The sequence below is a fragment of the Lygodium microphyllum genome, chromosome 7 (genome assembly GCF_053477565.2).
Source record: "Lygodium microphyllum isolate KBCC chromosome 7, Lygodium_microphyllum_v1.1.10, whole genome shotgun sequence".
NCBI classification, from domain to species: Eukaryota; Viridiplantae; Streptophyta; class Polypodiopsida; order Schizaeales; family Lygodiaceae; genus Lygodium; species Lygodium microphyllum.
The window spans coordinates 163293788-163582145 of NC_141141.1; the positions used below are offsets into that span (position 1 = coordinate 163293788).

Below are 288358 nucleotides of genomic sequence, written 5' to 3' on the forward strand. Positions count from 1 at the left end.
TCGGACATGTCTTTCTGCACAGTTTTCCTTTTTCCTCCACTTTGTTCCAATGCACGGATCTTCTGATATTAATTTTTAATTGCGTTTTTTTGTCCGTTTTTTTTTTTGCATGTGACTGCCCTTTACCCCTCTCGAAACCTCCGTCACATATTTTTCTTGTCTTCCCCCTGCCGTCCTGCCCACTTTTTGTTTTTACGCCCTTTCGTTTTGACGTCCAGATTGGGAGTTATTAATATTTCTTTATTTTTATGAGTTTTTATGCGCACGTCCTGTGCGTGAACGCGCCCGTTTTCGATTTTACGCATTTTAACGCGCCCCGGTCGCATCTGTGTGCCTCGTCCCCGTATTCGGGCGCCCTTTCTCTCCCGTCCCCGCAAATTTTTTTACCCCCGCCCTGCGCATGCACCCGGGACAGGGGTGTCTCACCTTTCCCTCTCTTTTCTTTCTTTTCATTAATTTATTTATTTTTTAATTTTATTGATTTACATCCCAACAAAACAACAACAAAAAAAAACAAAAAAAAAAACCACCCCCCCCCCCCAACGGACCCCTTCCCCCCCCCCCGAATTTCAACCACCATCTCTCTCTTTCTTTCTACTTCTTCTTCTTCTTTCTCTCTCCTACTCCTCTTTCTCTCTCCCCGACCCTCCCCTCCATCTCCCCCACCTGCTGCTCCTCTTTCCTCCTCCCTCTCTTCTTCTCCTCCCCATTGCCCTCTCCCGCCTCCATCGCCCTCCCTCCCCATTACCTCCGCCTCCCCCCGCCTCCTCTATATCTTCCTCCTCCCTCCCCATTGCCCTTTCCCGCCTCCATCGCCCTCCCTCCCCATTACCTCCGCCTCCCCCGCCTCCTCTATATCTTCCTCCTCCCTCCCCATTGCCCTTTCCCGCCTCCATCGCCCTCCCTCCCCATTACCTCTGCCTCCCCCCGCCTCCTCTGTATCTTCCTCCTCCCTCCCCATTACCCTTTCCCGCCTCCCCCGCCTCCTCCCTCCGCCCTCTTCCGCCTCCACGTCCTGAGCCGCCCACGCCTGCCCTCCAACGTCATCGCCGCTGCCTCCAACGTCGTCGCCGTTGTTACCAAGGTCGTCGTCGCTGCCGCCGGGACGCCATCATCGCCGCCTGTTCTTCCAGCACCGCCGTTGTAACTACAAGTTAGTTACTTAACCCAACCTAGGTTAACTAATCCCTATTAAGTTTACTAACCACCATTCAGTTAACTAACCCCCCCAAGCCGAACTAACCCCACTCTAGTTAGTTTACTAACCCCCTAGTTAGTTTCACCCAACTCTAGTTAGTTAACCCTACCCCCTAGTCAACTAACCCTACTTAGGTTAGACTAACCCTACCCCCTAGTCAACTAACCCTACTTAGGTTAGACAAACCCTACCCCCTAGTCAACTAACCCTACTTAGGTTAGTTAACCCTAACCTAGTCAACTAACCCTACCTTAGTCAAACTAACTTTAGCCTAGTTCCACTAACCCACCTTAATCTAATTAACCCTAGGTTAGTTAGTCTACCCTAAGTTAGTTAGACTCTGACTTAGTTTACTTACCTGACTTCGCATAACCTAACCTGACCTAGTTCCATTTGATTAACTTGACTTGACTTAATCTGACTTACATGATTTACACAGACTACCATGCCTTAGCTGACTTACTTTGACCTTACTTACCAAACTAAGCTGATTTTCCTGCTTTATTTGATTTAATTAATTTATAAATTAATTTCCACTCAGTAAAATTTCAAAAAAAATTCTAAAATTTCCCTTCGCTTTTTGCAAATTTTTGAAAATTTGTCAGCTGGAAATTTCCACCCCCAAACTTTCAGAAAATTAAATATTTCCCAATTTATCCCAAAATTACCAAAACCATTATTAGTGGTTCTGTGATGTTCTGATAGGTTCTGATTGGTTCTGTATACCTTCTGTATAGCTTCTGTTTTGTTCTGTTTTGTTCTGATTGTCTTCTGTAAGGAGGGATGGAGTATTGATTGATGAAGATTGAGATCTTGTGAAAGTTTATTGAATGGTTTGTGAGAGTTTGGAATGGTTTGAATATGAGTTATGTGGTTTTGATGACCTTCTGTAACCTTCTGTAGGTCTTCTGTAGAGTCTCTGTTTCTGTTCTGTTCTGTTCTGTTCTGTACTGTAGCTGTTCTGCTACTGTTCTGTGACTATTCTATATGCTTCTGTATGTGTCTGTTGGATGAGAGTGTAGCTTGGGAAAGTTTTCTAGCCTTGGAAAGAGGTGAATACAAGTGCAAAAGAGCTGAAAGAAGTGAAAGAAGTAGCTGTTGAAGACTCAAGTGAAGACTAGAGTGAAGTGACAGTAGTGAGCTATGAAAGGACACTGTAGTGGCTCTGGTGACTCTTCATATCAGACATACCTCTTGGGAGGGGCATCCACGACCTAAGAAGGATTATTGAGAGTGATTTTGAGAGATTGTAGTGAAGAGATGATGTATTATTGATGGAGAGAGAGATAGAGAGTCAGAGATAGCCAATTCTACTGAAATAGAGTGATTGTATATGAGAGATTGAGAGAGAAGACTATGAAGATATTGAAGATGAATACTATGTGATGTATTTCCATTCAAAGATAGTGTATTCCTTTGCTTTCTTTGTTCTATTGATGGATTTTGTGAAGATATTGAAGAATATGGTTGATTCTATCAAATCCGTGGGAGATATACATGATGCTGCATGAAGATTTGTTGTGCATGGTGTTCTTTTCTTCATTGTGATCATATGAAACATAATAAACAAGTTTGTTGATGTTACAAGATAGATTTTCTTGCAAGAGAATTCCCTTTTCCTTGGTGTTCCTCTTGGGGCTCCAAGAAGGTAGCAGGGGCATTGCAGAGCCCAAACGGCATCACTCGGTAAGCGTAGGTCCCCCATTCTGTGGTGAAGGTTGTTTTGGACTGATCTTCTTCTGCTATTTGCACTTGGTTGTATCCACTGAAGCCATCTAACAAGGAGTAAAGCTCATGGCATGCCACTGTGTCCCAGTTGGTCTATAAAAGGGATAGGGAAGTGATCCTTCTTCGTCTTGGAATTCAACTTGCGAAAATCCACACATATACGAAGCTTTCCATTCTTCTTGGGTACAACCGCGATGGGTGAGACCCATTCACTGTTGGCCACTGGATAGATGAACTCCGCTTACAAAATCTTCAGCAGCTCTGCTTTCACCAGTGTGGAATAATTCGGGTTCATTTGCCTCTGTCGTTGCCGTACTGGCTTGGCACCAGGCTCTAAGTCAATATGATGTTGACATATTGTGGGATCAATCCCCTTTAGGTCTTTGTAGGACCATGCAAACACGTCCAAATTCTCTTTCAACAAGTTGTACAAGGTTGACAACTCCTCTTCTGGTAGGCTGCTACCCACCTTCAAGTGGCGTTCAGTGCCATCTACATCCACAAAGGTTAACTGCCTTTCACCTTCTACTTCACGGATGAAGGTCCCACGGACTGCTTCTAGGTACAGATCTGACTCCTTCAAGGGGGTGGTTTCCTCTTCTGATGTCCCACTAGATCCAACGTCTTCTTTCAGCAAGGACTTAGGTTGCTCCTTGAAATGCTAAAATGGGATCAACACTGTCTTGGTTTTGGTTTGAATGCTAATTACCTTAGAGCTTGAGGAATCCTCTTCAGAGGATGCATCCAAGAATGTTACATAACAGGGGCTCTCAGAATTCTGTTGTGGCCTTAGGACTAGTACTTGTTGACAAGGAGCATCATCATCATCCTTTCTTGACAAGTGTGGATGGGTGTGACAAGAACCACTGATAAAAGACGGCTTATTTTGCTTGATCCACTTCTTATATAGGTTTTGCTTATGGAAGGATCCATTTACCAATCCAAAGGGTACCATTGCCATTCTGTCCCACAGCATGGAGTCTTCTGCTTGTGAAGCTTCTGGAACTCCCTCCTCATCTATGCCTTCTGTGGGTGGAGTGATTTCTTCTATCTTGCTTTCAAAGTCTCTAATGATTTCTTCTGTCTCGCTTTCCAAGTCTCCTTCTTCAGATTCATCATCGTTCTCTTCAAACTCCGGCTCTACCTCTGTAGGCGCTCTGTAAGAGAAGAACAAGTATTTTGCTTCACCTTCTGCCTCTGTCTTTGGCTCTGCTATGGCCATGTAACAGGGAGAGCAGTACATCCATGCTTCTATCTCACTGTCAGAAGTGATTTCGGAAATCGTTCCTGGTTCAGGCAGGAAATATTCACCCATTGATAATGGCTTTGCATCTTTTGGGAGTTGGCTTACAGTACCCACTGTTAGGGAATGTGCCTCTGTTTTCTTGGGAAGGATCTGTTTGACAGCATCTTCTTTTGTTGATGTTCCATTTGTAGCCTCATTGTGGGAGTCAGAAGATAATTCCAAGGAGGTGGATCCATGTCCTTTTTGAGCACCATATAGCTTCAGCACCACTTTATTGGGTCCTCTACCCAAGGTCAAGGTTCCTTTGAACCAATCCGTCCTTGCTCTGGCTTCAAAAAGCCATGGTCTGCCCAGTAACAGGGGGTAGGATGTACCATAAGAGTTTGGCTTCACCACCAGATAGGTTAGCCAATAATCTTTTCCAGCCACTATAGTCTTCACATATGGGAGAATGCCCAAAGGCTTAATTATGTTCTGATCCGCCAGTCTGATGAGTTGGTTGCATACCTTGTAGGCCTAGATCCTTCATTGTCACGTCCGTCATAATATTCACTGATGAGCCACCATCAATCAGTGTATTTGCAATAAAGCAGCCTTCTATCCACACGCCAGTCTCTGGGGTACCAGGATCTAGGAAGGTGTTAGCCACATCCACTTCTTTTACAGGCTCTGGAGCTTTGTTGGACTTTGTTGCTGTTGAGGGAGCAATCCTTAAGCCACGTCTTCTTGTCAGTATACTTTTGAACCTTTTTTAGCAACTCGGAGACAACATCAACAATTGTCGAAATGTGAGGTTTGGTTTAAAGGTATCTAGATCTCTGACCAGATCATATTCCTTAATAGGATCCACTGGCTTCTCTAACCGGTTAGGGAATGGGGCGACACCCATTGTCATTTTCCTTTTTTCTTCCAACAGGGGCATCATGGGGACTTCTTCTACCACTTGTGGCACTTCCTCCTCTTCTATCTCCTGGACTTTTGGTCCTGTCTCTGGAACTGTCTCTGCGACTCTTTGTGGCACTGTAGTGCTCTGTACGGCACTGTCAGGCTCTGTTATGTTCTGTGGCCTTCTCCTTTGCATCGACTGCATAAGGGTTTGTAATCCACTGGCCTTCTAGGATTTGGACAATTTGGTGAAATGTGTCCCTTTTCTCCACATCTATAACACTCCACTTCTGATCTCTGACCACCGCCAGACTGTCGTCCTCTGTAGCTTTGAGAGGGAAACCTCCTTGGACCGAAATTAGGACCAAACTCTCTAGGCTTGGGTCCAATATCTTGTGTTGTCATTTTGGATTCCAGCAAATTGAATCTTGTGTCTTCTTCCTTCCTTCTCCTATCATGCATCTCCTTCAGAGAGCAAATATCCTCTGTGTGGTTCTTCCTAAGGCAGTAGGAGTAGAAAGCTCCAGGGACTGTTGGCTTTCATGTACATTCAGTGGCTAAATGCCCTGCTTCATGACACTTACCACACCAAGTATTTGACTGCATCACATCTCTTCCTGCTCCTGCAACGTTGGATATGCTAGCGGTATTCACTTTCAGTGTCTGCAACTATTCTGTAATCACATCCATCAAGTCCTTTTTTATATTTGCAATTGAGTTGGATAAATAGTCCTTCAAGCTTTCTCCTCCTGAGACATTGGCAGTAGGGTTTTGAGGAGTCTCTGTAATCACTACATAAACAGGTTGGGCTGGTGAAGAGGGGTCTCTGTTCTGATTTTGATTTAGAGCTCATGTTTGAACTGTTGGCTGTTGGCTCCAGTTGGTAGGGTTCCACTGTTGCTGCTGATTTGACATTGGGGAAATTGTTTGGGACCATTGTTGTTGTTGTTGAACCATCATTTGAGGCATTGATTGTGGCCACTGTGGATTTGGTGCACTGTACTGTGATACTGGGGGCATCTATTGGTAGGGGTAGGGGACAGTCCCTGGGATTGTGTTTGGTGGGTACATCATTCCTGGCATCAGAGGAGGTGGGACTCCTCTTCCTAGATTCATCGCCAATCTAGCTTCCACTTCATCGTACAGTCTTGCACCTTCTGCTTGCAGTGTGGCTGGTCTTTGCAGCTCCACAAACGTATGGACTTCTGGTTGTAATCCTCTGAGAAACACTCCCTTCTGAATGCCATCATCTAGATTATGGTTGGTCCATCTCTTCAGGATGGATTCCATTCGCGAGACATAAGCTTCTACTCTTTCTCCAGTCGACTGACTTAAGTTCATGAATTCCTCTCGCATCTGCTCTTCAAAACCTTCATGCCTGAATTTAGTGAGGAAGGCCAACTTCAGGTCGTCCCATGTGCCAAAAGTTCCTGCTGCTTGTCTCTCATACCACTGAAATGCCGCGCCCTTGAAAGTGGCGGGGAATATTGCTAACTAATGCTCAGGGGTTCTGGCAATGTTAGCCACACACGCTACCATAAACTTTGCTACATGAAGATCGGGGTCTTCATTGTACTCTCCCTTAAAAATTGGCAACGGGACTACATTCACTGGCCTGTCATCAATATTTCCAGGACGGATCTGGCTTGGAAATGGACCTCCAGCAGGAGGAGGAAGGGCTTGATGTGCCATTGGGACTTCTGTAAAGAGTTCCACAAGGGCGTCAAAGGTGGCTTCTCCTGCTAGCTCGTTCTCGGCTTTGATTCTTGCTTTCTCTCTTCTCACGTACCTCTGAAGTTGTTCTAGTGCTTGTCTCCGGATGGCGTCATTCATGAGGGGGTTGGCTCCACTATGTTGTTAGTGCTCCACAGAGGGATAACAGAAGGCTTCAGTCTCTGGAGGACTCTCTTGCCAATATTTCTTCTACTTCTTCCTTTTCAACGTCTCTGAATTTTGCTTTCATGCCATTGCACAGAGGAAGGTATTTGGTTCTGAAGGTGTCAAAATGCATATGTCTAAGCATTGTAGTGGTGCCATCATCATAGTAATGCCAGCTCCTGATGGTTTCAACAGTGTATGTTGTAAAGAACACTCTGTCTACCAACTTCCAGTGGGTTTCCAATTGGACAAACAAAAGATTGTCTGAACACCAAGCATCCCACGTATCTTGATGTTGAGCGTCTACGAACAAGTCCCAGCTCTGTTCCTTCTTATTTTTGTGAACCTCCACAGACCACGACTCCTGAAGCTTATTGACTATTTCCCACTTGATGATGTCTGGAAATTCTTCAATAAAGGCCAAATCCTCCATTGATACTCATTCTCTCTGTCTACTCTTCAGTTTTGTGGGAGGAACTTTGCAACTGTGATGCAACTTTCTACAGCTTCACAGGGTAGTGAAAACAAACCGTTCACAGAGGGACTTCATCAGAATGGCATTGTGCTTTCTCCATTGGGGAATGAATCTTTTGTAGAATGTTTCCTTGGCAATGAAGTCTTGCAATTCTTCAACAATGGCAGGAACTCTACTATCCATTGATTTACCTTTTTTTCCACAGTGCCACTTCTTCCATTTTCAGCCTCTGTTTGTGCTTGTTGATGGTAGTTTTCCCCGGCTGCGCACCAAAAACATGGAGCCCCAAGAGAGACACCAAGGAAATAGGGTTTCTACTGCAAGAAAATATATATTTTCATCATCAACAAGCTTTTTTATTAGGTTTTATATGATCACAATGAAGAAAATAACACCAAGCACAACAAATCTTCATGCAGCATCATGTAGATCTCCCACGGATTTAATAGAATCAACCATATTCTTCATAATCTTCATAATATCCATCAAAAGAACAAAGAACACAAAGGAATACACCATCTTTGAATGGAAATCAATCACATATTATTCATCTTCAATGTCTTCATATTTCTCTCTCTCAATCTCTCACATACAATCACACTGTTTTCATAGAATTGACTATCTCTGACACACACACTCTCTCTCTCTCCATCAATAGTACATTATATCCTCACTACGATACTCAATAATCACTCTAAATAATCTTTCTTAGGTCGTGGATACACCTCCCAAAAGGTATGTCTGGTATGAAGAGTCACCAGAGACTTCATAGTGTCCTGTGAGATCTGTCTTCTGTCACTGTCTTTTGTAACCTTCTGTAAATCTTCAGCAGTTACTTCTTCACTTCAATTATCTTGGATAGAGCTTCCATTCATCCTTTCCTAAGACAAAAACACTTCCCAAAATATCCACACATCCATCATAACACTCAACAGAAACAACAGAACAGAACCACAGAGCAACAGAAGTACATTTTGCATTAAGAATATGGTTATACAATACTTACAAATACTCAATATGAATTTGCCATAGGATGTAATTTGATGTTCTAACAACACATATCATGATCTCTCATCAATCTATAGATTAGACCACATGGTCAAAAAATTTCTTGCAATATAGGAAGTACTTTTTGTTATTTTATTCAATACAATCTGAGATTTGGCCATGAGCTCAAATTTTTTCTTATAATATAAGATGTAATTTATGTTATTTTTTCCAATATACTGTGAGATTTTGCCATGCGGCCAAATCTTCTCCTTAAGCTATCTCTTGGCCAAAATAAGGACTCTTGTAGTATCACAATATCTTGCAACCAATCAATCACTTTGTTCATTTTACTATAAGAATGACATTTTGCCATTTGGTCAAATGTTTTCTTATATTATCAACCCTTGCTTACTTCCAAAAGGAAAGGCTAGTTTCTACTTAGAATTCCTTACTTTCTATAATTTGGCCATGTGGTCAAATCTTGTCTTGCAACAAATAAACCACTTTTTTGGAATTTGATCCTAAAAATTTAAGACTAAATCTATGGTGGGTTCAATCACACAAATTTTGGGTATGCTAGATTTGGTTGTATGGCAAAATGTTCTAAGAAAAACATCTTCTATATTATCTCCAAAAAGGAAGACCATGTTCTACTTGGAACTCCTTGATTACCTACTATAATTATAGGAAGTTTCGCCATGTGGTCAAAACTTATTGTGCAACAAACAAACCACTTTGTTTCCATAAACCATTTCTTTCATTTCAATTTTTCATAACTTCCTATCTATATGTTCATATATAAATATCATATCATTTTGCCACACATTATCCACTTTTGCCATTCCACTACAAAAAAAAAAGGCCATATGGTCAAATCTTTCATTTTGTTATCAATGCTAGCATCCAAGAATCCCCCATTCTTGTTTCGTTCGGCCATATGATCAAATATAATCTCATAAATTTTGCAAACCATGAGACCACTTTTTCATTCCACTATAAAACAATATTTGGCTATATAGTCAAATCCAATTTCACAACATGTTGTAACAAATGAATCACTTTCTTCATATGGTTATGAAACTAGATTTGGCCATATGGTTAAAACCAGTTTATAGAAATCGTATTATCTTGTAGGTTTCGCCATGAGGTCAAATCTCCACCTTTCAAGTGTTTTTCACTTTATCTTATATTGATATCTATGGGATTTGCTACATAGTCATATTCGTTTATATGTGAATCTCATATCACAATAAACCGCATCCTCTCTTTAACTAGCCTTTAAAAACCCTATGGTAAAAAACCATGCCAATACCCTTTCTACTCTAAAGAGTATCCAATAAAAATACATTTTTTAGCCTTTGGATCAAGCTTCTTCCGTAGCTCATCTGTCACATGAACATATGCAACGCAAACAAATACCTTAGTGTGATACATCGGGCTTCTTGCTAGTAAAGCATTCTTCGGGAGTCATCCCATGAACTACTGCTGTGGGGGTTTTGTTCATAATATAGACAGCAATATGGGCAGCTTTAGACCAAAAATATTTTGGCATATTCTTTTCAGCCATTAATGCCCGTGCAACGTCTGCAATATGCCTATTTTTTCTTTCTGCAACTCCATTTTGCTGTGGGGTATACCTGCAAGTAAATTGCCTCTTTATCCCATGAGTCCTCAAGAAGCCACTAAACTCATTAGAGAGGTACTCTCCCCCTCCATCTGATCTCAAGCACTTCACTTTCAAGCATGTTTCTGTTTCAACAGCTGCCTTGAAAGATTTGAAGTACTCAATTACATCACTCTTTTCCTTCATGAAATATACCCATAGCTTCCTTGAACAGTTATCAATAAATGTGACAAAGTATTTGCTGCCACCAAGAGATACATTTTGTGTAGGTCCCCAAACATCTATATGCACTACATCAAGTATATTTCTGCTCACTTCTCTATCATGCAAGAAGGGTTGTCTCGCCTCCTTACCAAATTGGCATGCTTCACAGACTTTATGAAATTCTGCAACTCTAAAAGAAGGCAACCCTGTAACCAATCCTCTGGACTACATTAATTTCAATCTTTGCACATTTTCATGTCCAATACATTTATGCCATATTTCAATGTCTGCAACCACTCCTTTTTCTTTAGCATACATAGCAGCATCCAGTGCAAGAATTCTAGCATCTAAAGTGAACATGTGGCCAACTCTACTTCCTTTTGCGACCAACCTACACTTATCATTAAACTCTTCTACAAAACAACCTTTTGCATTGAATTGAACTTGCAACCCTTGCTCTACTATTTGGCCAATAGACACTAAATTCTTTGTGATTGATGGCACATGTAATACATCTGTCAAACTCTTTGCCATCATACTAGGTCAAGGGAACCTTTCCAATGTGTGAAATTGGGTGGCATGAATCATCACCCGTCTGCACATAACCTGGATTTTTTAAGTCTTGCATCTCTCCAAACCATTCAACATAACTAGTCATATGATTAGATACACCTGAATCAACATACCATACGTCATCATGTGTCCCCTTTCTCGTAACTACATTCATCATATGCTGCATAACAAACAGACACTCATTTTTGTATTCATTTTGTCGTGAAGACGATGCATAGTTTCCTTACTGCAATTTACCACTGCGAATATCATCCTTCTTAGCATAACAATGGGCTGCAATATGACCTGTCTTGCCACAATAATGGCAAACAATAGCAGAATTTCCAGAACCTCTGTTCTACCATCCACCTCTTCCTCTAGAGCTCCCCTTGCATCTAAAGTTTCCTTGGCCTCTTGAAACTTGCATTTCACCAAATTGCTAATTGAACATGTTTTTTTGGTTATCACCAGTACGTTCCATACCACAGCCTCTCGAAGAGGATCTACCATGTCCCCTTCCTGAACTTGAGTAAAATGCTTGGACCTGTTCACCATTTCTTTCAAATGAGTCACCCTACATATTAATCTCTTCGGTAATCATAAGAGAGATCAGCTCATCAAAATCTAAAAATGGATTCCGTACGTATACTGAAGTAACAAATGATTTCCATGCCTTCTCATTATTAAGGCCACTCAAAGTGGATGAAACCAAATCATCATCATCAAGCATTTCATCAATTGTTTCTAATCCATCTGCAATGCTTCTCACCTTCAAAACATACTCATTGACATACATTTTCCCTTTCTTCAAGGTATTCAACTCTTGCTTGAGTTGAATCTTCCGTGCCTTTGTATTTATTGAAAACATATTCTCAAAAATTGTCCAGATTGCATGTGAAGTTTCTGCATTCCTAATATGTCCCAACATCGTATTATCAATGGCTGTAGATAGCCAGTACATTACCTTTTTGTCTTTTACATTCCATTCTTTCCATACTTTTAATTCATCTACAGTCGGAGGGATACCCAGCTCTGGCTCCTTTTCTTCACCTGAAACAAACTCATAAAGGCCCTTTCCAATGAGAAAGTTCATCACACGGAACTTCCATGAAGGGTAGTTGTTCTTATCAAGCTTCTCAATGATGGGATTTCCACTATTCTCTACCATTATCACAAAAAAGGATACAACACAGCAAGCTAGTCTTCTGCAACATTTCACAATAAGTGCACAACAATACACCAAACAACCTTTTTCACTAATTGCTCAATAGTACATGTAATCTGCAACCTGTTTATAGATAAACCTTATGTCTTATTCCTAGCAAACACCTCAAAAATTACATATTCAAAATCTATAACATGTGCACCCACTTTCGATCAATATTGCCGAAATCATAGTGTACCCTGAAACTGTTGTCCACAACCTTGCAGCTCTAAAATGGGGCCTGAAACGGCCTCAGATGCCCAAAAAACTGTGAGCAAGCCTTGAAAGGTTTATTTGCAAAATATACAGTGCTCTGATCGCACATAAAATCTCACAACAATTTGAGATTTTCACTCTACCCTGCTTCCAGTGCCTCCACAGGCACTATCCAAGGGAAAGAGTGAAAGAATGGGAGAGCTTCTTACCCATTGCTTGCTTGCTCGAACCTTGCTTCTTTTTCTTCACTTTAACCTTGAAAATCAGCCTCTCTCAGTGGTGCAGCTCTGATACCATGTCAAGAATCGTGTGGTGGGGAGACTTGTTTGAGTTGCTGCACCAAACATTCACTATATGTACAAGACGAAGCTCACTCAAGAACACAAGAAGAGAGATGGAGTCCAAAACATTTTCTTGCTGATTTCTTCTTCTTCTTCCACACACTATACAATGTACACAAAGTATAGATAAGATACAACATGAAGGAAAGTGGCCTACTAAGTCAAACAATGCATACCAGACTACATTGATCGATTGGCGCTATATCTTTGCCAACTGTAGGTAGGTGTAACAAACTAAATATAATACATGATAAGTTAGTGGCCATGTGAATATCATAATGACCACCAATGTGCTAAGTGTAGATGTGCGGACCCATCTAGCTAGGTGATCCATCATCAATGTCCGCACATGTTGAGCTTGCCATCTCAACATAGAGCATATGCTTTTTCTAAGGATACTTCAGTATGCTTGCCATCCCATTTTTGTTGGTATCTTGCTTTTATGCATTAGCAGTATTATCTAAATACTTGAAAGAGTATTTCAAACTTGATTATTAATCCTAATGAGAATGTGACTACTGCTCAAATGGATGTCATGTATTATTTTCCACAAACTTTTCCTACCAGGTTTATTATCCTATCGAAAAGGATGTGTTTACAATCTCTTCATAATACACCTCTACATTTTGTGGATGAGAATAAGAGTTTGGAACGTGTCAAGCTAACTATGAAGTTCAAGAAAAAACATATTCATTCTACATAGCCTGTGGATACTCTCTTGGATATACTGATCCTTTTAATGAAAATCTTTCTCTTCGCTCTTCATTTTTTGGGAGCATGTGCCCATTTATACTACATTGTCTTGTGTTTATATGAGTTTTGTATATGTTATATGGTGTATATGTGGTGTTTTGTCCTTCTTGCATGGAGTTGAAGATAAAGATGAAGCTGATTGAGAAGTTGATTAATGGTGATTCATGATTCTAACTTATGGATGGATGCTTGTTGCGGAAAAAACCTCTTATATCCTTAAAAAGTTTGATATGCTTTTCTGTTTCAAAGCTGTGTTAATGGATAATGGTGTTTCCCTTTCATTGCAATTCTTTATTCGATACAGGTTATGAGTTGGGATCATGTTTGGATGGTGTTCCGCAAACATGTGGTGGAAGATCAAGCCAAGCTATTGTTTTGAGCTTCTATTCTCTTTTTCCTAGGTCGTGAGGAAGCTCCATGATTAAGTGTGGGGATGTGTTGACTGCTGAAATGACTTGATTTTTTGGTTGATTTTTGATATTTTTAAGGACTGAATCATTGACTTTTGATCAATTTTGTATGTTGATTAGGTGTTTTGAAAGAGTTTGAGAGTTTTTTGGATAAGGATGATTAGGTTTAAAAAGCTCATGATGTTTTTGAATGGAGATATGATGATGACTTGATAGTGTTTGATTGGTTCTATGTTGAGCTTCTATTTTGTTTTGTTTTCTTTGTGAATGAGAGGTTGGAATAATTATTGGTGGATTTTGAAAGTTTTTGAAAACTTATTGAATGATTCTTGATGGTTTTGAATGGTTTTAGTTGAGCCAAATGCTTTCTAATGATCTTCTGTAGACCCTCTATTGATTGTCTGTAGAGCCTCTATGGATGTGTTATGATGGATGGATGTGTAGCTTTGGGGAAGTTTCCTAACATTAGGAAGAGATGAATACAAGTTCAAAATAACTCAAAGAAGTGGAAGAAGCAGATGCTAAAGACTCAAGTGAAGACTAAAGTGATAGTGACACTGTTGAGCTATAAAAGGACACTATAGTGGCTCTAGTGACCTTTCATAGTAGACATACCTCTTGGGAGGGGTATCATGACCAGATAGGGATTATGAATTACTATTCTTAATTATTCCATTGTACTATTGAGAGAGAGCATGTGTGAGAGGTAGAGAGTGAGAGATAGCCATTTTTTCATTCAAAATAATGTTTCTATGAGTGAGAGAGATTATGAGAGAAACTATGAAACTATTGAAGATGAATGCTATGTGATGCTTTCCATTTAAAGTGGATCATTCATTTGTGTTTTTTTGTTCTTTTGATGAAGAATATAAAGAATGTGTTGAAGTTTTATTGTGATAAATCTGTGAGAGAATTGTTATATGAAGTTGCATAAAGATTTAAGAAGATTGGTGTTGTTTTTCCTATTGTGGTTGATTAAGTTATAAAGGACATACTTGTTGATGATAAAAGATAGATTTTCTTGCAGTAGATTCCCCGTTTTCTTGGTATTCCTCTTGGGGCTCCATATCTTAATCCCTTGCATTCTCCACATTTGTTAACCTTGTTTAAGTGAATTATGGGCATAGCAGACCGCCAAAAAGGACCGGACCCTACATCATGCATGGAGGCATTTCAATAGTATCAAAATGCCTTCTTGCACACCTAGGGTTTGGGTCATGTATTGCTCATTGTTGTGCCCTTTTTTTTACTTAAGTGGGGTTGACACAATTGAATGGCCTTCTATGTCTACATATGCTCTAGTTTTGAATGATTCTATACATGTCTTTGGTCTCATCTCATTAAATGCTCATTTTGGTCTATAGGTGTTTGATGCTTATACTACCACCACCTAATAAGGTCAAAAGGGTATGTATAGTGGATCCTCTTGTCTTCGCAAATGAAGAAGCCTTATATGTCATCATTCCTTATCATAAGGGGTAAGTATTTGTTCATCCTCACTCTCACTCTCTTCCATAAAGAAAAAAAATGGGAAAGCACAAGAGAAATGAGATGTAAGATTTGTGCCTTATAAGGGAGAGAAGAAGATACATACAAAAGCTAGATAAAGGAGAGGAAGGGAAGCTATAACTCTCCCAACAACCTTGATCAAAGTATTGGGATAACCATGAAGGGAAGCTCTGAAAGGTGAGAAGGATCGAAGCTTGCACATGAGCTATGGCGGGAGAGCAAGAGCAAGAAAGAGAGAGACAAGAAATGGGAACTCCAACAGTCACAATGTGTGACCGGGCCTTCCTTTATTTACTAGTCACTAAAAAATGAATGTAAAGAATAAAGTGACGTGACGGGCGCCCGCCACCTGCAGTGTGCAGTGGCGGGTACTGTCAGTGTAGTAATACACGAGGTGGCACGGCAGAGGCACCTTTACCCCAACAACCTCCCACTTAAAGGCGAATCTGCCCCAGTGAGAGAGAAAGAAAAGAAAAAGACAGTACAACTGTACATAGGTACAAGGGATGAGGAAAGGCAACATCTCATCCAACGCCCATCAATCTCCTGAGGAAGGCAAAGCGCTCAGTAGTGAGGCTTTTCGTGAGCAGATCTGCAGGATTCTCGTTAGTGGAGATCTTGACAAGGTCAACAGACTTGTCCTCCATGACACCACGTATGAAGTGATACCTCACCTCAATGTATTTTGTCTTCGCATGGAAGACCGGATTCTTAGCCAACTGAATGGCACTCATAGAATCCGAATGCAGTGTAGGTATAGCATCAATCCCAAGGTCAGCAACTAGACGGCCTAGCCATATGGCCTCCTTGCAAGCCTCAGTGGGCTGCAACATACTCGGCCTCAGTGGTAGACAAAGCCGTACACTTCTGAACCCTGGACATCCAAGAGATAGCACCTCCAGCATAGGTGAATACATAGCCAGAAATGGACTTCCTACTATCTGCATGTCCTGCATAATCGGAGTCAGTGTACCCCATGACCCCTGTATCCTGGCTGCCATAGCAAATACACATATCTGTTGTGCCCTTCAAGTACCTCATGATACCCTTCACGGCATCCCAATGTTTCCTACCAGGTGTAGCCATATAGCGTGCCACAACACCAACTGCAAAGGCAATATCTGGACGAGTGGCTATCATGGCATACATCAAACTGCCCACGGCTGAAGCATAAGGGATCTGGGCCATCTCGGCCCTCTACTCATCTGTCTGCGGACAATCGGCCTGTGATACCTTCACATAAGAAGGCAATGGACAGCCAATAGGCTTTACCTCCTACATGCGGAAGCGCTCAAGGACTTTATGAATATACTCCCTCTGTGACAAGTAGAGGAGTCCCTGATGCCTGTCGCGTCTAATGCACATACCAAGTATGTGAGAGGCCTATCCCAAATCCTTCATCTCAAAGCTCTTCTTCAGCTGAGATTTAAGAGCATCTAGCTCATCATGAGCTTTCCCTGCTATCAGCATATCATCCACATAGAGTACCAAAATAAGCAATGAACCATCACGGGCTTTCTTCGTGTAAAGACATGGATCCATAGCACTCCTACTGTAGCCCTGTGACTGCATAAAGGCATCAAACTTATGATACCATTCCCTAGGTGCCTGCTTCAAGCCATAAAGACTTTTCTTCAACTTGTACACTAGGTGCTCCCTGCCAGGTTCTGCAAAGCCCTTAGGTTGCTCCATATAGATCTCATCATGCAAGTCTCCATGTAAGAAAGCCGTCTTGACATCCATCTGATATAGATCTAAGTCAAGCTGAGCAACCAAAGCCAAGACCAAGCGCAGGGTGGTCATCTTAACCACAGGAGAAAAGACCTCATCAAAGTCTACGCCATGCTCCTGCTTAAAACCCTTTGCTACCAATCTAGCCTTGTATGCCGGCTTGGGGTGTCCAGGGGTACTTTTCAGCTTATACACCCACTTGCATGGCAAAGCCTTCTTGCCCTTAGGCAAGGCAACCAAATCCCAAGTCTCATTCTTATGCAAGGAGTGGATCTCAGACTGCATAGCCCTCTCCCAGGAGTGATTGTCACCCCTGCGCATAGCCTCATCATAAGTGAAAGGCTCTCCTGCATCTGTAACCAAAATATAATGCATAGAGGGCTGAAATCTATCAGGTGGACGTCTGTCTCTAGCAGACCGTCTCACTGCAGGCTCTGCTGCCCTGCCCAGCTGCCTGTCCAACACCCTGACCATGAGCATCTGCTGCAGCTGTAGGCTGTCCAACTGGCTGTGCAGGAGCTCTAGGCTCCTCCTGAAAGATCACTCTACGGATCTCAACCACTTTCTTAGGCTGCCTGTGCATCTTGTCTTCATGGAAGACTACATCATGGCTGCGTACTATTTTCCGCGCCTGCGGATCCATTAGGCAATAGCCCATCTCTCCTGAATCACCATAACCAAGAAAGATGCATTTAATGCTCTTTGGATCCAACTTACTCCTCTTGTCCTTGGGCACATGGCAGAATGCCTCATATCCAAAGACACGGAGATGCGCATAAGAGGGTGGCTTACTAGCCCAAACTTCCTCTGCAACTTGGAAATCCAATCCACTAGAAGGTGATCGGTTTATGACATGCACTGCTATTCTAACTGCCTCAGCCCAAAAGCTCTGTGGTAGGCCTGCATGGCTAAGCATAGAGCGGACACGCTCCTGAATAGTCCTGTTCATGCACTCAGCCAAACCATTCTGGGCGGGGGTGTAAGGGGCGGTCAACTGACGCTGAATACCCCTGTCATCACAAAACTGCTCAAAAGCACGTGAGACATATTCTCCCCCATTGTCAGTCCTAAGGCATTTCATCCTATACCAAGTCTGGTTCTCAACAAGAGCAAGCCAACGCTGAAAGACTGCCAAGACATTGGACTTTTGCTTTATGGGATAAGCCCACACTTTCCTAGAAAAATCATCAATGAAGGTAACAAAGTACTTCGCGCCACCCATAGACATACACGGCATGGGCCCACAAACATCTGAATGCACCAAAGCCAAGGGCTCACTCATGCATGGCCTACCCGATTTCTTATGCGTAGACCTATTCTGCTTACCATAAAGACAATGATCACACGAGTCAAAACGTGCATAGTCCAAAGGCAAAAGATACTGCAAACCAGATAACATTTTCATTCCCTTCAAAGACATATGCCCCAAACGGGCATGCCAAAGTGATACATGTGGGATAGAGCCCACTGCCAAAACATGGTCTATAGAAGACCCAGATACAACAAGAGGATAGAGGTTGCCAGCCTTGGCGCCTCTAGCAAGCACAAGTCTGCCTTTGGTAATCTTCCAGGCAGAATCCCCAAAACAGACATGAAACCCTGCATCATCCAACTGTCCTGCAGACATAAGACTGCGCGTAAGCGCAGGTACATGACATACATCCCTGAGCAAAAAGGGACTGCCAGTGGAAAACTGCAACTGAATATCTCCACAGCCCACAATATCAAGAGACCTGTCATCTCCAAGTCTGACTGATCCAGATACAGTATGGTAAGAGTGAAACCACTCATGGTAAGGCGTCACATGGAAGGATACACCTGAATCCAATAACCAGCACTGTGCATACATACTAGGTGTCTCAGTCAAGTGTGAAGCATCAGAAGAACTAGCTGCAAGTATGAACTCATCACTACCATTGGAATCCTCGGTCTGCATGACATTAATTTCTTCAATCTTGACGCTGGACTTTGTAGGTACTATGCTGCGATCAGAGGACTTCTCCTGCACTTTCTCTTTGCCCTTATCCTTGCGCTTCTCATTGCGCAACTCATGACACTGTGGTCTGATATGGCCCTTTTTCCCACAATGATGACAAGTGACATTAGCATTGCGCCCACGCGACTTACTACGCGACTTTCCACGAGATTTAGACTGACCCTTCTACGAGTCACGGCCACGGTTATTACCACGATCATTCCTGTCATTCCTGCCTCTAACTGTCAAAGCATGTGAAACACGAGAGGCATCCAAGTTTTTGCGATTAACCTCTTCCTGCAGAAGAGCACTCTCAACATCATTCAGTTTCAGAGTAGCACTAGAGGCACATAGGGCTGTGCGGAATACATCCCATGACTCATTCAGAGTCCCAAGCAAGAAAAGAGGAGTTACTTCCTCTCCAAAGGTGATATCCTGCGAAGTCAGGTTCTTAAGTATAGCATGGAACTGGCTCAAGTGAGCAGACATAGTCGCATTATCCTTCATGCGCAGATCCATAAGTTGCTTCAACCAGTATGACTCGCCGGACTTTTCTTATCATAAAGATTCTTGATCTTATTCCATAGATCCCATGCACTCTGTGCTTCCTCAAATACATTATAATGTACATGTTCAGTGAGAGACAATACAATCGTGGACTTGCATAGCTCATCAAGTTCAAGCCAGTTGTCATTGTCCATAGTTTCAGGCTGCTCTCCACTCAACCGAAGTGGCTTAGTCTAAGATTTATGCACCAAGACCTGCCAAATTTGACTCTTCCAATAAGAGTAGTTGGTACCATCCAACTTTGTGATGTTAAATATGGCATTATCAGTTGAAGAGGATGCCATAATGCAAGCTGGAAATGCACAGACAATGTAAAACTGCTGGTTGTTTTACTGCAGAAAATGCCCAAAATCCACTGAAATGAGCTCCAAATGGCGAGAAAAGTGTGCCAAATGATGCTGCCCACTTAGTACTAGGTGCGGTACACCAAATCAGGATATTTCAGCATAAAAAATACTGCTCGGTCCACCAATAAATGCTTGCTGTAATAAATTTCAGAATTGCAATAATGAGAGCAAACTGTCCCAAAACTGGATCTAATGTCAACTAAACAATGCTAGGTCCAAATCTGGCATAAAGAGGACAAAGCAAAGCCAAATGATAGTGAAAATACATGAGCATAACACCGAGAGATGTCAAATAGCATCTGCCAGTAAGAGGCACACCCCAGACAATCTAGGCAAAATGTAGAACCAACTGCCAAAACCTAACACAAATAGGTGTCTGCTCAAAAGAAAGCGGATCCAAAATTGAGACTCAGCTCATAAGCATCCTGTGAACCAAGACATATACTCAATGCAACATCCAATTGTCGGAGTATAATCCCAAAGTCTCAATACATCTATAACTGCTCAATGACATAGACTGCTCCAACAGCATGTAATCCGTGCTCAAGGTCAAGTAAGCATGCAAGATGCTCCCATTGGCACAAAAGGTGTACAATCGAGTTAAGGGCTCAAGCAACCCAAGACAAAGTACCAATGACAAGTGACCAAGTCAATGCGTCATACGCTTCCCAAGAGCATGACATACATGAAGCAACTTATGTAGCAACCACTAAGCAAAACATAATCCCAATGGCAAGATCTCTGTCAAGTCAATACATCCAGTAGCAAGCCAATGTCAATATCCCTGTGAGTCAAAAGTGCTCAAAACATCCAAATCGGAGCTCCAAAATATCTGTCAAGCATGGATGAACTAAGAGGCATCAACTACGGACCAAAGCATGTAATGCATAGAGCTTATCCGTCAAGTACAGACAATAGGGGGCATAAGCGGCCCAAATGCCAGTCAAGTCGACCAAACTGCCAATGACAAACCAATAACAACGGAGCAAATGAGATGCTCAAAAGCATTCCGGAATCACGATCATGAGTTCAAAGTCGATCCCCAAAGTGTAATACATCATGACATAACCCATAGCATACATCCAGTATCGATAGAGAAGCAATACATGTGACAAATGAGCTTCAGCCCGCTCATGTACAGCAGCTCTAAACAGTCCAAAACTGTCAATTTCTAGCCCAAAAACAATGCCAAATCATGGGCAAATCGACTGCATACATTCCCAAGACATTAGGCATCATGTAGACCGCATACGGGCATCAAACAAGGTAACCGGAGTAGAGTATAAGCATCAAATGCCAATGCCAAGTGTGGCTGCCCTGTTTCCAGCAATGTATAACAGTAAATAACAGTCCCAAATCAGCCAATATTTCAGGCCAAAATCATGGCATAATCATGTGCATACATTCCCAAGGCACTAGGCATCATGTAGACCCCATACGGGCATCAAATAGCACAACCGGAATGGAGTATAAGCAACAAATGCTAATGCCAATGGTGCTGCCCTGTTTTCAGCCTGTTATGACAGTTTATGATAGTCCCAAATCTGAAGAAATCAGCCCCAAATGATCAAGACCAATGCCCAAAGCTTGAATGATATCAAACATGAAGTCTATAGCCCTCTTGATCAAGGTAGAGAGCAAGAAGCAATGGCCAAGTGTGGAGCTAAAGTAGACGAATGCTAACAGCCTGGAAAAAAATGCTACAATCTGCCCTGTTGGTGCTAAACTTGCTGCTGCTCCACATGGGCTGAAAAGGGGGTAATGGGGGGCTCAAGAAGGGCCTATCAAAGGCCCATGACAAGCCTCTTTGAGCCTTGATAGGTGTAAGGCACAATATGAGGAGAATAAGCTTCAAGGGTTTGAAGCCATGGCTGCCATTGCTGTTTGCAACCTGTAGACTGAAATAAAACCCTGAAAGAATGATCAAATACCTCAGTATCAATGCCTTGAAGGTGCCTCAATAGGCCGGAAAGGTGCTCGGGAAGCCGGGGAGTGACGGGAGCTTAGGGAGATCGGATATGGCTGTCGGGATGGAGATCCAATGCGTGAAGGGAGTCGATGCGAAGGTAGAGAAGCATCGAGTCGAGCTCGAGCAAGAGGAAGCCAAGCTCTGATACCAGTTGAAAGGTGAGAAGGATCGAAGCTTGCACACGAGCTATGGCGGGAGAGCAAGAGCAAGAAAGAGAGAGACAAGAAATGGGAACTCCAACAGTCACAATGTGTGACCGGGCCTTCCTTTATTTACTAGTCACTAAAAAATGAATGTAAAGAATAAAGTGACGTGACGAGCGCCCGCCACCTGCAGTGTGCAGTGGCGGGTACTGTCAGTGTAGTAATACACGAGGCGGCACGGCAGAGGTGCCTTTACCCCAACAAGCTCTCTTCTCAAGCTAAAGTAAAGATTAATGAAACTCCTCAAGTGCTTGCTCTAATACTAGTTGAAAGGTAGAGTAGGAGTGGAAGTACGAGCAAAAGCAAGAGGGAAGCAAGAGCTATGGAGGTTCAAGCAAAGAAGAAAGAGAGTGGGAACTCCAATAGTCACAATGTTTGACTTTTCTTCCCTTATTCTATTATCATAGTAAGAATAAAGAATAAAGTAACAATAATGGGTAGCCATCACTTATATTGTATAGGTGTGCAAGCAGTAAGTACAAATAAATGTAGGTGGCTAGGCACACGTAGCCTTTAACCCCCAACAAAAGCACTGAAGATGTTGGAAGACATTAAGGAGTTAGCACTAGAGTTTTCTTTGAAGGAGACGTGAGTTTGTGAAATATAAAGTGGATAGAGAAGATGGCACACTCAAAACAAGCAAAGGACCTATTAGGTGCAACCTCTCTTTCAAAGTGGTTGAGGACCATCATAGGTGTCCAATAACATGCCAAACATTATTCATGCACGTGTGGATGGGACAAAGGCTATGCATAGTGCTAGTGTCATCCATATATATTTGCATGCCAACAATACAATATTATATCATAGATGAGCACCAATGCCAAGGAGAGATGGGAAGGAGAAGAAAGCCATGGACTACATGCGAGATCTACAACCCGTGATGCTAGTCTACCTACAACAAGGAGTTCAATATCTATGCAATCAATCGGCTCATTATATGTCTCATTGACTTTTGGCAGTTAGACTAATGCTTACAATTGCATAAGGAGCCAATGAATACACCAAACAAAGAGATCATGCACACGATAGCATGGAAGGCAAGGGATCATATGTTGATAGAATATCAGGCCTCCGAAATGTCCTTTGCAAATTTCAAGGACTTCATGAGAGTAGAGTGCCAAACTGTTCTCGCAAAGGTGCATACATTGCCCATAGAACTTGGCCCTATCCTTGCTCACCCTCTCTCAATAGCCTAGCCTATGCAATCTCTCTTTGTACTTTATAAAATGATTTATCAATTCTTAGAGTCTCTATGACTCATGGAGCACCAGTTGTGGAGGGCACTTCTCATGAGGCCTTACTCCAAGACCACCTCATGAGCACCATACTCCATCCCCATGTTGTCATGCAAAATGAAGATGCCATTTGATAGGGAAACCAACTCATACTATTTGCCATATGTGAGAACTACATGCACCTTGCATACCTAATTTGGCAATGATTCTTAACAATAAGTGTCCTACTTGTGGCATCCACTTTTTTGTAGCTTTGTATAAGATCTTTAGAATGTCTTATACACAACCTCAAGAGGGAATCAAGGGTACATCCTAGTGCTATCTACAACTTATTTAATTAGAACCTACACATAATCTTGTTTGTACAAATATTGAATGACAAGGAATACAACTTTTTGATTGTCTATAAACAAATGGATTTCAAAATTTGTTAACTGTGGAAATAATAAATACTTCTTTCATTGCACAAGCATGATATTGCAAAATTACTACTATTAAAAACTTTAAATGCCCATAGGTCAATTATTTATAATATTTAAAGTTTTTTACATCAAGCTCAAATGAGAGTGACATCTTTCTCTAAGATGCCTTAAAAGGTTTTTGCCAGGACTTTTCAATGGAATCTTTAATAACATCTTTCCTTACCTTAAACAATTTTTGCCAGGGCTTTGCAATGGAGTCTTTAATCTTCTAAGAAAACTCTAAAATCTATTGCACTATCCACCACGTTGTCGGAGGGGTTTTTGTCAAAAGGTCGAATCCAACAGGGATCTGAAGTAGAAGGAAGTAGAGATAGGAGATGGAAGACAAGATAGAGAATACCCAAGTGGTAAACACTACAAAGAAAAATCACAATGAATTGAATCAATATGTATTGAAAGAACCTAGAATCTTCGCACTACTCAGAAGCAATCTCCAGGCATTAGATCTCCTGGAGCTTCTTCATAAAACAAAACGTGCATAAAAATTATAGCTCCTTCTCTGCTGCTCGAAACCCAAATCTAATGGCTCCGTTGGCTCCGAAAGGGGGGTAAAACCCCAAGACACCTAGTCACGGATCTCCCAAATCACTCCTTCTTCTTCTTTCAGTTCAATCTGCAGTTTTTAGCCTGTTTTCAGTGATCGCGACTCGCGCGATTTTGTCAATTTTTCCCTCTTGTGAAAATCCCCTAATCGGCTGAAAAAGTAACTAGCTTTTTACATTCCATCCTAATCTAGAAGATTTTTTCTAACTTTTTCAAATTTTTACAATAAATAATATCAAAAATAGGCTAAAATTATCCAAAAATCCAGTATTTTTGGATAATCCATGCAAATCTCATACTAGTACTAATGGCTCAGATCACAATGACTCTCTAGATCAATAAAGAAGTCGAATGATGATGCATTCCATACTTTTTCACACTGTGTACTCATAACATCATGACATCCACCCCCTCTGAACCTGCATATCCTCCGGTATGTGCCAAAATCCTAGTTGTCACCGGATTCTGAGTCCTCCTCATCCTCTGCAACCATATCCTTTACTTCTTCATCTTCCATATCTTCCTGGCTAGCCCCTATATCAGGACCACTATTTTCTTCCAATTCTGGCAACTCATAGGTAGTAGATTCCCACCTTTTGAATAACTCGATTCTTTTCCCTGCTACCGAAAGTTTAATGGCTGTCCCATTCAGCTCATTTAATGCATAAGTAGCATTATCAAACACCTGTCTTATCACATAGGGTCCAAACCATCTTTTGGGAACTTTACGCATGGCACTATGCTAGTTATCTAAATTGCTATCATAAACCAATACCCAATCCCCATCTTGTATGGTTCTTGGACTCAGTCTATGTCTTTTGTCAAACCATTTCTTGTTCTGTATCCTTGCTACCCTTAACTTTGTAGTTGCTACCTCTATGTCTTCTGACTTTCTTTCCAACTGTCTAATGCATAAGGCCAACAACTCCTCTCGATTCAACTCCTCCTCCTAAGGTAACACACTCCATGTGACTGTCATCTCTTCTATCGGAATGATAGATTTTTGACCATACATCAATTCTGCAGGCATATATCCTGTAACAGCACTATGATTTGTTCTGTCGGCCCACAAAGCATAAGGGAGTAATCATATCCACTCTTTTACCTTCTCTCCACATGCTTTTGCCAATGCCTTCACAATAGATGGGTGACCTCTTTCACTTTTTCCATTTCCTTCAAGGTTATAGACTGGAGTTAAAGCAAGCTTTATCCCCAACCGTGCAAAGAAATCATGAGCTTCATCTACATCCAACTCATCCCTATCTGTTCTAATTTTTCCCACACAGCCATACCGACAAAAGATCTCTTCTAAGAGAAAATTGCACACAGCATTTGTTGTCTTAGTACGTAAATCTTTCCCTTCCACTTGATTAGTCAAGTCTTCACAAGCAAGCACAAGATACCTCATTTGCCAAAGACCTGTAGGCATTGTGACCAAATCCACCACCCACTTAAAATGAAGAGACAATGGATATGTGGGTTGCAATCCATCCCGATGTCTCACAGATGAATACATTTGACATGTCGTACATGTTTCCACAAAGAGTGCAGCATCCTTGTACATACCCTGCCACCAATATCTTTCTTTGATCTTTGTAAAAGTACCCCAAACACCTCTATGACCACCCCACAAGCTTTCATGAAATTCTTGCTTTACTTTTACTTGTGAAATTCTGTCACCCAAAACTCGCAATGGCATACCCTGTTTCTTTTTAGCATGTTTCCATAAGTATCCATCTTTTTTAAAAAACCCATGCGTTTTCCTCTTGATTTTCTTAAACTCCTCATCTGACCATTCATCTCTCTTTGTTAATGTACTGAGGTATTGACCAATTCTCAGCCACTCTCCTGTATATTTGTCTTCCAAAAACACATCTACATGAGATACAAAACATCTAAATTATCTTCTCTTTGTTGTCTAAGATTCTGTTAATGCTGTAGCAACACCTTGCATTGCTAAATTCACTCTTGCAACATCATTTTCAGCCATAAGAAAGTTATCTTCTTCCTCCTCATCCATCATCCCATCTTCATTCTCATAATACGCTCGAGATAACATGTCTGCCACCCACTGGGTTATCTCTTCCTGCAATATGTTGAAATTCGGGGTTCAAAGATCTAATGTATACAATCCACCGAAGCATAGCAATGTCCGGAGTAGCACAACTAGTAATCATACCCAATACTAGCAAACAATCGGTCTCAATGACTACATGAGCACCCATAAAATACTCCTTATCGCATTTAAGGGCTGTCACAATTCCCCATAATTCTCTTTTAACATGTGGATATCTTCTCTATCGTTCAGTCAATATTTTAGCACCAAAGTGAATTGCATATCTTTGTCCTTCCTCATCATCTTGCCCAATCACCCATCCAATTCCGATTGGGCTTGTATCAATAGTAATAATGATAGGCTTTCCATGTAAATAGTCAGGCTTTCTCAATGTAGGAGCAGATTTTAAGAGTTGCTTCAATTTCTTCATTGCTTTCTGATGCTTCCTTTGCTAATGAAATTTCTGACCTTTCCTTAGAAACTGATAAAGAGCATCGGCTACATGTGCAAAGTGAGGAATCCATATCAAATAGAACACACATGCACCCAAGAATCTACGCACCTCAGATACATTCATGCATACATCTTGCATTCTATCAATCCCATCTATTTTTGTTGGTGATGGCCTTTGCCCATAAGGCCCACACATATGCCCAACAATCAAAACCTCTTCAACTCCAAAGACATACTTTTGTCCAAAAAGTGTTAAATGCACCTCTTCTAGATGTGTCAATGTCCTCTCACAATCCACAATATGGTCTGCAACAAATTGTCTGCATCCATGAGTATCCATCTCTTCATTCTTTTCATCCACTGCACACCCTTTGATTGGAATATCATCCAATAAAGGCATAGTCAATTGTGGTATAAAATCCATGAGTACCCTATTCATAGCATTTGTCATGTGTACCACTGAGTTTGTTGCACCCTATGGGAGAGTACACATCCGTACTAACCCCAAAGGAGTCTTCATGGTTGTGATATCCCTGCTTTCAATTGCAAGCTGAAACTAATCATAACCCGAGTAAAGATCACCCAAAGAATAGATCGCTTTGCCTACAAAAGCCTTTGCAAATTCATCAACCATCACAGGACATGCACCCACATTTCTTATGGTCACTTTATTGACCAGTTGCATCTTCATGCGAATCTTTTCATTTAGTAAATCCATCAACATTGGCAAGTAAGCTTTAGGCACTGGAATAGGCCTCAAGTTCCATAGTACATGTGGCACAGTAAATATGACCATAGAAGAGACAACATTTGGATCCACACAACCTATTTCACTTGGCTGAAATGCAAATGCCTTCCCATGTCTAGCCAATATCCGCATAAAACAGTCTCTCTCAGCAGGCAAAAGAAACCCTTTTGCACCAACTTTCAATTCTTGTAATGTTTCAGATGTAAAATGATGACCTATATCTTTAGGATCCCGTAAGCTTGGCTACCTTGACACTTTTTCATACATACCCTCACTCCTTGGTGGAAGTGGCAAAGAAATTGGTTTCACCTTTTTGTCAATTGTCTTATACTTTGTCTCCACAAGTGCTTCAACCCATTGTAATCCTTCCTACTGAGCAAACAATGCTATAACATCATACATATCCAAAGGACATACTGACAACACTCTGTTTTCAGCCTCATTTTCTACATGTATAGTTGCTGAAATTTCAGCCATAGTGTCAGTAATATTCAACCCATAAAAGATACCTGAGATGCCATCATTTTCAGCTAACAACCCCAATGCTCTCAGTTTCTTAGTAGCCCATTTCATAGATATGCGTTTAGCCCTACACATAGCTTCCATAGGCTTAAACCAACATGAATTGTTTGCTGTAAACTGAGAATTACCAATAGTAAATACATGCTTCATTTCATCAAGAGACGAGTACACCCACTGAACAGCACTACTGTAGCCCCGGATTACAGCAGTGCTTAATGAAAATCCAGGTCTTTAAATTTCCTTGCATTTGGAACCAAAGGAGACTCTCGAAGCGTATCCCGATTTCTAGGATGATTAGCACAAACAGTAAGAAATTGGATTGCTTTTCTCCCATCCTTGCTTTTGACTCTTGCATAAGCAGAACCATCATCAAGCACCTTTGTTTCCATACGCACACCTGTAATATAGGGCTATCCCAAAATCACTGCATATGAGGAATTATCTTGCACAAAGAAGTGTTGCTCTTCCTGTACATCATCAATCATCACTTTTACATTAGGACATGCAGCATAGAGCTCCCCTGAAGAATTATTTCCAGCCCTCATTCCCCAACCATGATCAGTGTCTACAGGCCATGTACCATTTTCATACAATCCCCGCTCAATGACATTTATCTCAGACCCATGGTCAAGTAAAGCAACACAAGGAGTTTCATGTTCCCCTATTTTCACTACCGTTTCAGTGGTAGCTCTAGCCCAATGATTTCTTGTGTAGTGACTTCGAGGAATAAATCCTAGACTCTCTTCTCCATATTGTTGCATTTGCCTTATTCCACCATGCATATTGCTACAAGACTACATTTTCAGCCACTTTTTTCTCTTTTCCACATGCTGTCCATTGATTAGTAGCATCCTACATAGACAATCCTGTACTTACTTCATGCTCATATTCAGCCTGAATACCCAACAAACCAATTTCCTCTTCAAATTGCAACAATGCACTAGTGGTATCACCAAGAAACTGACGCTTCCTTTTAATTATGTCAATGATCTCATCATGAAATTCTCGCTTGGCAATGCCAAGCACCTCTCCCAAGGTAAATTCCACCCGACTGTTTAAGATCCGTTCTTCAAGAACCTTCTTAAGATCTATGGCTGTCTCAATGTCAGATTACAACTTATATCCTGGCTACTTGCCCTTCTTTTTGCCCTCTTGTTTATTATCCTTTTTTTGCTCCTGACGACTGACCTCTTTCATAACATTCTCGAGAGGTGGCTGATTTGCAACTTTAGGCTGATCCACACTTCTTCTTGTCATTCTTTTAGATGTCCCTGCAATATCTTCATCTCTTTTTCTTTTTTCTTCCACAAGTACATCCGTGTTTTGTACCTTTGGTAAGTATGCATACACTGAATATGCATCTACTGATGATTCCCAACTAGTTATGCCACAAATGTCTTGCCCTGCATGAGACTTTTGACTATCAGTGACCTTTCTCTTTTCAGCTGCATGTAAAGCATGTGTCCATATTTCAGCCTTTGGACCAACCATCACTTGGCCATGCATTCTATCCAACTGTAGACCAAAAGTAGAAGCGTGTACCGCATCATAAGCATTTCAGACAGTCAAGTCTTCCAACAACTTCTGCATACCTCCCTTTCCAAAATTCAAAGCAAGAGCCAATCCCATTTCTTGTGCATGGATCTTGCCATCTTTCCAAAAGATAAGCTGTCGTGCCAAGGCCTCTTGATAGGCAGCACAATCCTTTCTCTTGTGCTACAAACTGTCACACCACATACATATTTTTCCAGGCTTAGGGGCTAATGTCCGTCTCCTTTCCTCTTGTCCTTTTTTGTCCAATTTTGCAACCTTCAATTGAAGATCCCGCATGCCTTCGACCAATTCATCTAAGACATCTTCCCTAACAGAGGGAACAATAGCACGTACAGCCATAGGGTTACCCACAAAAGTAGGTGGTACTGGCTACATCAAGTGTCTTGCCCGTAACAGTGGGCAAGCTAGAGACATGCAATCTTTCTCTTCTTCTATGCTTCTTCACAAGTGCAGTAACAGCTTCCTTGACATGTCTCCACTCTGTTTTCAAACTTGTCTCTGTAGTCTGATCCTTCAGCAAATCATCAAGCTTCTCTTGAAGCTCAGGATGCTGCCTATAGAAACAATTCAATTTTTTGACTTGCAAGAGCTTGATGTTCTGTAAGATCCAATTACTCAAATCGACTTTCAAATTCTCTTAACAATTCCGTAGTCACAAGACCCTTATTGGGTTGTAAAACCCACTCTTGAAAAGTCTTGCGTATAATCAAACCGGTGTCCTCAATGTAAAATTCTTCCCTAAGTGTCTTCTTGAAGGCTACCTAATCTGCATCCTGCAAGTATAATTCAGTAATCCGTGCTTTCAGTTCATGAACAGTAACACGTACAAAATACCGACTCCATGCAGATTGAGCCACCCCAAAGAATTCCATCTTCTGAGCATAGGTATATACATATGCAGATACATTCCTACCATTGAATAACTTCACATCACGCTCAACTGCTTGCAAAGCATTCATCACAACACTTTCTGTTTTAGCTGAAGCTTGCATCACCTGTTGTTGTTGTACTTGCATAAGCATATTCATATTTTTCACCAACTATTGCAAAACATCACTAGAGAATGTATTCGAAGGTTCTCCCATCTTGTCTTTCCTTCTTCTGACAACCTTTCACGTTGGGTTCACCAATGTCGAAGGGGTTTTTGTCGAAAGGTCGAATCCACCGAGGATTAGAAGTAGAAGGAAGTAGAGCTAGGAGATGGAAGAGAAGATAGAGAATACCCAAGTGGTAAACACTACAAAGACAAATCACAATGAATTGAATCAATATGTATTGAAAGAACCTGGAATCTTCGCACTACTCAGAAGCAATCTCCAGGCATTAGATCTCCTAAAGCTTCTTCGTAGAACAAAACGTGCATAAAAATTACAGCTCCTTCTCCGTTGCTCGGAATCCAAATCTGATGGCTTCGTTGGCTCCGAAAGGGGGGGTAAAACTTCAGGACACTTGGTCATGGATCTCCCAGATCACTCCTTCTTCTTTCACTTCAATCTGCAATATTGAGCATATTTTCAGCGATCGTGGCGCGCACGATTTCGTCAATCTGTCCCTCTTGTGAAAATCCCCTAATTGGCTGAAAAAGCAACTAGCTTTTTGCATGCCATCCTAATCTAGAAGCTTTTTCTAGTATTTTCGGATAATCCATGCAACTCACACTAGTACTAATGGCTCAGATCACATTGACTCTCTAGATCAATAAAGAAGTCGAATGATGATGCATTCCATACTTTTTCACACTATGTCCTCGTAACATCATGACAACATCATCCATACTTTTTCCATGTTTGCCACCCCTTCATCTATTCTATGTATGGCATACATGATGGGTATCATTACATGATATGCCTCAACCATAGAACACCACTACTTGTCCTTGTTTAGACAAATTTTATGCAACACAGTAGCCTTATCTCTCACTTTCTCAGTTTGCTCAGCCTCCCAATCATATATGTCATACATGAGAATGTCTCAATCACGGTACCCTTGTTTCAAAGTAACGACTCCAAAGTATAAAAGTGGATCCAAAACTGTGTCTTTGTATGAAACTTAAGAAAGCATGACATCCAAGTCCAAGTACTCAACTTCTCTTGAGAATGAACTTGACAATTCTCTTGCAATCATCAATAATGCTAGTGAACCAAACTATGAGTGTTTTAATACTAAATTAAGCAAGTGAGTGTTGCAACAACTATATGTAATGTTTGGATATTGCTCTTCTACAAGTCTAATTGTATTTTGGTACTTCTTTGCATCATTTGTAACAACTTTTACCACGTGATGATACCCTATGTCTTCAATGGTTTCATATAAAGTATCTACAATATACTCCCCTAATTTAATCTTTCTTGTGCTATCTATAGATTTTAAGAATATCTTCCCCCTCGGTGAAACCAAGATGTGTATTAATGGTTGCCATTAAACATTAGACCAACCATCCAATATAATAGTACATCCAATCATGCCCAAGTTTCATAGAATGACCCTTTCAACTTGCTCCTTCGCTTTTAAGGGGCACTTATTAAGTACATCATGCTATATTGAGTGATAAGATGGCAAGGAAAAGCTAGCTTTAAACTCTCCAATTTTCCTCCATGCATGTTTTCAAGAATCCTTATCCATAATTATCACATGGCTAGAAAAAAAGATAGCCCTAACCAAGGCCGTATGCGCTTCTTCTAATTATGTCACACAAAAACTCTCATAGAGAGAGGCTTACTAGACATTCATTTTATTCTTGGATTGATATGTTCCCCCATCATGTCATTCTTGAAAGTCTCCAAAGTTAGAAGCATGGAGTATCTAAGATCGAGAGGTATTTAGTTGATTGACAATGTCACTATGCAAGTCAAATATCTTAACTTTAGCACATGACACTCTTGCACATGACAGCCCTCTTGCTTTCATAATGCTCTTGAATAGCTTTGACTACTTGTTTAGTGGTTGGGTGTAGACATACATGCATGGAATTCTTCACATCACTAAGTAAATGGTCCCTAATGTGAGATGCACCACCAAACTTCATGATATGATAAAATTTACACTATCAATGCATATATCCACCTGATGTGTTTTTGGCAAATTGCTACCCTATCCTTGGTGACATCTTTTTGTACCTAAGGTGTCACTTTGCATTATTCTTGTTAGATGAAGAAGTATCAATGGTCTCTGAGAACTAGGGAATTTCCTGCCCTCATATTCTTGGATATACAATGCACATGGACATAACAAGTAAGTGATCAATGATCATTGATCTTTAATGTTGCTAGCTATAAATTACAATGAATGCTCATAATAGAACAATACGAACAAACAAATAATAGATGAAACAATCTATGGAACAAACAAACAAATCAATCAATCAATCAATACTTTAAAAACCCATGGAATAATCAATCATCTAAAAACTCAATCCTAAATATACAAAATTATGTACAATTAAAAACAAAAAGCATACACTCATAGTTGATTGTTGTTGCTATATCATTTTGACCATATGTACATATGCCACTTATTTTCATGGTAAAATACAAGTTCAAAATAAATCTTTGTCTACTTTTAATGAACACATAATGCATGTGACTTGGAATAATTATGAAAGAGCTAAGTAAACATGTAATAATGATATGACCATTGATATCTTTTATACTTGAAGAACATGCATGGAAACACACATATATATTGTGTACACATACTTATATTGTAAGTTAAATAAAGAAATTTGAGTATACAACTTAAACTAATTTTTGTCAACGGTTAGGGACAACATAGTCCATATAGGATTATACAAGAATCATAACATGAACTAACATTGCCCAAATTAGGACATTAGCTCGTTAAAAAAGTTTACACATGTTTAATTATTATTGTCTAATGCAATGCTTCATATCTAAGATACATGCATCCCATGAGAGAACCAAGTACCCAAGATATAAACTAGTCAACAATTAAGGATGACCTCTTGCTCTTGTTGGAGTAAGTAACTTGATTGTGTTTGCACATCCTTTGCTTCCTTGCTTTTACGTATTCCTATGTAAAAAATGGAACCTAGCCCATCAAAATATTTTCAAAGCCATCCACTCAATGCAAGAGATACTCTGAGGTTTTGTCCCATAAGAGACTCCTTTACCTAAGAAGGATTCACTCACCAAGAGACTCAACTAAAAGCTACAAAAGTGAGAAATGTAGCTAGGGTCCTCTATATATAGTGGTTTTTCTAGGATTAGATAGTCCCCTTGGTTTCTATCAATATCTCAATGGCCTCTTAGCCTAGTAGGCCCATAGGAATATATAAGCCCCTATGGGCAAACTGACATAGGCAGTTTCACCTAGTTAATATAAATTTTAATATTATTAATGTAAAATCTCAGAGTTAATGGCATCTTATTATTACAAAAACACAAAAACATGATCAAGTCAAAGCAATCCTTGGAAATTTCACTCTATATGTGAAGTAGATAAGTAATTGCATTAAGGAGTAAACTTGTTTCAATGATTCAAAAGAATCCAAACCATGGATAGTTTAATTATCTTCTACTAAAAAGTAGATTCTTGGTTGGACTTTCAAACATGCAAACCACTATTCCAATTGAGTGCTTCACTTAGTTAGAATACCTTAGAAAATGTAGAATTAAACTATGCACACACAAAATAATCAAAATGATCTTTTGAATGTTCTATATGTTTCCTAAGTCTTGGACCATGTGCATAGATCAATTGCACAAGAGGCTTGTTTCCAATTAATTGAAAAGATAAATGAATTCACCTTATTCAAAAGAGCATTGGATACTTAGTTATTTTAACAAGTTAAACTCTCTCTCCCATTCTAGAAATTATATATTTTCATTGAGTATCCCTTAATGCTAGGATTGACCAACTTCAAATAAGAAAGTAATCAAGGTTCTCTACGAAGTAGGGCTAATGCCCATGTTAAGTGCTTTCAATTAGATTCAAAATATGGTGAGAAAGATATTCCCAAAAATAGTGACCCAAGAATGGAACACAATGCAAGGGAAATAGCTAAAAATAGATTCAACCTTAATCTAAGAGAACCCTTATAGTCAAAGTATTAGACACCTAAGGGGAAAAATTACCCCAGGCTGTCACAGTAGTCCCAAGAAACAAGAAGAGAATATAAACAAGAGAATATAAACATTCATTGAACTAGATAAAATTTTTTAGCTTTCCATGATATTGTTAACCTTAGAATGCTTCCCCTTAAAATGGAATAGGGAATATTTTGAGAGTATCTATTTCCATTGAGCATCTTTGAATGCTAGGATTGACCAACTACAAATCATAAAGTGATCAAGGTTTTCAATCTAGAATAAAATCCTATTGATTAGATAGGATTGATTCCATGCCCAAGTTACTCTAGAAAGGAGGTCTCATGCCCACATTAAGTACATTCAACTAGATCAAATCATGGTGAGAAAGAGATTTCCAAAAAAAAGAACTAAAGAAGGGAACACAACCCAAGGGAATAGCTCAAAATAGGTTCAACCTTCATCTAAGAGACAACCCTTAGAGTCAAAGTATTAGTAGATGTAATGGCAACAAATTGTTAGACATCTAAGGGGGGAAATTATCCTAAGTTGTCAAAATAGTCCCAAGAAGGCATGGTCCCAAGCCCACACCTGTGTCCCATTCATGAACAACAACTAGCAAGCTATGAGTACGATTAGATATTTAAATCATCATACAAGCAACAACTAGAGAAAGATCACAAGTAGCCACACAACCCATCATGTGCAAACAACTATGTAGAGGCTACATAGAAAATGATTGTGAAAACATCCTCATGTGAATAGCCATTACGAACATGTATCATGGTGGATTCTGGCTATGAGGGAAAGGGGATTATAGAGGGGTATAGGGTTGCCCTATCGAGGTCCCTTCCTCACCCACCCATCCTATTTTACCCCGTTTTTGTAATCTTTCCTTGCCCTTTCGGTTGTTTTAACATTTTGCTTATCCTTCATATAAACACACCCTATGTTCACTAAAACTACAATCCGATCATTCAACACTATTCATCCCTTAAAACTAGCTACTTTTCCTTTTTATGGCTCTCAGTTTTGAGCAACCACTCATGAGTTAGTAAATTTTGACAAATTTTGCACAATTAGGACGTGTTTCCATGTGAATGCACCTTTTTCGAGCCAAAAATACAGTTTGATGTAATAGCCCTAATCTTTCCCTTTTCTTGGACATTTTTCTTTTTACAGTTCCTCTTTCTGATGCACAAATTGGCCGTTATTTATTTTTGTGTATTTGCGAATTTATTTTTACATGATTTCTATATTTTTTCCATACAAACACACTCTTTTCTCATCGGAATGGCATTCTATTTGGATAGCCTCAAGCTATTCGTCCCCCCAAACATCTTTCATTTTCCTCCCCCTCATTCCAACCATCTAATTTTTTGTTATTAATTTTTAATTGTGCTTTCTTAAGCATTTTTGCCTCTTTTTCCATGTGGATGCACCTTTCTTCCACCTAATACACATTTTGCCTTGATAGCCATGTCGCCCACCATTTCTTGGACATTTTTCCTTTTTGTTGCCCCTTGTTCCAACTTAAAAATTGATTGAAATTAATTTTTTATCATATTTTTGGGTATGTTTTTATCATTTTTTCCATGTGAACCACCCCATTTTCCATCATAACCATGTTTCAACTAGATAGCCCTATCCAATTTGTCAACCCAAACATTTTTATTCTTGCTACATTCCATTTTGACTTTCCAATTTTTTGTTATTAATTTTTTATTATATTTTCTAGTTTTATTTTCCCATTTTTTCCATACAATCAGGTTCTATTCTCGTCGAACTACATTTTGACATGATAAGCATGTCAAACTCCTCATTTTCCTTTCCACATTTTGTTCCAATTAATGGATTTTGTGAAATTAATTTTCGTGTGTTTTTTAGTGGTCAATGTTTTATCTTTTCCACGTGAAAGCTATTTGCTTTTTACGATATGTTCATTAGATGCCCGGATCTCTCTGAATTGATTTTTTCGTCCAAATTTTTATTCTTCACCCCTATTTTGGTCTATTTTCTTTCTGTTTGTGAGGTTGACATTGTGAATGAGTCTTTTGAGGAATGATTGATTTAGAAGGTTTTTGATAGTTTGAAGTAGTTTTGCTTTGAGCTATATGGTTTTTATGCCTTCTGTAGACCTTCTATAGTATTTTGTAGAGCTTTTGTATCTGGTCTGTAAGCCTTTGTTTGCTTCTGTATGTGTTCTAATGAATGGATGTTTAGCTTGGGAAATTTTTTTAACCTTAGAAGAGGGAGATTACAAGCTTGAAATAGCTCGAAGAAGTAGAAGAAGTAGCTGAAGGAGATTTGAAGTGAAGACTGTAGTGATAGTGACACTGATGAGCTTCCAAGAGACACTATAGTGGCTCTGGTGACTCTTCATATCAGGCATACCTCTTGGGAGGGGTATCCATGACCAATAGAGAATTATTGAGAGTAATTCTTGGTTATTCCAATGTATTATTGAGAGAGAGTATGAGTGATAGACAATTTTCTATGAGAAACATTGTATTTACATGAGAGAAAGACTATGAAGACTATGAAGTAATGAAAGATGAATACTATATGATGGATTCCATTCAAAGTTGATCATTCTTTTGTGTTATTGTGATTCTTTAGTGGTTTCTATGAAGAATATGAAGGATATCTTAAAAATTTGTTGTGATATATCCATGGGAGATTTGCTATATGATGTTATGTAAATATTTGTGGTTCTTAGTGTTCATTTTATTCTTGTGGTTGATTAAAGTATGAAGAACATGCTTGTTGATGTGACAATATAGATTTTCTTGTAGTAGTTTCCCCATTTTTCTTGGTGTTCCTCTTGGGGCTCTATGTTTTTGGTGCATAGAGCCAAGGAACATTGCCATCAACAAGCACTAGCAAAATCTAAAAATGGAAGAAGTTGCATTGTTGAAGAGGAAGGAAAGCAATGGAAGATTGTAGATTTCTTGCTACTGTTAAAGAATTGGAGATCTTTATTGCCAAAGCCTATAAGAAGTGCATTTCTCAATGGCAAAAGCATGTCACCATCTTGATGCAAGTTATATGTGACAGACTAATCCCACTGTCTTCTGAAGCTACAGAAAGTTGTATCACTATAGCCAATCGTTTCCTACAAAACTAAAGAACAAAGTAGAAACAAAGAGAATGCCCATCCATGGACTCTCTCCAAGTGCAAGCTATTGATGTCTTTAAGGATCCCTTCCTAATTAACGGTTAGTGTCTAAAAAAGTATAATCCTCCTTGGGGATCCTAACAATCACAGCTAACAATCTATCTCCCTCTTGGGCATCGCTCCTTACTACTTCTCATGCTACTATTGATAGTTGTCAATCTCATTCTGACATGGTGACATCATTGTTTTAGCCCCTCACCTCCACCTCTTGCCTCTGTTTGGTTACCCTCCTAGTCAATCCAACCAATGTGGCAAGATTGATTCTGATATATGGTATTCTACCAATTACCAAATAGAAAAAAAAATAGAAAAAAAAGATCATGAGAGAAAAAGACTTTGGTCCCTGTCATGCCGACCTACTCTTCGAGAAAACATGAAAATACCCTTGGGAGTAGGGAAATAAAAGATTAAAAAACAAACAAAGAAATAGAACAAACAAAACAAAAGGAAAAATAAAAGAATACTACAAAGCATTATGGGAAAAAAGAAAGAAAGTCATTGTCATAACAAGCCTCGCCCCAAGAAAAGGTGGCAATATCTTGCAGTCTAGAACAAGTGACTCCTCGGCAGAAATCCCCAATATGTAGTTCCGAAGCTTCCTCCCTTGGTGCACTATGTAATGTGCTTTGACAATTGCATCTAACCCCTACAGCAGACTACCTCTCCTACATGCCATCCAAGTTTCTAATGTATTGGCTACCTCCTTGGGTATGCCTCTTCATCAGCAGACATTATTGGACATCATCGATAAGGCAAATCCTCTCTTCATCAACAAACCCTTGAGTGATATGAGCTTTCATCCTAATCAGATGGGAATGTAAGTTTGAGCTGCCCTCCTATATTTATCAATAGAGCATGAGACAGAGGGGGGGCAAAATGAGACTGATTTTTCATTCAATCAACTCTGAGAGGTGAGGGTTGAGGAATGTTACGACACTAGCATTTAGGTATGTTTTCATTTCCCTATGCACACACGAGATGGGCCTCTTCCATCACTACCAAACAAGTCACTTTGTTTTGTGCACTGCATTGCAAGGCTCCCTGCCTTGCCTTTTCGCACCTATGTCAGATGGGTTGGAACACACTGATGCATCATCAACTATGCATGTTTGCATACTCCCTCTGCACCATTCCCCTTATCGGTTTCTCAACTAGAAGTGAGATATGGATTCTCTTTCCTTTCTCTCTAAATGACATGAGTCGTGGGGTGAGAGATTGATCTGTCATTCTCATATGAGCGCATGTTGAGCTGAGTGCTATATTCTTTATCATCGACAAATTAATGGTTCTTCATCAACAATGTTATCTCCATGGGTGCTATTGCATGTTCCCCTACCATAGTGGATATGTGCCATGGTGAGCCATGTTATTCCCTACAAATGACTTCAATCCCTAGTGCGTCGACGACGGTCCCACCTTGACCATCTGAACGTGCCAAGTGTTTCTAACCCTACCTCTTGCATGTGTGTGTGTGTGTGTGTCATATCTCAAGTGTGGGGATGCAAGGATTCGATTCATGGTCAAGTGCTAGATCCCTGCTAATAAGACAAATTAGTCCGTTAAGGTTTTAAGTATAGGGACGCATCCTTGCGTGTCTCGTCTTCATACCCTCATGAACACCCCATTATCTAATTTTTACATGATATAATACTTTCTTCATACCCTATTGAGGTCCCTTCCTCACCTAACCATCATGTTCTACCTTGTCCTCAGGGTCTTTCCTTTCCCTTTCGTCTTTTTCCTTATTTTCTCGTTCTTCCATGTGAACATATCCTACATTCACCGACATTGAAATATGGCCTTACAATCCTATTTGTCCTTTTGATCCCAACACTTTTCCTTTTTACTGCCCTTTGTTCTAAGCAAAGATTCCTCTGTTATTAATTTTTGAATAATTTTTGTGAATTAGATGTATTTTCATGTGAACACATCTTTCTCACACCAAAACTGCAGTTTAACTTGATAGCCCTGACCTTTCCTTTCTCTCAAATATTTTTACTTTTTACAACTTGTCTTTTCGATGTATAGATTGGTTATTATTCATTTTTACATGTTTGCAACTATTTTATTTTGTGATTTTTGCTCTTTTTTCATGTGAACATGCTTTTTTCTCATTGGAATGGTGTGCCTCTTAGATAGCCTTGAGCCACGCATTTAATGAATATTTTTTCTTTTTCCTCCCCTTCATTTTGGTCCACATATTTTGTGTTATTACTTTTCGATTGTGTTTTCATATGCATTTTTGACATGTTTCCAAGTGAACATGCCTTTCTCGCATCGGGAATCGCATTCTAACCAATAGTCCTATCGAATATCACTCCTCTAACACTTTTTCTTTTAGTTGCCCCTTGTTTTGACTGACAAATCTTCTCGAATTAAATTTTGTTTCTCTTTTTGTGTGTTTCTAAATTAGTTTTCCATGAGAACACCCATGTTTCTCACTAGATCCATGTCTTGATTTAATAGCCCTATCCATTTGATTAGATTAAACACTATCCCTTTTTCTTACACTCCATTTCGGTGAACACATTGTTCATTATTAACTTCTAATCCCGTTTTGGATTGTATTTTGTACCATTTTTCCATGTGAACACTTGATTTCATGCCAAACGTATCATTTGTATTGTCCATCGTGCCTACTTTTCATTTTTCCAGCATATCAATGCAAGGCTTGGATCTTTTCAAAATAATTTTTCAGTGAATTTTTCATCTCATGGCCTTGCAAGTCCACATGGCTGCTTGATTTTTGCCTCAAAATGCATGCCATCAGTTCTGACATCTTGTGGCTGACCCACTCGTGCTCCTCCCTTTACATTCATTCTTGGCATTGCAAATTTTTTTACCCCGCTCCATGCTTGTGCACGGGACAAGGGAAAGGGGGTTTCCCACTCCCTTTTTTTTATCTAAAATCAAATTATTACAAAAAAAAAACCTCCTTCCCTGTCGATTCTTCTCTCCCTCCCTCCCTCCCTCCTCCTCCTCCTCCTCCTCCTCCTCCGTACCTTGTTTACTCCTTGTCCCACCCCCATTTCTCCTCCCTCCCCACCTTCCCCTTCTACCCTCCCTATCCTCCCCTCCATCACCTCCCTACCCTCCCTCCCTCCTATTAGCCCTCTGCCCTACTCCCTCCCCTCTATCCACCCGCTTGGCCCCATGCAGCATCCCTACCCCCACGCCTTGCCGCCTTCACCTGCCTCTCACCGCCTCGGTGCCCACCACTGCCCTCAATCCTGTGTGCCGCCTCCCCTTGCCCACCCACCCCATCCTAGATGGCGGCCACTCCCCGCCGTGCCCCTCCCTACCCTGCCCTAGCTGCCACCTCCCTGTCTTCACCACCACCAATCCTCCTCTTCACCCCTCCTCCTCCTCCTCCATCCGCCTCCTCCCTTCTCCCACCTCCACCCTTTCTTCCACCTCCCTACCCCACCCTCCTCCTCATCCTCCAGCCCCCCTTCCCACCCAACCCCCTCACAGGCACATCCCCCCTCCCCCTCTTCCAAGCCCCCATTCCTCCTCAGTTTTACACAACCCCCACCCATCCCCCACCATCGACTTCGAATCCCTAGTGAGGCCCCTCATGACATGGGTCCACGGTCTCATGCCAAGCCATGTGCATGGTTTTCATGTTTTTTTATAAGCCTTTCACGCGCAAGGATTTTCTTGGCACTTAAGTGTTATTTAAGCTATCGCTCACGCACCAGTATATGCATGGAGTCTCAGCTTTATCGTGACATTGTTGCTGGTCACACATAGCATAGCCGATCACAGTACATGCTTTCCTACCTTTTTAAATTGCTAAAAAATAAAAAACACTAAAAATCTAAATAAACCATAAAAATTCAAATAGAATCTCAAAAAATTTCAAAAATTAGTCAAAAAACCCAAAAATTCACTAAATTTTATTTACAAATATAAGATAGAAATTTTAACTAAAAATAAAAAACGTAAAAATCAAATAAAAGCCTGAATATCCATTAAAAATCCTTTTTTTTAATAGCTAAAATCTTACCTTTTTTTTAATAAAAATTTTTCCATGTCCAATTATCAATCCTTTGATTGTTGTTTGCACAAAAATAAAATCCAAAAAGATAAAACAAAATAAAAACTAGAAAATATCTTTAAAAATTCAAACTATATTCAAAAAATTACATGTGGTATTTTTGGTAATTTTTTCTCATGCTGTAAATTTTTAGCTCAATGGGATTGTCCTTCGGTTGCTTTGTTACCATGGTTTTCTCTCACCCTGTCAATTTTAGTATGCTCATTCAAATTACAATGCATTCATACACCTTATAAGTATCAAAATTTTATTTTCTTTTTGGTGCACCATAAACTACATTTAATTGTTAAAAGAAACTAATTGATCATCCTTTTTTATGTGCATCTATGCTCAAAACACATCGTGTTAAATAAAATAAAATTAACCCAGCATTCTTGTTACATGTGCTTCATGCACTAAACACAAACATTTTTAATTTGTAATAAAATGGACCAGTCGTTATTCTTGCACACTCTGGTAGAAGAAGAAGTGATCCACACACAATAATTGGTAAAAATAAATATGCATTTAGAGACTTTTAGAGTTAGGATCAAAGTTTGGGTTCATTTAATGCACCATAAACACATAATATTTTTTCTTAATGGATAAAATAAACCATTGTTTTCTTTTTAAGATTGAACATCTAATTTAAAAAATTCACCCATTATTAATAATTAGTCAAATTCACCTAACATTAAATCTAAATCCATCTTCACTGCACATCTCTCATCTAATCAATGAAAGTGATATGTGAGAATGAAGGTGACTCAATCTTTTAATCCGTCCATGTTATCAAGTGTACTCTAGTCCTGGTTCAGTTGTGTCAGTCTGGTGTAGTTTGTGGTATTTCTTCTATTTTGATGGTTATGCTGATATAGTCTAGGCTGCTATAGTGTGTATATTTCTTTTTATTTTTGCTTGGTATGGGAATCAAGGTGCTTGTATGTTTGTATCTCATGAAGCTATCAGTCACATGTGTAGGTAGGTCATGCTGAATTTTTTATAGGATGTAGTTTACTTGGGGTTGTCTTTTGTATTGTGGATGAACTAATAATTTGTCAATATCTTTTTTTTTCTCCCTGCTATTTTGCATGCCTTCTTTGTGTCTGTTTGTGTGGTGTGTGTGTTTTGTTCTTATTTGAATGGCACTCAAACTCCTCCCCCAATCCAATATGTTCCTTTGGTCAGTGGGATTATTCTCAGTTGTTGTTAGAGTTAGACCTTATTACTAAGGCCGGTCTACCCCATTTTGTGGCTCTCTCATTGCCACTCATTCCTAATGATCCTATCCTATGTGATGAATTTTTAACTTCTTATGACAAGCAATCTGGCTCTATTCGTGGTACCACTATTCTGATGACACCTCAAGGTTTGGGGAAGGCTTTGTCTCTTTCCTATCATGGGGAAATCTTTTCAACCTCCCGCTAGCTCTTTTCTAATGCGTACATTATGAAGCTCCTACAGAGATAGATCAAGGACTTATTGAATGCTAAACAAGCCAGCATCACATTCGGAGTTTGTGTTTCCATGATCTCTGATCCCTTTTGAAAACAGTTGTGTTAGTTTCTTCAGAAGAATAGGTTTATGCCTACCAAGAATCCACCTAATTACCATGTCTAAGGAATTATTCACTGCTTCTAGAATGGTTCTCAAGGCCATAACCATTGATTGGAGTTCCTATCTCCTTGCCAAAATGGATCAACACTTTATCAAAGTGACTAGGGGTAACATGACTAATGTCACATATGGTTCTTACTTGTAGGTTTTTCTGATGTACTCTACCCTTGCAAAGGAAATTCCACCACCTCTCCTGAAAAGCCTCTAGTGGTTCCCTCTCCTTCTACTAAAGATTCTAAACCTATCCTAAATATCATGACTCCCCTCCTCCTTTGGTCATTCAGAGGAAGCACTTAAAGCATGTTGCCAAAATAGTTCCTACCTCAATTTCTCTAGTGTTGATCCTTGCTACATCAAGTAGTACCCCTTCTACATGCCTAACATATCTAAATTTATTCAAGGCACACAGAGATGGTAGTTTCGATATGCCAATTCCTTCTCTGCATCACGTCGTGGTGGTAGGAGACACCATTCCTTTTCTATGAGGAGATGCAACACTCCAAGGAGGAGTTACATAAGGCTACTACAAGGTTTGCCTCTGCTAAGGAAACTCTTTTTTTTTAAACAAATGGAGTCACAGACTAGATTAATAGAAGCCCAAAAGGTGGAAATATTCTCTTTGCAGGCTCAATTAACTGAAGCAAAGGCTCGGGTTGCTATTGTCAATGAGGATAAGGATAATCTTTTTAAGGAAACCTAGGAGCTTAAAGCTTTAATTTCTACCCAAACAATGGAGTTAAAATTAGTAAATTGTATATTTGAACATCAAAATACCAAGATTGAGGAGTTAAAAGAATAGTTGGCTCAGCTATGATCCATTCCTCCAAGTCCTAATGTACAATCACTACCATCTTTATCAACTACTATAGACTTTGCTGCTCTTCAACATAATGCAACCTTGTGTCCTTTATTCCAAGCTAAGATGGAAAGACTTCAATCTAGAATGGACCTTTTGTCATCCTATTTTGAGAAATTTATGGAAGGCATCCTACCATATCATTCTTTTTTAATGTACTATCAATAACAGAATTTCTCCTCTTGTTTTTCAATCGCAAGATGCTCCCCAAATTCCTATATTTACTCATTGCCCATTTATTGTAGATCATGGTTTCTCTCCTACTCCTTGTCCTCCACCATCTACCACATTCCTTTCCACTTTTTCAGCATATTTCCTAACTCATTTCTTATCTGATTTAGCTAAATTACATGAATCTCCATCTTTAAATCTTTCTTCTTTTTATAATTTCATCTATCTATCTCTTCATCCCTTGATGCTTGTTCATCTTCCTCTATCCACATCTTTTATTCCTAGCACCCTTTGTTGGTTAGTAGCCACTTTGATTTTGATTTGTAGATACCTAGATGAAGAGGGTGGAACCAAACTGATTCATTAATAGGACCTCAGATTAATCAACCTGTGATTCTAGAGGATTTGCATACTCCTATACAAGCTTATCAAAATTATTTGCAATTTGTCCAAACCCATCATCAATCTATTGATCCTTCAATTAGATTAACTACTCATTTTGCTTAGTATTTAGCATACATGCATCGTCAATGTGGATATTGACCCCTGTCAATTGGATATCTTTTATTTCCATGCTCTTCGTCTTCCAAGCCAATATCTTGTCCTTGAGAGGAAGTGTTGTTTACAATTCTTTCAAAATCCTCCCAAGATATTTGTGGATGAATCCCTTTCCATGGATAGGTTTTGAAATCATCGGTTCTTTAAAAGTGAACAACTTCATTGATGATTTCTTTCTGGTTGTAATTAGTGGTTAAGCTTTAATGGAATCTCTCTTCATTCTCCCTTATTGGGATGTCATTTAGATTTCTCTATGTTATGTGTTAGTATCTGGGTGTGTTTGATTTGTGTTCATCTGAAGATATGGTTTCAGAAAGCTGAAGAGATTTGAAGTTGCTAATTTTTGGATCTGGCTAAACTTTTAAAGAATTGTGAAGAAATGGAAGAACGTCTTATATCATTTACTAATTTATTTGGTTATATTTTATAAAGCTAAGAATTGTCTTATGCTTCAAGGTGTTTCCCTTTTGTCAATCTTTTTAATAGATCCCAATTATTCTAGAGCTTGATGGAGTCAAGGTTAGTTTGTGAATACTATTTGATTGATGTTCAATATAGAAGTTTTGAGCTGGTTTTTGAGAGCCTTAGTATTCTTTATTTTTCTAAGGTTGCAAGGATGCTCTCTAATTAAGTGTGGGGATATGTTGAGAACTAAATTGACTTGTTTTCTTGGGTTGATTTTTGTTGTTTTTGTGAACTGAATGGTTAATTTTATGATGGATTGATTGATTTTGGATGTATTGAAAGTGTTTTGAAGTGTGTTGGGATGGGTTGAGAAGGTTTGAGAGGCTCGTGATGGTTTTTGGTTGAGATATGATGTTATAATAGGTTCTCTGATATGTCTGTTTAGTTCTAATAGGATCTTTTTTGCCTCTATTTCAGTCTATTTTCTTTCTATTTGTGAGGTTAATATTGTGAATGATTCTTTTGATGAATGATTGAGTTAGAATTTTTTTGATGGTTTGAAGTAGTTTTGGTTTGAGCTGTATGGTTTTTATGCCTTTTGTAGACCTTTTGTAGTGTTTTGTAGAGCTTTTATATTTGGTTTGTAAGCCTTTGTTTGCTTTTGTACGTGTTTTGATGGATGGATGTTTAGCTTGGGAAATTTTTTTAATCCTAGAAGAGGAAGAATAAAATCTTGAAATAGCTCAAAGATGTAGAGGAATGACTTGAAGTGAAGACGACAATGATAGTGACACTGATGAGTTTCCAAGGGACACTATAATGGCTTTGGTGACACTTCATATTAGGCATACCTCTTACGAGGGGCATCCACAACCAAGAGAGGATTATTGAGAGTAATTCTTACTTATTTCAATGTACTATTGACAAAGAGCATATGTGAGAGAGATAGAATACAAGAGATAGTCAATTTTCTATGTGAAACATTATATCTACATGAGAGAAAGACTATGAAGACTATGAAGATGATGAAAGATGAATACTATGTGATAGATTTCATAAAAATTTGTTCATTCTTTTTTGTTATTGTGGTTCTTTGGTGGTTTCTATGAAAAATATGAAAGATTTGTTGTGATAAATCCATGGGAGATTTGCTACATGATGTTGCATGAAGATTTATGGTTCTTGGTGTTCATTTTCTTATTATGGTTTATTAAAGTATGAAGAACACGCTTATTGATGTGACAAGATAGATTTTATTGCAATAGTTTTCCTATTTTTCTTGGTGTTTCTCTTGGGGCTTCACTCTTGAGATTGAATCTTGGCTAATCTTATTCAATCTTTACAATTTCTTCAAAGAATCCTAACAAATATTAATCCAAGGGCTAAAATGAAGAAGAATCTTCAAGAAATTTGAGAGAAGTTGAAGCTTGAACTGAAGCTTTCATGGCTAGGGTTTCTCAAAAGTTGAAGAAAAAGAGAATGCCATTAATCTTAACAATTTCATAAAGCTTTCACTTCCAAAGATCGATTGAGAAGCCACAAGCAAGGTGATGATCATCAATGTGAAGAATCAGGCCAAGATGAGCCTGAAATTTGTGTTGTAATTTTTGAGGTTGTTTTCTACTCTTTCCTGCTCTGCTTGACTCAAGATTGTCAAAAACATGGATTTAGAGCATGGCAAGAGCTATGGAGGATGGAAGATAAATATACAACTCATGATGACACATGGGGGGTTCACTCATAGTAAAGAGGACATGTCATGTACTTGCAAGGACTTCTAAAAACCCCTGTTTATGAAGTTTGTAAGACTAATATATCCCCCTATTTAATCTTATAAGGTATATACATGTATGACTTTTTATGTATCCCCTTTCTTAAATGTAAGTCTTCATAGAACATATACTAACTTTCTTTTTAAAAGTTGGAATTATCCTCAACAATTAAAAGTATCAAAATGGTCATATCACAAAGTGATTTATGTAGTGGCACTTGGATACCATTGAAGTATGTGTCGCAATGTTTTTGAGTGCCCATGCCCCCTTACCACATGAGGAGAGAGAGTAGGGGAATCGAACCCCTTTATACTTAAAGTGACTACACCAAGCGGACACCAAGCTCTCTTTGGAAGAAGGGGAGTTGAATATCTCTACCAAAGCCATGGGAGAGTGCCAACTCCCCCCCTCCCACACTATGATTAATTCAATAACCTTACTATGTGAGGGTTTAGGGTTTAGATTTTTAACCTTACTTGTCAAGGTCTCTTGTATGCCATGGAGAAACCAATCTATGGAGAGAGGTGATCAAATGCATCCCCCCCTTCTTTTTTCCCTCTATCCCCTCCTTAAATTTAAGTTCAATATAGGAAATTAAGAGGGGTCTACCTCTAATGTATATGCCTAGTTTCCCCTTCCCAAAACCCCCCTCCCTTACACTCACGTGATACCATACAACATCTATAGTGAACCCCCCATGTGATGACATAGACTTAGATGCATTAGCTGTTACACAAGTGAATTAGATTCCAAGATAGATTCAGCTTAGACTCATAAACACATTCTTAAGTAAGATGGACATGACTCAAACTGATACTTCTATTACCTTCCAATGAGTGTCAACAAGTACATGCCTTTATAGCTTTTTGGGTAGTACCACTCTCCTCACTATGCATATGGGATTCTGAACATCTCTTCCTAGAGCATACATCATGTGTCTATCTTCTAGCCTCTTCAGAGCATACATCTAGCCTCTATGGGCAAGCATCATTTGCTATTCTCAACACCCCACCCCCCCTCAAATGATGAGTCTCTACCCTTTCTAGCTTTTTCCCCCCTACATGATGACCTGGCCCGAGAGACTAGCTCTTTGGTAGCCTAGTCAAGTTAAGGCATGAAACTTTACATCTTTGGTAAGGGCTTTTACATCCACTATGGGAAACAAGATCCACTATGGGAAATAAAGATCCACTATGGGAAAACAAGATCCACTATGGGAAATAAAGATCTATTATGGGAAAACAAGATCCACTATGAGAAAATTTATTTGTTGTCAGCAACGAAAATTTATTTATCTTCTTCATGCTTCTTTGGCATCCTTTGCTTTTCTCGATCTTCTGGGTGTCTTTGATCTTCTTGGACTCCTTCTTGGTCTTCATGCTCTTCATCTTTGACTTGTTCTTCATTATCTTGTTCTCTAGTCTTCTTTGTGAGGTCCTTTTGGTCTTCTTTCTCAGTGAGTTTGAGATGGTGTGACTTGACATGACTTGTTGAACTATTACATAAATCTTGGGATACATAGCTTTTAGGATTTCATATGGCTTTGACTCATGTCTTGACATTACATTAGATTTTATTTTGAGATCGTACAACATCTTGTCCTTCATTTTTCTTGCTTTGTCACTCTTTACTTTGCTTGCAGCTTCTTTGACTTTGACTTTGATCTTCTTGTCCCCCTCAAGCAAAGGTACCACCAACTTTGCATTTTGTATGATGACCAAGGTAGCTTGAATGTCTTCAAAAACTTCTAATGAAATCATTGATTGCTCTTTTATGTAGATAGCTCCATGTCTTCTTGCAAGTGGGTCAAACAAGTCTTCCATGTAGTTGAAGTGAGCAACAATGATTGTGTCACTTTTCATGAGAAGCATCTTCATAAAAGACTTGATTTTGGTCATTTCCATGATGGAAATCATCTTCAAATAACTGAGAATATCCAGCAAAAAGAGATATACTTCAATGTGTCAAGAGACAAAGGAAAAATAGTATCAAGAGATACTAGCTTGATATCAAGCTTGATGTTGCCTGATTTCAAGTGGTCTTCTTGATCTTCGGGTGGATTGCTTGAATTTAGGTGGGTTGCTCCAAATCTTCTTCCTTGGATTTGACTTGCTGGAAATTGATCAGATCTAAGTGTCAGAGGCTTCAGTGAGAAGACACAGTGAAAATGTCAAGCTTTTAAGTTTTGGCTATGGCTACCCACAGAGATGACAATTAGGGTTTTGCTCTATGAGCATCAGAGGAAGAATTTTGGGAAACGCTCTTGGTTAAGGTTAGCTCACTTGGGGGGCTACCAAAGCCCTATGGTGGCACCAAAGATTGTGTCCCGTGTAGGGAGTACAGGCATATGGATGACCAGCAGGCGCAGTTCAGGGCAGCACAACGAATTTCATCAATGTCGAACCCAAGGAGCAGCAATATTATCTATTGAGGTGCTAGAGAGGAGCGTAGGAAGTTGAGGAAGATAATCTTGTGGAGATATGGCTTGTAGAGGGAGATCTGAGAGCTCTAATGGAGGTAGGTACAGTCTGGCTATGGCTGCCATAAGGTGACTATGAGATTCAAGTGAAGAATGGGGGTCATACACTCAAACCAAGCTGGATCGAGATGAAGAGGAGCTGAGAGGAGTGAAAAGAGAGCTAGGCCATGCTCAGCTAAGCTCCGATACCATGTCAAAAACACGGATCTAGAGCATGGCAAGAGCTATGGAGGATGGAAGATGAATATACAGCTCATGATGACATAGACTTAGATAGACTAATTGTTACACAAGTGAATTAGGTTCCAAGATAGATTATCTTGGACTCATTAACACATTCTTGTGTAAGATGGACAATGACTCAAATTGATAGTTCCATTACCTTCCAATGAGTGTCATCAAGCACATGCCTTTATAGCTTTTTGGGTAGTACCACTCTCCTCATTATGCATATGGGATTATGAACATCTCTTCCTAGAGCATACATCATTTGTCTATCTTCTAGCCTCTTCAAGGCATACGTCTATCCTCTATGGGCAAGCATCATTTGTTATTCTCAACAAAGGTTGGTATTCAACATATAGAGAATGAAGATCAAAGTAAGATTCAAGTGGTGAATGCCATCAACAAGAAGCCAAGGTTTGTGAAGCAGAAGGGAATATTGGTTGAAAACTCCATGAAACCTACATGGAAGATTCAAGAAAGGGGAAAGAGAACCCTCTCTTTGAAGAGTAACAATAGTTTGCTCTTCTCCTAAGCATTAGCCCCTATTTTACCAAGTTACCTTCAAAGTAGATTGTAATGGATGCACGACCTACTATTTTAGCCATGGTTTGACTAAGTCTCTCCAAGATCTTTGTCAGAGCCCCAAGATTAGTCTCTACTCCAAGTAGAATGCCTGCAAGTACCTGCCTGTTGTCCAAGATTAAATGGTGGAAAATTGGAGAAAATATATTTGGATATGAGAAAATCAAATGGATCAAAAGTCTAAGCTCCGATACCACTTGTCAAGGTGAGAGGTGAGAGGTGAGAGGTGAGAGGTGAGAGAGAGAAGAGTATAGGAGAGAGAAAAGGGTAACAAGGAGAGAGAAATACTAGAAAGTTAGGAAGAAAGAATAGATGGAAGCTATGAACAAGGAGGTGAGGTGAGAGATAATAATTGTATTATTGTCAAAAGATGACAAATTTTACATATCTCACATCTTCTATACCTATGTTAGTGTGACAAAGTATTATTAACAATTCCATACTAAAATATATCTTCTTTCCAACTTCTTACATGATAACTCTTCTTGGATCTCTCAACTTCATTTCTTGGATTTCCTATCCTTCAAATTTATCTCTCTTTGTTCAATCTTCCTTGTGAGCATGCACTACATGCAAGTGTTGAAATTGGGGCTTTGTTGATGGCTTCTCCTCTCAAATGCTTCAATCTTGGTGCACTCTAAGACTTGAAATGATTCAACTTTGGAATAGAACTCTCGACTGCTTGGTCAATAGCCTCTTACTCATTGAGTGCATATAATGGTTGAAAGTGAGCACTTGATGGTAGCTTGGTTGGATGATCCCCCTTTCCCCCCACCTTGTCCTATGGCTAGATGTGGAAGGGATTGTTGTGGCTATACACTATGATCTTGAATGTCCCTAGGTGATGTTAGCCTAATGTGTGTTGCCCAAGTCCTCATGATGTGACAAGGATTTTTGGGTTTACTTAATATTAGTTTATTGGGTTGTTAAGGAATCATATTGTGCACTTCCAATATTCAATTTCAAAATATACAAGTTCTCAAGGCACTTGAGACAATTTGAGTATGTAGGCATGAGATGTGCAAAATCGGGAATCTTTTCTGCAGTTTATTACATGTAGCTTAGAATCCATCTTGCGATATGGAGATGCACTTTGCTTCTTTCGATGTCCTCTGAAATGTATTTTGCAAGAACTTGTGCAAGGAGCAATCCATATTATACATGAATTCATGCAAGATGTTTTTGGTAATTTACGATGCAATTACCTAACCAATTTCACCTATTATGATGTCATCTTACAACGAAAATTATCTTGTTTGTTACATACATCACAACTAAGTTCATACCTAGGCAATTATCAATGGCGCAATTAATGTGATGCATGTGAATATGATTTTCACCATGATAATTATAATCTATGATTTAATAATAGAGCAACCTGGGTTTGGAGTGATGCCTTGATTCCAGTGGTATTCCTACCTAATAAACTGTTCACGGTTGCGGTGCCGTCTTGATTCGAACCACCATCCACACTTGCAAGGTTTTCGACCATCCTTGTGGATCTACGCTTTGGGGCCATACTCGAAGATGCGTGTAGGAGAGATAGAATTCTCACACTCTCCTATGCAACTATAAGTAAACTCTTGCAGTCTCTCCTTGAGTGGAGAAAAGATAATGAAAGGGGGGTGTATTTTCGAAAATATTAGAGGGGGTGTGTGACCTCTCTTTAAGGGGGGAAAAGAAGAACCCTTCAAAAGCTTCCTCTCTCTCTCTCTCTCTCTCTCTCTCTCTCTCTCTCTCTCTCTCTCTCCGTCAGAGCAGCAGGGGTAGCATTTTCTAATCACGGGGACGAGGGGGGGTGCTGAAATTACGGCCAGGGAGGCGGCGCCTACTGATCACGAGGGGGGGCTGCTACGTTCCAGGTGGAGGGGGGCGCTGCCTGCGACCTACCTGAGGGGGAGGGGGGGCTCCCTTATGTAGTGGGGAGAGGTGGTTTATGAGGGGGGAGAGATGGCCGTCTGACGGGGCCGCCACCCCACACCTAGGGGGTGCATGCTCCCCTCTCCCTCTTTTACTCCTCTCTCTCTCTCTCCTCGACATGCTGTCGGCGGGGAGAGAGAGGGAGAGTAAAAAAATTTAAGTTAATTTAAAAAAAAAATAAAAGGGGGGGTTTCTCATGGGGGGGAGATATTACATCCTCTCCCCCTTATAGGAATCGAGATGTCCTCATCTCGAGAAGACCTGGGGGTATTGTTGGTTGAGAGTATCTTCATCCATCCAGGTGGCATCCTCTTCGGGATAATCTATCCTCTGGATAAGGTATTCTCTCAAGGTCCTTGATCTCAAACGCCTCTCCCTAACATCCAGGATTCTATTAGACCATAGCTCAAGGACTCCTTGGCTAGGCATTACAATTTGCTTATCATCAAGTACATGATTCAGATTAGGTAGATACTTTTTCAATAGGCTAACATAGAATACATTATGAATCTTTAGAGTTGCGGGCAGCTGTAGTCTGTAAGCATTAGGCCCCAGGCACTTGATGATCTTATAAGGTCCACAATACCTCGGACTTAGCTTCTTGTACTCTCCCAAGGACAGTGAACTCTTTTTAGGGCGTACACGGATGAAGACCATATCACCTTTGACGAAGGATCTGTCTTGCCGTTTTGAGTCAGCGTAGGCCTTCTGTCTATCCTTGGCAGCTTGAATGTCTTGTCTTATTGATTTGATTTGATCATCCATGTCTTCCAACATCTATCTTGAAGCTTCTACCCTCAAAGTTGGATCCGAAAAGTTCAAGGGGGTATGACAATCATGCCCATACAATGCTTGGAAAGGGGTCATCTGAATACTCTGTTGGTAAGAAGCATTGTAGGCAAACTCAACTAGGGGTAAGTATTGAATCCACTTTTTGGGTTCGCGACAACAGTATGCCCTAAGCATATCTTCAATGACTTGATTGACTCGTTCTGTTTGACCATCAGATTGGGGATGGTAAGCTATACTGAAATAGAGTTGAGTTCCAATAGCCTCAAAGATAGCCCTCCAGAAGTGTGATGTGAAAAGAGAGTCACGATCACTAATACCCATGAAGTTTGAATATTTTCTTGATGAATAATCTTGCGATGTCTGAAGCTTTATAGTTCGTCTTGACAGGGATGAGATGTGTGACCTTGGTGTGCATATCTACTACAACCATAATAGAGTTATATCCTCCATGAACTTGGGGTAGGCCAACAATAAAGTCCATACTAATGAACTCCCATTTCATTTGTGGAATGTCAAGTGGTTGCAATTTCCCAGGCATTTTAACATGTTTTGTCTTACTGCGTTGACAAGATAAACATTCTGTGAAATATTTGAGTGTGTCTCCCTTGAGCCTTTCCCAAAAATAGCTCTTCCTGACCGTATTAAAGGTCTTGGCATAACCAGGATATCCTGAGAAAGGGGAGTCATGGGCTTCCCAAAGTATCTTCTGCTTCAGAGTTTGGCTTGCAGGGATACATAATCTTGTCCTAAAGTAGACAAGTCCACTACTGATGGAGAATTCTTGATACTTCATCTTTAGCTTCGGGTCATGATCCTTGATGGGGATCTCCCTTAGCATTTTCTAATAGACTAGGTCATGATATGCCCCCTCTTTTGCTAGCTCAAGAATCGGGTTATTTGGCATTGATACCTTTGTGGCTAGAGACCTTGCTGTTGATGGATCTTGCAAAATGAGAGAATTTAGAAATGCCTTGCGATTCTCTTTTCCAGGCCTATATTTGATTCCAAAATCATATTCTTCCAACACTTCGATCCACCAACGTTGCCTCATATTGAGCTCATTCTGAGTGAAAATCCATTTAAGACTCTTATGGTCTGTTACTAAGGAAAAATTGTTACCTAGCAAGTAATGTCTCCAAAGTTTGAGAGCATGAATGACAGCCAACAGCTCCAAGTCATGGGTAGCATAATTCCTTTCATGGCTCTTCAATTTCCTTGAAGAATATGCTACGGGATGACCTTCTTACATAAGTACACATCCTAAAGCAAGTGCGCTAGCATCAATTACCACTTCAAACTCCTTACTAAGATCAAGAAGTTTCAGGATGGGTGTCGATACTAAGCCTTGCTTTAGTTTGTCAAAGCTGGTCTGTTCACCATACAGTTGCCACTTGCTTCTTTAGTAGATCAGTCAGGGGTGTTGCAACCAAGGCATAATCTTTGATGAAAATTCTGTACCACCTTGTCAACTCAAGAAAACTTCGTATTTCTTTGACAGAAGTTGGTGTTGGCCATTCCAGAACGTCTCTGACCTTAGTTGGATCTACTGAAATTCCTTCTACTGATACAATGAATCCCAAATATTCAATTTGTTGCTTAAAAAATGTGCACTTCTTCTTCTTGGCATAAAGCTTCTGTGCTCTCATCTTTTCAAGAACAATGCAAAGTTGGGGTTCATGGTCCTTTCCCTATTTTGAGTAGACTAGGATATCATCAAAAAAGACGAGTACGAAGTCATCAAGATAGGGTCTAAAGATATCCTACATTAACCTGTTGAAGGTAGCAGGAGCATTCGTCAACCCAAATGACATCTCTAGGAATTCGAAGTGTCCATACCTTGTACTGAATGCAGTCTTTGGAATATCTTCTTCTTTGATCCTTATCTGATACTATCCAGATTTGAGATCTATCTTTGAGAATATCTTCGCCTCTTGAAGACGGTCAAGTAGTTCATCTATTCTTGGAATGGGGTATTTATTTTTATGGTTGCTTGATTCAACCCTCTGTAGTCAATGCATAGGCGAAGCGTTCCATCTTTCTTAGACAACACTGGAGCTCCCCATGGAGAACTGCTAGGATAGATGTAGCCTTGCTCTAACAGTTGCTTGACTTGCTCTTTCAGTTCGATAGCTTCCGGAATGGACATCTTATATGGCCTCTTTGCGAATGGTGCAGCTCCTGGCACAAGTTTGATTTCGTGGTCGGCTTCCCTTTGGGGAGGAAGCTCCGTCAGATCTTCAGGAAATACGTCTGCGTATTCCTTTAACCATGAAGGTTCTTCTCCAGATTCATAATTCTGATCTAGCTTATTCAGTTTAATTAGATAGACAAGTAGATCCTTTTGAACACCTTTTATTATCCGTTTTGCTTTTGCCAACTGTATTTTTGGCTTACCAGCCTCACCTTGAGTCGTGACTAGTTCCCCTTCAGAATTTCGGAAGGAGACTTGGCCCTTCCCACAGTGGATGTGGGCATCATTGGGTATTAGCCAATCCATTTCGAGTAAACATTCGTGGACACCTAAGTTCATTACCCTGAATCTCACAGAAGTTGGCTTCCCACCCAGTAGGAATTTCACCTTAGTAGTTTGCCTGGTACAAGTGACCTCATGACCATTTGCTAATTCCACAAGTAAAGTAGGTGTATCTATTGTGGCTATCCCTAATCTCTTTGCACAGATTGGTGAGATGAAGGAATGTGTACTACCACAGTCAATCAGGGTTTTGAAGCTTTTACCTTGATATTTTGATGGAGTTTGAATCACCGAGAATTGGCGATTTGGACCCTTCTTGTGAAGAGTGGCGTGAACCGTTGCCCTCTCAATGTTAGCATCCATGGATGGATCTTCTTCGTTGTCCAGCTCCTTATTGGAAACACTAGAGGTTCTCCCTCTGGCCATAACGGTGGTTCCTTGGCCATGAGCGGCTCTGTTTTGACCTTGGAATTGCCCATGGCGATGCCCTCTGCCAAGCTTGGGACACTCCCTCTTGAAGTGTCTGGGCTCGTTGCAATGGACACAACGTGGGTTGCGATCATTGCTTTGTGTAGGAACAAAGTTGTTGACAACATTGATCCTAACTTTCTTTCTTTGGCCCTGATTCAGACCCTATGCTCTCTTAGTCTGAGCCTTAGTCATGTCCTTATTCTAATCTTTGTAAGGCCAAATCCTGTTGTTCCTTGGTTTGGTTTGCACCTCCTGTATTATTGGAGCAGCTCGAATGAGTGTATCTTGTAGGTCCGTTGGGCACATTGATTCCAATCAAGTGTTTATGGGTGGATTCAACCCAACACAGAATTTTAACACCTATTGTGTCATATCCATTGGAGGTGCATACTTTAGGAGTGAAACAAACTTTGAATAATATGCTTCAAGGGATAATCATATCTTCTTCAAGTCATAGAATTCATTCATCTTTTGTGTGCGATAGGCAGATGGCAGATACCTCCCTCGCACACCTTCCTTAAGCTTACCCCAAGTGACTGTCCCCTCCAATATCGCTTGGTCTCTACACCACTGTTTCCACCAAAGTCTCGCTTCTCATGTAAGCTTAAGTTTGGCGAGCATGGCTTGGTTAGTAGGTGTAGTTCCTGCTGCCTCAAAATAGTCCTCCGTGGACTCAATCCAGATCTCGGCGTCAGCTTGAACAGTTCTTCCCTTGCCATCAAACTCGGGTGACTTAATTTGTTTGAGAAGGAATTTCTTCTCTTGAGCCACAGCTGGACTTAGTGCAGGAGTCGGATTTGGAACCTGCGCTTGGGGTTGTGTCTGAACAATAAGATTCTTTATGTTAACATCCTATCATACATTCCCATATTATGTTAATATGACTAGCACAGCTTTTTAGCTAAGTGATTTAATCACTTAACACCTTAGTTAATATTTATGATCAAGATAGATAATTGTAAAAAGTCTTATTTATTCATGAGGGCATAACCCTTTGAGAACATTTATTTGGATAAGTAGGACAGGCTGATTGATACATCAGTTTGGGGAAAATAGGATTGTGTTACAATCGGCTACAGGGACGGAATAATAATATGGAGTGGGGTCATGGATTTTCAAGAAACGGTAAGTCATAGGAAGCTTGGGGTATCCCTTCCTTTGATACCCGTTCTTCTCATAGTGCCCTAACACTTTGATTCTGTCAACAGAGATCACCCGGGTCACTTCATCATAAACATACTTGTTCTGCTTGACTTGCTGGACCGCTAACATGCAAAGTTGTGTTTACGCGAGCTTCGACAAAGATGAACAGCTTCATGATCTTTAAATCCTCCATCCACTTGATTCTCTTCAAGTTGGTCTGAAGGTACGCGAGTCGGTGGGCTGTTATGTAGTATATTCCTGAGTCTCCTGTCCATCTCCGTTCCGCATACAGGGGTAAAGGATTAAAGATGCGGTCCAGAATATCCATCATGCCAAGCCTCTAACAATAATTAGAGGTATGCATTGCAATCATAAACATGACAGGAACGCCAAGAACTTGCTCCATGCTTCGTGACTCTACAAAACCCAACATCCATAAGTGAGTAAAGAAATATTTTCAATAGAAAACGCTGCTCTATTCTACTCACCTTCCCCTGTTTATCCCCTTATTCCCTTTATTTTCCTCCATTAAGTTCCCTTGTAATATTTAGATCTCATTGGTTCGCTTTGATACCAACTGTAAGGCGTCCGCTTGTCCACTTATGGAACACGTCTTAGCAGCCCAGTGGAAAGAGAGTCTAGAAAGCACCACCTAGCACTCACAAGGAATGTCACAGGGTTTCCGATCTAGGTCTTCTTGAGTCTGCCTTGAAGCGGAAGTATCCGACTGTTCCCACTTAGGACTGACCTGAAGTCAGGGTTCCTTTCCTATCAGCCAAGTCTCTAGGAAGTAGCTAGCATCGAGCTCCAGATGAACCACTTTGCGTAGGAACAACAGAGTCGGAGCGGATTTATGCTGCACTTGGTTCATAGAGAATGGGAAACGAGACGGATGAGAAGCTCAACCTTTCTGCCCATAAGGCATAGTCCCATTCCGCTCCCCTAAAACAGCATAAATTGGGATTCTAACTCTACTGACTCTAGGTCTTCACAGCATCGTTATCACGTCTTTTGAGAAAAGTTCCCAGCTAACCGAAACCACCCTTCTGTAGGACGAACCCAAGTCACGTCCACCGCACTTTCCTCGGTTTGCTTAGTTATCTAGTTACCTACCACATTATGTTTGACATGCAAAGGCAGCTTACTTAATTAATCAATTTAAACACGGGTTCCGTCACGTAACTTAGGCACTGACACAAAAACAATGTCAAGCAAGTTCCTTTTTCAAATATATGATCTTTATTTATCATACTCTTGGAATACATCAAGTATCATGCCCGAAGGCTATCCCAGTATGCATAAAAATTTTGGTATGACACACATGGATGAGAGTTTGGCTCTTGTTCATTCGGATATATGTGGTCCCATGCCCTACAAGTCATTAGGTGGCGTGAAGTATTTCATTACTTTCATTGATAACTATACGCATAAGATTTGGGTATATCCTATTAAGTAGAAATTGGAAGTCTTGGCTACATCTCAACATTAGCTTAATTTGGCTAAAAACTAATCTGAGTATAGGCTGAAATGTATAATGGGGGTGAATATGTCTCTAAAGCCTTTGAGCAATTCTATGATGAGTGGATATTAAGCATCAATTTTGACAGTCCCGTACACCCCAGCCTAGAATGGTATGACTAATCACATGAATAGAATAATTTAGGAGTGAGTTTGCATTATGCTTAGTCACGTAGGCTTAACACAACATTTTTGGGCCGAGACAATTGTCATATACTTGATAAATCAGTCCCCCATGTAATGCTCTTGACTATCAGGTTGCAAGGAGATATAGTCTAGAAAACCTCCTTCACATGGTCATTTGCATGGCTTTGTTTATGAAACTTTTCACCATGTATCCAAGGGCAAGTGCAATAAGTTGGATCCTAAGTCTAGAAAATACATCTTTCTTGGTCATGGGGATGCAGGTGAGATGGGCTCCATGATGTTGTTTTTCATGAGGAGAAAATATACAAGCAGCCTAAGTATGCCATTGAGATACACAGAGTGATGTTTCAAGAGGAGCCTCCTGCTATTATATAGCCAGCTAGACAACCTGCACACTAAGGCTTGCAAGGAGGCACTCTAGTTAGGCCATTTGGTGGGGCAAACCTTGGCATTACTAATGTGGTCCCTACATTGCATTCAAATTCTATGAGTGCTATTCAGTTGGCTAAGAATCCAAACTTCCATGCTATGACGAAGCACATTGAGGTATGTTACGAAGTCTTTATTTAAGAGGTCATTGAGGACAAGTCCATTGAGCTTGTCAAGATCTCAATTGACCAAAATCTTGCATATCTGCTCACTAAAAGTCTCTCAACAGAGCGTTTTGCATTCCTTAGGAAGTTGATGGGCGTTGGATGAGATAATGTCTTTCCTCATCCTATTGTACTTATGTACATTTGTACTTTGTCACCTTTTTCTTGTTCTCTCCTCATTAGAGGCACATTCACCTTTAAATGAAAGGTTATTGGGGATAAAGGCACTTGTGCCTAGCCTCCTGCGTATTAGTTATATTGATAATACTCATATACCCACACACTTGTACACTACGGGTGGTGAGTGCCCATCACTATTACTTCTTTCTTTATTCTTTCAATGACATTTGAATAAAGGGAAGACTAGTTATAAATTTTGACTATTGGAGCTCTCTCTCTCTCTCTCTCTCTCTCTCTCTCTCTCTCTCTCTCTCTCTCTCTCTCTCTCTCTCTCTCTCTCTCTCTCTCTCTCTCTCTCTCTCTCTCTCTCTCTCTTGCTCTTGCTCTTGCTCTTGCTTCCAGTTCAGGGCTCCCCCCTTCAATGTCAAATAACAAAGCTTGCCTACTCTATTTCTCTCTCCCTATATGAGAGAAAGGAAAAGGGACAATCTTAGTTAGCTACTTTAAAGTATAAGTATCATTAAGGTACCTATGGAAAAATTTAGCCAACTCTTTAGTGGAAAGTATTCAATTGGATTATTTAGCATTTCAAGCTCAAAATTAAAGAGTTAGACCGATCAAAAATGACTTTATAGGCCCCTGAAACAAACGTTTCACGCATATTCGAGCATGATAGAAGAGGTTCTTTCCTTTGTCTAAATTAAGCACTTGGAGAAGGAGGCTCCTGCATATTTGGAAAGCTACTCCCTTACCAACAAACAAACATTTTTTGTAGCACCTACAAAAGCCTATGCAGTAAGTATTTAAGCATGTGTTCTCTGAATGTTTAGCTTGGCCTTAGCATTTACCTTAGTGTTAGTATTAAAATAGGTCTTTAAGCAAGGATAAAGAGTCCTAAATACTATTTACATAGAATTTTATCCATATGCGTTTAAGTAAGAATTAAGAATTCTAAAGGATATTTACCTAGGAGCTTGTAGCATATTTATGTATGTGTGCAAGCAATAGTTTACAATGGTGTTTATATAGTTATTCATAGTCCAAAAACACGGTGAAATAGTCATTTACATAAGCATTTAAATAGGCATTCATGTAGTCATTTATGTAAAACCCTAAATAGCAAGCAACACTATGAATATAATAAGAAATCAAACAAGTTTTAAATAACCAAAATAAAATTATACAAACCATATATTCTTAAGACATTAGAAATATATCAAATCTTGGATCTTTCAAGAAGAGGGTTCTTGAATGTTCCAAAGGCTCCTGCACTTCTAATACAAGACACACACACACACACACACACACACTCTCTCTCTCTCTCTCTCTCTCTCTCTCTCTCTCTCTCTCTCTCTCTCTCTCTCTCTCTCTCTCTCTCTCTCTCTCTCCTTGCCTACTTTTTGTTTGCCCCAAATGTTACATTTTATAACTTTTTTGGAATACCTAAATTTGATGTTGTGGTATTTTAAATTGGCACACATATAATGGTGCATTAAAAAGTACACATATACTATTAGTTTTATTTGTATTTTTTTATTGTTTAAAAGTGATTTTTCCTTCCTTGACCTCCTAAGTTTAATCAAAACTTAACATGTAGTTAAACATGTCTACTTGTATGCATTTGGTGTTCGCATCTATACTACTTGGAGTCATTTATAAAGTATCATTCTTTGAATATTAAGTTAGTGCAAAAGACATTAAATAATATTGGTATCAATCAAGATGCTTATATACAACTTTTTTACTTTTTACAATCAAATATAAAGGACATGTACACAATTGCATACTTCCAAGGCCATTTGTGGTTAGAAGTTTCAAACAGAGAGTGAATAACAAAGTGATGGAGATTCTGGGTGAGCCTTTCCATATCAAGTCTAGATTCAAGGGCAGGAAAAAGAAAGTTGTATTCAATGAATTTAGTGATATTTTCCTTGACTTGCCCACCCCACAATGTTTAATGATCTGATTTTATGACTTGTTAGAAGAGGCACAAGGAGTGGCTAAATTTGTGGTTAAACTTGATGAAAGTGAGATTCTAAAATGCATAAAATTAGAGAGGTTCTCTATTATGTTGATGAATAGAGTACTTTTATCAAGTCATTGCAATCACTCAATGTCATTTAGTGTTCAATCTAAACACAACATCTGGTGGCATTTGAAGTAGATATACATGATTTTAATATATTGTATTGGGTTTTTCATCAAATACCAATACCTGATGTTATTGAGAGACAACAGGAAGAAGAAAAGCTATGTGTTGAAGGATTTGGGAACCATATGATTGAGTGGAACATAGTTGGTGACTTAAAGATACTCAAATGTATGTGGTGGAATGTATCAAAGGGAGCCAACTCCAGATCTCCTTGCCTATATTGCATGTCTCCAACCATAGAGTTGAACTCAAGCAATTGGAATAGAGCTCCTTCTAGGCACAATAAGGATCCACAATTTAAGCCAATCCTAGATATTCCTTCAACAAATGTCCATATATGTACACTTCATATGCTTTGTAGGATAATTGAAAAGCTTGTTCATCTTTATATAGGATTTTCATAGAAATTGAAGTCATTATCAGCTAGAACATATGCTATAACAAAGATTGAAAAAGTTTTATTTACAATTGGTTTACATAGTGGTAATGTTGTTATTGAACCAAATCTTCAAAAGTATAAGCATGGTAGTTGTGTCCCCAAAAAGCCATCTATTGGTGGAGTAAAGGCTAGAAGGCTCATAGGCTTTCATGGGAGACTTGGTAAGATAAACTCTAGGAATGGTTGTTCAACTATTAGATACAATCAGTGGAAGTTTCTATATAATGTAGTTAAGGATCATGTTGATAATGAACAAGCTCAGAATAGAAAAGCCAATGTTTGAAAAATACTAGACAAAATATTTTTTTATTATGATAAAACTAAATGGAATGATGATTATCTTAGAGTCTTCAAAAATCAATTGAACCTTTTTAAAAAGGCAATGATGAAAACTTGAGGTGATCAACACTTCACTCACTATATGGTAAGAAGTTTGCATATGTATGTCTCTTCATTGTCTAACTAACATTAGATTTTTTTATTACCTTTTTAATTTGTTAACTATGCAGCATATTTTTATACAACCATGCTCCATATTTTATCAAACAATATGGATCTCTATCTATCTCGTCAACCCAAGGTATGAAAAAATCACATCATCAAGCAAGAACAAAGTATTTTAGACACACAAGACATGGAGGTGGAAGATACAAATAAAATAGTGTATTAGAGGTCTTCCTATGGCTCTATAGGAAAAATTGGCACACATTCAAGCTCAAAGACACAATCACATAGTATAATATGTCATCTTTGGCAAGGACTATACAAATTGTCACCCAAATAAGAAAAGAGAGATATTTAAACTATTGTGCAAAGCAAAGATTTTCAAAGTGGTTACAAACAAGACAAAGAGATGGAGAAATATGGGTTTCAAGAAACCCTTGATATCTTTTAGTCTGACTCTATTTGCAAAAGAGTCTCTAGTTTCAAGTAACTCACTAGGGCCTCTAGAGGAATCTTTTGTTTCATCCCACTCAATAAGACCTCTACATTTTAAGAACTCTTGTTTCCTATAGCTTGGAAGGAGCTTCACATTCTTGGCATCTCCTATATGGGAGAGCAAATAAGAGCTAAGAACTCCAAAACATCATGTCCTAGATCCACTATATCCAAGTATGAAGCCAAAAACTCTTACAGCTTCTTCTTTCTCCACCGAAATTATCTTATCTGATCCTCTATTGAAAACTTGGAATCCAATTACCTTGGGGATAGTGTAAGATGTCAATAGATAAATATCCTATAATATTTTTATATAATACATAACAAACTCTAATATAAACCCCAATTTATATCTTAAAATTATCTTTCATACCTTAAGGCTTTCATAGACTTCTTCAAGAAGACTATTATCATAAAGATTTATTGAACTTTTTGGTTTCTCCTCTTATGGAGACTTCATTTCTCTTCATACCCCATATCATCAATACCAACCTGTGATAACTCTTCTTCTATAGGTAGCCCCTCCTTTTCATATTCTATGATCTGATTAATACATGAATGCAAGGCTACATAGCTATCTTGAAAATTCTCTCTCTCAACATCAAGACTTGCTAGCAATTCATGTTCGTAACTTATAAGATTATTTTCAATTTTTCCCCATCCTATAAGGATTGCAAAGCAGTAATCTTCTTTGAGATCAAAAGGGTGTTGAATATCATTTAGAAATACGTATCTCTTTTTTTTAATGAGGTAAGTGGAAAATATTGGGATACAATCAAGAGGTCCTACTTCAATCTATGCATGCAACTCTATCTCGTTTTCTTTCACTTTTGTAATATGCTCACTTTTAAACAAAAAGCAACATCAAATCCTTGCACTAGTTGGCTCTCAACATCCTTCTGACGAATTTTTTCCTTCTCTTTAACCTCTTTATCTTTGCTTGGAATATCCTCTATCTTCTTCTCTTATATTTTATCTAAAGAACTGTCCATATACTGAAGATATATAAGAAATCCAACATCCTTGTGAACAAGAAGACATTGACACTAATCCTGATGGAAAGGGCAATCCACTTCCCATGTCTTGAATTCCTCATCAATGATGCTAAACCTTTTTTTCAAAGTTGTTCTAGTTGCATTCGTAGCTTCCAGTACATCACTATAATGGACAAATCCCTCAATCTCTAGGTCATGCACGTGTCTATCATAAGACTCCCAATAATCCTTCAGTTTTTCTTCAACCCCTCAATCTCTAGGTCATGCATGTGTCTATCATAAGACTCCCAATAATCCTTCATTTCGCCTTCAAGATCCTCCGAGAGCTCTTGCAAATCATAAGGAACATTGAGCATATCTCTTATGTAGTTGAACCTGGATAAATTTCCATTTTCATGGAGAAAATCAAAGAGCTTTTCATCATACGTATCCTCCAGATTCTCTTCCTTCATTCCCCCTAGAGAAAGCTTCTTTTTAGTCATCCTGATTCCTCACAGAATGAAATTCTAAAACAACGAGACAAGTTTAAGAATATAAAGAACCTTGACTTATGAAATGCAAAATTATAAGCCAAGCAGTAAAGCGTAGGATTAATTTTCACATTTCATCCATCATCCATAGAAAAAACTTCATTAATTTTTCCATAATTTATGAAACACGATTATAGAAGTCTCAAAAGAGCTATCTAGAGTCTTATCGCATTTGATTGGACAAAATATATTGTACAATGATAGAAAAAACTAACACAAAGTAAAGATCGACTCATTGTACTTCTTTAAAATAAATTATTCAATCATTCTATTGCTTCCAATGAAATTAAGAATAAATCACAACACGTATGCATAAGAGAAATAACTAATAGAAGTTTGTTACCTTAGAAATGTATTGCTTTGTGAGCATGAACTAGTTTCGTCAAGAGCACGCATATTCTTGGCTTACAATGCACAAGGTGTATGGTTGCGGAAAATAGAAAAAATCTATAGAAGAAAAGTTTGTGTATACAACAACCTGAATTGGCTTCACAAAGTGTATTTATTTATAAATGATCGCCTTAGAACTCATTCAAAAGGTACCATATACTAAAAAAAGAAGGCTCAAAATCTTTTCTTTTACTTGAAAAATAATTCCATAAAAGAGCCATAATGTTCTAAAAGGTTAGTGACATGTGGCACAAGTTTTGAGGTGACAACGATATATGCACCATGCATGTGAAGTAAATTGTTCATTATACTTTGAAAAAATATCATTTTAAAAAGAATTTTCGAACTACTAAAAGCATTTTTTTAAAAATGGCTCCTTTCTTGCTCTGACTTCACCAACACACTAGGCATCTTCATTCACAATACAAAAATTTTCACCACATAAGGAGATCATGATTTTCAATACCCAGTACACAAGGTAAGATTTCATTACACACATAATGCACAAAATTCTTTTATTCATTTCTTATAGCTACATGTAATCTATTACTAATCAAAACATGATATATGTATTCCATAACTTCCCTTCTTCCATTAATGCTTGCTAGTCGAACTTATAAAATGTGAGAATGGCACTTGAAAAGTCTTTGATAGATCTTATTTCGTGTTTCATAGACTCGTCACTCTATAGTAATGGTAATGTATGAAATGCAAAACTGAAGGTTCTCTAGCATGGACAAGTCTTCATTGCATGTTTCATACGTGAGTTCTTTGACAATCTTCTAATTTTAAGTTTTGTTGTTATTTTTTGAGATTTTAGATGGCTAGAACTAAGTCTACTGCAAGAAAGTAGAAAGTTGATCTTAGAGGCCTTGCTTCAAAGATCCGTCAATCCTCCAAGACTTCTAAACTTCCAAGAAAATCAAAGCCAAGGAGAAAGTTTTCACATCATGTTAGATGCCTGAAGGAGATTAGAACTACAATAAAAGCTCTCAATAATGCAATTCCAAAACTGCCCTTTCAAAGGCTTGTTGGAGAAATTTGTGACCTCGATAATTTTGGATAGACAAAGATAGTTCTCAATTATATCTAGGAGGCTACATAAGATTTTTTGATCAATTTTTTTCAAAATTCCTATATCTCTACTGTTCATGTACATAGGCTTACACTTATGGATAAAGACATGATAATTCTTAGGATGTTGAGATACAGATTTTCAAATGACCTTAAGCTTATCTCCCATACTCATGAGAAGACTTTCAATATTTTAAATGTGCCTCCATATAGAAAAAAGAAAGGTGATCAAAGTCCTAAGGTTGAAAATGTCACCCATGAAAAAGACACAAGACTACATGAGAAAGAGGAAAGGCCACAAAAGAACACACCAATAAATGGAGGGAGTATAAAAGGAAGAGAATAGAAGAAAAGGAAGCAGAGTAGCTACCATATTTTGAAAAAGAGCTATCTACCCTTCTTGAAAGGGCTAATCCTGAGGGCTTCAATGTCTGTTGCTTTTTACTTGGTGATATTAACAGAAGATCTAATATGATATTTTTTTACTATGATTGTGTTCAGATCCTCAAGAATAAAATGAGAGAAGTGAATGACTCTATTCTTCTTGCTAGGATGAGGTATAATATACACATATTTATTTTTAATTACTATATTTTTCTAGCGCAAGGTTTTTTATGTTTATGCTCACTATCTCCATTTCTTTGCTAGGTGTGTAATACATGAGCTCTCCTTTGATATACAACAAAAATTTGAGGTTCTTAATCCATCTATCTCATACTCTATGAGGAGTGAGCTTGATGCAAGTGCATTTGATTATTGGTTTAATCCAATTGACTTTCACACTTTGGAGCTCCTTCTAATTATGTACAATGAAAAGTAAGTAATTTGATATTCTATTAGCTTTTGTGATTATTTTTTTCTAAATTATTGAAATATGATTGTTGACAGTTCTCATTGGAGCCTAATTGGAATAGATTGTATAGACAAGCAATGTTTTCTCATCAATTCTTTGAAAGGAAGCCATGGACATGCTAAGTTGTAAGTTATATAATCTAGGGTCTCCTTGATATTTTGATCTTTTTTTTTGCAAGTACTCTAAGTTTTATTATCTTTTTAGTACAAAGCTATAAAAAGATTGATTGAAGTACTAAAGAAAACACCTTCCATGCCTTCTGATTTACTTGCAACAATGCAATATAGACAAGTTGTACTAAGGTCTTGATTAATATGGTTGAAACATAATAAGAAAATGCATTCTATAAACTACCATAAACACGGGGGATTCACTAGTAGTAATAAGGAGACGTCACCTGCGTGCAAGAAATATATGAAAATACCCCTTATCTACCTCCTATTTATGGGACCTTACCTTATAAAATGTACATTCCTTCCCTTAAATAACCCACCTCCCTTACACTCACGTGGTACCATACAGTAAACCCTAGTGGACCCCCCGAGACCATAAGCAAGTTTCATAGTTTTACTTTATATTGTTGATTGCAGTGTCCTCATCAAGATTATATTCATTCTTATAGTGGCTAGAGAGCTATTACAAATGTCAGAAGTTTAGTTAAGTTTATTTATCTCAATAATGATAACTTGTAAAGATAATGTGAAAGGTACTAAACTTTATGATAGAGGTCCATTGCAAAATAGTCCATTGATGATAATAATATAGTCCATTGTAATAAATAACAATGAACTAAAAACCTTTTCTTATAAATGTATGACAATTTTCAAGGGATTGCTATAGAATTGAGCATGCTTGGTATGTAATAGCAAAGGTCATGAAGTACATTTAAATGGTCAATTGTATGAAACCAAGAATGGGTAAGAGTGGGTGCTTGGACAATGAAGGAGAAGAGGTGCGTGTAACTAGAGCAAGTGAAGCTATGCCTTCACCTAAGGCAACTAAAGCATCAAAGAAATGCAAAATGACTCCTAAAAAGGATGTCCCTTCTTCTAAGAAAAGTCCTCAAAAAAAGAAGTATCTTTTTTTAAGTAGGACTCCAATGCATATGTCTTTTTTCATTTTTGAGTTAATCCCTACAAGTTGAGTTAGAACAATTTTCATATAATTAAGGTGCGTCACAAGGGATATATTAGCCTTCATATCCAACCTAAAAAAATCAATCAATAATCCATATTTTGAAGATTTAGATTGGGCACCAAACAATGTGTCCAATTGTTCCCAGTAGCATGAGATGTATCACATGTGTCTACATGGTAGATATAACTATCATCAACCTCAAGCTTGATGATGGCTTCGGCTTTGTCATCACTCTTTTGTTATATTGTTGCAAGAGCAACATCTCTAGGATTTTTTCTCTTGGCTACTAGTTATTGGCCAAAGGCCCTTCTTCATCAAGATATCAACTTGATCTATATATGCCAAACGTGGAAGCATGTTCCTTTGAAGTGGCATGACAATGAATCTTTTCCCATATTGGATGGAAAAAATCTCAAATCAGACCAACAAACGAGTTGCTTGGGGATGTGTCAAGAAACACAAGTGCCAAGAAGCACTAATGAGTATCAAAAGATAATATGCTTGTTGAGCTTGATGTTGAACTTTGATGGTTGAATCTTCCCCTCCTTGTTGATTTGATGTGGCAATCTTCTTGGAACTTCACTGGTACAGTGGATCAAAGTGGCAATGGGTTGGCTGAACTAAGGGGAGTAAGAAAACAGAGTAAAATATGAGCTTGAAGTTGAGTGGCCATGGCTACCGGTTAGGATTTTAAGACATGGGCCTAGTTTTTTACTATGTGTGGCCACCACAGTGAACCATTTGGCTTAAGATTTCATCTAGCAGTAGCTTGAGTAATACCCTTCCATTTCCCTATAGTCATGAGGAGGATTGCGCTGCTTGGAGACTACGGGAGTAGTACAACAAGAGCATGCACAAAACTGAGCAATCTGGGAAAAACACAATGGTGATCTAGGGAGGCACCAATGTCAGGGTTTTATGTAACATGAATAAGCAGCCTGAGCAAAGGGAGATATCTCCAGAAGGAATCATGACGAGATGTTGCTTGGTTGAGAAGATTCCCCGGGCCATGATGTTGCTTTTGTTGTTGCTTGATGATCCACAAAGAAGGTAAAAGGTGTCATTAGAAGATAGTATCTAAACTTCTTTACGGTGAACACCATAGCTAACCCTTCCTTCTCCATTGTGTACTGATTTATTTCTATCTTAGTAAGCTCTCTACTAGCAAAGCTTACTAGATAGTCTAGGTTATGTTTGTGAGGTTGGCACAACAATGCCCACATGGAAATTTTTGATGCATCAATGTGCATGTGAAAGGTAATGGACCAATTTGGGGCTCTTAAGATAGGAGTTGAATTTAGAGCTTGTTTAAGTCTTTCATAGACCTATTGGCATTATTTGGTTCCACTTGCATACTATCAATAACTTGTACAAGGGTCTAGCAATCAATGCATAGATTACTCAAGTGAATTAGGTTCCAAGATTAATTGACTTGGACTCATAAACACAATCTTAAGTAAACATGCACAAGACTAAAAGTACAAAGTACAATACCATTGCATTCAAATGATTATCATGTACACTCTTTTATAGGTGCAGGATGGTTCAACTTTTCCTCACTGTACTTATGGGATAAAGGCAACTCTTCTAGGTTGGTGCATGTTCCTTGCCTTACTGTCCATACAAAGAGGCTATCATAGGAGTGTGATTGCATTTTTCTCAACAATAATTCACAAGTCTTATGATGATCACTTATTTTATACAAGTAGGCATTGGCTCATCAACTAATGAACTTTATTTTCCACTTTTAGTAAATCACTAAGCATGCATGAATACATGCATGTAAGGACTAGTAGACGTTTTTGGAGGGCACGCATGCGTGTGCGCACACACACACACACACACACACACATAGAGATATATATATATATATGTATATATATCAATGATTTTAGTTAAAGGCTAAGACTTTATAATTTATAGCCAAATGAGACCATGCTCTCTTATCACTTTCCATTTTTGTTGCTTGTAGATTCAGGCTTCATAAAGTTCCTTGAAAATAAAGATTGGTATGTGCAAGTATAATATGTGTATATATGGGAAGATTTGTGTTGTGCTTGTATAGGGTCCAAAGTATTCATGCATGAAAGTCGAATCAAATCCATATGGCCCACATATTTGCATGCATGTGTTATGCAACCACATTGTTTCACTATTTAAGATATATATATGTTTAGGAGTTTACATGTTGTCTGGACTCTCTACACAAACACACACACACACAAGGATAGGTCTTTTTAAAATCAATCATTGAAAATGAAAAACCAATGTGTATTTATACGTTGAAAGGATTCATGATTTCTGAGAAAGAAGTATACATATGATGACATATTTGAATTGTAGCCATGTATAATTGAATTGTGAAAATTAAAGCACTCAAATGGGAGACTAGGCTTGAGTAAAGCCTAATAAATGCAACACAATAAAAGTATACTTTTACGATGAGCATCTGGAAAAGTCTAACATGACAAGTGTGAGCCCGTTTATTAATTGCTTATCCCAAGGCATGAGAGAGAACTCACTAGTGGGAAGAGGACAATCAACCATATTAGAGAAGTTGTAGTCACTATGACTAAGAGCTGGGTCGCACCTAGGGTTAGCAAGAGGAGTGCAACCCCACGCCCCCTGCTAACCCTCGATCGCACCCAAGGTTAGCAGGGTGAGTGGGGTGAGCTTAGCCCCACACTCACCCTACTAGCACACATGAAAAGCAGGGTGCTTCTACTTACCTCACCAAAACCTCTAACTTGTGAGGGAGCTCCCTACGAATTTCGAAATGCCACCAAATTGCCAATGTCACTCAAGATGCTGAAGCAATATTGAGACAAATATATATGTGTTGTCTGAGAATCTTGAGCCTAAGCCATATGTGCCACATTATCAAGAGAGAATATTGAGCCTAAGCCATATGTGCCACATTATCAAGAGAGCTGTAGAGCGTCATCCTAAACCCAATACAGACCCAACAAACGTACTAGTCAAAACTCAAAAGTTTGTAACGTTCAACTTGCAGCCATATAATTCCCTTCACTCGTCTACTCGAGCCCAATGTAATAATAGCGTCGGCTCCAGAATATGTCATGTCGCCTCCTACTACATGCAATCCTCTTCTTCTTCGTGCTTGCTTTCTCACGCAAGTTTCTTCCGCCGCTGTCATGGTCTCTCCTCTAGGCTCTTCCAAGTCTCGCTCCCTATCCTGCTCTTCCCAGCGGAGCTAACCCTCCTCCATGTTGATGCTCCTCTCCTTTTCCAAGTATCATGTGGTACCACCGAACAGTTTTCCAGCGTTAGAGCAAATGGGAACCCATTAGAGCATAGTTACAGCAAGGCATACGTACATTCCAAGAGATGCATCCAGCTATGTGCAAATCTCCATGCACCCCTTTGATCTTCTTCTTCTTCCTCCTCTTTATGGCGATGGTTCGAGCAGCACTGTTGATAACTGCCGTCTACTTGCGTTTTGTGGCATCCTCTTTAAACCCAACCAGTATTGTAGTTGCCCCACAAGGATTCGCTTAAGCCGTGGTGGAATCCGCCTGACTGGGTATTCGCCCTAGCCTGGAGCCTGTTGCACCCAATCCTGGGTTTAGCATGATCACGTGGATGGAAGGGGGGAGGGATTGGAGGGGTAAGTGCATGGAAGGGGGTGAAAAAGACGCAAGATGGTTGGTTATCTACTGCGACAAAACGCTGCCCGTTATCTACTCCCGTCTGACAGGAAAGCAACTAAGCACCTTGTAAAGGGGAGATCAGCGTGGGACCGCCAAGCGTATCCTTCGTTGCCATGCTATTGATCAGTACCTCCCATCTAGGAGTTCTGCTTTGAATTTGCAGCAGAACCCACAAGCTTCAGCCCTTCAGGCCTCAACCACTCTCTCAGGCACATGATCGTGTTTGCAGTAATGGCCAACATGCAACATACTATCCATATATATATATATATATATATATATATATATATAGAGAGAGAGAGAGAGAGAGAGAGAGAGAGACCCTGAGCTAATGAGTCGGGTGTCCCTAGCTTTCCATCAACCTCCTGCTGACATGGAACCTGTACCTTTCAAGCCGGAAGCCAAATGGGATTCTGAATCCCTGCCTGACAATTGATACAATGAGAATAGGCGAGATTGTACATCTAGATTCTAGTTCGTGTTCTCCCTTCTTTGTGATAATTTATCATTCATACGATCCCATTATATATTGCCAGCTACTCCGAAAAAGACCGGTAAATTGCTTAAATCTAAAACTTGTTCACCTTCGGGAAATCCTTCTCAATTCTTCAATTTAAGAAGAAAATAAGTCCAATTCAAATTTCTCGAAATGTAGTTATATCATTTAAAGCTACGTAAAAAATACCATTCCAATATATGCTACTTCCTTCTCCAACACTAGTTGATGAGAAGGATTTACTTCCTCTTCCTTAAAAATTTTCTCCCGAACGTTGGCATAGCCAAAAAGTTGTCATGGAGGAGCACTAGCAATGTCACTAGATCATGCTTTGGCTATTGTAGCAATCGTAGCATATTATTAAAGGCATCGATTGTAGCCTTTATTATATGCATCACACATATTGCCAACTAAGAGAGTACACTCCATGGTCTTTAGAGCCCCACCACACCCAAGGTGAATGCAATTAATAGAGTTTTTCAAGAAAGAGAGTGGGGTTTCAATAACTTCGCAATTACACCAACTTTGCAGCATGGAGCCTTGAGTAGAACAGACAAGCAAAGGAGCATTAACGTTGTCAAACATCTGCACGTGATTGGTTGACAACCTTTTTTATGAAGACCAACATGATTCATTCATCTTGCAAGCAAGTACTCCATCAAAACTCATTTTTTCCAAGGATTTGCAAGGTTTATGTAGGGAAAGTGAAACCCCACTCACCCCATAGTCATTAGGTGTGACTAAGTGGATAGTGGGGGGAGAGGCGACAACACAATTCCCTCTCCCCCACTAACATTGGGCACGACTAGTCCCTTACTAAAATAATACATGTCGCATGTGACACCATGTTTAGTCATAACATAATTCACATCAACTTGATTGACAAGAGACTTGTGATTATCCTTAAGTGAAGCCTCATGTATACTCTCTCTTAAAGTCCCACGCACAAGCCCATTCTTTTCCCAGCTTTTAGAAATGCTTATTCCACATGCAAGCAAAATAAGATGTGATCATGACACTGATAACCCAATGAGGTAATTACAAGGGTCTGCCAGCAATGAGAGTAGTCACTACATTTAAAAACATTAAATTCAAAGTGGTTGTCTTATTCATGGATATTATGGAAGGTGGTAAATTATTTGTTTCACTTGTTTGCAAACACATCATAACATGCTCAACTCTGGTAATATAAGTACTTGCTAGGATACATTCTTAATAAGGCACTTCACTATTACTACTAATGTCTCTAGGGTATTCAAAATGTTTCAAGTTACTAGCAAGAAGTCAATTTTAAAGGAAGCCCATGGATTTTCTTTAAGACTTACCCAATCTCAAAGTAATACATCTATATTTTTGCTAAATAGAAAGGATTGTTAAGAAACGAGATAGCTAGAGTAATTTATTTGGTTACAAGCATGACACCATACTTAGAAAACACTTCTCGTGAAGGCATCCAAAATCACCTAAATGGATAATCAAAAATATGCATAGTAAAATATTGTTTTAGTGAGAGCATCACACAATATTTGAATTGGTAAAATTTTTAACACTATAAAGTTAAAATAAATGAGATGCCTATTAGTCTATTACAATATCCTAAACTAAAATCTTATGCATTTTTACAAGCTATAGAAAGAATATGATGGCAAATGCATATCAAAATGATCATTGATATACATCATTTTGTTGTCGTATTGTAAGTTTGTCACATAATAACAGTTCCCTATCGAAGGTTACATCTATTTTCCTTTTGTTTTGCTCTCACAAAGTTTGTGATGCAATAATACTTAGTATGATTTGCATCCACTTACTAAGAGTGAATGCTTGACACCCAACCAATATAAAGAGAATGAACCTCTATTTGTAGAGAGATAGGTTAATAAAGAGAAAAATAGAGACCTCAAAATGCTAGGGGGATATATTTCCAAGTTATACTACTACTTGACACTATCAATGCTTTAACATATATGTTATTCGACATCAATAATGGATGTTGATTGCATACAAATGAAAAGAGAAATAATTAGCACGTTCACAACCAACCATGAAGTACAAAATGCATGTGTGTATGTAAACACAAGGGTCGTACCCTCCCCTATTTTCAAGTTTAAGGTTAGCACAATCTTTCTATGAAATTTATAAACATAAGGATCATTCCCTTCCCAATCGCCCATCTAGATATCTAGTCCTAATACAAAGGTCTAAAGTTGTAGTGTCAATGCACAAACCAAAAGAAGTATTCTCTATCCGTGCATCTAAGTCTAGAATGAAAGGCTTATATACCTCTCACAACCTTGTTTAAGTGGGAACAATCCTCTTTCTCAAACCCACTCATCTTCAACTTAGCGACGATTTGTGGAGCTTTAAGTCACTCTTTTTATCCACCCTTCTAGAGCTCAACATAATCCCATGATAAAGTTATGTTTTTCCTCCTCTTCACAACCCTTCTTTTTAGCAAAACTTCTCTATTTTCACTTTTCTATTTTGGGAGATTGTTTACTTCAAATACTAATAGCTTATGAAATGGCAACTCTAAGGATCAAAGATTCCTAGAATACTTGATGCTTACCTAGCCAAGCAATAAAAAGGGCATACACATGCTAAAACACCATAGAGGTTCTTTAGTTGGTGTAGGGGATCTCTGCACTATGAAATTCGGCCTATAGATAGTCCTTGCAATCCTTGCTCAAGTTTCTAGCTTGCTCTCTCTTTGAACTCCTCTATGATAAATTTGCCTCCTTAATAAACTACCCTTTTAATCTCCTTTCGAGCTACCTCTAACTCTATAATTTTACCACGGTCATGCTTTAAATTGTGTATGTGTAAGTTCAAGTGTAAACTATAATTTTCTTTCCTTGAAGCAACTTGATTAACACTTCACCTTCGTCTTTCATGTTTTTAAACAATGTATAACAAATAACCATTTTTTCAGTAGTTAATGAAGCATAATGGTAAAAGAATGACACCCCATGTGTTGAAATATAGACAAATGATATATGCTCCAAGAAGAGATGTCATGAATCATATATGCACAACAAGGAGAGTGGAACCACCAAACTACTATTGTACGTCATGAATCCCATTGTACTTGCAAGATGAGTAACACAATATGATGCTACTTTTGTCCTGAGAGGCTTGAGTTATTGTCCAACCACACAAAATTGTGTTTATGAGTCCAAGTCTCAATCTTGGGACCTAATTCACTTGTGTAATATTCTACCCTCAACTCTATTTCATCATGAGTTCACTCTATCTCTTCAAGCCACCATAGCCATGCTCTAGATCCGTTCTTGTGACACCATGCACATCCAAGCAACCTCCCTAATGGTCCATAAGGAAGCATAAGAAAAAAATATGAAGATAGCCAAGCATGTTGGGAGTCATACAAGCTATATATCAAAATAAAACAATTGTTGAAAGAGCATGCATTCAATTGGATGGCATCATGAAGCATCATCACGCCAATAAATAATGACACAATACTAATATTTAGAGGCATGCAAGATTGTTTAAATCATTAACGTAAGAACGATATAGTATTAGCACATTATTGTCTTTTCCAAGAAAATTGTACTAAAAGATCAGATCGACTAAAGCACCAAGGTAAATTACAAGGTTGAATGACAACATACACAATTTTTAAAAAATTTAAAAAAAAATGTCAAATTCTCAAGTTGGCTATAAAATATTCGAATTTAGCCAAATGGACATCCTCTTTTTCTGATTTCCGTTTAACTACTTTATGATAACAATGAATTACACAACACTTAACAACAAAATAGCAATAGAGGATTAGACCTGTGTTTTGAAAGAACAACTTGTTTGTGAAGCCCTTATGGATAAAGCATTAAGATACTCATATGACATGATGATGAATATGAAATAGAAATTTGCAAGATTAAGGTCAAGCCTTGCTCCTACTCATGTATGTGGAGTCCTCATGGAAAAAACATTAAGATACTCATGTGACATGTTGATGAATATGAAATAGAAATTTGCAAGATTTAAGGTCAAGCCTTGCTCCTACTCATGTATATCTATATAGCATCAATTTGGCCTTTTTTGCATTTTAGAAAAAACCATCTATGCAATAGCAAGTAGATGTCATTCAAGTCATCCCATTGTCACAACCAATAACCAATGTTTTGGACAAAAGTCAACTTAATATTATTGAGCACAAACTTTTTTTAATCATATTATATATCTAAAAATGGATTACTTTTTTTAATGTAAGACAATTCTTCAAGTGGAAACAATCTACAGCTCTAGACATTACATTGGTAATGAACAATGTGAGAGATTTCACAATCAAAATACATCTACCACCCTAATATTGTGATTCAAATTCAAACATATACTAATAATTGTGTTTTGCCTTCGAGTAACATGTAAACATATTATGAGCTTAAATGTTATTTTCACAGAAAATTTTAAAAGGGATATATTTATTTTTCATTGTTGGCAACATGGTATTGTACCTACCAGTACGTGCACCCCCACGGGTAGAGCAATTCACTTACATCCAGTTGCCTAAGGTCCATTAGTACACACGACAATTCTCTCCATTTTTACCAAAGTTGATTTTGCACATTGAAGAGATGCTTGGTATGAATAGACCTTGATGTGCACCCCGTGCATTGCTTCAAACAAAGACCGTATGGTTGACTACAAAGAGTCTTTGAAAACAAAAAGTATATTACATTAGCATTACCAAACTAGCGTTTAAGTAACAAAGACCAAATGGTTGACTACAAAGAAGAGTCTTTCAAACAAAGTTTATATCACATTAGCATTACCAAACTAGCGTTTTAAGTAACAAAAGCTTTGCACATATACTTTCTTTTGTCGTTCTCTTGCAAAGCTTGCAGCGAAGGACAACCCTAACCTTTGGCCAATATTTATTGCTGATCCTCAACCAATGAGGATGAAATAAATACATGGAGACAATCTTAGTACATAAAATTATACGTTGTTCCGTGATAAAAGGACTGCGCCAAGGCTGCTCTCTCTCTCTCTCTCTCTCTCTCTCTCTCTCTCTCTCTCTCCACCAAAAAAAAAAAATAACATATCCATCCATCCAAACCCTCCATACTCGGAAATAAGGCAACAGACTTTGTGAGAAGCAAGCAATTGACTTTAAAGGTCGTCTGCTGTAAAGCTCACGCGACTTGCAATCTTGGCGGTTTTGTAATCCTCCCGGAGTTGTATAAATCTGCCATGTTGATTGCATTCAAGAATCACCTTCAAAAACTTCCTTTCAAAACACAGAACTACCATTTTATGACAAGAGAATATGAGCCATACCGTAATGCATCCTTACGAGCACTTCGCAAACTGCCATCAATGAGAGTGAACAAGCTCTCAGGAGCAACTATGAAGACATTGACCAGCCTGCATAGTAGATATCAATCAGAACCCATGTATGACAATGAGGAGAGGGTCACAAACTAAACAGCCAAAAAACAAGACTCGATTGGGGCTTCTTACGTTCCCAAAGACTCGAATTTCTCATCTACTGCAGGAGCCTTGAAACTTCGAACAAATTCCGTATACTCAGAGACATCACGCTTTAGTCGTAGGCCACCACTGCACACAAAACCTTGAGGGTGTCATGACACGCAAAGAAAAGCATCTGAAACATTGAAAATCTTGAGGGTGTCTCATGACCGTCATATCTTTTGTTATGCTGACTTTAACTTTCGTGATTGTTTATGCTGCAAAACAGCACCCTGTCGAGATGCGTAGCTATGCCTAGTTATGATTGGGCAAGATCCATCAAGCAGTGCAATAGCCACAGGGCCTTTCATGTGGTCAGCACGAACTTCATTGCATCATGATTTGGACTTCATCCCTTTCTAGTTTCCTGTGGTTACTGCAGGATTTTTCCTCATCAAGTTGGCCATGAAATAAAAGCTTGCAACTGGAACTGCCTGTAAATAGAGGAGAGAATCTGTTCACCGTTCATGATCTGAACTTCTTTAGGTGATCCATGGAATACTATGCAACGTGCCCTGACCAATTGAAACCTCAGTTTTACAATCTATACTAGATGCACAAGCACTACTCGTTAGAGATAGCATTGCTACATTTGCAAGCATCTGGCAGCTCTACGATGGAAGCATGAAGGCTTAGTTGCCAAACTTTTAAACCTCAGGTCTCCAAGGCTGGGGTGGTATGTTGATCTATCGCTTGTATACATCTAGTTGTCCAATGGAGTAACTGGAAATGCTAACTATCATCTCCCACATGTGGCAAATGTCCTCTTGTCCCGTTGGCACTCTGACTCAGGAAAAACAGGCATCTCAGTCAAGAGTCAACTCAAAGATGGAAGGACAAACTGCCCTCTACATCTTAATAGCTACGGCATCCGTCTATGAGCCAGGCTATGGTGCTCCAAGTCCATTATCATCTCTCCTATGGTGCCGCTGTGCAAAGGGGCAGCCCCATAAAGAATGCCTATGTGTCTCCTCTGCAGCTTCATATCTTGAACAAGGCAAGGGGATCCTGCCACAACCCGAACATATCCCCACTTCTAGGATCCTGTGGGGAACAAGCTGGAAAATTAAGCTCTTCTGAGGCCTAACACTCTCGTTCAGTCTCCTCCAAAAATATGTAAGGAATGTGCAAGAGTGTCCCTGTCTGTGTGAGTGGGGAGCAGCTGCTGTTGTGTCACCCATCGAAAAAGAAATAATAGCAACTTAAAACAGAGCTAGATTCAGAATGAAACATTGCTGTACACTTAGAGGAAGATGTAAAGCAAACAAAGTTCAATACCTGGGACTAAAGGTGAATCGCTGCCAGTGAGTGAGCAAACCTTTATGCAATCGATTTCCCTAGGAGTAAGAAAAGGTCACACTTTAGATGTAAAACATACATGGGGCATGCATATAAGCATTTTGGAAGTTATTAAGAAAAACCAAAAACCCCAACTCTTGATAACATGAAGCCCTTGTAATGCCTTTGGCTAGAGTGAGAAAGCAGAAGCAATAATCCTAGCTGCAGAGGTACTTCCAGAATCTGAATCAGAAGAAGGAAAGTATCTGGAGAAAATGCTTGTATTATTCCCTACCTAAAAGCACGTAAGCTCTGGATCAGCCATTTCCACCAGTGCTACATGATTGTTGCAAGATTAATATACTACCTACCAGTTCTGGATGGAGTTAAGGCTACGAGAATTGCTTGGACTGATCCACCAGCCAGTCTAGACACTCCGAGGGTAGGAAGAACTCAAAAAGTCGGGAGGATGCTTATTATTCCTAGATTCTACCGTGGAGGTAGGTTTATGTAGGTCTGCAAGATTTGAGTGGCAGAGATGCCTTGTTAATCTCACTTTAACTGATAATCAATGTAAGGGTGCAGCTACCTCATTAAGCTCACCTCGTAAGAGAGGCTCAGACTCTTAGGTCTACTGATTCATGAACAAATCGTCTAAAGATGCATGCCAATCAATACTCCAATTAAAAGAATATGGTAAATCACAGAAATAGAAACAGTCAATGCACGACAAAAATTGGTGAATATGCAGCCTTCCCAAAGCTTGTCAAATCTTATACTAACATTAAACCAAGACAGCCAGAGAGAACTGAATACGTAAAAAGCAATCACAGAAAATTTTTTGCCTCATTTGGCAGACTTAAATCATACTTAGTAAACAATTGCACCTGATTTAGGAAAAGGAGAGTCTAGGATACTGCATTGCTTATCGAGCATTTCTCTGAGTTGGTATTCGTGATTCTACATACTGAGTGTTAGAAAGAAAGAAAATGCTAGCTTCTCTGTTTTTCAGTTGTCTTGTTCAAATTGTCAGCACCTTAGTCTTGAGACTAGATGATTGTCGTACAGACAAAAGCACAACATCTCTAAACATAAATTTGCCCCAAGTCAACTAACAAGATCTTTATACAGTTGAGCAAAGGTAATGACTTCAATGTCTTAAAAACTCGGTCGCCTCCCCCCTCACCCCCTTCATCGACATCGCACCCCCCCCCGGTTGCTCCCTCCATTTGCAGCAACACTCTCCCCCCCCCCCCCCCCCCTTTCCGGCAGTTTCAGCAGTGTGATCTGCACGTTTCTCAATAGGGACGCGCAATGGAAGCCTCTGGTCAGATGCCAGCGCATTCTGCAAGTGCTCCCTAGTCAAACACCTTGTGTGTCATCCTCTCCAAGGAGCAGCTCTTAGCAGTCCATGCCACAGAGCTGGAGCTAAAAGAAATAACAATCTTCGGTCAGGTCATAGGACACTCCCCATCCAGAGCTCAGCTTTGGGATTGGCTTCACTCCACACGGTGCATTAGCACTACGCAGATCATGGAGGCGGTCCTCATAGGGCAAGGGATCTTCATGGTACGACTCACCTCAGCAGACGCAGCCCGTGAGTTAGTAGCCAGCTCACCCTATGCTTCCACGAAAAGGTCCATCTACATGGTTCCCTGGTAAAGTGGCTTCACAGTGGAGGCATTCGCGCTCCACAACAAGCTTCTCAAACATCCAATCACCCTACTCTTCCCTGGACTAGCGGTAGAGTATCGCTAGCTAGTGGAGGACTTCGTACAGCTCTTCAACACTGTCCTTCCCGCCTCCTTCACGGATGTAATGACAGCAACAAGAGTCCCGAAGGTACGGGTGGCACTGAAAGAGACAAAGAATATACCACAGTTTCTGGAGATTGAGGAAGATGGACACTCCTTTAGGCAGCGGGTTATTGTGACAAGGTACCCAGGGCAGTGCCTCCATTGCCATGAGTTTGGGCATCAAGCTGCAGAGTTTCGAGCCAAGATGGCTTCGCCGATATGCCCACAAGTGGATGCACATGGCTTCACATGGGTCTAGAGACAACACAAGGGGAGACGGCAAAGGGGGCAGCAGCCACCCCCCTCAGACACAGCCACGGCAGTAGGGAGCAGGAGGGCGAGCATCCCCCCCTCCCCCCCCCGACAGAATACCACGAGCCCCCCCCCCCTCCTCGCCGCACCAGGCAGGACCATAGGTCTACGCATCCACCCCCCACGGAGGCATCACATGCCACCTCTCCCGAGGGCACACCTCCTCCCCCCCCCCATAGTCCCCCCCTCCAGAGCTACCAATCCCCCCCCCCCCAAACACTCGCCGGGTGTCCTCAATCATCCTACCACCCCTCGATTCCCCTCCTCCGCACCATCACCCTCACCGACCATCCCCCCTGATCCCCACCCAGTACAGGTGACCCCCCCCCTCCCCCACAAGAGGGGAGGAGCCCCATATGCCAATATCCTCCACTCACCGACAGTCGAGTCCCCCCCCCCCCCCCCCCCAGCCACCAGCTCATCCATCCATGCCATCCGTCACACTCTCCAGAGACGTGCACAACTGCTACCACAAGAGTTTTTTCACAGTGGGCCGTGGTCTTACCTGAGAGTTGTGGAGCGCGGGGAGTTTCCACTACCCCTGGAGGTGGGAATCTTCGTGGTGCACAAGTCAAGGAGCGGCAAGGTCTATTTACTAGCACTGTCGGATAGACCAAACTACGCCTTCTTCCTTCAGACCTCTCACATAAGAGACTCAACGACGACACAAATAGAGGAGGAGATGAAGAGCCAGGTGGTGTTGAGCTAAAATATGCATTACTTGCTGATTAGCCTCTTAAACAGCCCCAAAACACACTAAAAATGCTCTTTTAGAGTAAAACCCTAAAACGGGGGGCGGTTCGAGAAAGTTTAGTGGAAACCCTAATTTTTGGGGCGCCCTTCCACATCTATAAATAGACAGGCTGCCCCCATTCAGCCATCATCCTTGTTTTGCAGGTTACACCAGCCCACACACCCTCTGCTGCTGTTGGCGCCCAGTTTCCAGCCTGCAGCCCGCCTACATCTGCTGTCCAGCCATCATCGACTGCAGCCACATCACCTTCAGCCTGTCCATTGCTGTAGGTGACAGCTCTCAGCTGCTGGCAACTGCTCCAAACTGTCCCAGACTGCTGTTCAGCCTGCTGTCCATCATCTCCAAGGTCAGCCAGCCTGCTTTTTCAGCATTGCAGGCCCTGACACTCTTAGACACTGTTTCAACCTGCTGTTTACAGCAGACTGTGCACAGTTTCCAGCCCCCGATCAGTGGTACACTGCTGCATTTACCAGTTTCCAACCTCCAGACTGCTGCGTTTTGGTGTCCAGCCTGCTGCCATTCACTATTCAGCACTCCTACACTCCGACTGGTGGTCATAAACTTGGGATCTGTCTTCGGTGGACGTCACACTCCGACATTGCTCTGCCCTTGAGCACACTGTACACTCTTACATTCATTTACAGCATTCATTCACTTCAGAGTTGTGTTCTCTCTCTCCCTTCTTATGTTTGTGTTTGAGTTTTAAGTTTTGTGTTTAGGGTTTGAGTTTTGCCCTCTGTGTCTATGTCTGTGTCTGTGTCTTTGCGTTTCTGTCGTGGTCGTACACTCTGTGTGTCCTCAGTGCAAACCCTAGCAGTCTTCTTAACATGGTATCAAAGCCGGTGCTCTTATAAAGAGTATCCTACGGATATTGTTGAGAGCTAGTCTTTGTGCAAGGCACACAATACGACTCATAACGAAATCACAATGTCCCAGACACCTTCTTCTCCAGTTCCTATGATGTCTTATCAGGCTTCTCCATCATTGGAGGCCCTGAGACGGCATTATGGACTCGGTGAGGAGGACGACACTCCACCTTCACTAGATTTCACTAACATGACAGAGGACTTTGAGGAGTACTATCGCAACAAGTACGGTGATGTTTACACCCCTCCTACTAGTTTTGCTACCACATTCGGACTGATTGGTGAGGCTAGCCACCTCTCCGATCATGAAGGACATACGGCATTCGGAACGTCTGGCGATCCATCTTCATCATCTCAGCCAGGTCCAATGTCAGGTTTGTACAATTCTTTTGTGTTGCATGAATCAAAACCCTCGCCTGTTTCTTCTTTTGAGGTACAAGATCCAGATGGCTTTGCATATGTGAACTTTAATAGAGGGGGCTCACGAAGCAGACGGAATTCAGGTACATCTACAGCTTCTATTTCATTTGAGCATATCACACACGCTTCTCACTTCCCTCCCATCCCACCCTCTTCTATATCACACCTTGATCATCTTTCATCATCTTTCCAAAATCTTGGATTACACTCCACATCTGCTTCACACACCTTAGGGGTTGGGTCTTCCATCTCCGCTCCTAGCACCTTTTCCTCCTCCACCCCATTCTCTACCTCTTTGCACCATGGTACTTCGTTAGGGGGAATGCCACCCTTTAACACAATGCCTCTCACCTTTCAGCAAATAAGCACACCCACCACTCCTGGGTCGACTGTGATGGGCATCCCCCTCACTATCCCCAGCTTCACATCTCCCATGACCACTCATACGCAGGGGCTTCCATCCTCAGCTTATGGTGCATCTTCACACTCTCCTTGGGTTACACCTACGCAGGGATTCCCATCATCTGCTCCCCGTGTTCCCATCCCACCTCCTTGGGTTCCTCATGTGGCTACCATGCCCATGCCTAGTCAACCCATCCCTACCTATGGATCCACTTTGCACACTACCCGCATGCCTGGTGGGCACTCTAGGGCTCATTCCCAAGTGTACTCCACTCCCCCATCCTACCCCCACTACACTTTTTCGCACTATCCATCTTCGAGCACTACCACTCCTATTGCAACGGCCAAGAATGCCTTCACGGATAAGACACGTTTTAATGGGTCAAATTTCACTACTTGGTCGAATTTCATGCAACAAGTGCTTGAGTCTCAAGATCTTTGGGACCTCGTCATTGGTCTAGAACCTATGCCGAACCCTTGACTAGCTCACCCTGACTACATCCATCAATGGAGAGTCTGCAATGCTACAGCCAATGTTGAGCTAATACAAGGATTGCTTCCTGAGTTTCACACTCAGTTGCAGCACTTTCCGCTCGCGTCAAAGTGTTGGAGTCACCTTCTCGACCGCTATCCGGCTCACGATCGTACTCGGCGCATCAATCTCGACTTTGAGCTTCAAGAGTTATCTCTTAAGGAAGGGGATGATCTGAAAGTCAAGCTAGCTGACTATAGGCGGTTACTTGCCGAGTTCGCCACTACTGGCCTTCCAAAGTCAGATGATGATCAGGTTACATACTTCGATTTCATTCAACACATCATCTCCCAACCTCGATTGCCAACCTTCTATGAGTTTGAGTGACAGTTCTTGTGTTACGCAAGGCTGCATGATCAAGTCCACAAGAAATCCTCATCACAGCCTTATTCAGAGCAGAGGGGGTTGGTTACCTCTTCTTCGGGAGGGAAAACCACCAGTGGCAAAAACTCGCTAGATGCAAAGGCAAGCCAATCAAAGGGTGACTCCTCTTCCTCAAGCAAGCCATGTGGACGAGGAGTGTTGCTCAAGGCCCAAGGTCTTTCACCTAAAAAGCCTCAGCAGACCGCTGCGACTCCACAGTCCAGTGGGGCTACACCTTCCGCTCCTGCTTCATCTACTCCTTCAGTACCCGTTGTTGCTGCTAGACATGTGGCTCGAGTATAGCCTCAGCAGCCCATCTCTTTCACTACCCCTGAGGGACTGGTTGATTGGTCTACAGGTTTCGATCCCGTTGCACTTCATGCACCTATCTCACCTTCCTTCCCGCCTCATCAGGCGTTCCCTTGGTAGAGCCGTGCTACTAGATGTACGCGATGGTAGCCACCTTCTTAGACTAGCATGTCTCTAGGTTCTTTCGGATACCCTAGGTCAGTCTAGCATTCATTTTTCGCACTCTTAGAGTCAAGCCCATAGGATTTCTGTCTCTACATTTTAAGTCTTCTGTTGCATTTACTTACACACACATACACATTTGCATCTTTGCACTTGTTCCTTTAGTTATCTTTTCATTCTTGTTTTGTTTTGTTATTGGAGCATCTCACTACTGACCTCTGTGATTGCAGACTTTGATCTCCTTTGCAGGTTTTGTTTTCAATGTAGGGTTAATATGCAGGTTTGCCCAATCCTACCTGGGCTGGAGACTTGGGATGTGCACCATTCCTTCATGGTTTCATCATCCTTGGAGTTTTGCTCTTCTACCAGCATGGAGGCTTCCCCTCCCGAGGCGGATCGTGTAGCATCTCTCTTGATACTATCATGGCGGTGACTTCTACCTAGCTCTTCCAACTAGGATGCTTCCTCCTCCTCTTCATTCCTTATGGTTCTCGACACCATACGAAGACCAACGTCAGGCTCCTCTTCCTTCTTCGGCATCTACATCCAGGTTGAGAGGGGGTCGTTGTAGGACTTGCTAGGCCACTAGGCAGCCGACGTGCACCCTTTGTCTGATACCCTGTCCTCTCTGGGGTGACTACTTGGATTGCCTTGGTAAGATAACCATCGCCTTTGTAGTCTTGATAGGCCACTCAACAGCCGACGTGCACCCTTTGTCCAATGCATTAGCTGTTTTGGGATGGAACGCCTTGGGGTACATAAACATCACCATGGCTGGCCTAACCTTTCGGCTCAGTTTTGGGCGTGAGAGGGGGTGTTGAGCTAAAATATGCATTACTTGCTGATTAGCCTCTTAAACAGCCCCAAAACACACTAAAATGCTCTTTTAGAGTAAAACCCTAAAACGGGGGACGGTTCAAGAAAGTTTAGTGGAAACCCTAATTTTTGGGGCGCCCTTCCACATCTATAAATAGACAGGCTGCCCCCATTCAGCCATCATCCTTGTTTTGCAGGTTACACCAGCCCACACACCCTCTGCTGCTGTTGGCGCCCAGTTTCCAGCCTGCAGCCCGCCTCCATCTCCTGTCCAGCCATCATCGACTGCAGCCACATCATCTTCAGCCTGTCCATTGCTGTAGGCGACAGCTCTCAGCTGCTGGCAACTGCTCCAAACTGTCCCAAACTGCTGTTCAGCCTGCTGTCCATCATCTCCAAGGTCAGCCAGCCTGTGCTTTCAGCATTGCAGACCCTAACACTCTCAGACACGGTTTCAGCCTGCTGTTTACGGCAGACTGTGCACAGTTTCCAGCCCCCGATCAGTGGTACACTGCTGCGTTTACGAGTTTCCCGCCTCCAGACTATTGCATTTTGGTGACCAGCCTGCTGCCATTCACTATTCAGCACTCATACACTCCGACTGGTGGTCACAGACTTGGGATCCGTTTTCAGTGGACGTCACACTGCGACATTGCTCTGACTCTTACATTCATTTACAACATTCATTCACTTCAGAGTTGTGTTCTCTCTCTCCCTTCTTCTGTTTGTGTTTGAGTTTTGAGTTTTGCGTTTAGGGTTTGAGTTTTGCGTTTAGGGTTTGAGTTTTGCCCTCTGTGTCTGTGTTTGTGTCTTTGTGTTTCTGTTGTGGTCGTACACTCTGTGTTTCCTCAGTGCAAACCCTAGCAGTCTTCTTAACAGGTGGCAGACCACATCTCCCAGTGGATGGGAGAAGGTGGGGTAATACTTTTCTCCCAGCAGTGGCCAGGTTGCATGATGGACATTAACTAGTGGGCTTCGAGCCCCTCCACAGTGCAAAGCTCCGATGGATGTGATTGAGTGGCCCCCGGCTCAAGCGGCTCACTTCTACCAATATACAGAGTCTCACCTTTCAACCTGGCTGATAGATGCCCCGGTGGTACCACCAAGCGCATCCACCCATCACCCCCATGGTCCGCCCAACGGCTACCATGGGGGAGTGGAGTTCACCGTCCAAGCCGGTAGCAAAGCATATCCGCATGCCTCATATGTCCTCTTCTTCGTCAACAGCTTCCAGACCGAACAGATGTTTGTTCAGTCAATCCCAGGTTTCCCCATGAGTTTACATCTTGCATCCTGGACTGTGAATAGCCTCCACTACAGTAGAGCACGTGGTTCCAGGAAGTTGACTGTTCGGCAAGAGCTGCACTCTGCCCTTTCCGCACAGATCAACATCTTACTTCTACAAGGCACAAGCTCACCCCTGCCCAGGCTCAGCGGGTAGGGAAGGTACTCCCGCGCAATTCACACACATACTAGGAGCACATCAGTGCCCAGGGTAGGAGTGGAGGCATATGCACCTCGATTGGCCGAAGTCTCACCGCCTATGTACGAGACCATGGGACAATCGTGGCAAGGAGGGTTCTATGGATCATATTGGATATTTGGGACTCATGCCTTGGGAGTCCTCAATGTCTATGTCCCTACTGAGATTAGGGCACGCAATAGGTTCTGGGAGGAGATTAAAGCAGGACTCCCAGAGGTGGACTCCTGGATTGTTGGAGGAGACTTCAACAACCTAGAGACCTTAGAGGACTAGCAGGGCAGAGGCAAAAACTACCAGGGCATGGCGGGGGAGGAGCAAGAGGCATGGGAGGTCTTTCTAGTGGCAGTAGGAGCACGCGATGCTTGGAGAGACCCAACTTTCCACAGGAGGGAGAGGTCAGTGGATTTTTCTTGTATACAAGCGGCTAGGTGGAGTCTTACTGGAGCAGCTGGACACGTTCTATGTGGGAGAATGGATCACTACTCTCGCGGAGGCAAGGTAGGGCAGTTGGCAGTCACCATTTTGTCCGATCACTACCTGGTTCTCTTGACACTGGACCCCCCAACATCCACCCTAGACGCACGATCCTGTCGGATCCCGGACTCGATCTATAGGAAGGAGCATGTAAAGAGGCAAATTGAGTAGATCTGGACTAGGGAGTGGGGGCAGGAGGGATCGGATCGCAGAGGAGGTTGCAGAGGTCCTAGCCGAGTCGAGCAGTACTTGCCAGGAGGCAGCCTTATGGGCCAGGCAGCAACGCTGGGAGGAGGAGAGAGCACTTCTGCGGGACCTAGCAGCCATGCAGAGATTACTACAGGAAACACCAAGGGACCCCATCCTCCACGCACAGGAGGTACACGTGCGAGCAGCCATTGCCGGCCTAGAGGACAAGCGCTCGGAGTTCTCATTCCGTACCTCAACAGCCTTCTATGCGCGGAAGGGAGACACGATGTGCAATGAGTTTTTCCAAGTGCACCAGCCCCACACCTCAAGAGAGCAAATACACAATCTTCGGGATCAGTATGGGAGGACTCATTCTAACCCAGACGAGGTGATGGAGATCGCCATCGACTACTACAGACGCCTTTTCCAGCAGGAGACAGCCTTAGCTAGAGGTCAACGATGCGGACAACAGGTCTAGGATCACATCTCGTCCCTCATCACAAAGGAGATGAGACACTCCCTCCAAGCCCCTTCACAGAGAAGGAACTAGAGAAAGCCTTCCATACATAGGACAGGCAAAAATGCCCGAGAGAGGATGGCCTCTCTAAGGCCTTCTTCACTACCTACTGGGAGGTGGTGAAGGACCCCTTACTGCTAGCTTTCCAAGAGATTTTCACTTCGGGACGGATGCCAGGGAGTCTTTCGACAGGTCTTATCAGTCTCCTTCCCAAAGGGGGAGACAGGTTGGAGCTATGTAAGTGGAGACCGATCACCTTGTTGACAATGTCCTACAAGACACTAGTAAATAAAATTGGTAGGCGGCTCCGCCCTATGCTTCCAGACATCATTCATGACACACCGACAGGCTTTGTCTAGGATAGAAGCATCCTAGACAATGTCTTCACCTTCTTTGAGGCGACTGAATGGGCCCAGCACAGTGGTCAAGGATTGGCTGTACTACTCGATTTCGAGAAAGCCTATGACGGGGTGAACTGCGACTTCTTGGAGGGCACTATAGTGAGGATGGGCTTTCCTCAAGCATGGATCCGTGGGGTCTCCGCACTGTACAGATCGGCCACCAGCAGGGTTCTCATAGGTGGCAGGCAAGGGGAGGAGATTCGGCTAGAGAGATCAGTCCTACAGGGCTGCCCCTTGGCCCCATATCTATTCTTATTCTTTGCAGAGGCAATGTCTCACTTCCTCAAGTCATGTGTGAGCGGGCTACACAACCTCCGACTTTCAGTGAGAGAGGAGACGGAGTTGTTAGACTCAGAGTATGCAGATGATACAGCACTTTACGTAGAGGACGATGAGTTGATGCTGGAGAGAGTGAGACTGGCCCTCAAGGTGTTCTGTATTGCAACAGAAGAGAAAATCAACTGGTAAAAGTCAATTGGTTTTCTTACAAACCCGGACTCTAGGACGGAGCAAGGCATCCTGTAACCGGCCTGTTCACTGGAAAGGGCGGTAGTGTACAACCAAAATATATAAATGCTTTCACCCAATTCACAATCGCCCACTTTACCTGAACTTAAAGACACAGAATCAAGAAGAAATACACGAAGCTAGAATGCTCCTGTTGCGACATAGACACCCTGTTGGCCCCTAAGTCACGCGCCCCTTGCGGTATTTCTTTATTCATTAACAAAGGGATAATCCCACAATAACCTAGGTGCCTACAAGCTGTCCCTGTACAAAGTGGAGAAGGAAACACACTTCCAACCCGATTTCGACACCATAACGGCAGTAAAGCTTGACCTGGTCATTATCCCTACTCAATCGGTGCCTCCATACACCTAAACACACTCAATGAAGTGCATGGTAAGAAATTCAGCATGCTGCATTTTCTGGTTTTTGTCTTTAAACTGCTCCAAAATACATGTACAGTGTCCCTGGAGCTCCCTTGAAGCTTCTGGAGCAAATAGACACCAAAAATGTCCAAAAACCCAAACCTGCAAAAATATACAGCAAGCTGTAATTTCCTGTTTTCGGCCCTGTTTTACCTGCCAATCACTTGTGTGCGTAGCCAGCGGGCTCCCGCACCTTATGGGCCACTTGCCCTTTGAATCCTGTGAGATTTCACACGAGAAATCTCAGGAAAACAGCGTTTTCCACACAAATATCTGCTTGGGAATGCAATTAGCAAACCCTGTACTTGTTCAAGAGGCTCTTGTCTCGGCAATTATGCATAAACCCACAACACTGTACATGATCCATCTGATCAGCCCACAACACTGTACATAATCCATCTGCTCAGATAAGGAGAGAGTGACCTAGGAGGAGCAAGCTCAACCTCTGTACATGAGTCAGAGATGAAGAAGTACCCTCCATAGCTGATGTATTTGCAGCAATCTGCCCTCAGCCCCATGAGTTCCATGCTCCCATCTGCCCCTCATGCATTGAAACTCGTTTTTGTGTTGCTCTCTCTCTCTCTTTTGGGAATTTATGCCCAAATTGTGGCACATGGCATAAATGTAAAAATTTTCCTGTTTAAACCTTTCGGTCTAAAATTCTCTATGATCGGTGCAAAATTTGACCTCGGCACAGACCAGAGAATTAATCCTCGTGCAAAAACGAAGATAATGACGCGAACAGATTCTGGGGTCCAAAAATAGTAACTCCCTAAATTTTAGGAGCTGCTTCCATTGCATCCCCACTAGTCATTTGACCATCTTTGCAGACTATGACTACATCCAAATTTGCAATGTAGCTCAACTTAAAGTGAATTTCCACTAATGACCCCACATGGACTCTTCTCTTGGAGATTTGTCCATCTTCACTTTGAACTAGCCTCTTCCAGGCTAGTTCTTCAACACACTTGTCCATATACACTTTCACAAGTCTCTTCCAGGCTTGTCAATATACAGTGCCATCAATCTCTTTCAGACTTGTACTGGACCTTAACTGTCCAGTCTTGACTCACTAGACATTCCTGTCCGTTTCACATACTGGCCATGCAACTCAAGCGTTTAGATTTCAAGAGGGATCCTTCCAAAAAGAAAAACCAAATAAAGTAGTAATAAAGAAATCAGCAAAAAGGTAATAGTTGTCATAGTCTTGTGACACATCCACTACCGTCCGTTACCTAGGGTTCTAGGTGGGACTCGACATCACTCCCGCCTAGCAGTTTCTCCCAATCCTTGATTCTATTTGAAGGAAGCTGACCTATTGGAGCACCGCTCGCCTTTCCCTAGCAAGCTGAGCCTTGGTGATTAACCAGGTCCTCCAAGCGACAGCTTGGTACATCGCCTAGTGTTGGTGCTTCTCCATGTCCTGTGTAGCTCAACTTCGCCGCCTAGTGCGGAATTTTCTTTGGGTTGGGTCAAACGGCTTCAAGGACTCTCGGGCCGAGGTGGCGTGGGCGACCATCACTCGGCATCGGTCAAAGGGAGGGCCTAGGATCATCAACCCAGAGTATCAGAGTATGGCCCTCTTAGGCAAGCTAGTAGTTCGTGGTCTCACACTAGGAGGGCAGACCTGAAAGATCCTATTGCAGGAGGGCCTCTAGGAGTGCAGACCGAGGCTTGGCGATGATTGGAGGCCGTCCCTGAGATGGATTTTCACAACAGCCCAGATCACCCCCCCTAGATCTCCCTTCCTACAAAGTCTGCTTCGCATGTGGCAAGGCCTCCGTAAGGCCCTAATTCAGAGCCCCCGAAGTTGCAGGAGGAGATAGACCACCAGCCGCTGATCTGGAACCCCCCGGTCAAAGATCGGGAGGGGATACAGATTGGCGAGTGCCTCTATATCCAATGGGCTGGTTGGGAGGCAAGCACGGCTCGCATCATGAGAACATGACGGGAGGTGTACAAGAGGGTGGACGAGGAGGTGTTGCAGCAGGCATCAGGCTGCCAAAGAGATGTTGAGTTGAGGAGAAGGGAGATTGACACAGCAATACCTCAAGAGTGGCTTGCCCCCCCAGACGAGAGCCGGTAGAGCCCGAAGAGGTATGGGCCCCCAGGTTTTCACCAACAGGTATCCCCCTACATGTGGCAGGTAGAGTGGGAGACGTCCCACCTGGGACTTTCTTCACCGTGCAGGAGGGGAGGCGTCTGGCCCTTGACAAAGGGCAACAAGATGATGAGATAGTTGTCCATTCATGGAGGAGGATTCGGATGGTTGGCCTTCAAGGGAAGACATGGCGGCTGGACCCTTATGTCTTTTGGGAGAAGCTTAGGGAGTGGAGCCTCTGGATGTGGGAGGGCCGGCCACTTGACGAGCTGGAGTGGGATCTGGGAGAGTGGCTATGGCCGGCCACTACGGTCACCAAGAAGCCACCAAGGTTCCTGGAGTATACAGCTAGGATTGGCAAACACGTACCAATGCAAGAGGACATGGATTGGGCGCTGTCACCCAACAGGCATTGAGCAGAGCACAACATCATGGAGGCTTTACGACAGACCTTCTAGCACCACCTATGGGATAGCTAGAGGCCAAGGAGGGTATCGTACTTCTTATGGCTGGTGGCACATGGAGGCCTGGCAATGGGGAGTTGGTTAGCCCAGATGCAAAAGGGAGGTTGTAAACGTTGTACACTGCAGCCTATGGAGACCCCAAAGCAGTGCCTTTGGTTGTGTGAGGCGACGCAGCTCGTGTGGAGAGGAGTATGCCGCATCCTCCATCGTACAATACCCAACCTTGGATATATCTCATAGGGAGCTTTCTGATGGCAGGCAGTTAGCCATGGCCGTCACCTTTTGTATGAGGTTGGGATGCAGGACACAATATTCATTATCAAGGCAAGGTCATGCGCAGTTGTCGGTTTGGAGGCTCTACCCATCCGCAGGTACTGGAGCCCATAGCAAACCACTCAGAGGTATGGAAGATCATAGGGAGTCTTACTAGATGGCATATCTGGAAGGCGCAGTGTCAGGAGGTTTTTGGTGGGGAGAGACTTTCAGCACAGGCGACGTTAGCAGAGCTCTGCCCCCCTCCATGGCATCTTGCCCCCATCCCCCCTAGACCGCCTTGAGAGGCTTGTATATTTGATATATCCATGACTCTGTATCAGCTCCAGCTAGTCTGTCAAGCATGGGCACTTCCTTGTATTCTGGTTTTTTTCTCTGAAGTAATATAATTAGCCACACTTTATTTGCAAAAAAAATTACAGTCGAGCACAAGAACCTTTCACAAACAGTGCCCACCAAATTAACTGAGAAGTTTATTGTGATTCTATATGTTAGGCCCAATGAACATGAAAGCTCCCTCACAGACAGATAATCACATAATATCAGATAGAACCACTATAAACTGTGTATCGAACAAGGTACGATGAGCAGAAAAGAACAGACTCTTAAGACCAACGCATAGTAAATCATGCTTGCCACTGTGATAAACTGGAAGAACCACAAAAAATATATGAAATCACTTTAGTCCAATTACTTGCCAGCTCTGTCATAAATGCTTGTTTATTCAGCCCCTCCAAAGCCCCATTAGCAGCTTCAAGCATCCGTGCTAAGTACGCAATCACACTGCCATGCCCATACATATGTTAAATTGCTGAATAATAAACATATAGGTGTAAATCTTAAGAAAGAAAAGGCATAGTATTAACCGTGTGCAGGCACTGGTAGGCCGATAGTCTGGAGGATTGCCATCTTCAAGAGGACGATAATCAATGACCTTCTGTTCTGCAGCAAGTAGCCTGTCCACCTGGAAGATGCAAAACAACAATTGGTTTGAACACATTAGTACCAAGAACTGCTTCAAATGGGTAAACTTCATCAGATCTTGCAAGATCATCATATTAACAAACTTAGATGACTACACCCTGGCATTTGAATACACTTGCAAAATTTGAAGACAGCTGGTGCTTTTCCAGAAAGTACATCTGAAATGCTTCAACAAGATTGACATCTGGCTCCTCTCAAACACATTGCATGAAGTACTATGCTCAAAATATGAAATTATCAAGAGTGAATGTTATAACTTGTGATCCTTCCACACCCTTGATACTTCAAGTTTATCATTGGATGGGCATTCCGGGAAAGAAAGATCTCCACTAATCCCAGAAATATGACAGAACTAATGACCAGCACATTTCCTTCATTGTAAGCTTCTGGCTTGTTCAGTCTCAATCTTTTGAGCCCAGATTGATGGCAAATCATTAAGCTTTGATAGGAGGTTCCCGATGGCTTACTCCAAACAAGAAATCGGGCCAGGGCATGCTGCTTTCCTTGCACGATGATGAGAGACATTCTGTAGAACATGGCTTGCTCATGAGATACAAGAGAGGCCAGTGATCCATTATCAAACTCCTTAGCAATCCGATGACCACCTCTTCCAATTGTGTGACACAGCAGTGTATTTCTACTCCTGCAAAGTGGCTAAACGTCAGGTCGATGCACATTCTGCTTGAGGAACATAACTCCTGAGCCCTGCACACCAAGTCCTGCACCTAAACCACCAGAGTGACCAGTAAGATCATGCTGACTGTATTCTTGCTAGCAGGCTATAGGTGGCTGTTAATCATATATAGTAGCCCAAACCAGCTGCCTCCAAGAAATTTCTCATATTTAAGAGACCTATGGCACCAGAAATCTTGCAAGAGGACATAGGTTTTCTTTTTTGCAACATGTCAGCCTGTGCTGGAAATTTATGCAATGGACTGTTTGTGCTATTCTATCTGCACATAAGAAAAATGCCAGCATGGGTTTATCCCACTCCCTTGGCAAATGTTTTGAGGGAAGCACCCTTCCCAGTGGGCGTTTGGGTGTGCATGCCTTATCTTAGGAAAAAACTATTTGATTTTGGGTCCAGCAGCAGCATCATAGTGACATGGAATGACCATTCAAGAGATTAGGATTATTACTTTATGCTGATGACATCCTCCTTATATCTGATTCACCAGAAGGGTAGTTGTCCATGTAGATGCATTAGAGGCATTCTGTGGGACAAAGATCTTACAGTTACCTTGCAAAAAACCACAGCCATGGTTTGAAGCACCTCTCTGCAGCAGATTAGGCAATCAACAATACAGTCTACCTAAAGAGAAGAGCCAATTGGGCGTGCCACACCCTATGTCTATTTGGTATCACTTTCTTAGGGACTAGCTTTTCCATGAGATGGGGTGCAGAGGCCAGACTGACACGTATATGCAGCATCAAGGGCACACTAGGATCATTGCACTCTCATTCACACTTTTGGGAGCCACAAACAAAGCTATGGCCATTTGACACTTGTGTCTGTGGACACAAGTCGATTGTACACCAGGAAATCTGAGGCCCAGCAATGAGATAATCTTTGGAGAGTACGACAATTGGACAGAAATAGTGCAAGTCAACTTAGATTTCTCCCTTTTACAGTTAGTTGGTTTGCGCTAAAAATTTCTGGACTAGACACCACAAAGCCGTTTGATACTTCTATACTCGCATAGCATCGTCATAATGACACGGAATGACCATTCAAACCAGTAGAATACCACTTGGCACTTTTGCTTTATGGTCATGACATCCTCAATTCATTCAAAAGGTTGCAGTGCCACCTAAATGCATTAAGAATTTGCCAAAACCAAGATCGTGGTTTCCCAACATCAGCAATACAGCCAACCTTTAAAGGAAAGTGAATAGAGAATGTCACATCCTATGCCTATTTGGCTATCACTCTCTTTGGGCTTAGCTTTCCCATAAGGAGGGGGGCAGACACAAGACTGATACATGGATATGCAGCACCCAGGGCAATTCTAGAATCATTTACTCGGTTTTTAGGAGCCAAGGACAAAGCCAGGGCATTTGACATGTAAGTTGCTCCTGCATGTACATCAGGATATCTAAGGCCCAGCCACAGGGTAAACTTTGGAGAATGCCTCAGGTACCAGGAGACAAATGTTTCATTGTCTCATCACAGATGATTATCATTTAAACCCTCTCACACACTTACAAACAGACACATAACAAGAGCAGTGATCACAGGAAGCATTTTTGGGAGCCAGTACAGAAACCTTCTGCTACAATGATTTGCAACTTTTCCTTTATATTTGGCAGGGTTTTTCCTTCTTTAACTAAAATGGCCTAAACTTTTACATTCAAAAGTCTATCAGCGACTTTTTCATATCTGTGCATTGTTAAGATAAACTTGAAACATATTATTACATTGTAACATTACAAATAGCTTTGCAGTAACATACTAGCTCTCACCTCAGCCAAGACTGTATCAATACATTGTTGCAATCCTTTCAGGGCAGCACTCTCAGCATTTGACATAGATGCTGCCATCTCTTCACAACAGGCAGCATGTGCTCCATCTACAGGTAATAAGAGCCGGGCCACAGTCGTAACAAAATGCTGTATAGAAGAAAGACAGCACATAAACATTGACGATAAGATAGCCAAAATACAACCATGTCCTAAAGAAAGGATATCTGCCCCAGAAGCTGTGTTGGGATCAGCATTTTGTCATCACTCGTATCTATCTTAAATTTTTTAAGAGAAGCAACAAAATAACTTCACTCCTTCGAATGTAATTGTGGATTCCAAGGGGGACACCTTCAAGCAGCTAAATTTTAGGGTTGCCGATTCCAAAGGGGACACCTTCAAGCAGCTAAATTTAGGCAAAAACCATTTCCAACTAAGTACTATTATTAATGTCGTATCAGCACCAACACAGAAGCATGAATGGAAAGAGCTCACAAAATAGAGGATTTGATATTCTGAAGGCCTACGATTATCTCTGATCTGATATAGAAGAATAAAAAGCACCCCCACTCTCTCCAAACAATCCATCTCACAATTGTTGTTGAGTTCCTATGGGCTGATTGAACAAATAATTCAAACTAAATGAACCAGCAATAATGTGGGTACTGCTCATCCATATACTTTACAAGTAGTAACAGAGGCTAAGTTAGGATTGCCTGTACTCCAAGAAGTGTTGCCCTCTGATTTTTGCAAATTGACAAAGTTACTTGCAATTGGGATACCAAACACATTAACATCCAAAATAAACAAGAACTGAACATCATAAACAGAGAAGAGTAGTTGGGAGGCACAGGAGGCATTCAGTGGCACTGATCTCATTCCTCTCATGGATGGTGCCATGCACAGTAAATCAGTCATGCCCAAGTACATTGATAAGAGACACCAAGCACATGTAATGGAAAGCACACCAAGCATATGTAATAAAATGCACACTGTCCTTAGATATTGCAAACTGCACAGGAATGTAATGTATACGATTTGCACTACAGAGTTTGGCAATGAGCTGCGGCAATTCATACTTCACAGGATCCATACTATCTATTTTGGTTTCTAGCAGGGGAACCACTTCAGCATCCTTCAGATATTTGGAGCTGGTTCAAAGCATCCATTAGGGGCCAGGTTTCAAAAACTGTTCCAGGTGATGTTGATAGGTATTTAGTTGGTCAGATTTCTACTCATATGCTGTAGCAAAAAGAGAGAAACATGTGCACTTATGCACATGCACAATCCACATAAACAAAGACAACAAAAGCAACTCTTTAAAAAAAAGAGGAATAGATCTGCAGCAAGGCCAGGGACTAGCAGTCTCAACCTGCTGAACCATGGAGACATTTGTTGTTGAGCGTTGCACTGCAACCATGAAGGCCCTAAAACTGCTCTCCCCTGCAGCAGCCGCTGCTTCAGCCTGATTAAAAAGATATAACAACAACATTTACTAGTTGGCAACACCACTTAAGAAAAGTAAGTTATTTGCACAGATTCTGTGTGGTTTTAGAACAGAAAGAATAACTTGAAGATGGCACAACTGGAATGTCTTTATACCTGGTGATTGTTTTAATTTTGAGTTTATAGTAAAATTTACATCAGTCTGCCAAGATAAATTAAATATGCCAAAGCGGGACAATAAACCATAGATTTTCTGTTTTGCAGCACTCAAAATTACACCAGCAACAAAAAAGCAAGTAACGCACCGCAGATGCAGCTGCTGCAGCTACTCTTCGGCTAACACTTGTTCCAATCACAAAACGTTCCCGTAATGCTGAAGCCTCATTCAAGGCATCCCTTGCTCTTTCCAGACCTTCGGTTGTATATTGGCTTACCTGTTGAAAGTCAGATATGAAAACAAATTCAAACTAACATGCAGAGCAGGAATTGGCACATCAAATATTATCGGGGTACATTATAAAAATCAGGAGCAAAGATACAACATCATATTCACCTGGTCAAGCAGGCATGTAAAAATGGCTCTCACATTTGTTGCCAACGGAATGGGCTGCAAAGAGAGAAGTTTGATATTAGCCTGCCTGTACCAAAACTAACAAAACCAGCAGTTCGAAACAGTTATCCAAGCAACTTTCACTAGTAATTTCGATGAAAGAATGTACAGGTATTTACAATGCACACAAGACCCACAAACTCCCCAAAATGGCCACAAACAGGAACTTGGGGGTCCTCTAATAATGCCTAACCACCTCATATGACCATGGAGAAGGAAAGAAGGAAGAAGGATGAAGAAAAGGAAGAGCCAGTCTCAAAAAGTACAGAGTTACAGAGGACTTTCATCTACTTGTCTAACTCCAAGAAGACAATCCTGAAAGCTCTCAGCCAATTGGCAATGCTATGCGGAATGTCTCTGATCACTATAACATACCTACACAGTCTTGTATGGCCTTTACTGACAAAGAAGAGCACCTTTCACAGCCAAAACTGTCCAAAATTTGTGTGTCATAAACGCTAAAAAGGAGAGAGAAATTGCCGCTCTCTTTTTGCACTACAGCCACTGAAGTAAAGAAGCCAATGAGAAATCACCTCTCTTGGCATATGCACTGCAGCCACCAGAGCACCATCAATCCTGCCATCAGATCCACAATCCCAACCTAGCTGGACTGGTGATAACGGAAAATAATGATCATCTCAAAACCAGGCCATAGGATCCATGGAATCTAGCTAGTTGCCAAGCCAACAGTCTCTATGACTAACAACAAGAAAGGATTAAAACAAATCAATGCATGATACGATGGCCACTAAATCATGATCCTTTGTCTATAGCAGCATTGAAACTCATCCGCATCCATAGAATGTATCCAAAGTTGTCCAACATCCATAAAGGTCATTACGCTGTCCCCATTTCTGCCTGTACACTACCAAAAAGATCATAAACCCTGACTCAGCATGACCTGACACAATCTTAAAGTAGGAGAAGCCAGACAGAGAGTAGGCTCACCTCAGCAAAAGAATGATTCTATGTCTTGGAAATCTACCACATTGCATCTGTAAGAAAAAGCTATGAAATTTGCTGAGTTCTACTCACAAGCATAGTAGCAGGGAACCATGTATGGATCTATTCCCTTACTGAACTTTAACTGTCCCCATTTTCCTGTTCCCCCACAAAACTAGCTTAATCTAAAGAACTAAACTGAAAACTCATTTCACTTCTTCAATCAAGTAATTTAAGTCAATGGTGGATAAGAAAAACTAAAACGGCTAACCAATTCACTTCCTAAATTCAACTACATGATTTGCAAATTATCTAACCTAGAAAAGTCACCGATAGTTCCTCAAAAAATCCGTGTCTTCTTGGCTTATATGATAGACTTTGTGAGATACATGTTATGAACATATACATTTGCTTTTTCCAAATCGTTCTTCCCATTCCCTCCTTTGGCTCTTTCCTCTTTCCTAAGGAGCCAAATTTTTCGCTCCCTCTTTCTCATGCCCATTCTATATGAACTATGCATAAAATAAAGCCATTTAGTGAGATGATGCTTTTACATATAGCATTGTTCATGCATGTGGTTTTCAAATGTGACACAGCATTGCATAATTGCAGAACAAGGACTCAGATGGGAACAGGGTTGGTGTCCGTATTGGTGTTGTGACAAGGGATGGCCAAAAGCAAGGAACAAGAACCGGGAGTATTGTGGCATGTTACAGAAATTGAATATATCTTTAATCACCAAGTTTGTTGAGAAACTTTGAAATTGAGAATTTGAATCTTCAAAGCATCACCCACAAAAAGAAAAAGCAGTGTATAAGACTAGCACAAAGAAAGACAAATAGCAAATACAAGTGTACAGCAGGATCATACAAATTATGAATACACAAACATCAAGTAAGAACGAGGGACAAATTACAAAACGAGTGGCAAGCTGTATAGTGAAAGCTCCATACTCCCATAGGCTATAGCAACTACATTCATCATGAGGTCAAGACTACAATCCTCCCTAAACCACACAAAAAGGTTTCCAACCACATTCTTGCCAAGAGTGGTGACTGCAAGAGATACTGGTGAGAAGAAAAACAGAAACATAGAGGCTAGGAGAGGCTTGCTGATGGGGTGGAAACTAGGAGGAGCGTACCAATTCCAAGAGGGGATCGTATAGAGCCTAACAATCCAGTCACCTTGAAATCTTCAGCATGGGTAAGTGCATATCCTGTCCTCCTTTGCTATTTTTAACTCTCCCATCTATGGTCTAAGCAGTCATGACATGCCTAGCTACTTCCACATTTTCGCTACTATTGCTTAAACAGAAGCAAAGTCTGGCAGTTATAGCTTTGTTGTTTTTTATCCTATGCTTAAAAAATTACCCTAGTGATAAAATTTAATATTTCGGACAAACATGATATAAATGTCATTCATGTAGGAGTGAAACATGGTACAAGTATTTTGTGTGAAAATTTCATGTTGGTAAAGGTCCATGGTGGAACAAAACAGCCAGAAAAAACATGGTATGAGATGTTATACATGAGGCATTCCCAGAATTCGAAGGGCAGCAATGCCCCATGCTGAACTGTACCTGAGGAGTTAAAAGACTGCATCTCTGAACTGCCTCCTCATTCCAACGCACAAATTCAGTGACAACACTTGTAGACATAGGTTGATGGGAAGGGGCAGATGGCATTCGGTTTCGATGAAGCGTCCCCTGCACATCAACTTGTGCTGGTATCGGTGACTTCAGTTCCATCATCTACACAGATTTTAAAGTGAAACAAATGCACATGAAATTAGAGATTTTGCCATGGTCAAAGTGAAAGTTCTTTAATCAACTAAACCTGTGTGCATGCAACATCAACTACAAAGATACATGTATGAAAAATTTCAAACCTAGTAGAAAACTACCTTCCCTTGAAACAGCTGGTTTAAAGATGCCTGTTCCAACTCAGGATACTCTTCCCTATGAGTAGAAAACAAAGACTCAGCAAGACCTGCATTTAACAGATCAACTGATCAAGTCATGAGAAAGAATGGTTGAGTCCATGCCAACTCTTACCTACAAACATTCTAGAATTGAAAACGCTCCAATAAGCTTTGAGCTAATCAAGAATCCAGCACTAAAGATATACTCTCAAAGAGAATGCATAATCAAAATAATGGAACGGGGGAAAGACATCTTCCATGGTGAAAAATGTTACTGCAAGAAAGCAAGCTTGTGTTTCAATAATATGGTAGTATAGACTAATTTCAAGACAAATAAATTTCAAAGGCGAGCATACACGTAAAAAACAAAGGGAACTGACATGCTGACCTACTCTCAAAATGTCTAAATGCAATAAGCGTGTTTCAAGTGCAAATAAGATGTGCTTTCACTGATGGCCTGAACTTTACATTTGATCAATATTAGGTAGGTCCTTTGGATGGTCAATGTGACCATTTCCATTTAGAACATCATAGTGTTAGGTTAGGGTTCAGCGACACACGCACACTCACACACACTCACAGTGAACAAGTGAATAGCAAGAGAAAAGAAAGTGCCTGAAGGTTGCATCCACTATGTGAGAATGAATGAAAGTACAATCTCGAAGGCACTAAATACCACACCCACTGACGAGTCTTTTGGTGTTAGCAGCAGGGCTGCTGGTGGCTCTGGCGGTTCTGTCTTTGCAGGGCAAAAGCTACTCTTCGGGCAGCTGAAGCCGCTTTCTCGCACAGAGCACAAGCTGATGGTGACAGGACCTCAAGCGGAGTGGCACCAGCTCGCAGTGGCTGATTGGAACTCGCGTGGGAGCTACTCTCGTACCAAATGTGAGAAAACAAATCAGCTATGGAGGAGAGAGAAATGAGACGTTGACAATGAGTGAGCTAAAGCAAGAGAGTAAGTGTATAGGCTGAACCAAACCGAAAAGTGTGAGGATACAGCCTAAGTTAGGTCAAGGGTTGACCAAACCAGCCCTCCACCAAGTTATGTCAAGGGTATTGGCTGAACCAAACCGAAAAGAGTGAGGATACAGCCTAAGTTAGGTCAAGGGTTGACCAAACCAGCCCTCCACCAACTGACTAGAGTTGAGCTGACTAACCCTAGTCCCTAGTGTCACTACTTTTAAATGTGAAGACACTTGGTACACACACACTAAAGTGACGCTTATTAAAGCGTTCACACCATCAGAATAGATACTATGTGCTAGTTTCAAAATGAAAAGATGTGTCCAGACTCCAAAGAACAAATATGTACAATGCACAAATTTAAATTAGAATATCGAATTAAGATCAATACAAAAACAACTAGCATCAAGCCAATAAGACAATCATAGACAATAGAGGCATGCTAACTACATAATAGGTACTGGATACTCAAAAGTGAAGCTAAAAACTCAAAAGAAACATCCAAAAGTAAACCGTAGTCTGTAACAAGACTATAGGGCTACAATCTATGGGTACTAGATATTAGTGACTAGCAATAGTCACTCATCATCTTCATCATTCTAAAAAAGTGCAATCTCCCTCCCCTTCCGCTCCACCCTCCTCCTCCTCATCCCACTAGCACTGACCAAGAGAACTTGAGCCAGGAACATCACTAGTGCTTGCTCCCTATCTGATAGTAAGGTTACAATGTCCTCTTCCTTCCCTCATGTCTGTCGTAATGCAAGCAATCTATCATCATCCTTCTTATTGTTGAGCATAACCAATGTAACCTCCATCTTTTCATAGCCTTAGTCCTTAATCTTGATGATGAGATGAAGGTTTGTATGAATGTACACAAGCTGCTCTGTACATTTTGGAAGCAACTTATTCCATCTCTTTGTTTGAATAAGTGAAAATATCCTCCAATTTCTCTCACAAGGGGAGGCACAAGAACCTTGTGAAAGTAGTTTTATGGCCAATTGCTGCAAATTCAATGTGTATTCTCCAAATGTTTGCCATCATTTAACACCTAGATGCATTATTATCTCAACTCTTGCAATTGGCCAAGTAAATATACCTGATGCTGACTTGTACATGTCAAACTCATCACATTATATACCCTACATATCTAGATTATATATTTTGTATACCTTTCTACCATTGTCATCCATCCTTCATGCACCCCTTTGTCACTATTAGGATTCTTTAATCTCCAAATAGAATGCAATACAAAGGCTGCAATATGTAAAGGTGAATGTGTCATATCCCATCTGTCCACACAACGCTCTTTAATCTCTTGCAACCTAGCATCTCCCACTCCTAAGGTTTATGGCCCTATGGGGCTCAAGGAATGAGTGTTAGTCATGCAAATGCTTCTTTTGGTGTTGGTTATGATGCAAATACAGCACATGCATCAATTTTTGTAGCAGCCAATGTATGACAACTTGACTCCCAAAGGGGTAACAAAAGCCATGATGAGGGTGGTAAAGGGGGTAAAGTTTGAGTCCTTTCAAGGTGCACAAGCTAGGCTGAAAGCTTTGACATTTATTCAGTAGTTTGATGTGACCTATTTGGGAGGCAACTTTACTAAATCCTCAAAGATTCGGAAAGCAACCACTTTCTTAAAGGGAAATGCATTGCATTGGTGGTACACATTCTTAATGCAAGGTAAAGCACCATCAATATGGATACAATTCAAGTAAATGTTTGCATCGAATTCCTTGACTACTAACCTTGATACAACACAATCCCAAAATCTGGAATAGTATAATAAGAAGTTTTGGGATGCCTTGTTGCCAGTAACTTCTTATTGTCCAGTTCCTCTTCATGAGCAAGTGGATAAGTATTATGTGGGCTACCTAAGGGAATCAAGGATTTTTGCATTCAATCAACAGTACCTAGCATGTCTCATGTTATAGAGACTGCTACTACAACTAATGCATTGCTGCACATAAAAGATTTGGGCTTCTAAGAGAGTGGGGAGAAGTTAAATAAGAAGTTGTCAAAGGCTCAGAAAAGGGGTAGATCTGAAAATTAGCTTAAAAAGAGGTCAAAATAGAAAGGAAAAGGCTGGAAATCAATTGCACAACGTGGGGAATTAAGCGCTGTAAATAAATGCTTTGTTTGTGAACAAGAGGGTCACATGGCTAAGGACTCTCCTGATAGACAACAAGCTGGAAAAAAATCAAGGAGATCCCAAGGGTAAGAAGCCCAAAACATCAGTTGGATTGATACTTGATGTTAGTGATCAGCTCAATAATGATGTTACTGAGTTATGTGGAGCATAGGGCAAAATCAGATATCAACATGCTTGGATTTTCTTTAATAATGGAGCTTGAGCTAATCTTCTCTCTATGAACATAGCAACCTATCTAAGCATCAGAGAGGATTAGATGGGACCCATGGAAGAAGTTGGTATGACTATCACACCTCTCATTGGAAAGCTTCGTTTGCACATTCAGAGATATGTGGATAGCGAAGAGTTCTTTATTGCTCCACTTGAGGGTTGTAATGTCTTGCTTGGTATACCTTGGTACCATCATGTGCATGCAATGATTAATTCACATGCTAAAGTGAGCACTACTTAGTATAAGGGCAAGGCCCATATTTTGGATGTAAAGTTGAAAGAGTAATCTACCCTTATTATATTAGCTCCTGCCATTTTCAAAGTAATGAAAAATCACCTTTCAGTGTACTTGGTTTTTACTAAGGATAAGGTTGATAATAAAAATGTTGTGGGCATGTCAAAGTTAGAGAAGGATCACATTTCATTCCTAAAAATGTATGTTGATTGCTTTATTGCTTCGCTTGAGGGTTGTAATGTCTTGCTTGGTATATCTTGGTGCCATCATGTGCATGCAATGATTGATTCACATGCTAAAGTGAGCACTATTCAGCATAAGGGCAAGGCCCATATTTTGGATGTAAAGTTGATAGGGCAATCTATCCTTATTGTATCAGTTGCTGCCATTTTCAAAGTAAGGAAAAATCACATTTCAGTATACTTGGTTTTTACTAAGGATAAGGTTGATAATGAAAGTGTTGCGAGCATGCCAAAGTTAGAGAAGAATCACATTTCATTTCTAAAAATGTATGTTAATTACTTCTCTCACTTTTGAAGCAACTACCATTTGAAAGGCCAAAAGATCATGACATACATCTTATCCCTAGAAGTAGCCCACCTAATAAGCCACCCTACAAGGTAAGTGCAGCCCAGTAGGAGAAGAAAATGAGTTAAGTGAATGAGCCATTGGAAAATGGGTTGATTCAGTCCACCTCATCTACCTTTTGTTCTCCTAATGTATATACATTGACTATCATACTTTAAATAAAATTACAATAAAAAATCGATTTTCGATCCCTCGAATCAATGATGTTATGGATAGATTGCAAGGGGACAACCATATTTAATCATATAGATTTGAAAAGTGGGTATCATCAAATTTGCATTAGACCAAAGAATATGCTAAGACAACTTTCACGACATCTTTTGGATTGTATGAACTTCTTATCATACCTTTTGAACTGACGAATGCTTGCAAGTTTACAAGAAAGAATTGCTTGTTGTAATTCATGCACTTTCACAAGGAAACGCTATCTTTTAGGAGCTAATTTCACAACGCAAATCGACCATCATACATTGTGCTATTTCTTGACTCATATTATGTTGTCTAAGAAGCACATGAGATGGGCCCACTTATTATCTATGTTTCACTTTCAAATTGTACACATAGATGAAAACAAGAATGTGGTGGTTGATGCATTGTCATGTAGGCTTCGGATTTTGGCTATCACTATGGTATATCACACAGAGTTGGACGCCATGAAAGATCAATATGGCGTTATCGTGTAGGCTTCAGATTTTGGTCACTATGATATATTATACAGAGTTGGATGCCATGAAAGCTCAATATGCTCTTGATTCACACTTTATGAATATATATAATCAATTGGCCAGATGCATCAACACTTTGTGCTTAGAGATGGTTTTCTAATCATGCATAAACGGCTATATGTCACAAAGCAATTGAAGCTTAAAGTGATCACTAAGGATTATGCTCCTCCTTATCCAGTACATAGAGGGATTGATGCTATAGTTAGAGTTGTGGAGCATTTCTTTTATTGGCCTTCTTTGAGACACAATATTGAGCAAGTATGATAGGCAAAAGATGTTAGGTTTATTGCAACCCTTGCCTATTCCAAATAGGCCTTGGCAGAGCGTTTCTACGGATTTTATCTTTGAGCTTCCTAAGACACCTAGAGGGTATCCCTCCTCATCAGTTATTAGTATCTAATATCACCATTGATATTAGTGCCCAATAAATTAGTCTAGGCCCAAATCTGACACCGGATATGACCTAGTACCTCTTAGGCATAACTTATCACAACTTTTTGCCTTTGGCATCAACTAATATTTCAACATCCTACGTCCCACACTGTGCAATAATTAACTTGCATCTCACATGTGCAAGTCACATTAGCACATTTGATTAACTTTCAATCAAACATTAAGAAAAGCAATAAAATTTCATATCCTTATGACAAACCACCACCTTGAAATTCTTGCAATTATCCTCCATTGCATTACAATGTACCAAAGCACCCATTGCCACTATTGGAAATACATACTAGCATTATAGTCAAATAACATGTGCACCTATTGCTTAACCGTGCTCATGCTCTCTAGATGTGAAATTCCAATCACTTAAACCAGTTACAATCCACATACATGGATTGTAACCACTATCAATACCATAAGAGATTCGTCTACATGTCAAACCCTAACACTATTTTGACCACTAAGGCATTATGATGCATAAACTGAGCATAAACAACACATCATAGAAATGATGTACCACATGATAGTCATGTAAAGTATATATCAGATGCAAACCACATGGAACTTATGCAATTGTACTTCTTTTATATCATTTGCAAAATGTACACTACATACCATCCATATATCCCATACATGCCTTGCAAATGTACATCACATCCAAAAGTACATTCCATGTATTCTATACCTACTAGCCACTTACAAATGTATAGTTTCAAAGCCTAGGTGCAAACCATAGACATCTGCATACTAGCTCGCAGTGACTAGTACACTAAATAGCAATCCTAGTGATAGAAATACTGTCAACATACAGTACCTTGGATCATAGGAGCTAAGAAATGCATTTCTTTTAGTTTGAAACTTACGAAACATTTCTTTAAGTACAAAACGTTTGTAAGAGTAAAAAACGTGGGTTTTTTTTGTGAGTTGGAACCCAAAACATGGTTTTTTTAACAAAAACTATTAGGCAATGTTAAACGTGATGATGATGATGTGTAATGACTCGTGAGAGCTCAAGATTTTGGATGAGACTGATTTTTTTATGACTTTGTTTAGTTACTGGACTTTGTCAATCGAGTATCTATTCTTGTCTTGAGAGTTGATTATTATATGACTTTACTCTCATTTATGAGTTATTTATTATATATTATGATTCATTCTCGATTTTGACATTTTATCAATTTGTTTTAAAATGAAAATCATGATGTTGCAACTTGATTTAATCCATATTGTAGATAGGCTATTTACATGTTTATTTCAATTTTCCTTGTATGATACACATGAATCATAATGCTTGAGTTCTAAACAATAGTATAGCTTGTCCAAAGATTAATTTTGACATAAGTGACAAGTCAACAATTGATAATGGATATGTAACGTATTATTCTCAATTGACTCTATTATCACTCAAGCTCAATTGGCCATTCTTTGTTTAAGAGAGAGTTCTATAGAGCTTTAGAATCTCTTTCCCTAGTCAAAACTATTAAAAATCTGTATATAAAAAACTTGCGTTTCTAATTTTACCCCCTCTTGAAAGAAACTTACGAAACACATTTCTAACGTTTCGTTTCTAAATGTTTCTAACATTTCTGGCTGCTATGCCCGGGGTACAAACCAAGTACATCTGAGATCCACTACATAACCAAGTTGTCCATCACTAGGGGAGTGGAGGTGCAATCTCCCCTTTCAGCATCAGGCAATACTCTAGACCTTCTATGCTCTGTTGAACCTAAATGAGCCCAATCCAAACTCAGGACTAACAAAAACACAAGGTAAAGTGCAACATTAAGGATCATCTTCCAAGTCACCCTCTTCCATCTGATTGCATTCTTTCATAGGTGAAACAATATGGAAGCTTCACGAAGAAACACATGGAAGCTTTACCCTTTGAATATATGCCTTTGTCTCTTGGAGCACACAAATCCTTAGAACTTTCATATTGCTGCAATTCTATCTTAACCAACATGAAACCTCACATCTAGCTGACTAGCCCCTCATGTATACTTGACATGCTAGAAACACCAGAGGCATTAGGAAGCATTCTTGTTTGCATCCTTTGGACTGTTGCAATGTGTTTGTACATAGGAATTTACATACTACCAGACATACCAAGATACGTTCTCCCATACATTGTATGCATTAATAGTTGCATTTTCCTCATGACCAGCACTATACAAAACATTTGCATGACCAGCATTAATAAATACCACAAGTCCCAAACACAATGAGTTGCATATATGCATTGTCAAACTTGCCACTTTGTGCTATAACATCATATCAACATTGCTATACATGGGGTTATACATGTTACCAACCATAGCCAGATCCGTTGGGCCTTGCACACCACACACTGGTTGTTGTATACCATAAGGAGTTGTACCATACATCCCTATATGCGGTCCCAGACCCACCATAGCATGAAAACTAGTGCCATCCCAAAGTACCCTAGCTACCCCATCATTGCATACATACCCTACTATCCAAAAAGCATTGGATTGGCACTTTCAAGTTGGCCTTGCATATGTATCAATCACCCCATTGGCATCATTTACTTATACTCACTACCCACAATTGGGACATCATGCTTATATATTAGCTCTTCCTTTGGTGTGTCTTGATGTTCCAAAGCTCTTGAAGACGATTTTCTCTTCTTGCCTTTGCTGCCCTCCTTTAACAGGTCAAAAAGTGCATAAACTAAGAGTCATTTACTAATCACACAAAATATTTCAGCTGATGTCCTCAGCTGATCTTTAAATTGGTCATCAAATTCCTCTTCCTCTTACAGAAGTCATCAATCTCAAGAGACCTAGAAGAACCAACATTTTGATATAAACCAACATTATCAACGTGCTGCCGACGTTGCATGCCTTGTCCAAGATTAAGCATTGCATTTCCCTCAATACTTCATGAATTTTCAAATTAAAAGGCATCATCCATGTGCCTGATCCCATCTCACTATCTGAAGACATTCTTTATGTAATGCTCAACTAAATAAAATTGCAATACTAGAGCAAAGCTTCTCACCTTCAATCAAGTGCCCCAGGCCCACCAATTCCTAGAAATAGAACCTTGAAACCAGCCTTTCTCCTTGGAGAGGATGGTAATGACCTCACCAATCAACAATTACAACAAGCACAAAATTCACATAAACTGAAAACGCACACTTTACCACTTTAATGTTGGACAATGGACAGCCTGTTGGCGTCAAAATTGACACCCCTTGTAATATTTCTTTAGCTTTTATTGCAAATTGATGGAGTACAACTCAAATCAGCAACTAGTCCAAGTGTCTCTTTTTGTTAAAACAAACCAAGGAGCCTTTAAACTAATTTTCCCCTTGGTTTGCTTGGGGATTGACCTCCGCTCTACTCCTTGAAAGACAAATTAAGCCCCAAATCTAGTATAGGCTAGCTAGCCTCTTGAATCTCTATGAAATTTTTTAATTTCAACTGTTGGATTTCAAGTCATAGACCCTCGATTCTCAGCATGCATCCTGATGTGGTCGTCGAACCCTACTTTCCACTTATAGGGTTTATAGCAAAGATTTTCCAATATCTCTAACTTTGATGCCTCAAATGGCTTCGTTTTGCTAAGGTTACTTCAGAGATGGCTATAAGATGAGAAAGAATATTGTAGAGAGAGAAATTTCAAAGTCTTACCACAAGAACGGTTGAAAAACTTCTGCTGCCCTACTTAAATAGTCATGGAAGTTGTCACCTACAACTTAGAACCACTAAAAAGGTTGTTGCCCCCTCCTATAGGCTATCACATGTACCAGAAGGACCTTAGGTTGCTGTGACTTGCATCTAGAGGTCTCCAAACAGTTGTCACCTGCTGTAGGATTGGTCCCCAGTGGTCACAAATCACATTAGCAACATCTCCTTGCCCTGTAATAATCTCCTTCTCTCTCACAATGGCTGGAATAGACTTCCATCCGTGCCCCCAAAACGTTTTTCCCACTTACATGGGGAAGTTTTGCCAAGTAGAAACCTTATAATCCTATTTTCCAACATTATCCAACTTATTAAATTAATTTTTAAAATATTAATTTTAAAAATTAATTTAATAATTATTCTAGTGTCTTAAAAATAATTCCACTAGCCAATAATTAAATTAGCTAAGCCAATGTATCTTCCAAGTATCGCTCAACAGTTATTAGCTCTTAGACTAGCATTGATTAATTAATTAATGCCTAGTCTCTAATGTCACCATTGATATTAGTGGCCAATAAATTGGTCTAGGCAAAAATCCAACACCAAGTACCATCTAATACCTATTATGCATAACTTATTACAAGTTTTTCATTTGGCATCAACTGATATTTCAATATCTTGGGTTCCACACTGTGAAATAATTAGCTTGTACCTCACATGTGCAAGTCATATTAGCACATTTGATCAACTTTTAATCAAATGCTAAGCAAAGCAATAAAATTTTACATCCTCATGATAGTGCCCGTTGAGGTATTGGAGAGGGTCAGCAAGATCGCATATTGGTTGAAATTGCCTCCACATTGGCAAATACACAATTCCTTTCATGTGAGCTCGTTGATACCATTGATGGTGATGTGTCTGAGGATGTATCTACTGAAATTCAACCAGAGGTTGAGAAACTGGATGAGATTTTGGTACTCGAGTAGATTTTGGCACATAAAGAAAAAGAGATCTAATATAAAGTTTCCAAAAGGTATTTAGTGAATTTTAGAACTATTGGCCAACGGATGCTAAGAGGATGGAAAAGTACGACTTAGCAAACCATCCCCAATTGTTGTAGCTTTACCTCGAGGCTTTTCAATTAACTTTGAATCAGGCTCAGTTAGGTTCAACAGAGCAAGGATCCAAAGCATTGCCTAGTGCTCAAGGGGAAGGTAGCACTTCCACTTCTCCAGTGATGGACAGCTCTCATGTATAGTGGATCTCAAATGTATTCACCTTACATCAAGGGTACTATGCTGACAGTATGTCTACCATGAGGTCGATATTCATCTTTATGAGTCTTTTATTATGGCTTATGCTGGCTGGAAATTTTCAGCAAAACTTTGGCATTAGTATGGTTAGGCAACAGTGGCCAATGTTGTTTTCACTATGATGCCTTTTGGGAAATTCCAATGCAGTATGATTTGCTTTGGCACATTGCAATGTAATCAAGGATGATTGCAAGGATTTCAAGGGAGTAGTCTATTATGAGGACGAGAAATTTTATTGCTTTGCTTAGCATTTGATTGAAAGTTAATCAAATGTGCAAATGTGACTTACAAATGTGAGATGCAAGTTAAATATTTCGCCTCCCATTTGACCATCCATCACAAACAATGTTGTATCCATATCTCTTCCACTTCTCCCTAATGTCAAGCAAGTCACGGCCAATGCATTTAGCCTCATCCACAAGGTCCTTTGTGCATAGGTTATGATATGAAGGTCATCTATAGCTTTGACCTACTTGTCCAATTGCCTTCAGCAAGCCAAGAAAATATGGGCTCTTTGCTTTTCAAAATGGAATATCTTTTGCATAAAAGAATCGACAAAGAGCAATATATGCCTTCTTTTGTGTTTGCATATCTCATGCTTCTGCCAAAGCACCCTGTGATTTGACCACTTTCTTCTTTTCACTTACATGCTCGTGAGAGCTAGATTCCCTAGCCTACGCAACACTTGCATCTTTATTGCTAATGCCACTGACATGAGAAGCATCTCCCAAATCTGATACACATGCATCGATGTTTGCCATGGACTCTTCCAGTTCAACATCCATATGCAATCTATGAGATGCATCCTTTGCACTTTGTAGTGTTGTGTTGCACTTATCCACACCAAGACCTCTTAAACCCAAAATGTGTGCCCTTATAAGTAGCATGCTGCCATCCCAAGGGTCTCCACAATACTTGCATCTACATGCATTCTGCCCTCCCAACTATTTTCACAATAGTCACATGCTCCCATCCAGCTTTCCCCTTTCTTCCCCTCTTCAAAACCTAACACAAAACTAATGTAGTGTCAGACAAAGACATTGGGTTGTAAAAGCTTGGTACCGTTTGATTACGGCAAAGCTCCAATTTCAAAATTCAAAATTTCAGTCTTCAAGCTTCAGCTGAGAGAGACTCTGAGAGAGAGAGAGAGAGAGAGAGAGAGAGAGAGAGAGAGAGAGAAGCTTCAGCTTTGACGGTGCAGGCTAATTTCACTGCACACTGGTCTTTGAGGCTTGAAAGAGAGAGAAAAGGAGAAAGAGAGAAAAAGGTGCTCAAACTTCAGAGTTCAGACTTCGGCTTTCAGCCTTTAGGCTGTGAACAATGACAGTCCAGGTTGAATAAACAGCACTGCCAAAGGCTGAGAGAGAGAGAGAGAGAGAGAGAGATCTTACCCGGTGGTCAAAAAGTTTGGGGCAGAAGTATTTCCAAGCAAGCAGCTGTTTTGATGACAGTTTGTGGACTTCATGCCAGGATTTTCAATCATTTTCAGTCAGAGAAGGTGATTTCCAGGCTGAATACAATCATGGACCAGTAAACAAGAAAAAGCGACCTGAAATTGGTGCCCTTTTTTGTTGATTTCCCCTCTCTTTTCTTTTGGTTTGGGGGGGGCGGGGGGCGGGGGGCGGGGGGCAGGGGGGAGGGGGGGACATCAAGTCTGAAATGTGTTTTCCAAAAGTCTGTTTTTGAGACATCTACAAACATCTGAAAACAACTATGTTATGAAGCATGTACATGATAATGCTACGTACTCTCTATGTGAGCTTGATGGTACAGAGTGGAAGGTTCTTATTGCTGGGAAGACAAGTAAGCTGTTCAAGAGAAGAGATGCCAAATGTTCCTATGAAAAAGAAAAGCAAGACATGGAGCATGTTCATAACAGCCAAGAAGATAAAGAAGACAATGAAGATGAGGAGCCCTAATGCTATGTCCTTGAACATCCGGATGGGCGCTAGTAGCATTGGTCACAACGATCATCAAGTGACTTAGTGCAAATTGCGAATGCACTAAGGACACTTTGGGGTTAGGGCAGCCGAGTCCTATTTATAGGACTGAAGGCCCCATTGTGCCCATTCATTGCATAATTACCACTCTTGGACTCCTGCCCCATTGGCTGATGCATCCGTACATTCAGATGGTATGGCCTGGTGATATGGGACACCAACCCTTGGGATGTAGTCGTGACCTGGAGTGTTGCTACCTCCCAAGCTCGAGTATGAACCCATTTGGCTCTATGGCTAGGAGGTGAGTATGATGTCCAATTCCATTTATTTGTGGATATGGCTTGTGTTGTGTCTCCAATGCAAGTTGGATCCTAGGGGAACGTCTCATTGGTATCAAAGCATCAACTTGCAATTGGATGTGAGATCCAATGGCATGCACAAAACCACTTTGGCTCACGAAGCCATGATAGTCTACACCTGACAAGTACACCTTTATCTCGTTTAGGGTGATATAGGACATTGCTAGTAGAAGGGGCATGCACAAGGGGCACATGTTGTGGGTTGTGGGTACGATGACAAGGTATGTTTCTTGTTCGGCACTTGTGCTTAGTTTTTTTGAGTTGGGGTGAAGCTTATACACAAGAATTTTTATGGTTGAGTCTGACATAGTTGGGGGGAGAGAGAGAGAGAGACGAATTCTTATGATATCGTGGAGAGACAAAGATTGGCATAGGTTAGCACAGAGAGAGAGAGAGAGAGAGAGAGAGAAAGAGAGAATCCCCTCTCTTGGCGTAGAGTTGTGCACAGAGAGAGAGAGAGAGAGTGTGTGTGTGTGTGTAGATAACTAGCCCGTGGTAGGTAGTGTATGGTGGAGATAGACAGACAGAGACAAGAGGGAGAGAGGAGTAGTCGTTCATCAACCTAGGCAAGTTAGTCCCTATGGTGGTCGTGGATCAAGCCACTATGGTAAATTGGCACGGAACATGGTGGCTACAATGTCCCTAGACATAAGCAAAGCATCACTGTCACGAGGATGTGAAAAATTGATGCTTTGCTTATATTTAATTGACATTTGATTAAACGATTAATCAAATGCAATTAAAAGATGCACATGTGAGGTGCAAGCTACTTTTTTTACAGTTGAAGGCCCAAGGACCTTGTCAAAAAACATGGGTGTCAAAGGCAAAAGTTGTAACAAGTTACACTTGTTAGATTCTAGGTGAATTTTGGTGTCAGTTTGCTCCTAGGACCATTAATTGGCCATTGAGTGTCAGTGGTGACACTAGAGACTAGGCATTAATTAATGGATTAATGCTTGTCCAAGGGTCAATTAATGCAAGGGACCACTTTGGGTGCAAATGGCCTAGCCAATCAATTTTTGGATGGACAAGGTCTATTTTCTGGGCATGGATTAAGGACTGAATTAATTTTCAGAATTAATTAATTCTGAAAATTAATTAAATGATTGGAAATTGCTGAAAATGGATTAAGAAAGCTGCCACTTGGCAAAACTTTCCCATGCAAGTGGGAAAAAGGCTAAATAGGGCTGAAGGGAGAGAAAAATCTCGTTTTTTCATTTTGGAGCTGTTGGAAAGAGGTGTTGGACTGCTGCTGCCAGCTCTTGGGGCCATTTCCCAGCCATTGGAGACCATTATGGTGATGGAGATTGCATATTCTTAACCTTGGGAAGCTGGCGATTGCTGTTGATGCACTTTCTCCTGAAGATCACAGCCTCTGATGTTCCTATTGTTGTTGGTGCATCCGTTGGGGCTGGTACAACACGGCAGCTGCTAATTTTGATCGGTTCTTCGCGACAAATCTCAGAATTTTCTCTCTCTACAACATTCTCTCATCTCCTTCAGCCTATGCTCAGCCATTCTCAGCAATCCTTAGCCATTCGGAGGAGATCTCAGCCATTTTTGGTGGGCTGATCTGTAATGTCACAACTCTATAAAAACAGAATTTATATCATTTTTCATTAATTTGTCTATATAACGATTTATTAAATTTATTTCCTTTGCACTAATTAGATATAAAGAAAAGTGCATTGGAGCTGGCCACTGATCAGTGGTCACAGGTTATGGTGGACCCACGCGGTGGGTTAGAGAAAAGATAGTTCACACTTCCACCTATATGGCCCGATTGGGCACCTGTGACCAGAACTCACGCATATCAGGGTTAGACTCGCACACAGAAAGGATTGATGCCTTAAAGTGTGGGCTAGATCCGCCAAAACAGACAGTTACAATCAACAAGATGGCATGATCATGAAATGCTTGTACAATGTGCATGTGTGGGTTGAAAGCTTGAAATGCACATTTCTTTGCATAGGAAAGTCACATGAAGATTCTGATACCGTTTTTGCAATGTACACGGAAAAAGCTTTCATATGACACCCATATTGGGGGGTCCCTAAATTTTAGGAGCCTCGAATTAGCCTAAAAATGCTAGTCCTAAAAAATAGGGATGTTATTCTAAAAATAGCAAGTTCTATACTCTGACTGTGCTTACTAAATTTGGTTGATTCTATTCTTGACAGTATTCAGCCCAAAAAGGAAGGCCATAGAGAAGAGACAAGTGTCAAGACACTTGTCACGCAAGTTTCCAAGTGTCCCACCACTTGTCACATCTCATGACATGTGGCTGGACACTTGTCTTGTGCTACTCCACTTTCCCCTTTTGTACTAGCTCTTCCCTCTCCTATAAATAAGAGCTCGTTTTTCTTCATTCAGCATCATTTTTCTTTGCTGTAAACTCATGTACAGCACCCACAGATAGCCAAAAACTGGCCCCATCCATCCCCACCATCATTCCCCACTTCTCCATTATCAAATTCCTCCATATTCCCTCTTCTATCACTACTGTTTTACAAGACAACAAGCTTGTAAATTCATTACAGCACCTCCTTCTCGAGCTCTTTCTTCCATTTTAGCAACAAGAAGCAAGTCCTATCCATGTACTGCTAATCAACAATGGAGAAGGGCTGATTTCCCCTCTTTCTTCTCTCATACTGTAAAGAAATCTGTTCTTATCATTGCATAATAGATAATGCATGTGTGTTTATACATCTTTGCATGACCTTGTGAGAGTGAGAATTACTTCTCCTCACTCTCAGGTTGATTGTAACCGAGCTCTTCCCTAAAGGACTTGGGTTGAGCAGAAATACATTCCTTCGAGGGGGGGAGGGAGGGGGTTTTGCCCATCTTCAACCCTCAATCTTGTCTCCATTACTTTTACATTTTCATGGCTGTAATTTTGTGAGTAATTTTCATTTTGAGCTTTAAGTGTTCATTCTCTTTTATATTAAATCTCGAAAACAAGCGAATATCATAATTGTTAAGCATACTACGTCGTTCGGGGCGTTTACATGTAATTTCTGCAGTAAACCCTAATTTACAGCAGAAATTAGGGTTTAGCAGCCACCTTGGGATCCGTGCCAAAGATTGAAGGCTCAAGGGACTAAAATCAGCAGCTGATAATTGAAGAGTATCAAGGGATTTCAAGAGCCAGCCCATCCCGAATTGATTTGGGGCAGCATTTGGCCAGCCAAGGGTCAAATTGGAGAAGAAGTCCTGGGTGAATCAAGGGGCAAATGACCCAAAAGGCTTGCTGGACATTTATGACAGCAAGAGCAATTGGTTAACAGGAGGAGATTGAAGAATCTCAAGTTGTACTCCTTCCAATTGAATGAAAGCTAAAGAAATACCGCAAGGGGCGCCAATTTTGGGGCCAACGGGTTGCCTACTGTCCAAGAATGTTATGGTAAAGTGTGTATTTCATTTTATGTGCATTTATTTATTGTTGTAATTAACTCTTAAATCAGGTTATCACAACCCATTCCAAGAAGGAAGGCTGGTTTCATGGTTCCATTGCCGGGATATCTCGAATCTCTTGATTTGGTGGGCCCGAGACACCTGATTGCAAGCCAAAGCTTTGTGCTAGTGTTGATATTTGTGCTTAGCTGAGAAATTACAACAAGATGTCTTCATATAGTGGGATGCGATCAAGCAGTAATGATGCCTCTCATGATGCATATTCACATGTGAAAGAAGGAAATGCAATGCCTGATCTTGGACAAAGCACGAATCATGGACAGCATGCTGAAAATGTGGTTGAAGGCCAAGATGTTGGACCCTCAATGCATAAAGAGGATGATGATCAACAAGGGGAAATGGAATTTGATGATGCATTCAAGAATCGAATGAGGGCAGCAGCCAATATCTTTACTGAATTGACAAAAGATCCTCAGTTTACTCGGTTTTTAAACACTCCTACAAAGGACAACAAGGGCAAGAAGAGAAAATCCTCTTCTAGAACTTCGAGACAGCAAGATGCACCGAAGAACAAGCCAAAGCCTTCTCAAGATGCTCCTAAAGATGCTCATGGTGAAAAGCAGTTGGTGCCAGTTGGGCAAGAAATGCAAACGCAAGTTCATGATGTAAATGCTAATCCTATGGTTTTTGGACAGCAAGGTTTGCATGAGAATTTGGGGCAGCCAGCTTACTTTGGTGGTAGCACAATTTTTCATGCTATGGTGGGTGAGCAACCAAATGTGGGAATGTATGGCACACCTCCCCATAATTTTCAGCAACCAATGCATGGCTTGCATAACCCAATGTACTCGGGTATGGCTCATGGAATGCATAATCCAATGTATGGCGGCATCGGTATGATGCCTCGTGTGCAAAATCACGCAAATGGGCAAGCATCGGTACCCCATCGTGCTTTTGGGGCTCAAGGAATAGTACTGGTCATGCAAATGCTCCGTTTAATGCTGGCTATCATGGAAATTGCCTCTACACTAGCGGATACACTATGCCTTTCATGTGAGCTTGTTGAGGCCTTTTTATGGTGATGTGCCTAAGGATGTATTTGCTGAAATTCAGTCCAATGTAGAGGAGCTGAATAAGATATTGGTATCTGAGCAGATTTTGGCACATAAAAAGAAGAGGTCAAAGGTAAAGCTTCCATAAGCTATCGGTTGAAGTTTCACAACTGTTCACCAATAGAACTAAATGGATGGAAGAGGATGACTTGGCAGACCATCCTCAGTTGTTGCAGCTTTACCTTGATGCCTTTCACTTAGAGCCGACTTTGGATCGTGCTCTTTCAAGTTCAGCAGGGCAAGGGTCTAGAGTACCACCTGATACTCAAGGGGGAGGAAGCACTTCCACTCCTCCAAGAATGGACAGCTCTCGTGTATAGTGGATCTCGGATGTATTCAATATGCATCCAAGGTATTGTGCTGACAGTATGTTTGCCATGAGGTCACTATTCAGTGTACTAGTCATTGTGGTATGTATGCAGATGGGTATGGTTTTCACTGTAGCTCTGAAACTGTATATTTGCATCAAGTTATGATCATGAGACACTGATTACCGAGTGCTAGTTTTCAGTGTATGACCATTAGTTTCAGTGGTATTCAGCTGGTTCTATGGACAGCAGCATGTGTACTGAATGCCATTGACAATTCAGCCATGGTTTTGGCTCGGTTTATGCTTTACTATGGTTGTGTAGTTTTACAACAGTTGTGTAGTCAGCATTGTTGTTAAACAAGAGTTCTGGATGCATCCAATGAGTTTCTGGCAACAGTTCTGGACTCTTGTTGAGCTTTATGCTATGTTTATGCTGGCTGGAAATTTTCAGCAAATGGTGGGCATATGAGATAGTTAGCCAGCAGTGGCCAATGTTGTGTTGACTATGATGTCTTGTGAAAATTCCAGTGCAATATTGTTTGCTTTGACACATTATAGTGCAATCGAGGACGATTGCAAGGATTTCAAGGGGGTGGTTTGTCACGAGGACGTGAAAAATTGATGCTTTGCTTATGTTTAATTGACATTTGATTAAACGATTAATCAAATGTGCAATTAAAAGATGCACATGTGTTGCACATGTGAGGTGCAAGCTACTTCTTTTACAGTTGAAGGCCCAAGGACCTTGTGAAAAACATGGGTGTCAAAGGCAAAAGTTGTAACAAGTTACACTTGTTAGATTCTAGATGAATTTTGGTGTCAGTTTGCCCCTAGGACCATTAATTGGCCATTGAGTGTCAGTGGTGACACTAGGGACTAGGCATTAATTAATGGATTAATGCTTGTCCAAGGGTCAATTAATGCATGGGACCACTTTGGGTTGCAAATGGCCTAGCCAATTAATTTTTGGATGAACAAGGTCAATTTTCTGGGCATGGATTAAGGGCTGAATTAATTTTCAGAATTAATTAATTCTGAAAATTAATTAATGATTGGAAATTGCTGAAAATGGATTAAGAAAGCTGCCACTTGGCAAAGCTTTCCCATGCAAGTGGGGAAAAGACTAAATAGGGCTGAAGGGAGAGAAAAATCTCGTTTTTTCATTTTGGAGCTATTGGAAAGAGGTGTTGGACTGTTGCTGCCAGCTTTTGGGGCCATTTCCCAGCCATTGGAGACCATTTTGGTGATGGAGATTGCATATTCTTGACCTTGGGAAGCTGGTGATTGTGCTGATGCACTTTCTCCTAAAGATCACAGCCTCTGATGCTCCTATTGTTGTTGGTGCATCCGTTTGGGACTGGTACAGCAGGGCAGCTGCTGATTTTGATCAGTTCTTCGCAACAAATCTCAAAATTTTCTCTCTCTACAGCATTCTCTTATCTCCTTCAGCCTATACTCAGCCATTCTCAGCAATCCTTAGCCATTCGGAAGAGATCTCAGCCATTTTTGGTGGGCTGATCTGTAATTTCTGCAGTAAACCCTAATTTACAGCAGAAATTAGGGTTTAACAGCCACCTTGGGATCCATGCCAGAGATTGAAGGCTCAAGGGACTGAAATCAGCAGCTGATAATTGAAGATTATCAAGGGATTTCAAAAGCCAGCCCATCCTGAATTGATTTGGGGCAGCATTTGGCCAGCCAAGGGTCAAATTGGAGAAGAAGTCCTGGGTGAATCAAGGGGCAAACTGACACCAAAATTCACCTAGAATCTAACAAGTGTAACTTGTTACAACTTTTGCCTTTGACACCCATCTTTTTCACAAGGTCCTTGGGCCTTCAGCTGTAAAAGAAGTAGCTTGCACCTCACATGTGTAGCACATGTGCATCTTTTAATTGCACATTTGATTAATCCATTAATCAAATGTCAATTAAACATAAGCAAAGCATCAATTTTTCACGTCCTTGTGACAGGGTTCCCATTGATTTGCCTCTATCCTTAAGTCAAAGAAATCGTCTACAACGACTCATCAACCATCTTCAGAGTTAGATAAGAAGAAAGATGGTAAGTGCAAGGTCACTCACAGCAAGGATAACTAAGAATCATTGCTTCACTTTCCATCAGACTAGTCACTTTCACCGCCATCAAGTCTACCCCGAAAGTAAGAAGGCGAAATCTATTTCTAAGACTTTAGTGAATACTATTGAAGCTTCAAGCATTTCTTCTATATTTTTATTAAAAGATTGTTTTGTTAATGCGAGTAGTTGCAACAGTTGTTCCATTAATAAAACCATGTCTAGCCCGCATGATCTTTTAAAGGTCACTCTGTGTATAAATGACCAAGAAGTTACACTTTTGTTCAATAATGGCTCTACTCACAATTTTCTTTCTTCTTAGTTGGTGTAGAAACTGCAACTATACACAGTATCCACTAACCAAGTTTATTGTGACCATTATACAAAGGACCCTACTACACATCAATAGGATCAAGTGATATCGAGTTTGCATCTTTCAATCCAACAATACCATCAAAGTATGGACTTTTGACTTACAAGTCTTCATCATGTCGATACCATTCTTGGCATGCCATGTTTTTGTTAGCAGTCATGTTTGTCATGCCTTGCATCTCCTGCCTGTGAGCCTTAGTCTGAGTTAGACGAGGACATTAGGAGCTTTGACATGTCTCTCATGTGTTATGATGGGGGAGGCTAGTCACTCTCGGCTGGCTGTCTTAGGATGTGTATTTCTTTTTGGCCTCTTTTAGTAGGCAGCCACTTTTTTGGTCACTGATGTGGGGGCGCCCATTTTAGGGCATTTTTAGGGTTTGCGCCCATTTTAGGGTTAGGGTTAGGGTTTGTCATTTTGCCTATTTATAGGCAGCCCCCCTCCCCACTTGATCACTTGTCTTCTTGCAGATTCCGATACTCCTTCTCCCCCGTGGTGGTGCTGCCATCATCATCAGCCTAATCTAGTGCTCTCACTAACGTTGTGGGCTGCGTGCAGGGACTGATCAGTCTCCTTCCACCTTCCCGTTTGTATTCAGCATTCATTTCAGTCAGTGCAGATTTCTCTTCCTTATTTTCTGCTTTCTCTCTCTCTCTCCCTCCGTGTTCGTATTCCCTCTTCCACAGCGCACTCTCCCATGGTATCAAAGTCAAAGGAGAGTACACGGAGCTGAGATTTACTCGGGAGATCACCCAAATCTTTGTGTTTGCTGCTGGCCTCATCCCCAACAGCCAAGGCGGCCCTTCTAGGAGGTCACCATCCTTGCGTTTGCTGCAGGCACCCCCTCCAGAGGCTGCCACGTCATCAACCACCACTTCCTGCTTGCATTTTCAGTCAGGGCGGCCACTCCTACAGCTAGGCGACATTCCTCCAGTCTGCGTTTTGCTGATCTGGCTGTCGTTCCATCTCCAGGCGGCTCTTCTCCTGCTGGCGACCTACTCCCAGGCTGCGTATTGGTGCTGGCGGCTTCTGTCTTGGTCCTATTCATCAGACAACCTTGCGTTTTGCAGCTCCAGGTGTCTGTAGGCCTCCCCCGCCTGCGTTTTGGTAATTGGTGACCATACTGCTGGTCATTATTCGACATCGGCAAAGTTTTCTTTGGTGTTTGGTATTTTGCAGATTGGAAGATGTCTTCTCATCAGTTTACGGGCTTTGATGACTCAGATGACGAGCTTTTGTCTCAACACTCATCTGAACGGAGGCGTGATTTCTATCACGAGGATCGTCGTCCGGAGTCTATTCCTCTTTCCTGTCCCCCTTCTATTCATGTATCTCGGCGAGCCCCTTCCAGTGGGCCGAAGATGCAGCCTTTGGTACCCCCTATACAGGTACCCGTACTTCCTCAGCTGCCCAAAGAGGACCGGTTGGATGGCTCCAACTTTTCTCTATGGTCCTGCAAGGTGGAGTGTATCTTGGACTCCTTCGATTTTTGGGAGCTTGTTTCTATTCCTATTCCCCGGCCTAAGGTGGATCCCGCAGATGGGATATCTATGGATCGTGCAGCCTTATGGGATCGGCTCAATTCTAGAGCCAGATCTTTCCTCTTTCTGAGTTTGCAGGATTCTGTCCTTGTTCATGTTCACAGGTTGAAGACTGCAGCAGCCCTGTGGAGAAAGCTCACGTCTCTCTATCAACAGAAGACGTTTGCCCACCGGATCTCTCGAAAAGAAGTTGTGGATACTCGCTATTGATGATAGTCCTTCCATGAAGGACCACATCAACAGATTACAGGATATGAGGGATGAGCTTGCATCCCTCGGTCGCACGATATCTTCTGAAGACATGGCTATGATTCTCTTGACTCAGCTGCCATCGCCTCGGTTTGTCTTCTACACCAGCCTTCTTACATCGAGGACCCGTGAGAAGCTTCTATAGGAGGAGCTATCCCCGCTTGTCTTGGAGCATGACGAGCGACTCAAAGAGGTCAGTGCTAGTGGATCCGACTCCACTAGAGCCTTTGTTGCAGGTTCGGGAGGACAGAAGAAGAAAAAGTCAAAGGCTAAGAAGAAGGACAGTTCTTCAGGCTCTGACTCAGATTCAGAGAAACCGAAGCGCCCACACTGTGGGAAAGGGACACATCCCGAGGAGAAATGCTAAAAGAAGTTCCCTCACCTTCGTCCGGGAGCGAAGGGTGAATCTACATCGGAGCCTTCTTCTACCTCTACACCAACTATTACCCATGAGTCAGTGTTCCTTTAATCCATGCTTTGGAAGAGGATCCTTCTTCCGTGGCTGCAGTGTCTTCTACGCAGCCTTGGTTAGCGGACAGTGGTGCTTCGAGTCATATGACTCCCCGAGGTGATTTGTTACAAGATCTCCGTCCATCAGAGGGTTCAGTCACTATTGGTGACATTTTCTCAATGCCTATTAGTGGTGTTGGCACATTGCCTTTGTTTACCGACCGCCCTTCGAGCTCCTTTTCACAGGCCCTACATGTTCCGGATTTGGGCCTTCCCCTCCTCTCAGTTTATGGCCTTACGAGGCTTAGCACACGAGTGATCTTCACCGAGCATGCCGTTGTTATTAAGGATTATTTTACAAGAGCTGTCTTATCTACAAGTTGGCAGGAGAGCGGGCTTTATAGGCTCCATTCCCCTTCTTTGATGCAGGGTCCTCCGAGACAGTCTATTGCTACACCCGTTCCCGCTTGTGCACCTTCTATTCCACAGGTTCCTTCCCATCCCCCACATTCTCCTCCGGTGGTTCCCTCGTACCCCCCATCCCTTTTAGCGGGGGACGATCTCGGTGATGCGGCTATGGATTCCCTAGCCCCTCGTGTTTTAAAGGGGGATTCCCATGATCATGAGGAGCTCCTTCAACGGCAGTCTACATCGACGGACTTCATCAACATTGGCATTCCTCTTGCCACCCCAGGATCTATTTCTTCTTTGGCCTTCAGCCACATCCAGGATCTGAGAGGGGGTGTTAGAAGTCATGTTTGTCATGCCTTGTCATCTCCTGCCTGTGAGCCTCAGTCTGAGTCAGACGAGGACATTAGGAGCTTTGACATGTCTCTCATGTGTTATGATGGGGGAGGCTAGCCACTCTCGACTGGCTGTCTTAGGATGTGTATTTCTTTTTGGCCTCTTTTAGTGGGCAGCCACTGGCTGCCCGGCCACTTTTTTGGTCACTGATGTGGGGCGCCCATTTCAGGGCATTTTTAGGGTTTGCGCCCATTTTAGGGTTAGGGTTAGGGTTTGTCCTTTTGCCTATTTATAGGCAGCCCCCCTCCCCACTTAATCACTTGTCTTCTTGCAGATTCCAACACTCCTCCCCCGTGGTGGTGCTGCCATCATCATCAGCATGATCTGGTGCTCTCATTAACGCTGTGGGCTGCGTGCAGGGACTGATGAGTCTCCTTCCACCTTCCCGTTTGTATTCAGCATTCATTTCAGTCAGTGCAGATTTCTCTTCCTTATTTTCTGCTCTCTCTCTCTCTCCCTCTGTGTTCGTATTCCCTCTTCTGCAGCGCACTCTCACAATTTTATGATAAGTATTACTCTTTATATATTGATTACAAAAACTCATGTACTTTCTTTTAAACTTGATACTCATTTTCATGTGATCCAAGGCCATTTACCCTTCAACACCACAGAAAATAATGTACATGTGATTTTAATATTGAAATTTTAGTGAATGTTTTTCCGACCAAATATTATTGTTTATATTTATTTCATTGAAAAAGTTCAATCATTCGATTCATAATGTAATATATATTTTTTAATAATAATGTTAATGTAAAATCAAATATAAGTGAGTATATAAATCCAACTTTATATGAATATACCAAAGTTTTTTTATCCAAACTAATTGGCAGACTTCCACTATCTCGCGGAATCTTAGACCATAGAATTGAGACGTTGCCAATAGCCGTCTCAACTCATGGCAACCTTGTAAGTTTAGCCCGAAAGAAAAAGACAAGATAGCTAGATAACTTCAAGTTTAGCCAGCTAAGGGTTTTATTGAGCCGAGTAAATCCCCATAAGATATGTCTACATTTGTCGCTATAAAAAAGAATGGCATGATGCACTTCTGTGTCGCTTATAAAGATCTCAGTACGTTGACGATCAAGAATAAGTATCTGCTACCTAGAATGAATGACCTTCTAGATCAACTTTGTAGTGCACGATATTTCACCAAATTTGATCTTAAGACCAATTACCAGTTTCATAGGATGTTCTAAATATTGTGTATTGAACATAATATAGATATTATAAATTTTTTGTCCTACCTTTTGGATTAACCAATGCTCTTGCAACTTTCCAACAAATGATGAATGACTCATTTTGTCCATATCTCGAAAAGTGGCCAGTCTTTTTCCTTGATAACATCCTTCTTTATAGTAAGTCGTTGAAGAGACATACAAAATATTTGTGTAATATCTTATGTTTATTAAAACAAGAGTAATGTTTGCGAAACTATCCAAGTGCAAATTTTTTCACATGAGGCTATAATGTCTTAGTCATGTCATCTCAATTAATAGCATTCGGACCAATCCTAAAAAGGTCTGAGTAACGATTGATTAGCCTATTTCAAGGATCATAAGGGCCGAAAGCAAGTAAAATCGTTTTTAGATTTTAGTGGATTTTTTCGAAAATTCATAAGGACTATGATCAAAGAAAAAACGCATTACTCCACTTGTTATTTGGACTAGTGAGCTCGATCAATGTTTTCAAACATTGAAATGATTGGTTACCATTGCATCGATGCTATAGATTATCGATCCAAATAAACCTTTTAAGGTTCATACTGATACAATTAATTATGCTTTAGGTATTGTTCTTTATCAGGACAGCCGACCTATTGCATTTGAGAGTCATAAACTCACCCATACCCAAACACATTATACCACCCAAGAGAAGGAAATGTTGACAGTCATCCATGTACTTAAGGTCTGGTATCATTATTTATATGGCAGCCGCTTTATTATTTGGATTGACCACTATTCATTAAAACACCTTTGTGATCAACCAAATCTTCGTGGTTGCAAGGTGAGATGCACGGAACTTATGCAAAAAAATGACTTTGAGATTCATTATAAGAAGGACAAAACTAATTTGGTTATTGATACTCTTACTCAAATATCCAAAGTTAATGCCTTATTCTCCTTCAAAATATCGATTGATTTCTATCTTTCTCTCAAGGGGCATTGCCAAAATTATCTTCACTTTGGTCAAACCTGAAAACTAATTCACGAGGGATCTAACAACACAAGAAGCTTTGGTGGTTCAAACATCCAAAATCTAGCTACTATGAGAAAGATGGTGAAAATGTACTCTATTCGTAATCGATTACTTTTCAAACAAGGCAAAGTGTGTATGCTTGATGATCTGAACCCCCAAAATCTGACTACTAAGAGAAAGATGGTAGAAAAGTACTCCGTCCATAATGGATTCCTTTTTAAGCAAGGCAAAGTACTTTTGTGGTCGAGACACCCAAAATCTAGCTACTAAGAGAAAGATGGTAGAAAAGTATTCCATTCATAATGGATTATTTTTTTAAAAAGGCTAAGTGTGTTTGCTTAAGGATTAGGATATCCGCAAGAAAATTTTAAATGAGTATCATGATGCATTGAGTGCTCGATATCCTGGGAGATACTAGACTTTGACCTTGGTTACTCCCTTTATTGGCCACATATTAAGACAATACTCGAGTCTTATGTATGTGAGTGTTCACAATGTCAACTTAATAAAGCTAAATGGCACAAATAGGCAAGGATGTTACATCCTTTACAAATTCCCAATAGAAAACGGAGTAGCATTTCTATGGATTTTTTTAGTAGAATTGCCTCGTACAAATCAAGGTAATGACGTAATCTAGGTTATGATCGACCTTTGACAAAAATGGCCCGATTCATTCCTACAAAGAGAATCATGAAAAGCCATGAGTTGGCTGGTCGCTTTGTAGAAAATCTTTATAGACTTTATGACTTGCCCGATGAAACAATCACAGTGACCAAGATCCTAAGTTCACTGGCCATTATTGGCAAACAATTTTCCAAAAACTAGAAACTTGCTTATCCATGTAGTGCTAAAATCAATCAGTAACAAATAATGAAGGATGTGAATGTGTCAATGTTGTTAGCAGTCACATGTGGCTTGCACAATCATCTCCTACTTGTGAGCCTCCATCTAAGCCAAATGGGGACATTAGGAGCTCTAACACCCAGTCTCTCATGTGTTTTGATGGAGGAGGCGGCTCTTTTTAGAGCATGCATTTCTGTTTCACTCAGATTTAGGAGTTTTTACACTAGCTAGTTATTTCCCAGCTCAGTGCCTCTCTTTTCCAATGGGTCTAGATTGTGTTCACACTCGCAAGGATGGGCAACCAGTATTTATGATAGCAATTAGTATTTTGTTGATTATTTTATTGCTGATGATCAGTCAGACAGTAATATTGGCCCCTTATAGGCAGCAGTCAGCCAGTTTTAGCATATTTCAGCTATTTATAGCTGTCCTCCACACTGGGTTGGTCATTCCCAAGTTTATCCTCTGCAAGTTTCAACACACTCCCACATACACAGACTCTTCTCCATCTTCCAATGTGGCCTTTCATCATCAGCCTGATCCAGTGCACACACTATGAAGTGAGCGGGACATCTGCAACCCCTTGCTTGCTGTAGCTGATTTACCCTCCCTTCAGGCAGCCCAGGACCAAATTGTAGACTTCTTTAGTGTGTTTGCAGGTCTTGAAGAGTTATGGATTACCACTGGTTCAATGCTTTTGATGACTCTGATGCAGAAACTATTCAGTCTTCGGCGTGTTGAGCTGAAAATGCATTCTAAACTTAATTAGTTCTTAATAACAGCCCGAAACTTAAAATTACCAATTTTTTATTAAAAAGAAACATGATCCTAGAGAGAGCCTGTGTCCCATAAGCCAAATCCTAATTTGGGAGGACCCATCCATCTATTAATGGACCAGTTGCCCACCACTCAGCCTATCTCTATTTTGCAGATTGTTGACGATCCGTCTCTGCTGAACACGTTCTGTCTTCCAAAGGACATTCGAGTTTGAGTTGCTGCCTACAGCCAAGCACTCGCTTCCAGCCCCATCATCAAGCATCAGGCATCAGTTTGCTGCCGTCCAGGCTGCATTTACAGCTGGCGCTTTCTGTTCAGCATTCACGTGATAGATCCGAGCCATTTCCTGCTGCCTAGCGACTGCAGACAGCTGCAATTTGTTCCCACGTCACCATCCAACATGTGTTTGCTGTTCTGCTCCAGCCGTCGGACTGCCATGTCATCTGCAGACGTCGTCTACTGCGTTTCAAGATCCGTCAGAGTACAACACACTCTCTTGCCATACTCTCTGCCTCAAACCTTGAGACACAAGAGTTTGATGGTCAGTATTTCACCTTTGCATAGTATGTTTGCTACATTGAGCATTGTATATATTCAGCATTCATTATTTTCTTTAGTGTTCATTGTCTCTAAGTAACCCTAGCACTAACACTATTTTTTATCAATCGGTGCTTTGTCATATGATTGTGCTTATCTCTAGACGAGCGTTTCTTTACATGGTATGAGAGCTCTTTAGTCGTCTCTAAGAAACCCTAGCCCTAACTCTGTTTTTTATCAATCGGTGCTTTGTCGTATGATTGTGCTTATCTCTAGACAAGCATTTCTTTACATGGTGTGAGAGCTAGGTACTCTCTGAAGAAACCTAGACCCTTGATTGGAAAGCTCGTCATTAGAAATAGGTCCACAAAGGAAAGACAACTGTGAACACTACTATCACTTCAATCTCTAGAATGTTCTATGCCAAGAACCAAGCAAGAGTGGGCTTCACAATTTGCCCAACGAGGTCTCGACACTAGTACAGAGACATCTGACTTCTTCCCCTTCTTCCACTCTGGTGTCAAGTACACGAGTGTTCACTTTTGTTCCTCCTTTTAATGTTTCTACTTCCATGCAAGATATTCATAATATTCAAGAAGAAGATACTCTTCACTCAATTCAAATACTTTTATGTAAACACATGAAGAGGTGCCTATGAGAAAAACTCAAATTTTCCTTCTTCAAGTTTTGTTTCTCAAAGTCAAAATGAAGTTGGAGCATCATCATTTCAATCATCGTCATCTAATGTTCAATTTTCTAAAAATGAACTTTATTCACTTCTATTCCATCTACACCACAATTTCCAATCCCATCCTCCTCCAATGAACCCACACCTACATTCACACCATCACCATTCACCATTTCATCTATCCAATCACACACCACACTCCAGAGATCTTCAAACATAGGTATATCATATCTCTGTAGGTCCTTTGCTTTTGCACAACCGAGTAGTGGAGAAGCACTAATGGTGGGGGTTTATCGCCCAACCCAACCATTCATGGGGACCTATACACATGGGTGTCCCACCCACCCATCTCAAGCCCCACCCTATTCTCCCATCTCTCAAGTGGACAAACAGTTTGCCAACATGACAATACCCAATGGGCCATCCTACACCTTTTAGGCATGTGGAGCTTCCACAAGTTGATCACCTCACTTAGGGCATACATCTAGAGTTACTATACCAAGCACTTGGAAGTTTCATGTAGCACCTAGTTATCCAACTTTCCATCCTATGCCACCCACCTATCCTCCTAGTCAAGCCATCCACTCATCTGCATCAATCAAGCATATGTATATAGATAAGACTCATTTTAATAGTTCTCATATAAGGTAGTTCACTCTTGGAAGACAAAAAATGCGATAGTCGAGTTGATGCAAGATCTTATGCCCGAATTTCACTCTCAACTTTGACACTTTGGTCTTGCATTTGAGAGTCGGGAACATCTAGTCAACTACTATGCATCTTGCAATCATACCCAACGAGTCAACCTTAATCATGAGCTCCAAGAGTTCAAAATAACTGAGGTATGATTTGACTATCAAGTTGGCTGAGTATCGACAATTGCTTGCTGAATTCACCACAACTAGCTTACCTAAGTCATCTAATGATCAATTCACTTTGTTTGTGAATAAATTCCCACAAAAATATTTCAACTTCATTCAACTAGTCATCTCATTGTCCCAATTACCCACCTTTTATGAGTTTGAGTATCAACTATTGCATTATGCTTGGTATTCGATCAATTTCATAAGAAACCCCAAAATAAAGGGGGCCTTGACTTCCTAGAAGGTGAAGCAAGGTGCTGGAACAAGACTCAGACCGGTAGTGAGGAGCAAAGTAACTCCCCTCCACGATTGAAATTAGATTGGCAAAATGTCCCCAAAAATAATATGTGTCGTCAGAATTGCCAAAAAGCCACCACTTTGACAATGAGTGTCACTCAAAAGCCAAGGGCATTCTGCACAAGCAATACCCTATTTCCCACCTAGGAACTCAAGCACATTAGGTGAGGGCACTTCAGGCCCACCTCCACAGCCAAGAGGGAACATCTTCCTCGGGAAGGTAGATCCACTGCTCACATGGCAGCTAGACCATGCGTCCTCGCTTCACCAAAGGAGTCATCTGATTGCTCTGCCCATGACACTACTCTGGACTTTGGTCCTCATGCACTCCTTGGCTCCCTTGAGGATAGCCTTGATGAGTCCCCATCTATTTTTGAGTTTCCCTTTATATTGAGTGTGTAGCTAGATGTAGTTGAGCCCACTTTCCCTAGAGACCCTCCATCAAATGAGCTATGGAGCCTTCTTCCGGTTCAAATGTCGATGACATTGACTGCAAACTTATCATATCTCCCACTTCCATCTCTGTTGATTCTTGCAGGGCACACTCTAGGCTAGCTTCTCTCTTCCACTGCACATTTCTCCTCTTAGTTTCCTACATCTTTAGCATGCCTACCTTTTGGCAATGGAACCCTCTTTAAACCCAACCAATTGCACTCACAAGCACGTTTCATTGAAGTTGATGTATGCGTGTTCTATGGTTTTATGTGGTATTTTTTGCTCCTTACTTGTTTTTGCAGGCTGGCACTAATCCTTATAGGATATACTAGTTGATTAGAGTAGAGACTTGGATCATTCAACACTCCTTATCTTGGTTGGCCTTCTTTAATGGGGCTTTACATTCTAGACCAACAAGGAGTCTTTTCCTCCTGAGGATAAGTTCTTGCTTTACTTGAGGTGGCCTTGAAGGCCATTCATTTCACAAGTATTCAACTGGACACGTAGTTCGCTTTCCTCCCTTGGGTGCCTATTAGTGGTATTGGCACTTTGCCGCTATTGTTTGATAATCCATCGAGCTCCACTTTAGAAGTCCTACATGTTCCAGACTAGAGCTTCCAACCACTCTATGTTTAAGGCCCTACTTAACTCAATACTTGAGTTGTCTTCATCGAGTAGGCCATCTTTATTGAGGATACTTCTTCAGAGCCAGTTTAGCAATTGTTTGGTAGGAGAGAGGGCTCTACAATCTCCATTCCCCTTTCATTGTATAGGGTCCTCTAAGTCAATCTTCCATCGCTTCACCCATTCCCAAATGTACACATCTATCCCACACCACCATCTCCTCTAGTGGTTCCCACATATACCCCATCCCTTTCATAGAGGGATGATATCAGTGATGTGGCTATGGATTCCCAACCCCCTTGTGTTTCACAGGGGGATTCCCAAGATATTGAGGAGCTTCTTTATTGACGTACTTCTTTGGCTTTGGTACTTCTTATGCCACCCTTGGATCCATTCTATCTTCTTTAGTCTTCAACCACATCCAAGATTTAAGAGGGGGTGTTCGCAATCATATGTGTCTTGCACAATCATCTCCTGCTAGTAGAAGTTTAGCAACCACAGCAACGAAATAGTGTGTTGCATAAAGTGGAAATATTTAGAAAGCAACTTGTTTAAGAAGAATGTAACTTGATCCTCATTTGACTTTAGTGACCTAGTAGTGGCAAACCTGATAAGTAACCGCCTACATTCAATCAACTTGACTTTAAGATCATCCCCTTCCTTAATATAAAACTTTTACAAGTCATAATCGAGATTGATACATCAGATTTGATCTCTCACCACATAGCATTAAAAAGGAGATGACTCCAACAATCGAATGATGGGGGAAAGTGTTGTCACTGCAAGTGAAACTCAGGAAGTAATCGCTGCATAAACTCAATATTTGTTGTAGCATTGCAAGCTCTCCTTTGACGAATATGGTCAAGGTGAGCCAATGGAGGGTCCAGCATAGGCTCTAAACTAACTACCAAGTCCCAAAGACCTTGAAACTCAAACACTTGTTGCATGAGGTTAGACCAAGTGGTGAAATTTGACCCATTGAAACGAGTCTTGTCCGTAAAGGCACCCTTGGCGCCATAGCAACTAGAGTGATAGTATTGAGTGAGATAAAGGATGGGAAGAGTGCGCCTTTAAGTTCAAAGAGGTTAGAAATTTAACATTGACGATGGGTACCGTTTATTGTTATTTTAATGGGGGCAAGGCCAAAGGGCTAGGCAATTTGTTTGTGTGTATGGAAGCTCCCCAATGAAAATGGAAATTGGCCAAATGTAAAGTTTGGATCAGTTTTGAGCTCCATGAAAGTGTATCTTCCATGTTGGGTTGTTTTTCTCCCATTCTTAGCTGTTTAGGGCAGATCTAAGAGTTGAGAATGCAGTTCTGGGTAGGGAGACAGCTGGTGAAGCTTCAGGACAGCAAGATGACCAGATTTGGAGCAGATTTTATGGCTGTAAACAGCAAGAAGCCCTAAAAAAGAGGTCAGTGATAACTGCTGGTGCAGACATTGGGGTTTTAAACAGCAGAAAAACCCCAAAAACCAGCATGTGACCTGATTCTCTCTCTTTAAAAAAGGAGGGGATTGCTGTTGTAGCGCTTTCTTGGTGTCAGATTGAAGGTTTCTCTCTCCTCTCTTGGGCTTCTCCATCACCTCAGCAAATTTGAAGACGTTTAGCACTGTTTTGCTGAATTTAGACCTAATTACTGCTGTAATTAGGGCCATTTTGAGTTTTGCTTAGTTCTTTGAAGATGCACAGCAGTTTTTCGTGTTCGTACATTCTGTGTTTTCTCTATGCAAATCCTAGCATCACTTGACATAGTATCGGAGCCGGTGCTCTTCTAAAGAGTATCTCACGGTAACCATAGGCTTGGTTTGTGTGAGATACACAAGTGACACATAATCAATTCGCAAAAACTAAGATTCCTTCCTCTTGGGATAATACAATCTTTCAAGCTTCTCCATCACTGGAGGCCTTGAGGAGAAGTTATGGACTCCACGAGGAAGACAACACATCTTCTTCTTCTTTACCTTCTTGGAAGGCTAGATGTAAGTCTCATGAGGAGACAAGAGTTCAATGATTACATGAAGATTAGATATCCACATTAACAATTGGAAACTTCTGAGGACCTTACTAATCCATCCAGATAGGTTGGTGAGGCTAGCCACCTTTCCAATCAGGGAGGGCACTCTACATGTGGGATGATTGGCGATCCATCTTGTTCATTTGAGCTAGGCTTAGCGTCAGGTGCATATAACCATTTTGAGTCACATGAAACAAAACCCTCCCTTGTTCCTTCTTTTGATATGCAAGTTCTAGATCATGGCATGCTTGAATATGTGAATTTTGAATCAAGGAGGCTTTGGATGCAGACATACATCTAGAGGTATACCTAACATTATATCTTCTATTTCATTTGTGCGTGGTGTTGGTAGTCATTATTCTCAAAACCCTCCCATCCCTCCCTCTTCTGGTCAACATTAAGATTTTTCATTCATATCTCAAAACTTAAATTTTCTTTCTTGTGCTTTCAACAACTTTGTATTACATTCCACATCTGCTCCAACACCATAGGATTAGGATCATCTGTTTCTGTTCCTAGCACTTTTTCTTTTTCAGTACTATATGTTAACTACCCTTAGGTGAGTGCCACTTTGCACCCCATCCTGCACGGTGAAGTAAATCCCAGGTGGCGCCGCCCACTCTACCTGTCACCTATAGGGGGATACCTGCCGGTGAGAATCTAGCGGCCCATACCTCACCATGCTCCACCGACTCCTCGCTGACAACCTAATGCCTGCTACAACACCTCCTGATCCACCATCCTATACACCTCCTGCCACATCCTAATAATACGAGCATGGCCAGTCTCCCAACCAACCCACTAGATGTGGGGGCGCTCGCCAATCTGTATCCCGTCCTGATCTCTGACCTGGGGGTTCCAGACCACCAGCTGGTGGTCTATCTCCGCCTGGCATCCTAGGGGACACTAAATTAAAGCCTTACGAAGGCCCTGCCACACATGAAGTAGGCTGCGGAGAAAGGAGGATCTAGGTGGCGTGATCTGGGCCGTCGTGAAGATCCATCTCAAGGATGGCCTCTAATCACCACCAAGCCTCGGTTTGCACTCTTGGAAACCCTCTTGCAGCAAGACCTTCTAGCTCTACCCTCCTGGTGTGAGCCCGCAAACTACTAGCTTGCCCAAAAGGGCATTTGGAACTCTAAGTCTATGATCCCAAGCCCTCCCTCAATCAATGCCGGATGATGGTCGCCCACACCACCTTGGCCCGAGAATCCTTGGAACCATCTGAGCCGGCCCAGAGAAAATTCCACACTAGGTGGCAAAGCTGAACTACACAAGAAGAGGAAAAGCACCAACACGAGGCAATGTACCAAGTCGTCGCTAGGAGGTCCTAGTTGACCACCAAGGCTCAGCCCACTAAGGAAAGGCGGGCAGTACTCCAGTAGGCATAGTTACCTGGAATGGAAAACGGGAACGGGAACGGGACCCCCTGGAACGGGGGGAACGTCCAAGGTGGGGGAACGGGAACGGGGGGAACGGCACATGTCTTAAGTGCCCCAAATATGCCCTGCATGACCAAGTTGCCCCAAAGAATGTCCCTAATTGCCCCAATACCCCTCAATGTTCCAAATTGACTCGAATGTCCCAAAATTGACTCGATTATCCCCATAGCTCCAAATTGCTCTGAATTGCCCCAATTATTCTAGTTTCCCTTGAAATTAGACAATATAAATGGATGATTACCTTGGAATTGAGAATAGGCTGAAATTTTATTGTGATTTGCAAGAGTTCATAATGCATCAAATTTGAACTTTGCATGGACTCCTGATTGGCTTGTGGGTTGTCTTGACACTTTGAATATTCAAAGAGAGAGAGAGAGAGAGAGAGAGAGAGAGAGAGAGATTAGTGTGTGCACATTAGGCGATGGACATGAGTGAACATTTGGTAGAAGGAGTGTGATACAAGCAAAAAGAGAAAACATGAAAAAATGTAAATTTTTGGTCAACAGGCTTGGAACGGCCGTTCCAAACAGGGAACGGCAAGGGGAACGGTAGGGAACGGCAAGGAACGGTAGGGAACGGCCTTCGGAACGGCAGGGAACGTTCCCTAGCCGTTTCACCTCCTCCAAGGGTCTGGAACGCGTTAAACCGTTCCTACAAGCCGGAACGGCCGTTCCCTGTTTCTATGCCAGTAGGTCAGCTTCCACCTGATAGAGTCGAGAACTGGAAGAAACTGCTGGGCAGAAGTGATGTTGAGTTCCACCTGGAACCCTAGGTATTGGACAGTCTGTCCTCTACACACCCATTTGAATCCCAAGTGGACGCCCCACTCCGTACTCGAGTCCGGGTCCATAAGAAAACCAACGGACTTTCGCTAGTTTATTTTCTCTCTGGCTACAGTGCGAAATACCTCCAAAGCTAGTCTCACTCTCTCCAGCATCAACTCATCATCCTCTATATAAAGTGTAGTATCATTTGCATACTTTGAAACTAACAGCTCCGTCTCCTCCCTCACCAGAAAACGAAGGCCACGTAGCCTACTCACACGTGACCAGAGGAAGTAAGACATCGTTTGTGCAAAGAGTAGAAACAAATATGGGGCAAGAGGACAGCCCTCCCAAACCGATCTCCCTAGCCGAAACTCCTCCCCCCTCTTGCCGCTTATGAGAACCCTGCCGATAGCCGATCTGTAAAGTGCAGAGACCCCATGGATCCATGCCTCGGGGAAGCCCAACCTCACCATGGTGCCCTCTAAGAAGTCCCAGTCAACCCTGTCATAGGCTTTCTCGAAGTCCATGAGAAGTACAACCAATCCCTAACCACTGTGCTGGGCCTACTCAGCCCCCTCAAAGAAGGTGAAGACATTGTCTAGGATGCTCCTATCCTGGGCAAAACTTGTCTATGTGTCATGAATGATGTCTGAAAGGACAGGGCGGAGTCGCCTACCGATCATCTTGGCCAGTGCCTTATAGGCCACTAACAACACGGTAATCGGTCTCCACTAAGATAGCTCCAACTGGTCTCTCCCTTCGAGGAGGAGACTGATAAAACCTGCCAATAGACTCCTTGGCATCCGTCCAGAGCTAAGGATCTCCTGAAATGCCAACAGTAGGGGGTCCTTCACCACCTCCTAGTAGGTAGTGAAGAAGGCCTTAGAAAGACCATCCTCTCCCAGGCATTTCTATATGCCTTTCTGTGCATGGAAAGCCTCCTCTAATTCCTTCTCTCTGAAGGGGTCTAGGAGGGAGCGTCCCATCTCCTCTGTGACGAGGGACGGGATGTGGTCTCAGACCTGCTATCTACAACGCTGTCCTCTGGCTAAGATTGCCTCCTGCTGGAAAAGGTGTCTGTAGTAGTCAATGGCAATCTCCATCACCTCATCTTGGCTAGAGCGAATCCTCCCATACTGATCCCGGAGGCTACGAATCTAATCTCCTGAGGTGCGAGGCTGATGCACTTGGAAAAACTCCTTGCACATCGTGTCCCCCTTCCGTGCCCAAAAGGCTGTTGAGGTACAGAAGGAAAACTCCGAGCACCTATCCTCGAGACTGGTGAGGGCTGCCCGTGCGCACACCTCCCATACGTGGAGAGTGGGATCCCCTGGTGCCTCTTGGAGTAGTCTTTGTGTGGCTGCTAGGTCTCGCCGGAGTGCTCCCTCCTCCTCCTAGCTCTGTTGCCTAGCCTGTAGGGCTGCCTCCTAGCAGATCCTGCTCGACTCGGCTAGGACCTCTGTAGCCTCCTCTGCGATCCGGTCTCTCCTGTCCCACTTCCTAGTCCAGAGCTGCTCAATCTGCCTCCTCACCTCCTCTCTCCTATAGATTGAGTCAAGGATCCAACAGGATCTCATGTCCAAGGCCGAAACTAGAGCATCAACTGTCAAGAGAACCAAGCAGTGATCAAACAAAGTGGTGCCAGCCAACTACCCTACCTGGCCTCCACAAGAACACCCCCACTCTCCTACATAGAACCTGTCCAGTCCCTCTAGCAAAACTCCGCCCAACCTCTTGCATCCTCAAGAGAAGTTCAGCAACCTCTCCCTCCTGTGAAAAGCTAGGTCCCGCCAAGCATCACGTGCTCCTACTACGAAGAGGAAGACCTCCCATGCCTCCTGCTCCTCCCCTGCCATACCCTAGTAGTCTCTGCCTCTGCCCTGCTGGTCCTCTAAGGTCTCCAGGTTGTTGAAGTCTCCTCCAACAATCCAGGAGTCCTGATGCAATCTCCACCCAGAATTTGCTGTGTGCCCTAACCTCACTAGGGGCATAAACATTGAGGACTCCAAGACACGAGTTCCCAATATCCAATCTGATCCATAGGACCCTCCCTGCCACAATCGTCCCATGGTCACATACGTAGGCGATGAGACTCGGGCCAATAGAGGTGCATACGCCTCTACTCCTCCGTGGTCACCAATGGAGTACTCACAGTAGGTGTGTAAACTGCTTGGGAGTACCTTCCCTACCCAATGGACCTGGGTGAGGGTGAGCTTGTGCTCCTACAGAAGTAAGATGTCGATCCGTCTGGCAAGGGCAGGCTGCAACTCCTGCCGAACAATCAACTTCCTAGAACCACGTGTCCCACCATAGTGGAGGCTATTCACGTTCCAAAATGCAAAATGTAGACTCATAGGGAAGCCTATCACTGACCGAATAGGCATCTGTTCGGTGTGGAAGCTGCTGATGAGAAAGAGCTATGGGGCATGCAAATGTGCTTTGCCGTAGGCCTGGAAGATGAACTCCATTCCCCCATAGTAGCCCTTGGACGGCGGACCATGGGGGTAATAGACGCTCCAAGCGGTACCACCAGGGCATCTATCAGCCAGGCTGAGAGGTGTGACTCTGTACACTGGTAGAAACGGGCAGCCTATGCCAGGGGTCACTCGATCACATCCATTGGTACTCTCCACTGTCGAGGGGCTCGAAAGATAATGCTCAAATGTAGGACCTCGGCTCCAATCCACCAATTAATGTCCATCATGCAACCTAGGCACTATTGGGAAAAGAGTGCTAGTCCTCCTCCTCCCATCCACTAGGAGATGTGGTCTGCCACCTGGCACTTCACCTCCTCCTCTATCTGTGTCATCATCCAGTCTCTTGAATGAGAGGTCTGAAGGAAGAAAGCATAGTTTGGTCCATCCAGTGGTGCTAGTAAATGGACCTTGCCGCTCCTTGACTTGCGTACCACGAAGATCCCCACCTCCAGAGGTAGTGGAAACTCTCTGCACTCCACACATCTCAAGTAGGACCACGAAACACTGCGAAAGAACTCATGTGGTAGCAACTGCGTCTATCTCGGGAAAGTGACGGGCAGTTGGGACAGATGAGCTGGTGGCTGTGTGGGGAGACGAGGGGCTCGGCTGCTAGTGAGGGGAGGATGTATGCGTAAGAGGCTCGTCACATCCTATGGTGGGAGGTGGGGGGTCACCACTACTGGGTGAGGATCAGGGGGACTAATCGGTGAGGGAAATGGTGGGGAGGAGGAAGATTGAGGGATGGTGGGGTGGTCGAAGATATGAGGCAGGTGTCTGGGGGAGGGGGGGGTAGGCTGTGGGATCTCAAGTGAGGTAGCTTGTGACACCTCCACGGGTGGTGGATGTGGAGGTCTATGGTCCTGCCAGGTGGAACAAGCTGGTTACTCTCCGTAGGGTTCGTCGCTCACCCTCTTGCTCTCTGTTGTTGTGGGTATGTGTGAGGGGCTAACTAAGGCTCCCCTGTCGTCTCCCTCTCTGTTGTCTTTGGACCCGTGTAAAGCCATCAGCGTCCACCTACAGGCCTATCGGCGGAGCCGCCTTGGCTCCAAAGCATTGTGCAATCTGCTGCCTAATGCCCAAAGTCATGGCATCGCAGGCACTGCCCTCGCTGCCCAGTCACAATAACCTGCTGCCTAAAGGAGTGTCCGCCTGCCTCGATCTCCAAAAACTTTGGTATGTTCTTTGCATCTTTCACAGTCACCCATACCTTTGGGACTCTTGCGGCTGTCAATGCATCCACAAAGGAGGCAGTGCCAAAGAGCCGTCCAAAGTCCTCCACTAACCGGTGATACTCTACCGCCAGTCCGGGGAATAGTAAGGTGGGCAGATGACTAAGAAACCTGTTATGGAGCACAAATTCCTCCACTGTGAAGCCACTGTACCAGGGAACCATGTAAATGACCCCCTTCGTTGATGCGTAGGGTAAGCTATCCACTAGCTCCTGAGTTGCGTCCGCAAAGGTGAGTCGAACCATGAAGATCCCTTGACCCATAAGAACTACCTCCGCGATCTACGTTGTGCCAATGCGCAATGTGGAGTGAAGCGAATCCCGAAGCTGGGCCCTAGATGGGGAGTGTCCTACGACCTGACCAAAGATCGCAGTTTCTTTCAGCTCCGGCTCTGTGGCACGGACGGCTAAGAGTTGTTCCTCTAAGAGGACGACGCACAAGGTGTTTGACGGGGGCACTCACAGAATGCACTGGCGTCTGACCAGAGGTTTCCATTGCGCGTCCCAGCTGAGAACCTATCAATCACGCTACTGTGCTACCAAAGGGGGGGGAATGTTTCTGCAAATGAAGGGAGCAACAGAGGGGGGGGGTCGATGGTGAGGAGGGGCAGATGTTGTTTTCTGACGGTGGGGAAGGCACTGGACGCCACGGATGGCCGGCTCACAACGGGCACAGCGCTTTTGGGGGTGGGGGGGGGGGGGGGGAACAAGGCAGGGACAGCGCGCAACCGGGGAGGGGGAAGCTGGCGCAATGGCAGGGCAGCAGCGCGACGGGCAAGAGCTGTTGTTGCAAGTTTTTTGTCCTCTGTCTACCATGGCCCTATCTCCCTTGCTTGGGCCACTCATGTAGCTACCATACCCACGCTTAGTTAGTGCCCATCCACTTATGGATACACTGTACACACATCACGCATGCATGATGGGCACTCTTGGGTTAATTCCCAAGTATACTCGACTTCCCCACCCTACGTACCCTATTATCTAGTCTGAAAAGCCTCATTTCTGTAAGTGGGAAAGCGACTATGAGCCTAGTTAAAAATTGTCACCATCAAATTGGACAAAAAAGTTGAATTGCTGCAAAAGTGGACAGAATGCTTTTAGACTGCCATGAGTATGTATTCCTAGCAAAGGCTGCATCAATCCTACATCAGAAGACTCCACAGACTAGCTACGCAGGCAAGGAGGGATGTGCAAGAGAATTCTCATGCAATTACCACTAGTATGTGTTCCTAACATAGGGCACCAGTTGAGATCTGTGATTAGATCATAGACTAGAAGAAAAAGCCTTTATTAATCTTCCGTTAAAGTGAAGCTTGATGGCCATATTCAGTTGATAATCTTATCACACTCGGAAAGTGGGTGGATTTGTTGGGACCCCAATCTACCTAGTTTCAACTGCTCTTCTCTCCCTTTATGTAGAGCTTTGACAATTTAATGTACAGTAAAATCAGTTTTGATAAATGATACAAATGCATCTCTATTTGGCAACAAAGTGAACTGATCTCAGTAATTACTTTGCCATGTGATCCAAATCTTCCATTGTTCATTTATTAAGAAACAGAGTTTCCGATGATTATGCACACAAAGGCTTATTAACCACCCCCATCAATTGCCTCTGAAGCTTGGAGACGTTAGTTTGTAAAGGCATACTGGCATATAATGAAAATTAGCATGGAGCTTGAACTTGAATTAACCTTGGTGCAAAGAGCAGCCCTGCAATGGCAGGCATGTTTGAGTTTTGTGCCTACCTTCCACATCTAGATCCCCGCAACCCAGGGTACGGAGCTCTTTTGCAAGCTCCAATGTCTTCTCATAAGCTGCTGCTAAAGTTCGGAGATACTGTTTCACACACGAAAAGAAAATCATCTCAGGCTGGTGCTAAAGCTCAAAGATACTATTCCAGGCAGTGAATCTGCAATGTAAATGAAAGGACCGAGTTACAAAACATTGCTTCATAAACCTGTAAAAGGCCACCATCTTCTACAGTAGGTGGATTGGACAGTGAAGGCCTGGGTAATATCTTGTCTAAAATAGTGAACACGCGTTGCTCCAAGACCCTCTGCAGCATAAAACAAACCAAGGATCAAATTTGTCTGAAGCCAATATCTAAAAGGAGTTCTGAAATAGAATCCCATAATAAACTCAAAACTTGCAAGCTTGAAGAAAAACATTGTGCGCTTTTTCTTAGCTTCCACCTTCCCATAGTAACCTCAGCATGTTTACCAAAATGTCACAAACACTGCCTTCCACCACAAAGGTTATATACCTCAGGCAACTACACCCCAGACTATCACTGGCACCCCAATTTGTGACTGAATAGTGCAAACACTAGTGGAATAATTAGCAAAAGCAGCTGAAATAGTTGCTTCCACTGGTCTAAGAAAGGGCCCCGCCCCTTCTTCAAGAATCATTATATGCAAAATCCAAAGAATAAAACCTCAACTCCATCTGAGTTAATGCAGTGCAATGTTTTCAAATTTCTATAATACCACCCTTAAATGGTCTTAAGCTAATTCAAGCCATGTTAATATCGCAAAAGCAGCACAGATAATAAAATGGTTTGTGTCTTCAATTTCCAACCTTAGTTGTGTCTTAAGCTAATTCAAGCCATGTCAATATCTCAAAAGCAGCACAGATAATAAAATGGTTTGTGTCTTCAATTTCCAACCTTAGTTGTGACTCGTCCCTGAAACATAATATGAATCCAGCAATCATACAGTGCCCAATCTTGGATTAGGTTTCATATCAGCTTGATGGATACCACTACATTTAGCTCAGTTTCCAGCTTAAAATATACCTAAACTTGGATATTACACAATAGAGCTCAGAGCTACATGCCATGCATTCTTGCTATAAAAACAGAGAATTGGCTCAATGTCAATCTGTCAAATCGGTTGGAAAGCCTACGCTTGACCTGCAAGACAGTGGTTGTTGAGCAACCAAACTCATGGCATGCATTAACAATTACTTGTAGTGCATTAATTGGAACATGGTCACCAGCAGATAGGAGAGAGTAATGATGACATAGGCAGTTATATGACCATCTTCCCAGTAAAAACACGCGCACTGGAGAGCAGTATACAGGTCACAATCAGCAACAATGATGTCACCAGGCTGGTAGACTGGTCACTAGGCTGAGAGAGTGCTCCAGGTAACCACCAGCAGATGGAGAGGGAGAGATGAAGAGTGGAAGAGAGGAATCTGATCTGAATGAGGAATGAGAGTGGGTAATGGATGAATGCCCTAAACATGCCCTTTTATAGGGGATTTTGATGCATTTGCCCTGTTGTGTAAAATAAAAACAAATAAATAAATAAAAAGCCTTTTTGGGGCTGATAATGAAAAGCAATGATTCATTCCACATGTTATCAGATTAGAGGTGCTCCAAGAGCTAAAGATCCTCACTCTCAATGAAGGTGAACAAAGGTTGTGAAGAGCGGAAACATTATCTCAAGCTCTAGATTTTTCTTCCAGAGATATCATTTGTTAAGCCACTAATTTTAGGGTTTCAATTAACCCATCATTAAGTTTTCTTGAACCAGCCCCAAAAGCACACTAATGCTACTTTCTAATTATTAAATGGCTTATTTTTTCAATAGGTCACATGCACCCCAAATCCTATATAAATAGGAGCTTATGTGAGTACATTCCTTAATCCCACATATTCAGTGAGCTGCCTATCAGCCCTCTCCACACCCACTATTGTCTACACCCCTTCCCAAGGGTGAGCAGATACCTCAGTTCATGGAGCTTCCCGGAGTGCTGCCCAGCTGTCCACGCAGTCATTCCAGCCAGACCACCTAAATTTGGGGGGTCTTCTGAGGATCGACATCATCCTAATCACCTCATCAGCTGTGTTTCTTCCCCCCTCACCTAGGCAACTTGATTTCCATCTCTAATCAGCTGTGTTTTCACCTTTTTGATGCCACTCAGCTGTTCATATTGATTCAGCAATCTGTCCATATCAGAGAATCCATGTTTGCTGCTGTTTCAGGCTGTCCAGCACCTATCAACACCCCTACAGCAATCAACTACTGCCTCAGCACCCCCCCTTTTGCTTCCAGGAGGTCATCTACACCAGCTGTACCTGGTTTTACTGCATAGCATGCCATCCTATTAGTCGCCATCCTTTCGCAGCTAATTCAGATAGCTGAGGTCTCCTTCGACCCAGATTAATCTGTGTTTTGCTGCCTCTGGTCCACCTACACTCCTACTACATTCATCAGACATATACAGCTGCTGCTGCATTCAGGATGGTTCAGAGTACAACACACTCTTGGAGCTGTCATTGGTGTCTCCAAATCCTCCTTCAACGTACCTCAGCCCCAGTCCCGCAAGACACAAAGGTTTGAGGCCCATTGTATCATATTCAGCATACAGCTTGATCGTTCGTTCGTTCGTTCATCGCCTTGAGTTATCTTCATCTTGAGCTCTATTGGTCAATTTGTTTGCCATACACTCTGAGTTCTCTATCTCTATTAAAGCATCTCTTTACACCAATACCTTCTTCTTCTTCTCATCCTCCCTTTGTAAGTTTGAAACACCAACGTTATGGCTTCTTACCCAATAGCTTGGAGCACTGACCAATCAAATAACCTACTATGGCAAGAACAGTCACCCCACCAAAGACTGTCCTCATTGACCTCTACTCCCTTTGCCACCAGACTCTTGGAGTGTATGTGTCTAACTCCAAGCACTCCATGTGCCAACTCACCGTCTTGAGCAAGAATGATCACTCTGCATCAGTTACCAGAGTTCTATCCTCAAGGTAATACAGTGCCTACGATACACACAATGTTGAGAAATATGCAATCACACCCATATGTGCCTCTTTGTATGGAACAGCTAGGCAAGGAACATGCAACTCAATCTAGGAAGAGTTGCCTTTATCCCATAGGCACAATGAGGAAAAGTGGTACCGTCTTGCAACTATAAAAGAATGTACTTGACAATCATTTGAATAATGAATGCTATTGTACTTTGTATTTTCAGTCTTGTCCATGTCTACTCAAGATTGTGTTTCTGAATCCAAGCCAATCTATCTTGGAACCCAATTCATTTGAGTAATAGTCAGTGTGTCTAGTCCATATCATCATGCTTCTTGTCATTGACTTCCAACCTCCATAGCTAACCTTGCTCAAGATCCATCTTTCTCAACATGGTATCAAAGCCATGGTGAGCTCGGCTTAGCTCAGCACACTGCTCCTCCAGCTCAGGTCTAGTAGATGAATTCATCTCCCCATTCCATCTTCACATTACCCTTCTTGGCTGCCATAGCCAGCAGCACTCACCGTCAGTGGAGGGCTTGTATCTTTCTTTCCAAGCAATATTTGATGGTGAAATGAATTGAAGCGCATTGACTCTGATGAGGATATTGAGGAGATCATCTATGATACCCCCTCCCTCCCATCCCTCTTCTCCTCTAAGAGTTGTTAGGCCTTTGTTCCACCACAACCTCGTATACATTCTTCGGCAGTTACAACGTTCATTTCTTCTTCATCAATCACTCTGGAGACCGTGATTCCTCACTTTATGGTTTCCTTATCTCCTTCAAAGGGGGATTCAAAGGGGGAACTTTTTCCTCCACTTTTAGAGGGGTTCATGATCCATCATGAGTATCTTCATTTGGATGCAGTAGCCGAGCTACCACCTCACCTATTGATTACCCATGACTCACAAGATTTACCTCCATCGGAGCCTTGGATATTTCAGCCATGACTTGGTGACTACGCCTCACATCTTGCCAAGATCATGTATGCCTCTATATTCTTATCAACATGGAGATGGAGCTAGTGGCTTCTCTCCCAAGGTCGAGTTTCGAGCACCCTTAGCTAGACCTTGTGTACTCTGCTTCTTCAAGTTCTCCACTATGGTGCAAGTGTTCTCTTTCAATCTTCCTCTATCAAACAGCTGCTTCACCAAGGTTGGACTCCCTCACCACATAATTGTCTTTTATTGGGGATCCTACCATATTTATATTTGTCATACATTTAAAATCCATACACGGATGAAGAACATCTCTCTCTCCTCTTTGAGCGCCTTTTTGAGCCTAAGAGGGGGTGTTGAGCAACCAAAATCATGGCATGTATTAACAATTACTTGTGGTGCATTAATGCTTAATTTTGCTATTCATTAGCAGCTCCAAACAGGATTTATTTGTATTTATTGGTTTTTATTTTACACAGAAGGAAAAATGCACCAAAATCCCCTATAAACAGGCATGTTGTGAGCATTCACTCATTACCCACTCTCATTCTTCATTCAGATTATATTCTTCTCTTCAAGTCTTCATCTCTTCCTCTCCATTGGCTAGTGGCTAACTGGAGGCTGGAGGACTATCTTAGCCTAGCAATCAGTCTACCAGTCTCGCAACATCATTGTTGCTGATTGCAATCTGTCTACTGCTCTCCAGTCCCTGCATTTTTCTGGCAGATGTTCGTATGGCTGCCTACATCATCACTACTCACTCCTATCTCCTGGTGACTGTATTCCTTGCATTATTCCACCTGCTGCATTTTGCAGTTTTGGATGTCTCCATCAGCAAGTGATATCTTTCTATGATGCATTTTGCAATATCAAGCTTTTCATCAATTTTTCAACATCAAATCGGTTGTGTTTCCTCCCCCAACTAGGGTGCCCATCTGTCACCTACTATCCTTCCCAGTGCCATCTTTCAAAGAGATTATGTCATCACCTTCTCAGCCATATATGTGTTTTAAGTGGTTGGACATCTGTACACTGCTGCCATTCATCCGGACTCCAAAGCAGCTCCCATCTTCGTCATTAATAACTCTCTACCCGAAGGACTGCATTTCGCTCCCTTCACAGGTACAGCAGCCTAGCCAGTCAGGAAATGCAGTCAAGTGCGGTCATCTCTGAGCCTGTTTTGACGTCATCAACTCATCTCTACTCACCTTAGTTCCAGTCCACCTAAAAATGTCTATTGAAACAATCTGAAGCTGATGGCTAGTCGCTATAAGAATCCAATTTATTTACATTGTGTAATATAAGACTAATGGCATGTCGCTATAAGAATCCAATTTATTTACATTGTGTAATATAAGACTAATGGCATGACATGATTTATAAGTATCTGTGTAAGTGTTCAAACTTCTATCTGAATTTGTCAGTTTCATAGCTTATCTAATTCGTACTTAATCAGGCAATTTGATCCTTGCTCACAGCATTCTTAATATATAACAGCCTACACAATCAAAATCACAAAAAGCATAAAATTGTGGATAAGCACTACACGGATAAAATAAAGCATAATCATGTCTGCCTTTCAAGTATTGAGATATCCTCTTCACAACATTGGAAAAGCAACCAATGGCTAGCCACTGGAGACAAGGTTGGCTTATTGGCTAGCTCTCTACAATGGCTACAATCCCGGTGAAGCCTTCCCTGCAGCCATCCCCCACCCAAGCCACCACTACACCGTGGTGAATGCCTCATCAATGGTCGACTGTAGCAAATGCACCAAGCCTTCCTTCTTTTAAGTTTTGGAGCTTCTGATAGAGGGGAGAAAGTCAACAGGAGGGAGGAAGGTTGTTTGATGAGAAGTAGGGAGTTTGAATGAGGAGGAGGAGTGGCAGGGTAAAGGATAAAAAGAGGAGCCAAGCAAGTAGGTGAAGGATGGAAAAAAAGAGAGCCGAGAAGAGAGAAAAAGCCAGGGGATTGAGGCTATCATTGCTCCATCTGTTAGGCCTTCCCTGCCCTCACTGGACCATGAACGAATTGCTAGATGGAGGACTTTGAGATTCCCATTTAAGATCCGATCTTTGGCACAACTGTGACTGGTACCAAATAGCCAAGCTGTATTGTCAAGCCATAAAAGTTCTAACCAGCAATTTTTAATGCTAACAACTGACTTTTGGAAGTTGATGCAGACCAAAGGGTTGAGTTAACAGTATGAGGGTGAGCCACCTTCAGAAGCTTCATATACTGAAATTGCTGAAGTTAAGTACCAAATAAATCAGTGGCAATCCCACAATAAGGGACAGCCTTCCCTAACCAACGTCACTGGTGTCAGATCATTTCTAACATATGTGCCTGGCAGTATATTCCCTATAGTGTACATATGGATTCAACCATGAAAGGAACAAATGCAAGCATGACCAGTACAATATACTCCTAATGCAAATTCCTAAATCCTTAGTAGAGCCAACCTAAAAGAGTAACATATTAAATTACTATATTCATCATACTCAATCTCAATAAAAGCATTGCAGACAACATCTAAGATGTGTATCTTAGATTAAAGACCATACCAACTAAGGTGTACTCCTCAATGAAAAACAAGGCTCAATCTTGCAGTACTATTCCTATCAGCTGATAAATTACCATGCCAAGTGATCAATTCTTAAGCTTGAAATTCAACACCCGCTTGACATTTAGGAACCAGACTTCCTATGCCTTCCTACCATTGAGTCAGCATGACACCCTGTGCCCATTCCTTATTTTTCAATTCATAGAAAGGATCTCACAAGAATCATCTCACAACTGTCAAAATCGTATCAACCACAAATTTAGATCTTATTTGGTCAATAAATTTGTCTAACTCTATCATTTTCTCATGCTTAACAACGATATGAACTTGAAGCTCAAAAATACAATTGTGACAATGTTAGAGGACTAGCAATTGCTTTTTGGAACTAAGAACACACTCTTATGGTAGTAAGTCCCAGACCACACCCCTTTCAATGTTCTCCGTTACAATTGTCATGAGCAATCTTCTTCACATTGTCATGCCGCTCAAAATTTGCAGCTTAAATTATGTATTTCGCACATTGAGAGTAGATCATTGAACCCTTAAGCTCCAAGCATTGTAATGCCCTAACTAATATTTCCCTTCCCTTCACCTGGATGCCATTGCCTATAGCTTGTGATTAAAAACCGCATCCTGTAGGCAAAATCTAACCAAGTTATAACCTTAATCGTTCAAGATCCTGAATGGCATCAATTAATCATTTCCTGAAAAAAAACCATGCTGCAAATTTGTTGAATACAAAGGTGCAAATTGCCATTTTGCAAGCTGCAATTAACAAAAAATAAAAAGCATTGATAACTTGTTTAGGAATATACATAACAGAAACACAAATCTTGCTACTACCTGCACAAGAATAGACATTACTGCATCTGGATGAGGAAATACAGCTGCAATGGTCGCTGCTTCCTTCCTTACTGTTTCTGCTAAGACAAATATGTGTGTTAGTCTAGACATCATGTGAAACAAAGTCTTTTTCAGACTTGCATTCTAGAGAGAGGCACACAAACAAAGAGACAGTTTTCAGTTCAATCTTTTGAGAGGGCTAGTGTAACAAGACCTATAATTTCCTTGTAGAGAGTAGAAAGCCCACGTGCCAAGTTTGTAGCATTTGCCTGTGAGCTCTCTTCACCAAGAACCATTCTGGCATCAGCGTCCATTACTTCCAAATCAATGAACATTGGACGAGATGCCACATATCTTTTCATTGCACTGGTTCCTCGATTGAACTGCAATATGATCAGAGTCCAACCTTCAGCATAAAGCTAGGCAAAATGAACTTGAACATACTAAGTTTGCCCAAGGTCTAACAAAACTTTCGACATGAAATTATGATACCAGATGCAGCATAAAATAACAATGAGGCCACACCCCATTTACATGAAAGGTGTGAATACTATTGTGTAGTGTGTGTGAATTGCAGTGAATATTGTCTGGCAATCTTTTACTTACTAATACTAACCACATGACCTAGTTGTCGCACCTGATATAAGTCAACAATCGAAGTACATGATATCAATAAAAGTATCAAACCACAATATCAGATGCCACATAACAATGAGGCTGTATGCCCTTTTACATGGGAAGTGTGATTAGTATCAGTTTGTAATTTGTAGTAAGATTGGCACTATATTGACAAACATTTATCAGCATACATGGTAGTAAGTGAAACAACAGCAGTACATGATGTCAACAAGATGATGATGAGAACTTTTTGCTTGGTATGGTAGCCATGAGCAAATGCAATGCTGCTGTACGCTTCAGGTGCTGAAAGGAATTGCTTTTTTTTAATCATAGAAGAGAAGAGCAGTTGAAAGGATGATACAGTTTCGGAGTTAGTTTCAACATGGTACTTGAATGAGTAATCACAACAGCCAAGAAAAGGAACCAAACTTATTCTCCCCCTTTATTTGCAGTGTGCGCCTTTGGGCAATTTTGTAGACAAATGAACCTACTTATCCCCAAGTTGACGGACAATTACTGTGTCACATAAAGACCATGCAAATACTCTGCATGAGGTTCTTCCAATCTGTGTGAGAAATCTTATCTACTCCATTCAGGGCTGAGGTGCACTCTCACACACATCTTCCAGTCTCACACATCTTGCAACGGGATTCAAGTAATCAAATCATCAGGTTGCCTTTATTAATTAGCCCATTAAATAGTATTTATTCATGTAATGTCAGGCACAAACACAAATATAAGGGAAAACAATCCTTTCAAAAAGTAAAATATTTTGTCAAATTTATTTTCTTTATTCTTATTACAATAATTGTTCTAGTCCATATCAGGACTCCACTCGAAGGCAAAAATAACCCACAAAGCCCAACCTTACCTAGCATCGGGGCCCTCTAGGAGATCCACCCGAGCTTGTAGGGGGTAAGCTAGAGAGTGGAGTGGTAGCAGAGATCAATCATCAGTAGACCAAGACATAATGCCAACAGTCCTTTCATTGATTGCAGTCATGGTAACCATGAAACATGTTTCACCAGGTATGAAATGCAAAGGTGTTTCAGTAATGAAACGTTTCAGTATGCAGCATTTCGCCTACCACTTTCAGTCCAAAGGAAAAAAGCCAACTTCTATGAAAAATATGTTGTATATATGCATTGCTGTTTTATGTGGTGTTTCACTTAAGGTCTACCCAAAGTTGAAAGATCTCATGCTGAAACACATGTTTCAAGGATGGAAAGATTTCGGAGGTGAAACACTTTGCAGTTACCTTGTTGCACATGTTCCGTCAAGGACCCTCAAATGGGAGCACAAGATAAAGCGTGTTCATGAAGCCTCAAGTAGCCAGCATGGCTACAATAACTCTTTCAGAGTATTAATGAAAAACATCCATATGATAAAAGCTTTAAGAATTCCCTCTGTAGTATACGCACTAAATGTATTAACTTGAAGTGATCCCTTTCTGAAGCAAAGAAAAAGCTTTCCATCCTAAGAGACACTTAGAGATCCTTCAAAAGGCTGGTTTAAGATGTTGCCAAAAGATTTTTCAATACTTCCACTAGATTCACACGTGTCTGTGATGTATCAAAAATACAAATGGCAGAAAACGGCATAGAATCAAGTGCCTGTACCACATTAAGATCAAGATAGAACCTTTTGAAATAAGACTTTCGATAAAATAGTGAGATATGAATGCACCCCAGTTTAAAAAAACAATGAAAACCAACTGACAATTCAGAATGATTTCCATGCCCAAACAATCAAGATGTGTTACATATTTATGCCACTGAACTCATTGCACTGTGGTACCTTCGTGCCATTGAGTGGAAAACTCATTTACCTGAGATAAGATTTTGGCACATTCCGCCATAGTTGATAATTCTCGCTTTTGAGATGCCGCATCAAAACGGGACAAGAGTCGATTTTCAAGCTCTAACATCATGACATAAGCCAGAATTAGTCAATCAGACTTGCTAAGACATTTATTTGAAACCTTTGAAGTGATTAAATTTTGAAAAGCATGAAACCAACCATTGCAGTAATCTTGAAGATTAGCAACAGCAACTTCCAAGCCCCTGCTGGCATTGGCCATGCCTTTCAGAGTTGTGATCCCAATAACTTGCCCCCCCGTTCCAACATCTTCTTCTGCAAAGGAACCTGCAGAAAATAAGAATTCAAGTGTGTTACATATCTAAGGTAACTAAGGCTGCAGAGGCCTGACCTTAGCAGAAAACAAACACATTCAAGAACTACTCTAGAACTGCAAGGAAAAAAGAATCTTGTAGTTGTAAACTGAGATCCATAACAAGATATGTATATTGTAGCAATAAGATCCTTCAGAGTTAAGGTAACATCCTAAATGTCTAAAAAGAATTCTGTATTGTCATTTTAAGGAGACACAATGAGCTGGAACCTTGTCAGAAAAGTTCTCAAATAAGCATGTATGAGTGACCAAAGTTCTAAACGTTAAGAATGGCTCCACACAGTCATCTTAATTGTTAAACTTAAAAGTGAGTTTTAATCATTGACCTAGTTTGTAACTTACTTTCAAAAGACTTGGCTTACTTTGTTACTGATTCAGTAATTTCTGGGTATTTAAAGCCAATTTCAATCACCCAATTTTTGTACTTAATATCTACAACTTCAATATCCCAATTCCCCAGACAAGCATCAACCTTTTTTTCCTCCACTGTTTCTCTCAGCCCTCTCTCTCCTCTCTCTCTTCCCTTGCTTATGTCTTTGTGTGCTTGTACTGCACATGTGATGTAGCAAGATTTTCCCTTACAGCACTAGAAGAGAGAGACCATACAAAAATGATGAGCTGGAATCTAGCTAGTCTTTAGAAATGTTCCATTCCAAGCCCATGGGTATATTACAGGCCAAAGTTCTACATTTAGATTATCATTTTCATAAAAATTGCAATATGATTGTCTTTGTGATGTAATTTTGAAGATTTGGCCTCCCTTGTAACTTATTTAGGAGTACGTAAGCCCACTCTTCGTACTCCATCCTTAGTCCTCAATTCCAATTTTCAAACTATATTCTTCCAATCTAGAGTGGGCAGCTATGGTTGCTCATCATTCTCCACAACAGGACAAATATGATTGGGCTTTATAAAGTTTCTTCATCAACTAATCGAAGCAAAGGGAGGAATTTAGTGAACAACCAAGATACTTCTTCATCAGCCATCTTTCCCAGTCCTACTTTCCATTATCAAGCTGCCATGAGAGTGTAGATTGTGGTATGGCTGTTCTCATTTCCATATGACTTCACGTGTGTCATGGAGTGCAACATGAGAGCCTACATGTTGAGGAGGTCATACAATTCAAGGAGAGACTTGCACATTTCATTAAGCAACAGTCTTGTTTGCTCCTAATTAAATCTTGGTATTCAAAGTCACTTAAAAAGGGTACTGTATTCTATATCATGGAACTACACACTACCCCTTTTGACATAAGACCTTTCCATCAATTTTTTAATAAATTGGGACTCGACACTGCCTTGCAAAAGCTAACACTGCACACATCCCATTATTTTTGTATTTTTCATTTATCTTATGTCATAATTCGCCTTAGACATGAAGTGGGGATAGTTGGATATTTAATTTCCTTGTGTGCCATATATGTATACATTCTAATTTGTAAGTACATGAATACTCGTCATCTCCAGATTTAATGTGGATCAAGGTGTTAGCTTCAACCACAACCTCTCCCATCACCTTGGTTTTACCAAGGTTCACTGAAAGCCCACTGTCCAAAGTATAGGAGTGTAATGCATCCAAGTGTCTCTGTAGACCCTCTGGAGAGTCAGCTATCAATACAATGTCATCTGCATACAATAGGAGAGGTATCCAAGTGCCAACTAGTGGAGCTCCTCTATCTCCTTCCTATGAAATATAATCAGCAATCCCATCAATGTACAGGCCAACTAAAGTTGGAGAGAGGGGGCATCCCTGCTTCACCCAAAATGGTGGAGTAAATAGGTGCCAAAAGGCCCTCAGGTGTCCGAACTCTGCCCACAACTCTCTCATACAGTGCCAAAAGACCCCAACTGAGCTCTTTCGGTACTCCCATGGCATGCAATCTATGTATCAACCTGTCTCTCGATACTGTGTCAAAGGCTTTGCGGAAGTCCACAAAGCAGTAGTAGGTCCATCGGCCATGGGCCCTTCCCTCCTCAACGATTGCTCTGAGTGTGAGGATGTGATCCAATGTGGAGAAGCCTCTCCTAAAGCCAGCCTGTCCCTGTGCTCTAAGACCCCACATCTCTGCCCACCTGCTTAACTCATGCTCAAGGATGGAAGCATATAACTTAGCCAATGTATGCCCAACCATGATAGTCCGATAGTTATTGGGTAGAGTAGAGTCCCCTGACTTGAGGATAGCCACAATAGTGTTCGTGCTCCAGCTTTCTGGTAGGCCTTCACACATGGCTCTGTTGAACATGTAAGCTTTTTTTTGCAAGTAAAATGTGGCTGATTATATTGCTCAAAAAAACTAATTACAACGGAATGTTCATGCTCAACAGACAAGCTGGAACTGATGCAAAATCACAAATACATCATGTATACAAGCCTCTCAAGGCGGTCTGGGGACAAGAAGCCATTGGGTGAGGGGGGGGGGGGGGGGGGGGGAAGGGGGGGAAAGGGGGGATCGCCAACTGGGGCTGCCTGCCTGCATCACGAAAAACAGGTCCTGGCAGCCCCAAGTGCGCATGAAATGACCACGGAGCTCCTGACGAGCCCTGGACTCACCCTGCACCTAACCCCATCGACCGCGGAGGGAGTGGATGATGGAGGTCCAAAGCTCTGCTAAGGTCGCCTATATTGATAGTCTCCGCCGAAAGCCTCCTGACACCGCACCTTCCAGATATGCCATCCAACAAGACTCCCTATGATCTCCCATACCTCCGAGCAGTTTGCTGTGGGCTCTAGTACCTATCGGATGGGTAGAGCCTCCAAACCGACCACTGAGCACGACCCTGCCTCAATAATGAATATCGTGTCTTGCATCCCGGCCTCATACAGAAGGTGACAGCCCTAGCTGACTGCCTGCCAAGAGAAGGCTCCCCATGAGATACATCCAAGGCTGGGTGCTATACGGCAAAGGATGCGGCAAGCTCCTCTCCACATGAGCTGCGCCTCCTCACATGACCAAAGGCAATGCTTTGGGGTCTCCAGAGGCTGCTGTGTGCAGCACTTACAACCTCCCTCCTGCATCTGGGCAAGCCAACTTCCCACCACTAAGCCTCCATGTGCCACCAACCATAAGAAATACGACACCCTCCTCGGCCTCCAACTATCCCATAGGCGGCGCCAGAAGGACCATCGAAAAGGCTCTGTGATGTTGTGCTCCGCCCAGGGCCTGCTATGTGATGGCGCCCACTCCATATCCTCCTGCATCAGTACATGTCTGCCAATCCTAGCAGTGTACTCAAAGAACCTAGGTGGCTTTTTGGCAACCGCCGTGGCCGGCCATAGCCACTCTCCTGGATCCCACTCCAGCTCATCAAGTGGTCTACCCTCCCAAATCCAAAGGCGCCACTCCCTTAGCTCCTCCCAGAAGACATAGGGGTCCAATCGCCATGTCTTCCCCTTAAGGCCCACCACCGGAATCCTTCTCCACGAGAGGGTGGCTATCCCCTCATCCTGCTATCCTCTGTCAAGGGCCAAACATCCCCCCTCATGCACTGCGAAGAAAGTCCCGTGTGGGGCGCCACCCACTCTTCCTGCCACCTATAGGGGGATGCCTGCTGGTGAGAACCTAGCTGCCCATATCTCCCCAAGCTCTATCAGCTCTCGTATCAGGGGAGCAAGCCACTCTAGAGGTATTGCTGCGTCTATCTCTCTTCTCCTCAACTCCGCTCCCCTCTGACAGCCTGATGCTCTCTGCAGCACCTCCTCTTCCGCCATCCTGTACACCTCCCACCATGTCCTGATGGTACAAGCCGGGCCGGCCTCCCAACCAGCCCACTGGATGTGGGTACGCTCGCCGATCTGTGCTCCTTCCCGATCTTTGAAGTGGGGGTTCGAGATCACTGGCTGACGGTCTATCTCCTCCTGGCAGCCTAGGGGGCTCTATGTTAGGGCCTTGCAGAGGCCCTGCCAAACGCGAAGTAGGCTGCGTAGGAAAAGTGATCACTCACCGCCAAGCCTCGGTCTACAGTCCTGAAAGCCCTCCTACAATAAGACCGTCCAAGTCTGCCCGCCTGGTGTGAGGCCGCGGACAACTAGCTTGCCCAAGAGGGCAATACTCTGATATTCTGGGTCTATGATCCAAGCCCTCCCTCTGACTGATGCCGTATGATGGTCGCCCACGCCACCTTGGCCCTAGAGTCCCTAGAACCATCTGACCCTGACCAGAGGAAATTCCACACTAGGCAGTGGAGTTGCGCTGCGCAAGATGAGAAGAAGCACCAACACGAGGCGATGTACCAGGCCGTCGCTAGAAGTACCTGGTTGACCACCAAGGCTCAGCCGGCTAATGAGAGGCGAGCCGTGCTCCAATAGGTCAGTTTCCTCCAAATAGAATCAAGGATAGGAAGAAATTGTTGGGCAAGAGTGATGTCAAGTCCCACCTAGAACCCAAGATACCGGACAGTCTGCCCTCTGCTCATGCATCTAAATCCCAAGTGGACGCCCCACTCCGTGCTAGAGTCCGGGTCTGTGAGGAAACCAACCGACTTTCGCCAGTTGATTTTCACTCCCGCTGCTAACCAGAACACGTCAAGAGCCAGCCTCACTCTCTCCAACATCAACTCATCGTCCTCTATGTAGAGTGATGTGTGCATACTCTGAGTCTAACAATTCAGTCTCCTCTCTCACTGGAAGTCGGAGTCCGTGTAGTCCGCTCACACGTGACCTGAGGAAGTGAGACATCGTCTCTGTAAAGAGTAGAAACAGGTATGGGGCCAGGGGGCAGCCCTATCGAACCGATCTCTCCAGCCGAAACTCCTCCCCTCGCCTTCCGCCTACGAGAACCCTGCTGGTGGCCAATCTATAAAGGGCAGAGACCCCGCGAATCCAAACCTGAGGGAATCCTAACCTCACCATGGTGCCCTCTAGGAAATCCCAGTGCACCCTGTCATAAGCTTTCTCAAAATCCAGGAGTAGTATGGCCAGTCTCTACCCAGTGTGCTAAGCCCACTCAGTCGCCTCAAAGAAGGTAAATACATTGTCTAGGATGCTTCTATCCTAGACAAAGCCTGTTTGTGTGTCGTGGATGATGTCTGGAAGCACAGGGCGTAGTCGCCTACCAATCATCTTTGCCAGTGCCTTCTAGGCCACTGACAACAAGGTGATCGGTCTCCACTGGCAAAGCTCCAGCCGGTCTCCCCCTTTGGAAAGAAGGCTAATAAGGCCTGCCGAGAGGTTCTCAGGCATCTGTCCTAAAGTGAAAATCTCCTGGAAAGCCAACAATAGGGGGTCCTTCACCACTTCCTAGTAGGTAGTGAAGAAGGCCTTAGATAGGCCATCCTTCTTCGAGCATTTCTGCCCATCCGGTGTGTGGAAAGCCTCCTCTAGTTCCTTCTCTGTGAAGGGGGCTAAGAGGGAGCGTCCCATCTCCTCTGTGACAAGGGACGGAGTGTGATCCCAGACCTACTATCTACACCTCTGTCCTCTAGCTGAGGCTCTCTCCTGCTAGAAGAGGCGCGTGTAATAGTCGGTGGCAATCTCCATCACCTCGTCTGGGCTAGAATGAGTCCTCCCATACTCATCCCGAAGGCTACGTATCTGCTCTCCTGCAGTGCGAGGCTGGTGCACCTGGAAGAACTCCTTGCACATCGTGTTCCCCTTCCGCACCCAAAAAGCTGCTGAGGTTCGAAAAGAGAACTCTAAGCGCTTGTCCTCTAGGCCAACAATGGCTGCTCGCACGCGCACCTCTTGCACGTGGAGGGTGGGATCCCCTGGTGCCTCCTATGACAGTCTTTGCGTGGCTGCAAAGTCCCGCCGGAGTGCTCTCTCCTCCTCCTAGCTCTGCTGCCTAGCCTGTATGGCTACCTCTTGGCAGATTCTGCTCAACTCGGATACCACCTCTGCAACCTCCTCTGCTATCCGGTCCCTCCCGCCCCACTCTCTAGTCCAAATCTGCTCTATCTGTCTCGTCACCTCCTCCCTCCTATAGATCGAGTCAGGGATCCGACAAGAGCGTGCGTTTAAGGCGGATGCTGGGGGATCAAGTGTCAGGAGAATTGGGCACTGATTGGACAACGTGGTGCCTGCCAACTACTCAATCTGGCCTCCACGAGAACCTCCCCACTCTCCCACATAGAACCTATCCAACCGCTCCAGCAAGACTCCTCCAAGCCGCCTATATCCCCAAGAGAAATCCAACGACCTCTCCCTCCTATGGAAAGCAGGGTCCTTCCAGGCGTCACGTGCTCCTACTGCCAGCAGAAAGACCTTCCATGCCTCCTGCTCCTCCCCAACCATGCCCTGGTAGCTTCTGCGTCTGCCCTGCTGGTCCTCCAAAGCCTCCAGGTTGTTGAAGTCTCCTCCAACAATCCAAGAGTCTGCCTCTGGGAGTCCATCCGCGATCTCCACCTAGAACTTGCTGCGTGCCCTAACCTTCGTAGGGGCATAGACATTGAGGACTCCAAGGCACGGGTCCCCAATATCCAATCTGATCCAAAGAACCCTCCCTGCCACTATCGTCCCGTGGTCTCGTACATAGGCAGTGAGACTTGGGCCAATAGAGGCGCATACGCCTCCACTCCTACCATGAGCACCTATAGCGTGCTCCCAATAAGTGTGTGAGCTGCCCGGAAGTACCTTCCCTACCTGATGGGCCTAGGTAGAGGTGAGCTTGTGCTCCCATAGAAGTAAGATGTTGATCCATCCGGCAAGGGCAGGCTGCAGCTCCTGCCGAACAATCAACTTCTTGGAACCACGTGCCCCACTGTAGTGGAGACTTCACATTCCAAGATGCAAGGTGTAGGCTCATGGGGAAACCTGTGACTGACTGAACAGGCATCTATTCGGTGTGGGGGCAGCTGATGAGGAGGAGAAACTATGAGGCATGCAAGTACGCTTTGCCGCCCATCTAGACGGTGAGCTCCAGTCCCCCATAGTGGCCCTTGGCCAGACCATAGGGATGATAGATGCTCCAGGTGGTACTATCAATGCATCTATCAGCCATGCTAAAAGTCGTGACTCTATACACTGGTAAAATCGGACCGCCTGTGCTAGGGGCCACTCGATCGCATCCTTCAGAGCTCTCCGCTGAGGAGGGGCTCGAAAGATGATGCTCAAGTGAGGGACCTCGGCGCTAGCCCACCAATTAATGTCCATCATGCAGTAAGGCCACTGCTATGCAAACAGTGCTAGTTCTTCTTCTCCCATCCACTAGGAGATGTGGTCCACCACCTGACTCTTTAACTCCTCCTTTACCTGTGTAGTAGTCCACTCCCCTGAGTGAGAGGACTGAAGAAAAAAGGCATATAGTTTGGTCCATCCAGTGGTGCTAGTAGATGGGCCTTGCCCCTCCTTGACTTACGAACCTGGGGGAGGTCACCTAAACCGGGTGCTTGGTAGGGGAGATGGTGGGGAGTGCTTGGTAGGGGAGATGGTGGGGGGAGGGGGGGGCTGTGGGACCTCAAGTGAGGTAATCTGTGGTGCGGGTGGTGGATGTGGGGGGCTGCGGTCCTGCCAGGTGGGGCGGGCAGGGGGGGCTATGGATTATTCTGCCGAGGGGGCGTCACACAGCCACCTACTCCTTGCTTCCAAGGCTGGGTCTGAGGAGCTGGCCGCGCCCCTCCTTTCGTCTCCCTCTCTATTGTCTCTGGACCCGTGTGAAACCGTCAGCGTCCACTTGCTGGCCAGTCAGCGGAGCCGCCTTGGCACCGAAGCACGTACAAACTGCTGCCTAATGCCCAAAGTCGTGGCAGCACAGGCACTGCCCTAGTTGCCCTGTCACAATGACCTGCTGCCTAAAGGAGTGCCCGCCCACCTCAATCTCTAAGAACTGTGGGATATTCTTTACCTCTTTCACTGCCACCCATACCTTTGGGACTCCTACTGCTGTCACTGCATCCGCGAAAGATGCGGGAAGAACATTGCCGAAGAGACGTCTAAAATCTTCCACGAGCTGGCGATACTCTATCACCAAGCCGGGAAAAAGAAGGGTGACCAGGTGCCGAAGAAACCTATTATGGATTGCAAATGCCTCCACAGTAAAGCCACTGTACCAAGGGACCATGTATATGACCCCCTTCATGGACGCATATGGTGAACTAGCAAGTAACTCGCGAGCTGCGTCTGCCAAACTAAGCCAAACCATGAAAATCCCTTGGCCCAGTAGGACCACCTCCACAATCTGCGCTGTGCCGATACGCAGCGTGGAGTGAAGACAGTCCCGAAGCTGGGCCCTGGCTGGAGAATGTCCTACTACTTGACCATAAATCGTTGTTTCCTTTAGCTCTAGCTCCTTAGCTCGAACGGCTAAGATCTGCTCCTCAGAGAGGACGACGCGCAAGGTGTTTGACTGGGGGACACTCATTGAGTGCGTCGGCGTCTGACCAGAGGTTTCAATTGCGCGTCCCTTCTGCGAGAACAACCAATCACGTCGTGGTGCTACCTGGGGGGGGGGGGGGGGGGGGGGGGGTGTGGGAAAGTTACTGCAGATAGATGGAACAACTGGAGGGTAGGGGGATCAATCGCGGGGGGGGTGGAGACTACTGATTTCCAGTGGAAAGAAGGCCTGGCGAGGAAGGCCTGGCCGCGCGGGGGGGGGGGGGGGGGGCTCTCAGCGTGTCGAGCGCTGATAGCGCACTTGATCTGGGGGGTTGGCGCAATCTGACGGAGCAAGGGGGGAAGCTTGGGACATGACGGTTGCTAAGCTCGTCATCACCTAGAAGATAAAAGGTTTATGAGTAGGTCTTCTAGATGCAGTGCATTTCCGCCTTGAAATGGAAAGTGTAAATACAGCATTAAACAAGTAAGCTAGGAATCCTACCACCAAATCTCTAGTATGGATCAAGTGCTCGGCTACTAATCCATCATGATATTGTGCCTTTCCTCTACTAAGTCTGTCAATGGACTCTCGGACCCTCCTTTCTATAAAGAAAGTGGTGGTCTCTGGACAAGGCTCAAGTGGGTCAAGAGATCAGCACCTAAATTCACATATGGATTTGAGGAGCTAGAGTATGTGGATTCTTATACATACCTAGGAGTCTTATTCACAAGGCCCACCTTTTCTATGTGAGAGGCAACAGACACTAGACTGACTCGCGAATACACAGCACTAGGTGGTTTGGAGAGGATGTGCTCACAGGTGCAATTCCAAGAACCCTGCACCAAGTTATGGCTCTTTGATACGCTAGTCACATCCACACTACTTTATGGAGTACAAATATGGGGGCCCAGTCTTGACCACCATAGCAAATCAGGGCGCACTTATGACAAATGGAGATTGATGGAGAAACCCCTAGCGTCCATGATATCCAAGATGATGATCAGATGTAAGGCCTCAGTGCCACATGAGATCATCAGAGCCGAGCTAGCAGCTACACCGATTGTGGTAGAGGCCCTCACCCGATCGGTCACATACATACATAGCCTATGGGACTTACCCAGACACAGATATGCACGGTTGGCCCTTGAGTCCTCCAGGCAGCTTGCCAAAAAGGGTGATACTTCATGTTGGTATGCACAGATGTCGGTGTGGTTTGAGCTGCACGGCTATAGCATGGACAAGTTACCCCCCTTCCAGTACTCCCTTCATGCACCATCTCTTGATCTGAGCAGGTTAGAGATTCGCAAGATCATCAGGATGGATCTTACCCAGTTGGATATCAAGCGGACATGGTTGATGCCAGGGCAGGAGCTAGGGACAAAGATGGCTTTCTACTGCAATCATTTCCTTCGTACTACAGATGATGGATTTATTGTTCGCTCGAGATACATGGACACCCACCTTTCCCATGGGATCAAATGTACTATTGGCTAGTTGCGCACCTCCTCACATCAGCTAGAGATTGAGATTGGCAGATATAGATCCATCCCACCAAAGGAGGGCATATGCTAGACATGCCAATTAGAGCCAGAGACAGAGGAGCATTATATCTGCCACTGCCCAGCATATTATGAGGTCCATGGTCGTTTCCATTGTCTCTTTAGAGACGGATTTGGACCACTATCCAGAGTCATGGATTTTACTGATCAGCAATGCCTTGGCCTCTTTCTTCTTGAGATACCACGGCTTCGTGGCATGCACCTCAGGAGTACAGCTGCTCCAGGACACCAAGGCCCCTCACAGAGGCACCTCACAGACTTCTTTGCAAAGGAGACTCAGAAGACTTCAATACAATTACAGCCACAATCCACACGAGAGCCTCTCTCACTACCACAGTCCACACACAGACAAGGAGTACTGATTGATCGAGCCGTTCAGCTTAGCCGATCCAAACATTCTAAGCCTCGACACAGACATCGACGACACCTTCATAGGCGGATACAGGGGATTATTGCTCGGGCTAGAGCTAGGCCCTCCATACCCACATGAGATTGTACCATTTGGAGCTCATTGTTACTAGATAGAGCTCTATGTTTTACACATAGCCATAGTTAGTTTCCTTTCGTATTTTGCTTTGTGCTACATATTTTGCCCAAACAGATGTACCATCATACACAAGATTGTAACTCATGGTCTCATAGGTCATTTTGGCCTTTTATAGACGTTAATATATCATTTCATCATTTCATTTCTCCCTCCCTTGCGCAGGGGCCATGCTAATCTTCTCTGTATCGTTCCAATTTTATCAGATGTCTCCAAAGAGACTCATCATTTCATTTCTCCCTCCCTCTCTCTCTCTCTCTCTCTCTCTCACACACACACACAACAAGCAGTGCCAAGGTCTACAATGTTTCCAGTATAATGATGTACATTAGTCTTTGAAAGCATCCCATAATACTCAATTTCTGACTTTCTCAAAGGTGGGCAGTTGTTTGCAATACTGACCAATTGAACCTTGCCACCACACAATGACTTCAATGTAGTCTTATATCCCAAGTTTACTTGCCACTCTTCATAACAAGTGCAAGCCTGTTGTTAATACCTTCTTGAGCCTTTGTTATTTTCTTTGTTGTCACCATTGTTGTGAGACACCAGCAGCAGAGAGAGAACGAGGAAGCTGAAGCAACAACCCTCTCTCTCTCTCTCTCTCTCTCTCTCTCTCTCTCTCTCTGTGTGCTCCACCATCAAATCTAATAATGGGGCTGACAAATGCAAATGCAATCACACAATCAGCTCATGCTCAGCTGGATCCAAGACTATCTCTCAGCTTTTGTACCAATCTGAACACACATTAAGCTGAGGTTCTGATATTTGGAACCTTGAAACAAAACCCTCAGCTCTGGATCTCCTAAACCGTGATCTTGATAAAGACTGCTCTACACATGAGAATCAACATCTTACCATACTATATATGCATGTGGTAAAAGCTATACTTTTAGCCACATAATAACCTAGAAAGGGGTTCCAGAAAGTAGGAAGTGCTTATGATTTTGTGAAAAAGTGGCATGAGTTTGATGCTTGTATCAAACTAGACATTACACTAAGCATAGTTAGTACATGCAGGCACAGATATTTGCATAACAAAAACAGCTTTAAGTACTTTACACAACAAAAGCAGCTTGTTTGTATGCATGAGGTTGATTGCCATGAATTAACCTGTAAAATTGACACTTACGAAGCTTTTGGGCAACAGCAGCAGCCTCCGCAACTCGGCTATCATCAGAGAATAATGGAGACAACTCCATAAGGTCTCCAAGGTTGCTATTGAACTCCATCAAATACTAACCACCAAGGATTCTCAAGTTAGTTCTAGAACTTCCAAGAGGAATGAAACATGCACAGATTTCCAGATACAAAGAAAAATAGCAAAGAATCTATGCCATCACACATATTTGCAGACACTAACTTTACAAGCTCAATAGTCTGGAACTACCTTTACAAGTTCAATAGTCTGACTCGCAGTTTCTCTTTGAGCATCAGCACTCTACAAAAACCCAATCAATCTGATTAAAGTTTAATGCTTTAGAACTACAAAAGTTGCTCCCCTCCCTGGGAAAAAAATGATGACGACAACATCATCTGAAAAGGTTTTTGGTATGGACTCAGAAACAGTGATTTTATCAAATAAAAACTCTTACCAGACCTGTAAGTGATCACCAATCCTAGCTGCAGTTTGGCCAACCCCTGATATTCTTGAATCCAATCTACCAAAGCTCTCAAATAATGATTCAACCCCTTTTTCCAACTACAAACAACAAATTCGTTAGGTGGCAGTTCAACTAGATGAGAAATACAAGGAGAGTTATCCCCCAGATGTCAACCATAAGAATCAAAGCTTTACCTGATTAGCTGGAATTCTCAAAAATAAAGAAACTTGCATACAAATGCTAGCAAAAGCCTCCATGGCAATTCCTAGTGGGAGAGCTGGTAAGACTACTATGTCTTAGCCGACAATAGTACAGAGTTTGGGAGTCCCCATGCCTGCTTTACGAGTACTTGTGGATCCATCTCCAACTTTACCTGCCTACCCACCCTGTCCCCCTTCCTACCCTTACTACCCTCCTTATACTCAAACACCTCACAATTTTGTGAGAGTGCACAACAAAAAGAGGAAAGCGAACATGGAGAGAAGGAGACAAAGAGAAAACTGTTGGAAAATGGCAGCCAACTATGGAGAGAGAGAGGAGAGACAATGACAACACGAGAGTGAGTTGAAGCAAAAAGAGTAGTGTACTTGCTAGAATGAAAGATAGAGTGAAAGGACAACTTGTGTTTAGGTCAAGGTTTGACCTAACCAGCCTTCCACCAACTAACTAGAGTTAGGTTTATTTTACTTTAGAGCCTGGTGTCACTACTTTAAGTTTCTAAGACACTAGGTGTACACACCTTACATTGACACTTTAATAAGTGTCTACACCACACAAATTACACTAGGCACTGCCCATAGAAACCCCCTGCAGTGCCAATGTGTTGAAGTACAAGGATGATCAATCACCAAAGGGTAACAAGTTTAAGGACTTTCGAAAAGCCTCAAATTTCTCGCGTGGTAGTGCCTTGGTGAAAATGTCTGCAACATTTTTCTGTGTGGGTACATACATCAAGCTGATCTCTCTTGCATAGCATCTCTCTCTGACATAATGATGATGCACCTCGCATGAAACACGAGATTTCGTGCTACTGCAATAGCACTTTGACTATCAGAAAGAATGGGTGTAGGACCCTCCAATGGTAAATGTAGATCAACTAACAACTGTGCAACCATACACATTCCACTGTTGCCGTGAAGGTTGCCCTATACTCAGCCTCACAAGACGAGGTAGCCACTGTAGGTTGTTTCTTGCTTAGCCATAAAATGCATGAACAGCCTAGAAAGAAACAGTGTCCACTAGTAGACTGCCTAGTGTCTACATCACCAGCCCAATCTAAATAACTGTAAGCATGTAAGGGCAAGTCTCTCCCCCTAGTAAATAATAATGCATGTGATTGAGTACCTTGCAAATATATGAAGATCCGCTTAATAGCTTGCCAATGTATGGTCCGCGGGCTATGCATATACCTGCTCACCTGAGATACTGCATACTGAATGTCAGGGCGTGTGTTGCAAAGATAAATAAGACAGCCAACAGCCCTGGCTGTAAATTGCAATATCAAACATCTCTTCACCATCATCCATAGACAGCTTTAAGCCTGGCTCCATAGGAGTGCACATAGGTTTGCAATCTTGCATACTGAACCTATGTAACAACTTATTCACATATTGCGACTGTGACATGATGATATCGTGCTGATTTTGGGTGAATTGAATCCCCAAATAATAGTGTAGGCAGCCCATATTTGACATTGCAAATGCATGTTTTAATTCAGCCTTAAAATCTGCAATTTTTTCTTCTGTAGGTCCAGTGAGCAACATGTCATCTACATAAAGAATGATAATTAGCAAGTCCCCCTCCCCCTCATTCTTAATGTATAGAATGGAAGCAGTTGGACTATTGTTGAACCCTTTGCTAGCCAAATAAGTATCAATTTTGGAGTACCATGCACAAGGAGCTTGTTTGAGACCATAATGAGCTTTATGCAGCTTGCATACCATGTGCTCTTTCCCTTTAACCACAAACCCTCGAGGTTGTGACACAAAAACATCCTCATGCAAATCCCCATTCAAGAATGTTGTCTTAATGTCCAACTAATGTATTTTCCAGCCATAATTTGCAACCATAGCAATCACACATCTCACCGTACTCATACGGGATGTAGAAGCAAAAGTTTCTTCATAATCTATGCCCTTCTTCTGTGCATAGCCTTTTGCTACCAACCGTGCTTTATACTTGTCAATTGTACCATCATCCTTGCGTTTGAGTTTAAAAACCCATTTTGTGCCAATGCCTTCTTGCCAGGTGGTAAGTCCACAAGATCCCCATGTAGAGTTAGTGGCAATAGAGTCTAACTCATCCTGCATGGCTGGCATCCAATGTACATCTTGCTGAGCTTCGTCCAAGGAAGTAGGCTCAGCATCATCCAATAGTGAGCTCATAAACACATGCTCATCACAATCATCTACTTCCGTAAAATCAATCAAATGTACCTCCCCTTGCATCATTTGCTGCATTTCTGGCGGCCCTTCTAGTGCGTTGAGGTATAGGAGCATCCATTTTACTCTCTTGGAGAGTCTGTAACAGCCATCTTGGGACTATTTTGGCTGCATTTACAGCAGCCCTTTCATGCTGCACTGCTTCTTCCATTGCATGTGGCAAACCATCATCAATACCCTGTTGTTTGGGAGTATATGGTGCAGCAACAGCTTGTTGTATTAAGTCTGTCTTGCCATTTACAGCAGGCGCAGACTCCAAAGTAAGTGGCAAAAGACCCTCAAAGACATCACCAATGTCATGGGTGGCTGGCATTTGAAACTGATCATGTGAAAATGCAGCATTTTCAGCAAATAGAACATCCCTACTGACAAAGACTTTCTTCAAACGTGGTTCATACAAGCGATAGCCCTTGCTCTTCGAACTGTAGCCAATAAATATGCATTTTACAACCTTGTCATCAAGTTTCCCACAAAGCTCTTTCGGAAGATGTGCATAGGCTATGCAACCAAACACCCAAAAGTAGTCTACTTTGGGTTTCTTGCCATGCCAAGCTTCGAACGGTGTGATCATCTTCAATGCCTTAGTGGGTGCACAATTCAACACATGATTTGCACACTAAAGGCCTTCTAGCTAAAATTTATGAGGTAGCCCCTTGCTTTTTAGCATAGAGTCATCTCCATAAGAGTCCGATTCTTCCTTTCAGCAACACCATTTTGCTAAGGAGTCATTCTAACAGTGGCTTGATGCATAATGCCATGATCAAGCAAATATGTCTCAAAAGCACGAGACATGTACTCCCCCCCCTCTATCTATGCAAAGTGTGTGCACTTTTAAGTCAGTTTCAACTTCAAGCTTTGCAACAAGATGTTTGAAATGCATAAATACGTAGGATTTTGCCTTCAGCCCATACACCCATGTATACCGAGGGTAGTCATCAATAAATGTAAGTAAGTATTGATGACCTCCAAGTGCACGTGTTCTCATGGGACCACAAACATCAAAGTGAATAAGCTACATTTTTCGGACAGCACGCGCTGCACCATCCTTTTTGAAGGCAAACCTATGCATCTTGCCTAAAATACATCCCTCACATGCATGAGGAGGTGGAGTCCCCACTGGAGGCAATGCATCTACCATATGACACCTCTGAAGGGTCATCAAACTCCCAAAGCTCATGTATCCACAGCGGGCATGCCATAACTCCGCATTTTGCATAGCGGGTGAGAGAGTAGTGACAACTAAAGCATCATCAGACTATCTGTCATATGTATCCAACAAAAATAGACCCTTATGCAGGCTGCCAAACAGCCTAAGTGCATAATCCATTTCTCTGTCTCTAACAATGCATTTGTCATCCTCAAAGATGACCTGAAAGCCATGCTTATTAAAAGTAGAGATAGACAACAAGTTCTTTGTAATGCCAAGTACAAACAAGACATCTAAAAGCATGAAATCACAACCATCCGCAACAGTAATAGTGATTGTCCCAATGCCACATGCATCATAACTACTGTTGTCTGCATATGTAACACGCTGCCCAACAAGGGCTGAATGCAAAGAGGTAAACAAACACTTCTTGAAAGTGATGTGCTTTGACGCCCCACTGTCAAAATGCCATGTTTGTTGTGTTTCAACAACATTAAATGTTGAATCAGCCATTGAAGAATCCTAACTGCATGTGAGAAATGCACAGTCCTCCCCTACAAAGCTGGCTGAAGTATCATCATCAGTAGATTTGCTGGCTAATGTTTCTTTTCCCCTTCTTTTTAGTCTTTTCTGTGTCTCGGACAACCTTATTTGATGTCTGTCTAGCATCACCCTTTTGCTGATTTTTTACATTTTGCTTGACTTTTCCTTTGCCTTTGAGCTTGAAAAGCATAGCCACATTACTTGAACGCAATGCCACATTCTTCTGAGTTTGTTCCCCCCTTGCAGCAAGAGGCCTTCCAACTCCACAAACATAAGGGACTGTTGTCCCACCCAACAACATCAAAGAGATGTGGAAACCAAGATATGACTCTCGAAGAGAGTTCAGTGTGATATTTATCAATTCAGCATCCTGAATGACCTCATCAACATTGAGTAGCTGCTCACGCAAATCCTATATGTGAGTAAGGTGCTTTGTCATACTATCACCTTCATCCATGGTCACATTGGCCAACTCTCTACAGAGATAGGATATCCTTGACTCATTACATGTTGCAAACATACGCTCAAGTACATCCCATGCTGATTTTGAGGTCTTACAAGACCGAATGTGCGGAATTACTGTCCTTTTCACTGACAAGGTAATCAAAGAAAGTGCATGTGCATCTTTTGAGTCCCATTTCCTCTGATCCTAGGTAGGAGGGAGAGGAGGGGCAGCAACAGTAGCAGCATCAATACCACCACTAGCAACACCAGCAACTTGTCCTCGAGTGTTACACTGAGGTGTCTAAGGTGCAAGACCTCCTGGTCACTGCAAATCACCTGTAACATAGTTCCACAAGTCCTTCGCCACAAAAAGGTTACGGACCATAAAACTCCACAGTGGGTAGTTTGAGCCATCAAGTTTGTCCTCCTGAGTGAGCACACCAAGGATGTTGCTCTGATCATTATTCCCCTGGCGTGCCATGCTGTCAATAATAAACAAAAATCTACAGCCAAATACTACAATGCTGAAGTAGTATAGAGTATACTCCTTAGAGTACCAAAATCCCCCACGAGATTAAGAAACAAGTACCAAACTGTCACTCAAATGCCAAACTGTGTACAATGCCACCCAAATCAACACTCAGCTAGGAAATTACGGCACTATACTGCTATACCACACCCCCTCGAAATGTGCGCCCACCAAAGTACAAAATAAAGTAACTTAATGCTGATTCTTACAAAACTTTACAAAATTTTTCCGAAATTCTCTGCCCAATCTGACTGTTACAGCAATTAAATGTTGTTGTACTCCTTGTTGCTTGCCTTGGAGTGTGTATCGAGCAAAAGCCCCAAATTTCTTTCCAAAATTTCAAAGAAATTGAAGAAATTTGTATCTTACAGCTGGAATTTCTGCAAAAATGTTGCCTCGAGATGCGTGTCAACAGTGAACAGCACCTGAAATTTACCTCGTGATGCATGCCGGATCCAAAAAACTGAAAAGCCCCAAATTTTCTTGAGCCAATGTGAAAGAAATTACGCAATGTCTATGAGTTTGGTAACAATTTGCGCAAAGGGCCTCCAATCGAGCAAAAGCCCCAAATTTTTTGTGAGAATGTCCAAGAAATTGAGAAATTTCTTTAAATTGGTTGTCAACTCGAACTCCAGGAGCAAAAATTAGCAAAAGCCCCAATTTTTTGGGCAGCACAAGCTGAGATTCGAGAAGAGATGGCTGAAATAGACTAGAAATTCCAGAAATTTCGAGAAAACCCCAAATCTGAAAATTAGGGTTTCTGCACTTTTTAGGATTTGCAGAAATTGGCGGGCAAGACAGAAAATGGCGGGTAGAGCTGAGAAAATGGCGGGCAGAGCTGAAAACAGCAGCAGCTCTTCCAAAACAGCAGCTCCTCGGGCTGCGTGCAAGGTTGCGTGTGGGACTGCGCACTAGACTCTGTGCACGGCTGCACACAGGCTGAAAACAGCAGATCTGGAGCAAATGACTGAGCTGGACAAATTTGGAGCAAATGGACAGATTTAGTGCTGATGGCTGAACTGGACAGATCTAGAGTAGACAAGAGACAGCTCAGCTACAGCTCCTCCTCCACTTCAGCAGCACCTCACAGCAGCTGAAAACTCTTCCTCGAGCTAAGAACCAAGCTGGCAACAGTAGGACCTTGGGCGGGATGGCACCGGCTGACAGTGGCTGAATGGAATCCGCGTGTACGAGCTGCTCTAAATGTTAGAAAATGGCAGCCAGCTATGGAGAGAGAGAGGAAAGACAATTATAGCAAGAGAGTGAGTTGAAGCAAAAAGAGTAGAGTGTACTTGCTAGAATGAAAGATAGAGTGAAAGTACAACTTATGTTTAGGTCAAGGGTTGACCTAACCAGCCTTCCACCAACTAACTAGAGTTAGGTTTATTTTACTCTAGAGCCTAGTGTCACTACTTTAAGTTTCTAAGACACTAGGTGTACACACCTTACATTGACACTGTAATAAGTGTCCACACCACATAAATTACATTGGGCGTTGCCCATAGAATCGGAAAATTCTAACAAAAACGCGGGAGAGAGAAGGAACAATGTGACTGCAATGGCTAAAGGTACAATGCTACAATAGTCAACCCCAACACACTACTCTACGCATCAATGTGGGTGCCAGATGGTAGCAGGAGAAAGAGAATGAGGAGGGCTGGCTGATCACAAAGGATCAATGATGGATAATGAAACTAGGAGGGCACACTACTATATATAGGCAAAAAAGAGGGAGAACCCTAAATGTGGTCAAACCTCTAAAAAATAGCGAAGTACACAAAAAGAAATGCACTAATGTGTCCCCTACCTAAAGTGTCTAAAACACATAAACTGATAGACAAAGACAATGTTAGAGCTCCTAATGTCCTCATCTGACTCAAATTTAGGCTCACATGCACGAGATAGTCACACAAGACACACACGATTGCTAACACCCCCTCTCAAATCCCGGATGTAGTGGAAGGCCAAAGGAGATACGAATCTAAGGGTGGCAAAAAGAGTGTCAATGCCAATGAAGCCCATCAATAAAGAATGCCGGCCAAGGAGCAAGTCTCCCTCTCCATATAAAAATCTGATCAAATGGAAAGCCAGCAAACGACAATGGAAAAGGAGAGGCCGAATCACTCCTATAAACTCTAGTCAGGGATGGGTGAGCCAAGCCTCTAACCCAACTAGGGAACAATAGTCACAAACAATCGCAAGCACCAGAAGCTACATAGTAATAACATGGACCAAGGGCCAAGCAACAAGGAATGGTGGCTCGATGACAAAGAATAAGGGTAGGTGCATAAAAGAAAGGCCCAAAGTAGATTGGAAACCCTAAATAAACTCCTCACAATCCTAGGAAGCCCCCGCTAAAACATAAAGCACTAGGGAATCCATAGTCGCATCATCAATATCGTCCTCCTCGGAAAGGAATGGGAGGTATGAGGGAGCCACCAAAGGAGATGGTGGGGCATGGAATGGAACATATAGAATAGATGGTGTACAAGTAGGAATAGATGTGGCAATAGAAATCTGCCTTGGAGGGCCTTGCACAAAGGAAGGGGAATGAAGCATAGATAGCCCACGCTCCTGCCAACCTATTACAAAAGTGGTTCCTGAAGAAGAATCCTCAACAGAGACGGTTGGCTCAATAAAGACAAGTGGGTCCCAAGTCTAGGAAGGCCATGAACTGAGAGAAGAGAAAAGCCCAAGTCAAGAACACGTAGGGCTTTAGAAATGGAGCTCATAGACAATGGAGGCAAGGTGCCAACACCACTAATAGGCACCGAAGAAATATCATCAGCAGTGACAAAACCCTCTGACAAACGGAGACCCTCTAACAAATCACCTCGAGGAGTCATATGACTCAATGCACCACTATCAATGAGCCAAGGTTGCACAAAAGACAAGACTGTCAAAGAAGGCTTCTCCACCTTACAAATGCATAGAAACACTGACTCAAAGGTAAAAGAGAGTGATGAAGGAGAGGTAGACAAAGGCTTTGATGTAGATCCATCCTTCACTCCCGAAAGAAGGTAAGGGCATATCCTCCAGCACTTCTCCTCAGAGGGCAAGGTCTTCCCACAATGAGAACATGCAAGATATCCTCTATACTTCCCCACAAAAGCTATATCATAGTCGAAAGATGACTCCAACGTCTTCCTCTTTCCTTTCTTCTACTTGGCTCATTCTATACCTATAGATAAAGCCGCATACGCACTACCATGCACATGGACTTCACAAGAATTTGGCTCACTGTGATGCACATCCTGCTCAAGCACCAATGGTTCTAGTTCCTCCCAAGTGAGAGTCTCTGGCTACAAGAAGTGAGAAGACTAGTGTAGAACACATTAAATGTCAGTGATGAAAGATGTGAGAGAAGGGTCACAGCTAGGTTCTCTAAAAAAATATCCGTACCAAGAAATGAAAGCCCATCCCGAATCTTCTCCATCCTATGGATGTAATCCCTCATCATAGGGGAATCTACGACGGAGAGCTGTCATAGCTTCATCTCGAGATAATAGATGCCCAAATTTTTTGATCCGAAAGAGAGAGGCCAATCTTCTCCAAACCTTTGCAACGGTACAGATATATCTAACAGGCATGAGCATAAAATCTATACAAATCAAAAAGAGAGAAAAGTGGGCTTTGGCATTCAACCAATCCCATAAAGCTGCTAAATCCACAGATACACCATCATGAGGATCCACAGTAGGCTCGGGTATAGGAATAGTAACAAAATCCCAAAGGTCAAAATCGTCGAGAAGACACTCCATGTGGCACGACCATATAGTGTAGTTTGTCCCATTCAACTTGTTGTTAGAGATTGTCATCCCCTAGACAGGCATTTTTCTCAGTTAGGCTGTGAACATATGCAGTTTTCCAGCCGGGCACTCATTTGAGAGAGTTTCGGTGTGCATAGCAGGTTTGTTCATCTGTCAGTGCCATCTAAGCAGCAGTCACGCAGGATGCAGTTGGACTGCTGTACAATCAGCCAGATTTGCAGCACAATTGGCAGCCAACCTGATTTTTTTGGCATTTTTTGGTAGCCTATAAATAGCCTAACACCAGCATACACTCTCATTCTTGCAGTTGCAGATTTCAGGGCAGAGATCGGGTTGATTGCAGCAAACTTCGAGGTGTCCAGCAAGGAAACATTGTCGAGGTCAAGATACGCAAACATACGGACTGCGCCCGTGTACATATCTGCATTCCTTTGTATTCAGCATACTTTATACAGCAGATCTTTTTGTTCTTGTTCTTTTGTTTCTTTCTCTCTCTCTCTTCTCTCCGTGTTCACCCTACTCTCTCAATCTTGGTCCCACGCTTCCGCACCGCTGCACTCTGACACTTGTCATGTGCGGAGAGAGAGGTTAGGGCTGGCACCTACTCAAGAGATGCCATTAGTGCCAATCGGGGACTAAAAGCCCCGGAAGAATATAACAGGAAAGAGTAATAAGTTGGTGGTCATTCTAAATGATCACAAACCACACGATCCCGCATAGCATACATGTCGGCCATAAATATCCTTCAATAAAGTACCTGCAAGAAAACAAAGAAGATGCTACTACTGAAATAAAGGCGACCGATAAGAGAGGTCCTCAAGATAATCAGGGTCCATCGAGCCACGGTATAGAAGAAGATTGGCTGAGGTAAGATAGATGAGGAATATCCAATGCCAAAGGGAACACACAATGCTGAACAGAGAAAGGGAGCAGTAAATGCAGAGGAAAACAGGCCTTCAACGTGTAAATGCAGCCAATCTAGAAGCTAGTAAATAACCAAGAGTACCCAAAAATCGAGTCCCTACAATAAACGCAAATCTGCCCTGATGTTGGCTTGCAATGGAGACTGTCGTGAGGACATGTATTTTTGAGACCTCACTTAACATGTGGATTAATTTCTAATCACATGATTAAGTAAACGTTGCACAAGTGAGGTGCAACGGGGATTAGAGTAAATTTACAAGGCCGGGACCCGAAGAAATCACGGGATGTCAAAGATAAAAGTTGCTATAAGTTATGCCGCATAGATACTTGGTGGTATTTGGTGCTAGTTATTGGCCTAGGTCATCCATTTGGCCATAAGTGTCAGTTGGTGACACTAGAGAAGTGGTGTTTAATGGTACCTAATGCCGAGGAGATACTCGAGAATGGAAATTGCCTAGCCAATTTAATTATTGGCTAGTCAGATTATTTTTTCAAGGCACCGAAATAATTATTAGATTAATTTTCAATATTTAAATACTGAAAAAATAATATTTAATTATGAAAAATGCTAGAAAAACCATTTGGGAAGGCTGTCACTTGTCAAAAATACCCATACAAAACTGGAAAACGTCTTTAGAGGCTGGAGAGAAGCATTTTTATAAATTCAGACTGCAAGAGAGAGAGAGGAGAGGTTGTTGGTCTGATTTGCAGCCATTGGAGAATCTTCTGAGGCTGCCAAGGGCACGAGAAGACCAATCAACAGCTGAAGACAACATCTACAGGTTGTTGAGATAGAGCAGCAGCACTAAATGATTGATTTTCTTCAGTTCTTTGCATCTACAAGCTGTTGTGGCAGGGCAGCAGCTGCATTTGACCGATTTTCAGTCATTCTTTGCGGCAAAACTCTGAATTTTCTCTCTCTATAGCTTTCCATCTCATCCCCAGCCATTTCACAGCCTTGCTCCAAAGATCTCAGCATTTGGACCCTTGGAGGCTGAGAAATTTCAGATTTCTCTGCTGTAAACCCTAATTTACAATAGAAATTAGGGTTTAGCATCAGCATTGGGAAGCGTGCCAGAAATTGGAAGCTCCAACACTTGGATTCAATAAGGCTGAAGATGAATTTCAGCTAAATTCAGGTGGAGGACTAGCCAACCATTGAATTTGGGGCACATCCATCGTCTATGAAGTGGATGAAGGCCAAATTGAGTGCCCGAATCAAGGGGCAAAATAGATTGAAGACTTGCTGGTCACTTTGGACAACAAGGGGAGTTGAAATACCGAAAGGGATTGGGAGAATCCCATTGTAAATCAACTTTTTCTTCAATAAAGCTAAAGAAATACCAAAAGGGGCGCCAATTTTGGGGCCAATCGGGTGTGCATTGTCCAAGATCGGTAGGTAAATTTGTATTTTCAGATTTGCATTTATTGTTTGCTGCTGTAATTAAGTTGTAATCAGGGACTTACCACCCTATCCGAGGAGGAAGGCTGGTTACAAAGGCCGCCCAAATAAAATATAATATCAACTAGGTCAAAAGAACCTGTCCAATGTGAAACACAGCAAAAGAAGTTTTGTTTGCCTGTAAAGAATAGGCCACCCAATACACGAAAGATGTCACCCAGCCTTGAAGCGCGCTGCCCTGTCTGGATGAGGTCTCTTGGGGGTGTATGAAGCCGCCCAAAGTTGGAGACTTCCCTACAAGAACAAAACGCAGATGTGGCAAAGGTTCACATGCCTGAAAATAGGCCACCCGGGCTACTTTGATGCCACCCAGGTCAAGGAGAGATGGCCAATTGTCAAGCTGACTATGGTGCAGCTGCCTGAAAACAAGCTGCTCAGTCTATTATAATGCCGCCCAGGTCAGGGAAGATTCCCAGCTGTAAAACGCAAGGGTTGACACGTGTTGGTCCGCCTAAGAATGGGCTGCCTGCACCTGAAATGAACCGGCCAACTCGTAGGAGCTGTCACCTGCCTAAAACGGATGCTGTACACTCAGGCTGCCTGCAAAATGCAGATTTGCAGACTAGAGAATAAGCTGCTTAGCAAGGTATGAGACAAAACGCAAATGTGCTACCCCCAAAAATGGTGATGAAGATGATTGGAACTGCAAATAGGGTGCTCCTCTTCAAGATCTCCGACTCCCATACGTGGCTCTGATACCATGTGAGAATGCGCAACAAAAAGAGGAAAGTGAACATGGAGAGAAGACAAAGAGAGAATGCAAGAGAGAGAAGGAACTGTTAGCGATCAGATTCCTGGCCGTACAGTACGGCAGCCTGGTCAGACTGACCAGTCGGACTGCCACGTGGCTCTGATACCATGTGAGAATGCGCAACAAAAAGAGGAAAGTGAACATGGAGAAGAGAGAATGCAAGAGAGAGAAGGAACTGTTAGCGATCAGATTCCTGGCCGTACAGTACGGCAGCCTGGTCGGACTGACAAGTCGGACTGCCACGTGGCAGTCCGACCTGTACTGGTCAGTCGGCTGCATTTAATGCAGCCGACCTGTCTATTCTAGGCGCATTTTGGCTGGCTATTTATAGCCGATATTCTGCACAGTTTTCCACTGTTCTGTTTGCAGATTTCAGGCTGGAGATTGTACAGACTGCAGCGGACTTCAAGGTGAACAGCAGGTTGCATCGTCGAGGTGGATACACGCAGTCCCGCGCACTGCGCCCGTGTACATATCTGCATATCTTTGTATACAACACACTTTATACAGCAGATCTTCATCTTCCACTGTCTCTTTCTCTCTCTCTCTTCTCTCTGCGTTCTCTCTCTCTCTCAGTCTTGGTCCCACGCTTCCGCATCGCTGCACTCTGACATGGTATCAGAGCAGTGAAGAAGGGCTGACTCAGTGAAGAACCTACCTGAAGAGGAGATTCCATCGCGACACAAGGCTGCGTTTCCAACGTTCGAGGGCGAGCGGGAGGGCTACGCATCGGAACAAGGCTGAAGCGAGCGTGGGCACGCGGGAAAGGAGTCCAGTTGGTGAATTTGCTGCTGTTTGCTGCTGTCTGAAGAGGAGGAAGGCTGAGTTTTCAGCTTTCAAGTGCAGGTTTTACTTTTTCATCGCCTCCGGCGGGTGAAGAAGGTTCGGGACGCGGAAGAAAGAGCCCTAGCAGGCTGCGTTTTCACAGTCAGAGGGGGCTGCTTTTGCGTTTGTGACGGCATTACAGGTGAAGATGTCTACAGAGGTTGACTTGGAGTTCCAGACGATCATGGATCGGAAGGTGCCTGTCTTACCGGCTCTTCCCGCAGATCAAAAGCTCGATGGCGACAATTAGTGCATCTGGCGCATTATGATGTTGGCCATCCTTGAGTCTTACGATTTGGCGGAGCTTGTACAGGAGGAGATCGACCAGCCCTTGGTGAGAGATGAGTCCAAACTCTCTTCCGATGCTCGTGCGGAGTTGGCCAAGGCACAGTCTCACTGGGACAAACTGAATGCCCGGATTCGTTCTTTTCTTTTTCTGTCTTGTACTACAGTTGTGATAGCCCACATCGAGCACTTGACGGTGGCTCGGGAGATATGGCTGGAGCTTGACCAGATGTATAACCGGATGACCCTTATGAAGCAGGTTTCTTTGGAGGTGCAGATGCGGACCTTGTCCGTGAACAAGTCTTCTTTGTTGCGGGAGCACATCAACAAGCTTAGACAGCTTCAGATGCAGGTTCAAAATGTGGGGAAGCCGATTTCCTCCGAAGACATGGCGATCACACTCTTGTCCCAGTTGCCGCCACGATTTGGTGCTTTTTACTCTGCCCTTATTGCTTCGAGGCGAGAGTCTACTCTTCGGTGGGAAGAGTTGGTTCCTATGGTCTTGGACCAAGCGGAACAACTGAAGGGACAGCATGCTTCCAAGTCAGAAGCCTTGACAGGTCAAGCCTCGCAGAAGAAGGGGAAGGACCAAAAGAAAAAGGAGGAGGACAACAAGTCAAAGAAGGACAAGGAAAAAGAATCCACATGCATATTTGTGGTAAGACCGGCCATTGGAAGAAGGATTGCCCCGACAAAGACAAGAAGCACACCAACAAGAAGGACTCGAAGGATTCTGGAGCGGTGGCTGCACCCTCATCAACTGCGTTTCTTCATCTAGCAGTCATTGAAGACTCTACACCGAAGGCTTCTGATGCTGCGATGACGGCTCCCTAGGCTCGAGAGTGGATCGTTGATAGTGGTCCCTCCCGGCACATGACTCCTTCATCAGTTGGTGTTGCCCAGCTGCGACCTTCGCGTGGGCAGATTCTCATTGGAGATAGCTCTTCGGTGTCTATTGCAGGACGGGGTGAGATGCAGCTTATTCCAGATGGACGTGGTGGTACCCATACCTCAGAAGTCTTGCATATGCCAGGCTTAGGGTATCATCTACTTTCGGTTCATAAGATTTGTTCACTTGGACTTTTGGTGAAGTTTGACAGTGATTCGGTGCGAGTCATTGATCGTGTGTCAAGGAAGGTTCTCTCATCAGGATATGAGGAGAACGGCATCTACAAATTGACGTCTTCTACCGCCCTCCCTACTCTTCTTCTTACCTCTCAAACACAGTCCGAGTTATGGCATGCTCGGTTTGGTCACCTCAACTATGCTTATCTTCGAAGGACGTCACGTGGACAGCTTGTTCGAGGGTTGCCGGACATAGTGGTGAGCCAGCAGCCATGTGTCTCCTGCATTCGTGGGAAGCAGCATAGGGATGCGATTCCCAACAAAGCTTCGCGGCGGTCTACTTCACCGATGGAGCTTGTATCTACGGATCTATGTGGCCCTATGAGAAACGAGTCCTTGAAAGGGAGCTTCTACTTCATGTTGATCGTAGATGACTACAGCAGGATGACTTGGGCCTATTTCCTGGCGTTGAAGTCGGAGGCTTTCTCCCACTTCAAGGATTGGCTTCTCTTTGAGGAGAACCGATCAGGCCGGCGCTTGAAGACCTTGCGATCCGACAAGGGTGGTGAATTTGTTTCTAATGAGTTTGCTCGTTTGTGTACAAATAAAGGTATTCACCAGGAGTTTGCTAACACCAACACTTCTCAAGAAAATGGCATTCTTGAACGGAAGAACCGAAGTGTGATCGAAATGGCGCGCACCATGATGGAGCACCGACAGACACCTCAGTTTCAATGGGCTGAGGCCGTGGCTACTGCAGTCCACATCCTTAACCGATTCCCCACTTCGGCCATTGATGGAATGATTCCGGCCATAGCAGCGGGTGAGGAGCATCCCGTTCTTGGAGATCCAGGGGAGAGTTGGGCTCCCGAGATAGTTCCTTTGGAGCCAGCGCCTTTTGATTCCGATTCTGTTTCCGATACAGAGTCTACTGTTCCACCGGTCACCCCCGAGGAGTTGCCACCGGTGGATATCCCAGAGTCTTCAACTGATGGAGAGAGACGAGGAGAGGTCTGGCCTCCTCCTCGTTGGGCCCGTGACACACTCCGAGATTCAGGGATCAAGGGGGTCCCTGAGGAGTGGGGACCGCAGGATGATCCGCGGCAGTCACAGAGGCACCAGGCACATTCTACGGAGCTTGTTTGCTCTAACTACTGTTTGATGACCCGTGTTATGCAGGATCGAGAGCCCATCTCCGTAAAGGAGACTTTACAATCCACACCATGGAAGAAAGCTATGGAAGCCGAGTTGGAGGCTATTGAGAGGAATGGCACTTGGTATCTCGTGCCTCGCCCCTCAAATAAGAAGGTGATTGGCGTCAAATGGGTCTTCAAGACCAAGTACCTTAGCGATGGTTCTTTGGACAAGCACAAGGCTCGCCTTGTTGCTAAAGGTTTTGCACAGCGCCCAGGGATTGATTGTCATGACACTTTTGCCCCTACTGCTCGTATGGCGACTATTCGAGCTGTTCTTGCCTTGGCTGGCCATAGGCGATGGCCTGTCTACCAGTTGGATGTGAAGTCGGCCTTCCTCAATGGTGATTTGAAGGAGGAGATCTATGTCGAGCAACCTCCTGGCTTTGGATCTTCAGATGGGCAAGTCTACAGGTTAAAGAAGGCCTTGTATGGCCTCAAGCAGGCTCCGCGTGCATGGAACGAGAAGATTGACTCGTTCCTTCAGTCACAGTTGGGATATCGGCGTTCCAAGGCCGATCCGCAGCTTTATGTCCACACTTCCGAGGCTGGTTGTGTGCTTTTTGTGTTGTATGTTGACGATTTGATTGTCACAGGTGATCATGCACAGAAGGTCAACGAGACGAAGGCAGCTTTACATCAGGCATTCGAGATGACGAACTTGGGTCTACTCCACTTCTTCTTGGGCCATGAGTTTTATCAATCTCAGAGGGGGATTTTCATCTCTCAGCAGAGATATATACAGGAGCTCTTGGTTTCTTTTGCGATGGAGAATTGTCGGACCATTTCTACTCCTATGGATCCGAACTGGAAGGCCGCTTCACATTCAGATTCTCCCTTGGCGGATGCTTCCCGCTACCGTCAGTTGATTGGATCATTGATTTGGCTCCTCAACTCTCGTGTTGATCTTTGTTTTGTTGTTGGTCTTTTGGCGGGGTTCATGAGTGAACCTCAGACGGTCCATTGGCAGGCTACTCAGAGGATACTTCGGTATTTGAGGGGGACATCTAACTTAGGGATTCATTATCCAGCAGGCACAGGTGGTTCAAATCTTGTACTTGCAGGTTGGAGCGACTCGAATTGGACTGGTGATGTGGACCACAGGCGGTCTTCTACAGGCTACTGTTTTCCCTTGGGTGCACATGTTATCTCTTAGAGTAGCAAGAAGCAACCCACGGTAGCTCTTTCGTCTACTGAGGCGGAGTATCAGGCCGCGTCTTCCACCACATGTGAGGCTGTGTGGCTTCGGAGATTGTTGGAGGAGCTTGGCTGCCCCCAGACTCGTCCTACTTTGCTGCAATGCGACAATGAGAGTTGCATTGCCTTGGCACGAAATCCTGTTTTCCATGCCCGAACAAAGCACATAGAGATCCAGTACCACTTCATCAGAGAGAAGCTTCTGGATGCGACCATCGCTGTGGAGTACTGTAAGACGGAGGACAATCTTGCAGATTTGTTTACAAGGCGCTTCCCCAGGCTCTACTTCGGAGACATGCTAGATCCCTCAAGCTTCTGCCCCGTCCAGGCTCTGAGAGGGGGTGTTAGCGATCAGATTCCTGGCCAAACAGTACGGCAGCCTGGTCGGACTGACCAGTCGGACTGCCACGTGGCAGTCTGACCTGTACTGGTCAGTCGGCTGCATTTAATGCAGCCGACTTGTCTATTCTGGGTGCATTTTGGCTGGCTATTTATGGCCGATATTCTGCACAGTTTTCCACTGTTCTGTTTGCAGATTTCAGGCTGGAGATTGTGCAGATTGCAGCGGACTTCGAGGTGAACAGCATGTTGCATCGTCGAGGTGGAGACGCAGTCCCACGCACTGCGCCCGTGTACATATTTGCATATCTTTGTATACAGCACACTTTATACGTAGATCTTCATCTTCCACTGTCTCTTTCTCTCTCTCTTCTCTTTGCGTTCTCTCTCTCTCTCAGTCTTGGTCCCACGCTTCTGCATCGCTGCACTCTGACAAGAACAATGTGACTACAATGGCTGAAGGTACAAGGCTGCAACAATCAGCCCCAACAAGGACCTCCACACGTCAGTATGGGCATTAGACGATAGCAGGGGGTGAGAGAATGAGGGCTGACTAATCACAAAGGATCGATGATGGATAATGAAAGTGGGAGGGCAAGCTGCCTATATATAGGCAAAAAAGAGAGAACCCTAAATGTGGTCAAACCCCTAAAAAATAGCCAAAAGTGCACAAAAAGAAATGTATACTAACGTGCCCTCTATCTAAAGTGTCTAGAATACATAAAATGACAGACAAAGACGATATCACAGCTCCTAATGTCCTCATATAACTCAAACTGAGACTCACAAGCAAAAGATGACCACACACGACACACATTGCTGCTAACAAATTCTTCGTCCTCATCAGCCAAGCACACATTTACTAATAAGGCTCGTTTAATGGGTCCAACTATACCACTTGGTCAAATCTAATGAGGCATGTCCCTGACTCTCAAAACTGGTGGGACCTTGTCCAACAAGGGGCTGTTGAGCTAAAAATGCATTAGCTTTACGTAAACAGCCCCAAAACTTGCTTAATTAAAAGAAATGCGATCCTAGAGAGTTTCTCTATCCCATAAGCACAAACCCACTTGGGAGGACCCAAACTTTCTATAAATACATATGCTGCCCTCCATTCAACCCTTAATCTCGTTTTTGCAAATTTCAGGTGTTTCAGCTTGCTGCCCACACCCCATTGCCGAAGGGCATCTCAGCCGAAGCTGTCCATTGTTGTCTACAACAGTTCGCACCTGTTTTCCAGTAATCTTCACGCAGTTTGGAGCTCATCCCATCTAGGCGATTGCTATTCCTGCACAAACCTGCTGCCGTACAACCTGCCACGTCATCACAGCCCTGTGTTTGCTTCCTGCAGGTTGTCGCTATCGCCCAGTTGTCCTGCCTGTCGGTTGGCAATTTTCTCTCTCCTCCAACAATCGCCAGCTCCTACAGGCTATCGCCAGGCTATCCTACCTGCATTTGACCAATTTTCTCTCTCCTTTGCTGTCGCCAGGCTGTCCTGCCTACGTTTTAGTCTTTCTCTCTCCTCACTGCCGTCTGTATCAGATCCAGCTTCTCACTATTGTGTTTGTTGGTGTTCGACATCCGGAGGCTACCTTGCTGCGATTCAAGATCTGTTCAGAGTACGACACTCTCCAACTCATTACCCTTGCCCTGATCCTTGAGATACAGGAGTTCGAGGTTCAGTTTTCATTCATTGCATAGTGTGTTTGCTGCATGAGCATTTTATATTCAGCAATTATATCACTTCAATTATTTTATGTGTTCGTTGTCTCTAAGTTACCCTAATCCTAATTGTGTTTTTTATCAATCTGTGCTTTATCATACGATTGTTATTTGTGTTTCTATGTCAAAGTATTTCTTTACATGGTATCAAAGAAAGCCTGGTACTCTCTGAGAAACCTAGGCCTTTAATCTGAAAGCTCTCCACGAGGAGCAAGAACAATAGTAGGTTCAAATGATTTCGAACACATCAACACCAATAAATGCGACTCTCATAAGCCACTTCACGGTTCTCTTGCATTAAAACAATCCCAATGATGTTTCCATAAGCATCACACTAAATTATAAATGAGTTCCTGAGATTTGGCAAAACAAGCACTGAATCTGCAGTCATCTTTTCTTTTCCTCAAAGCATTTAACAGCCTTGTTGTCCAACTTATTTCTTAGTACCTTGGGAATATTAGCATACGCAATATATCTAACAATACGAAAATGGCCAACTAAAGGTTTCTGGCTGTTCCAGGCCTCAAAAGGCGTAACATTCTTTAATGCTTTAGTAAGGCACCTATTCAAAACTTGGCAAGCACACATAACTACTTCCATCCAAAAACCATATGGCAAACTCTTTGCTTTCAGCATACATCTAGCCATCTCCATGAGTGACCAATTCACAACCCTATTCTATTGTGGAGTATATGCAGTAGTACACTAATGGACAATGCCTTTTTGCTTCAAAAAATTATTCAACATGGAAGACATGTATTCCCCCCCTCGGTCTAAACAGAGAGTCTTAATCCTATAGCTAGATTGATTTTTCAACAAGTGCTACAAAAGCCAAAAATGCATCATACACCTCTGACTATTTCACCAATGAGTAGATCCAACAAAAACAAGTCATCAATGAAGGTGACAAAATAATAACAACCACCCAATGACTTTGTCTGCATAGGTCCACATATATCCGAATGCACAATCTATAATGTGGCAGTTGCCTTAAAAGCAACATCACAAGGAAACGAGAATCGATGTATTTACCCCAAAATGCATCCCTCACATATATGCTCGAAAGGTCTCTCCAAGAGAGAGAAAAGCCATCTAGTATCTATGTACGCTACATTTATCATCATCAAATGTGACTTACATACAACACTTTGCCAAAGAAAAAATGGACAGCAAATTCTTATTTATGCCTGGCACAAATAATGCATCCTGAAGACGGAGAGTAGAGTCATCAATGGCTGTCAACACAATCTCCTCAATACCTCTAACACGGTAAGGTACATTGTTGGCACACTGCACACTCAATAGTAGTAGAAGGTGCATTAGAAACAGACATCCCTGACTTCTTCTTCTCCTTGGCTATGTGATTCTTACATTCTGTGACATAATGACCTACTTTCTTGCAATAGTGGCACTTGCCCTTCTTGGCTTGCATGCCCCTCTATTTCTTGCTGCTCTATGAAATACCTGAACTCCCAAAACTCTGCGGAGTATTTTTAGATTGGCTATCCTTGGCCTTCTACCTTGCCATAAAAGCCTACTCAGAGGCTATTACATCCACCTCACTATTCTTTCTTGCTTGCTCTTCTTCTAGGAGCAAACAAACCAACTAAAGGAAAGTAAGTAGCTGCAGAGAAAATCACTTGGTGAGATTTAAGGCCGTATGAAAGGCCAAATAAGAGGGCGGCAACGAATTCAACGTAGTAGAGATTAACTGTGCATCCGAATAATACTCGTCTACATTCATTAGTTGCTCACGCAAGTTCTAAATTTTGTTAAGATGATCTTGCATGGAATCACCTTCATCCATCTTCACATTCTCAAGCTCTTTCTTCAAGAAAGAGATACGTGTCTCATTTTTTCCAACAAATATATGCTCAAGTGTCAAGCATGCTTCTCGTGAAGAAGCTGCAAACTGTATGTGCGGGATGATAGACCGTTAAATGGCCAATATAATAAGTGACAATACTTGAGGATCCCATGTGTCCCAAGCCTTTTGTGATGCTAATCTCTAGGGAAGTGGCTAAGCTAGAGTAGACTGAGCTGGCCTTTGACCACGTCCTCCTCGAGGAGGTGTTGCAGGAGCCACAATTCCAAGCCGATCTTCTGAACCACTAACATAATCCCAAAGATTCTTCACAATCAACACATTTTTAATCATAAAAGACCATGGAGAATAGTTGTTGCCATCCAATCTATCCTCCTTGGATACATGTGTGAATACATCACCTTATCCCTAATTGGCCATGGTAATGTCACTGTTCAAAGAGCACAAGAGCAAGACTTAAAATAGCACCAACCTGGAAATCTGAGAATTTTCAAAAAATATAGCAAGCACCATACTGTAATTAACAAATCTGATCACACTCTGTCAAAGAACTGTCCGATGTACACTCTACGCTGTCCAATGCACAAACAGTGCTCAGCAGCACAAAAAATGCAAAAGCCCCAAAATTTTGTTGTCCAAAATGCACAATTTCCGTCTATTGCAGACTAACCCTGATGTGCATTTGTCAATGTCTGCATTGAACCAAAAAACCCCAAATTCCTAGCCCAAAATTCAAGAAATTTCTGCAATAAATGTGTCCAAAACACATGCAGAAGCAAAGATAGCCTACCCAAGCAAAAGCCCCTGTCTGAAATTCAAATCTGAATAAAAAATTAATCATTTTTCTCTTTTTACCTTTGATGCTGGCTGAGCTGAGCTAGAGTAGAGACCGGCGAACCTATGGCAACGTTGGGGACCAAGTGCGTCAACCTGACGGGCCTGTCAACCAAGTGGTGGAGCGAGAACAGGCTGCAAGCACAAGCGTAGGCTGACTGAGGGCTAGGGTGGCATCAAGACTAGGACGCAAGCACAAGGAGCAGTGGCACAGCCTGAGGACAAGCTAAAGGCGCTACAAGTGGCGCCAGGCAACTGCCAGCTGCTGGTGGCAATGGTGCCGTAGACAAATGCGTAGGCAACTGGGGATTGTCCTGCAAGCTGAGGCAGCTGACCATGCTGAAGTTGGAGCTGGGCAATCGCTATTGCTAGTACAGAGAGGAGACTAAGCTGAACTCAGCTCTAATACCAAATGTGAGAGAAAGAGGACAGATTGAAGCTTAGTTGAGAGTACATAGTTAATAGTGAAGAGAGTGTGAGAGTGAAGACATGACTCCCAATGCGATAATCAAAAGAGTGTAATATGCAAGTACAAAGTAAAACCCTTAAACCTTAGGGTGGTTAATGTGTGTTCACACCCAAAAGGTGTAAAACACGATAAGTGCCCAAACTGTGTAATATAAGCACATAAAATAAAGGAGAATAAAACTAGGGAAAAAAACCTATCATAAGAAGAGTAAAAAGTGCCCCAGTGCCCTACTGAAGATCACCGACACTCCTCTATGAGCGTAGGCGTAAGTCAAACCCAACAAACTTTACAATGTATTTTACAAATTTGTACTCTTGTACCATTGTTCTCTTATCTCTTTCAAGCTTAACATAAGAATTACACTTCCTCACAACTCATCTAATACACTAGAATATCTAATGGCCATGGTTGCCTCAGTACGTCGTATGGATGGATCCGTACCATACAAATCATACCATACGTACTCATATGGAATCGTATGAATCTGTATGTGATTTTAGGCATGTTTTGGCCACCCATCCTACGGACAAAAACAGGTTATCCATAACGATTTTGGCACATTCATATGTGCATTATATGCGTGAATGTTGATATATTCAAGTTGATGGGCGGCACTCTTCCAAGTATACACCTGGAGGTTGATGAGGAGGAGGAGCAAATCTTTGCGAAGCTTGATAGAGAGCTCATAGCAACAGATACTCATGACACTCGCAATCAGCATGCTCATGGATGAAGAGTTTAACTAGTTCAAGGAGTTCGAGTTGTAGCAATTGCTAGCAAGGGCATGGTCATTCAACACCCTCCGAGATTGACGAGGGGTGGTTTGAGTTGTTTGCAGACATATGTGAGGTGGGGCTCTAGTAACTCTCATTCCGTGCCTGATGATGATATCCCTTATCCCTCCCCTTGCCTATAGTTACACAGCCATCGCCTAGGGAGCCATCTTTTTAATGATGATGGTAACCTCATCACTGAGGATGAGTATGAGTGTCCAATCATCCAATGCCAAGGGGTTATCTTCGAACTCTCTTGATGAGCACGATGATGATGATGATGATGATTGTGATATATGATGTATCATCGATGATTGTATCCAGATTGGCAAATTCCACTCTTGACTCGAGTCTGTTGTGACTCGTTCGACTCCTGACTCTTATGACAGTTCTATCATGTATGAAAAATTAAGATTTTTTTTCATACTAATATTATACCGTATCTTATAAAATTATAAGGTACCATTTAATACCATATTTTATCACACCATACTGTATCATACCTTTCGTTTGAGACAACCATGCTAATGGCAACTAATATCATGGCCATATGAAGAAAAGTTTGCCTCAACCTGAGGCCCATAAAATGATGGTGTGGCTTGTAGAGACTACTAAGAAAACAACCTCACCAAGGGAGTTCCAAATTGGCTAGATTCAGACCAAGGGAAATTGGAGCGGTTGCTTCCATTAGTTTCCCCCGCATTCAATTCACACGAAAAGAGAAGTATGTGCACAAACAACACCGGTTTAGACTCTACCTCTGATAAGGTTTTGCGGTGATTAGAATCATGCAACGCCACCTCCTTTTTCAGCTTCTCCAATCGTGCATCCACCTAATTTGCAAAAAGCTTCGATGAGAAATTCAGATGCCAAAGAAAGGCAACCTTCTCGAACTGACGAAGCTAAAAGCGATTCTACCTGATAACTGAGATCAACAAGCTCCCTGCGTGTTTCTTTGAAGAGCGGTAGCAACCTTTCGGCTTCCATAAAGGTAGGGCCTGCAATTTTCCCTGCGCTTTTGGATGAAGGGAAGCCATTGGAAACGCCATTCTGACTGTTGATGCTGGTGCCGTCGAGGGAATCCACATCCTCGTCTTGCAAAGAAGGGACAACATCGCTGACGAGCTTCTTGAAGAAATCGTCGAAAGAGAAGGAACCCTGGGAGCAGAGGTGCGATCGATCAGATCCTCTCTCTCTCTCTCTCTCTCTCTCTCTTTCTCTCTCTCTCTCTCTCTCTCTCTCTTTCTCTCTCTCTCTCTCACCTTGAAATCTTCGATGTCCAGCAGAGGTAGAGAGCTGACGGATGAAGTCCTTGAAGAGGGCTTGACAGGCTTGCCGGCTCCCCTGGCAACTCCTCTCTCCTGCATTGTTTCCGATTGCTGTATTCTCTCGGAGTACACGCGCAATGAATATCTAGAGTCCATATGTGAGCTAGCTTTTCCCACAATGGTGGGCCATCGCCTAAGTCGCCGGGGTCCGGTGGCCAACGGTGGTCTCAAGCTGCTAAGGATCGCATCACACGGAGTGAGAGCATGCTAGGGCACCCTCAAAGCTCACACGAGTAGGTCTTGCAATCCCAACAAAATCAAGGTCGTTGTGACCACCATTATTTGTTTCACAATATAGACTTAGTTTTTCTCAAAAGGTTTGGGGAAAACCCTAAGTCTATATAATGAGGCCCTAATTCTTATACTTTCATCATCAAAGTATCACATCAACATACTTTGTGTTGCAAGCAATAAACCATGATTAGTAAGATCGATGGTACAAGTGTTGCAAGCATTTGTGTTATTAATGGCCAAACAATTGTCTTGCCACCATGGAGGCTACAACCATACCACCTATCACTATACGCAATTGTGTTGTGGTCTCCACCACATCAACACCTTACATGACCAAACCCATGGAGAGTGAGGAATTGTATGGTGAGAGAAGGTGAGATCAATGCAAGAGAGAGAAGGTGTGTGATACATAGATCAATGCCAGAAATTAAGAGAATCTACAATAAAAGGTCATATTCGAAGTTAGCTAAAATTAGGTGCGTCAGCAAAGTAAGAAAGGTATTGTGGAATACATGCATAGGATTTTGGATAACCGACACCACTAAATACAAAAGGGATGACCTATTGTCGTTGATCATGTTTCTCTATTGGCATACTAAGAAAGAAAGCATGCCTAAATGATGCCTCATGAGAGTCTTATACTAAGGTGGGCTAAGCAAGATCGTGTTGTGACCAACTGTTTGATCTAGCCTTAGTGAGGCTTGATACCTCCCTTTGAGACAAAGATTGCCTCATGCTTTCAACAATGATGTAACCATAGAGTTGCATGGATTGAAACAAGTTAATCAATGTGAAATTTGAATGGAAAATATATTAAGCATGTTGGATATAAGCTTAAATGTTGCACTACAAAGTAATATATTTTAAGGTCCCACATTTTGCATAGAAGCTAATAATGGGAATGGTTGGCATGGCGTTCTAGTAATCAATGGCTTTGATTCGTTGCCTTCAGAGACCATCTAATACGCCTTTTTGCAATTTGAAGTAGCTAGACCCATCTAATCAAATGTTTCAAAAGTATTGATGCAAATTATTAATCATGAAATGTGGCTATCCAAGCACATGGCACCAATGAAAAACAAGTGATGGCACTTGATTTATTTGCTAAAATAAGATGTGCATGTATTTGATGAAGGAAGTGAGCCATGAAGTGGAAGCAAGAGCTACAGTGGAAGGGGAGAGAGAGAGAGAGAGAGAGAGAGAGAGAGAGAGAGAGAGAGAGAGAAGATGTGGGAACTCCAACAGTCACAATGTGTGACTGTCCCTCCCTTTATGCAAATGTCATTGAAAGAATAAAGAATGAAGTAATAGTGATGGGCACCCGCCACCTACAATGTACAGGTGTGTGGATATATGAGTACTATCAATGTAACTAATACATGGGTGGCTACGCACGGGTGCCTTTACCCCCCCAACAACCTCCCACTTAAAGGTGAATGTGCCCCTAGTGAGGAGACAACAATAAAAAAGTGACAATGTATAAATGTACATAAATACAATAGGATGAGGAAAGATGTCATCTCATCCAACGCCCATCAACTTCCTAAGGAAGGCAAAATGCTCCACTGAAAGACTTTTGGTAAGCAGACTTGCAGGACTTTGGTCAATTGAGATCTTACAAGCTCAATGGACTTGTTCTCAATGACCTCTCGAATAAAGAGGTAACATATCTCAATGTGTTTCATCTTTGCATAGAAGACCAATTTCTTGGCCAACTGAATAACACTCATAGAATCAGAATACAATGTAGGGACCTTATTAGTAATGCCAAGGTCTGACGGCCTAACCAAATAGTCTCCTTGCAAGCCTCAGTGGTTGCAATATGCTCTGCCTCTATAGTAGATAGGATCATGCATTTTTGCATCCTAGACATCCAAGAATAGCACCTCCAGCAAATGTGAAGACGTAGTCAAAGGTGGACTTCCTACTATCTGTATGTCCTGCATAATCAAAGTTAATGTATCCCACAACTCCTGTATCCTAGCCACCATAACATATACATATAGCTATTGTGCCCAAGTACCGCATGATACCCTTGACAGTATCCCAATGTTGTTTTCCAAGTGTAGCCATATAGCATGCCACAACTCCCACTACAAATGCTATGCCAAGAGGAGTGGCTATCATGGCATACATCAAACTACCCACTGTGGATGCATAAGGGAGCTTGGCCATCTTAGCCTTCTACTTATCAGGCTGCAGACAATCGGCCTGACTAACCTTCACATGAGAAGGTAAAGGACAACCAATAGGCTTAACATCCTATAGATGAAATTGCTTAAGGACCTTCTGGATATGCTCCTTCTATGATAAGTAGAGGAGCCCCTCAGAGCGATCACGTGTAATGCACATCCCAAGAATATGTGAGACATATCCCATCTCCTTTATCTCAAAGCTCTTCTTGAGCTGACCTTTTAAGGCATCTAACACATCATGAGCACTCCCACAACAATCAACATATCATCCACATAGAGGATCAAAATTATACGATTGCCATCACCAACTTTCTTCATGTATAAACACAAATCCATATCACTGTGAGAATATCCCTTTGAATGCATAAAGGCATCAAACTTGTGATACCATTCCCTAGATACCTACTTAAGGCTATATTCCTCAATTTGCACACTAGGTGTTCCTTGATAGGGTCTACAAAGCCCTTATGTTGCTCCATGTAAATCTCATCGTGCAAGTCCCCATGAAGAAAAGTTGTCTTGACATCCATCTGATAAAGATCCAAGTCGAGTTGAGCAACCAAAGCCAATACCAAGCATAGGGTATTCATCTTCATAATAGGAGAAAAGACTTTATCAAAGTCCACACCACGTTCCTACTTGAAGCCCTTAGCAACCAATCTAGCCTTGTATCCTAGGTTGGGACATCCGAGGGTACTTTTCAACTTGTACATCCACTTGCATGGCAAAACACACTTGCCACTAGGAAAAGGAACCAAATCCCATGTATGATTTTTATGTAGTGAGTCATACTTTGATTGCATGGCCCTTTCCCAAGAGTGATTATCACCTCTGTGCATATCATAAGTAATAGACTCACCACCATATGTCACCATAACTTAATCCATAAAGGGCTCAAATCACACAAATTGTCATCTATCTCTAGTAAATCACCTCAAAACAAGTTGTGGGGCTTGTACATCCTATGAAGTATCAAGGACATGGACGATTGGGATATCAGGTATTGTGGTAGGCTAGTTGTACAGTAGCAAGAGGCTCCTCATAAAATATCACATTATGTACCTCAATGGCATGTTCAAGCTACTTATGCATTTTCTCCTCATGGAAAACAACATGATGACTGCGGATAACCCGCCTATGGATCCCGTAGGTGATAGCCTATCTCACATGCATCTCCATAACCAAGAAAGATGCATTTTCAAGACTTAGGATCCAACTTATTGCACTTGTCCTTGGATACATGGTAGAAATTCTCACCATCTAACGACTTACAAGGCATGGGACCATATGCATCCGAAAGAACAAGAGCCAAAGACTCGCTCATGTGTGTCATACCAGACTTTTTATGCATATCACGTGTCTACTTGTTATATAAACAGTGATTACAATACTCAAAACACTTGTAGTCAAGGTCACATGTGCCCAACGCCATGATGGCAAAGAAATACATGTAGAACTACATCCATTGCCAAAATGTGGTCCATTGATCCAGATACAAGCAAGGGGTAGAGAGTATTGGACTTAGCACCATGTGCAATGACAAGATTCCCACGAGTAATCTTCCATGAGGAATCACCAAAAGAAACTACATAACTTACTTCATCCAAAGTGCCAACAGAAATATGGCTCTTCATGAGAGCCAGTACATGATGTAAATCATGAAGAGTAAACATGCAACCTAAACCAAATTGCAGTTGGACATCAACAATACCAACTATCTACGATTCCAGGTTATTATCCAAATGGACAAATCTAGTTATACTACGATAGGAGGAAAATCACTCTGTGTGAGGGATCACATGAAAGGAACGTAAATCTATCAACCAATACTAAGTATGCCCTGACAAAGCATCAATCAATTGTGAAGTATCAAGAGAAGAAGCTGCAAGTATAAAATCATCCGCAGTCTTCAATCTTAATGCATGGCTTACTAGGACAATGTTGCAATGGTCCATTTTGACTTGTACTTTATCCTTGCCCTTTTCCTTATGCTTGTCCATGCATTTTATGGTTGAATATGTCCTATTTTTCCATAGTAATGATAAGTCAATTAGGACTGACAGCCATGGGACTTACTGCAAGATTGTCCACGTGACTAAGAGCCAGATTGTTGAGAGTCTCTCCCATTGTGGACATTACTGCTCCTATCATTATTGCCTCTAACTATCAAAGCATGAGAGGTGCGAGAAGCATCAACATTCTATTTGTTAACCTCTTCAATGAAGAGTGTAGCCTCTACATCCTGTAATGTATCCCATCACTAAGCATGTTGGTACACATAACAGTATGAAATGTATCCCATGATTCGGGCTATGTAACTAAGAGGGACAAGGGAAGAGTACCCCTAAATTCAATCCCCTGCGAAGACAAATGACTAATAACTGAATGAAACTCATTTAAGTGAGTTGACATAGAAGTTCCCTCCTTCATGTGAAGGTCCATGAGTTACTTCAACCAATTCATCTGAGAAGTGGGGCTCTACTGGTCAAAGACATTGGGAATCTTTTCCCATTAGACCCATGTAGACTGCCCATCATACATAACATTATAGAACACTTGCTTAAAGAGGAACAATATGGTGGTGGACTTACATAGTTCATCTAATTCAACCCAATCCTTTGCATCAATAAGTTTAGGCTTGACGCGCTTATGTCTCAAAGGCCTAATGTGCATTTTCTGCACTAAAACTTGCCAAATGTGGGCCTTCTAGTAACTGTAGTTGGTGCCATCCATCTTGTCAATATTAAAGATACCACTATCACTCAAGCCACCAGCCATAATGAAGGCAAATAAGTGCACAAATTGTCAAAATAGGTTGTTGTAATTACTACAAATAGCTCTAAAACCATTGCTAAATCAAGTTGAAAAACAAGGGGTATTGACCAAGGAATGAAGTGGCCATAAACTCAATACAAAGAACTGTCAAATGAAGGTGACTATTTGCATAAATGGTGCAATAAATAGCAATTACAACATGCTAAAAATGAATTATAACAGTAAGAAATTAATACCAAATATGGGCAATCACTTATATAAGATAGACTACAACTGCTAGGAAATAGCTCCAACACAGTGAGTGAATATGCGATTGGCACCGAGAACTATCAAAGAATCAGCATGTTAGATTGAGATATATCCCATAGGTATAACCATCATACATAGAGTGGGTCTCACGAGTAGCAAAAGAGACCAACTAAAGGCACAATGAACTAAGCAATGTAATGGAAGCTCAACACATAACCAACTAAGATGTATACATCACTGACAACATCATGACAAAGATAGGTGTTGGCCCAAGAGGAATGTCAGATTAGCCCACTAAGCATCAACTGCGTACATGAAGCATAACAAGAGCATATGCATGTCACCAAGTCTCACAATCTCATTGGAAAACCATAAAGCTCAACCACATAACCAATTGCTCAATGTAATGTCTAAGTGTCAAATAATGGCTCTCACTGGAGCAAAAGTCGAATGATTGATAAGAAAACAAAGCTCAAAACATCATACGAAAGGCATCCATACATCCATTGAGAGCATCCAACCCAAGTAACTTGCGAAGCTCTTATTGAAGTATCAAATAGCCATAATAACAGTGGATGATAGCCAATGTCAAGATTCAAAGCTCCAATATTAGCTCAAAATCAAGCCAAGACAAAGCCCAAATGTCCGTCATACATAGCCAAGACATATAACATCCATATCAAACCTCAAACATCCAAGTGGATAGTCCAAGTATCATCCAAGGATAATAGACATAAACTATCTCATGTGGATGCCTACTATAGCAAATGACAGACAATGGCAATCAAAACGAGCTTCAATCACTACTCAAATGCATTCCAAAACCATGACAAAGCAATGTAGAGCTCAAGATCAATGCCCAATGCCGAATACAAGTGCCAAGAGGTGTTGCCAATGATCACCAGGGTTGCCAAGAGTGTTAGGAGCCTTTTAGAGGTTGGAGGAGTAGTTGAGATCTAGGAAGATTAGGCCATGAACAAGCACAAATCATACAACGTGTCATGGGGGTGTTGCAGGAAAATGAGGGGCAAGGGAAGCTCTAAGGGTTGCCAAGGAAGGCTTGGAAGAGGTCCAATGCACCTGGAAGTAGCCTGGAAGACACAATGTATCAAAAGCATACCTTGAAATGAGAAGTCATGGTTTCCAATGAAGAATCCTTTGAATGCAAGCTAAGGCAATGTTGAATCAGTCTTGAGCTCTCGAGGAAGATGGCTCTAATACCAATTGAAGGGAGTGAACTCTGAAGTGGAAGCACAGAGCGGAAGCAAGAGCTATGGTGGAATGAGTAAGAGCAAGAGAGACACACACACAAGATGTAGGAACTCCAACAGTCACAATGTGTGTGACTTGCCTTCCTTTTATTCAAATGTCACTGAAAGAATAAATAATGAAGTGAGAAGGAATGACGCCAGCCACCTACAATGTAAAGCTGTGCGAGTATGTAGGTATTGTCAATGTAACTAATATATGGGTGGCAAGGCACATGCACCTTTACCCCAACATTTGAGGCTAATACACTGACATTTCTATTTCTCTTAAAGGTGAATGCATTTCATCTCATAATCAATTTTAGTCTACAGATCCAAAAATGACAAGCGTGCTATGACATAGAGAGAGGTGGATGTAGGTGGAGAGGTGGACAACACTGAAGAGAGATGGCTATATATAGGCAATAATAAAGGAAAGTAGTGGCGAGTTAGTAATGGCAAAGGGTTGCTTGCAAGAGGTGGATGAGGGTGGTAGGCAAGGATAGCAAGGGTAGAGTGCAATGGAGGGTGATAGATAGGTTGGAGTGCAGTGATGTAGGCAGGGGCGGAGGGAGCTGAGGAGGTGGTGGTAGAGGGAGGCTTGCAATAGAGGACATGTAGGTAGAGGGAGGGAGATGGGATAACTCTATAGAGGTGGACAAGGTGGAGTTAGATGAAGGGAGCTTAGGGTAGAGGGAGGTAGAGTGGATGTAGAGAGGTGGACAATGAGGGAGCAAGAGTTACTCTCTCTCAAAATTGCACACACAAGGATGAGCTTTTCCATTCACTTTTCGATTTTATACATGGGGTTACCTTGCCTTTTCAAGGTCCTCCTTCGATTTATGAAAGTGCCTTGGATAATGGGATCTCCTTTGACTAAATTAAACATAAGCTCCATGCTTGTATCCTCAAGTTCATTTTAGGGTTAGTTAACCTAACTCAAAAATGCATTACAAGATGCACGAGAGTGAGCCGAGTGTTGAGATATCGAGCTCCACTCGTGATATGCCAAGGTGACCGTTGTGCATTTATGTCACCGACTTGTCAGTTGCAGATGCGGTTGGTACACTGCCTATGAATAATAGCTAGATGACAGCTATCCTTATCTACTCTAGTTCGTGGCTCAGTTAGTATACCACCTTAGTTAGTTGAGTTTGGTTTGAGACCCATATATAGGGTTCTTCTATTTCTATGTAGAGTTCTTTTTTGCTTACACAATTAAGAAGAGGAAAACTGTTTTCAGCCTCCACCTTTGTGTGTATTCCCCCATTGTGCAAGCAAGAAAGCTATAAGTGAGACTCCTTCCTTCTCTCCCACAATCTTGACATGGTATCAGAGCCTTGTTCATGGTAAGGAGCTCAAGAAAGCAAACCAAGTTCGCGGTATTCTGGTAAAAGGACCAGTGTTGCTTTCATTTTTCTGTTTTGGGAGCAAGTCTTTGCAGGTAGCACAGCCGGAAAGTGCAAGAGTGCATTGTCTCAGATTGAGACGCCCTTCGCGGTGTAGCAAGAGGGCAGTATATGTTGCGGGATAGGGCAGTATATGTTGCTCTATTTTTTAGATTTGAGGCCATTTCGGGGCCTGTTTTGGAAGCGGAAGTTTTCTGCACGCACTCGGAAAAAGGCCCTGTTTTATGCTGTGCGACCACTGTTCTACAGGTCGGTGAAAAGTTACTGTAGAAATTGCATCGTATGCTTGTGCGCAGAGACATTGGGAGTTACAGAATCATCCTTGTTGCCTGTTGATGCAAAATCGTCACTAGGAAGTGACTGTGTGGTCAAATACCATTTTTCAGTTTTGTAGATTTGCCCTTGTGAGGCTGAAGCTGTGTTCTTTGCAGTGACAAAATTTTTTGCAGTGTTCTGTAATGGCGTCTGATTCTCTTTCATAGATTGTCATTGAAAAGCTTGACAAGAACAACTTCTAAGCATGGAAGTTCAGAATGACGAATTTCCTTATGGGAAAAGGATATTGCGAATTCGTTGCAGGAAATGAAGAAGAACCAGTTCTTCCTGATGTTCCCAATCAACAGCAAATGCAGGCATTTAAAGCATGGCATGAGAGAGCCAGGAAAGTTATGTATTGGCTGTCTATCAGCATTTCAGACTCTATGATTGTGCATATTCAAGATGCAAGTACGCCAAAGGAGGCATGGGATACTTTGTCAAAAATGTATAGCACAAATACGCAAGCCAAGAAAATGTAGCTCAAGCAAGAGTTGCACAATGTGCAAAGAGAAAGTATGAGCATCAATGACTACCACATGAAGGTGAAGAAGATTGCAGATGCACTTGCTTCCATTGGGTCGCCAGTGGAAGATGATGATTTAGTTTCTGTGACCTTGAATGGTCTAGGAAAGGATTATGCACAGTTCCGAACATCCATTTTTGTCCGTGAAAGATTTTCTGATTTTGAGGAGTTGATTGCTCTTCTAATTTCTGAGGAGCAGAGAAATGATGGTGCATCTTCTTCAGGAGGAACTTCAAAAGAAGCTGTCTTCTACTCAAATGCTGGAAGAGGTAGAGGCAGAGGTAGAGGAGGCCGATCTGGAGGCCATGGTAGAAATCAGAATATGCAGCAAACTCAAGAAAACCAGTCCTATGGAGGAGGACGTGGTAACTGTAGAGGCAGGGGGAGCCAAAGAGGTCGTGGTGGATGGCAAAGAGGCCAAAATGCAAACAGCAATGTTGAATGCTACTACTGTGGTAAAATGGGTCATATGGCTAAAGACTGCTATAAAAAGCAGAATGACATCATGAATGGAAAATTGCAACAAGGAAATTATGCATCTTCTAGTAGACAGGGTGATGACAGAAATGAGCATTTGTTTATGATGCAGCACATGACCAATTTTGTGACAAGTGCAGAAGAAAGCAACGATGTGTGGTATGTTGACTCAGGTGCATCAAACCACATGACAGGTCATGCAGAATGGATGCAGGATGCAAGGAAAATGGAAAAACCAGGATTTGTGGAGACTGGTGATGATACTGCACATCCTATTGTGTAGATTGGAAAAATTCCTTTGTCTATGCAGAATGGAAAAAAGAAATACATGTCAGATGTATTTCATGTCTCGAATATCACCAAGAACCTAGTTTCTGTTGGTCAAATGGTTGAGCAGGGCTTGTAGGTCATATTTAATTCTCATGGATGCTTTGTTGAGGATATGAAAAATAAATGCCGCTTGATAGCAAAAGGAAAGAAGAAGGGCAGAATGTTTACGTTGGATGCAGACATGCCTGAATTGAGTGTAGCAATGTTTGCACATGGGACCGGTGTAGTTGTAGATATTGATATCTGGCATAAACGCATTGGTCATGTTAATGTACAACGACTTAAATCAATGCAAGCCCAAAATATTGTTGTAGGATTGCCTAAATTCAAGGTTGTAGAAATGCATAAGGTATGTGAAGCCTGTCAATTTGGAAAACAGGCAAGAAAACCATTTCTTAGACATGTTCAAGAGAGTAAGAAGCCATTGGAATTAATCCACTCTAATGTGTGGACTACTAAAGCTGCATCTCTTGGAGGCTGTCATTATTTTGTCACTTTTATTGATGACTATGGCAGAAAAGTTTGGAAGTATTTTATGAAAAAGAAAAGTGAAGTTTTTGGGCATTTCAAAACTCTTAAAGCTATGGTTGAAAAAGAAACATGCCTGCAAATAAAATGCCTAAGGTCACATGGAGGGGGAGAGTACCTCTCAAATGAGTTTGCAAGGTTCTTGCAGGAGTATGGCATAAAGCAGCAATATTCATGTAGTCATACCCCACAACAAAATGGAATTGCAGAAAGAAAAAACAGGCATATTGGAGAGGTATCTCGTGCCATGCTCAATGAAAAAGACCTGCCAGATTTTTACTGGGTTAAGGCAGTTGCTACAACAGTCTACATAATGAACAGGGCTCCCACTGTAGCAATACATGGCATGACTCCAGAGGAGAGGTATACTGGTAGGAAACCAGATATTTCTCATTTGAAATTTTTTGGTTGCATTACCTATGTTCATGTGCGAGATAAGTTGAGATCCAAGTTGGATCCAAAAGCTGAGAAGTGCATCTTTATTGGTTACTCTCTGCAGCAAAAAGGGTATAGATGCTATAACCCTTCTACTCGTAAGTTTAGAGTGAGCAGAGATGTTGTTTTTGATGAGATGAGTAGCTGGTATAAACCAGTAACTGTGATTGATAATGTAGATGCACAAAATGGTAATACTGCACAGAATTCACAGCAGCAGTCACAAGATATTAGTGGACCTGGAGCGTCCTCTAGCAGTGGTTCACATTCTTCGCCATGGACAAGCAGATTGAGATCAGGAGAATCTTCTCAAAGCAATGTAGATAGTGGTATGCAGGTATCACGAAAAGGAAAAGAGAAGGTAGATCAGCCCATGTTTGATATGAATGCAGGTCACTCTTATGTGGATGGTGAATCCAGTGGTTTAGAACAGAGCATTGATGATGAGTTGGGTATTCCTTCTATTGTTACACCTGGAGTAAGGAAGACCAGGGATGTTTTGAGAGCACCTGGGAGTGAACCTACTTTGCACAGGTCTACCAGAGCTAGGTATCCTGTGGATAGACTGAAATATGATGGATTTACAGCCATTCACTATGCCTATATGGTCAAAGTGATACAAGAACCAAAACCCACTTCTTTTGAGCAAGCCATAGGAAAAGAAAAATGGGAGAAAGCCATGGATGAAGAAATGGATCCCTTGGAAGCAAATGCTACATGGGAATTGGTACCTTTGTCTAAAGATAAGAATGCAATTGGTTGTAAGTGGGTTTATAAGGTGAAGCACAATGCAGATGGTTCTGTGAATAGATACAAGGCAAGATTAGTAGTCAAGGGGTATGCACAAACATATGGCATTGATTATGAAGAAACATTCAGTCCGGTTGCAAGGATGGAAACTGTAAGAGCAGTCATTACTATGGCTGCATCAAAGGAATGGTCTTTGCATCAGATGGATGTAAAGAATGTCTTCTTGCATGGTGATTTGCAAGAAGAGGTATATATGGAGCAACCACCAGGTTATGTGCATGTTGTTCATCCTGAGTTTGTTTGTAGGTTGAAGAAAGCCTTGTATGGCTTGAAGCAAGCACCTAGAGCATGGTCTGACAAGATAGGACAGTATCTTGTCACTATTGGCTTTCAGATTTCCAAGGTAGATTTCTCACTTTATGTGAGAAAAACAGATAAAGGTATTATGCTACTTGTCATTTATGTTGATGATTTGATTATGACAGGTGACAGTAATGAAGATATCCTTCATGTGAAAATGCTATTGAAGCAAAAGTTTGAGATGAAGGATTTGGGAGAGCTGCGTTATTTCTTGGGCATTGAGGTGATTAGATCACCAAGTGGGATATGGCTCTTGCAGAGGCAGTATGGATTGGACATGCTGTCCAAATATGGGATGATAGGCTGTAAGCCTATTTCAATTCCTTTGGAGCAGAATGTGAAGCTGAGCGCAAATGCAGGTGAGCTTGTGGAAGACCCTGCTATGTACAGATGCATAGTAGGAAGTTTGATTTATATGACTATTACCAGGCCAGATTTGAGCTATGCTGTTGGATTGGTAAGTCAGTTTATGCAGGCTCCAAGGAAACCGCATTTGGATGCGGCTAGACGCATACTCAGGTATGTGAAGTCCACATTGTAGTATGGACTACTTTATGAGATTGGGGTTCAGATACAGTTGTATGGATACATTGATGCTGATTGGGTTGGTAGTATTTCTGATAGACGATCTACCAGTGGATATGTGTTCTCTTTTGGGAGTGCTGCAGTCACTTGGAGCAGCAAGAAACAACCTACAGTTGCCTTGTCGAGCACAGAGGCTGAGTACAGGGGCACAACAATGGCTGCATGTGAGGTAGCTTGGTTGCATAAGCTACTTTATGATATGCATCAGCCTAGAGATGGGCTAGTTGTCATTTATTGTGACAACATGAGTAGTATACACTTGGCAAATAACCCAATCTATCATGCTAAAACAAAGCACATTGAGGTGCATTATCACTATGTGCGGGAGAGGGTTTTACTAGGTCTTATTGATCTAGTTTATGTCAGCACAGAGGATCAGGTAACTGACATATTCATGAAGGCATTGGGTGCAGAGAAGCTGCGCAAGTTCAGAGACCTACTTGGTGTGCAGGAATTGGGATTGAGCTTGAGGGGGAGTGTTGAGATATCGAGCTCCACTCGTGATATGCCAGGGTGACCGTTGTGCATTTATGTCACTGACTTGTTGCAGATGCGGTTGGTACACCGCCCATGAATAATAGCTAGATGACAGCTATCCTTATCTACTCTAGTTCGTGGCTCAGTTAGTATGCCACCTTAGTTAGTTGAGTTTGGTTTGAGACCCATATATAGGGTTCTTCTATTTCTATGTACTTGAGTTCTTTTTGGCTTACACAACTAAGAAGAGGGAAACTGTTTTCAGCCTCCACCTTTGTGTGTATTCTCCCATTGTGCAAGCAAGAAAGCTACAAGTGAGACTCCTTCCTTCTCTCCCACAATCTTGACACCGAGTTCCTTCAAAAATAAGATTACAATCATACTGTCCTTTAAAAATTTACAAGTGCCCAAAAATATTATTGATAAGGCTTTAAAAACTTCATATATCATTAAAGTATCTTTCAACACGTGCTTTTGTCTTCCTGTTTTTGTGAACTACCATAAGAGGGTCAACGTTGCCCCCCTCTTAGAGGAGTACTAGTCCCATGGCAAATCAATGCCAAAAAACTTAGCTTAAGCAAAGCAATTAATAAAAAACACCTTGCCATCATAAAAAATGGCAACTATTTTATTTTCTTAAGGAGAATATGCTAAATAGGCATAGTATTGATTGCCGAAATTGTCAGAGTGGTAGTGGGTCCTGGTTAGAGGTTGGAACTGCCTTCATTGCTTTGGAAGGTGATGATTTGAAGAAGAGGGTGATGCTTTCAAAGGCATGTGGTTGTTGCAAAAGGAGGGGATGAAAGAGGTGAGGATGTATGGGCATTGATGTTCATGGATTATCTTCATAATCTTCCATATACATGCAATCATTTTTTAGCTCCTTGGCATGTGTCTACATTGTAGTGTACTAAAGAATGTACTCGTGTAGGTGCAATTGGAAGATCAGAGCCACGAGTGTTGTTCCACACTTGAGGACCTAGTTGGCGTAGAATGAAAGTGTGATGAAATGCTTAGGGTGATAGGTTTATTAAGTATACCCAAGGTGTCTTCTCCCTTTATGGGCCCTAAGATTATGAAGTGGGAAATAGGGCTAGGGGATAATCTTAGGGACCATTAAGGGCAAGACACCTTAATGGGCCCTTATCCTATATTGGAGCTTTTGTTCTCTTTTTTTTTCTTATTTATTTATGTTTTAGTAAATAAATACTTCTATTTTGTTTTTTCCCCTTATGTAGGAAAGACGAGTGGTCTCAATGGATACTCCATGTTAGCTCTACTCATAAGATAGCTCATCAAGGGTAATTGTGTTGTGAGAGATGTGATATGCAAGAATGGATGGTCATAACTAAAAAATCAAATTGTTTTCCTCTCTTTCGATAAGTTAAGATAGCAAGCAAGTAATATGGTATTACCAAGAATGAGCCTTAGCATGGTGTATAGAAAGCAATTCAAATAGTCTTCCTCCATCTAGGCTATGCTTCGTATTCTTACACTATCCTATGCACCTCAAAGACTTTGCTTGCCTAGTGATCTTTTTTCTCTTGATGCCACAATCCTAGATTTTGTATTTTGTGCTCAAGCTATCTTTCCCCTAATGTTGCTCCAACCTCATTTACTTTTTTCACCACATCTAGGGGCAACATAGTTCTAAGTCTTATGGGAGAGTGAATATGAAGTGAAAGGTGAGAAGGATTGAAGCTTGCTTGGAAGAGCTATGGTGGGAGAGCAAGAGTAAGAAAGAGAGAGACACAAAATGGGAACTCCAACAGCCACAATGTGTAATTGGGCCTTCCTTTATTCAAATTGTCACTAAAAGAATAAAGAATAAAGTGACGGTGGGGCTGGCACTCGCCACCTGCAGTATGGAGTGGCGAGTACTGTTAGTGTAGTAATACACAGGTGGCTAGGCGAAGGCGCCTTTACTCCCAACAACCTCCCACTTACAGGCAAATCTGTCCCACTGAGGAGTGAAAAAGAAAAAAGAAAAGATAGTACAATGTATGTACACATGTATAACAAGATGAGGAAAATGTCATCTCATCCAACGCCCATCAATCTCTTGAGGAAGGCAAAGCGCTCAATAGTGAGGCTTTTTGCAAGCAGATATGTAGGATTCTCGTCAGTGGAGATATTGACAAGGTCAATAGACCTATCCTCCATGACCCCACATATGAAGTGATACGTCATCTCAATGTGTTTCGTCTTCTCATGGAAGACCAGATTCTTGGCTAGTGGAATAGCACTCATAGAATCTGAATGTAGCGTAGGTAAAGCATTAATCCCAAGGTCATGAATCAAATGGCCTAACCATATGGCCTCCTTGCAAGCCTCGGTGGTTGCAACATACTCAGCCTCAGTGGTAGATAGGGCCGTATACTTCTGAACCTTGGACATCCAAGAGACAACACCTTTAGCACAGGTGAATACATAACCAGAAGTGGACTTCCTACTATCTGCATGTCCTACATAATCGGAGTTTGTGTACCCCTCAACTCTTGTATCCTGGCTGCCATAGCAAATACACATATCTGTTGTGTCCTTCAAGTATCTCATGATACCCTTCACAGCATCCCAATGCTTCTTGCCAGGTGTAGCATATAGCATGCCACAACACCAACTGCAAAGGCAATATCTGGACGAATGGCTATCATGGCATACGTCAAACTGCCCACGGCTGATACATAAGGGATCTTGGCCATCTCGAACCTCTGCTCATTTGTCTATGGACAATCGGCCTATGAAACCTTCACATAAGAAGGTAATGGACAACCAATAGGCTTCACGTCATGCATGTAGAAACACTCAAGGACTTTATGAATGTACTCCCTCTATGAGAGGTAGAGTAGTCCCTGATACCTACCGCGCTTAATGCATATACCAGGAATGTGAGAGGCCTATCCCAAATCCTTCATCTCAAAGCTCTTCTTCAGTTGAGATTTAAGAGCATCCAACTCATCATGAGCTTTCCCTACTATCAACATATCATCCACATAAAGTACCAAAATAAGCAATGAGCTATCACGGACTTTCTTCGTGTAATGACATGGATCCATAGCACTCCTGCTGTAGCCTTGTAACTGCATAAAGGCATCAAACTTATGATACCACCTACTTCAAGCCATAAAGGCTTTTCTTCAACTTGCACACTAGGTGTTCCCTCCCAAGTTCTGCAGAGCCCTTATGCTGCTCTATGTAAATCTCATCATGCAAATCCCGATGCAAGAATGCAGTCTTGACATCCATCTGGTATAAATCCAAGTCAAGCTGCATGACTAAGGCCAAAACCAAGCACAGGGTGGTCATCTTGACCACAAGAGAAAAAACTTCATCAAAGTCAACTCCATGTTCATGTTTAGAACCCTTAGCAACAAGTCTTGCCTTATAGGTCGGCTTGGGGTTTCCAGGGGTACTTTTTATGTTGTACACCCATTTGCACAGCAAAGCCTTCTTGCTCTTAGGCAATGCAACCAAATCCCAAGTCATATTCTTATACAGAGAGTCCATCTCAGACTGCATAGCCCTCTCCTAGGAGTGACTGTCACCACTACGCATAGCGTCATCATAGGTGAGAGGCTCTCCCGCATCTATAACCAAGACATAGTGCGTCGAGGGCTCAAATCGATCAGGTGGACATCTATCTCTAGTAGACTATCTCATTATAGGCTTTGTTGCTTGTTCAACTACCTATCCAACACCCTGGCCATGTGTACCAACTGTTGTTGCGGGCTGTCCAACTGGCTGTGCAAGCTATACTGGAGCATACGGTTCCTCCTGGAATATAACCTTGCGTATCTCTACCACCTTCTCAAGTTGCCTATGCATTTGGTCTTTGTGGAATACTACATCATGGCTGTGAATGACTTTCCATGCCTGTAGATCCCAGAGGCAATAACCCATCTTGCCTGCATCTCCATAGCTAAGGAAAATGCATTTGACACTCTTAGGGTCTAGCTTACTATGCTTGTGCTTGGGCACATGGCAAAATGCCTGACATCCAAAGACACGTAGATGCACATAAGATGGAGGTTTCCTAGTCCATATATCCTCTACAACCTATAAATCCAAACCACTGGAAGGTGATCTATTTATGATATACACAGCTGTACTGACCGCCTCAACCCAAAAGATCTGTGGGAAGCCTACATGGCTAAGCATACTGCATACACACTCTTGGATGGTTCTATTCATTCGCTCAGCCAGACCATTTTGGGGTGGGGTGTAGGGAGTGGTCAACTGACGCTTAATACCCCTCTCATCACATAATTGATCAAAGGCACATAACATGTATTCTCCCCCATTGTCAATCTTAAGGCATTTCAACCTATGCCCAATTTGGTTCTCAACCAATGCAAGCCATCTCTGAGACACAGCCAAGGCATTGGATTTAAGCTTAATGGGATAAGCCTCGACTTTCCGTGAAAAATCTTTAATGAAAGTGACAAAATACTTTGCACCACACATAGACTCACATGGCATGGGCCCATAGACATCTGAATGTACCAATGCTAGGGGCTCACTCATGCGTGTCCTACCAGACTTCTTTTGCGTATTCCTAGTCTGTCTACTATAAAGACAATGCTCACATGAATCAAAACATGCATAGTCAAGGGATGATAAGTACTACAAACCAGAAAGCATTTTCATTCCATTCAAGAGGACATATGACCCAAATGGGCATGCCAAAGAGATACATGTGGGATGGAACCCATTGATAAAACATGGTTAACAGAGGACCCATCAACCACAAAAGGATAGAGTTTACCAGCTTTGGCACCTCTAGCAAGCACGTCTGCCATGCATGATTTTCCAAGTAGAATCCCCAAATGAAACATAAAACCCAGCATCATCAAGCTGCCTTGTAGACATATAAGACTGCGTGTAAGTGAAAGTACATGACATACATCCTATAACATAAAAGTACTACCAATAGAGAACTATAGCCGCACATCCCCAATGCCAATAATAGCAAGTGACATGTCATCACCCAAGTGAACTGAACCAAAGACATTGCGGTAGGAGTGGAATCACTCACGGCATGGTGTAACATGAAATGATGCACCGAAACCCAAAAGCCAGCACTGCACATACATAAAGTGAACCTTCGTCAACGGTGTAGCATCACAATAACTAGTTGCAAGTATGCACTCCCCATCGGAGTCCTCAGTTTGCATGACATTATCTCCTCGATTTTCACACTAGATTTCGCAAGCACAATGTGCGATCAGAGGACTTTTCCTGTACTTTGTCATTCCCCTTCTGTTTGCCCTTCTCATTGCGCAACTCATGACATTGGGGGCGTATATGACCCTTCTTGTCGCAATGGTGATATGTCACATTAGCATTTCTCCCACGAGACTTACTGCATGACTTGCCATGCAATTTAGACCTAGACTTCTGCAAGTCTCTACCACGGTCATTCCCACAGTCATTCTTTCCATTACCATCTTTGCCTCTAACAGTCAAAGAATGTGGCATAAGGCAGTGCGGAATACATCCCATGACTCACTCACAGTCCCAAGCAAAAACAATGGTGTAACCTCATCAATAAAACTAACGCCTTGCAAAGTCAAGTTCTTGAGAATAGCATGGAACTGGCTCAAATGAGCAGACATCGTCACATTCTCCTTCATGTGCAGGTCCATAAGCTGGTTCAGCCCCCAATACATCTGACTTGCTGGACTTTTCTTGTCATAGAGGTTCTTGATCTTATCCCAAAGCTGCTAAGCTCTCTGTGCTTCCTTAACCACATTGTAATGCAGTTGTTCAGTGAAGGACAAGATGAGGGTGGACTAGCATAACTCATTAAGCTCCATCCATTCGTCATTAGTCATAGTTTTAGGCTACCCTCCACTCAACCTGAGTGGCTTTATCTACGATTTCTGCACTAATACTTGCCAAACTTGGCTCTTCCAATAGGCATAATTCGTACCATCAAACTTAGTGATGTTGAAGATAGCATTGTCAATGGAAGAAGATGTCATAATGTATGCTGTAACATTGCATATAGTTCAAAACTGCTTGCTATTTTCTACAGAAAATGCCAAAAAAACCACAAAAAAAAAAGGTAAAATGACATGGAACTGGTGTTTAATGATGCTGCACACCAAGTACTATCAGTAATACACCAAATTAGGACGATTCAACATGAAAATTCCACGTCAGTCCATACATAAATGCTTGTTGTAATAAATTACAAAATTGTGAAAATGAGAGCTGACAGTGCCAAAAATGGATCCCAAGTCAATCAAATACTGCCAAGTCCAAAACCAGCATTATGTGGGCATAACATAGGCATATGACAATCATGAAACCAACACCCCAACATGTCATACAAACATCTGCTAGTGGGTCGGTACACCCCCCAATCAACGGAGCAAAATGTATCTGCCATTGCCAAGACTTGACATAAGTAGTAGGTGTCAGTTCATAGAAAACGGACCCAAGTCAACTCATAAGCAAGTATAATGGACCAAACAGCAGAAGCCAAGCATCGTCCAAAGTGAAGATCCTAGTAGTCTTAAGTATCCGAATGCTCAAGTAGCATGAACCCACCTGCTCTATGTCTGTTAAGTGTATCAAGATGCTCCCATTGGTATAAAAGTCGTAAATGTCAAGCAAGAAAGCTCGAACAAAGCATGTAAGAGTGCACCAATGACAAGTGTCCATGATCAAGCATCAATGAGACATCATGAGCATATAGACTCTGTAGCATCCATAGACAATAAGTACATCCAAACTGTAACTCTGGCAAGCCAAGAAATAGCCAAAGTAAGCTCTGGGCAATCAAATATCAAGCCCAAGTAAGCCGCAGTAGCAATCAACTCCAAGACAATGTAACTAGCATGTATATAGATGGCATAAGCCAAGCATGTCGAGACCGGTCAGACATATGCAAAGTACATGCCATAAGTACATCAAGGATGGAGATCCAAATGCTATGTAAAGCAAGCTCAAAACCAATTATCCAAGAGCAAATCCAAGCTCTATGTTGATCCCCGAGAGTCACTACATCAATGTATACATCCAAGACATAGCCCGAATCCAATAGGCATTAAATATCCACTGAGAAGTACGATCAACCCTATTGTAAAAATCATGAAATCACTATCCAAAATTGAGTAGATAGTGGCTCAAATCAGCAACAAATGAGTGGCATCCATCACGCATACATCCACTAACATTGGACAAGCATTGCATAGGCATATGGGCCTTAATCGGTATAGGAGAGAGCTCCAATGCTTCAATAGGCTTCAGTTATAGACATAGCCAGGCCTGCTATTGTACATACAATCAATGTGGAGCTCAATCTTAGTACCCAAGGCCTCTTCAAGGCTCAAAACATGCCAAAAATCATTGCCAAGAATGCCACAGTGCTTAAGAAAACAACCATGATCATCAATAAGTGGCAGATGAGCTATGTCCAGGGGCAGCCATGAATTGGCGCAAATCATGCTGCAAGACTGGAGGGTTTTGTTGCTACTTCTAAGGATATCCAAGGTCAAAGGGAGCTCAATCATGAGCCAACAAAGGCCTAGTGCAAGCCTGAGTTAGCCTAAAAAGGCTTCAATCAAGATATGGTGTGAACAAGCTCCAATGGTGGGAGCTATGGTTGCCCTTGCTCTTCCAAACCCTATTGTACTTGTGAATTCAATGAAACCCTAAAGCAAGTGAAGAAATACCTCGGATGCAATGCCGTGAGGGTTCCTAAAGGGACCGAGAAGGTGGTCGGGAAGTCGAGGAGTGACGGGAGCTCAAGAGAGTCGGCTATGGTTGCCAGGAAGGAGACCCAATGAGTGTAGGGATTCAATAGGAAGCTGAAGACACCACGAACCAAGTCAGAATGCTCAAGCAACCATGTTTTGATACTAGTTGAAAGGTGAGAATGATTGAAGCTTGCTTGGAAGAGCTACGGTGGGAGAGCAAGAGCAAGAAAGAGAGAGACACAAAATGGAAACTCCAAGAGTCACAATGTGTGACTGGGCCTTCATTTACTCAAACTGTCACTAAAAGAATAAAGAATAAAGTGACAGTGATAGGCGCCTGCCACCTGCAGTGTGCAATGGCGGGTACTGTCAGTGTAGTAATACACATGTGACTAGGAGGGGGCGCCTTCACCCCCAACATGAAGTCCATGTGTACATTTTGTGACTCCCATTATTCTAATATGCTAGGATTTCACCTTTCCAATGAAGATAGAATCATTTATCTTAAGGAATGGCATGCCCAGCATGTTGTTGGGGTGAGAGAACAAATTCCCTTGATCTTTTCCATCCTTTCTCTCCTCCTTTAGAATCTTTGCTTGTGTCTAAAGAGGTGAGCTTATCATTGAGTGTTCCATGGGTCCTCCTTCTTGGGGTATTGGCTCCTAGGTACCTATTGGGTCCCATTCCTCTACATCAAGAGGTCAATGGCTTTTCCTAATTGATCATGCCAACTTTCTTCAAGTCTTCACTTGAGAAACTTGCCTTCCTAAGCTACAACACACATTCTTCTCTTGTATGTTTATAATCATGCTTAGGCATAATCACTTCAAGACTTAGTTTGAGAGTCTCTCTTGCTATTTGCAATTTTTTCTTGAGTTCCTCAAATTGAGTCCTCTTTTCTTGGGTTGCTAGTTATAGTTAAGGTGTGGCTGAAGCTTTTTTCTTGGGCATGCATCAGCCTTTCTATTAAATTGACCCTTTCATTAGCCCATTTCATCTCATGATTTTCTTATGCTAACCTAGTGGCTGTTGGGGGTAAAGGTGCTAGTGCCTAGCCTCTTGTGTATTACTACATTGACAGTACCCACACTTGCACATTGCAAGCGACAGACACCCATCACTATCACTTACATTCTTTATTGTTTCAGTGAAACTTGAATAAAGGGAAGGCCAATCACACATTGTGATTGTAGGAGTTCCCACATCTTGAGTCTTTCTTTCTGTTGCTCTCTTGCTCCATCCACCATAGCTCACAACTCTCTTGCTTCCACTTGATTGTGCTTCCGCTTGGGCTTCTCCCTTCAACTTCTATTAGATCCTTCTTCTCCGTGAGCTCGAGCTCAATTTGGCATTGCTTTAGCTCTCATTTGAGTTACCTATAGCAGGGTTTCACCATTGGCAGCCATAGCTCCACCTCTTGAGGTTCATATTGAGCTCTCATTGCTCTAAGACTTCTTAGGACCTATTGGGGCTATCTCAAGGTATTTTTGAGCCTAGTTTGAGCTTATTTCACGGAGTATTTAACTTAGTATTCATGGCAGGAAATACAAAAACGTTTTTTTAGCTATGACCATTTTCAAGCACTTGTTCTTGCTCAACCACTCCCCTGCATTGCATAAAGGCCTTGGCATTAATTACCACTCTTTCCACATTGACAATTAACATTGAGCATTGGTTTTGAGTCTTTGAGCTTTAGGTATTAATTATGCAAATAGGGAGCATGCTGTCATAAAGTAGGGACAACCATATCTTCAATGTTTGGAGCTCGTATATGCTTTCTGGGATGCTAGTATACTTTTGTTTGTTGCTGGATACTTGGGGGATCATATGTCATTGGTTTGAGATACTATTGGACTAATTTGAGTACTCTTTTAGCTCAATTTTCTCATAGATATCACTACTATTATAACAGGGCTGAATGCTATTTGTCTTGGAAATGTCATACTCTTGGCTTATGTGATGCTCATTTGATATTGAACACTTGGGGAATGTTTGGCCAATATATTGGAGGACTAATTTGAGCCCATATTTGGCTTAGTTTTATTGTCATTTTTATTGTTGTAATAAGCAAGACTAAAGGCTATTTTATTAGTGAAAGCATATGCCTATTGCTCGTTGATGCTTCTTGGCTACTTGGGATGATACATTGATGTCTATGGTTAATGCCACATGCTTGTCCATACTCTCGAAATGCTTTTGAGCTTCGATTGACCTCAACTTCTCTTAGACTTGACTATCATTTTGTTGTGGTACATATCGTGGATAACAAGCTTTTAATAGGGATAGTCTATGCCTAATGCTCTTTCATGCTATTCCGGCATTCTATCGATTGTATTGGTGCATGACATTGAAGCTCTATGCTTAGTTATGCTATTGAATGCATTTGAGCTTTGATTTGAGCTTAGGACATTTGACGTTGGTTGTTAGTTACTTCATTGGATGCTTCAGAGGTCTATGACCTTACGTACTTGAAGCTTTTATTGGGTCTTATGCTCCCAACTATGTATTTGATGTATCTTGGATGCTTGGATGCCACTCATATGAGGATTTGAGATTTGTTTGCTCATCTGGCATTTGATTTTTCTTCCAATGGGAGCCATTTACTTGACACTTGGATGTTACATTGAGCTTTGGATTTTATTTGCAATTGAGGTTGAGCTACTTCGACTTCTGCCCACGTGCTACAACCTATTGTATTATTTATGAGAGTAGCCCCCTCCATTTGATGCTATTTTAGTCATAGTTTATGGACACCTCACTATTTGGTCTATACCTCTTGTTTTTAGCTTATTTTGGTAGTGGTTTTGGGGTTGTTTGTAGGTATGACAATACCATGTTTGGTTTGTACTATGCCTCTTTTTCTTGCATTATGACTAGCCATTCAAATGACAGTGCCATATTCAACATAGAAAAGTTGGATGACATTAATTATGGCTATTGGAAGACCCAAATTTAGCAGGTGTTGGTGCAAAAATCTCAAATTAGACCAATTAAATGCAAGAGCGTTAAGCCTAAAGATCAAGATCAAGATGTATGGGATGACTTAGATGAGCTTTGTAGGTCCATGATTATCCTATCCCTCAACATGCATATTTATTATAATGTTGTCACAGATGGGTAGCTTGCATGGCATATTTGGGAGAAAATGTGTAATCTTTATGACAAGCAGAGCCCTACTTCTCAGATGTATTGGATAAAGCAGCTTATGGACCTTTGTATAAAGGAAGGTACTGATATTTCTCAGCATTTGAGCAAGTTTCATGCTTTCACACACATTTTGTATTGCTATGTGTGCAAATGTGCCCGAGAATGGGTTGAAATTGCTTATTGTAAAGGGTGGACTCCTAACAAAGGATATAAATAGGAAGAATGTGGATGCTTGTCATACTTCTCATGCTTTGACTGTTTGAGGTCGCCATGATGGCAAAAGGGGGAATGACCGCCGCGGTGGAGACTCGCAGAAGTCTCATTCTAAGTCCCATGGACAATCTCATAATAAGTCTCATGAATGTAAGTCCAATTTGGCATGCCATTATTGTGGGAACACAAGACATATCATGCCACACTATCATAAAATGCACGATGACAAGCACAAGGAGGGGCAAAGGGAAAGTGAAAGACAAGTTTGATGATCGCAGCATTGTCCCTGCTAAGTTTAGTGTTAAGATCAAAGAGATCAATGTAGTGTTCATGTGACCCCTCATAGGGAGTGGTTCCACTTCTATCACAGTATGATTGGATCTATCCATTTGGAGAATGACTTGGCATTGCAGATAGTTGGTATTGGTGATATTTGGCTATAGTTCAGTTCAAGCAGTATGTTTACTTTGCATAATGTTCGACATGTATAGGCTCTCATGAAGAGTCTTATCTCTACTGGCATTGGATAATGAGGATTACTTTGTTTCCTTTGGGATTCTTCTTGGAAGATCACCATGGAAACCTTGTTTTAGTACATGGTTCTAGGTCTAGCACTTTATATCCCTTGGTTGTATTTGGATCCATAGATCATGTTTTGTCTGTGGCTACAGTTCCATATGTATCTCTTTGGCATCATTACATTGGATACATGTCCTTAAAGGGAATGAAAATGCTTACTTGTTTGCAGTATCTTCTGCCCCTTGACTATAAGTGTTTGGAGTCATGTAATCATTGTTTGTATGGCAACCAAACACATAGTATGCATAAGAAGTTTGGCACTCTATGCATGGGTGAGCCTTTGTTTCTTGTTCATTCTAATGTCTGTGGACCTATGCCTTGTTAGTCGTTAGGAGGTGCAAAGTACTTTGTCACATTCATTAATGATTACTCACATAAGGTCTGGGCATATCCCATAAAGTTGAAATTCGATGTTTTGGCTACCTTTCAACGTTGTCTTGCATTGGTTGAGAACCAGTTTAGGTATATGCTAAAATGCTTATGGTCAAATAATGGGGCGAGTATGTCTCTAAAGCCTTTGAGCAATTTTGCGATGAGAGGGGTATTAAGCATCAGTTGATCTCCCTATACACCCCACCCCAGAATGGTATGGATGAGTGCATGAACATGACAATACAAGAAAGGATTCATAGTATGCTTAGCTAGGCATGCTTACCACAATAGATTTGGGCTAAGGCAATGACTACTGCCATACACTTGATCAATCCTTGTAGGTTGTAGAGGAGGAGGTCTAGTCTGAAAAACCTCCCTCATATGCTCATTTGTGTGTCTTTGGTTATGAAGCTTTCTACAACGTACCCAAGGATAAACACGCAAAGTTGGATCTTAAGTCCTTGAAATGCATCTTTCTTGGCTATGGAGATGTAGGTGAGATGGGCTATTGCCCATGGGATCCATAGGCTCGGAAAGTCATCCACAACCATGATGTAGTTTTCCATGAGGAAAAGATACATAAGCAGCATGAGCAGATAGTCGAGATATGTAGTGTTATATTTTAGGAGGAGTCTCCTACTCCCATAGAGCTAGCTAGACAGTGTGCAATAGCAGCAGATGCTCTAGTGGCCCATGACCATGATGTTAGATAGAATGTGCAGGCTCCTTAGCCTACCTTGAGACGTCCTCCTAAGGGGTTTGAGCCCTTTGTTGATTTTGTGATGGTGAAAAATGCAGGTGAGCCTCTAACTTATGACGAGGCCATGTGTCATGGTGATAGTCACTCTTGGGAGAGGGTCATACAGTCAAAGTTTGATTCTTTACATAAAAATCATACGTGGGAGTTGGTCCCTTTGCCTTTGTTGGAAAGTGTGCAGCATTGCCATCCGAGTGGATGTACAAGTTGAAAAGCACCCTTGGACACTTCAAGCCTTCCTATAAGGCAAGATTGGTTGCTAAGGGTTTAAAACAAAAGCACTGTGTTGACTTCCAGGAAGTCTTTTCTCTTGTAGTCAAGATGACTACCCTACGCTTGGTACTAGCATTGGTTGCTCAGTTAGATCTAGACGTTTTTCAAATGGACGTTAAGATAGCTTTCTTACATGGGGACTTGCATGAGGAGATTTATATGCAAGAGCCTAAGGCTTTGACGAAAAAGGGTGGGAACGCCTAGTGTGTAGATTGAGAAAGAGCCTTTATGGCCTTAAGCATGCACCTAGGGAATGGTACCACAAGTTTGATGCTTCTATGCATTCACTGAGCTATACACATAGTGATATGGATTCGTGTTTATACAGAAAGAAGGCTTGTGATGGCAATCTTTTGATTTCAGCACTTTATGTGGATGCCATGTTGATTGCTGAGAGCACTCTTGATGAGCTGATGCTCTGAAAAGTCAGCTCAAGAAGGGTTTTGAGATGAAAGACATGGGACATGCCTCATATATTCTTAGGATATGCATTATCCGTGACTGCTCAAAAGGAGTATATCCAAAAGGTCATTGAGCTGTTTCATATGTAGGATGTTAAGTCTATTGGCTATCCTTTGCCTTCTCATGTGAAGGTAAACCAGGCCAATTGTCCATAGTTTGATGAGCAGAAGGCCAAGATGGCCAAGATCCCTTATGCATCCACAGTGGGTAGTTTGATGTATGCCATGATAGCCATTGGTCCCGATATAGCTTTTACAATGGGCATTGTGACACACTATATGACTACACATGGCAGGCATCATTGGGATGCTGTCAAGGGTATGGTGAGGTACCTGAAGGGCACAATAGATATGTGCATATGTTATGGTGGCCAAGATACAAGAGTCATGGGATACACTAACTTTGATTATGCAGGACATGCATATAGTAGGAAATCCATCTTTGACACTATGTGTTTACCTTTGCTGGGGATGCTAGTTCTTGTATGTCCAGGGTGTAGAAATGTGCAACCTTCTCTATATAGAGGCCGAGCATGTTGTAAACAATGAGGCTTGCAAGTAGTTTCTCTAGTTAGGCCATATGGTGTTAGACCTTGGTATGATTGATGTGGTCCCTACGCTACATTCGGAATCTATGACTACTATCTTGTTAGACAAGAATCCACTCTTCCATGCAAAGATGAAGCACATTGAGGTGCAATATCACTTTATTAGAGAGGTTGTTAAGGACAAGTCTATTGACATTGTCGAGATCTCAGTTGACCAAAATCCTACAGATCAGCTCATGAAAAGTCTCTCAACAAAGTGCTTTGCCTTCCTTAGGAAGTTGATGGACGTTAGATGAGATGACCTCTATTCCTCATCTTGTTGTACTCTATATACACATTGTACTTTGTCACTTTCTTCTAATTCCCTCTTTGCTCGAGGGGGATTCACATTTAACTAGGAGGTTGTTGGGGATAAAGGCGCTTGTGTCTAGCTGCCCATTTATTACTACACTGACAGTACCCGCACCTGCACATTATAGGCAGCATGCGCCCATCATTGTCACTTTATTCTTTATTTTTTCAGTGACATTTGAATAAAGGGAAGGCCATCACACATTGTGACTATTGGAGTTTCCACATCTTGAGTCTCCCTCTCTTGCTCTCTTGCTCCATTCACCATAGCTCACACCTCTCTTGCTTCCACTTGCTCGTGCTTTCACTTGGGCTTCTCCCTTCAATGGATAAATCAATGATCTACATTTTGTTTCTCTTGTTGCTCAATTTTTTGCTTAATCTGTTTCAATCCTTAGTTCTACTACTTGGTTAAGGTATTCATAATCATTTGCTTCTCCTTCTTGGCCTTTAGCAATTCATCCTTTTCTTGCATTAGTAGAGCTATCTTTTTCTTGAGTAGTTTTTAATTGTAAGTCACCTCATCTAGCTTGTTGGTCTCATGTATCAACTTTTGGTTTTCTTGCTCTATTTGTTCCATGGCCTTCTTTAGTTGTTCCAATTCCTTATTCAATCACCTTTGTTGTTGAACCTAGTTCTTTCAACTCACTATCTAGGTGAGTCTTTTACTTTAAGATAATTTTGTACTAGGTCACTAGCCATATCACATCCTCCTTTTCCTCCTCGTACTATTCCTATAGCTCCTTGTTCTTTTTTTCATCACTTTATTTTTTCTTTAAGACAACCACTTCTATTTTTAGGGCATATGTCTCCTTCATTTTTGGTCATTTTGCTTCTCTAATTCCTTTAGTAGACGTTCAAAATCCTAAGTAGGAACTTGTGTGAGATTAGGGATAGAGGTAGACAATCCTTTTATTTTAGGTATCTTCTTAGCCCTTTACTATGACTCCACCTCTGTTGTTGCTATTCTTTTGGACCTTATACTTGTTAACCCTTGTGATTGTGCTTGTGATAGTGTTGTAAGTGGAGTTTCTAATATTAGTACTCTAGTATTTAACTCATGTGTGCTACTTACTTTCATCATGGGCTAATTGAGTTGGGGGTGGGATGGTGGTTAGAGCTAGATTTCTTGATTGAAATGGAGGGGTTGGTAGGGCTTCAATGGATGCCTTCCCTTTACCTTACACATGCATGCATGCTTTTTTTTCTAGTACTACTAGATCCGACCTCTCGTAGGGTGTATTGGCTTGGATCCATGTGGTAGCTAGGTCCTCAACCCTACCACGCTACTCTATTGATCTTCAGATGGTTTAGTGTATGTCTCTATCTTGTCTCCTTTTGAGCTCTTTTTCTTCTTTCCCGAGCCTAGCTAGTCATTGCTCTTCTTGACTCCTAAATTCCTCCTTTACTGCTTCAACTTCATCTTCCTCTTTTACCATTTGAGTATCTTTCCTAGAGTTTTCTTTCTTCTTTTCACCCTTGATCGAGAGCTAATCTTTCCCTTCCCTTGCTTTCCCACATACTACGAGGTCTCATCTCATTTAGTTCTTCTAGTATTCTTCTTTTGGATGACCTCTAGTTTAGTCCTCTAGGCCTCTTCATCTCTTTTCTTTCTATCTTATTCTTGTTGTTTCTATGCATGAGTGTGCATTACTCCTCCTTTTGTTCCTACTGGCTAATTAACTTCACTACCTTTGGGGGACATTTGATTGGATGCTCTCTTGCTTTCTTCCCTATGTGCTTTGTGCCTTCTCTAATTTTCTATCAATTGTTCCTTCAGGTTCTTGTATATCAAAGCCTAATCTCTTAGCTATCACATGAATGGCCTCTTGCATGTAAGTATTGGAATCTTGTTTTGCAACTTTACTTGCCACCAAATCCTCCAATAACCCCACATGGATTTTGTTCATTGTTGAGTTACTAGAAAACAAGGTATAAAGCAACTTTACTTGCACCTTGAATGTAGGGTTCAGGATGGCTTCACTATCTACTTCATCATTTGTAGTCATGTCTAGCTTTGTCAAATTTAGTTGTGAGAAAACATCCATCTTGATTTTTGGCACTTTCTCCCATTTCTTTGGCAAGTCTAAAGCTTTCTACCTTATGCATGCATGTAACCACACTTCTATTTGGTGTTGCACTTTAACTATTTCTATTATGGTGATTAGGAATTCCTTTAAGTATCTCAACTATGTCATTGACCCAATACAGAGCAAGGTTTGCTTTGTGTAACTCTTCTTCTCTAGAGATTTTGAAAAAACGGGCGTCCGATAAATTATCCATGATACCTTCTCCTACAGATTTCCCATTTATTACTCATTACTTTGCCTTGTAATGTTTTTTGCCCTTGCGAATAGTAGTAGAGAAGTCAAATTCCAAGAAAATCATTAACCATTGGGCAATGTGTCCTATCACACATGGTTTTTTAGCAAGATAAAGCAATGCCTGGTGATTTACAAAGAAGGTGAATGGTGTTGCCAAAAGATAGCGGTGAAACTTCTTATCCACAAAGATGATTTTGAAGCCTTTCCTTTCAGTGGTGGAATAGCTCATTTTAATGCGAATTACCTACTCATAAAGCTCACTGGAAAATCCATGTTATGTTCTCTAGGTTGTCACAACACTATTGCCACAACAAATTTTGATACATTAATGTGTATGTGAAAGGTTATTGACTAATTTGGAGCTCATAAAATAGGAGCTATTGTAAGAGCCTTTTTCAATATATTATATGCATGCTAGTAATCTATCTGTCCACTCAAAGATAACCAATAATTTGTATAAGGGTTGAGTTATTAATGTATGGTTCGGTACGAATTACCAATAATATCTAGTGTGGCCAAGAAAGCACCGAACAACCTTGCAGTTGGTCGAAGGTGGAAGGTCAACAATCACCTTGACTTTTGGGAAGTTAGTGGAAATGCTCTTATTTGACACAATGTACCCTAGGGTTTTACCCAAAAGTAGCACTTTAAGGGGTTTAGAAAGAGACCATATTTTTGACATCTCTCAAAGATTCTCCAAATTTTCTCTAGGTATTCTACCTAATTGTTATGGATGCAAAGGTCATAAACAAACACTTCAAGCCACTTCCACAACATATCCTTGATGATCGTACATGTCTCTGAAAGGTGGCAGGAATATTAGTCAAACCAAAAGACATAACTATATAAATGAGCACTGCCCCCACTAAATGGTGATTACTATCTTGTGCCTATTATTTGGATGGAGCTTGTACCCGGTAATACCCTAAAAATCAATCAAGAAAGTTGTAAGCCTCCTTCCTTGCTACTCTTTCAAGCATATGCTTGATGTATGGTAGGGGATATTTATCTCTCTTAGTTGCAACATTGACTTTTTTTATAGTTTATACAAGCTCTGATCTTTCTATTTTTCTTGAGTACCATGACTATTGAAGATACCAAGTCTATGTGTTCAAATTTGTAGATGAATCCAATATTCAAGAGTTTATCAGCTTCTCTTTGACATCATATGCATGCTTAAAGGACTCATCACATATGGTCTCTACTTCACTAGTGTGGCATCAACAATCATCGAGATGTTATGTGTCACTATGCTAGGGTGTATTCCTTTGAGTTCTTCTATTGAGTAAGCAAACATGTCTAAGAACTATTCAAGAGATTCATAATGTTAGTCTTGTCTTCTGTGGTCAACTCATTGGCTATGAACACAGGTTGAGGCTTTTTCCCTTCACTAACCAAGTTAACTTCCTTAACATTGGCTTGCCCTTCAATTGATTCACTAATGTGCCAATATTGAAGCACTTATAAATACAATAATTTGATTTGATATCTTGAGCTTTGAAAAGTTGCCTTAATAGACTAGAAGATCCCCCTTAATGAGTCGAGTTTTAGAAGTTTAAGGGATTTCATGGTCACTATCAGAGCTATCCTCAAATTTAGAGTTGAAGTCACATCCTTCACTAGATGAGGATATTTCACTTGGACGATATAGCTTGGACTTGACTCCTACTTCATATGTGGTTTTGTTGATTTGGCTTGGTTGAGTCCTACTTGCTTGTAGTCAATAACCTTAAGTTACTTGCTAATCACTCTTTATAACAATCCACATGGTTCGAGAAGGGCAACTTGACATTATTTAGACAAAGAATGTATTTAATTAGAGAGCCATAGTTGGGCTTGTTATGTGAATCTCCTTTGAGCTTTGCAAAGATGGCGTCAAGCTTGATTGGTGAGGTCTTCCAAGTATCCATCTCAACCTAGACTATTTTCACTTGATTTCTAAAGAACATTAGTCCATTACCCCAATCCTTGGTTGCTTGAGCGCTCCTCATCCAGTGTTTGCTTGGTAGGATGTCATGATCCACTTTATAACAATAATGTTCATTGAGAAATGCACACCTATGATCTTGATTAGCTAATCCTTCAAGGCTTCGAATTGCCTAACTTTGGTGCCATCCGCCAATGTTACATTGAAATGAGCAACCTCTACAAGAGGACTACCCTACGCTTGTAGAACAATATGGTTGAGAATGCTTACATCCACTCCAATGTCTACAATCTCTTTTCAGATTGTATTTACTAATGCAACAATTGGGAGGACTAAATGCATTGATTTAAGCTCTTGGCATTGGGCTGAGTGTTAGGCTAGGTATATGAGTTTTTGCATTTAGCTTTGGCATGGTTAGATGACTCTTCTAATTGCATAAGTCCATCTATCCAAGCCTTGAAGGCTTGCCACATGATAGGATTTTATTTCATCAACTGAGAGAGGTAGTAATACTTGAGAAGAGGTTGGTGTAGCTAGTAGACTTGCATGTACTTTGGTGTACTTGTGCACCTTATTCCTCTATCCATTAGGTTGTTTTACATAATATATTGCACAGTTGTCACTTTATTCTTGGTTTTGTGGACTTGATACATGATTCTTGTTTGAGTTAATGCATGTAGGGGTTGAAGGTGGATTCGTACTCAAAATCTCATGCATCTCATGATCTAATATTTAGGTGAGCGAAGCCTCTTGGATCCATTTTCTAACCTTTTTCACAATCTTCATTTGATGCTAGGGATCAGGGTACTCTCCTACTTTTGCATTGTTGTTTTCTTTTGTCTTGGGTGCTAAGGTTTCTGCTTTAGCATTAAAGGATTGTCTTGTCACAATTAGTGTAGTTGGATTATTGCTCTTCAAATTGAGCTTGGTCTCATCTCTCTTCTTTCTCTTTTTTTTTTGTTCTTCTTCCTTATTAATGAAGCATCTAATTCGTTAGACCTTGGCATGGAAACATATGTGATGAAACTGATGTTAACTCTCAAATGAACAAGCTGGAAAATCTGAAAAATCTAAAGCGAAGGATAAGGCTAAGGCAAAAGTGGAACGGAAGACGAAGGTGCGTCAAAGAAGAAACCAAAAGCTCAAGAAGTGCAAAAAAGTCCCCAATCAAGGAGAAAGACTCATAAGAAAAAGCACAAGGCGATACTTTTGTAAAAGAGCGCAAGGTGCACTAGGATTTATTTTAAGAGCATCGGGTTCTCACCCGTGCAAATTATAAAAGTAGATGGGCGGTGGGAAGAAAGTTAAAAAGATAGGAGGACAATGGGAAAAAGGGCCTAGCTGCGGCCGGCCATGTAAAAAAGGGGATAACTACCCAAAAGGGATTTAGGGTTTTGTATATAAAGTTAAAAAGTGAATGAGAAACTTATTCTTGTGTGTGGCCAAAAATGACTCTTCTCTTCTTCTTCTTCTTCTTGTTCTTGCTTGCTTGAGCTTGTGCTTGAGAGAGGGAGTGTGAGAGTGTGAGGGAGTGAGTGTGTGAGGGTGAGGGACCATGGAGGAGAAGCTGTCCATCTTCTCCTCTCTTCTTCTCTTCTCTTCTCTTCTCTTGTCTTGCTCATGGCAATGGAGCTTGGAGCGTGGAGCTTGAGGATGGAGCTTGCTTGAAGCTTGCACTTGGATCGTGGAGCTACCGGAGTGCTCGAGAGAGGAGATGACTCGATCGAGCATGGAGGTAAGCTCACTACACCCGTAGAGATGGATAGCGCATCGGCTATGTGAGAGGTAGCCATTAGTGCTTAGCTTAGAATGCTTGAAGCAATAAGCAGTCCGTGGGTCTTGGTGGTTGAGCGCCTCAACATTTTGGTTCCATTGCCGGGACAACAGATTCAAGCCTTGAGCACTTGCGAGCTTCGAATCGAGCATTGAAGTAGGGTTTTCCCCGAACCGGTGCTTGAGGTAGATAGGTAGGAAGCGAGGGAGTTTGAAGAGATATTCGATCTCTTTAGCAAGTATATTTTTGGTTTTTTGGATTTGAAAAAGTAGGTTGGAGTAGTGTAGGTATTTTCCTTATGATTTTGTTACATTTAGGTAAGGTAGGAGCAAAATAGTTTGAGCACATAGCATGGATTCTGCTACTGTCTAATAGGCAGAAACAAGAAAAAGAAGGGCAAAAAATAAAAATTTGGATTAAATGTTGGTAAGGGGAGCAAGACTGAGGTGAATGCAGGCCTGGGTAGGGTAATAGGAGGCCAGGAGTGGCAGGAGAGACCTTAGTTTGCATTGTAGGGATTTAGGGAGCTGGGGAGAGAGAAAGAACTTCATTGTGTGGACCTGCTTCCATTTTGTCATCAAGGAGTTCTTTGCCCACTATAGGTACTCCCACACCTTCTCTTGCATGAGTAGCTAGGATTTGGAGGTGCTCGACTAGTAAGAAGGCCTCAATCATCCGGCGTGACAAATTCTGTACAAGTCTGGCAAAAAACGTGTCACATGCGTCGGACCACCTAACTCGGATGCTCACCACTCGGCCCACTTGATTCAGCCCTCGGCCCTTCGGCCATTTGGCCCACTTGACTTGGACACTTATCGCTCGGCCCGTCCGAGTCAACCATTCGGACCAACTTGATATTCAACCCTCGGCCTTGCTGGGTCGGTCCAACCCCACTTGGACAAGCTGACATTTGGCCTGGATGAATTCACCATTTGAACCACTCTTTGGAATCGGATGCACATAACAATCGGATCACTCTATAGTTGATAGACCAACCATTGGACTCGGACCAACTACCAATCGGACCACTCTTCAAAATTGGACCCAGTCCAATCGGATCGTCTAAGAACAAGTCTTGATTCAAGAACATTAGAGTGACCGAGCCCCTCATGATTGAAGTTAAGAAACCAAACAGGACTGTTTGAAGCATAGATTCCTAGCCTAGCGTGCTTAACAAACGAATATCAGATATAATCGTTGAGGGTGCATGAAAGCCACTAGTGCCCAAGGAGCCTTTGACTTCACAAGAAGATAGCGAGCATCATCAGCACAACATTGCTCATGGTAAGGTTGATTGCTCAACAAAGAAAATGGCAGAATCATCTAACAGCCATGAGCAAATCTTCCAGCCAATGTCAAAGCCACTTAGGAGTTCCAAGTCTCCTACACCCTCTTTCCCTAAATGGACACAGGAGGCACAGCAAGAGTCATCAAGTGTGGCTACTCAATTCCAATCTCTATCTCCATCTAAGCTTCTGAATGTCCAAGAGGTGGGATGTGACACCACCCTTAGCTCTTAGCTTAAGGATGTGCATGTGCAATCCATGGTGACTACCTCAACCTGCACAAATGAATTCTCAATGGGCAACAAAAGACACGACCACTTTTGACATGCCTAAGGACTTGGCACCGCAATCCACCATCCACCGAACTAGTGGCTACTGTTTCCAATCAGAAGGAGCTAAACAAAAGAGAATTGACCAAAGAGCTAGACTCCCCAAGAGGAGTGGCAGTTGTATCCTTACAACCTCATGAGGCTGTTCAACAGGCAGCGATTATGTCCCATAAGGACATGCAAGAAGAAGAGAATGATGAGGTGCAACTAAGCACGTCAACATTTGACCTAGTTTAGGGTCGCGAGTCCTTAAGGGATACATCAAAATTGCCCAAGAAAAAGAGGAGAAAGTAATGGTAGTTGCTAGTGGCTATAGACACCAAGAAGATTGAGACCAAGAGCACTGAAGAGCTAAGGAATAAAGCATGGAGTCCATCCACCAATGAATCCATTGCCATCTCTCCTAACCATAGTGAAACCTCAAACACATCCGTGTGTTCTGATAAGTCAAAGCAACCATTACCATCAATGGTTTCTTGCAACACTCAATCCACTGACAACAACAGAACTTACATTGAACAATAAAGAGTGGATACAAGACTGTTACAACAGGGTGATAAAACTATACCAATCACATCCAAGGAGAACCATGATGCAATAGCAACAAAGCCTCAGGAGAAACATGAAAACCCCAATGACACAAGCAATCCTAGCATTGACCAATCTTGCTCATCTAGGCATGAGCCCCCAGCTATGCTAAAGCCTAGAGAAACTCCTAGAACCTTGCATGAGATAGCAACCGAGCAAGCCTTCATAGAACATAGAAGTGTCATAGAGTGCTTGAATGAGTTGGATGCTAAACTTAAATTATTCACACGCATCTACATCCTTGCAGACATGGGCACATTCCCTAGGGAGCAGCTTGAAGAATACTTGCTAGGTCCTCTATCCTGGGAAGAGCAAGAATATCTTAACGACCACTATGACATGCTGCTACATAAGCGCATGCAACTCATCTCTAATGAAGAGGCAGACGGACTACGCTTAATTGTAACATTCAACAAAGCACTTTGCAAACCAAATCTCTTAGAGATAGAGCAACTAAAGCGACAATCAGAGGGTTGAAGCCATTTTGAAAAACGTTGGTTTGAAAACCACGTTACAACGGCCGAAATGGGAGCCCAGTCTCAAAGGAGCGGTTGGCTAAATGGCCGTCTCAAAGGGACCCAACCTATGTGGTGCCAACTTCTCTTTGAGTATTGACTGCCATTCGAGGTATGGACTTAGCTAGAACTATCCAAGAAAACTATATGGTTGATAAGATTCTCATGGAGAAGAAGCTACATGTTGCGAGTAGGCTCGGACAATGTACCATGCTACTTGATGTTGCAGAATATTTGTTGTTATTGAGTAAGCTGCCACGAGTACTGGATGTGTGTGCCACATTGGTACAATCCCGAGTACTACAATTGGTTCTTATCCTCACGAAGTGACATGGGTTCATAAATATGTACATAAATAAACAATGAATTTTGTAATTGGGAATAGATAATGCCAACACACACAAGCAATAATAGTCAAGCGTAGGGAGAAAAGTTTGGGTTTGATAGGCTGAGTTCCTAGGGTCCTTCTCTCACCACATGTCTAGAAGTCATGTGATTGTTCCCTCCTCCAGGTAGAGGGCATGTACTCCTGATATGGCCGCCATGGGAAGCCTTGACCAACACCTTTGAGGGTGTGCACGGGGCACCATCCCCTTCTACAAGTTTTCTCCTATTTCTGATCCACCATCCTTTCGGGGACGAGCCTTGCCCCATTCCATCACAACCAATCTATGCAACTTGGCATGAGCAAAGATATGCTCTACTGGCTGAAATATGCCTCGTAGTTGAGGCAAGACGAACATCATCACGGGGACCGTCCCTCTACAACAAACACTGCATGCCTCATCTCACCCCTCCTCGCCATATGCACTTGATAATTCATTGTTCAATCCCTTCCATGTGGATAGTACTATCCTGCCTCAGGGCCTAACCCTTGCTTCACATTTTGCAGGTTCCCCCACAGTAGCCATCATGGAGTATACAATGCAATTGGCCTACAAATAAGCTCTTTGCCATTGGAGGGAGCATATGGCACAAGCTCCTCCACCAGAATGCTATGTGCTGACTTTAAAGAGGTATGCACCAAGGCAAGGCCCAAAACGACATCGCCCAGGACACAGGCCGCAAACTCCCCAGGCCAGGATGAGAAAGGCTCAAGGGATTGCTTGGGGGGTAATGACCCTTACCGTACAGGCCCTCCCTAGAAGCTTGAGCACCAAGCTCAAAAGAAGAGAAGAAAGCTAGAAACAAGAGGGACTTTGCTGAGTTATTTAAAAACATTCTTGATAGGACAGCGGCCAGGGACTACACCATTTGGGTCCTAGCCGATATCTCCCCTGTCCAACATAATAGGAGCCCCCTACTAGCAATGCCCCCGTCGCCTCATCACCCAGACTCACCCTGCATTGTACAAATAGAATAGCCCCTATGTTGTATAAAATGCTTACCAAGTGCTACCTGGCCATGACTTTTTGTCTTTAGATGGTCAAAAGGGGGTAGATTCCCCAACAACTGTACAAACCTTCCATATCTGCTTTTAATACATTTCATGTCTTTAACAAAAGAAAAAGATAATCAAGCACATGTGATATGTATCTCGGTCAACACCATGGGATTTAGATAAGTGATGTCTCTTTGCATTGCACCTATTCATTAGAGTTGAGGCATATGACTTGCATGTACTTTCACAAGTTGTCAAGTGGATACAGGATGACATAGGTCTCTATACGAAAGCATACAATGTTTAAGATGACACGAGACCACCAATCCCACAAAGAGCCATCACAGAAAAAGCAACATAAATACCAGGAACAAAGAGCCACGATAGAAGCCTCACTGTCGAAAGCAAAAATCAACCTTGCAAACCGCCCACATCGCATGGCCCAAAGCAAAGTCACTGGCTACTCTCTCTTTCTGGGTCAAACACTACATTTGGCTCACGGTAGTTTTTACCTCAATTGTACCCACATCACATGTCATAAATAGGTTTCGGAAAATCTCAAGTGTATCTCCCCATCTTCACAATTGTTCCCCCAGCAACGAGGCTAATAACACAATCATCATTGTAATATCCATTTTCACAGCCTTTGAATCTCTATAGTTCCCAGTCCAAATGAAGGGCTGGCACACCATGATTTATTTTAAGAGCATCGTGCTCTTACCCGTGCAAATTGTAATAGTAGATGGGCGGTGGGAAGAAAGCTAAGAAGATAGGAGGACAATGGGAAAAAGGGCCTAGATTCCTTTTGGCCATGTAAAAAAAGGGGATAACTGCCCAAAAGGAATCTAGGGTTTTGTATATAAAGTTGAAAAGTGAATGAGAAGCTTATTCTTGTGTGTGGCCAAAAGTTTCTCTTCCCTTCTTCTTCTTATTCTTATTCTTCTTCTTGTTCTTGCTTTCTTGAGCTTGTGCTTGAGAGAGGGAGCGTGAGAGTGTGAGGGTGAGGGACTGTGGAGGAGAAGCTCTCCATCTTCTTCTCTCTTCTTCTCTTCTCTTCTCTTCTCTTCTCTTGTCTTGCTCGCGGCAATGGAGCTTGGAGCGTGGAGGTTGAGGATGGAGCTTTCTTAAAGCTTGTACTTGGATCATGGAGCTACCGGAGTGCTCGAGAGAGGAGGTGACTCAATTGGGCATGGAGGCTCACTACACCCATAGAGATAGATAGCACGTCGGCTATGTGAGAGGTAGCCATTAGTGCTCGGCTTGGAACTCTTGAAGCAATAAGCGGTTCGTGGGTCTTGGTGGTTGAGTGCCTCAACAACTTCATAGAGTATGAAGAACACACACACACACACACACACACACACACACACACACACACACACACAACATATTGCATATATGGTGCCTCAATAGTTCTCTTGTGAGAAGTATCTTATTGCCTTATCATTTAACATATTTAAAAAATAAGTGTGTACATTATCTTTAGGGTTGGTGAGTGAGATGTGGTCCAACCACATTTGCCTTTATCCTAATAACCTCCCACATAAAGGCCAATATGCCTTAAAACAAAAAATAAAAGAATATATGAGATACTCACACTCCTCACAAAGCATATGTATATGATCACTTATACCACTCAAGTACCTTAAGATACCTTTCACTACTTTTCAATGCTTCTTGCCATGATTTGACATGTTTCTACTCACAACTCCCACTGTATGTGCAATGTTTGAGCAAGTAGCAATCATGGCATATACGAGAGTACCTAGGTATGATGCATGTTAAATTTTGCCCTAAGTGCAGGTTATTTTAGTCATATGATTAGATATACCTTGATTAACATACCATACACCATCATGTGCCCTCTTTCTTATAACAACATTCATCATATGTTGCATAACAAACAAACACTCATTTTTATCTTCATTTTGTCGTGAGAGTAATACATAGTTTTTTCGTTGCAATTTACTCTTGTGTGGATATCACCCCTCTTTGCATAACAATGGGCTACAACATGACCTATGTCACCACAATAATGATAAACAATACTAAAATTGCTAGAATCTTTGTTTCACCATTCACCTCTAGCTCTAGAGCTCCCGTGCCTCTAAAGTTGCCATAGTCTCCTGAAACCTATATTTTACCAAATTGCTAGTTTAACATATTTTTCTGGTCATCATCAGCATGTGCCATACCATGGCCTTTTGAAGAGGATTTTCCATATCTCCTTCCTAGACTTGAGTAAAATGCTTGGACCTATTCATTACTTCTTTTAGATGATTCATTGCATCAATAGATGCTAAGTCATCTGTAAAGCTTCTCACTTTCAAAATATACTCATTTATAAACATCTTCACTTTCTTCAAAGTATTCAACTTTTGCTTGAATTGAATCTTCTATGCCTTTGTATTTACTGAAGATACATTCTCAAAAACCATCCAAGATATATTGTGAAGTTTTTACATTTCAAATATATCTCAGCATAGTATTATCAATGACTGCAGATAACCAATACATCACCTTTTTGCCTTTTTCATTCCATTCTTTCCACACCTTTAATTCGTCTACAATTGTAGGACTACTTAACTCTGGCTTCTTTTCTTCACTTGAAACAAACTCATAGAGGTCTTTTTCAATAAGAAAGTTTGTCACATGAAACTTCTACGATGGGTAGTTATTCTTGTCCAACTTCTCAATGATGGGGTTTATACTATTCTTTGCCATTATCATCACAAAATCAATACAAAATAGCAAGCGTCTTCTACAACCTTTCATAACAAATGCATAGCAACACATCAAATAAATTTTTTCACTGATTGCTCAATTATGCATATAATTTGCAAAGTGTTAGCAAATAAAACTTGTGTTTGCTTCTAGGTAAACACATAAGGACTTGTAAATTCAAAATTTGTAACATGTGTACTCGCTTTTAGTTTATACAACTAAAATTGTAATATATCGTGAAATTGTTGTCCACAACATTGGGGGTCTAAAACATGGCTTGAAATGGCCTCAGATGGTCAAAAAACCATATCAATTGTAGGTAGATGCAACAAATCAAATATAGTAAGTGATAAGTTAGTGGCCATGTGAGGATCATAATGACCAATGATGTGCTAAGTGTAGACATGCAAACCCATCTAACCAGGCGGTCTATCATCAATGTCCATATGTGTTGAGCTTGGCATCTCTACATGGTTTTCAAGAGAAATATTGAGACTTATATGGAAAGAATGAGGGTTTCATTAATGCTAAGTCCACTATGTCTACTATGCCATGAAAGTAAAATGTCTTCAAGTTCTTTTTCTATGCCTTCTAGCTTGGGTTAATGGTATGCACAAATTCCTCATGGATCTTCAGATTATAGGAGTTATAAAGTTAGATGTGATCTAGAATTTGCAAAATCCATTACATTAGGATAAGGAAAAGCATGCAACACTATAGTTGGATATGAAGAAGGTGAAGGATACTCAAGCTGAGATGAGATACTTAATATCAAGAGGTAGCTGGATGACTATAGTGCTATGCTTCAACAATATAAGGTTTCTTCATGGGTGTTTAAGGAATGGACTACAAGCATATAGGTTATGTAGGATGATGTCGGCTTGAAAGTAGCAGAGAGGGTTTTACTTGATGCTAGACTTCAACCATTATTGCATGTCAAGAAACAAATGTTACATGACATGGATGTACACCTAGATGGTTCATACTTTGATTAAGTCTATGCATAATCAATGGCAATGTATTATTAGTAGCATGGCACATATCATAGCTCGACCATATGGATTGATTCAATATGGTTTTGTGTCCAAGAATTTGGAAGCCTTGATTGAGAAAAAGAATAATTTGTAAGAAAGAATAGATGCCATACAAGTTGAGCATGATAGAATATTGAAAATGTTTTCTAATTTGCAAGATGCAAAAGGAGTTGATTAAGAGTATGTTGCAAAAACTTTGGACACTTCAAAATCGGATATTGATGAGATCCTTTTAGATTATAACCAATAGGTTAAGACTTGTGAGTTGACAATGGATAAGATCCATGCTATGGATATGCATTTAGTGGCTATGTCCTACTAGTGAGGCACATCACAAAGATTAGCCTTGAATGCAATATATTTCTATTTTTGATTCTAATGTTGTTCATGAGAACTCTAGCTCATGAATGAGATTTTTGTCATTAAGTTTTTACTCTCATCATGATTTATGGATGGATTTTATTTTTTTAATGGTCTTTAAGGTTGGTTATACAACCACATCAATGAGTTATGAATATTTAAGAGGCACTCTGTTCATGGTAACTCTATGTAGCTCATTTTGAGATAGAATGTTGCTGATGGGATATAACCATACTCTCTAGATTGATTTAATATTGGATATGGAATTTAGCTTAGACTAAGGATTCAAGTCTTGAATAGGGTGAACTAACCATCGAGTTGTGCCAAGTGTTAGGCCATAGGCTTATGACATGAGATTTATCAACATTCTTTAGCCTTAGTCTCTTTACTCATAGACGTAGATATCTAAATGGAATTTATACTTCATGTTATGAGTTGGTTGAGGTTGTAACATGCATGGCCTACAAGAGAGAGAGATTATTCTTGGTTCTTGATCACGCTTTGTATGAGAGATGAGAGCATTTGATGAAAGAATGATCATGATCATTTGAGCCCTAATTTTTATATTTATTATCTAATTATTCTCTATTGTTTCTTCAATATTTGCTATCATTCCCATTGTTTATTCTCTACTTATGGTTATGTAATGGTGTTTATGTCTCATGATTGTATTTTCTTGATACAGTTTTGTTTGCATCAATTTTGTAGCATTTTTCTCTACTTCCTATTACATTTTTGCAATTTGTTGTGATTCCTCATGCAATTTCTTGTAATACTTACATCAACAATGCAGTCTTGTCTTACATTTTGTATAAATTTAGGGTTGTAATAACAACACTCCATTGCATGATTTTGCATTCGCCACATGCACACTCCATCACATAACACACTTAACATACCCTTTCACACATTAGTCTTGTTGGTTAGACACTCACACATTTAACACTCACACATTGGTCACATCATGCATTAGCTAGTTGCACAAGTTAGTCACAAACTACACTAGTTATAGGTGCATTACACTAACAAACTCACTATACTAGTTACACTACACCCTATTCCCACACCCTACACATTGGTCACATAATGCATACATTATGTGCATAAAATAAATAATAGTTAGTCACGCATATTAGGGAATCACATTCTTGTGTTCATTATTAGTTTAAGAGCAATAGCTAGAGGCCACAAACTTCTTGATGGACTTGGAGTCTCTTCTAATGATCATTGAAGTGTCTTGGGTATCAATACTATGAGTTTATTGATTATTGACCTTCAATACCCCCTACACTTTGTACCTTGAGCCAATGACCACCCAAATATTTTTCAAAGCCTTGGTTAGAGAAGGAGATTTCACATTTTTACTTAAGCTTTGTTATTCAAACCCCAAAGAAATGAGAGATCCCTCAAGGTATCAATAGTTGAGGATATGCATCTTTTCTCATAGATCATTTGAAAAACCTCTTTATTAAGAACAACATCTACCAACTATCAAGGGTACATCATCTTGATAGGAGTTACATATTGGGAGAGACTAACTCATTCTACACATAGAGAATTGTGCATTAATGAATAAAAAATTGCAAAAGTTGTCATTCCTCCTCCACGTTCAATAGAAGCACATCTCTCCATGTCATCAACTTGCCTTGATAACATTGCATAAAATGTCTACAAGTTTGCTTCAATACAAGAAACTTGATTGCACATAGATAAGCCATACTCGAGGTCTTAGTGCCAAGTATATTGAAAGGTGTCCTTACCTCTATGCCCTTTGAAAGTGAAGCATTCAATCATTAACTTGGGTAGACTTGACAAAACCTCATAGGAGCTATACATCTCGAATGCAAAGAAAATGACCCTCTAGAAGTTCAAGTCCTCAAACACATAGCATTCATCCAATTGAATCCAAGATATAGTGTAGGTATCTAAGGAGCCAAAGCACAACAAACTTTTAGGGGTACTCCTTGGAAGGGACCATGTTTATTGCAGAGCAGAGGAAGCAAAAAAAGAGGCATCAAAAGAAAAAGTGCAAGGTGGAAAAAAGGAAAAGGCGCCCTATAAGAGAGTGGGCCGAAAAAATATAAAAGCATGGAAACAATCACCAAGAGTACAAGATGCAACCATGGAAGCTGCAAAGAAGCCAAAAGTAAGAAGGCGCACCTTTAAATATAAAGGTGCAGCCAAAATCTTTATAAAAGAGCGCTAGGCTCCCTCTTGTGTAATTTGTAACCATGAATGGGTGGTAGGACTAATCTAGGAAGTTAGGGCAAAGGGAAGAAGGGCCTAGGTATGGCTAGCCATGTAAAAAAGGGGATTGATGCCCATGGAATTTTAGGGCATGTATATAAAGTTCAAAAAGTGAATGAGAGCTCATTCTTTGGTGTGTAGCAAAGTGGACTCTTCTCCTCTCCTTCTCTTCTCTTCTCTTCTCTTCCTTCCTTGCTTGCTTGCTTATGAGTGCTTGAGGGAGGGAGTGTGAATGAGTGAGGGCGAGGGATCTTGGAGGTGAAGCCCTCCTCCATCTCCTCTCTTCTTCTTCTCTTCTTCTTCTCTTCTTCTTCTCTTCTCTTATCTCGCGCGTGGCTATGGAGGATGGAGCTTGGAGGAAGAGGTTTGACGATGCTTGAGCTTGCATAATGAATTGTGGAGTTACCGATGTGCTTGAGAGAGGAAGTGATTGAATCGGGCATTAAGGTAAGCTCACTACACTCGTAGAGAAGGATAGCGCATCGGCTATGTGAGAGGTAGCCATTAGTGCTTGCTTGAAACGCTTGAACAATAAGTGGTTCGTGGGTCTTGGCGGTCGAGCGAGAGGAGTCTCAACATTTTGGTTATGTTACCGGGACCAATGGATTCAAGCTTGAGCACTTGTGCACATCAAATCGAGCATTGAAGTAAGGGTTTCATCCCCGAACTAAAGCTTGAGATAGGTATAAAGTTTTGGATTTTTAATCTTCACAACAAGTAAGTATTTGGATTATTTTGATGGTTGAATGAGTAGGAGAGTAGGAGAAATTAGTTCAGTACTTTGCTTCTGATTCTTGTTGCATTTAGAGTAGGTTAAGGTTAAGAGATCGGTTGGAAAAGCATAGGGTTTGCTATTGTCAAATAGGCCAAACAGGGCACAATCAAGGAAAAACGGGAAGGAGTGCTTAAGGGGGTTGAGGTTGATGAGTGAGGGGGTAGGAGTGGCAAGAACCTTGTGGGGAAGGGGTTTAATAGCCAAGAGGCCAAGGGAGAGCTTATTTGAAACCTTGGTAGAGAGAGAGAGAGAGAGAGAGAGAGAGAGAGAGAGAGAGAGAGAGAGAGAGAGAGAGAGAGAGAGAGAGAGAGAGAGAGAGAGAGAGAGAGAGAGAGAGAGAGAGAGAGAGAGCTCCATTGCGTGGAGAGTGAGGGAGAGAGCTCCATTGCGTGGATCCACTTCAATCGTGATGCTGACAAGTTTCTTGCCCACTACAGGTATACCCACATCTTCTCCTTCATTCATGAAATTTTCTTTGTTTCGAAAAAAATGCATTGCGTTCGGCCCATTCAAGTGACGACGATTCTAGGCCAAGTCCCAAAATTGTCCCTCAATCCAACTCGGCCCAACCCCATGCAAGTTGACATTCGGCCCGGTCGAATTCACCATTTGGATACCCGACCCAGGCACATTCGGAAACTTAGCATTCGACCCACCCAGACTCGTCCGAGTCATCTACTCTGCTAGACTAGGTACTCGGCCTTTGATCGCTCGGCTCTTCCAAATTTCATATTCGGCCTTGGCCAACTCGAGCCTCGTGCTATTCGCCCCGGCCCAGTCTCACTCGATCACTCAGCCCCGGTCCGAGTTAGTCACTCGGCCCTTGCAATTTGGACATGTTGGACAGAGTCTGATTTTTCCCAAAATTTTTACAATTTGGATTAGATCCACCTAGACACTGGCTGTACAAACACCCAAAGACCATACAGACACTTGAGATGCCTTTTTGGCACAAGGAACAAAGGAATTAGCAATATGGTCTGTTAGCGACATCAAGCGGAGTGGTAGAGCCCAAACGTTGACTGAGCAGAGGGCATAGCGAAAAAACCCATAAATTGGCAAGGAGAACCAGAAACCGAACATACAACCCTAACAAGCTAGACCCATAAATTAGAGTGCAATAGCCATTTGGACAGTTTGTTTTCTCACTCACTCTGATTTTCTACACTCGAAACACACTTAAGAAAAGCTAAAAGCTTGATTGCACATAGTGCACAGAAAAGGACACACACACACACACACACACACAAACACACAGAGTGAGGTAAGTTGACAATTGGTTGTAATTAACAAGGAACTCACTCAACCGTAAAAACTTAAAGGAACCCACCAATAAGAGAAGATCCCAAGACGTAGATGGGTGATCGAATCCCCAAAGGTAGGACCAAACTAAGAACACGACTGGGAAGCCTAATGCGGCAAGGACTGACACCATTAGGGAGGTTGATCTACCCAACCTCATCAACCTGATCAAGAGTTTGGCCAAACAAGAACTCTTAGTCATGGAAGAGGGCAACTCGGGCCGTGGAAGCAATGAAGAACTTGGCCTAGGAGATTTTCTTGAGGCGATTCAGCAACTAGGGAGCAAATATGATGCCCAAACCCGGCTAGAACATCGTGGCAGACTTGTAGAGGACATCATAGCAGATTTTGAGGAGGAAAGGAAGCTAGCACGTAAGGCCTTGCAAGGCCTAGCCACATATAACCAGGACCAACAAACTAGGAGTTTACAATAGAGCATGGAAATGCAAGAGATCTAGAGAGTGCTAGCCCTAGCAGGCAGAAATCGGACAAAGGGCAAGAGAGCGCTACAAGGAGACCTCACGCTGAGCAAGCTTCTAACGAAGCAATTGCTAGATAACACTGCAGGAGAACATAACACTACATCATTGACATCATCGCTACTAGCAGGGTTGGGAGTCAACCAAGGTTCTAAGAGCTAATCTAAAATCCATGTGTTAGCAAAGTAGCTGGACAAATATCAAGTAACCGATGGCCCATACAGCTTTGTGGAGTAGTTTAAGCAGGGCTGTGAGGTCAACAGCCTCATTGATCCTACTCAATGCTCCCAAGCTTTCGGCTTGTGCTTAGGCGACAAGGGCTAGACCTAGTACACAAGTCTAGATGCTGCGGAGTGAGCCAATTTCAACAGCCTAAAAAATCTATTCATTAAGAGATTTTCCAAACTTGGGTACTCTGATAACCTGCTAGTATGACTCATGAACGTCAAGCAGAGGGAGAAACAGGACATCTGGGATTATGTGACCCATGTGAGGAGCCTCTTCAAGAGAATCCCTATGGGTGAGAGACCAATCGAAAGAGCGGTGTCCACAGTAGTTATTAACGGAATATGAAGTGAAGAGCTCTATAAAGCCTTGGTCGGTAACTCAAGCTTGCAGCGAGTCGTGCTGGCGAGAGGGTCTTTGAAGAAGCTATTAGAGTGGATGACCAGCTCAAAGAGAGAAGCTCCAGGAGCTTGAGTCGAGAAGAGTCCAGTGCTAGGGATTCCGAGATGGCTTCAACGCCGAGTAAGAGATCAGACCCAAGCACTCAAGATAAAGGGAAGGGCACCAACCCAAGACAAGAGCTAGCAGAGATGAAGATGGAAATAGCTAAACTATAAGACATGATGAGACGACCAGCTCGCCCACACATCCAATGCATGAATTGTGGCGGGAACCACCTTCCAACCGAGTGTCAGGACCCTAGGTCAGCACCTTGCACTAATTGCGGTAGGTTTGGCCATGATGCCATGCATTGTCGAGTATCTCAGAGACTCCCATACTGGTAGCCCTATGGTCAATCCTATCTTGCGAGCAGGCCACCGAACTTCTTGGGAAGGGGAGCCCCATTGGCCCTCCCTGTAATATCTCCCCCCCATGACAACCCCCCCTTTTATTTTTTTTTAAAATTTAACTTAAATTTTTTTACTCTCCCTCTCTCTCCCCGTCGATAACATGTCGGGGAGAGAGAGAGAGAGGGTGTAAAAGAGGGAGAGGGGGGCATGTACCCCCCAGGTGTGGGGTGGCGGCCCCGTCAAATGGCCGTCTCCCCCCTCCCCCTCGGGTAGGTCGCAGGCAGCGCCCCCCCTCCGCCTGGAATGCAGCAGCCCCCCAACCCCCCGATCAGAAAACACCGCCCCTGCTGCTCAGAGAGAGAGAGAGAGAGAGAGAGAGAGAGAGAGAGAGAGAGAGAGAGAGAGAGAGAGAGAGAGAGAGAGAGAGAGAGAGAGAGAGAGAGAGAGAGAGAGAGAGAGAGAGAGAGAGAGAGAGAGAGAGAGAGAGAGGGAAGCTTTTGGAGGGTTCTTCTTTTCCCCCCTTAGAGAGAGGTCACACGCCCCCTCTAATATTTCCGAAAATACACCCCCCTTTCATTATCTTTTCTCCACTCAAGGAGAGGCTGCAAGAGTTTACTTATAGTTGCATAGGAGAGTGCAAGAATTCTATCTCTCGTACACGCGTCTTCGAGTATGGCCCCAAAGCATAGATCCACAAGGATGGCCAGAAACCCTGCAAGTGTGGATGGTGGTTCGAATCAAGACGGCATCGCAACTGCGAATGGTTAATCAGGCGTGAATACCACTGGAATCAAGACATCATTCCAAACCCAGGTTACTCTATTATTAAATCACAGATTATAACTATCATGGTGAAAATCATATTCACGTGCATCACATTATTTGCGCCATTGATAATTGCCTAGGTATGAACTTAGTTGTGATGTATGTAACAAGCAAGATAATTTTCGTTGTAAGATGACATCATAATAGGTGAAATTGATTAGGTAATTGCATCATAAATTACCAAAAACGTCTTGCATGAATTCATGTATAATGTGCATTGCTCCTTGCACAAGTTCTTGCAAAATACATTTCAGAGGACATCGAAAGAAGCAAAGTGCATCTCCATATCGCAAGATGGATTCTAAGCTACATGTAATAAACTGCAGAAAAGATTAAAGTGCAGCTAGACTCATACAATAATCACATAAATTTATAAAGGTTAGATAATTCAAGAAGGTTATAGATCATGTAAATAATTACATAGAGGATAGTGTTAAGATTGCATGCATATAAAATATCTTTGCATGTGTGGCATAAAATATCGTATGGATTATATCAAAATTGTAAGCATTGAAATGAAGGCATGGCATTACATTGCATGCATTAAAGTTGTTGGGAAAATTCAACGTTGTTTGTAATTTACCAAATGGGACTGAGATCCATGAGTCCCATGTCAAAGTCCTTGGTGACTTCAAGAGGGATAGCTAAAAGCTTAGTGCATGTGAGCATTATTATGAGGGCTTAAGAAGATTATACTTAAGACGGAGTAGGAACTGTTCTAAACAGAACCATCTTGACCAACCATGGTCAAGGGGATAGACAATCTTGATCAATTAAGATCAAAGATAAAGGTACATAGGTACTTCAAGGGATCTAGGAGATAACCAACAAGTTGACCAACCGAGGATGACGGGGTTGTCCATGATCTATCTTTACAAGGAGACCTAAGGTAAGGATAGTTAGGGTCGGTAAGGTACAAACCCTAACCCAAAGAAAAAGGGAAAATAAACAACCTAGCTTGCCAAGCCCCTGGAATCTCGCCTAGTCGTGAACGATCCATGACCGAATGCTGGGAGCATTTGGGAAGAAGGAATCACACCTTAGCAGCAGTTGGTCGTCTGAACGACCTCTGAAATGATCGTGATTGTACACTTAGGTACATTGTTTGAACTTCTTTGCTCAAGGAACTAATTCAAGACCAAACACTTAATGCTTCAAGTTAATAGTGTGGAGGGAGAGGCAGGTTCAGTTACCTCCGACTGCCCGCCTGGCCCTATCCAAGGGGGTTGTTGTCACGCCGGGTACATGGACCGAACCCACTGTGAGAGGTCTCTCTGTGTTTGATGCTTAGAGCGGGAGGACACTTGGGTGCCATGGGAGGCTCTGGCCATAAATTCCTTGCCTCCGGATCCCGCACAAGAGGCCGACGTGACTCGAGATGGGATCTTGAGGCCCGTGTACTAGTCTACGAGCAGAACTTGGAGCAACAATCCTGTGGTCACACCTTTCGATTGTTGCATTTTCCTTTCATGCTAGGGTTCCTTATGCATTCTTCTACATTTGTTGTAAGAAGCACTAAGAGGGTGTGAACCTAGGGTATATAGGAGGTCGATGAGAATTTTTTTTTGGCATGTTTCTTGGATAGGGTTACAACTCCTCGTCCGTGCTTTTCTCCTTTTATGTGAGGGTTCTTGATCCTCTCTTGTACCTTTTTTGCAAGAAAGGGGTATTTTGCCTCATATGCAATTAGTTAGAAAGGAGGGTCACACCCCCCTAGGACTTTCTTCTTCCACTTGATTTGAAGTTCACTCATCCCGCTTTTGCACCTTCCTTTCTAAGAGACAAATACAAGTAGTAGGAGTTGTGACTCTATGACATATGGGATACAAAAAATAAATATCTTTTTGGCCTTCTCCATGCTACATGTAGGGTCACATCCCCATGGCTTGCTTCTTTTGTTGAATACTAATATCGTTTATGTCTCTCTATGGCTTTTCATTGTTAAGAATCATGTGGTGAGGGGACTTGCTTGAGCTGCTGCACCAAACACACACCATACACATAAGAGAAAGCTCACTCAAGTACACAAGAAGAGAGATGGATGCCAAAATGTTTTCTTGCTAGTTTTTTCTTCTTCTTCCACACACAATACAATATACACAAAGTATAGATAAGATACAACATAAAGAAAAGTGGCCTACTAAGTCAAATAGTGTATAATGGACTATATTAATCAACTATCACTATAGCTATGCCAATTGGCAACAAAGTAAATACAATGAGTGATAAATCAGTGGCCATGTGAGGATCATAATGACCACCGAGGTGCTAAGTGTAGATATGCAGACCCATCTAGCTAGGTAGTCCATCATCAATATTCACACGTGTTGAGCTTGCCATCTCAAAACTCCCCCTCAAGCTCAAAAGTATCTTTGCAACTCCAAGTAAGATTTGAAACTTTTGAAGCTTCTTTGCACCTGTTGGGAATAAAGGGCCATCATGCCTGCATCCACACTGGGTGTGAATGTACCCTTTGGGCTTATACCATATTCTTATACCTATATGAAAAACCCTAAGGTGGTACACTATCATTGTATCCACATATTGTGTTTGCTTCTATATTACTCTATTTGCATTGACATTGACAACTCTATTGAAGCTCTGTGGATCCATGCACTTCACATTGGTATCAAAGTTGATCTAGGAGTTTCATTTCCTTGGCTTTGTGGGTGGTTTGTAGGACTTCCTTGAGCTTGTGTTGAGCTCAGGACAGTGAGCTTTCAACTTAGTCTACAAGTTAGTTTTCACCTCAGTCTGCACATGAATACTTGCAGCACTTTTTCCATTGGCTTGTAATGGTGGGGGCTTGCTCTAGACTTGGTCTAGACTTATCTTAGCCTTGAGGCTTATAAGCCATTACTTGCTACTACCCAAACCCTAAGAACATTAAGCACAAATTCACACTAGTTGCCTAGATCCCTTTCTTGTGAGATCAGTCCTCTCTTGCTTCTACTCCCACTTAATGGCTTGATTACACCCTTGGTTAGTGGCCATCATATATTTAGTTCTAGACTATGAAGAATAGTCTACAGGTTGTGTAAAACTGGACAGCCCCTTGTTTTGACGTTTCATGCTCCTTGGTTATGCTCATTTGATGCCTGAATGGCTATTATTGATGCTGGATACTTTGGGGATGTTATGCTCATGCTATGAGATGTCTCCAGACTTATTCAAGCACTTCATTTTCTTAGATTTGACAAAGATTTATGGGCTATAATACACATGGCTGAACGCACTCTGACAAAGGTTTATGCTATGCCAAATGCATTTGGGCTACCCCTCGGGTGCTAGTGATGTTGTATTCATGTATACCATGACTGCTAAATATCTGGAGATGACTTTGGGGATGTTTTGAGCTTGGCTTGGAGCTTGCCAACATTGTCTTTGACTATTTAAACAAAACTGCAAGTTGCAAGTATCATACCTGTGAGAGAACTTGGTTGAGGTGTATGCTTCTAATGAAGCTCTCTAGTATTGATTTGGGACTGACATAACAACATATGCTTGAGTACTGATTACACATGCTTTGAACCTCATATTTGGGCTAAAACACATAAGTTTATGTAGAAAATTTGATATTGTACATTGTGAACACCAAGTACAATCTGCAAATAGTTTATGTCTAGAACTATCATATGCTATTTGGTGATGCATTCATGTATGCTACTGATCTAAAATGTATTGGCTATGCTTGAATATGATCAATAATTAGTACTGAACAATAGAATTTGGAAATATCTTGCTAGTTGGATTTTGCATCTCTTCTTGGTCAGCTGTGTGACAGTTTGGGCTTGTATTTGGTGACATTTTCTGTCATTTTGGGTTGTAATCATGGTTGGTAGTAATGATAGCAGTAACTTTCTGCATATCAAGAAGCTTGAGGGTGCACATAAATTTTCCATATTGTAGAAGTAGTGCTACAACATCTTGGTGCAAAAGAAACACGTGAAGCCTAATAAGACCAAGGGAACAACCATGAGAAACTCTAATGCATTGTTGCTGTACTCTAATGTGAAGAGCTCTTTGCTTATGGAAGAGATGAATTGTCAGAACAATGTAGCCAACAAGTCTTCTAGTGCATTGCATACTAGAGGTAGGTCTCAGCAGTGTAGTGGTAGCTCACGCTCAATCGGCAAGACCCATGGAATGCTTATCGTTCAAGTGTTTCAAGCAAGCTCTAATGGATATCTCGCACCTAGTCAACATGCCTCTGATCCCATGGGTGTAGTGAGCTTACCTTGATGCCTAAAGGAGTGGCCTCCTCCTGCAAGCACTCTGATAGCTCCACGATCTTAGTTGCAAGCTCGAGTAACCTCATGCCTCCTTCTACTTCCATCCTCCATAATCGTTCATAGGTCCAGAGAAGAGAAGAGAATAGAAGAAGAAAGGAGAAGAGGAAGAGCTTCTCCACCATGGTCCCTCACCCTCATATACTCACTCCCTAGCACTCTTACACTCCCTCTCTCAAGCACAAGCACACACAAGCAAGAAGGAGAGAAGAAGAGAGGAAGAGGAAGCCACTTTAGCCACACACCAAAGAATGAGCTTCTCATTCATTTTTTGAGTTTATATACAAGCCCTAAATCCCTTGGGCACCCATCCCTTTTTTTACATGACTGGGCATCTTGCCAAGGTCCTCTTTCTCTATTCCCTTCTATTTGCCTTGTCCCTTCACCTATGCCCATCTAGATTTTACAATTTGCATAGGAGGGAGTCTAGCGCTCTTTTACAAAATTTTGGTGACGCCTTTGCATTTTAAAATGCACCTTCACCTTCGACTTGACCTTTTGCCCATTTGGTCTTTCCTCTCTTATTCATTCACCGTACTATCTTTTTTTGCATTATTCCTTATTTTGACTTTTTTTTCCATCTCACATTGGGGTTAACAATCAAAAAGGAAAATCTAAAAATAAAGGACACAATAAGTCAGGGAAATATGTAGAGTGCCATAATTGTGTCAAGAAAGGTCACTTTAAGCATGATTGCTATAAGTGGAAGAAAGAGAAAAGAAAGGGTAAGAAGATTGATGAGAGCAAGGAGGAGAAAAAGGACAATAAGCATGCAAACAAGACCAATGTCAAGATAGAGGAAGCCAATGTAATCGACCATGAGAGTGATAGCAGTGGTGATATACTCTTTGTCTCTTATTGCTTTAGTGCACACTCATTGGCAGTAGATTTGGATGATGACATGCATACTTTGATCTTGGATTAAGGTGCTTTATTTAATGTTATATCCCACCGTGAGTGGTTCACTGATTACAGTCGTGGCATATATGGTGTTGTCCACTTGGGGGACCACTATGCATGTGATTTGTAGGCATTGGCAGTCTGTAGTTGAAATTTTAGCATAGTTCAATCTTTACTCTTCATCATCATGTGACACATGTACCTATCTCAATAAGAGCTTAATAAGCACAAGGCCACTAGATTATGATGGCTATCACACTACTTTTGGGGATGGCAATGGAAAATATGTAGGGGATCTAGGGTCATTACCAGAGGCTCTAAGAGTGATACCTTGTATCCATTACATGTATCTAGTGTGCATGACCATGTTGTTGCCATTACCGAGCAGCCAAGTGTTTTTTTGTGGCATGGCCAGTTGGGACATATGAGTCAAACTAGAATGAAAGTGCTATATCATTTGGGTTATTTGCCATGTCTGAGATGTGCTGATTTTGACCTTTTTGATCATAGTGTCTATGGTAAACATATGCTCAGACATCACATAAAAAGTATCTTTTATTGAAATCTTTTCGTTTAGAGTTGGTACATTCAGATGTATGTCAAATGCCAGGGTTGTCTCTAGGGTGAAGTACTTTGTCACTTTTATTGATGATGCTACACCCAAAGTATGGGTATACCCTATTCGTCGTAAGGACAAGGCTTCGGATAAGTTCAAGAGATATGATTGGTAAGACACTCAAGTGTCTTTACTCTGACAATAGTGGAAAATATGTGTCAAAAGCCTTTCACGACTTTTGTGACAATAAAGGGATAAAGAGATAGCTCACTGCCCCTCATAATTCACCCCAAAACAGAGATGCAGTGTATGAATTGGACCATTCATGATCAGGTCCACACTATTTTGTCTCATGCTACATTACCCCATGGCTTTTGTTTAGATGCTATTATAATAGCCATTCACTTGATCAATCTGTCTCACCGAACAAGTCTTTGGGAGGAGAGCTCCTCAGAAAGTGGTCAGTCAAGCCATCTTCATATGCTCATTTGAGAGTGTTTGGAAATGTGAGGCATTTGTGCATATTCATAAGGAAGAACACAACAAAGTTTCAGCCAAAGTCTTGTAAATGAATTTTCCTAGGATATGGTGATGAGGGTAAAATGGGCTATAGATTATGGGATCCTGAGAAAAGGAAAGTAGTACGCAGCAATGATGTTATCTTCCATGAATACCACATGCATAAACAACCCAAAAAGATAGAGGAGGTTAGAAGGGTTGTATTTAGGGGAGATGTACTTTAGGATATCAGAGAATGCCCATTGGAAATAGCATATGCTTGCTATAAATGACCCTGAAAATTCAAGGAATCATGCTAAAAATAATTGGCAAGGTATTGCCCATGATGTACCACAGTCTCAGCACAATAGCATGTAGTTAGGACAACTAGATGTGGTAGCATAATATTGTGAAATTTCAGAATAGCAAGTTGTAAATGCAAATTTGTAGGCCCTATAGCATGCGAATGCCGAATCTTCAATTCATAGGTTGACCCAACCTTCAAAGCCACCTGATAGGTTTGTCCTAGGTGCTCAATATGCTGTTGATTATGTCATGTTGAGTGATTGTGGTGAACCATTATGCTTCGAGAAAGCAATGGATAGATGGGATACCAAAAAGTGGTTTAAGGCTATGAGTCAGAGATGGAATCTCTTGAGAAGAATGGTACTTGGGACTTGGTCCATTTTCCTAAAGGGTAGAAGATTCTACCATGCACGTGGGGTTATAAGATGAAAGTCACTTTTGGTTCCTTGCCAAAGTGCAAAGCATGACTTGTTGCAAAGGGATACAAGCATGAACATAGGATTGACTTTGATAAAATTTGCTCTTCTGTAGTCAAAATGACTACTTTAAGGACCATGTTGATCTTATTTGCATATGAAGACATGGAACTAATGTAGATGGGTGTAAAGATTACTTTCTTATATGGTGATCTACATGAGCCCATCTATATGCAGTAGCTTGAGGGTTTTGTGGCAAAGGGGAAAGAGAAGATGGTATGTAAACTCAATAGAAGTTTGTATGGACTAAAATAGGCACCTCGGGAATGGTATCATAAATTTGATACATTCATGTAGTCTTAAGGCTTTAATAGGAGTCAAGTGGATCACAACTTATACACCAAGAAAGCAGTAGTTGACAGCCTAGTTGGTTTTATATGTGGATGACATGCTGATTGTAGGTAGGGATATTCATGCTTTGAACACCTTAAAGTAAAGTCTACATTTTGGGTTTTACATGAAGGATCTTGGTGAGGCTAATAATATTCTTGGAATGCGGAAACTCAGGGACAGATCAAAGGGGCTTCTCTATCTGTCACATCAAGAGTATGTATATAAGATTTTGTAGCGTTTCAATATGGAGGGGAGAAAAGAGATTGGGCTTCCTTTGTCTCCATATGTGAAACTCTGTGTTGAAGGACATCCCTACATTTGATGATGAAAAGGCTAAAATGGCCAAGATTCAGTATGCTTAAGCTACTGGTAGCTTAATGTATCCTATGGTTGCTACACAACCTGACATAGCATTTGTAGTAGGAGTGGTTAGTAGGTACATGGCACATCCTAGTAAGAAGCATTAGGAAGCAATGAAGAGTATCATGTGATACCTCAATGGCACAAAGGATTTGTGCATTTTCTTTGGAAAGCAAAATGCATATGTAATTGGCTTTACGGATGCAAACTATGCTAGTCATCTAGACTATAGGAAGTCTACTTCAGGGCATGTATTCACCTTCATAGGAGGATGAGTCTCTTGGATATCTGGGGCTGCAGAAGTGTGTTGCATTGTCTACTATAGAGGCAGAGTACATGGTTGCCACCATTGAGGCATACAAAGAGGCTTTATGTCTTTCATGTTTGGTTGGAGAGCTTGGCATTTTAGAGGTTCATGTCCTCCATTGTGATAGTTATAGTGCTATCATGTTAGTATAAAATCCTATATTTCATGCAAAGAAATAGAACATATAGGTAAAGTATCAGGAAGTAGTTCATAACAAGAGCACTAATCTTGCTAAGGTACATAATATTGATGATAACCATGTAGACCTTCTTATGAAGGGTCTTCTAGTAGAGTGGTTTGCTCATTGTCGGTAGATGATGGGAGTTGGATAGGTATAGGTTTTTTAGCTTTGTACATACTTAGACTTAGCTAATTCTTTCCTCTACCTTTAGGCATGTTGCCTTTACGGGGGAGGTTGTTGGGAATAAAGGGCCATTGTGCCCACACCCACACTAGTAGGTGTAAATGTACCCTTCGGGGTTGTACCACATTCATATACCTATCTGAAAAAATATAAGTGGTACACTATCGTTGTACCCATATACTATGTTTATTTATGTCTCACTCTACCTACATTGATATTGACAACTTCATTGAAGCTCCATATGGATTTGTAAACTCTAGCATCCAATGCTTTTGTGAAAATGTCTGCTATCTGATCCTATGTGCTAACATATACCAAGTCAATCTCTCCTACAAGTACCTTCTCTCTCAAAAAGTGGTAATGCACCTCAATGTGTTTTGTCCTAACATGGAACAATGGGTTTCTAACTAGCTGTATGTTGCTCATGTTGTCACAGTGAATGACAACTAGATTGTCTCCCTGAATATCCAAATCATCCAATAACTTTTATAGCCATACCACCTCATATGCAGCCATAGTAGCACCTCTACACTTAGCCTATGTACTCGATAAAGCAATTGCAGGTTACTTTTTACTGCTCCATGTAACTATTACCCTACCAAGGGAAAATATAGATCTATTGGTAGATCTTTTATTAGACATGCTACTAGTCCAATCTGCATTTGTGTATCCAAACACATGTATATCCTTCCCTACCTCATAAAAAATTCCATAATGCAAAGTGGACTTCATATACCTCAATATGCATCTAACTACATCCAAATGAAGCTTTCTAGGCATCTACATAAATTGATTGACAAGACCAATAGCATAGATCAAATTTGTCCTTGCGATATAGTCATGTAAATCAAACTTCTTACTATTCTCTTGAACGTAGTAGGGTATTCTATCTCATCTCTAACATCAACACCACTCAAATTCATATTTTTCTCCAATGGCACTTAAAGAGGCTTATACATTGTTATACCATACTTGGATAACATATCATCCAAGCCATATTGCCTTTGTGACAGCCATATACCATTGTCACATATGATCACCTTAATACCAAGAAAGTACCTTAGCTCACCCAAATCCTTCATCATCTCAAACTTCTTTTTCAAAAATCCTTTAACTTCATCAATCCCACTATCAGTGTCACTTGTAATAATCAAGTCATCCACACAGATGACTATGATGGCCAAACTTGCATTTCCCTTTCTCACATAAAGTGAGTGATCAACATTAGAAATATAAAAGCCAATGTTGACAAGATACTCTTTGATTTTGTTAGACCATGCTTTAGGTGCTTCCTTTCAACCCATAGAGTACCTTCTTTGACTTGGACACATATGTGGGATGCTCTAAATCCTCATAACTTGTTGGCTACTCCATCTCCAAACTCCAACTTTTGGCTGCTGCCAAAGTAGTCACACATCTAACAGTTGCCATCCTAGCAACTGGATTGAATGTCTCTTTGTAATCTATGCCATATGTTTGAGCATAGCCTTTTGCTACCAACCTAGCATTATACTCGCTAATAGAATCATCTACATTATGCTTGATTTTGTAAACCCACTTACAGCCAATAGATTTCTTGCCCTTAGGTAATGTACAAGATCCCAAGTCTTATTGGCTTCTAATGCAATCATTTCCTCATCTGTTACTGCATTCCAATGAGCATGCCAAACATCATCCTCAAAACAAGTGGGATCAACATCCTCAACCACCTTTACTATATAATTATAATGGTGAGCTGCATAACCTTCAAAATCAATTTTTTAAATAGGGTATTTGACCCTACTAGTCCTATGTACCATTGGATCACTTAGTGGAGACTTTACATTACCATGTGCTCTCTCTACACTTGGTGTCCTCACTAAAGGAATACTAAGCTCACCATCGAAACTCTTTGAACTACTGGAATCTCCATCAAATCCAAAATGACTAGTAGATTCTTTTCTTCGTCTTTACCCGCAACACTTGTAGATGCACTTGAAGATGTGGGGCTACTCCTTAGCCTCCCGGACCAAGGACTAACTATAGGTGTAGTACCAAATGGCATTTCTAGTCCACTAAGGGTTTGAGATTCTTGCTTTTATTTTTGCACATAACTATCATGATCATGATTATCATCCAATGTATCACCACTAGATACATACCAACTGCTCATCTCATAAAAATAACATCGCTAGTCACTCTAAACTCACATGTGACAAAGTTATAACAACAATACCCTTTCTACTCTAAAGAGTATCTAATAAAAATACATTTTTCATCCTTTGGATCAAGCTTCTTTTGTAGCTCATCAGGCACATAAACATATGTAATACAACCAAACACTTTCAAGTGTGACACATTGGGCTTCTTGTCTATAAAGCATTCTTCAAGGGTCATTCCATGAACCACAACTATGGGAGTTGTGTTTATAATATAGAAGTAGTATAAAAAACTTCAGATCAAAATATTTTGGCATATTTTTTTCAACCATCAATGCCCATGTAACTTTTGCAATATACCTATTTTTTCTTTTTACAACTCCATTTTACAATGGAATATACCTATAAGTAAATTGTCTCTTTATCCCATGAGACCTCAAGAAGTCACTAAATTCATTAGAGAGGTATTCTTCCCCTCCATCCGATCTCAAGAACTTAACTTTCAAGCATGTTTCTCTTTCAACAACAGTCTTCAAAGTTTTGAAGTGCTCAAATACATCACTTTTTTTCTTCATGAAATATAGCCACAGCTTCCTTATACAATCATCAATAAATGCAACAAAATATTCGCTACCACCAAAAGATATGTTCTATGTAGGTCCCCAAACATCTATATGTACAACATCAAGTATGTTTCTGCTCATATCTTTGTCATATGAAAAAGGTTGTCTTTCGTGCTTACCAAACTGAGATGCTTCACACACTTTATGAAATTTTGCAACTCTAAAAAGAGGCAACCTTGTAACAATCCTTTGGAATACATTAACTTTAGCCTTTGCACATTTTCATATCTAATACATTTGCACTATATTTCAATGTCTGCAACAACCACTCCTTTGTCTTTAGCATACATAGCAACATTCATAACAAGAATTTCAACATCTAAGGTAAACATGTGGCCCTCTTGCGACCAACTTGTACTATTCATTAAACATTCTACAAAACAACCTTTTGTATTAAATTAGACTTGTAACTCTTGCTCTATCATCTGGCTACCATTTGGCCAACAGACACTAAATTCTTTATGATTGATGACACATATAATACATCTAATAGACTCTTTGCTTGGCCATAATACAAAGACAAGGAAACCTTTCCAATGTTGAAATTGGGTGGCATGAATCATCACCAATCTGCACATAATCTAGATTTTATAAATTCTGTATCTCTTCAAACCATTTAGCATGATTGTGATTAGATGTACCTCAATTGACATACTATATATCATCACGTGTTCCCTTTCCTATAATAACATTCATAATATGCTACATAACAAAAAGATGCTCAATTTTATCTTCAATCTATCGTGAAGCTGATATATAGTTTCCTTGCTATAATTTAGCATTGTGAATATAATCTTGCTTAGTATAGCAATGGGTAATACCAGAATCAGTAGAACCTTTGTTTTGCCATCCTCCTCTTATTCTAGAGCTCCTGTAGACTCTCAAGTTTTCACAGCCTCTTGGAACCTACATTTCACCGAATTGCTGATTTAACATGTTTTGCTAGTTATCACTAACATGTCCCATACCACAGCCTCTTGAAGAGGATTTGCTACATTCCCTTCCTAAACTTGAGTAAAAAGCTTGGACCTATTTACCACTTCTTTCAAATGATTCACCCTACATGTTGATCTCTTTAATGATCACGAGAGAGACTAATAAAAATCTAGAAATAGGTATATATATATATATATATATATATATACACACACACACACACACACACACACACAAAAGTAATAAATTATTTTCAAGCCTTCTTATTATTAAGGCTACCCAAAGTAGATGAAACCTATACATATATATATATATCATCAAGTTGCATCAATCACTACCAAAGCATTTGCAATGCTTCTCACCTTCAAAATATACTCATTGATAGACATTTTCCCTTTCTTCAAGGTATTCAACTCTTGCTTGAGTTCAATTTTCCATATCTTTGTATTTATTGAAACATGTCCTCAAAAATTATCCAAGATGCATGTGAAGTTTCTATATTTTTTATATACCCCAGCATAGTATTATCAATGACCACATATAGCCAATACATCAACTTTTTATCCTTTTCATTCCATTCTTTTCACGCATGTAATTCATCAGTAATCATAGGGTTACTCGGCTCCTTTGGCTCCTTTTATTCACTTGAAATGAACTCATAAAAGCCTTTTCCAATAAGAAAATTTGTCGCACAAATCTTCCACGATAGATGGTTGTTCTCGTCTAACTTCTGAATGATAGGGTTTTCACTATTCTCTGCCATTATTACTAAAATGATACAAAATAGTAAGCAAGCATTCTGCAACCTTTTACAATAAGTGCACAGCAATACACCAAGTAGCCTTTTCCACTGACTACTCAATAGTAAATGTAATCTGCAACCTATTTGTAGATAAAACTTATTTTTTCTTCTTGGAAAACACCTCAAATTTTACATATTTGAAATCTATAACATGTGCACTCACTTTCACCGACACAGCCGAAATTGCAATATGCCCTTAAATTGTTGTCTGTAACCAAGCTTCCATATTGGGACTTGATTCACTTGAGTAACAGTGAATCCTTCTTGTCTATGCCATCATGAATATTGTATTTGTGTTCCATCCTCCATAGCTGCCACACGCTCTAGATCCGTGTTTCTCAACATCTCATTCCTCTATGAAAGATAGCTCTAGAGGATAACAAGGATATGCATTCAATCTTGCTCATCCTCAAGGAAATGAACATATTTGTTCAATGGATTCACCATTGGTGGATAGGTTATATTGCTACTCAACAAACTAGAGATAACATCAAGCTCAATTGGTGTGGTCTTTCAACTATTTGTTTTAATGTGCATAGCCTCATTTTGGTTTCCCATAAAGACTAGACTATTGTGCATCCATGTTCAGCCAAGCAATAGGTCATAGTCAACTCCATGACCACAAAAGTGACAGAGAACTTAATGTTAGAAAATTTCACTAGCAATTCTTTAGTACTCCTAGAGGGTGTACCTTGGAACCATAAATGACAATAACATTGAAATGCATAAGTGAGGGTTTCACCATGTATTAAGCATCACTTGGCTTATGATATTAATTCTAGCTCATGTATCTATAATATCTCTTCTCATGGAGTCACCAAGGGCTTCCATAGGTAGAATTGAATGCTATAGCACCTTCCCAAACATGGCAACTCCAAATCACTAGTGTCTGGTTAGGTGGCAAATTGTCTACAAAGATTCTCGTGAATTATCCTTGATGGTTCATGTCTCATCACTTCCATCAATCTAGGTTTTGAATGTTTTGCAAATTGTCGGTTTCCCTTGAATAACATGTCCAATGGAGACACTGTTTCTTTTCATCAACCCTCTTTGAAGCTGAAAATGCCTCATCAAGGCCACCATGTCAAGATGGAAACCTCCCCTATAACATCAAAGATGCCTCATGCTCAAGTAGCAAGTTTGAGGTCAAATTTTGGCCTTGTAAGAAATTGAGAAGAGAGGAAGTGCTATGCAATCTATAAAATACACTATTGGGAAAAAAAATCGCACTCCAAGGAAAAATCAGACTTTGGAAAGTAAAAGCATGGTTTGATGATACAAGAAAAGGACCATTTTTTTGTGTTTGATTGGTGCTTCCACTAATTCTTAATTTGGATTTTGGAGGGAAATCCCTAGATAAGAAAAGTTAAAATTATAAAGAATTTTGAGCACATCACCGGCCCAAATGATGTCAAGTTGCAACGTATGTGTATGGTATCATTATAATCACATATGGATGGAGTTCAATTGCATAGACTTGAGTTTGAACTACTAAGAAATGTCCTATTCCACAAATGATTCTCCCCATAATCCAATTTATGGGGCATATGATATGTGCTAAAGATCACTTCCCGAGATACATCATGAGTTCCCTCCATCCATTAAGTTCTTAACATAGCCCCTAGTGCTATTTTCTATGCCACTCAGACTCTCTTATTGGTTCTTTGCACCCCGTTTGCATATTTACATGTTTCCATGAGGACTTCATTAAGGAAGGGGACTATTAAATTCACCCTACTGAAACCTCTAATGATGATGAAGCATAAGGAGGCAAAAAATCCCCTTGCATCATCAACAAGACACCACAGTCCATGGTGAAGGGGACACAGACCCCAAACATTGGTCCCCAAGCAAGGGTAGCTACCCCATGGAGCAATTCGAGAAAACGTTAATTATGTTTGGTGATAAAGACAAGTCCTTGAAGAAACCTAGAGTTGAGCTTTCATGGTATTAATTTGTTTGGGATTCATTGTGTTTTGTGTTTTACCACATTTAGCTAGATTTTCATATAGTCTACTATACTAGAACATATGGTGAATGGTGATATCAAAGCAACAGTATTGCTCGATCTCATTGTTTCAATTCCAAAGAGCTTGTTACTCGGTCATGACTCTTGCATGGTTTAAATCCACAATGGGTCACTAGCACAAAGCAAGAGAGGCCTCTCCCAAGGGCACAGAGCACCATATCACTTGGTGGTGACCCTTTTGTTAGGTAAATCCCAAATGGGTCACCACCAAGCGAGAGATCCCCATGTCAATGGAGGAGGGCCCTCATATTGCAGGGTCGCGACCCTTGTATGTGGTGAGGGAGAGAATTGTATCTAGGAGGTGAAAAAAGCTTACAAATTGAAGACCTTATTTTGATCATGAATTTCAAAAAAGCTTATGATAGATTATCATGACGCTTTTCGATGATAGGACACCTTCAAGTGATGGAGTTTGGGGAAGCCTTCTGCAAGTGATGGGTGGAGTTTGGGGAAACCTTCCACAAAAGAACTCCTTTATATGTATGAAGACTTTTCTATCCCATCTAGCTCTAAAATGAGCAAGGCAAAAATAGAGTAACCATGCTCTCATGGGACCCTCCCTCGATTTGGTTCATAGAGATCAGCTTTAAGACAATACAGCCCAAGACACCATTGAGATACCTAGACTGTCTAATTGGGGTCAGAAGTAGAGATTTGATTGGCTATACAACAAGATTAAACTCAAGACATAAACCTAGTCCCTGGGTCCCCAACTAGTCCTAAGAATAGCAAAATAACATGGAACTTTTCATCGGATTGTCAAGCTAAAATTTTTTCAATCTATATGAAACTATAAATTAAAAAAAAAATGTTTATAGATGGGCAATAAACAAGGAATGCTACGATCAAAATCAAAAATCATTTAAGGTATATAATATGTGCTCAATAAATATCTAATCTTTTTACTCAAGGGTTAAATTGGATTCTCTATTGTAACTTTGAACTTCAAGTGATAATAGGTACAAACTTATTGTCATAGAAAAAAAGACGTTTTTGAAAAAAAAGGTCAAAATTCATGACCTTTTTGACGCTTGGAGAGAGAAAGCATTTTAAGATACCTCATTTCTATTCTCTCTATCCCATGTTACGCCTTTGTTCTATATAGCCACATCGCCAATCAAAACATTGGCCAAATTTTTCTAGTCGACCACCAACTCTCCTTGAACTACAACGTCAATTTGGCTTGACATCCATGGCTCCGTGAGGTCACAAAAATTCAAAAAGCCCATTTGAAGCAAGGGAAGCAAAGAATGAGACTGATGGAGAAAATGACGAGGTAGGAATTGGTGAAACCTCCATTACAGCAAACTTGAGAGACGTAACATCTCATCGATTTGCAAAAAAAATAATGTTTTATAAGCTTATCGCTATATTTAGCTTTAAATGATTATAGATGCATTCTAAAGAAAATGCATATGAACCATCGCTTAGACAAATAACCTCAGTAATATAATAATTGGTTATTCAATGAAAATACTCTTTCACTTGGATAAGAATTATATGCTTGTCATTAAGCAGAGCTATCCCACAAGGGCTTCTTATCCAACTAGAGCGATTGTAGTTACCAATGGTTCACAGAGTGTGACACTTTTTTCTAGTAATTGGTTAGGATTCATGCAACCTTAATGAAGTTTTGGCATAGTTGCCGCACCTTTCCCCTAAGATAATTTTTTAATCAATATTTTAAGACCTGACCCTAGGTAAGTCAATGCTCGGATCTACCTAAATTTTCCTAATTAACACTTTGTTCAATCTCTTGAGAGAAGCTCCTAGCTTACTGGGACCACCCATCTATAGGACGGATCCGTCATGGATCTCCCCCACCCGCTTCCCATAAATGGTTTTCTTTAGTTTTTTAATTATCTATCACATTAAGATATGGTATATAAAAACAGCTTTGTTAATTAATCCGGTTAATTAATCTGTTATCACAAGTTCCTTCGTGTAATTTTACAGCACAACACAAAGATAGAGAAAACAATCTTTTGGCAAATATATTTTGCAAAGTTATTTACAATGATTTTTTCCTCCTGCTTATGCAGAAGATAAACCTCCGTTCACTGGAAAATCCCTTCTGTCTAGTGTAGAAGAAAAGAAACCCTCCAAGATTTTTATCCCTTTACTAGTATCAGGGACTCCATGATCCCATCCTGATTCTGTTGTGAGGGTCAGGCAGTTCCTACGAGCGATCGAGAGATTCACGGCCAGAGTCCCCCCTGGCACTCCCACCTCCTGCCTAATGGATTCCTCACCGAGTGACCTCTTGCTGTCGAGGCTGGTCCAAAGCTCCTCACGGTGGTACAAAACAATCCCCCTTGGAGCAGGGTTCTATGTCTGGCCATGGGGGAGGCATAGCATGATCTTTCCTCTTTTTATCCTAATTATATATTTACAATCAGATCTAACTGTTGCAAGCACAATCAATCTTTCCTGTGCAACTATCAATGCATGCACAAATAAAAACAGAAACAACAAGTGTTTTTAGCATAGAAAGAAGTCCCACTTAAATCTAGGGTTTCTCTTTTAAGATCCCATCTTATTCTTAGGGTTTTCCCTCATACTTACAATTCTTTTTTGGGATCCGCAAGTTATTTCGTGAATCTAAAGTCTATTTTATCCATATGAAAAATTTGGTATTTCTGCCCTAAAAGATAATATGGCCCATGGAAGGCAATTCATGCAATGTCCTCGCCTAACTTGCACCTAGCAGGATTTCAAATGCTTTTCGATGTCTATTTAGACTTTAGAATTTGTATCGATAAATTCTTATCAATGTTCAACAAGTCCTGCAGACTTCTGATATTTATTTAACTTCTTGATACTGATAGTTTCAAGGTTGTTGGGTATTTCATAGTTGTTTTTGCTTTAGCATTCTCGATATTTTAGGTTAAGTTTTCTCGTTGATTCATGCGTGGGTCAACTCATGATATTGACACTCTTGCCAATATAATCATAAATATTAACATTGCGTGTATTTTCAGCAAGAAAATAATTCTTATTTTATTCTACTCATATTCTATGGTTTAATCGATGATGTCTGACCATTTGCCAAACTTTCAACGTTACCTAGAAAGAACATTTTTCATTTAGTTATGTCCTAAGTGCAACGTTGATTGTTTTTCTGAAAACTTTATTCTATGCAATGCAAAAATAATAAGTATAATTTTTCTTTCATCTTTTAGACATCGAATTATATTACTATGCACCTAATTTATGCGCTTCTAGTATATATTTTCCTATACAATTTTTTGTTGATTTAATGCATTGATTATTTCATGGTATTATCTAAATTATTATTTTTTAAATTATTATAAAACTCATATGCATCAGTTTGTCATTAGCAAAATTAAGTAGAGATAGTATTTTTCAAGGAAAATTTACAAAATATTCCCTTCTCTAACACCGTCTACTTTTTTTTTTGTTATTATGATCACATGCGTCATTAATGAAATAACAATAAATATCACGAAATAAACCATAATTGATATATGATGTATTGAGATCTTAGTTGCCAAATTAGGATGTCGAGCTTGCAGGTTGATCATCGTGGGGCCAGTACCTTCCATTACGGGGTAGACTCTAGAAGACCTAAACAATAAACCCCATGCATTCTCGTGAGTGCCATGCAAAGCTATCTAGGATAGTTTCCCAATGGACTACTAAAATGTGTTACCATGGAATTATTAGGTAGGCACATGACAAGTGGTATTAGAACATAATTGAAATTAAAAATATCTATGGTATTTAAGACCAACTATTCGAAGTAATAATCCGTTTACTAATTGTTAAGGGATAAACTTTGGCAGGGATAATGAAGCTTGGAACCAATTCCTTGTTTTACGAGCAATATACAACTCCATGGATGACGACTGGAGAAGATAAATGATGAGGATACTCAATCGCCTATATGATCCATCCCCTATGAATCGCAAAAAAAGATGGTTCTGGGATGAGCGTTATTGTTACATTGAGGCCGATTGATTCTTCAACATGTAGACTAATCTAAAACGCCTTGAATGGATTGAAAATTTAAAAATAGTTGAGGCCTTTATCTTTTGTCTGTCCAGAAGGAATCCACTTATGATTACCGGTGGTCAACAGATACTTCTAGACCGTTATGTCTATGACAAGGTATTGAAGGTAATCCTAGCCGACAGGATTATAATCCAAGGACGTCGTAAGTATCGAGATTACCGTATCCATGGTTTTCTAGATCTGTCATTTCCACAGTATAGGTTTCTAGACATAGACAACAATTGGCCTACTTTCTTCTACATGAATGTAACTGATATCCATCCCTAAAAAGGAAAGATATAATAATATCCTATTTTGAAAATTGTACATAGCATCTAGCCTATCCTATCGATGATAATGTATCTCTACTTGTAAACATCTGCCATTTGTAAATATCCCTTGTAAAAATCGTAGTGTATGGCTACTAATAATAAAAGATAACAACTACTAGATTTTGTAAAAATATTGTGCTCCTTGGCCCATCATTGTTTTACAAATCTAGTAAGATATTTTAATGTGGAAACGAAGCTGAAAAGTTTAAAGTGCTAAACTAATTTGTGAAACTTATGATAATTGAGGCTAATATAGCTATTGCTAGTCCGATTGAAATTCAAGAGAAGAAGTATCTCCTTAAGTAGGTTAAGCCACTAGAATTCGATTGGTAAGGGCAAAGACATTGAAACCGAGGTACAAATTTGGATTGAGACCATGGAGGACTACTTTATTGCTGCGAAAACTACCCCTACTAATCAGGTTATGATTGCCAAGTTGAAATTGACCAGTGAGGCATGCTTGTGGTGCAAATAGTGGCATAAAGACCAAGGACTTGCTGAGACAACAATTGCTTGGGAAAAGCTAAAAGAAGCTCTGCGTGGTCAATATTTGCCACCAGCTTATCGCATGCTAAAAATGAATGAGTTCTTTAACTTATGATAGTTGGGAATGAGCCTGGACTCATATTACCCAAAGTTTATCTCACTACTTAAATATGTGCCTTCCACGACTATTGCTCAGTAGGTATCTAAGTTTTGTCACAGATTGAATGCTCCTCTAAACACACGCCTTGAATCTATGTGCCCAACCAATCTGCAAGCTGCTTTGATTCACACAACACCTCTTGTTCATGAGATTTAGTCAAAGCCAAGGAATAATAGGCTTTGGAATCAAAACAAAGGGACTCCACAGGGCTATGTTAAGCAAACCCAAGGTCAGGTCTACCTGGTCAAGGAAAGAGGGCCAAAACAAATGTAGTCGAGAACTAAATTCCTCGCCAAGGACAGTATAGAGGTCGGAACCAAGGTTCAATTACAAAAGGAAAAGCATTTGTTGTAATTCTTAAAGAGCTTGAAGAAGAGGGGAACCCAACTATGGAAGCCGATATGAAGAGGGCATCAGTTCATGCCACCTCCCATAAGAAAGGCCCAAATTGCTAGTTTTCGATGATTCAAACACTAACAGAATATTTGGGTAATTCCTTTAAAATTTTGATTGACTGCGGAAGCACACACTTGTTCATGTCACCAAAGTGTGCCAAGAAATTAGATATAGACACAATACCTACATCTAGGTTGCTTGTGGAACTTGCCAATGGAAAAGAAATCATGTCTACTAAGTAAACTTGCAAAGTAACCTTTAGCCTTGGAAGCAATCTCTCTTAAATGGGATTTAGGATCATGAATTTAGGGGCCTACGAATGTCTATTGGGTATGGACTAGCTAATCCCCAATGATGCACATATTCAATGTAGAAAAGACCAGGTGCCTTTTCAAAAGCTAAAGGGAAAAATAGTCAAATCATCTTGCATAATAAAAGGGTTAAGAAAAGGATTACTTGTGTATCTCATAAAATTAAATAAGGTTGAGTAGAATAAACAAGACGACAAGAGCCATATTGGTTGAAGGAATATGATGACATCTTCCTAGAAGAGCTGACTGAATGACCACCTCGAAGAGAAGTTGATCATGAGATCAGACTTGAACTAGGAGAGTCGCTCCAATCGATAAGAGTTTGTATAAAATGTCTATCCCTGAAGCAATTGAGCTGAAAGAGTAACTCAAGCAGTTACTGGATCAAGGATACATCAGATCCATTAATTCGCCATGGGGAGCCCCAGTATTGTTTCAAATGAAAAAGGACAGAACTCTCCGCCTTTGCATTTATTGAAGTCTAAACCGGGTAACAATCAAGAATAAGTATCCGATCCCAAGAATAGACGAGCTACTTGATAGGCTGCAAGGGATGAAAGTCTCTCCCAAGATTGATCTCTGATTTGGTTATTACCAAATAAGGATCAAGGAAGAAGATATCCCCAAAACTGCTTCAATACCAGATATGGTAATTTTGAATTCCTTGTAATGTCTTTTGGTCTAACTAATGCTCCTACTACATTTAATAGATTAATGTAGGAATTTTTTTAACCTTATCTTGATGAGTTTGTCCTAGTCTTCTTTGATGACATCCTAACATACTCCAAGAGAGACGAAGACCATGAGCTACAATTGCACATTGTGCTAGATACAATGAGGACGCACAAGCTCTATGCGAAGAAAAAAAAGTGTGCATTTTTCAAAAGACAAATGGAATATCTTGGATTCATAGTATCTGTTGAAGGAATCTTTGTAGACCCAACCAAAGTTAGAGATGTTCAAGAGTGGCAACCTCCAATGACAGTTAAGGAAGTAAGAAGTTTTTGAGGATTGACTGGATGGTATAGAAATTTCATAAAAAATTACGCCCTAATAGCTACACCTCTCATTGATTTGTTGAAAAAGAAAACTTCCACTGTATGGACGCCCATTGAGCAAGCCAGTTTTGAGCAGCTCAAGAAAAGTTTGGTAACAGGACCCATTTTAAAGCTACCTGACCTAAATCAAGAGTTTGAGGTTGTAACAGGCGCAAGTTCTCTTGCACTAGGTTGTGTGCTTATGCATCAAGGTCATCCGATAACCTATTCCTCAAGGAAACTAAAAATCCATGAGAGGAATTACGCCACCCATGATCTCAAGCTGTTAGCTATGATCCATGCTCTCAAATTGTGTCAACACTATTTGCTTAGAAGCAAGTTTACTTTGATCACAGACCACAAAAGTCTCAAATGGATCTTTACTCAACCAAACCTCAACATGAGGCAGCGTCAGTGGATTTCAGTCTTACAAGAATTTTATTTTGAAATCAAGTTCTCAGACTTGGAAATGAGAATGTGATTGCTTATGCATTAAGTTGTAAAGTTTTTCTGAATGCACTTATCATGGAAGAGCCATCCTAAAGAGAGACTTTAGCTACCATGATATCGATGCCTAGCAATCCAGTCATTGAGCTAGCTAAAGAAGAGGCAGACAAGGATCCTAAGTATCAGATAATGCTTAGAGAAATCCTAGTTAAGGACACTAATCCTAAGCTCAGAGTCAAATACCAAAATTTCATTGTGGATGATGGACTTGTCTATTTCATGACAAGGCTCTAGATTTCCCTCAGTCAAGTGCTAAAAAAGAAGATATTATAGGAAGCCCATGACTTTCTATTCTCAGGACACCTTGGCTGTGCAAAAACTCTTAATGCAGTCCGAAAAAGTTACTACTGGAAAAGACTGAAGCATGATGTACTCAGATATGTTACTGAATGCCTAAGTTGCTAGCGAGTGAAAGCTGAGCATGTCAAAATGCCAGGCAAGCTCCAGCCACTTGACATTCGACAGATAAAATGGGAGTTCATCAATATGGATTTTGTAGTTGACTTACCTTCTCTTCAAGGAAGGTATAGTTCAATCATGGTGATTGTGGATATGCTGACAAAGGTCACTCATCTTATCCCAGCCAAGACCAACTACAAAGCTTCAGATATTACACGATTATTTGTGAAAGAAATCTTTAGACTTCATGGATTGCCTAAATGGATCATTAGTGACCGCAACTCTATGTTTACATCACATTTCTAGAGAAGCCTATTTGAAGTAATTGGAATCCAACTTTTCTTTAGCACAACTTACCACCCCCAAACTGATGGTCAAATAGAGCGGGTTAATCAAGTCATTGAAGATATACTGAGAGCTTACTATTGGAGAGAACCAACAAGGTGGATATAATATTTTCCCTTAGTAGAATTTTCCTACAATGCATCATATCACTAGAGTATATACAAATGACTTCATTTCAAGCATTATATGGGCAAGATTGTTTGACGCTAGTGAGTTTCTCTAATCCAACCCTAAAGGTTGAGGCTTCTAAGAAAATTCTAGAAGACATGGATGATCAAGTTAAAAATATCAGACAAGATATCCAAGCTTCCAAAGACTGCCAAAAATCTTATGCTGATCTAGGATGGCAAGAGTGTATCTTCCAAGAAGGAGACACGGTTTTCATCCACGTATGCCCAAAGAAGAGTTATCTGTCATTGGAAAAGTTCAAAAAGTTGAGTCCAAGGTATTGTGGACCATACAAGGTTCTCAAATGCTTAGGAGCTAATGCCTACAAACTGCAACTTCCTCATCATGTGAAAGTCCACAATGTATTTCATGTTAGTCTTCTGAAAGCTTATGTGGCAAATCAAGATCATATTCTTGATGACTAGCAAATTGTAATGCCTAGTCAAGGAGCCCTTGAACTCTAGCCTAATAAGATCCTAGATGTAAAAGAGAAACCTCTGAGAAACAAAACCATTAGAGAGTATCTTGTCTAGTGGAAAGATTATCCTGAGGAGGATGCCACTTGGGTAGAAGAGACAGCTCTAGAAAAACAATTTCTCTAGTTCTTTTCGAGATGAGGACATCTCAATTTCTCTAAGGAGGAGAGGATGTAATATTCCCGCCATAACACTTCATATTAAGAAACAAATTCAGGCTTGAGATGTTTTAAAAATTACTCATCGAGCTATCACATAAGTGATCGCACGTAATTTTCTTAATATTGAGTCTTGCATTAAAGTAATTCCACAATCCAATATGAGAAGATGCCTCAATGTTCCCAACCAACAAAAAGTAAAGATGCATCGTAAATAGTTTTACGATGACTTGATCATAAAATTTTTCGCATTATATTTGATTTAGCATTCTCAATTCCATTTGATGCATCAAAGATCGCATTGATTTTGTAACCGCAAGACAAATCACAAAAGCCTCTTAATCAGTAGACAAAGAACACACAAGAACGAGCACGATGTTAAGTAGGTTAAGTATCAAAGAGTATGGCATGACTTTATAAACTAGATAAGTCATGAGGTAACTTGGCCAAAAACCACCAGATGAAGTCATTTTGAAGAAAAAAAGACGTTTTTGAAAAAATAAGCCAAAATTCATGACATTTTTTACACTTGGAGGGAGAGAAAGCATTTTAAAATCATCCCCATGCCACCATCCAATAGGTAGGAAATCAAAGTGCATTTTTTATAAAGCTTACTTGGCTCTTGACAAGTAGCCAAAAGAATGAGTTGACAGCATGTTCCCCCTCATGCCTATAAATACACCCTTTCTCCTTCACAAAGAAAGCAAGAAGGGAAACCTCTTGATAATGGAAAAATTTCCCTACTTCTCTTTTCCATTGTAACTTGAGCCTTAAAGGAGGAAAATACCCCCCCCCCCCCCCCCCCTCTACCTCATTTCTATTCTCTCTACCCCTTGTTACGCCTTCGTTCCATACAGCCATATCACCAATCGAAATATTGAAGAAATTTTGTTAGCCGACCACAAACTCTCCCTGAACTACTACCTCAATTTCACCTGACATCCATGGCTTCACGAGGTCGCAGAAATTCAAAAAAGCACATTTGAAACAAGGGAAGCAAAGAACGTGGCCGATGGAGAAAATGACGTGATAGGAATTGGTGAAACCCCGTTACAGCAAACTTGAGAGAGGAAACATCTCGTCACTTTGAAAAATAATAATATTTTATAAGCTTATCGCTATATTTGACTTTAAACTATAACACATTCTAAAGAAAATGCATATGAATTGTCGCTTAGGAAAATAACCTCAATAATATAATAATTAGTTATTCAATGAAAATAATCTTTCACTTGGAAAATGATTATGTATTTGTCATTAAGAAAATATCTTAATTATGGTTTATTTCGTGATATTTATTGTTATTTCATTAATGATGCATGTGATCATAATAACAAAAAAAGGTAGACGGTGTTAGGGAAGGGAATATTTTATAAATTTTCCCTGAAAGTAACTATCTCTATTTCATTTTTCTAATGATAAATTGATGCATATAAGTTTTATAATAATTTATAGAAAATAATTTAGATAATACTATGAAATAATCAATGCATTAAATCAACAAAAAATTGTATAGGAAAATATATACTAGACGTGCATAAATTAGGTGTGTAGTAATATAATTCCATGTCTGAAAGATGAAAGAAAACTTACACTTATTATTTTTGCATTGCCTAGAATAAAGTTTTCAGAAAAACAATCAACATTGCACTTAGGACATAACTAAATGAAAATTGTTCTTTCTAGGTAATGTTGAAAGTTTGTGGACATCATCAATTAAACCAGAGAATCTGAGTAGAATAAAATAAAAATTAATTTCTTGCTAAAAACACACACAATGTTAATATTTATGATTATATTGGCGAGAGCGTCAATATCATGAGTTGATCCACGTATGAATCAACGAGCTGAAAACCTAACCTAAAATATCGAAAATGCTAAACCAAAACAACTATGAAATACTCAACAACCTTGAAACTATCAGTATCATGAAGTTAAATAAATATCGAAAGTCTATAGGACTTGTTGGACATTGATAAGAATTTGTCGATACAAATTCTAAAGTCTAAACACACTTCGAAAAGCATTTGAAATCCTACTAAGTGCAGGTTAGGCGAGGACATTGCATGAATCGTCTTCCATAGATATAAATGCCCATATTATCTTTTAGGGTAGAAATATCAAAATTTTCATATGGATAAAATAGACCTCATATTTGCAAAATAACTTGCAGATCCCAAAAAAAGAGTTGTAAGTAGGAAGCAAAACCCTAAGAATAAGGTGGAACCTTAAAAGAGAAACGCTAGATTTGGGTGGGACTAGTTCTTATGCTAAAAACACTTGCTAATCTTTCTTTTTTTATTTGTGCATGCAGTGATAGTTGCACAGGAAAGATTGATTCTGCTTGCAGCAATTAGATCTGATTGTAAATATATGATCAAGATAATAAGAGGAAAGATCACACTATGCCTCCCCCACACCTAGACGCAGAACCCTGCTCCAAGGGAGATTGTTTTGTACTATCGCGAGGAGCTTTGGACCGGCCCCGATGGCAAGAGGTCACTCGGTGAGGAATCTATTAGGCAGGAGGAGGTGTGAGTGCCAAGGGGGCTCTGGCCGTGAATCTCTTGATCGATCCTAGGAACTGCCTGACCCTCACACGAATTAGGATGGGATCTTGGAGTACCCGATATACTAGTGAAGGCACGAAAATCTTGGAGGGTTTCTTTTCTTCTACACCAGACAGAAGGGATTTTTCGGTGAACAAAGGTTTATCTTCTGCATAGGTAGAAGGGGAAAAGCATTGTAAATAACTTTGCAAAATATGTTTTGCCAAAAGATTGTTTTCTCTGTCTTTGTGTTGTGTCATAAAATTACATGAAGGAACGTGTGATAACATATTAATTAACGAAGCTGCTTTTATATGCCATATCTTAATGTGATAGATAATTAAAAAAGTAAAGAAAATTGTTTGTGGGAAGTGGGTGTCAAGATTGTGGGAGAGAAGGAAGGAGTCTCACTTGAAGCTTTCTTGCTTGCATAATGGGGGAATACACACAGAGATGGAGGCTGAAAACAGTTTTTCTCTTCTTAGTTGTGTAAGCCAAAAAGAGGTCTCATACAAAGAAATAGAAGAACCCCATATATGGGTCTCAAACCAAACTCAACTAACTAAGGTGGCATACTAACTGAGCCACGAACTAGAGTAGATAAGGATAGCTGTCATGTAGCTATTATTCATGGGCGGTGTACCAACCGCATCTACAACTGACAAGTCGATGACATAAATGCACAACGGTCACCCTGGCATATTACGAGTGGAGCTCGATATCTCAACACTCCCCCTCGAGCTCAATCCCAATTCCTGCACACCAAGCAGGTCTCTGAACTTGCGCAGCTTCTCTGTGCCCAATGCCTTCGTGAATATGTCAGCTACCTGATCCTCTGTGCTGACATAAACTAGATCAATAAGACCTAGTAAAACCCTCTCCCGCACATAGTGATAATGCACCTCAATGTGCTTTGTTCTAGCATGATAGACTGGGTTATTTGCCAAGTGTATACTGCTCATATTGTCACAATAAATGACCACTGGCCCATCTGTAGACTGATGCATATCATAAAGTAGCTTATGCAACCAAGCTACCTCACATGCAGCCATTGTTGCACCCCTGTACTCAGCCTCTGTGCTCGACAAGGCAACTGTAGGCTGTTTCTTGCTGCTCCAAGTGACTGCAGCACTCCCAAAAGAGAACACATATCCACTGGTAGATCGTCTATCAGAAATGCTACCAGTCCAATCAGCATCAGTGTATCCATGCAACTGTATCTGAACCCCAGTCTTATAAAATAGTCCATACTGCAATGTGGACTTCACATACCTGAGTATGTGTCTGGCCGCATCCAAATGCGGTTTCCTTGGAGCCTGCATAAACTGACTTACCAATCCAACAGCATAGCTCAAATCTGGCCTGGTAATAGTCATATAAATCAAGCTTCCTACTATGCGTCTGTACATAGTAGGGTCTTCCAGAAGCTCACCTGCATCTGCGCTCAGCTTCACATTCTGCTCCAAAGGAACTGAAATAGGCTTACAGCCTGTCATCCCATATTTGGACAGCATGTCCAATCCATACTGCCTCTGCAAGAGCTGTATCCCACTTGGTGATCTAATCACCTCAATGCCCAAGAAATAATGCAGCTCTCCCAAATCCTTCATCTCAAACTTCTTCTTCAATAGCATTTTCACATGAAGGATATCTTCATCACTGTCACCTGTCATAATCAAATCATCAACATAAATGACAAGTAGCATAATATCTTTCTCTGTTTTTCTCACATAAAGTGAGAAATCTGCCTTGGAAATCTGAAAGCCAATAGTGACAAGATACTGTCCTATCTTGTCAGACCATGCTCTAGGTGCTTGCTTCAAGCCATACAAGGCTTTCTTCAACTTGCAAACAAACTCAGGATGAACAGCATGCACATAACCTGGTGGCTGCTCCATATATACCTCTTCTTGCAAATCCCCATGCAAGAAGGCATTCTTTACATCCATCTGATGTAAAGACCATTCCTTTGATGCAGCCATAGCAATGACTGCTCTTACGGTTGCCATCCTTGCAACCGGACTAAATGTTTCTTCATAGTCAATGCCATATGTTTGTGCATACCCCTTGACTACTAATCTTGCCTTGTATCTATTCACGGAACCATCTGCATTGTGTTTCACCTTATAAACCCACTTGCAGCCAATTGCATTCTTACCTTTAGGCAAAGGTACCAATTCCCATATGGCATTTGCTTCTAAGGCATCCATTTCTTCATCCATGGCTTTCTCCCATTTTTCTTTTCCTATGGCTTGCTCAAAAGAAGTGGGTTCTGGTTCCTGTATCACTTTGACCATATATGCATAGTGAATGGCTGTAAATCCATCATATTTCAGCCTATCCACAGGATACCTAGCTCTGGTAGACCTACGCAAAGTAGGCTCACTTCCAGGTGTTCTCAAAACATCCCTGGTCTTCCTTACTCCAGGTGTAACAATAGAAGGGATACCCAACTCATCATCAATGCTCTATTCTGAGCCACTGGATTCACCATCCACATAAGAGTGACCTGCATTCACATCAAATATGGGCTGATCTACCTTCTCTTTTCCTTTTTGTGATACCTGCATACCACTATCTGCATTGCTTTGAGAAGATTCTCCTGATCTCAATCTGCCTGTCCATGGCGAAGAATGTGAACCACTGCTAGAGGACGCTCCAGGTCCACTAATATTTTGTGACAGTTGCTGTGAATTCTTGCAGCATTACCGTTTTGTGCATCTACATCATCAATCACATTTACTGGTTTATACCAGCTACTCATCTCATCAAAAACAACATCTCTGCTCACTGTAAACTTATGAGTAGAAGGGTTATAACATCTATACCCTTTCTGCTGGCAGAGAGTAACCAATAAAGATGCACTTCTCAACTTTTGGATCCAACTTGGATCTCAACTCATCTGGCACATGAACATAGGCAATGCAGCCAAAAATCTTCAAATGAGAAATATCTAGTTTCCTATCAGTGTACCTCTCCTCTGGAGTCATCCCATGTATTGCTGCAATGGGAGTCCTGTTCATTATGTAGACTGTTGTAGCAACTGTCTCAGCCCAATAAAAATCTGGCAGGTCTTTTTCATTAAGCATGGCACGAGATACCTCTCCAATATGCCTATTTTTCCTTTCTGCAATTCCATTTTGTTGTGGGGTATGACTGCATGAATATTGTTGCTTTATGCCATACTCCTGCAGGAACCTTGCAAACTCATTTGAGAGGTACTCTCCCCCTCCATCTAACCTTAGGCATTTTATTTGTAGGCCTGTTTCTTTTTCAACCATAGCTTTAAGAGTTTTGAAATGCCCAAAAACTTCACTTTTCTTTTTCATAAAATACACCCAAACTTTTCTGCTATAGTCATCAATAAAAGTGACAAAATAATGACAGCCTCCAAGAGATGCAGCTTTAGTCGTCCACACATCAGAGTGGATTAATTCCAATGGCTTCTTACTCTCTTGAACATATCTAGGAAATGGTTTCCTTGCCTGTTTTCCAAACTGACAGGCTTCACATATCTTATGCATTTCTGCAACCTTGAATTTAGGAAATCCTGCAACAATATTTTGGGCCTGCATTGATTTAAGTCGCTGTACGTTAACATGACCAATGCGTTTATGCCAGATATCAATATCTGCAACTACACCGGTCCCATGTGCAAACATTGCTGCACTCAATTCAGGCATATCTACATCCAATGTAAACATTCTGCCCTTCTTCTTTCCTTTTGCTATCAAGCGACCTTTATTTTTCATATCCTCAACAAAGCATCCATGAGGATTAAATCTGACCTGCAAGCCCTACTCAACCATTTGACCAACAGAAACCAGATTCTTGGTGATATTCGGGACATGAAATACATCGGACATGTATTTCTTTTTCCCATCCTGCATAGACAAAGGAATTTTTCCAATCTGCACAATAGGATGTGCAGTATCATCACCAGTCTCCACAAATCCTGGTTTTTCCATTTTCCTTGCATCCTCCATCCATTCTGCATGACCTGTCATGTGGTTCGATGCACCTGAGTCAACATACCATACATCGTTGCTTTCTTCTGCACTTGTCACAGAATTGTTCATGTGCTGCACCATGAACAAATGCTCATTTCTGTCATCACCCTGTCTACTAGAAGATGCATAATTTTCTTGTTGCAATTTTCCATTCATGATGTCATTCTGCTTTTTATAGCAGTCTTTAGCCATATGACCCATTTTACCACAGTAGTAGCATTCAACGTTGCTGTTTGCATTTTTCCCTCTTTGCCATCCACCACAACCTCTTTGGCTCCCCCTGCCTCTAGAGTTACCACGTCCTCCTCCGTAGGACTAGTTTTCTTGAGTTTGCTGCATATTCTGATTTCTATCATGGCCTCCAGATCAGCCTCCTCTACCTCTGTCTCTACCTCTTCCAGCATTTGAGTAGAAGACAGCTTCTTTTGAAGTTCCTCCTGAAGAAGATGCACCACCATTTCTCTGCTCCTCAGAAATTAGAAGAGCAATCAACTCCTCAAAATCAGGAAATCTTTCACGGACGGAAATGGATATTCGAAACTGTGCATAATCCTTTCCTAGACCATTCAAGGTTACAGAAACTAAATCATCATCTTCCACTGGCGACCCAATGGAAGCAAGTGCATCTGCAATCTTCTTCACCTTCATGTGGTAGTCATTGATGCTCATATTTTCTCTTTGCACATTATGCAACTCTTGCTTGAGCTGCATTTTCCTGGCTTGCGTATTTGTGCTATACATTTTTGACAAAGTATCCCATGCCTCCTTTGGCGTACTTGCATCCTGAATATGCACAATCATAGAGCCTGAAATACTGATAGACAGCCAGTACATAACTTTCCTGGCTCTCTCATGCCATGCTTTAAATGCCTGCATTTGCTGTTGATTGGGAATATCAGGAAGAACTGGTTCTTCTTCATTTCCTGCAACAAATTCCCAATATCCTTTTCCCATAAGGAAATTCGTCATTCTAAAGTTCCATGCTTGGAAGTTGTTCTTATCAAGCTTTTCAGTTACAATCTGTGAAAGAGAATCAGACGCCATTACAGAACACTGCAAAAAAAATTTGTCACTGCAAAAAACACAGCTTCACCCTCACAAGGGCAAATCTGCAAAACTGGCGAAAGTGGTATTTGACCACACAGTCACTTCCTAGTGACGATTTTGCATATACAGGAACCAAGGATGATTCTGTAACTCCCAATGTCTTTGCACACAAGCATACGATGCAATTTCTGTGGTAACTTTTCACCGACCTATAGAACAGTGGTCGCACAGCATAAAATAGGGCTTTTTCCTGAGTGCGTGCAGAAAACTTCTGCCTCCAAAACAGGCCCCGAAATGGCCTCAAATCAAAAAAACAGGGACGCCGAGGGTTAAAGCCCTTGCCCGCAGCATATACTGCCCTCTTGCTTCACTTCGAAGGGCGTCTCAACCTGAGACAATGCACTCTTGCAATTTTTGGCTGTGCTACCTGCAGAGATCTGCTCCCAAAACAGAAAATGAAAGCAACACTGCTCCTCTTACCAGAACACCGCGAGCTTGGCTTGCTTGCTTGAGCTCCTTACCACGAACAAGGCTCTGATACCATGTCAAGATTGTGGGAGAGAAGGAAGGAGTCTCACTTGAAGCTTTCTTGATTGCACAATGGGAGAATACACACAGAGATGGAGGCTGAAAACAGTTTTTCTCTTCTTAGTTGTGTAAGCCAAAAAGAGGTCTCATACAAAGAAATAGAAGAACCCTATATATGGGTCTCAAACAAACTCAACTAACTAAGGTGGCATACTAACTGAGTCACGAACTAGAGTAGATAAGGATAGCTGTCATGTAGCTATTATTCATGGGCGGTGTACCAACCGCATCTACAACTGACAAGTTGGTGACATAAATGCACAACGGTCACCCTGGCAGATCACGAGTGGAGCTCGATATCTCAATAGTGGGTGGGCAACATCCTTGACGGATCCATCCTACGGATGGGTGGTCCACCTGATAAGTTGGGAGCTTCTCTCAAGAGATTGAATGAAATGTTAATTAGGAAAAATTAGATAAAGCCAAGCATTGACTTACCTAGGGTCAGGTATATCAGAATCTATCTTAGGGAAAAGGTGCGGCGGCTATGTCAGAACTCCGTTAAGGTTCCCTGAATCCTAACCAGTTACTGAAAAAATGTGTTGTACTCCATGAACCAAGGGTAACTACGATTTCTCCAGTTGGACAAGAAGCCCTTGTGGGATACCTTTGGTGGAGCTATCTATCACATCGAGACCTCAGTTGCCAAATTAGGACCTTGAGCTTGCAGGTTGATCCTCATGGGGATGGCTAGTACCTTCCCTTATGGGGTGGGCTCTGGGAAACCTAGACGATAGACCCCATGCATTCTCACAAGTGCCAAGCGAAGTCATCTAGGATAGTTCCCCGATGCAGACGCTGCACCACCCCCTTGGGGGCCTTTCGATCGAAGCTTCTCCTTGTGACCTGCTGCAACGGCAGCCTCTGGACTGATGACTAACCAACTGTGCTGCCACCCAAGCTGATGACTCAGCCCACTTTCCCCCGCCCTCGTGTTAGCTGGCGGCGACACCCTCTTTTGTTGTAATTTGCGGGGCCGATGTGTGAGGGAGAAAAGTAGGTGAGGAAGTGGGAAGAGAAAGGAGGGAGAGAGAGAGTAAGGAAGAGTGAGAAGAAGGGAAGTAGCGGGAGAGAAGTAGAAGAAGAGAAGGAGTAGGAGAGAAGTAGAGGAAGGAGAAGAAGAGGGAGAGAAGGAGAAGGAGAGAAGAAGGAGTGAGAAGAGAAAAGAAGAGAGAGAGAGAAGAGAAGAAGAGGGAGAGAAGGAGGAGAGAAAAAGGAAGGAGTGGGAGAGAGGAGAGAAGAAGAGGGAGAGGAGGAGAAGAGAATAAAAAAAGGAGTGGGAGAGAGAAGAGAAGAAGAGGGAGAGAAGGAGAAGGAGATAAAAAGGAGTGAGGAGAGAGAAAATAAGAGGGAGATAAGGAGAAGAAGGTATGAAGAAGGAGTGGGAGAGAGAAGAGAAGAAGAGGGAGAGAAGGAGAAGAAGAGAGTGTTGAGTGTTGAAATGACCTATTTTTTGGCTGATTTTTGTTGTTTTTTAGAGTTGAATGGTTGATTTTATGAGATGATTGATTGGTTTGGAAGTGGTTTGAGAGTGTTTTGGATAGGTTGGAATGGTTTTATTAAGCTCATGATGTTTATTAGTAGAGATGTGAAGTTCTGTTGATGTTCTGATATGATCTGTTTGGTCTTGATAGCTTCTGTTGAGCTTTTGTTTTGTTCTGTTTTCTCTCTGTATGGAAGGATGGAGTATTGATTGATAGGGTTTGAGATTGTTTGAAAGCTTATTGAGTGATTTTTGATGATTTGGAATGGTTTTGGTATGAGTTATATGGTTCTGATGCTTTCTGTTGACCTTTTCTAACTCTCTGTTGAGCTTCTGTGAGCCTCTGTAGACCTTCTGTATGCTTCTGTATGTGTTCTGTTGGATGAGAGTGTAGCTTCGGAAAGTTTTCTAGCCTTGGAAAGAGATGATTACAAGTGCAAAAGAGCTAAAAGAAGTCAAAGAAGTAGCTGCTGAAGACTCAAGTAAAGACTGAAGTGAAGTGACATTGGTGAGCTATGAAGAGTCACTATAGTGGCTATGGTGCCTCTTCATATCAGACATACCTCTTGGGAGGTGCATCCACGACCTAAGAAGGATTATTGAGGGTTATTATTGAGTGATTTTAGAGAGGATATGATGCACTATTGATGGAGAGAGAGAGAGAGAGTCAGAGATAGTCAAATCTATCAAAACAGTATGACTGTATATGAGAGATTGAGAGAGAGAAGACTATGAAGACATTGAAGATGAATACTATGTGATGTATTTCCATTCAAAGATGGTGTATTCCTTTTTATCCTTTGTTCTATTGAGGGATTTTGTGAAGATGTTGGAGAATATGGTTGATTCTATCAAATCCGTGGGAGATCTACATGATGCTGCATGAAGATTTGTTGTGCCTGGTGTTCTTTTCTTCATTGTGATCATATAAACCCTAATAAAAAAATCTTGTTGATGTTACAAGATAGATTTTCTTGCAAGAGAATTCCCTTTTCCTTGGTATTCCTCTTGGGGCTCCATGTTTTTGGTGCACAGCCAGGGAAACTTGCCATCAACAAGCACCAGAGAAGGCTGAAAATGAAGGAAATGGCATTGCCAAGAAGAGGAGAATTCAATGGATGATTGTAAAGTTCCTTCTTCCATTGAAGAGTTGGAATTTCTCATAATCAAAGCCACTTTCCACAAGAAGTTCATCCCACAATGGCGGAAACATATCACCATCATGATGCATGCTCTATGTGGTGGACAGTTTCCTCTTCCTGTTGAAGCAGCAGAAACTTGCATCTTGGTGGCAAACTGTTTGGGAACAAACTGAAGAGCAGAAACATAGAGAATGACCATCCATGGAAGATTTGGCATTCGTTGAGAAGTTTCCAGACATTATCAAGTGGGAGATTGTGAAGAAGCTTCAGGAGTCTTGGTCTGTAGAGGTTCACAAAAATAAGAAGGAACAGAGTTGGAATTTGTTCGTGGATGCTCAACAGAGCAAGATACATGGGATGCTTGGTGCACTGATAATCTTCTGTTTGTTCAATTGGCAACCCACTGGAAGTTGGTAGACAAAGTGTTCTTTACAACATACACTGTTGAAACCATCAGAAGATGTCATTACTATGATAATGGCACCACCACAATGCTTAGACGTATGCATTTTGACACCTTCAGAACCGAATACCTTCCTTTGTGCAGTGGCATGAAAGCAGAATTCAGGGACGTTGAAACGGAAGAAGTAGAAGAAATGTTGGCAAGAGAGTCCTCCAGAGACTGAAGCCTTTTGTTATCCCACTGTGGAGCACTAACAACATAGTGGAGCCAACCCCCTGATGAATGACGCAATAAAGAGGCAAGCGTTAGAACGAGTCCAGAGGTACGTGAGAAGAGAGAAAGCAAAAATCAAAGCTGAGAACAAGCTCGCAGCAGAAGCCGCCTTTGACACCCTTGCGGAACTCTTTACAGAAGTCCCAATGACACATCAAGCCCTTCCTCCTCCTGCTGGAGGTCCACTTCCAAGCTAGATCCGTCCTGAAAATATTGATGACAGGCCAGTGAATGTAGTTCCATTGCCAGTTTTTAAGGGAGAGTACAATGAAGACCCCGATCTTCATGTAGCAGAGTTTATGGTAGCATGTGTGGCTAACAATGCCACAACCCCTGAGCATTGGTTAGCAATATTCCCCGCCACTTTCAAGGGCGCGGCGTTTCAGTGGTATGAGAAACAAGCAGCAGGAACTTTTGGCACATGGGACGACCTGAAGTTGGCATTCCTCACTAAATTCAGGCGTGAAAGTTTTGAAGAGCGGATGCGAGAGGAATTTATGAATTTAAGTCAGTCCTCTGGAGAAATAGTAGAAGATTATGTCTCATGAATGGAATCCATCCTGAAGAGATGGACTAACCATAATCTAGATGATGGCATTCAGAAGGGGGTATTTCTCAGAGGATTACAACTAGAAGTTCGTAAGTTTGTGGAGCTGCAAAGACCAGCCACACTGTAAGCTGCAACAGAAGGTGCAAGACTGTACGATGAAGTGGAAGCTAGATTGGCGATGAATCCAAGAAGAGGAGTCCTACCTCCTCTGATGCCAGGAATGATGTACCCACCAAATGCAGTCCCAGGGACAGTCCCCTACCCCTACCAACAGATGCCCCCAGTATCACAGTACAGTGCACCAAATCCACAGTGGCCACAATCAATGCCTCAAATGATGGTTCAACCACAACAACAATGGTCCCAACCAATTTCCCCAATGCCAAATCAGCAGCGACAGTGGAATCCTACCAACTGGAGCCAATAGCAGACAACAGTTCAAACACGAGCTCTGAATCAGAATCAGAACACAGACCCCTCTGCACCAGCCCAACCTGTTTATGCAGTGATTACAGAGACTCCTCAAAACCCTACTGCTAGTGCCTCAGGAGGAGAAAGCTTGAAGGATTATTTATCCAACTCAATTGCAAATATCAAAAATGAGTTGATGGATGTGATTACAGAGCAGCTACAGACACTGAAAGTGAATACCGCTAGCATATCCAACATTGTAGGAGCAGGAAGAGATGTGATGCGGTCAAATACTTGGTGTGGTAAGTATCATCAAGCAGGCCATTTAGCCACTGAATGTACACGAAAACCAACCATCCCTGGAGCTTTCTGTTCCTACTGTTAGGAAGAACCATACATAGGATATTTGCTCTCTGAAGGAGATGCATGATAGGAGAAGGAAGGAAGAAGACGCAAGATTCAACTTGCTGGAATCCAAAATGACAACACAGGATATTGGACCAAAGCTTAGAGAGTTTGGTCCTAATTTCGGTCCAAGGAGGTTTCCCTCTCAAAGTTACAGAGGAAGACAGTCTGGCGATGGTCAGAGATCAGAAGTGGAGTGTTACAAATGCGGAGAAAAGGGACACATTTCACCAAATTGTCAAAATCCCAGAAGGTCAGTGGATTACAAGCCCTTATGCAGTCGATGCAAAGGAGAAGGCCACACTGCAAAAAACTGTCCAAGCCCAGCCCTAGTGAAAAACAGTGCTACTGATAGTCCGGTCAAGGCCCAAGAGCCTACCTCCAATTTAGTGGAATTGGAAGTTGCTGCCATCACGCGTGCAAATAAGAAGGAACCACCTATCCAGAAAGAAAATAATCCTCCTGCCAGAACAGTGAAGTTCAATCTTCCACCAGAAGAACAGAACAGAACAGAGCCTGACAGTGACTTACAGAGCACTACAATGCCACAGAGAGTCACAGAGATAATTCCAGAGACAGGACCAGAGGTCCAAGAGATAGAAGAGGAGAAAGTGCCACAAGTGGCAGAAGAAGTCCCCATGATGCCCCAGTTGGAAGAAAAAAGGAAAATCAAAATGGGTGTTGCCCCATTCCCTAACCGGTTAGAGAAGATAGTGGATCCTATTAAGGAATACGATCTGGTAGGAGATCTAGATACCTTTAAACCAAACCTCACATTTCGACAATTATTGATGTTGTCTCCCAGTGCCGAAAAAGGTTCAAAAGTATACTGACAAGAAGACGTGGCTCAAGGATTGCTCCCTCAACAGCAACAAAGTCCAACAAAGCTCCAGAGCCTGCAAAAAAAGTGGACGTGGCTAACGCCTTCCTAGATCCGGGTACCCCAGAGACTGACGTGTGGATAGAAGGCTGCTTTATTTCAAATGCACTGATTGATGGTGGTTCATCAGTGAACATTATGACGGATGTGACAATGAAGGATCTAGGCCTACAAGGTGTGCAACGAACCCAATGGCTCATTAGACTGGTGGATTAGAGCAGAATCAAGCCTTTAGGCATTCTCCCACATGTGAAGACTACAGTGGCTGGAAAAGATTATTGGCTAACCTATTTGGTGGTGAAGCCAAACTCTCATGGTACATCCTACCCTCTGTTACTGGGCAGACCATGGCTTTTTGAAGCTAGATCAAGGACGGATTGGTTCAAAGGGACCTTGACCTTGGGTAGAGAACCTAACAAAGTGGTGCTGAAGTTATATGGTGCTAAAAAAGGACATGGATCCACCTCCTTGGAATTATCTTTTGACTCCCCTAATGAGGCTACAGATGGAACATCAACAAATGAAGATGCTGTCAAATAGATCATTTCTAAGAAAACAGTGGCACGTTCCTTAACAGTGGATATTGTAAGCCAACTCCCAAAAGATGCAAAGTCCCTGTCAATGGGTGAATACTTCCTACCTAAACCAGGAACGATTTTCGAAATCACTTCTGAGAGTGAGATAGAAGCATGGATGTACTGCTCTCCCTGTTACATGGCCATAGTAGTGCCAGAGACAGAGGCAAAAGATGAAACAGAGAACCTATTCTTCTCTTACAGAGCTCCTACAGAGACAGAGACCGAAGAGGATGGAGATGATATTGAAGAAGAAGGTTATGAAAGCGAGACGGAAGAGTCTATCCCACCTGAAGAGGATATATATGAAGAAGAAGTTCCAGAAGTATCAGAAGCAGACGAGCTCATGCTGTGGGACAGAGTGGCGATGGTACCATTTGGTCTAGTAAAGGGATTTTCTTATATGCAAAATCTTTATAAGAAATGGTTAAAGAAGACCAAGCCATCTTGCAGTAGTGGCTCATGCCGCCTTCACCTACCTTTACCAAGAAAAGATGATGATGATGCACCGTGCCAACAAGCACCAGTCCCACAAACCCAACAGAAATCAGAGGGTCCCTGTTATGTGACATTCCTGGACGCGTCATCAGAAGATGAGTCTTCAAGCCAAGAGGTAACTAATCTTGAAACCAAACCCAAAACAGCTCTAATCCCATTTCAACATCTCAAGGAGCAACCTGAGTCTCCACCAAAAGAAGAAGTTGGGTCTAGTGGGACATCAAAAGAGGACACCACCCCCTTGAAGGAGTCAGATCTGTATCCAGAAGTAATCCATGGGACCTTCATCCGTGAAGTAGAAGGTGAAAGGCAGTTAACTTTTGTGGATGCAGATGGCACTAAACGCCATTTGAGAGTGGGTAGCAGCCTACCAGAATAGGACTTGTCAACTTTGTACAACTTGTTGAAAGAGAATTTGGATGTGTTTGCATGGTCCTACAAAGACCTAAAGGGGATTGATCCCACAATATGTCAGCATCATATTGATTTGGAGCCTGATACCAAGCCAGTACGGCAACGATAGAGGCGAATGAACCCGAATTATTCCACATTGGTGAAAGCAAAGCTGCTGAAGCTTCTGGAAGCTGAGTTCATCTATCCAGTGGCAAATAGTGAATGGGTCTCACCCATCGTGGTTGTACCCAAGAAGAGTGGCAAGCTTCGTATATGTGTGGATTTCCACAAGTTGAATTCCAAGACAAAGAAGGATCACTTTCCTATCCCTTTTACAGACCAACTGTTGGATACAGTGGTGGCAGGACATGAGCTTTATTCCCTTCTGGATGGATTTAGTGGATATAACCAAGTGCAGATAGCAAAGGAAGATCAGTCTAAGACAACCTTCACCACAGAATGGGGGACCTATGCTTACAGAGTGATGCCATTTGGGCTCTGCAATGCCCCTGCTACTTTCCAGCGAGTCATGATGGCCGCATTCCAAAATCATCTGTACGACTTTATTGAGGTATATTTGAATGACTTCTGTGTCTATAGTTTGATCCGTGAACATTGGGGACATTTGGAGCAATGCTTTGACCGATGCCGGGAGTATGGGATTTCCCTCAACCCCGACAAATGCATCTTCGGGGTCTCTTCTAGAGTTCTATTAGGCCACATTGTCTCTACACAAAGGATATCAACAGACCCTGCAAAGATCGAGAAGATTGCAGCTTTGATAGCACCCACCAACCTCAAATAGTTGAGGGGATTCCTAGGCCATGTGGGTTACTACAGAAGGTTCATAGCCCATTTTGCAACAAAGGTAACCTCCTTGCACAAGCTTCTGAGGAAAGAGGCAGAGTTTATTTGGACAAAAGAATGTGACAAAGCCTTCAACACTCTGAAGCAGTGTCTGATTGAGGCACCTATTCTGCATCCTCCTGATTGGACGAAGGAGTTTCATGTACCCACTGATGCATCCGTTGAAGGGCTAGGTGCTGTCCCATGTCAAAAGGGCCCCTCAAAATTAGATCAACCCATCTATGACGCAAGCCGAAAAGTCACTGATAAGGAATGGAACTATACAGTGGACAGAGCTTGAGTGCTTGGCAATGGTATTTGCCCTAGAGAAGTTTCGCCACTACCTACTGTCTTCCCACTTTAAATTTTATGTGGATCATGAGGCCCTGTTCTTCCTGATGAACAAAGCAGACATGAAAGGACGAATGATGAGATAGCTCCTTCTATTCCAGGAGTTCGACTTTGAGGTGATTACCAAACCTGATCGTTCCCATGTTCTAGCTGATCATCTGTCGCGTATCCCACAAACTGCAGACGCGGAGCAGGATGATCCAGACCTCCCTGATGCTTCCCTATTCCTGGTAGAAACTGTAACCCCCTAGTATGCAAACATTGCCAATCTGTTGGCAACCCAACAGTACCCTCCTGGTATTTCTAGTTGGGAAAGGAAGAAGCTTATGTTAGAATCAGCCACCTACACCCTGTTAGGTGGAGCACTATACAAGAAAGGCAAAGATGAAGTGCTCAGAAGATGTGTTGCAGGAGATGAGATTGGGATTGTTCTGAAGGCTTGCCATGATGAGCCATGTGGGGGCCACTTTGTAGGAGAAGCTACATCCAGGAAAGCTTTGTTAGCAGGTTATTGGTGGCCAACCATCCATAAGGATGCCTATGATTAGTGCAAGCGATGTGATGCTTGTCAGCGAATGGGGAAACCCACCAAAACAACTACTATGCCACTGTAACCTATCCTTCCTTTGAAGCCTTTCGAGAAGTGGGGCATCGACTTCGTAAGCCCATCGATCCTCCCACCAGAAGGAAACAGAACAGATACATCTTGGTATGTACAGATTATGTCAGAAAGTGGTGTGAAGCTAAATCCCTAAAGCGGGACGATGGTAACAGCGTGGCCCTGTTCATGTACGAGAATATCATCACCTGTTTTGGTAGTCTCCTAGAGCTAAGGCCCTCTGGGCGTACAGAACCTCCCATAAAGCAGCAACAGGACAGACACCCTTCCAGCTGTTGTATGGTATAGAAGTTGTTTTCCCTGTTGAACTTGAATTGCCCTCTTTGCGAGTGGCTATCAAAGAGCGTTTGGGGGACGATGATTCACTGCAATGCCGTCTTCTGCACTTGGAATGTTTGGACAAAACTCGCAGGATGGCTCTACAGTGCATGGAAGCCACGCAAGCTCGACGAAGGCTTACCATGACAGCTTCATCAAGCACAAGGAGTTCAACGAAGGTGATTTGGTCCTAGCCTATGATTCACGATTTGGCAAGTTTCCTGGCAAGTTCCAACAGTGGTGGATGGGCCCATATAAGGTACTTGTTGTCAACCCTAATGGCTCTGTTCAAGTGCAGACCATTGATGCCTCTGATGATCCCTTCCTGATCAATGGATATCGCCTGAAGAAGTACTTCCCTCCTTAGGGATCTTGACAATCATGGTCACCTGATCCTTTCCCCCATTGGCGTGGCACTGTAACTCTTATGATACTACTTCTGATAGCCGTTCTTCAGCCACTCCTGATGAGATGGACACAACCCTCTATCCCCTCAGCCCCACCTTCCAGCCCTGATCTCTTATCCTCTATTTTCCACCAGCGGTAGTGGCGAGGTGGGTTTTGACAAATGGTATTTCCACCATTCCCTGGCTTAATTCGAAAAAACAAAAAGAAAAAAAATATATACATGTCGATCGTGGGAGAAAAGAACTTCGGTCCCTGTCATGCCAACCTATTCTTCGAGAAAAGGAGGAGACACCCTCGGGAATAGGGGAAAACAAGAAAAAAAAAGAAAAATAATAAAGAGAAAAAAAAGCAAAACTGTTATGGGAGAAAAGGAAGCAATTCCCTGTTATAGCAGGCCTCGTTCCAAGAAAAGGTGGCAAACACCCTTGGGCGGGAAGCTGGCTATGGAAAAAGTGGTAACACCCTGCAGTTCAGGATAACTGACTCACCAGTAGAAAATTGTCCATAAGAAATTTGAAGCCACCTCCCTTGGTGCGCTGTCTCTGCAACTTCATCAATCTGTCTGCCCCCTTTCGCAGACGATCTTTTCTACAACCAATTGAAGTATCAGATTTGTTGGCTGCCTCCTTGGGTATGCCTCTTCAACAACTGACGACGCGATCTTCATCGACAAACAATTGAGTGACGTGAGTTTTCATCCTAACCGGATGGGGAAGTGAGTATGGTTGTCGTCTGTAACTATCAACAGAGAGCGAGACAGAGGGTGGGGCGAGAGACTAGTCTTTTCCCTTCAAATCAAACGAGAGGTGAAAAGTGTGAATGAAGTGTTGCACGCATGGGATGGGCCTCTCAATGCACAAAGCACGATCTGTTTCTGTGCACTGCACTATAAGGCTCCCTGGCCTTCCTTCTCGCACCGTATACCAGCACAGGGCGGGATGCATAGTTGCACCCTCAAATGCGCACAAGGCATATAACCTCTGCACCAATGACCGTGAGGATTACATCAATGGGTTTCACGACATGGTTGCCCTCTGTATCTTTCAACAGAGCGTGAGACAGAGGGTGGGCTGAGTGTGACTGGTGTTTCCTCAATCACTTATTGAGAGGCGAGATTTAAGGGACATTACGACACTTGGAGTCAGGTATGTTTGCGTTTCTCTATGCACCTACGGGGTGGGTCTCTACCGTCATCACAGGACACGTTACCCTGTTCTGTACACTGCACTGCAAGGCTCCCTGGCTTTCCTGCTTGCACCTATGCCAGACGGGTGGACGCACTAATGCACCATCAGCTGTGCACCCTGGCGTACTCCCTCTGCACCATTCCCTTGTCGCTTTCCTAAACCGGGTGTGAGATATGGGTTTCAATCATTATTTCTTGAGTGATATTAGTCATGGGGTGAGTGACAGTTCTTTCATTCCATATGAGTGATTGTGCGTTGAGTGCAACATCCCTCGTCCTCGACGAATTTCCTGCGATTCCTTCATCAGCTACCTTTCTGGGTGCTGCCGCGTGGTCCCTGCCATAACGGATGTGTGCTGTGAAGATACCTTGGTACCTCCTGCAGCCGACAACGACAGTGGACATGCCATCGACAGTCAACCTTGATTCTGGACAACATCGGACAAGTTTTTCTAACCCTACACCTTCTGTGGTCAGTGAAGATCATGTTTTAAGTGTGGGGACGTTTGGGGTTAGTCTGTTGTGTGGTATTAGGTCCCTGTTGCTCAGTTAACCCTGTTCGTTAAGGTCTTAAGTGTGGGGACGCGTCCCTGCGCGTCTACATTGCATAACCCTCTGCATATGCCTCAACCTGCTAATGCCTCTATGCCATGACTTGCTTTTACCCTGATGGGGTCCCTTCCCCACCCACGTGTTCCCTTTTCATCCACCCTTGGGACTGTTCCCTTGCAGTTTTTATTCATTCCCTGATTTTGCTATCCTGGCAGGTGCACGCACCCTATGTTCACCGAAATCCATATCCAACCTTATCCCCCTGTTCATCCCTTTGAACTGACCATGTCATAGCCCTGACAACTACTTTCTCCCTGCCATTTTTCCTTTTTACTCTGTGTCATTGTGATGCACGGTGTGTCCAATATTAATTTTTGCGGTTTCTCGAGACTTTTTCGTGCGTCTTTTTGATATTTTTCCATATGAACCTGCCCTGTTTGCATCGGAATTTCAATTTGATTTGACAGCCGTGTCCAATGCACTTCACCCACCTTTTTCCTTTTTTCTCCCCCCTATTTTAAATTATTAAATTTTAAATGTGTTTTCAGGTGTATTTTTTGTGTTTTTTGCATGTGAACCTCTCCTACTTCCATCGCAACTGTGTTTTAATATGACAACCATGTGCCACCCCTTCTTGTGGACATTTTTCCTTTTTACTGCATGTCCTTCCGCCAAGCGGTTCGTCCAATATGATTTTCTGATTCCATTTTCGGGTTTGTTTTTTGGGTTTTTTCCATGTGAACGCGTCTTATCTCAGTCGGAACCCTGTTTTGACATGATAGGATTGTTGAGCACGTCTGTTTGCTCATTTTTCCTTCTTCCTACACCTCGTTCTGAGGCATGGATCTTTCGATATTAATTTTCGTTTGCGTTTTTAGACCCGTTTTTTGTGTTTTTTGCATGTGAACGCCCTTTACCCCCCGGAACCCCCGTTGCACGTTTTCCCTGTTTCCCCCTGCCATCTTGCACATTTTTTGTTTTTACGGCATTTCGTTTCGATGCCCGAATTGGGAGATATTAATTTTTCCTTGTTTTTACGTGTTTCGCGCAACTCATCCTGCGCGTGAACGCGCCCATTTTTGATTTCACGCATCTCCACACACCCCGGTCGCGTCCGCGTGCCCCGTACCGACATCCTGGCACCATTCCGATTTCGTCACGGTAAATTTTTTTTACCCCGCCCCGCGCACGCACGCGGGATGGGGGCATGCCTTTCTTTTTTTTAATTTCTTTATTTAATTTATTATTATTATTTAAAAAAAACTCTTTATTATCTCCCTCCCCCTACGGGCACCCTCCCCTATCCCCCCCACCCCTCCTTTCTCTCTCCCTGACCCCCAACCACCTCCCTCCCCATCTCCCCCCCTGCGTCCCCTTCTCCTTCCCATCCCTTCCTCCCATTCCCTTCCCCTTCTGTTCCCTCCCTCCATTATCCCTCCTCCTCCTCCTCTTCTCCATCTCCATCTTCCTCTTCCTCCTCCTCCTCCTCTTCTCCTCCCTCTCTCCTCTCCCCCTGCCCTGGATGCAGACGCCGCTCCTGGACGCTGACGAGCGTCTTCTTCCCCCGCTGTCAGACGCTGTCGCCCACCTGGTCGCCACGCCGCCCAACCCCGCCTGGGCCCTCTGTCGCCACCCCTCACCGCGCCCTGCCGCCCGAGCCTGTGAAAGCCGCCCTACCGCCTGCTCCTGTGAACGCCCACCCGTCGTTCCTGTGGACGACCGCCTGGTCCCCTGCAGCCGCCGCCTGCCTGGGGCGTTCGCCGCCTCCTGCCTTCGTCACCCGCCGCCTACGCTGCCCTCCCTGCGCCCGGCCGCCCTACACCCCATAAACCCCACCCAAGCCCCCCATTCCCCCTCCCTTACCCACCCCCCCATTAGTCCCCATTCGCCCCCCCCCCCCCCCCCCCCCCCCCATTCCCACCACTCCCACCCCACAACCCCCCCACAGGCCCCCCATCCCACCAATCCCACCCCACAACCCCACCACCCCCCCATAAGCCCCCCTTCATACCCCAGTTCCCACCCACCTCACAAACCCCCATAGGCCCCCATTCCGCCCACAGGCCCCCGTTCCCCCCGGTCCCTCTTACGCCCGTACCCCCCATCGAGACCTCCAAAACGAACAAAACGCAGACTTCCGCAGAAACCCCTTTTCAGCCCCTGGTCCCTTGTCACACACGAGGTGTGTGCGCGTGGAGTCGTGTGTGCAGATTCGTGCGCGTTTAGCAACCGATCACGCGCGGGGACGCGCGTTAGCTTGTCCGTGCGGTGGTGTGCACCAGCCAGCTGTTCACACGCAGTCCATTCCCGGGTATATATTCCCAAATTTTAATTTCCAAACCCGAAAAACCTTAAAAATACCTTTAAATTTCAAAAATTCATTAAAAATCAATTAAAATCCAAAAAAATTACAAAAAAATCTTTAAAAATTTTTCAATATTTCTATAGTAAATTGAAATATTTTTCAAAACTACAAATCTCAGAAAAAAAATTCAAAAAATTTTAAAAGTAAACATTCTTTCAAAAATACATACAAAATGAGCCAAAATTCATTAAAATTGGTACAAATACCAATTTAATTGTTGAGAATTCTTGAAAATTTCATCAAACTTCTTTGCTTATTTTTGGAATATTTCCTAAGTTGAAAATGCTGTGCCAATTTATTTCATTATTATTTTATGGCAAAAATGCTTCATTAAATGCTTAAATTCATGAAAAATCCTCTTTAATTCAAAACACAAGCTGAAAAATCTGGAAAAATCTAGATACCTTGGTCACATGTGGTGGATTGATGCTGAAAATCTTCAATATTTCAATATGTGTTTTATTGTCAAAATTTTGCCACAAAGATCAACAACAACACGAAAAAAAACATTACAACAAACAAAAACACATAAAAACCAAAATACACAATCAACAATACACAGCATTTTACATTCTCTATAATTCTGTATGTGTTCTGTTGGATGAGAGTGTAGCTTGGGAAAGTTTTCTAGCCTTGGAAAGAGGTGAATACAAGTGCAAAAGAGCTAAAAGAAGTCAAAGAAGTAGCTGTTGAAGACTCAAGTAAAGACTGAAGTGAAGTGACAGTGGTGAGCTATGAAGAGTTCCTGTAGTGGCTCTGGTGCCTCTTCATATCAAACATACCTCTTGGGAGGTGCATCCACGACCTAAGACGGATTATTGAGGGTTATTATTGAGTGATTGTAGAGAGGATATGATGTACTATTGATGGAGAGAGAGAGAGAGAGAGAGAGTTAGAGATAGTCAAATCTATCAAAACAGTGTGACTGTATATGAGAGATTGAGAGAGAGAGGACTATGAAGACATTGAAGATGAATACTATGTGATGTATTTCCATTCAAAGATGGTGTATTCCTTTGTGTCGTTTGTTTTATTGAGGAATTTTGTGAAGATGTTGGAGAATATGGTTGATTCTATCAAATCCATGGGAGATCTACATCATGATGCATGAAGATTTGTTGTACCTGGTGTTCTTTTCTTCATTGTGATCATATAAACCCTAATAAAAAAATCTTGTTGATGTTACAAGATAGATTTTCTTGCAAGAGAATTCCCTTTTCCTTGGTATTCCTCTTGGGGCTCCATGTTTTTGGTGCGCAGCCGGGGAAACTTGCCATCAACAAGCACCAGAGAAGGCTGAAAATGAAGGAAATGGCATTGCCAAGAAGAGGAGAATTCAATGGATGATTGTAAAGTTCCTTCTTCCATTGAAGAGTTGGAATTTCTCATAATCAAAGCCACTTTCCACAAGAAGTTCATCCCACAATGGCAGAAACATATCACCATCATGATGCATGCTCTATGTGGTGGACAGTTTCCTCTTCCTGTTGAAGCAGCAGAAACTTGCATCTTGGTGGCAAACTGTTTGGGAACAAACTGAAGAGCAGAAATAGAGAGAATGACCATCCATGGAAGATTTGGCATTCGTTGAGAAGTTTCCAGACATCATCAAGTGGGAGATTGTGAAGAAGCTTCAGGAGTCTTGGTCTGTAGAGGTTCACAAAAATAAGAAGGAACAGAGTTGGAATTTGTTCGTGGATGCTCAACAGAGCAAGATACATGGGATGCTTGGTGCACTGATAATCTTCTATTTGTTCAATTGGAAACCCACTGGAAGTTGGTAGACAAAGTGTTCTTTACAACATACACTGTTGAAACCATCAGAAGATGGCATTACTATGATGATGGCACCACCACAATGCTTAGACGTATGCATTTTGACACCTTCAGAACGGAATACCTTCCTCTGTGCAGTGTCATGAAAGCAGAATTCACAGACATTGAAAAGGAAGAAGTAGAAGAAATGTTGGCAAGAGAGTCCTCCAGAGATTGAAGCCTTCTGTTATCCCACTGTGGAGCACTAACAACATAGTGGAGCCAACCCCCTGATGAATGACGCAATAAAGAGGCAAGCGTTAGAACGAGTCCAGAGGTACGTGAGAAGAGAGAAAGAAAAAATCAAAGCTGAGAATGAACTCGTAGCAGAAGCCGCCTTTGATGCCCTTGCAGAACTCTTTACAGAAGTCCCAATGGTACATCAAGCCCTTCCTCCTCCTGCTGGAGGTCCACTTCCAAGCCAAATCCGTCCTGGAAATATTGATGACAGGCCAGCGAATGTAGTCCCATTGCCAGTTTTTAAGGGAGAGTACAATGAAGACCCCAATCTTCATGTAGCAGAGTTTATGGTAGCATGTGTGGCTAACAATGCCACAACCCCTGAGCATTGGTTAGCAATATTCCCCGCCACTTTCAAGGGCGCGGTGTTTCAGTGGTATGAGAGACAAGCAGCAGGAACTTTTGGCACATGGGACGACCTGAAGTTGGCCTTCCTCACTAAATTCAGGCATGAAGGTTTTGAAGAGCGGATGCGAGAGGAATTTATGAATTTAAGTCAGTCCTCTGGAGAAAGAGTAGAAGCTTATGTCTCACGAATGGAATCCATCCTGAAGAGATGGACTAACCATAATTTAGATGATGGCATTCAGAAGGGGGTGTTTCTCAGAGGATTACAACTAGAAGTCCGTAAGTTTTTGGAGCTGCAAAGACTAGGCACACTGCAAGCTGCAACAGAAGGTGCAAGACTGTACGATGAAGTGGAAGCTAGATTGGCGATGAATCGAGGAAGAGGAGTCCTAACTCCTCTGATGCAAGGAATGATGTACCCACCAAATGCAGTCCCAGGGACAGTCCCCTACCCCTACCAACAGATGCCCCCAGTATCATAGTACAGTGCACCAAATCCACAGTGGCCACAATCAATGCCTCAAATGATGGTTCAACCACAACATCAATGGTCCCAACCAATTTTCCCAATGCCAAATCAGCAGCAACAGTGGAACCCTACCAACTGAAGCCAACAGCAGCCAACAGTTCAAACATGAGCTCTGAATCAGAATCAGAACAGAGACCCCTTTGCACCAGCCCAACCTGTTTATACAGTGATTCCAGAGACTCATCAAAACCCTACTGCTAGTGCCTTAAGAGGAGAAAGCTTGAAGGATTATTTATCCAACTCAATTGCAAATATCAAAAAGGAGTTGATGGATGTGATTACAGAGCAGCTACAGACACTGAAAGTGAATACCGCTAGCATATCCAACGTTGTAGGAGCAGGAAGAGATGTGATGCGGTCAAATAATTGGTGTGGTAAGTGTCATCAAGCAGGCCATTTAGCCACTGAATGTACACGAAAACCAACCATCCCTGGAGCTTTCTGTTCTTACTATTTGCGGAAGAACCATACAGGGGATATTTGCTCTCTGAAGAAGATGCTTGATAGGAGAAGGAAGGAAGAAGATGCAAGATTCAACTTGCTGGATGGTCCTAATTTCGGTCCAAGGAGGTTTCCCTCTCAAAGTTACAGAGGAAGACAATGTGGCGGTGGTCAGAGATCAGAAGTGGAGTGTTACAGATGCAGAGAAAGGGGACACATTTCACCAAATTGTCCAAATCCCAGAAGGTCAATGGATTACAAGCCCTTATGCACTCGATTCAAAGGATAAGGCCACACTGCAAAAGACTGTGCAAGCCCAGCCCGAGTGAAAAAACAGTGCTACTGAAAGGCCCAAGAGCCTACCTCCATTTTGTGGAATTAGAAGTTGCTGCCATCACGCGTGCGAATAAAAAGGAACCACCTATCCAGAAAGAAAATAATCCTCCTACCAGAACAGTGAAGTTCAATCTTCCACCATAAGAACAGAATAGAACAGAGCCTGACAGTGACTTACAGAGCACTACAGTGCCACAGAGAGTCACAGAGATAATTCCAGAGACAGGACCAAAGGTCCAAGAGATAGAAGAGGAGAAAGTGCCACAAGTGGCAGAAGAAGTCCCCATGATGCCCCAGTTGGAAGAAAAAAGGAAAATCAAAATGGGTGTTGCTCCATTCCCTAACCGGTTAGAGAAGCTAGTGGATCCTATTAAGGAATACGATCTGGTCAGAGATCTAGATACCTTTAAACCAAACCTCACATTTCGACAATTATTGATGTTGTCTCCCAGTGCCGAAAAAGGTTCAAAAGTATACTGACAAGAAGACGTGGCTCAAGGATTGCTCCCTCAACAGCAACAAAGTCCAACAAAGCTCCAGAGCCTGCAAAAGAAGTGGACGTGGCTAACGCCTTCCTAGATCCGGGTACCCCAGAGACTGACGTGTGGATAGAAGGCTGCTTTATTTCAAATGCACTGATTGATGGTGGTTCATCAGTGAACATTATGACGGATGTGACAATGAAGGATCTAGGCCTACAAGGTGTGCAACGAACCCAATGGCTCATTAGACTGGCGGATTAGAGCAGAATCAAGCCTTTAGGCATTCTCCCACATGTGAAGACTACAGTGGCTGGAAAATATTATTGGCTAACCTATTTGGTGGTGAAGCCAAACTCTTATGTTACATCCTACCCTCTGTTACTGGGTAGACTATGGCCTTTTGAAGCCAGAGCAAGGACGGATTGGTTGAAAGGAACCTTGACCTTGGGTAGAGGACCTAATAAAGTGGTGTTGAAGTTATATGGTGCTCAAAAAGGACATGGATTCACCTCCTTGGAATTATCTTTTGACTCCCCTAATGAGGCTACAGATGGAACATCAGCAAACGAAGATGCTATCAAACAGATCCTTCCTGAGAAAATAGTGGCATGTTCCTTAATAGTGGATACTGTAAGCCAACTCCCAAAAAGATGCAAATCCCTATCTATGGGTGAATACTTCCTGCCTGAACCAAGAACGATTTCCGAAATCACTTCTGACAGTGAGATAGAAGTATGGATGTACTGCTCTCCCTGTTACATGGCCATAGCAGAGCCAGAGACAGAGGCAGAAGATGAAACAGAGAACTTGTTCTTCTCTTATAGAGCTCCTACAGAGACAGAGACCGAAGAGGATAGAGATGATATTGAAGAAGAAGGTTATGAAAGCGAGACGGAAGAGTCTATCCCACCTGAAGAGGATATATATGAAGAAGAAGTTCCAAAAGCATCAGAAGGAGACGAGCTTATGGTGTGGGATAGAGTGGCGATGGTACCATTTGGTCTGGTAAATGGATTTTCTTATATGCAAAATCTTTATAAGAAATGGTTAAAGAAGACCAAGCCGTCTTTCAGCAATGGCTCATGCCGCCTTCACCCACCTTTGCCAAGAAAAGATGATAATGATGCACTGTGCCAACAAGCACCAGTCCCAAAAACCCAATAGAAATCAGAGGGTCCCTGTTACATGACATTCTTGGACGCGTTATTAGAAGACGAGTCTTCAAGCCAAGAGGTAACTAATCTTGAAACCAAATCCAAAATGGCTCTAATCCCATTTCAACGTCTCAAGGAGCAACCTGAGTCTCCACCAAAAGAAGAAGTTGGTTCTAGTGTGACATCAAAAGAGGACACCACCCCCTTGAAGGAGTCGGATCTGTATCCAGAAGTAGTCCATGGAACCTTCATCCGTGAAGTAGAAGGTGAAAGGCAGTTAACTTTTGTGGATGCAGATGGCACTGAACGCCATTTGAGAGTGGGTAGCAGCCTACCAGAATAGGACTTGTCAACTTTGTACAACTTGTTGAAAGAGAATTTGGATGTGTTTGCATCGTCCTACAAAGACCTAAAGGGGATTGATCCCACAATATGTCAGCATCATATTGATTTGGAGCCTGATGCCAAGCCAGTACGGCAACGATAGCGGCGAATGAACCCGAATTATTCCACATTGGTGAAAGCAGAGCTGTTGAAGCTTCTGGAAGCCGAGTTCATCTATCCAGTGGCAAATAGTGAATGAGTCTCACCCATCCTGGTTGTACCCAAGAAGAATGGCAAGCTTCGTATATGTGTGGATTTCTGCAAGTTGAATTCCAAGACGAAGAAGGATCACTTTTCTATCCCTTTTACAGACCAACTGTTGGACACAGTGGCAGGACATGAGCTTTATTCCCTTTAGGATGGATTTAGTGGATATAACCAAGTGCAGATAGCAGAGGAAGATCACTCTAAGACAACCTTCACCACAGAATGGGGGACCTATGCTTACAGAGTGATGCCATTTGGGCTCTGCAATGCCCCTGCTACTTTCCAGCGAGTCATGATGGCCGCATTCCAAAATCATCTGCACGACTTTATTGAGGTATATTTGAATGACTTCTGTGTCTATAGTTTGATCCGTGAACATTGGGGACATTTGGAGCAATGCTTTGACCGATGCCGGGAGTATGGGATTTCCCTCAACCCCGACAAATGCATCTTCGGGGTCTCTTCTGGAGTTCTATTAGGCCACATTGTCTCTACACAAAGGATATCAACAGACCCTGCAAAGATCGAGAAGATTGCAGCTTTGATAGCACCCACCAACCTCAAACAGTTGAGGGGATTCCTAGGCCATGTGGGTTACTACAGAAGGTTCATAGCCCATTTTGCAACAAAGGTAACCTCCTTGCACAAGCTTCTGAGGAAAGAGGCAGAGTTTATTTGGACAGAAGAATGTGACAAAGCCTTCAACACTCTGAAGCAGTGTCTGATTGAGGCACCTATTCTGCATCCTCCTGATTGGACGAAGGAGTTTCATGTACCCACTGATGCATCCGTTGAAGGGCTAGGTGCTGTCCCATGTCAAAAGGGCCCCTCAAAATTAGATCAACCCATCTATGACGCAAGCCGAAAAGTCACTGATAAGGAATGGAACTATACAGTGGACAGAGCTTGAGTGCTTGGCAATGGTATTTGCCCTAGAGAAGTTTCGCCACTACCTACTGTCTTCCCACTTTAAATTTTATGTGGATCATGAGGCCCTGTTCTTCCTGATGAACAAAGCAGACATGAAAGGACGAATGATGAGATAGCTCCTTCTATTCCAGGAGTTCGACTTTGAGGTGATTACCAAACCTGGTCGTTCCCATGTTCTAGCTGATCATCTGTCGCGTATCCCACAAACTGCAGACGCGGAGCAGGATGATCCAGACCTCCCTGATGCTTCCCTATTCCTGGTAGAAACTGTAACCCCCTAGTATGCAAACATTGCCAATCTGTTGGCAACCCAACAGTACCCTCCTGGTATTTCTAGTCGGGAAAGGAAGAAGGTTATGTTAGAATCAGCCCCCTACACCCTGTTGGGTGGAGCATTGTACAAGAAAGGCAAAGATGAAGTGCTCAGAAGATGTGTTGCAGGAGATGAGATTGGAATTGTTCTGAAGGCTTGCCATGACGAGCCATGTGGGGGCCACTTTGCAGGAGAAGCTACAGCCAGGAAAGCTCTATTAGCAGGTTACTGGTGGCCGACCATCCACAAGGATGCATATGATTATTGCAACCGATGTGATGCTTGTCAGTGAATGGGGAAACCCACCAAAACAACTGCTATGCCACTACAACCTATCCTTCCTTTGAAGCCTTTCGAGAAGTGGGGCATCGACTTCGTAGGCCCATCGATCCTCCCACCAGAAGGAAACAGAACAGATACATCTTGGTATGTACGGATTATGTCACAAAGTGGTGTGAAGCTAAAGCCCTAAAGCAGGACGATGGTAACATCATGGCCCTGTTCATGTACGAG

At 41.9% G+C, this 288358-nt stretch overlaps 1 protein-coding gene, 1 non-coding gene and 1 pseudogene across 3 annotated transcripts; 1 reads left to right on the plus strand and 2 right to left on the minus strand.

Annotated features, from left to right (window-relative positions):
* Positions 1-77306: 77306 nt before the first annotated feature.
* Positions 77307-187125, minus strand: SEC10 (exocyst complex component sec10). Of its 2 annotated transcripts, XM_087682196.1 has the most exons (24): positions 186858-187125; positions 186514-186753; positions 186354-186428; positions 163054-163155; positions 162844-162894; positions 162586-162691; positions 150931-151056; positions 150740-150831; positions 148508-148676; positions 148294-148370; positions 141142-141240; positions 140930-141020; positions 101066-101151; positions 100743-100913; positions 98165-98218; positions 97917-98045; positions 97538-97630; positions 96169-96315; positions 93588-93685; positions 93420-93504; positions 79156-79214; positions 77869-77967; positions 77686-77772; positions 77307-77593 (listed from the first exon to the last, which is right to left on the minus strand). In XM_087682196.1, exons 1-24 carry the CDS (start codon positions 187017-187019, stop codon positions 77518-77520), a joined length of 2574 nt encoding a protein of 857 aa, XP_087538322.1. In that variant the 5' UTR covers positions 187020-187125; the 3' UTR covers positions 77307-77517. The 2 variants fall into 2 exon arrangements, with proteins under 2 accessions (XP_087538322.1, XP_087538323.1); XM_087682197.1 differs by lacking the exons at positions 186354-186428; positions 186514-186753; positions 186858-187125 and having other exon boundaries at positions 163049-163136.
* Positions 160311-161399, plus strand: LOC148034201 (uncharacterized; annotated as a pseudogene).
* Positions 161572-161675, minus strand: LOC148034202 (U6 spliceosomal RNA). Its single transcript, XR_015691520.1, has one exon. It is a non-coding gene; the product is annotated as a U6 spliceosomal RNA (small nuclear RNA).
* Positions 187126-288358: the final 101233 nt, after the last annotated feature.

Excerpts from the sequence above, each read along its gene's own strand:
- SEC10 (XM_087682196.1), bottom strand. The coding sequence starts at position 187,019 with ATGGACTCTAGATATTCATTGCGCGTGTACTCCGAGAGAATACAGCAA. Across the intron at positions 162,895-163,053 it reads GGATTGGTGATCACTTACAG|AGTGCTGATGCTCAAAGAGA; the intron begins GTCTGGTAAGAG and ends GGGTTTTTGTAG. Across the intron at positions 150,832-150,930 it reads TCTTCAAGATTACTGCAATG|AGCTTGAAAATCGACTCTTG; the intron begins GTTGGTTTCATG and ends TCATGATGTTAG.